Here is a 270897-nt window from a genome sequence, read left to right as displayed (position 1 = left end):
ATATATGATCTGAGAGTCCGGCATTCAAGCTGAAGTGTTCAATAAATAGCATGTTGCAATCGGTCATATATCAGGGAAGATAACACAGTAGTAATATATCAATCTGAGATATTCTTATGATTTCTAGTGACAAGACAAAAAGGAAAGGATAAATGACCATTTTGCTTGCTACATATCTCCAACAGAGCATAAAGCAAATCCAATTTGCAATTGGGTACCATCAATAATCAAATGAACCTTTTAAAACCATCCTGCTCAACTGACAGATCCTCAGAAAAATCAATAGTATTTTTGCCAGATTCCATGTAATTACTGAAGTCTGTCTATTGTGTTGATCATTTTTATATCAAGGCATATAGGTAACTGGGAAAGAGTAGTACCTTGATGACATCATTATTAACAGGCCCGATAGTAACAGTAGTTTTGTTGAAAGATATGAAGTATATTTATAATCTCAGGCTTCTGAGGACATGATATTTCATAACTTAGATTAAGTCTGTCATTTGCACACTGTTATTTGCTTAACTAATATATTTCTCACTTTTCTAGATTCAACCACTTTTGAAACCACAGAGCAAAGCATATCCACAGAGGAGAGTACAACGTTCAGCCCATCTCCATCTGAGTTTACATCAACCGTAGCAGGTATCATCATTTTCAAGTAGTCCCCAAAAGTGGCAAGGAATATCTCTTAATATCAAAACAAATGACATCTCACACAGCTTTCCTTCGGTGTTTACCATTGAAAGATGCAGAATCTCTTATTGCCTTTCAAACAAGTAGATGTCTTTTTTTCATATATTATCTGAGAGTCCAGGATTCAAGCTGCAATGTTCATTAAGTAGCATGTGGCCATCTGTCATATATCAGGGAAGGTAACAGTGTCCCTTGATGACATTATTATAAAGAGGCCTGATGGTAGCAATAGATTTGTTGAAAGATATGAAGTATATTTATAATGTCAGGCTTCTGAGGACATGATATTTCATATATTAGATTAACAGCAGTTATCAATATATGGACTGAAGAGAATTCTACCACATTTTAAATATCAAAGAATGTCAAACAGTGCGAAAATTAATATTAAAAATGCTAAGACATTTTTATGCTGGTGCTTAGATATTCATGTCAGAAATCTTGTGTGCACAGGGATTGAAAAGGAATTGCCCAGATGGATTGAAATATATTTTCACAACGAATGGACTTTCGCTCCTCTACAGTCTTGAATACATGGTCAATTTTGAGGGTGTAGAGTGGAGAAAGATTTTCAATGTCACAGTTTTAAGTAAAGTTTACTGTTAAAAAGTATGTCAGAAATACAATACTATCTCCAACTCATAGTTTCAGTTTTGGTCAGTTTTAATTCTCTTCATATTATCCATTTCTCAAGCATTTTCCGTGCAGCCTGTTTCAAAGGAGACAATTGAAAGATGCAGAATCTGTTATTGCCTTTCAAACAAATAAATGTCTTATTTTCATATATGATCTGAGAGTCCAGCATTCAAGCTGCAATGTTCAATTAATAGCATGTTGCCATCTGTCATATTTCAGGAAAGATAACACAGTAGTAATATATCAATCTGAGATATTCTTATGATTTCTGGTGATAAGACAAAAAGGAAAGGATGTTTGACCATTTTACTTGCTCGATATCTCCAACAGAGTATAAGGCAAATTCAATTTGCAATTGGGTACCATCAAAAATCAAATAAACCTTTTAAAACCATCCTGCTCAACTGACAGATCTTCAGAGAAATCAATAGTATTTTTGCCAGATTCCATGTAATTACTGAAGTCTGTCCATTGTGTTGATCATTTTTATATCAAGGCATGTATGTAACTGGGGAAGAGTAGTACCTTGATGACATCATTATAAACAGGCCCGATAGTAACAGTAGTTTTGTTGAAAGATATGAAGGATATTTATAATGTCAGGCTTCTGAGGACATGATATTTAATAAATTAGATTGGGTCTGTCATCTGCACACTGTCGTTTGCTTAAGTAATATATTTCTCACTTTCCTAGATTCAACCACTTTTGAAACCACAGAGCAAAGTATATCGACAGAGGAGAGTACAACTGACAGCCCAACTCCATCTGAGTTTACATCAACCATAGCAGGTATCATCATTTTCAAGTAGTCCCCAAAAGTGGCAATGGCAAGGAATATCTCCTACTATGAAAACAAATGTCAATTCAAACAACTTTTCTTCAGTGTTTGCCCATACAGCAGGTATAAAAATATTGAGTGAAGAAAATTCTGCCACTTTTTAAATATTAAAGGATGTTAAACAGTGCGAAAATTATTATTAAAAATGCTGAGACATTTTTATGCTGGTGCTTAGATCTTCATGTCAGAAATCCTGTGCGCCCAGGGATTGAAAAGGTATTGCCCAAATGGCTTGAAATATATTTTCACAACTAATGGACTTTCTATCTTCTGCAGTCTTGAATACAGATCAATTTTGAGGGGCGATAGTGGAGAAAAATTTTCAATGCCACAGTTTTATGTAATGTTTATTGTTAATAAATGTATCAGAAATACAATACTATCTCCAAATCATATTTTAAGTTTTGGTTAGTTTTCGTTCTCTTCATATTCTCCATTTCTCCAGCAGTTTACAAACATCCTGTTTCAAAAAAGATAATTAAAAGTTACAGAATCTCTTACAGCCTTTCAAACACGGAGAGGTCTTGTTTTCATTTATGATCTGCGAGTCCAGCATTCAAGCTGCAATGTACATTAAATAGCATGTTACCATCTGTCCCATATCAGGGAAGGTAGCACAGTATCAACATATGAATCTGAGATATTCTAATAATTTGTCGAGACAAGACACAAAGGAAAGAATTTTTGACTATTTTGCTTGCTCTATGTCTTGAACAGAGCATAAGGCAAATTCACTTTGCAATTGGGTACCATCAATACTCAAATATACCTTTTAAAACCATCCAGCACAACTGACGGATCCTTAAAAAACTGAACAATATTTTTTCCAGATTCCATGTAATTATTGAAGTCAGTCGATTGTGTTGAGAATTTTTATATCAATGCACTTAGTTAACTGGGAAAGAGTAGTACTTTGATGACATTATTATGAATAGACCTGATGGTAACAATAGTTTTGTTGAAAGGTATGAGGGATATTTACAATGTCAGGCTTCATGACATGTTATTACATTAATTATATTAGGTCTGTCATTTGCACACTCTCCTTTGCTTAACTAATATATTTCTCACTTTCCCAGGTTCAACCACTTTTGAAACCACAGAGCAAAGCATATCCACAGAGAAAAGTACAATGTTCAGCCCATCTCCATCTCGGTATACATCAGCCGTAGCAGGTATCATCATTTTCAAATATTCCCCAGAAGTGGCTAGGAATATCTCCTGATATCAAAACAAATCATAATTCAAACAGCTGATATCAAAACAAATGACAATTCAAACAGATTTCCTTCGGTGTATACCATTGAAAGATGCAGAATCTCTTATTGCCTTTCAAACAAGTAGATGTCTTTTTTTCATATGTTATCTGAGAGTCCAGCATTCAAGCTGCAACGTTCATTAAATAGCATATGGCCATCTGTCATATATCAGGGAAGGTAACAGAGTACCTTGATGACATTATTATAAAGAGGCATGATGCTAACAATTGTTTTGTTGGAAGGTGTGAAGTACATTTATAATGTCAGGCTTCTGAGAACATGATATTTCATAAATTATATTAGGTTTGTCATTTGCACACTGTTATTTGCTTAACTAATATATTTCTCACTTTTCTAGATTCAACCACTTTTGAAACCACAGAGCAAAGTATATCGACAGAGGAAAGTACAACGTTCAGCCCATCTCCATCTGAGTTTACATCAACCGTAGCAGGTATCATCATTTTCAAGTAGTCCCCAAAAGTGGCAAGAAATATCTCCTAATATCAAAACAAATGTCAATTCAAACAGCTTTCCTTCAGTGTTTTCCAACACAGCAGTTATCAAAATATTGAGTGAAGAAAATTCTGCCACTTCTTTAATATTAAAGGATGTTAAACAGTGCAAAAATTAATATTAAAAATGCTAAGACATTTTTATGCTGGTGCTTAGATCTTCATGTCAGAAATCCTCTGCACACAAGGATTGAAAAGGAATTGCCCAAATGGCTTGAAGTATATTTTCACAACTACTGGACTTTCTGTCTTCTGTAGTCTTGAATACATGATCAATTTTGAGGGGCTATAGTGGAGAAAGATTTTCAATGCCACAGTTTTATGTAATGTTTATTGTTAATAAATGTATCAGAGATACAATGCTATCTTCACATCATATTTTAAGTTTTGGTTAGTTTTAGTTCTCTTCATGTTCGCCATTTCTCCACCAGTTTACAAACATCCTGTTTCAAAAAAGATGATTAAAATTTACAGAATCTGTTATACCATTTCAAACACAGAGAGGTCTTGTTTTCATTCATGATCTGCGAGTCCAGCATTCAACTGCAATGTACATTTAATAGCATGTTGCCATCTGTCCCATATCAGTGAAGGTAACACAGTATCAACATATGAATCTGAGATATTCTAATAATTTGTCGAGACAAGACACAAAGGAAAGGATGTATGACCATTTTGCTTGCTCTATGTCTTCAACAGAGCATAAGGCAAATTCAATTTGCAATTGGGTACCATCAATACTCAAATATACCTTTTACAACCATCCAGCGCAACTGACGGATCCTTAAAGAACTGAACAATATTTTTCCCAGATTCCATGTAATTATTGAAGTCAGTCAATTGCGTCGAGAATTCTTTTATCAAGGCATTTGGATTACTGGGAAAGAGTAGTACCTTGATGACATTATTATGAATAGACCTGATGGTAACATTAGATTTGTTGAAAGATATGAGGGATATCTATAATGTCAGGCTTCTGAGGACATGATATTACATTAATTAGATTAGCTCTGTCATTTCCACACTGTCATTTGCTCAACTAATATATTTCTCACTTTCTTAGATTCAACCACTTTTGAAACCACAGAGGAAAGAACAACGTTCAGCCCATCTCCATCTCAGTATACATCAGCCGTAGCAGGTATCATCATTTTCAAATATTCCCCAGAAGTGGCTAGGAATATCTCCTGATATCAAAACAAATCATAATTCAAACAGCTGATATCAAAACAAATGACAATTCAAACAGATTTCCTTCAGTATTTACCAACACAGCAGTTATCAAAATATTGAGTGAAAAAACTTCTACCACATTTTAAATAGAATGTTAAACAGTGCTAAAATTAATATTAACAATGCTAAGACATTTCTATGCTGGTGCTTAGATATTCATGTCAGAAATCCAGTGTGCACAGAGACCGAAAAGAAATTGCCCAAAGGGCTTGAATTATATTTTCACAACTAATGGACTTTCTGTCTTCTGTAGTCTTGAATACATGTTGAATTTTGAGGTTCCAGAGTGGAGAAACATTTTCAATGACACAGTTTTATGTAATATTTATTGTTGATAAGTATATCAGAAATACAACGCATTCTCCAAATCATATTTCAAGTTTTGGTTAGTTTTAGTTCTCTTCATATTCTCCATTTCTGCAGCAGTTTACAAACAGCCTGTTTCAAAAAAGACAATTAAAAGTTACAGAATCTCTTATAGCCTTTCAAACACAGAGAGGTCTTGTTTTCATTTAAAATCTGCGAGGTCAGCATTCAAGCTGCGATGTACATTAAATAGCATGTTACCATCTGTCCCATATCAGAGAAGGTAACACAGTATCAACATATGAATCTGAGATTATCTAATAATTTGTCGAGCAAGACACAAAGGAAAGGATGTATGACCATTTTGCTTGATCCATATCTCCAACAGAGCTTAAGGGAAATTCAATTTGCAATTGGGTACCATCAATAATCAAATAAACCTTTTAAAACCATCCTGCTCAACTGACGGATCCTTAAAGAAATCAATAATATTTTTGCCAGATTTCCTGTAATTATTGAAGTCTGTCCATTGTATTGATTATTTTTATATCAAGCCATGTAGGTACCTGGGAAAGAGTAGTACCTTGTTGACATCATTATAAACAGGCCTGATGGTAACAATAGTTTTGTTGAAAGATATGAGGGATATTTATACTGTCAGGGTTCTGAGCACATGATGTTGCATTAATTAGATTAGGTCTGTCATTTGCACACTGTCACTTGCTTAACTAATATATTTCTCACTTCCTAGATTCAACCACTTTTGAAACCACAGAGCAAAGCATATCCACAGAGGAAAGTACAACGTTCACCCCATCTCCATCTGAGTTTACATCAACCGTAGCAGGTATCATCATTTTCAAATATTCCCCAAAATTGGCAAGGAATATCTCCTAATATCAAAATAATGACAATTCAAACAGATTTCCTTCGGTGTTTACCTTTGAAAGATGCAGAATCTTCTTATTGCCTTTTAAACAAGTAGATGTCTTTTTTACATATAGTATCTGAGAGTCCAGGATTCAAGCTGCAACGTTCATTAAGTAGCATGTGGCCATCTGTCATATATCAGGGAAGGTAACAGTGTACCTTGATGACATTATTATAAAGAGGCCTGATGGTAGCAATAGATTTGTTGAAAGATATGAAGTATATTTATAATGTCAGGCTTCTGAGGACATGATATTCCATATATTAGATTAACAGCAGTTATCAATATGTGGACTGAAGAGAATTCTACCACATTTTAAGTATCAAAGGATGTCAAACAGTGCGAAAATTAATATTAAAAATGCTAAGACATTTTTATGCTGGTGCTTAGATATTCATGTCAGAAATCTTGTGTGCACAGGGATTGAAAAGGAATTGCCCAGATGGATTGAAATATATTTTCACAACGAATGGACTTTCGCTCCTCTACAGTCTTGAATACATGGTCAATTTTGAGGGTGTAGAGTGGAGAAAGATTTTCAATGTCACAGTTTTATGTAAAGTTTACTGTTAAAAAGTATGTCAGAAATACAATACTATCTCCAACTCATAGTTTCAGTTTTGGTCAGTTTTAATTCTCTTCATATTATCCATTTCTCAAGCATTTTCCGTGCAGCCTGTTTCAAAGGAGACAATTGAAAGATGCAGAATCTGTTATTGCCTTTCAAACAAATAAATGTCTTATTTTCATATATGATCTGAGAGTCCAGCATTCAAGCTGCAATGTTCAATTAATAGCATGTTGCCATCTGTCATATTTCAGGAAAGATAACACAGTAGTAATATATCAATCTGAGATATTCTTATGATTTCTGGTGATAAGACAAAAAGGAAAGGATGTTTGACCATTTTGCTTGCTCGATATCTCCAACAGAGTATGAGGCAAATTCAATTTGCAATTGGGTACCATCAAAGATCAAATAAACCTTTTAAATCCATCCTGCTCAACTGACAGATCTTCAGAGAAATCAATAGTATTTTTGCCAGATTGCATGTAATTACTGAAGTCTGTCCATTGTGTTGATCATTTTTATATCAAGGCATGTATGTAACTGGGGAAGAGTAGTACCTTGATGACATCATTATAAACAGGCCCGATAGTAACAGTAGTTTTGTTGAAAGATATGAAGGATATTTATAATGTCAGGCTTCTGAGGACATGATATTTAATAAATTAGATTGGGTCTGTCATCTGCACACTGTCATTTGCTTAAGTAATATATTTCTCACTTTCCTAGATTCAACCACTTTTGAAACCACAGAGCAAAGTATATCGACAGAGGAGAGTACAACTGTCAGCTCAACTCCATCTGAGTTTACATCAACCATAGCAGGTATCATCATTTTCAAGTAGTCCCCAAAAGTGGCAATGGCAAGGAATATCTCCTACTATCAAAACAAATGTCAATTCAAACAGCTTTTCTTCAGTGTTTGCCCATACAGCAGTTATAAAAATATTGAGTGAAGAAAATTCTGCCACGTTTTAAATATTAAAGGATGTTAAACAGTGCGAAAATTATTATTAAAAATGCTAAGACATTTTTATGCTGGTGCTTAGATCTTCATGTCAGAAATCCTGTGCGCCCAGGGATTGAAAAGGTATTGCCCAAATGGCTTGAAATATATTTTCACAACTAATGGACTTTCTGTCTTCTGTAGTCTTGAATACAGGTCAATTTTGAGGGGCGATAGTGGAGAAAAATTTTCAATGCCACAGTTTTCTGTAATGTTTATTGTTAATAAATGTATCAGAAATACAATGCTATCTCCAAATCATATTTTAAGTTTTGGTTAGTTTTAGTTCTCTTCATATTCTCCATTTCTCCAGCAGTTTACAAACATCCTGTTTCAAAAAAGATAATTAAAACTTACAGAATCTCTTACAGCCTTTCAAACACAGAGAGGTCTTGTTTTCATTTATGATCTGCGAGTCCAGCATTCAAGCTGCAATGTACATTAAATAGCATGTTACCATCTGTCCCATATCAGGGAAGGTAGCACAGTATCAACATATGAATCTGAGATATTCTAATAATTTGTCGAGACAAGACACAAAGGAAAGAATTTTTGACTATTTTGCTTGCTCTATGTCTTGAACAGAGCATAAGGCAAATTCACTTTGCAATTGGGTACCATCAATACTCAAATATACCTTTTAAAACCATCCAGCACAACTGACGGATCCTTAAAAAACTGAACAATATTTTTTCCAGATTCCATGTAATTATTGAAGTCAGTCGATTGTGTTGAGAATTTTTATATCAATGCACTTAGTTAACTGGGAAAGAGTAGTACTTTGATGACATTATTATGAATAGACCTGATGGTAACAATAGTTTTGTTGAAAGGTATGAGGGATATTTACAATGTCAGGCTTCATGACATGTTATTACATTAATTATATTAGGTCTGTCATTTGCACACTCTCCTTTGCTTAACTAATATATTTCTCACTTTCCCAGGTTCAACCACTTTTGAAACCACAGAGCAAAGCATATCCACAGAGAAAAGTACAATGTTCAGCCCATCTCCATCTCGGTATACATCAGCCGTAGCAGGTATCATCATTTTCAAATATTCCCCAGAAGTGGCTAGGAATATCTCCTGATATCAAAACAAATCATAATTCAAACAGCTGATATCAAAACAAATGACAATTCAAACAGATTTCCTTCGGTGTATACCATTGAAAGATGCAGAATCTCTTATTGCCTTTCAAACAAGTAGATGTCTTTTTTTCATATGTTATCTGAGAGTCCAGCATTCAAGCTGCAACGTTCATTAAATAGCATATGGCCATCTGTCATATATCAGGGAAGGTAACAGAGTACCTTGATGACATTATTATAAAGAGGCATGATGCTAACAATTGTTTTGTTGGAAGGTGTGAAGTACATTTATAATGTCAGGCTTCTGAGAACATGATATTTCATAAATTATATTAGGTTTGTCATTTGCACACTGTTATTTGCTTAACTAATATATTTCTCACTTTTCTAGATTCAACCACTTTTGAAACCACAGAGCAAAGTATATCGACAGAGGAGAGTACAACGTTCAGCCCATCTCCATCTGAGTTTACATCAACCGTAGCAGGTATCATCATTTTCAAGTAGTCCCCAAAAGTGGCAAGAAATATCTCCTAATATCAAAACAAATGTCAATTCAAACAGCTTTCCTTCAGTGTTTTCCAACACAGCAGTTATCAAAATATTGAGTGAAGAAAATTCTGCCACTTCTTTAATATTAAAGGATGTTAAACAGTGCAAAAATTAATATTAAAAATGCTAAGACATTTTTATGCTGGTGCTTAGATCTTCATGTCAGAAATCCTCTGCACACAAGGATTGAAAAGGAATTGCCCAAATGGCTTGAAGTATATTTTCACAACTACTGGACTTTCTGTCTTCTGTAGTCTTGAATACATGATCAATTTTGAGGGGCTATAGTGGAGAAAGATTTTCAATGCCACAGTTTTATGTAATGTTTATTGTTAATAAATGTATCAGAGATACAATGCTATCTTCACATCATATTTTAAGTTTTGGTTAGTTTTAGTTCTCTTCATGTTCGCCATTTCTCCACCAGTTTACAAACATCCTGTTTCAAAAAAGATGATTAAAATTTACAGAATCTGTTATACCATTTCAAACACAGAGAGGTCTTGTTTTCATTCATGATCTGCGAGTCCAGCATTCAACTGCAATGTACATTTAATAGCATGTTGCCATCTGTCCCATATCAGTGAAGGTAACACAGTATCAACATATGAATCTGAGATATTCTAATAATTTGTCGAGACAAGACACAAAGGAAAGGATGTATGACCATTTTGCTTGCTCTATGTCTTCAACAGAGCATAAGGCAAATTCAATTTGCAATTGGGTACCATCAATACTCAAATATACCTTTTACAACCATCCAGCGCAACTGACGGATCCTTAAAGAACTGAACAATATTTTTCCCAGATTCCATGTAATTATTGAAGTCAGTCAATTGCGTCGAGAATTCTTTTATCAAGGCATTTGGATTACTGGGAAAGAGTAGTACCTTGATGACATTATTATGAATAGACCTGATGGTAACATTAGATTTGTTGAAAGATATGAGGGATATCTATAATGTCAGGCTTCTGAGGACATGATATTACATTAATTAGATTAGCTCTGTCATTTCCACAGTGTCATTTGCTCAACTAATATATTTCTCACTTTCTTAGATTCAACCACTTTTGAAACCACAGAGGAAAGAACAACGTTCAGCCCATCTCCATCTCAGTATACATCAGCCGTAGCAGGTATCATCATTTTCAAATATTCCCCAGAAGTGGCTAGGAATATCTCCTGATATCAAAACAAATCATAATTCAAACAGCTGATATCAAAACAAATGACAATTCAAACAGATTTCCTTCAGTATTTACCAACACAGCAGTTATCAAAATATTGAGTGAAAAAACTTCTACCACATTTTAAATAGAATGTTAAACAGTGCTAAAATTAATATTAACAATGCTAAGACATTTCTATGCTGGTGCTTAGATATTCATGTCAGAAATCCAGTGTGCACAGAGACCGAAAAGAAATTGCCCAAAGGGCTTGAATTATATTTTCACAACTAATGGACTTTCTGTCTTCTGTAGTCTTGAATACATGTTGAATTTTGAGGTTCCAGAGTGGAGAAACATTTTCAATGACACAGTTTTATGTAATATTTATTGTTGATAAGTATATCAGAAATACAACGCATTCTCCAAATCATATTTCAAGTTTTGGTTAGTTTTAGTTCTCTTCATATTCTCCATTTCTGCAGCAGTTTACAAACAGCCTGTTTCAAAAAAGACAATTAAAAGTTACAGAATCTCTTATAGCCTTTCAAACACAGAGAGGTCTTGTTTTCATTTAAAATCTGCGAGGTCAGCATTCAAGCTGCGATGTACATTAAATAGCATGTTACCATCTGTCCCATATCAGAGAAGGTAACACAGTATCAACATATGAATCTGAGATTATCTAATAATTTGTCGAGCAAGACACAAAGGAAAGGATGTATGACCATTTTGCTTGATCCATATCTCCAACGGAGCTTAAGGGAAATTCAATTTGCAATTGGGTACCATCAATAATCAAATAAACCTTTGAAAACCATCCTACTCAACTGACGGATCCTTAAAGAAATCAATAATATTTTTGCCAGATTTCCTGTAATTATAGAAGTCTGTCCATTGTATTGATTATTTTTATATCAAGCCATGTAGGTACCTGTAGGTACCATGTAGGTACCTTGTTGACATCATTATAAACAGGCCTGATTGTAACAATAGTTTTGTTGAAAGATATGAGGGATATTTATACTGTCAGGGTTCTGAGGACATGATGTTGCATTAATTAGATTAGGTCTGTCATTTGCACACTGTCACTTGCTTAACTAATATATTTCTCACTTCCTAGATTCAACCACTTTTGAAACCACAGAGCAAAGCATATCCACAGAGGAAAGTACAACGTTCACCCCATCTCCATCTGAGTTTACATCAACCGTAGCAGGTATCATCATTTTCAAATATTCCCCAAAATTGGCAAGGAATATCTCCTAATATCAAAATAATGACAATTCAAACAGATTTCTTTCGGTGTTTACCATTGAAAGATGCAGAATCTTCTTATTGCCTTTTAAACAAGTAGATGTCTTTTTTACATATATTATCTGAGAGTCCAGGATTCAAGCTGCAACGTTCATTAAGTAGCATGTGGCCATCTGTCATATATCAGGGAAGGTAACAGTGTACCTTGACGATATTATTATAAAGAGGCCTGATGGTAGCAATAGATTTGTTGAAAGATATGAAGTATATTTATAATGTCAGGCTTCTGAGGACATGATATTCCATATATTAGATTAACAGCAGTTATCAATATGTGGACTGAAGAGAATTCCACCACATTTTAAATATCAAAGGATGTCAAACAGTGCGAAAATTAATATTAAAAATGCTAAGACATTTTTATGCTGGTGCTTAGATATTCATTTCAGAAATCTTGTGTGCACAGGGATTGAAAAGGGATTGCCCAGATGGATTGAAATATATTTTCACAACAAATGGACTTTCGCTCCTCTACAGTCTTGAATACATGGTCAATTTTGAGGGTGTAGAGTGGAGAAAGATTTTCAATGTCACAGTTTTATGTAAAGTTTACTGTTAAAAAGTATGTCAGAAATACAATACTATCTCCAACTCATAGTTTCAGTTTTGATCAGTTTTAATTCTCTTCATATTATCCATTTCTCAAGCATTTTCCGTGCAGCCTGTTTCAAAGGAGACAATTGAAAGATGCAGAATCTGTTATTGCCTTTCAAACAAATAAATGTCTTATTTTCATATATGATCTGAGAGTCCAGCATTCAAGCTGCAATGTTCAATTAATAGCATGTTGCCATCTGTCATATTTCAGGAAAGATAACACAGTAGTAATATATCAATCTGAGATATTCTTATGATTTCTGGTGACAAGACAAAAAGGAAAAGATTTTTGACCATTTTGCTTGCTCGATATCTCCAACAGAGTATAAGGCAAATTCAATTTGCAATTGGGTACCATCAAAAATCAAATAAACCTTTTAAAACCATCCCGCTCAACTGACAGATCTTCAGAGAAATCAATAGTATTTTTGCCAGATTGCATGTAATTACTGAAGTCTGTCCATTGTGTTGATCATTTTTATATCAAGGCATGTATGTAACTGGGGAAGAGTAGTACCTTGATGACATCATTATAAACAGGCCCGATAGTAACAGTAGTTTTGTTGAAAGATATGAAGGATATTTATAATGTCAGGCTTCTGAGGACATGATATTCAATAAATTAGATTGGGTCTGTCATCTGCACACTGTCATTTGCTTAAGTAATATATTTCTCACTTTCCTAGATTCAACCACTTTTGAAACCACAGAGCAAAGTATATCGACAGAGGAGAGTACAACTGTCAGCCCAACTCCATCTGAGTTTACATCAACCATAGCAGGTATCATCATTTTCAAGTAGTCCCCAAAAGTGGCAATGGCAAGGAATATCTCCTACTATGAAAACAAATGTCAATTCAAACAGCTTTTCTTCAGTGTTTGCCCATACAGCAGGTATAAAAATATTGAGTGAAGAAAATTCTGCCACTTTTTAAATATTAAAGGATGTTAAACAGTGCGAAAATTATTATTAAAAATGCTAAGACATTTTTATGCTGGTGCTTAGATCTTCATGTCAGAAATCCTGTGCGCCCAGGGATTGAAAACGTATTGCCCAAATGGCTTGAAATATATTTTCACAACTAATGGACTTTCTGTCTTCTGTAGTCTTGAATACAGATCAATTTTGAGGGGCGATAGTGGAGAAAGATTTTCAATGCCACAGTTTTATGTAATGTTTATTGTTAATAAATGTATCAGAGATACAATGCTATCTTCAAATCATATTTTAAGTTTTGGTTAGTTTTAGTTCTCTTCATATTCGCCATTTCTCCAGCAGTTTACAAACATCCTGTTTCAAAAAAGATAATTAAAATTTACAGAATCTCTTATACCGTTTCAAACACAGAGAGGTCTTGTTTTCATTTATGATCTGCGAGTCCAGCATTCAAGCTGCAATGTACATTAAATAGCATGTTGCCATCTGTCCCATATCAGGGAAGGTAACACAGTATCAACATATGAATCTGAGATATTCTAATAATTTGTCGAGACAAGACACAAAGGAAAGGATGTATGACCATTTTGCTTGCTCTATGTCTTCAACAGAGCATAAGGCAAATTCAATTTGCAATTGGGTACCATCAATACTCAAATATACCTTTTAAAACCATCCAGCGCAACTGACGGATCCTTAAAGAACTGAACAATATTTTTCCCAGATTCCATGTAATTATTGAAGTCAGTCGATTGCGTCGAGAATTCTTTTATCAAGGCATTTGGATTAGTGGGAAAGAGTAGTACCTTGATGACATTATTATGAATAGACCTGATGGTAACATTAGATTTGTTGAAAGATATGAGGGATATCTATAATGTCAGGCTTCTGAGGACATGATATTACATTAATTAGATTAGCTCTGTCATTTCCACACTGTCATTTGCTCAACTAATATATTTCTCGCTTTCTTAGATTCAACCACTTTTGAAACCACAGAGGAAAGAACAACGTTCAGCCCATCTCCATCTCAGTATACATCAGCCGTAGCAGGTATCATCATTTTCAAATATTCCCCAGAAGTGGCTAGGAATATCTCCTGATATCAAAACAAATCATAATTCAAACAGCTGATATCAAAACAAACGACAATTCAAACAGATTTCTTTCAGTATTTACCAACACAGCAGTTATCAAAATATTGAGTGAAAAAACTTCTACCACATTTTAAATAGAATGTTAAACAGTGCTAAAATTAATATTAACAATGCTAAGACATTTCTATGCTGGTGCTTAGATATTCATGTCAGAAATCCAGTGTGCACAGAGACCGAAAAGAAATTGCCCAAAGGGCTTGAATTATATTTTCACAACTAATGGACTTTCTGTCTTCTGTAGTCTTGAATACTTGTTCAATTTTGAGGTTCCAGAGTGGAGAAATATTTTCAATGACACAGTTTTATGTAATATTTATTGTTGATAAGTATATCAGAAATACAACGCATTCTCCAAATCATATTTCAAGTTTTGGTTAGTTTTAGTTCTCTTCATATTCTCCATTTCTGCAGCAGTTTACAAACAGCCTGTTTCAAAAAAGACAATTAAAAGTTACAGAATCTCTTATAGCCTTTCAAACACAGAGAGGTCTTGTTTTCATTTAAGATCTGCGAGGTCAGCATTCAAGCTGCAATGTACATTAAATAGCATGTTACCATCTGTCCCATATCAGAGAAGGTAACACAGTATCAACATATGAATCTGAGATTATCTAATAATTTGTCGAGCAAGACACAAAGGAAAGGATGTATGACCATTTTGCTTGATCCATATCTCCAGCAGAGCTTAAGGGAAATTCAATTTGCAATTGGGTACCATCAATAATCAAATAAACCTTTTAAAACCATACTGCTCAACTGACGGATCCTTAAAGAAATCAATAATATTTTTGCCAGATTTCCTGTAATTATTGAAGTCTGTCCATTGTATTGATTATTTTTATATCAAGCCATGTAGGTACCTGGGAAAGAGTAGTACCTTGTTGACATCATTATAAACAGGCCTGATGGTAACAATAGTTTTGTTGAAAGATATGAGGGATATTTATACTGTCAGGGTTCTGAGGACATGATGTTGCATTAATTAGATTAGGTCTGTCATTTGCACACTGTCACTTGCTTAACTAATATATTTCTCACTTCCGAGATTCAACCACTTTTGAAACCACAGAGCAAAGCATATCCACAGAGGAAAGTACAACAATCACCCCATCTCCATCTGAGTTTACATCAACCGTAGCAGGTATCATCATTTTCAAATATTCCCCAAAATTGGCAAGGAATATCTCCTAATATCAAAATAATGACAATTCAAACAGATTTCCTTCGGTGTTTACCATTGAAAGATGCAGAATCTTCTTATTGCCTTTTAAACAAGTAGATGTCTTTTTTACATATATTATCTGAGAGTCCAGGATTCAAGCTGCAACGTTCATTAAGTAGCATGTGGCCATCTGTCATATATCAGGGAAGGTAACAGTGTACCTTGATGACATTATTATAAAGAGGCCTGATGGTAGCAATAGATTTGTTGAAAGATATGAAGTATATTTATAATGTCAGGCTTCTGAGGACATGATATTCCATATATTAGATTAACAGCAGTTATCAATATATGGACTGAAGAGAATTCTACCACATTTTAAATATCAAAGGATGTCAAACAGTGCGAAAATTAATATTAAAAATGCTAAGACATTTTTATGCTGGTGCTTAGATATTCATGTCAGAAATCTTGTGTGCACAGGGATTGAAAAGGGATTGCCCAGATGGATTGAAATATATTTTCACAACGAATGGACTTTCGCTCCTCTACAGTCTTGAATACATGGTCAATTTTGAGGGTGTAGAGTTGAGAAAGATTTTCAATGTCACAGTTTTATGTAAAGTTTACTGTTAAAAAGTATGTCAGAAATACAATACTATCTCCAACTCTTAGTTTCAGTTTTGGTCAGTTTTAATTCTCTTCATATTATCCATTTCTCAAGCATTTTCCGTGCAGCCTGTTTCAAAGGAGACAATTGAAAGATGCAGAATCTGTTATTGCCTTTCAAACAAATAAATGTCTTATTTTCATATATGATCTGAGAGTCCAGCATTCAAGCTGCAATGTTCAATTAATAGCATGTTGCCATCTGTCATATTTCAGGAAAGATAACACAGTAGTAATATATCAATCTGAGATATTCTTATGATTTCTGGTGACAAGACAAAAAGGAAAGGATGTTTGACCATTTTGCTTGCTCGATATCTCCAACAGAGTATAAGGCAAATTCTATTTGCAATTGGGTACCATCAAAAATCAAATAAACCTTTTAAAACCATCCTGCTCAACTGACAGATCTTCAGAGAAATCAATAGTATTTTTGCCAGATTCCATGTAATTACTGAAGTCTGTCCATTGTGTTGATCATTTTTATATCAAGGCATGTATGTAACTGGGGAAGAGTAGTACCTTGATGACATCATTATAAACAGGCCCGATAGTAACAGTAGTCTTGTTGAAAGATATGAAGGATATTTATAATGTCAGGCTTCTGGGGACATGATATTTAATAAATTAGATTGGTTCTGTCATCTGCACACTGTCAATTGCTTAAGTAATATATTTCTCACTTTCCTAGATTCACCCACTTTTGAAACCACAGAGCAAAGTATATCGACAGAGGAGAGTACAACTGTCAGCCCAACTCCATCTGAGTTTACATCAACCATAGCAGGTATCATCATTTTCAAGTAGTCCCCAAAAGTGGCAATGGCAAGGAATATCTCCTACTATCAAAACAAATGTCAATTCAAACAGCTTTTCTTCAGTGTTTGCCCATACAGCAGTTATAAAAATATTGAGTGAAGAAAATTCTGCCACTTTTTAAATATTAAAGGATGTTAAACAGTGCGAAAATTATTATTAAAAATGCTAAGACATTTTTATGCTGGTGCTTAGATCTTCATGTCAGAAATCCTGTGCGCCCAGGGATTGAAAAGGTATTGCCCAAATGGCTTGAAATATATTTTCACAACTAATGGACTTTCTGTCTTCTGTAGTCTTAAATACAGATCAATTTTGAGGGGCGATAGTGGAGAAAGATTTTCAATGCCACAGTTTTATGTAATGTTTATTGTTAATAAATGTATCAGAGATACAATGCTATCTTCAAATCATATTTTAAGTTTTGGTTAGTTTTAGTTCTCTTCATATTCGCCATTTCTCCAGCAGTTTACAAACATCCTGTTTGAAAAAAGATAATTAAAATTTACAGAATCTCTTATACCGTTTCAAACAGAGAGAAGTCTTGTTTTCATTTATGATCTGCGAGTCCAGCATTCAAGCTGCAATGTACATTAAATAGCACGTTGCCATCTGTCCCATATCAGGGAAGGTAACACAGTATCAACATATGAATCTGAGATATTCTAATAATTTGTCAAGACAAGACACAAAGGAAAGGATGTATGACCATTTTGCTTGCTCTATGTCTTCAACAGAGCATAAGGCAAATTCACTTTGCAATTGGGTACCATCAATACTCAAATATACCTTTTAAAACCATCCAGCAGAACTGACGGATCCTTAAAAAACTGAACAATATTTTTTCCAGATTCCATGTAATTATTGAAGTCAGTTGATTGTGTTGAGAATTTTTATATCAATGCACTTAGTTAACTGGGAAAGAGTAGTACCTTGATGACATTATTATGAATAGACCTGATGGTAACAATAGTTTTGTTGAAAGGTATGAGGGATATTTATAATGTCAGGCTTCATGACATGATATTACATTAATTAGATTAGGTCTGTCATTTGCGCACTGTCCTTTGCTTAACTAATATATTTCTCACTTTCCTAGGTTCAACCACTTTTGAAACCACAGAGCAAAGCATATCCACAGAGAAAAGTACAATGTTCAGCCCATCTCCATCTCGGTATACATCAGCCGTAGCAGGTATCATCATTTTCAAATATTCCCCAAAAGTGCCTAGGAATATCTCCTGCTATCAAAACAAATGATAACTCAAACAGCTGATATCAAAACAAATGACAATTCAAACAGATTTCCTTCGGTGTATACCATTGAAAGATGCAGAATCTCTTATTGCCTTTCAAACAAGTAAATGTCTTTTTTTCATATATTATCTGAGAGACCAGCATTCAAGCTGCAACGTTCATTAAATAGCATGTGGCCATCTGTCATATATCAGGGAAGGTAACAGAGTACCTTGATGACATTATTATAAAGAGGCATGATGCTAACAATTGTTTTGTTGGAAGGTGTGAAGTATATTTATAATCTCAGGCTTCTGAGAACATGATATTTCATAAATTATATTAGGTTTGTCATTTGCACACTGTTGTTTGCTTAAGTAATATATTTCTCACTTTCCTAGATTCAACCACTTTTGAAACCACAGAGCAAAGTATATCGACAGAGGAGAGTACAACGTTCAGCCCATCTCCATCTGAGTTTACATCAACTGTAGCAGGTATCATCATTTTCAAGTAGTATCCAAAAGTGGCAAGGAATATCTCCGAATATCAAAACAAATGTCAATTCAAACAGCTTTCCTTCAGTGTTTACCAACACAGCAGTTATCAAAATATTGAGTGAAGAAAATTCTGCCACTTCTTAAATATTAAAGGATGTTAAACAGTGCGAAAATTATTATTAAAAATGCTAAGACAGTTTTATGCTGGTGCTTAGATCTTCATGTCAGAAATCCTGTGCGCCCAGGGATTGAAAAGGTATTGCCCAAATGGCTTGAAATATATTTTCACAACTAAGGGACTTTCTGTCTTCTGTAGTCTTGAATACAGATCAATTTTGAGGGGCGATAGTGGAGAAAGATTTTCAATGCCACAGTTTTATGTAATGTTTATTGTTAATAAATGTATCAGAGATACAATGCTATCTTCAAATCATATTTTAAGTTTTGGTTAGTTTTAGTTCTCTTCATATTCTGCATTTCTCCACCAGTTTACAAACATCCTGTTTCAAAAAAGATAATTAAAATTTACAGAATCTGTTATACCATTTCAAACACAGAGAGGTCTTGTTTTCATTCATGATCTGCGAGTCCAGCATTCAACTGCAATGTACATTTAATAGCATGTTGCCATCTGTCCCATATCAGTGAAGGTAACACAGTATCAACATATGAATCTGAGATATTCTAATAATTTGTCGAGACAAGACACAAAGGAAAGGATGTATGACCATTTTGCTTGCTCTATGTCTTCAACAGAGCATAAGGCAAATTCACTTTGCAATTGGGTACCATCAATACTCAAATATACCTTTTAAAACCATCCAGCACAACTGACGGATCCTTAAAAAACTGAACAATATTTTTCCCAGATTCCATGTAATTATTGAAGTCAGTCGATTGCGTCGAGAATTCTTTTATCAAGGCATTTGGATTAGTGGGAAAGAGTAGTACCTTGATGACATTATTATGAATAGACCTGATGGTAACATTAGATTTGTTGAAAGATATGAGGGATATCTATAATGTCAGGCTTCTGAGGACATGATATTACATTAATTAGATTAGCTCTGTCATTTCCACACTGTCATTTGCTCAACTAATATATTTCTCACTTTCTTAGATTCAACCACTTTTGAAACCACAGAGGAAAGAACAACGTTCAGCCCATCTCCATCTCAGTATACATCAGCCGTAGCAGGTATCATCATTTTCAAATATTCCCCAGAAGTGGCTAGGAATATCTCCTGATATCAAAACAAATCATAATTCAAACAGCTGATATCAAAACAAATGACAATTCAAACAGCTTTCCTTCAGTGTTTACCAACACAGCGGTTATCAAAATATTGAGTGAAGAAAATTCTGCCACTTCTTAAATATTATTGGATGTTAAACAGTGCGATAATTAATATTAGAAATGCTAAGACATTTTTATGTTGGTTCTTAGATCTTCATGTCAGAAATCCTGTGCACACAAGGATTGAAAAGGAATTGCCCAAATGGCTTGAAGTATATTTTCACAACTACAGGACTTTCTGTCTTCTGTAGTCTTGAATACATGATAAATTTTGAGGGGCTATAGTGGAGAAAGATTTTCAATGCCACAGTTTTATGTAATGTTTATTGTTAATAAATGTATCAGAGATACAATGCTATCTTCAAATCATATTTTAAGTTTTGGTTAGTTTTAATTCTCTTCATATTACCCATTTCTCAAGCATTTTCCGTGCAGCCTGTTTCAAAGGAGACAATTGAAAGATGCAGAATCTGTTATTGCCTTTCAAACAAATAAATGTCTTATTTTCATATATGATCTGGGAGTCCAGCATTCAAGCTGCAATGTACATTAAATAGCATGTGGCCATCTGTCATATATCAGGGAAGGTAACAGAGTACCTTGATGACATTATTACAAAGAAGCATGATGCTAACAATTGTTTTGTTGGAAGGTGTGGTGAAGTACATTTATAATGTCAGGCTTCTGAGGACGTGATATTTCATAAATTATATTAACAACAGTTATCAATATATTGAGTGAAGAGAATTCTAACACATTTTAAATATCAAAGGATGTCAAACAGTGCAAAAATTAATATTAAAAATGCTAAGATATTTTTATGCGGGTGCTTAGATATTCATGTCAGAAATCTTGTGCACATCGGGATTGAAAAGGAATTGCCCAAATGGATTGAAATATATTTTCACAACGAATGGACTTTCGCTCTTCTGCAGTCTTGAATACATGGTCAATTTTGAGGGTCCAGAGTGGAGAAAGATTTTCAATGTCACAGTTTTATGTAAAGTTTACTGTTAAAAAGTATGTCAGAAATACAATACTATCTCCAACTCATAGTTTCAGTTTTGGTCAGTTTTAATTCTCTTCATATTATCCATTTCTCAAGCATTTTCCGTGCAGCCTGTTTCAAAGGAGACAATTGAAAGATGCAGAATCTGTTATTGCCTTTCAAACAAATAAATGTCTTATTTTCATATATGATCTGAGAGTCCAGCATTCAAGCTGCAATGTTCAATTAATAGCATGTTGCCATCTGTCCCATATCAGGGAAGGTGACACAGTATTAACATATGAATCTGAGATATTCTAATAATTTGTCGAGCAAGACACAAAGGAAAGGATGTATGACCATTTTGCTTGATCCATATCTCCAACAGAGCTTAAGGGAAATTCAATTTGCAATTGAGTACCATCAATAATCAAATAAACCTTTTAAAACCATCCTGCTCAACTGACGGATCCTTAAAGAAATCAATAATATTTTTGCCAGATTTCCTGTAATTATTGAAGTCTGTCCATTGTATTGATTATTTTTATATCAAGCCATGTAGGTACCTGTAGGTACCATGTAGGTACCTTGTTGACATCATTATAAACAGGCCTGATGGTAACAATAGTTCTGTTGAAAGATATGAGGGATATTTATACTGTCAGGGTTCTGAGGACATGATGTTGCATTAATTAGATTAGGTCTGTCATTTGCACACTGTCACTTGCTTAACTAATATATTTCTCACTTCCTAGATTCAACCACTTTTGAAACCACAGAGCAAAGCATATCCACAGAGGAAAGTACAACGTTCACCCCATCTCCATCTGAGTTTACATCAACCGTAGCAGGTATCATCATTTTCAAATATTCCCCAAAATTGGCAAGGAATATCTCCTAATATCAAAATAATGACAATTCAAACAGATTTCCTTCGGTGTTTACCATTGAAAGATGCAGAATCTTCTTATTGCCTTTTAAACAAGTAGATGTCTTTTTTTCATATATTATCTGAGAGTCCAGGATTGAAGCTGCAATCTTCATTAAGTAGCATGTGGCCATCTGTCATATATCAGGGAAGGTAACAGTGTACCTTGATGACATTATTATAAAGAGGCCTGATGGTAGCAATAGATTTGTTGAAAGATATGAAGTATATTTATAATGTCAGGCTTCTGAGGACATGATATTCCATATATTAGATTAACAGCAGTTATCAATATATTGACTGAAGAGAATTCTACCACATTTTAAATATCAAACGGGGTCAAACAGTGCGAAAATTAATATTAAAAATGCTGAGACATTTTTATGCTGGTGCTTAGATATTCATGTCAGAAATCTTGTGTGCACAGGGATTGAAAAGGAATTGCCCAGATGGATTGAAATATATTTTCACAACAAATGGACTTTCGCTCCTCTACAGTCTTGAATACATGGTCAATTTTGAGGGTCTAGAGTGGAGAAAGATTTTCAATGTCACAGTTTTATGTAAAGTTTACTGTTAAAAAGTATGTCAGAAATACAATACTATCTCCAACTCATAGTTTCAGTTTTGGTCAGTTTTAATTCTCTTCATATTATCCATTTCTCAAGCATTTTCCGTGCAGCCTGTTTCAAAGGAGACAATTGAAAGATGCAGAATCTGTTATTGCCTTTCAAACAAATAAATGTCTTATTTTCATATATGATCTGAGAGTCCAGCATTCAAGCTGCAATGTTCAATTAATAGCATGTTGCAATCTGTCATATTTCAGGAAAGATAACACAGTAGTAATATATCAATCTGAGATATTCTTATGATTTCTGGTGACAAGACAAAAAGGAAAGGATGTTTGACCATTTTGCTTGCTCGATATCTCCAACAGAGTATGAGACAAATTCAATTTGCAATTGGGTACCATCAAAGATCAAATAAACCTTTTAAAACCATCCTGCTCAACTGACAGATCTTCAGAGAAATCAATAGTATTTTTGCCAGATTCCATGTAATTACTGAAGTCTGTCCATTGTGTTGATCATTTTTATATCAAGGCATGTATGTAACTGGGGAAGAGTAGTACCTTGATGACATCATTATAAACAGGCCCGATAGTAACAGTAGTTTTGTTGAAAGATATGAAGGATATTTATAATGTCAGGCTTCTGAGGACATGATATTTAATAAATTAGATTGGGTCTGTCATCTGCACACTGTCGTTTGCTTAAGTAATATATTTCTCACTTTCCTAGATTCAACCACTTTTGAAACCTCAGAGCAAAGTATATCGACAGAGGAGAGTACAATTGTCAGCTCAACTCCATCTGAGTTTACATCAACCATAGCAGGTATCATCATTTTCAAGTAGTCCCCAAAAGTGGCAATGGCAAGGAATATCTCCTACTATCAAAACAAATGTCAATTCAAACAGCTTTTCTTCAGTGTTTGCCCATACAGCAGTTAGAAAAATATTGAGTGAAGCAAATTCTGCCACATTTTAAATATTAAAGGATGTTAAACAGTGCGAAAATTATTATTAAAAATGCTAAGACATTTTTATGCTGGTGCTTAGATCTTCATGTCAGAAATCCTGTGCGCCCAGGGATTGAAAAGGTATTGCCCAAATGGCTTGAAATATATTTTCACAACTAATGGACTTTCTATCTTCTGCAGTCTTGAATACAGATCAATTTTGAGGGGCGATAGTGGAGAAAAATTTTCAATGCCACAGTTTTATGTAATGTTTATTGTTAATAAATGTATCAGAAATACAATACTATCTCCAAATCATATTTTAAGTTTTGGTTAGTTTTCGTTCTCTTCATATTCTCCATTTCTCCAGCAGTTTACAAACATCCTGTTTCAAAAAAGATAATTAAAACTTACAGAATCTCTTACAGCCTTTCAAACACGGAGAGGTCTTGTTTTCATTTATGATCTGCGAGTCCAGCATTCAAGCTGCAATGTACATTAAATAGCATGTTACCATCTGTCCCATATCAGGGAAGGTAGCACAGTATCAACATATGAATCTGAGATATTCTAATAATTTGTCGAGATGTTTGACTATTTTGCTTGCTCTATGTCTTCAACAGAGCATAAGGCAAATTCACTTTGCAATTGGGTACCATCAATACTCAAATATACCTTTTAAAACCATCCAGCACAACTGACGGATCATTAAAAAACTGAACAATATTTTTTCCAGATTCCATGTAATTATTGAAGTCAGTCGATTGTGTTGAGAATTTTTATATCAATGCACTTAGTTAACTGGGAAAGAGTAGTACCTTGATGACAGTATTATGAATAGACCTGATGGTAACAATAGTTTTATTGAAAGGTATGAGGGATATTTATAATGTCAGGCTTCATGACATGATATTACATTAATTAGATTAAGTCTGTCATTTGCACACTGTCCTTTGCTTAACTCATATATTTCTCACTTTCCTAGGTTCAACCACTTTTGAAACCACAGAGCAAAGCATATCCACAGAGAAAAGTAAAATGTTCAGCCCATCTCCATCTCGGTATACATCAGCCGTAGCAGGTATCATCATTTTCAAATATTCCCCAAAAGTGGCTAGGAATATCTCCTGCTATCAAAACAAATGATAATTCAAACAGCTGATATCAAAACAAATGACAATTCAAACAGATTTCCTTCGGTGTATACCATTGAAAGATGCAGAATCTCTTATTGCCTTTCAAGCAAGTAAATATCTTTTTTTCATAAGTTATCTGAGAGTCCAGCATTCAAGCTGCAACGTTTATTAAATAGCATATGGTCATCTGTCATATATCAGGGAGGGTAACAGAGTACTTTGATGACATTATTATAAAGAGGCATGATGCTAACAATTGTTTTGTTGGTAGGTGTGAAGTATATTTATAATCTCAGGCTTCTGAGAACATGATAGTTCATAAATTATATTAGGTTTGTCATTTGCACACTGTTGTTTGCTTAAGTAATATATTTCTCACTTTCCTAGATTCAACCACTTTTGAAACCACAGAGCAAAGTATATCGACAGAGGAAAGTACAACGTTCAGCCCATCTCCATCTGAGTTTACATCAACCGTAGCAGGTATCATCATTTTCCAGTAATCCCCAAAAGTGGCAAGGAATATCTCCTAATATCAAAACAAATGTCAATTCAAACAGCTTTCCTTCAGTGTTCACCAACACAGCAGTTATCAAAATATTGAGTGAAGAAAATTATGCCACTTCTTAAGTATTAAAGGATGTTAAACAGTGCGATAATTAATATTAAAAATGCTAAGACATTTTTATGTTGGTGCTTAGATCTTCACGTCAGAAATCCTGTGCACACAAGGATTGAAAAGGAATTTCCCAAATGGCGTGAAGTATATTTTCACAACTACTGGACTTTCTGTCTTCTGTAGTCTTGAATACATGATCAATTTTGAGGGGCTATAGTGGAGAAAGATTTTCAATGCCACAGTTTTATGTAATGTTTATTGTTAATAAATGTATCAGAGATACAATGCTATCTTCAAATCATATTTTAAGTTTTGGTTAGTTTTAGTTCTCTTCATATTCGCCATTTCTCCAGCAGTTTACAAACATCCTGTTTCAAAAAAGATAATTAAAATTTACAGAATCTCTTATACCGTTTCAAACACAGAGAGGTCTTGTTTTCATTTATGATCTGCGAGTCCAGCATTCAATCTGCAATGTACATTAAATTGCATGTTGCCATCTGTCCCACATCAGGGAAGGTAACACAGTATCAACATATGAATCTGAGATATTCTAATAATTTGTCGAGACAAGACACAAAGGAAAGGATGTATGACCATTTTGCTTGCTGTCTGTCTTCAACAGAGCATAAGGCAAATTCAATTTGCAATTGGGTACCATCAGTACTCAAATATACCTTTCAAAACCATCCAGCGCAACTGACGGATCCTTAAAGAACTGAACAATATTTTTCCCAGATTCCATGTAATTATTGAAGTCAGTCGATTGCGTCGAGAATTTTTTTATCAAGGCATTTGGATTACTGGGAAAGAGTAGTACCTTGATGACATTATTATCAATAGACCTGATAGTAACATTAGATTTGTTGAAAGATATGAGGGATATCTATAATGTCAGGCTTCTGAGGACATGATATTACATTAATTAGATTAGCTCTGTCATTTCCACACTGTCATTTGCTCAACTAATATATTTCTCACTTTCTTAGATTCAACCACTTTTGAAACCACAGAGGAAAGAACAACGTTCAGCCCATCTCCATCTCAGTATACATCAGCCGTAGCAGGTATCATCATTTTCAAATTTTCCCCAGAAGTGGCTAGGAATATCTCCTGATATCATAAGAAATCATAATTCAAACAGCTGATATCAAAACAAATGACAATTCAAACAGATTTCCTTCAGTATTTACCAACACAGCAGTTATCAAAATATTGAGTGAAAAAACTTCTACCACATTTTAAATAGAATGTTAAACAGTGCTAAAATTAATATTAACAATGCTAAGACATTTCTATGCTGGTGCTTAGATATTCATGTCAGAAATCCAGTGTGCACAGAGACCGAAAAGAAATTGCCCAAAGGGCTTGAATTATATTTTCACGACTAATGGACTTTCTGTCTTCTGTAGTCTTGAATACATGTTGAATTTTGAGGTTCCAGAGTGGAGAAAGATTTTCAATGACACAGTTTTATGTAATATTTATTGTTGATAAGTATATCAGAAATACAACGCATTCTCCAAATCATATTTCAAGTTTTGGTTAGTTTTAGTTCTCTTCATATTCTCCATTTCTGCGGCAGTTTACAAACAGCCTGTTTCAAAAAAGACAATTAAAAGTTACAGAATCTCTTATAGCCTTTCAAACACAGAGAGGTCTTGTTTTCATTTAAGATCTGCGAGGTCAGCATTCAAGCTGCAATGTACATTAAATAGCATGTTACCATCTGTCCCATATCAGAGAAGGTAACACAGTATCAACATATAAATCTGAGATTATCTAATAATTTGTCGAGCAAGACACAAAGGAAAGGATGTATGACCATTTTGCTTGATCCATATCTCCAACAGAGCTTAAGGGAAATTCAATTTGCAATTGGGTACCATCAATAATCAAATAAACCTTTTAAAACCATCCTGCTCAACTGACGGATCCTTAAAGAAATCAATAATATTTTTGCCAGATTTCCTGTAATTATTGAAGTCTGTCCATTGTATTGATTATTTTTATATCAAGCCATGTAGGTACCTGGGAAAGAGTAGTACCTTGTTGACATCATTATAAACAGGCCTGATGGTAACAATAGTTTTGTTGAAAGATATGAGGGATATTTATACTGTCAGGGTTCTGAGCACATGATGTTGCATTAATTAGATTAGGTCTGTCATTTGCACACTGTCACTTGCTTAACTAATATATTTCTCACTTCCTAGATTCAACCACTTTTGAAACCACAGAGCAAAGCATATCCACAGAGGAAAGTACAACGTTCACCCCATCTCCATCTGAGTTTACATCAACCGTAGCAGGTATCATCATTTTCAAATATTCCCCAAAATTGGCAAGGAATATCTCCTAATATCAAAATAATGACAATTCAAACAGATTTCCTTCGGTGTTTACCTTTGAAAGATGCAGAATCTTCTTATTGCCTTTTAAACAAGTAGATGTCTTTTTTACATATAGTATCTGAGAGTCCAGGATTCAAGCTGCAACGTTCATTAAGTAGCATGTGGCCATCTGTCATATATCAGGGAAGGTAACAGTGTACCTTGATGACATTATTATAAAGAGGCCTGATGGTAGCAATAGATTTGTTGAAAGATATGAAGTATATTTATAATGTCAGGCTTCTGAGGACATGATATTCCATATATTAGATTAACAGCAGTTATCAATATGTGGACTGAAGAGAATTCTACCACATTTTAAGTATCAAAGGATGTCAAACAGTGCGAAAATTAATATTAAAAATGCTAAGACATTTTTATGCTGGTGCTTAGATATTCATGTCAGAAATCTTGTGTGCACAGGGATTGAAAACGAATTGCCCAGATGGATTGAAATATATTTTCACAACGAATGGACTTTCGCTCCTCTACAGTCTTGAATACATGGTCAATTTTGAGGGTGTAGAGTGGAGAAAGATTTTCAATGTCACAGTTTTATGTAAAGTTTACTGTTAAAAAGTATGTCAGAAATACAATACTATCTCCAACTCATAGTTTCAGTTTTGGTCAGTTTTAATTCTCTTCATATTATCCATTTCTCAAGCATTTTCCGTGCAGCCTGTTTCAAAGGAGACAATTGAAAGATGCAGAATCTGTTATTGCCTTTCAAACAAATAAATGTCTTATTTTCATATATGATCTGAGAGTCCAGCATTCAAGCTGCAATGTTCAATTAATAGCATGTTGCCATCTGTCATATTTCAGGAAAGATAACACAGTAGTAATATATCAATCTGAGATATTCTTATGATTTCTGGTGATAAGACAAAAAGGAAAGGATGTTTGACCATTTTGCTTGCTCGATATCTCCAACAGAGTATGAGGCAAATTCAATTTGCAATTGGGTACCATCAAAGATCAAATAAACCTTTTAAATCCATCCTGCTCAACTGACAGATCTTCAGAGAAATCAATAGTATTTTTGCCAGATTGCATGTAATTACTGAAGTCTGTCCATTGTGTTGATCATTTTTATATCAAGGCATGTATGTAACTGGGGAAGAGTAGTACCTTGATGACATCATTATAAACAGGCCCGATAGTAACAGTAGTTTTGTTGAAAGATATGAAGGATATTTATAATGTCAGGCTTCTGAGGACATGATATTTAATAAATTAGATTGGGTCTGTCATCTGCACACTGTCATTTGCTTAAGTAATATATTTCTCACTTTCCTAGATTCAACCACTTTTGAAACCACAGAGCAAAGTATATCGACAGAGGAGAGTACAACTGTCAGCCCAACTCCATCTGAGTTTACATCAACCATAGCAGGTATCATCATTTTCAAGTAGTCCCCAAAAGTGGCAATGGCAAGGAATATCTCCTACTATCAAAACAAATGTCAATTCAAACAGCTTTTCTTCAGTGTTTGCCCATACAGCAGTTATAAAAATATTGAGTGAAGAAAATTCTGCCACTTTTTAAATATTAAAGGATGTTAAACAGTGCGAAAATTATTATTAAAAATGCTAAGACATTTTTATGCTGGTGCTTAGATCTTCATGTCAGAAATCCTGTGCGCCCAGGGATTGAAAAGGTATTGCCCAAATGGCTTGAAATATATTTTCACAACTAATGGACTTTCTGTCTTCTGTAGTCTTGAATACAGATCAATTTTGAGGGGCGATAGTGGAGAAAGATTTTCAATGCCACAGTTTTATGTAATGTTTATTGTTAATAAATGTATCAGAGATACAATGCTATCTTCAAATCATATTTTAAGTTTTGGTTAGTTTTAGTTCTCTTCATATTCTCCATTTCTCCAGCAGTTTACAAACATCCTGTTTCAAAAAAGATAATTAAAATTTACAGAATCTCTTATACCGTTTCAAACACAGAGAGGTCTTGTTTTCATTTATGATCTGCGAGTCCAGCATTCAAGCTGCAATGTACATTAAATAGCATGTTGCCATCTGTCCCATATCAGGGAAGGTAACACAGTATCAACATATGAATCTGAGATATTCTAATAATTTGTCGAGACAAGACACAAAGGAAAGGATGTATGACCATTTTGCTTGCTCTATGTCTTCAACAGAGCATAAGGCAAATTCAATTTGCAATTGGGTACCATCAATACTCAAATATACCTTTTAAAACCATCCAGCGCAACTGACGGATCCTTAAAGAACTGAACAATATTTTTCCCAGATTCCATGTAATTATTGAAGTCAGTCGATTGTGTCGAGAATTTTTTTATCAAGGCATTTGGATTAACTGGGAAAGAGTAGTACCTTGATGACATTATTATGAATAGACCTGATGGTAACATTAGATTTGTTGAAAGATATGAGGGATATCTATAATGTCAGGCTTCTGAGGACATGATATTACATTAATTAGATTAGCTCTGTCATTTCCACACTGTCATTTGCTCAACTAATATATTTCTCACTTTCTTAGATTCAACCACTTTTGAAACCACAGAGGAAAGAACAACGTTCAGCCCATCTCCATCTCAGTATACATCAGCCGTAGCAGGTATCATCATTTTCAAATATTCCCCAGAAGTGGCTAGGAATATCTCCTGATATCAAAACAAATCATAATTCAAACAGCTGATATCAAAACAAATGACAATTCAAACAGATTTCTTCAAAACAAATGTATTTACCAACACAGCAGTTATCAAAATATTGAGTGAAAAAACTTCTACCACATTTTAAATAGAATGTTAAACAGTGCTAAAATTAATATTAACAATGCTAAGACATTTCTATGCTGGTGCTTAGATATTCATGTCAGAAATCCAGTGTGCACAGAGACCGAAAAGAAATTGCCCAAAGGGCTTGAATTATATTTTCACGAACTAATGGACTTTCTGTCTTCTGTAGTCTTGAATACATGTTGAATTTTGAGGTTCCAGAGTGGAGAAAGATTTTCAATGACACAGTTTTATGTAATATTTATTGTTGATAAGTATATCAGAAATACAACGCATTCTCCAAATCATATTTCAAGTTTTGGTTAGTTTTAGTTCTCTTCATATTCTCCATTTCTGCGGCAGTTTACAAACAGCCTGTTTCAAAAAAGACAATTAGAAGTTACAGAATCTCTTATAGCCTTTCAAACACAGAGAGGTCTTGTTTTCATTTAAGATCTGCGAGGTCAGCATTCAAGCTGCAATGTACATTAAATAGCATGTTACCATCTGTCCCATATCAGAGAAGGTAACACAGTATCAACATATAAATCTGAGATTATCTAATAATTTGTCGAGCAAGACACAAAGGAAAGGATGTATGACCATTTTGCTTGATCCATATCTCCAACAGAGCTTAAGGGAAATTCAATTTGCAATTGGGTACCATCAATAATCAAATAAACCTTTTAAAACCATCCTGCTCAACTGACGGATCCTTAAAGAAATCAATAATATTTTTGCCAGATTTCCTGTAATTATTGAAGTCTGTCCATTGTATTGATTATTTTTATATCAAGCCATGTAGGTACCTGGGAAAGAGTAGTACCTTGTTGACATCATTATAAACAGGCCTGATGGTAACAATAGTTTTGTTGAAAGATATGAGGGATATTTATACTGTCAGGGTTCTGAGCACATGATGTTGCATTAATTAGATTAGGTCTGTCATTTGCACACTGTCACTTGCTTAACTAATATATTTCTCACTTCCTAGATTCAACCACTTTTGAAACCACAGAGCAAAGCATATCCACAGAGGAAAGTACAACGTTCACCCCATCTCCATCTGAGTTTACATCAACCGTAGCAGGTATCATCATTTTCAAATATTCCCCAAAATTGGCAAGGAATATCTCCTAATATCAAAATAATGACAATTCAAACAGATTTCCTTCGGTGTTTACCTTTGAAGATGCAGAATCTTCTTATTGCCTTTTAAACAAGTAGATGTCTTTTTTACATATAGTATCTGAGAGTCCAGGATTCAAGCTGCAACGTTCATTAAGTAGCATGTGGCCATCTGTCATATATCAGGGAAGGTAACAGTGTACCTTGATGACATTATTATAAAGAGGCCTGATGGTAGCAATAGATTTGTTGAAAGATATGAAGTATATTTATAATGTCAGGCTTCTGAGGACATGATATTCCATATATTAGATTAACAGCAGTTATCAATATGTGGACTGAAGAGAATTCTACCACATTTTAAGTATCAAAGGATGTCAAACAGTGCGAAAATTAATATTAAAAATGCTAAGACATTTTTATGCTGGTGCTTAGATATTCATGTCAGAAATCTTGTGTGCACAGGGATTGAAAACGAATTGCCCAGATGGATTGAAATATATTTTCACAACGAATGGACTTTCGCTCCTCTACAGTCTTGAATACATGGTCAATTTTGAGGGTGTAGAGTGGAGAAAGATTTTCAATGTCACAGTTTTATGTAAAGTTTACTGTTAAAAAGTATGTCAGAAATACAATACTATCTCCAACTCATAGTTTCAGTTTTGGTCAGTTTTAATTCTCTTCATATTATCCATTTCTCAAGCATTTTCCGTGCAGCCTGTTTCAAAGGAGACAATTGAAAGATGCAGAATCTGTTATTGCCTTTCAAACAAATAAATGTCTTATTTTCATATATGATCTGAGAGTCCAGCATTCAAGCTGCAATGTTCAATTAATAGCATGTTGCCATCTGTCATATTTCAGGAAAGATAACACAGTAGTAATATATCAATCTGAGATATTCTTATGATTTCTGGTGATAAGACAAAAAGGAAAGGATGTTTGACCATTTTGCTTGCTCGATATCTCCAACAGAGTATGAGGCAAATTCAATTTGCAATTGGGTACCATCAAAGATCAAATAAACCTTTTAAATCCATCCTGCTCAACTGACAGATCTTCAGAGAAATCAATAGTATTTTTGCCAGATTGCATGTAATTACTGAAGTCTGTCCATTGTGTTGATCATTTTTATATCAAGGCATGTATGTAACTGGGGAAGAGTAGTACCTTGATGACATCATTATAAACAGGCCCGATAGTAACAGTAGTTTTGTTGAAAGATATGAAGGATATTTATAATGTCAGGCTTCTGAGGACATGATATTTAATAAATTAGATTGGGTCTGTCATCTGCACACTGTCATTTGCTTAAGTAATATATTTCTCACTTTCCTAGATTCAACCACTTTTGAAACCACAGAGCAAAGTATATCGACAGAGGAGAGTACAACTGTCAGCTCAACTCCATCTGAGTTTACATCAACCATAGCAGGTATCATCATTTTCAAGTAGTCCCCAAAAGTGGCAATGGCAAGGAATATCTCCTACTATCAAAACAAATGTCAATTCAAACAGCTTTTCTTCAGTGTTTGCCCATACAGCAGTTATAAAAATATTGAGTGAAGAAAATTCTGCCACGTTTTAAATATTAAAGGATGTTAAACAGTGCGAAAATTATTATTAAAAATGCTAAGACATTTTTATGCTGGTGCTTAGATCTTCATGTCAGAAATCCTGTGCGCCCAGGGATTGAAAAGGTATTGCCCAAATGGCTTGAAATATATTTTCACAACTAATGGACTTTCTGTCTTCTGTAGTCTTGAATACAGGTCAATTTTGAGGGGCGATAGTGGAGAAAAATTTTCAATGCCACAGTTTTCTGTAATGTTTATTGTTAATAAATGTATCAGAAATACAATGCTATCTCCAAATCATATTTTAAGTTTTGGTTAGTTTTAGTTCTCTTCATATTCTCCATTTCTCCAGCAGTTTACAAACATCCTGTTTCAAAAAAGATAATTAAAACTTACAGAATCTCTTACAGCCTTTCAAACACAGAGAGGTCTTGTTTTCATTTATGATCTGCGAGTCCCTCATTCAAGCTGCAATGTACATTAAATAGCATGTTACCATCTGTCCCATATCAGGGAAGGTAGCACAGTATCAACATATGAACCTGAGATATTCTAATAATTTGTCGAGATGTTTGACTATTTTGCTTGCTCTATGTCTTCAACAGAGCATAAGGCAAATTCACTTTGCAATTGGGTACCATCAATACTCAAATATAACTTTTAAAACCATCCAGCACAACTGACGGATCATTAAAAAACTGAACAATATTTTTTCCAGATTCCATGTAATTATTGAAGTCAGTCGATTGTGTTGAGAATTTTTATATCAATGCACTTAGTTAACTGGGAAAGAGTAGTACCTTGATGACAGTATTATGAATAGACCTGATGGTAACAATAGTTTTATTGAAAGGTATGAGGGATATTTATAATGTCAGGCTTCATGACATGATATTACATTAATTAGATTAAGTCTGTCATTTGCACACTGTCCTTTGCTTAACTAATATATTTCTCACTTTCCTAGGTTCAACCACTTTTGAAACCACAGAGCAAAGCATATCCACAGAGAAAAGTACAATGTTCAGCCCATCTCCATCTCGGTATACATCAGCCGTAGCAGGTATCATCATTTTCAAATATTCCCCAAAAGTGGCTAGGAATATCTCCTGCTATCAAAACAAATGATAATTCAAACAGCTGATATCAAAACAAATGATAATTCAAACAGATTTCCTTCGGTGTATACCATTGAAAGATGCAGAATCTCTTATTGCCTTTCAAGCAAGTAAATATCTTTTTTTCATAAGTTATCTGAGAGTCCAGCATTCAAGCTGCAACGTTTATTAAATAGCATGTGGTCATCTGTCATATATCAGGGAGGGTAACAGAGTACTTTGATGACATTATTATAAAGAGGCATGATGCTAACAATTGTTTTGTTGGTAGGTGTGAAGTATATTTATAATCTCAGGCTTCTGAGAACATGATATTTCATAAATTATATTAGGTTTGTCATTTGCACACTGTTGTTTGCTTAAGTAATATATTTCTCACTTTCCTAGATTCAACCACTTTTGAAACCACAGAGCAAAGTATATCGACAGAGGAAAGTACAACGTTCAGCCCATCTCCATCTGAGTTTACATCAACCGTAGCAGGTATCATCATTTTCCAGTAATCCCCAAAAGTGGCAAGGAATATCTCCTAATATCAAAACAAATGTCAATTCAAACAGCTTTCCTTCAGTGTTCACCAACACAGCAGTTATCAAAATATTGAGTGAAGAAAATTATGCCACTTCTTAAGTTTAAAGGATGTTAAACAGTGCGATAATTAATATTAAAAATGCTAAGACATTTTTATGTTGGTGCTTAGATCTTCACGTCAGAAATCCTGTGCACACAAGGATTGAAAAGGAATTTCCCAAATGGCTTGAAGTATATTTTCACAACTACTGGACTTTCTGTCTTCTGTAGTCTTGAATACATGATCAATTTTGAGGGGCGATAGTGGAGAAAGATTTTCAATGCCACAGTTTTATGTAATGTTTATTGTTAATAAATGTATCAGAGATACAATGCTATCTTCAAATCATATTTTAAGTTTTGGTTAGTTTTAGTTCTCTTCATATTCGCCATTTCTCCAGCAGTTTACAAACATCCTGTTTCAAAAAAGATAATTAAAATTTACAGAATCTCTTATACCGTTTCAAAGACAGAGAGGTCTTGTTTTCATTTATGATCTGCGAGTCCAGCATTCAAGCTGCAATGTACATTAAATTGCATGTTGCCATCTGTCCCACATCAGGGAAGGTAACACAGTATCAACATATGAATCTGAGATATTCTAATAATTTGTCGAGACAAGACACAAAGGAAAGGATGTATGACCATTTTGCTTGCTCTCTGACTTCAACAGAGCATAAGGCAAATTCAATTTGCAATTGGGTACCATCAGTACTCAAATATACCTTTTAAAACCATCCAGCGCAACTGACGGATCCTTAAAGAACTGAACAATATTTTTCCCAGATTCCATGTAATTATTGAAGTCAGTCGATTGCGTCGAGAATTTTTTTATCAAGGCATTTGGATTACTGGGAAAGAGTAGTACCTTGATGACATTATTATCAATAGACCTGATAGTAACATTAGATTTGTTGAAAGATATGAGGGATATCTATAATGTCAGGCTTCTGAGGACATGATATTACATTAATTAGATTAGCTCTGTCATTTCCACACTGTCATTTGCTCAACTAATATATTTCTCACTTTCTTAGATTCAACCACTTTTGAAACCACAGAGGAAAGAACAACGTTCAGCCCATCTCCATCTCAGTATACATCAGCCGTAGCAGGTATCATCATTTTCAAATTTTCCCCAGAAGTGGCTAGGAATATCTCCTGATATCATAAGAAATCATAATTCAAACAGCTGATATCAAAACAAATGACAATTCAAACAGATTTCCTTCAGTATTTACCAACACAGCAGTTATCAAAATACTGAGTGAAAAAACTTCTACCACATTTTAAATAGAATGTTAAACAGTGCTAAAATTAATATTAACAATGCTAAGACATTTCTATGCTGGTGCTTAGATATTCATGTCAGAAATCCAGTGTGCACAGAGACCGAAAAGAAATTGCCCAAAGGGCTTGAATTATATTTTCACGACTAATGGACTTTCTGTCTTCTGTAGTCTTGAATACATGTTGAATTTTGAGGTTCCAGAGTGGAGAAAGATTTTCAATGACACAGTTTTATGTAATATTTATTGTTGATAAGTATATCAGAAATACAACGCATTCTCCAAATCATATTTCAAGTTTTGGTTAGTTTTAGTTCTCTTCATATTCTCCATTTCTGCGGCAGTTTACAAACAGCCTGTTTCAAAAAAGACAATTAGAAGTTACAGAATCTCTTATAGCCTTTCAAACACAGAGAGGTCTTGTTTTCATTTAAGATCTGCGAGGTCAGCATTCAAGCTGCAATGTACATTAAATAGCATGTTACCATCTGTCCCATATCAGAGAAGGTAACACAGTATCAACATATAAATCTGAGATTATCTAATAATTTGTCGAGCAAGACACAAAGGAAAGGATGTATGACCATTTTGCTTGATCCATATCTCCAACAGAGCTTAAGGGAAATTCAATTTGCAATTGGGTACCATCAATAATCAAATAAACCTTTTAAAACCATCCTGCTCAACTGACGGATCCTTAAAGAAATCAATAATATTTTTGCCAGATTTCCTGTAATTATTGAAGTCTGTCCATTGTATTGATTATTTTTATATCAAGCCATGTAGGTACCTGGGAAAGAGTAGTACCTTGTTGACATCATTATAAACAGGCCTGATGGTAACAATAGTTTTGTTGAAAGATATGAGGGATATTTATACTGTCAGGGTTCTGAGCACATGATGTTGCATTAATTAGATTAGGTCTGTCATTTGCACACTGTCACTTGCTTAACTAATATATTTCTCACTTCCTAGATTCAACCACTTTTGAAACCACAGAGCAAAGCATATCCACAGAGGAAAGTACAACGTTCACCCCATCTCCATCTGAGTTTACATCAACCGTAGCAGGTATCATCATTTTCAAATATTCCCCAAAATTGGCAAGGAATATCTCCTAATATCAAAATAATGACAATTCAAACAGATTTCCTTCGGTGTTTACCTTTGAAAGATGCAGAATCTTCTTATTGCCTTTTAAACAAGTAGATGTCTTTTTTACATATAGTATCTGAGAGTCCAGGATTCAAGCTGCAATGTTCATTAAGTAGCATGTGGCCATCTGTCATATATCAGGGAAGGTAACAGTGTACCTTGATGACATTATTATAAAGAGGCCTGATGGTAGCAATAGATTTGTTGAAAGATATGAAGTATATTTATAATGTCAGGCTTCTGAGGACATGATATTCCATATATTAGATTAACAGCAGTTATCAATATGTGGACTGAAGAGAATTCTACCACATTTTAAGTATCAAAGGATGTCAAACAGTGCGAAAATTAATATTAAAAATGCTAAGACATTTTTATGCTGGTGCTTAGATATTCATGTCAGAAATCTTGTGTGCACAGGGATTGAAAACGAATTGCCCAGATGGATTGAAATATATTTTCACAACGAATGGACTTTCGCTCCTCTACAGTCTTGAATACATGGTCAATTTTGAGGGTGTAGAGTGGAGAAAGATTTTCAATGTCACAGTTTTATGTAAAGTTTACTGTTAAAAAGTATGTCAGAAATACAATACTATCTCCAACTCATAGTTTCAGTTTTGGTCAGTTTTAATTCTCTTCATATTATCCATTTCTCAAGCATTTTCCGTGCAGCCTGTTTCAAAGGAGACAATTGAAAGATGCAGAATCTGTTATTGCCTTTCAAACAAATAAATGTCTTATTTTCATATATGATCTGAGAGTCCAGCATTCAAGCTGCAATGTTCAATTAATAGCATGTTGCCATCTGTCATATTTCAGGAAAGATAACACAGTAGTAATATATCAATCTGAGATATTCTTATGATTTCTGGTGATAAGACAAAAAGGAAAGGATGTTTGACCATTTTGCTTGCTCGATATCTCCAACAGAGTATGAGGCAAATTCAATTTGCAATTGGGTACCATCAAAGATCAAATAAACCTTTTAAATCCATCCTGCTCAACTGACAGATCTTCAGAGAAATCAATAGTATTTTTGCCAGATTGCATGTAATTACTGAAGTCTGTCCATTGTGTTGATCATTTTTATATCAAGGCATGTATGTAACTGGGGAAGAGTAGTACCTTGATGACATCATTATAAACAGGCCCGATAGTAACAGTAGTTTTGTTGAAAGATATGAAGGATATTTATAATGTCAGGCTTCTGAGGACATGATATTTAATAAATTAGATTGGGTCTGTCATCTGCACACTGTCATTTGCTTAAGTAATATATTTCTCACTTTCCTAGATTCAACCACTTTTGAAACCACAGAGCAAAGTATATCGACAGAGGAGAGTACAACTGTCAGCTCAACTCCATCTGAGTTTACATCAACCATAGCAGGTATCATCATTTTCAAGTAGTCCCCAAAAGTGGCAATGGCAAGGAATATCTCCTACTATCAAAACAAATGTCAATTCAAACAGCTTTTCTTCAGTGTTTGCCCATACAGCAGTTATAAAAATATTGAGTGAAGAAAATTCTGCCACGTTTTAAATATTAAAGGATGTTAAACAGTGCGAAAATTATTATTAAAAATGCTAAGACATTTTTATGCTGGTGCTTAGATCTTCATGTCAGAAATCCTGTGCGCCCAGGGATTGAAAAGGTATTGCCCAAATGGCTTGAAATATATTTTCACAACTAATGGACTTTCTGTCTTCTGTAGTCTTGAATACAGGTCAATTTTGAGGGGCGATAGTGGAGAAAAATTTTCAATGCCACAGTTTTCTGTAATGTTTATTGTTAATAAATGTATCAGAAATACAATGCTATCTCCAAATCATATTTTAAGTTTTGGTTAGTTTTAGTTCTCTTCATATTCTCCATTTCTCCAGCAGTTTACAAACATCCTGTTTCAAAAAAGATAATTAAAACTTACAGAATCTCTTACAGCCTTTCAAACACAGAGAGGTCTTGTTTTCATTTATGATCTGCGAGTCCCTCATTCAAGCTGCAATGTACATTAAATAGCATGTTACCATCTGTCCCATATCAGGGAAGGTAGCACAGTATCAACATATGAACCTGAGATATTCTAATAATTTGTCGAGATGTTTGACTATTTTGCTTGCTCTATGTCTTCAACAGAGCATAAGGCAAATTCACTTTGCAATTGGGTACCATCAATACTCAAATATAACTTTTAAAACCATCCAGCACAACTGACGGATCATTAAAAAACTGAACAATATTTTTTCCAGATTCCATGTAATTATTGAAGTCAGTCGATTGTGTTGAGAATTTTTATATCAATGCACTTAGTTAACTGGGAAAGAGTAGTACCTTGATGACAGTATTATGAATAGACCTGATGGTAACAATAGTTTTATTGAAAGGTATGAGGGATATTTATAATGTCAGGCTTCATGACATGATATTACATTAATTAGATTAAGTCTGTCATTTGCACACTGTCCTTTGCTTAACTAATATATTTCTCACTTTCCTAGGTTCAACCACTTTTGAAACCACAGAGCAAAGCATATCCACAGAGAAAAGTACAATGTTCAGCCCATCTCCATCTCGGTATACATCAGCCGTAGCAGGTATCATCATTTTCAAATATTCCCCAAAAGTGGCTAGGAATATCTCCTGCTATCAAAACAAATGATAATTCAAACAGCTGATATCAAAACAAATGATAATTCAAACAGATTTCCTTCGGTGTATACCATTGAAAGATGCAGAATCTCTTATTGCCTTTCAAGCAAGTAAATATCTTTTTTTCATAAGTTATCTGAGAGTCCAGCATTCAAGCTGCAACGTTTATTAAATAGCATGTGGTCATCTGTCATATATCAGGGAGGGTAACAGAGTACTTTGATGACATTATTATAAAGAGGCATGATGCTAACAATTGTTTTGTTGGTAGGTGTGAAGTATATTTATAATCTCAGGCTTCTGAGAACATGATATTTCATAAATTATATTAGGTTTGTCATTTGCACACTGTTGTTTGCTTAAGTAATATATTTCTCACTTTCCTAGATTCAACCACTTTTGAAACCACAGAGCAAAGTATATCGACAGAGGAAAGTACAACGTTCAGCCCATCTCCATCTGAGTTTACATCAACCGTAGCAGGTATCATCATTTTCCAGTAATCCCCAAAAGTGGCAAGGAATATCTCCTAATATCAAAACAAATGTCAATTCAAACAGCTTTCCTTCAGTGTTCACCAACACAGCAGTTATCAAAATATTGAGTGAAGAAAATTATGCCACTTCTTAAGTTTAAAGGATGTTAAACAGTGCGATAATTAATATTAAAAATGCTAAGACATTTTTATGTTGGTGCTTAGATCTTCACGTCAGAAATCCTGTGCACACAAGGATTGAAAAGGAATTTCCCAAATGGCTTGAAGTATATTTTCACAACTACTGGACTTTCTGTCTTCTGTAGTCTTGAATACATGATCAATTTTGAGGGGCGATAGTGGAGAAAGATTTTCAATGCCACAGTTTTATGTAATGTTTATTGTTAATAAATGTATCAGAGATACAATGCTATCTTCAAATCATATTTTAAGTTTTGGTTAGTTTTAGTTCTCTTCATATTCGCCATTTCTCCAGCAGTTTACAAACATCCTGTTTCAAAAAAGATAATTAAAATTTACAGAATCTCTTATACCGTTTCAAAGACAGAGAGGTCTTGTTTTCATTTATGATCTGCGAGTCCAGCATTCAAGCTGCAATGTACATTAAATTGCATGTTGCCATCTGTCCCACATCAGGGAAGGTAACACAGTATCAACATATGAATCTGAGATATTCTAATAATTTGTCGAGACAAGACACAAAGGAAAGGATGTATGACCATTTTGCTTGCTCTCTGACTTCAACAGAGCATAAGGCAAATTCAATTTGCAATTGGGTACCATCAGTACTCAAATATACCTTTTAAAACCATCCAGCGCAACTGACGGATCCTTAAAGAACTGAACAATATTTTTCCCAGATTCCATGTAATTATTGAAGTCAGTCGATTGCGTCGAGAATTTTTTTATCAAGGCATTTGGATTACTGGGAAAGAGTAGTACCTTGATGACATTATTATCAATAGACCTGATAGTAACATTAGATTTGTTGAAAGATATGAGGGATATCTATAATGTCAGGCTTCTGAGGACATGATATTACATTAATTAGATTAGCTCTGTCATTTCCACACTGTCATTTGCTCAACTAATATATTTCTCACTTTCTTAGATTCAACCACTTTTGAAACCACAGAGGAAAGAACAACGTTCAGCCCATCTCCATCTCAGTATACATCAGCCGTAGCAGGTATCATCATTTTCAAATTTTCCCCAGAAGTGGCTAGGAATATCTCCTGATATCATAAGAAATCATAATTCAAACAGCTGATATCAAAACAAATGACAATTCAAACAGATTTCTTTCAGTATTTACCAACACAGCAGTTATCAAAATATTGAGTGAAAAAACTTCTACCACATTTTAAATAGAATGTTAAACAGTGCTAAAATTAATATTAACAATGCTAAGACATTTCTATGCTGGTGCTTAGATATTCATGTCAGAAATCCAGTGTGCACAGAGACCGAAAAGAAATTGCCCAAAGGGCTTGAATTATATTTTCACAACTAATGGACTTCCTGTCTTCTGTAGTCTTGAATACATGTTGAATTTTGAGGTTCCAGAGTGGAGAAAGATTTTCAATGACACAGTTTTATGTAATATGTATTGTTGATAAGTATATCAGAAATACAACGCATTCTCCAAATCATATTTCAAGTTTTGGTTAGTTTTAGTTCTCTTCATATTCTCCATTTCTGCGGCAGTTTACAAACAGCCTGTTTCAAAAAAGACAATTAAAAGTTACAGAATCTCTTATAGCCTTTCAAACACAGAGAGGTCTTGTTTTCATTTAAGATCTGCGAGGTCAGCATTCAAGCTGCAATGTACATTAAATAGCATGTTACCATCTGTCCCATATCAGAGAAGGTAACACAGTATCAACATATGAATCTGAGATTATCTAATAATTTGTCGAGCAAGACACAAAGGAAAGGATGTATGACCATTTTGCTTGATCCATATCTCCAACAGAGCTTAAGGGAAATTCAATTTGCAATTGGGTACCATCAATAATCAAATAAACCTTTTAAAACCATCCTGCTCAACTGACGGATCCTTAAAGAAATCAATAATATTTTTGCCAGATTTCCTGTAATTATTGAAGTCTGTCCATTGTATTGATTATTTTTATATCAAGCCATGTAGGTACCTGGGAAAGAGTAGTACCTTGTTGACATCATTATAAACAGGCCTGATGGTAACAATAGTTTTGTTGAAAGATATGAGGGATATTTATACTGTCAGGGTTCTGAGCACATGATGTTGCATTAATTAGATTAGGTCTGTCATTTGCACACTGTCACTTGCTTAACTAATATATTTCTCACTTCCTAGATTCAACCACTTTTGAAACCACAGAGCAAAGCATATCCACAGAGGAAAGTACAACGTTCACCCCATCTCCATCTGAGTTTACATCAACCGTAGCAGGTATCATCATTTTCAAATATTCCCCAAAATTGGCAAGGAATATCTCCTAATATCAAAATAATGACAATTCAAACAGATTTCCTTCGGTGTTTACCTTTGAAAGATGCAGAATCTTCTTATTGCCTTTTAAACAAGTAGATGTCTTTTTTACATATAGTATCTGAGAGTCCAGGATTCAAGCTGCAACGTTCATTAAGTAGCATGTGGCCATCTGTCATATATCAGGGAAGGTAACAGTGTACCTTGATGACATTATTATAAAGAGGCCTGATGGTAGCAATAGATTTGTTGAAAGATATGAAGTATATTTATAATGTCAGGCTTCTGAGGACATGATATTCCATATATTAGATTAACAGCAGTTATCAATATGTGGACTGAAGAGAATTCTACCACATTTTAAGTATCAAAGGATGTCAAACAGTGCGAAAATTAATATTAAAAATGCTAAGACATTTTTATGCTGGTGCTTAGATATTCATGTCAGAAATCTTGTGTGCACAGGGATTGAAAACGAATTGCCCAGATGGATTGAAATATATTTTCACAACGAATGGACTTTCGCTCCCCTACAGTCTTGAATACATGGTCAATTTTGAGGGTGTAGAGTGGAGAAAGATTTTCAATGTCACAGTTTTATGTAAAGTTTACTGTTAAAAAGTACGTCAGAAATACAATACTATCTCCAACTCATAGTTTCAGTTTTGGTCAGTTTTAATTCTCTTCATATTATCCATTTCTCAAGCATTTTCCGTGCAGCCTGTTTCAAAGGAGACAATTGAAAGATGCAGAATCTGTTATTGCCTTTCAAACAAATAAATGTCTTATTTTCATATATGATCTGAGAGTCCAGCATTCAAGCTGCAATGTTCAATTAATAGCATGTTGCCATCTGTCATATTTCAGGAAAGATAACACAGTAGTAATATATCAATCTGAGATATTCTTATGATTTCTGGTGACAAGACAAAAAGGAAAGGATTTTTGACCATTTTGCTTGCTCGATATCTCCAACAGAGTATAAGGCAAATTCAATTTGCAATTGGGTACCATCAAAAATCAAATAAACCTTTTAAAACCATCCTGCTCAACTGACAGATCTTCAGAGAAATCAATAGTATTTTTGCCAGATTGCATGTAATTACTGAAGTCTGTCCATTGTGTTGATCATTTTTATATCAAGGCATGTATGTAACTGGGGAAGAGTAGTACCTTGATGACATCATTATAAACAGGCCCGATAGTAACAGTAGTTTTGTTGAAAGATATGAAGGATATTTATAATGTCAGGCTTCTGAGGACATGATATTTAATAAATTAGATTGGGTCTGTCATCTGCACATTGTCATTTGCTTAAGTAATATATTTCTCACTTTCCTAGATTCAACCACTTTTGAAACCACAGAGCAAAGTATATCGACAGAGGAGAGTACAACTGTCAGCCCAACTCCATCTGAGTTTACATCAACCATAGCAGGTATCATCATTTTCAAGTAGTCCCCAAAAGTGGCAATGGCAAGGAATATCTCCTACTATGAAAACAAATATCAATTCAAACAGCTTTCCTTCAGTGTTTGCCCATACAGCAGGTATAAAAATATTGAGTGAAGAAAATTCTGCCACTTTTTAAATATTAAAGGATGTTAAACAGTGCGAAAATTATTATTAAAAATGCTAAGACATTTTTATGCTGGTGCTTAGATCTTCATGTCTGAAATCCTGTGCGCCCAGGGATTGAAAAGGTATTGCCCAAATGGCTTGAAATATATTTTCACAACTAATGGACTTTCTGTCTTCTGTAGTCTTGAATACAGATCAATTTTGAGGGGCGATAGTGGAGAAAGATTTTCAATGCCACTGTTTTATGTAATGTTTATTGTTAATAAATGTATCAGAGATACAATGCTATCTTCAAATCATATTTTAAGTTTTGGTTAGTTTTAGTTCTCTTCATATTCTCCATTTCTCCAGCAGTTTACAAACATCCTGTTTCAAAAAAGATAATTAAAATTTACAGAATCTCTTATACCGTTTCAAACACAGAGAGGTCTTGTTTTCATTTATGATCTGCGATTCCAGCATTCAAGCTGCAATGTACATTAAATAGCATGTTGCCATCTGTCCCATATCAGGGAATGTAACACAGTATCAACATATGAATCTGAGATATTCTAATAATTTGTCGAGATGTTTGACTATTTTGCTTGCTCTAGGTCTTCAACAGAGCATAAGGCAAATTCACTTTGCAATTGGGTACCATCAATACTCAAATATACCTTTCAAAACCATCCAGCGCAACTGACGGATCCTTAAAGAACTGAACAATATTTTTCCCAGATTCCATGTAATTATTGAAGTCAGTCGATTGCGTCGAGAATTCTTTTATCAAGGTATTTGGATTACTGGGAAAGAGTAGTACCTTGATGACATTATTATGAATAGACCTGATAGTAACATTAGATTTGTTGAAAGATATGAGGGATATCTATTATGTCAGGCTTCTGAGGACATGATATTACATTAATTAGATTAGCTCTGTCATTTCCACACTGTCATTTGCTCAACTAATATATTTCTCACTTTCTTAGATTCAACCACTTTTGAAACCACAGAGGAAAGAACAACGTTCAGCCCATCTCCATCTCAGTATACATCAGCCGTAGCAGGTATCATCATTTTCAAATATTCCCCAGAAGTGGCTAGGAATATCTCCTGATATCATAAGAAATCATAATTCAAACAGCTGATATCAAAACAAATGACAAATCAAACAGATTTCTTTCAGTATTTACCAACACAGCAGTTATCAAAATATTGAGTGAAAAAACTTCTACCACATTTTAAATAGAATGTTAAACAGTGCTAAAGTTAATATTAACAATGCGAAGACATTTCTATGCTGGTGCTTAGATATTCATGTCAGAAATCCAGTGTGCACAGAGACCGAAAAGAAATTGCCTAAAGGGCTTGAATTATATTTTCACAACTAATGGACTTTCTGTCTTCTGTAGTCTTGAATACATGTTGAATTTTGAGGTTCCAGAGTGGAGAAAGATTTTCAATGACACAGTTTTATGTAATATTTATTGTTGATAAGTATATCAGAAATACAACGCATTCTCCAAATCATATTTCAAGTTTTGGTTAGTTTTAGTTCTCTTCATATTCTCCATTTCTGCGGCAGTTTACAAACAGCCTGTTTCAAAAAAGACAATTAAAAGTTACAGAATCTCTTATAGCCTTTCAAACACAGAGAGGTCTTGTTTTCATTTAAGATCTGCGAGGTCAGCATTCAAGCTGCAATGTACATTAAATAGCATGTTACCATCTGTCCCATATCAGAGAAGGTAACACAGTATCAACATATGAATCTGAGATTATCTAATAATTTGTCGAGCAAGACACAAAAGAAAGGATGTATGACCATTTTGCTTGATCCATATCTCCAACAGAGCTTAAGGGAAATTCAATTTGCAATTGGGTACCATCAATAATCAAATAAACCTTTTAAAACCATCCTGCTCAACTGACGGATCCTTAAAGAAATCAATAATATTTTTGCCAGATTTCCTGTAATTATTAAAGTCTGTCCATTGTATTGATTATTTTTATATCAAGCCATGTAGGTACCTGGGAAAGAGTAGTACCTTGTTGACATCATTATAAACAGGCCTGATGGTAACAATAGTTTTGTTGAAAGATATGAGGGATATTTATACTGTCAGGGTTCTGAGCACATGATGTTGCATTAATTAGATTCGTTCTGTCATTTGCACACTGTCACTTGCTTAAATAATATATTTCTCACTTCCTAGATTCAACCACTTTTGAAACCACAGAGCAAAGCATATCCACAGAGGAAAGTACAACGTTCACCCCATCTCCATCTGAGTTTACATCAACCGTAGCAGGTATCATCATTTTCAAATATTCCCCAAAATTGACAAGGAATATCTCCTAATATCAAAACAAATGACAATTCAAACAGATTTCCTTCAGTGTTTACCATTGAAAGATGCAGAATCTTCTTATTGCCTTTTAAACAAGTAGATGTCTCTTTTTCATATATTATCTGAGAGTCCAGGATTCAAACTGCAACGTTCATTAAGTAGCATGTGGCCATCTGTCATATATCAGGGAAGGTAACAGTGTACCTTGATGACATTATTATAAAGAGGCCTGATGGTAGCAATAGATTTGTTGAAAGATATGAAGTATATTTATAATGTCAGGCTTCTGAGGACAGGATATTCCATATATTAGATTAACAGCAGTTATCAATATATGGACTGAAAAGAATTCTACCACATTTTAAATATCAAAGGATGTCAAACAGTGCGAAAATTGATATTAAAAATGCTAAGACATTTTTATGCTGGTGCTTAGATATTCATGTCAGAAATCTTGTGTGCACAGGGATTGAAAAGGAATTGCCCAGATGGATTGAAATATATTTTCACAACAAATGGACTTTCGCTCCTCTACAGTCTTGAATACATGTTCAATTTTGAGGGTCCAGAGAGGAGAAAGATTTTCAATGTCACAGTTTTATGTAAAGTTTACTGTTAAAAAGTATGTCAGAAATACAATACTATCTCCAACTCATAGTTTCAGTTTTGGTCAGTTTTAATTCTCTTCATATTATCCATTTTTCAAGCATTTTCCGTGCAGCCTGTTTCAAAAGAGACAATTGAAAGATGCAGAATCTGTTATTGCCTTTCAAACAAATAAATGTCTTATTTTCATATATGATCTGAGAGTCCAGCATTCAAGCTGCAATGTTCAATTATTAGCATGTTGCCATCTGTCAAATTTCAGGAAAGATAACACAGTAGTAATATATCAATCTGAGATATTCTTATGATTTCTGGTGACAAGACAAAAAGGATAGGATGTTTGACCATTTTGCTTGCTCGATATCTCCAACAGATTATAAGGCAAATTCAATTTGCAATTGGGTACCATCAAAAATCAAATAAACCTTTTAAGACCATCCTGCTCAACTGACAGATCTTCAGAGAAATCAATAGTATTTTTGCCAGATTGCGTGTAATTACTGAAGTCTGTCCATTGTGTTGATCATTTTTATATCAAGGCATGTATGTAACTGGGGAAGAGTAGTACCTTGATGACATCATTATAAACAGGCCCGATAGTAACAGTAGTTTTGTTGAAAGATATGAAGGATATTTATAATGTCAGGCTTCTGAGGACATGATATTTAATAAATTAGATTGGGTCTGTCATCTGCACACTGTCATTTGCTTAAGTAATATATTTCTCACTTTCCTAGATTCAACCACTTTTGAAACCTCAGAGCAAAGTATATCGACAGAGGAGAGTACAACCGTCAGCCCAACTCCATCTGAGTTTACATCAACCATAGCAGGTATCATCATTTTCAAGTAGTCCCCAAAAGTGGCAATGGCAAGGAATATCTCCTACTATCAAAACAAATGTCAATTCAAACAGCTTTTCTTCAGTGTTTGCCCATACAGCAGCTATAAAAATATTGTGCGAAGAAAATTCTGCCACTTTTTAAATATTAAAGGATGTTAAACAGTGCGAAAATTATTATTAAAAATGCTAAGACATTTTTATGCTGGTGCTTAGATCTTCATGTCTGAAATCCTGTGCGCCCAGGGATTGAAAAGGTATTGCCCAAATGGCTTGAAATATATTTTCACAACTAATGGACTTTCTGTCTTCTGTAGTCTTGAATACAGATCAATTTTGAGGGGCGATAGTGGAGAAAGATTTTCAATGCCACAGTTTTATGTAATGTTTATTGTTAATAAATGTATCAGAGATACAATGCCATCTTCAAATCATATTTTAAGTTTTGATTAGTTTTAGTTCTCTTCATATTCGCCATTTCTCCAGCAGTTTACACACATCCTGTTTCAAAAAAGATAATTAAAAGTTACAAAATCTCTTACAGCCTTTCAAACACAGAGAGGTCTTGTTTTCATTTATGATCTGCAAGTCCAGCATTCAAGCTGCAATGTACATTAAATAGCATGTTACCATCTGTCCCATATCAGGGAAGGTAGCACAGTATCAACATATGAATCTGAGATATTCTAATAATTTGTCGAGATGTTTGACTATTTTGCTTGCTCTATGTCTTCAACAGAGCATAAGGCAAATTCACTTTGCAATTGGGTACCATCAATACTCAAATATACCTTTTAAAACCATCCAGCACAACTGACGGATCATTAAAAAACTGAACAATATTTTTTCCAGATTCCATGTAATTATTGAAGTCAGTTGATTGTGTTGAGAATTTTTATATCAATGCACTTAGTTAACTGGGAAAGAGTAGTACCTTGATGACATTATTATGAATAGACCTGATGGTAACAATAGTTTTGTTGAAAGGTATGAGGGATATTTATAATGTCAGGCTTCATGACACGATATTACATTAATTAGATTAGGTCTGTCATTTGCACACTCTCCTTTGCTTAACTAATATATTTCTCACTTTCCTAGGTTCAACCACTTTTGAAACCACAGAGCAAAGCATATCCACAGAGAAAAGTACAATGTTCAGCCCATCTCCATCTCGGTATACATCAGCCGTAGCAGGTATCATCATTTTCAAATATTCCCCAAAAGTGGCTAAGAATATCTCCTGCTATCAAAACAAATGATAATTCAAACAGCTGATATCAAAACAAATGACAATTCAAACAGATTTCCTTCGGTGTATACCATTGAAAGATGCAGAATCTCTTATTGCTTTTCAAACAAGTAAATGTCTTTTTTTCATATATTATCTGAGAGTCCAGCATTCAAGCTGCAACGTTCATTAAGTAGCATGTGGCCATCTGTCATATATCAGGGAAGGTAACAGTGTACCTTGATGACATTATTATAAAGAGGCATGATGCTAACAATTGTTTTGTTGGAAGGTGTGAAGTATATTTATAATCTCAGGCTTCTGAGAACATGGTATTTCATAAATTATATTAGGTTTGTCATTTGCACACTGTTGTTTGCTTAAGTAATATACATCTCACTTTCCTAGATTCAACCACTTTTGAAACCACAGAGCAAAGTATATCGACTGAGGAGAGTACAACGTTCAGCCCATCTCCATCTGAGTCTACATCAACTGTAGCAGGTATCATCATTTTCAAGTAGTCTCTGAAAGTGGCAAGGAATATCTCCTAATATCAAAACAAATGTCAATTCAAACAGCTTTCCTTCAGTGTTTACCAACACAGCAGTTATCAAAATATTGAGTGAAGAAAATTCTGCCACTTCTTAAATATTAAAGGATGTTAAACAGTGCGAAAATTATTATTAAAAATGCTAAGACATTTTTATGCTGGTGCTTAGATCTTCATGTCAGAAATCCTGTGCGCCCAGGGATTGTAAAGGTATTGCCCAAATGGCTTGAAATATATTTTCACAACTAATGGACTTTCTGTCTTCTGTAGTCTTGAATACAGATCAATTTTGAGGGGCGATAGTGGAGAAAGATTTTCAATGCCACAGTTTTATGTAATGTTTATTGTTAATAAATGTATCAGAGATACAATGCTATCTTCAAATCATATTTTAAGGTTTGGTTAGTTTTAGTTCTCTTCATATTCGTCATTTCTCCAGCAGTTTACAAACATCCTGTTTCAAAAAAGATAATTAAAATTTACAGAATCTCTTATACCGTTTCAAACACAGAGAGGTCTTGTTTTCATTTATGATCTGCGAGTCCAGCATTCAAGCTGCAATGTACATTAAATAGCATGTTGCCATCTGTCCCATATCAGGGAAGGGAACACAGTATCAACATATGAATCTGAGATATTCTAATAATTTGTCGAGACAAGACACAAAGGAAAGGATGTATGACCATTTTGCTTGCTCTATGTCTTCAACAGAGCATAAGGCAAATTCAATTTGAAATTGGGTACCATCAGTACTCAAATATACCTTTTAAAACCATCCAGCGCAACTGACGGATCCTTAAAGAACTGAACAATATTTTTCCCAGATTCCATGTAATTATTGAAGTCAGTCGATTGCGTCGAGAATTTTTTTATCAAGGCATTTGGATTACTGGGAAAGAGTAGTACCTTGATGACATTATTATCAATAGACCTGATAGTAACATTAGATTTGTTGAAAGATATGAGGGATATCTATAATGTCAGGCTTCTGAGGACATGATATTACATTAATTAGATTAGCTCTGTCATTTCCACACTGTCATTTGCTCAACTAATATATTTCTCACTTTCTTAGATTCAACCACTTTTGAAACCACAGAGGAAAGAACAACGTTCAGCCCATCTCCATCTCAGTATACATCAGCCGTAGCAGGTATCATCATTTTCAAATATTCCCCAGAAGTGGCTAGGAATATCTCCTGATATCAAAACAAATCATAATTCAAACAGCTGATATCAAAACAAATGACAATTCAAACAGATTTCCTTCAGTATTTACCAACACAGCAGTTATCAAAATATTGCGTGAAAAATTTCTACCACATTTTAAATAGGATGTTAAACAGTGCTAAAATTAATATTAACAATGCTAAGACATTTCTATGCTGGTGCTTAGATATTCATGTCAGAAATCCAGTGTGCACAGAGACTGAAAAGAAATTGCCTAAAGGGCTTGAATTATATTTTCACAACTAATGGACTTTCTGTCTTCTGTAGTCTTGAATACATGTTCAATTTTGAGGTTCCAGAGTGGAGAAAGATTTTCAATGACACAGTTTTATGTAATATTTATTGTTGATAAGTATATCAGAAATACAACGCATTCTCCAAATCATATTTCAAGTTTTGGTTAGTTTTAGTTCTCTTCATATTCTCCATTTCTGCAGCAGTTTACAAACAGCCTGTTTCAAAAAAGACAATTAAAAGTTACAGAATCTCTTATACCCTTTCAAACACAGAGAGGTCTTGTTTTCATTTATGATCTGCGAGGTCAGCATTCAAGCTGCAATGTACATTAAATAGCATGTTACCATCTGTCCCATATCAGAGAAGGTAACACAGTATCAACATATGAATCTGAGATTATCTAATAATTTGTCGAGCAAGACACAAAGGAAAGGATGTATGACCATTTTGCTTGCTCTATTTCTCCAACAGAGCATAAGGCAAATTCAGTTTGCAATTGGGTACCATCAATAGTCATATAAACCTTTTAAAACCACCCTGTGCAACTGACGGATCCTTAAAGAAATCAATAATATTTTTGCCAGATTCCATGTAATTATTGAAGTATGTCCATTGTGTTGATCAGTTTTTCATCAAGGCATGTAGATAACTTGGAAGGAGTAGTACCAAGAATACCTCATTATAAACAGGTCTGATAGTAACAATATTTTTGTTGAAGGATATGAAGGAATTTAACAATGTCAATCTTCTGAGGACATGATATTTCATTAATTAGATTGTCATTTGCACGTTCTCATTTGCTTAACTAATATATTTCTCACTTTCCTAGATGCAACCACTTTTGAAACCACAGAGAAAAGCATATCCACAGAGGAAAGTACAACGTTCACCCCATCTCCATCTGAGTTTACATCAACCGTAGCAGGTATCATCATTTTCAAATACTCCCCAAAATTGGCGAGGAATATCTCCTGACATTAAAACAAATGTCAATTCAAACAGCTTTACTGCAGTGTTTACCAACACAGCAGTTATCAAAATATTGAGTGAAGAATCTTCTACCACATTTTAAATATCAAAGGATGTTAAACAGTGTGAAAATTAATTTTTAAAATGCTAGTAATTAAGTTCAATGCAAACAATGACAGTATATCAGAAATGCAATGCTCCATTGAAATCATATTGTTTAATTTTTGACTAATTTTTAAAATCATTTTGACAATTTCTAAAGCAGTTTTCCTGCTTCCTGATTCAATAGAAATAATCAATTGGTGTAGAACCTGTTCTTGCCTTTCACATGCATAGATAGCTGTGTTCATCTTTTATCTGACATTCCAGCATTCTAGCTACAAATTTCTTGAAAACAGCCTCGGGTTTCTGAGGCCATGTTATTGAATTTATTAAATTTGAACTTTTTGTGTTATTTGCATAATTGAATTTTTATTATTTTTTTTAGCTTCAACCATTTCTAGCACCACAGAAGGAAGCACGTCCAAAGAGCAAAGTACAACCTTGAGCCCATCTACAACTAAGTTTACATCAACTCTGCCAGGTATCATCCTTTTCAAGACATCCTCAAAAAGAGGCAAACAATACCTCCTGATAAAGAAACAAGTGATTTGTCTGCTTTCCTTTAGTTTCGACAAACACGGCAGTTATCAAAATATTGAGTGATGAAGATCCAACCTAATTTTAAATATGAAAGGACATTAAACTAAAATCAATTTTCAAAATAGAAGCACAATTTTATGCAGGAATATAGCTGCTTATGTCAGAAATCTAATACTTATAGCAATTAAACAGAGATTGTCCATATGGATGGAAATATACATTGACAATTTCTAAACAGTTGGTTGAAGTTCCCTCCTTATACTCTACAATACATTGTCTCTTTTGAGGGGCTAGAGAGGTGAAAGATTTTCAATGCCACAATTTTATCTGAATTCATTGCAAAACAATTGTATCAGAACTGCAATGCCCTCTATCGTATTTTAAAATTTCTGGTTAGTTTTATTTCTGTTCATTTCAATCGTTTCTACAGAACTTTTCCTTCTTCCTGCTTCGATACAGATAATCAATATTTGCAGAACCTGTTCTTGCTTTTCACATACATAGATGTTATGTTTTTATCTTTTGTCTGAGATTCCAGCATTCATGCTGCAATTTTGTTTACAGCACCATGGTGCCATCTATCCTATAACAGGGAAGGTAACACAGCACCAATATCCAATTCTGAGATATTCAAAGATTGGAAAGTTCACTTATTATCAAAGTATGCAACTCTGAATTTTTTCCTCTCCAGATAGCCATGAAATCAAGAAAGAGAATAACTGCAGCATGAACATCAGTCCACAATTCCCTCCTCTCTGCAGAAAAAAAATGATCATCAATGGAACAGGCTCATTGACCCTAAATCCCCCTACCCGCATACTAAAGAATAATCAAGAAAGACCAGGCGAAAGAAACAGAATGGAAAAAAAATATATAAACCAAGAGAAAGTCCACTGTCTAAGTCCACATCCAGAACACAGAAAACCTGGGCAACGTTCTCCCCTCTCCATCGCAGAGTGATCTTACCAGTGATTAAAAGGCAGTCTCCCCTCTCCATAGCTGAGCGATCTCACCAGCCATAAAAAGGCACTCTACCCCATTTGGCAGCAGCACGATCCCACTACGATAAAACTGTAGGCTGCCGCATTTCAATCTCCATCATCGCTTTAAATGGCAATCGATTGATGGTTTATATAATCAGCAAGTTGGAGTTGGGCATTAGCTTGCAGCCTTCTTGCCGGGAGGTATCCACAAGCTACTCTTGAACCACGGAATCCCCTCGAAGACTGCAGAGTGCTGAAAGCCCAAATGATCTCCAAACGGCAAATCACAAGCTTCACCAGTTCCAGAATCGCATTCAGGAGAGAAAAAAACATAACAGACGTAAAAGAAGTGAAATATATGGTTTCATGATCTCTACAGAAGATGTGAAACGAAGGAATGTTGTATGCTGGTGCCACCTTGACTGAATATCAAATGATAAGTGAAGAGAAGAGACAAGAAACAGATGTTATTGGATAACTCTTCCTGCTCACTTTCTCCAATAGAGCCCAAAGCTATTTCAATTTGCAGTTGAACGCTATGAATTATCAAATATTCCATTGAGTAACTTCCAGAGTGCATGAAGGATCATTAAAGAAAATGATAATATTCTCCCCAGAGTCTTTGTAATTATGAAAACCTATACATCGCCTTCATCAATTTTTGTATCAAGGCAGAATTGATAGCTGGCAAATAGCAGGATCTTGATGGCATCATTATAAACAAACCTGGTGGTAACAATAGTTTAATTGAAGGATATGAAGGAAATTAATAATGTCAGGCTTCTGAGGACATATGATTGAATACATTAGATAAGGAGTCAGCATGCTGTCATTGGCTTAACTGATATGTTAGAAGACATTAGAAAGCAGGTCCACAGAGCAAAGTACATCCTTGAGCCCATCTATAAATGTGTTGACTTCACATGTGGCAGGTAACATCCATTGCAACAGGTCCTCCAAAAGTGGCTAGAAATATCTCGTCATGTAAAAATAAATAACATCTCAAATAGTTTTCCTTTAGTTTTGCAGTAATCAAAATATTCAATGATGAAAATCCAACCACATTTTTAATGTCAGAGGAGGAGAAACAGTGTTAAAATCAAAATAGGAATTGAAACGTGATTTTATGCTGGGGATAAGCTCATCATATCGGAAATCAAATGCATACAGAAATTGAAAAGAGATTGCCCAAATGGATTGAAATATATGTTCACAATTTCTTAACAGATTATTGACATTGTTTCTGTTACTGTGTAGAATGTATGCTCCCTTTCGAGTGCCTAGAGAGGAGAAAAACTTTCAGAGCCAGCACTTTACCTAAGGTTCATTGCAAACAATTACATCAGAAATGCAATGCTCTATTCATATCATATTGTTTAATTTTTGGCTAGGTTTTAAAATTTATTTTGACAATTTCTAAAGCAGTTTTCCTGCTTCCTGATTCAATAGAAACAATCACTAGATGCAGAACTGGTTTTTGCCTTTCACATGCACAGATGTCTGTATTTATCTTTTAACTGACATTCCAGCACTCAAACTGCAAATCTCTTTAAAGCAGCGTGCTATTATCTTTCCACTAACAGGGAAGATAACCCAGCAACAATATCCGAGTCTGACACTTTCCAATGATGTATATAATGAAGAGACTAAAAACAGATGGTCTAGCAATTTTGCCCCTTCAACTTCTCCAGCAAGGCCCAAAGTAATTTCAGTTTACAGCTGTATCCCATCAGTGATCAAATTCGTATTCTTTTGGGACTATTCCAGAGCACATGAGGGATTCTCTAAAGAAATTGATAATATTATCCCCAGAAGCGATTTAATTATGAAAATCTGTCCATTCCGCTAATCACTAAGAATCAATAGTTGGGAGAAAGCAGAACTTTAATGACATCATTATAAACAGTCCTGATATGAACAGTAGATTCATTGACAGATATGAAAGAAACAAATAATGTCAAGTTTATGAGGGCATGTTATTGAATACATCGGATTAGGTCTCAGCAAGCTGTCATTGGCTTAACTGATATTTTTCTCACTTTCCTAGGACTGACCACTTCTGAAACCACATTAGAAAGCACATCCACGGAGCCAGGTACAACCTTGAGCCCTTCAACAACTGTGTCGACAGCAGCTGTGAACGGTATCATCCATTGCAACAAGTTCTCCCAAGAAATATCTCCTAATATACAGTGGCATGCAAAAGTTTGGGCAACCTGTGTCAAAATTTCTGTTACTGTGAATAGCTAAGCGAGTAAAAGATGACCTGATTTCCAAAAGGCATAAAGTTAAAGATGACACATTTCTTTAATATTTTGAGCAAGAAAACTTTTTTATTTCCATCTTTTACAGTTTCTTTTCCTCCTTGCATGAATACAAACACAGAATTCATAAGGATCTAAGTAAATAATACAAATTACATTACATTTAAATTACAGCAATATGATCACAGTATCCCATATTCCAAATCAATCATGTAGAAAAAACGATTGAATTATGAAATGAAATAAAATAAAATAATGTATTTTATTTAGAAAGAAATCTACCCCACTACCAAAATGAGCTGATAGTTAAAAAAAGAAGAAAAAAGAAAAATACCTTACCATATGATATTATAATAATAATGGCTCAGATCCATACTTTAATAGCAGTTCAAAGATCATGAAAATTATTCAGAAAGGGTCCCCATAACATTAGAAAATCATGCTTAGAATCAGAAATCAAACAACGAATCTTCTCTAGATCAAGGCACAACATAGCATCAGATAGCCATTGAACATGAGTGGGTCTCCTTCCACTTGAGCAAGATCGCCCTCCTGGCCATAAGAGACATAAAGGCCAGTACCCGCAAATTAAATGGCTTCAATTTTATAGCGCAATCCTCAACAATACTAAACAAGGCAGTCAAAGGATTGAGCTTAAAGCTGACATTGAGAAGTGCAGAAAAAATTTGAAGTACGTCTTTCCAGAGTTTTTCAAGGCTCAGACATGTCCACAACATATGAATTAGTGTGGCTACTCCATTAGTACATCTATCACAGTAAGGGGAAATATCTGCGTAGAAACAGGAGAGCTTGTCTTTAGACATATGAACTCTATGTACCACTTTGAATTGTAATAAAGAATGACGAGCACATAATATTGAAGAATTAATCAATTTTAAAATAATCTTCCAGCTCTATTCAGATATGAAAATCTGTAAATCCTTTTCTCAGTCTCCTTTAATTTTATCTAAAGAGGCCTTTTTCAGTGCCAACAGCAGACCGTAAAATATTGAACCGTTGTCAAAGGGTTTCAGATTAAAAATTGTACCTATTATATTCCTATCTGGACTCGTAGGAAATGTATCTAATTGAGATCTTTAAAAATCTCTAATCTATAAGTATCGAAAAAAGTGGGTATTGGAAAGGTTAAATTGCATTAAAAGTTGCACAAAAGTAGAGAGATTCCCTCCATCAAACAAATCCTGAAATCGTTTAATACCCAATCTATCCCATTCGTTAAATGATAAGTCAATTAAAGATGGTTTAAAAAAATTAGAAAAGATGGAACTTGAGATAGAGAATATTAATAAACCAAAATGTTTTCTAAACTGTAACCCAAATCCTCAAAGTATGTTTGACCACCACATTGTCAGTTAGTTTATTTAAAGATAAAGAATGTGAGGATCCAAGTAAAGAAATAATGGAATATTTCATAACAGAATTGACTTCCAAAGAAGCCCATATAGGGCAATTCTCATGGTCAATGTAATATATCCAGAACGTAATATTTTGTATACTAACTGCCCAATAATATAACCTAAAATTGGGTAAGGCAAATCCTCTGTTCTGTGCGGTTTTTTGAAGGAGAGCTTTATTTATACGAGGTTTTTTATTCTTCCATATATAGGAAGAAAGAATTGAATCTAAAGAGTCAAAAAAATTTAGGAATAAAAACAGGCACAGCTTGAAAAAGGTATATAAATTTAGGTAAGATATTCATTTTAATAGAATTGATTCAGCCAATCAGTGATAAAGAGAGAGACGACCAATTAGAAAGTGTTTTTTAATATAATTTAATAAACATAAAAAATTTTCCTTAAATAAATCTTTATAATTCTTAGTAATTGTTACTCCTAAATATGTAAATTGTTTTCTTAAAATTTTAAAAGGAAGGTTACTATCAGTTGGTATTAAATTGTTTAAAGGAAACAGTTCACTCTTCTGTAAATTTAATTTATATCCTGAGAACTAACTAAAATTGGTCAGTAAACGGAACACGGATTGTAAGGAGGTTGTAATATTAGATATAAAAAGCAATAAATCATCAGCATAGAGCGACACTCTATGAATAGTACCTCTCCTTAAAATAACAGTAATCTCTTTAGACTCTAGAAAATCGATTGCTAAGGGTTCTAATACCAAATCGAAAAGCAGAGGGCTCAAAGGGCAACCTTGTCTAGTTCCATGTTAAAGTTTAAAGGGTTCAGAATTCTGAAAATTAGTAAGAACCCGAGCGGAGGGAGATAAATAAAGTAATTTAATCCAATGAATAAAATTAGGTCCAAAATTAAATTTTTCTAAGGATGTAAATAGATAGTTTCATTCGACTCTATCAAAAGCCTTCTCCGCATCCAAAGATATCACACATTCCGATATTCCTTAGATGGAGAGTACATAACATTTAACAAATGCCGTATATTAAAATGGGAATATCGATTTTTAATAAATCCCATCTGATCATCCAAAACTATAGAAGATATAATATTTTCAAGTCTGGGAGCCAACTCTTTAGATAAAATTTTAGTATTAAAATTGAGTAAAGAGATGGGTCTATACGAAGAACATTCAATAGGATTCTTATTCTTTTTGAGAATGAGCGAAATGGAAGCTTCGTAAAAAGACCGCGGCAATCTTCTGACCTTAAAGGAATCTGTAAGGGTAGAGCATAAGTGCGGTATAAGCAAGGAGGAACAAGCCTTATAAAACTTTCCAGAGAATCCATCAGGTCCTGGGGATTTCCCAGAATGCAATTCTCGCATAGCCTGAGCAATTTCCTCCTGGGAAATGGGTGGATCCAATTGCCTACGATCATTTAACGAAAGATTAGGAATATTTAATTGATTCTAAAAAATTATTCATTGCAACATTATCATTAACAGAGTCAGAACTATACAATTTAGAATAAAATTCCCTAATAGTATCATTAATTTCAAGGTGGTCAGTTGTCATGTCCGCATTAATTTTACGTATTTCTTTAATTTGCTGCTTGGCTATAAATGCCTTCAATTGATTAGCCAATAGCTTACCAGTTTTAGCTCCGTGAATATAAAATTGACTTCTATCTTTTAAAAGTTGGCTTTCAATTGGATACGTTAAAAGAAGATCATATTTAGTTTTAGTTTCAATACGTCTCTTATATGTTTCAGAATTGGGTACCAAAGCATGTCTATGGTCCAGTTGTTTTAACTGATTGGCTAGTTCATTTCTCTCTTTATTAGCTTTTTAAATGATGTTTGCAGTATAAGAAATAATTTGACCCCGGATGCATGCTTTAAAAGTATCCCATATAATAAGACTAGACGTCTCTTCCAACATATTTTCTTCAAAAAAAGAGAGTAATTTGATTCTCCATAAATTTTAAAAAGTCCTCATCAGATAACAGAGTTAAATTAAATCACCAAAATCTACTCAAAGGGATAGGACCAGGAAGATTTAGAGATAGAAGTACAGGAGAGTGGTCAGAAATAGTAATCTCTTTATATTTGATTGATCAAACTAATGGAATCATTTGACTATCAATAAAAAAAATAATCAATCCCGGTATAAGAATGATGAACATGAGAGAAAAAAGAATACTCCCTATCTGTCGGATAAAGAAAACGCCAAACATCAACTATACCACATTTAGTTAGAAAAGATCGGATAAATAAAGCTGATTTATTAAGTGTGGCTGCTTTGATAGATGAGCGATCTAATACTGGATCTAACCAGCAGTTAAAATCTCCTCCCATCACAAGAGAGTAAGTACACAAATCTGGCAAAAATGAAAGTAGGCATTCAAAAAATCCTGGATCGTCTACGTTGGGGGCATATACATTAGCAAAAACAATCAATCTACTGTCTAATCTCCCTGATGCAATACCAAATCGACCATTAGGGTCCGAAAAAACTCTATGCTGAACAAAAGAAACTGTATTATCTACAAAAATCTAAACTCCACGTGATTTCGCATTAAACAAAGGATAGAATTGCATACCCTTCCACTGAGTAAAAAAATGCAAGCTATCACAGCTGCGTATGTGCGTTTCTTGTAAGAAAATAATGGGTGCTTTTAATTTTTTAATATAAGCAAAGATTTTGTTCCTTTTGATGAAGTGATTCAACTCTTTCACACTCAAGCAAAACAAGTTAATATTTCGAACCATTTTAAATACCAATCAACGTTTAATTAAAAGATCTGGTTATTAAAGTTATTAAAACTAGAAAGCAAACCATAAGGTAAGGTATTCAAACAAGCAATCATATATTCAACCCAACATAGCTCCCAGAGAAAAATAAGCCCTACCCCTCCCCTACCCAAAGCGAGAAAGCTGACCAATAGGAGGTCAGTGAGCTAAGATCTAAGTTCCCTCCCCAAAAAATCCTGTTGACAAAAAACTCTGGTCCTACAAGGTCATTATGTCCCTACCAAGACACAACATAAAAAGAAAAATAACTCAGTATTCGAAAACATGAAAGGATCAGTTTAAACAAATTCAAAGAAAGTGGTATTAAAATAAAGCCTCAAGAGGGGATATAGTAAAAAAGTATCAAGAAAAATATAAGAGAAGACAACATATCAACAGCCAAAATATAAGCTTAATGAAATCTTATTTCAAATTCATATTAACAGAAGAAAAAATTAATCAAACAAGAAATATAGCAGTTTTAGACTTCATCCTTCAGAAACTCTTTCGCTTTTTCAACCGACTTTATTCTTTTTCGCAATCCATTTTTCAAAACAATACTCAGAGGGGCGGTTAAACCGAAGGGATGGTTTATATCCTTTGTTGTAAAATTCTGACATAACTTCTTTATACTTCATACAATCAACCATAACTTCAGGCGAATAGTCTTCCACAAATCTAACCTTGTAACTTTGGAAATCGATCATTCCTTGTCAACGGGTATGGCGAATTAAAAGGTCATTAATACGAAATTCATGAAAGCTTAGAATGACCGATCTGGGTCCCGCCACTGCCGACAACGTCTTTGAAGTCGGTGAGCAATTTGCTCGATTGTGCTTCGGCTCAGAAGTGAATAAAGCAGGGAATAGCTGTTTCAGAAAGTTTGCAAAAAACTTTGTAGGGTCAGCGCCTTCAATTGATTCTTCAAGACCCAGAATTTGCAAGTTATTTCTCCTATTTCTATTTTTGAGACTGATGATGCTTTTCATCATTTTATCATTGGATAAAGATAACTCTTTGCAGAGTCCAATTGTATCGTTAACGTCCTCTTCAAGTTTCACCTGCTTTGCAGTATTTTCCTAAGTTCAGTTCTCATGTTCAGATAAAGTTTGTTGAATTGTATCCAATTTGGTATTAAGTAGTTGAAACTCCTTAGAAAATTCTGATTTATACCATTTAAGGAAGTCACTGATTGAATCCAAAGTGACTGGGGATTCATCTTTAGTTTCTCTTTCTTTTGCTGAAACTTTTGTTCTTTTCCCAGCCATTGTAAAGCAGTATTAAAGTATTATGATAAGGTTTCAAAAAAAATGACCGGTATGAGACAATTAAGTAAACAGGGTAGGTGCAATCTAAAATGATGTTACTCTGTCAGCTGCCATCAGGGGTCTGTGACAGTTTCAAAATAACAAAAAAGGAAAAGGGCCCGAAGCAAAAGTTTGGGCACCCTGCATGGTCAATACTTAGTAACACCCCCTTTGGCGAGTATCACAGCTGTTAAACACTTTTTGTAGCCAGCTAAGAGTCTTTCTGTTCTTGTTCTGGGGATTTTCACCCATTCTTCTGCACCCTTTTTTCTCCAAACATACCTTTACTCATTGCGGCCAGGAAGTTCTATTTTAAAATCATCAGTCCACAGGACTTGTTTCCAAAATGCATCGGCTTGTTAAGATGTTCCTTTGCAAGCTTCTTATGCGGAATTTTGTGGTGAGGACACAGGAAAGCTTTTGGAGGATAAACAGCGTTAAAATCAAAATAAAAATTGAAACATTTTATGCTGGGGATAAACTCATCATATTGGAAATCTAATGCATACAGAAACTGAAAAGGGATTGCCCAAATGGATTGAAATATATGTTCACAATTTCATAACAGATCATTGACGTTGTTTCTTTTATTGTCTAGAATGTATGCTCCCTTTCGACGGCCTAGAGAGGAGAAAAATTTTCAGAGCCAGCATTTTACCTAAAGTTCATTGCAAACAATTATATCAGAAATGCAATGCTCTATTCATATCATATTGTTTAATTTTTGGCTAGCTAGTTTTTAAAATTTATTTTGACAATTTCTAAAGCAGTTTTCCTGCTTCCTGATTCAATAGAAACAATCACTAGATGCAGAACCTGTTTTTGCCTTTCATCTGTATAGATGTCTGTATTCATCTTTTATCTGACATTCCAGCACTCAAGCTGTAAATCTCTTTAAAGCAGCGTGCTGTTATCTTTCCGCTAACAGGGAGGATAACCCAGCAACAATATCCAAGTCTGAGGCTTTCCAATGATATATATAATGAAGAGACTAAAAACAAACGGTCTGACAATTTTGCCCCTTCAATTTCTCCAGCAAGGCCCAAAGTAATTTCAGTTTACAGCTGTATCCCATCAATGATCAAATTCATATTCTTTTGGGACTATTCCAGAGCACATGAGGGATTCTCTAAAGAAATTGATAATATTATCCCCAGAAGTGATCTAATTATGAAAGTCTGTCCATTCTGCTAATCACTAAGAATCAATAGTTGGGAGAAAGCAGTACTTTAATGACATCATTATAAACAGTCCTGATATGAACAGTAGATTCATTGACCGATATGAAAGAAACAAATAATGTCAAGTTTATGAGGACATATTATTGAATACATCGGATTAGGTCTCAGCAAGCTGTATTGGCTTAACTGATATTTTTCTCACTTTCCTAGGACTGACCACTTCTGAAACCACATTAGAAAGCACATCCACGGAGCCAAGTACAACATTGAGCCCTTCAACAACTGTGTCGACATCAACTGTGAAAGGTATCATCCATTTCAACAAGTTCTCCCAAGAAATATCTCCTAATATAAAACAACTACCATGTCAAACAGTATTCCTTTCATTTTGACCAACACAGCAGGTATCAAAAGACTGAATGATGAAATTCCAGCCAAATTTTTGATGTCAAAAGTGCTAAAATATATCTCAAGGTATTGAGTGTTGGGAAATATTTTATTCTGTCAGAAATCTAATGCAGACAGATATTCAATACAGATTGCTAATGTGCATAGAAATACAAATTCACAATTTCTAAAAAATTCTTTGAAGTCCAGTCCTTTCTACTCGAGAATACGTGATCTCTTTTGAGGGCGAGAGTAGGTAATGATTTTAAATGCCACATTTATGACTGAAGTTCATTGCTCTGTCTAAAAAGTATTGTTTTAATATTTGGTTAGATTTATTTCTCCTTATTTTGACCCTTTCAAAAGAAGTTTTCCTGCTTCATTCAATTCAATCAATAGATGAAGAAGAGCCTGTTAGAGCCTTTGACATACATGGATGTTATGTTTTCATCTTTTATCTGAGTTTCCAGAATTCTAGCTGCAAACTTCTTGAAAACAGTAGCAGGTTTCTGAGGCCATGTTACTGAATTTATTAGATCAGAACTTTGAGTGCTGTTATTTGCATAATTGTATTTTTATCATTTTTTTAAGTTCCGACCACTTCTAGCACCACAGAAGGAAGCACATCCAAAGAGCAAAGTACAACCTTGAGCCCATCTACAACTAAGTTTACATCAACTGTAGCAGGTATCATCCTTTTCAAGACATCCTCAAAGAATGGCAAGGAATATCTCCCAACATAAAAGCAAATGACATGACAATTTTCCTTTAGTTCTGACATACACAGCAGTTATCAAATATTCAGTGATGATGATTTTAAAGGATCGCATTAAATATGTAAGAAATCTAATTACTTTCTCACCTTCCTTGGTTCAACCACTTCTGAAACCACATTAGAAAGCACATCCACCAAGCAAAGTACAGCCTTGAGCCCTTCTACAACTGAGTTGACATCGACTTTAGTAGGTATCATCCATTGCAACAAGTCCTCCCAAAGAAATATCCCCTAATATAAAAACAATTAACATGTCAAACCGTCTTCCTCCAGTTTTGACCAACACAGCAGCTATCAATATACACACTGATTGAAATCCAGACTAATTATTCATGTCAATGGACATTTAACAGTGCTAGAATTAATCTCAGAAAAATTAATGCAACACCATTTTTTTGCTGTGAGATAGCTAGTTATATCAGGAATTTAATGCATACAGAGAGTCAACTCAGATAGCCGATATGGATTGGAATACTGTACATTTTGACAATTTCTAAATAGTTGAAGACCACTAAATGGTCACTTTTGCAGAACTAGAGAAGAGAAAGATTTTGCCTGAAGTTCATGGCAAACAAAACTATAAGGCATAGGAACAGAATAGGACCCATAAGGTTTTTTTTTAATGACCCTGATTTCAATTAATTTTTGATTGGCTAACTTTAAACCATTCTAAACAATTCAAGTTTTAATCATTCTCATTATAAGGATGTCTGTTGACTTGTGTATGCTTAAGTTTGAAGCAAATAATAGTGCTAATGGCAAGGATTCTGTGCTAGCTTGGAGGGGTTTAGCAAACGTCAGTGAAAGGGTGGAAATATATGAATGTTTTCCTGATGATGGTTAGCAACGTAAGTAAGTTATCATCATAAGTAAGGTAACATCTGATTTATCTGTTTTAGTTTGTGTTGCTCTTTGGTAAGTTAATAAGACAGATATATACCAGGAACATATTCACACTATTTCTGCCCAGTCTATGGTGTTTTGGCAATGACAAAACCAACAGGAGCTATGCAAATAACTCCCAGTGAAATCCTAAACTGGTTTTGGCAGTACTTGGTCCTTTGTTTTCAGCTTTAATGTTTGTTATCACTGACTGATTCTCAGTCTCTGATGTTCTCCTGATGATGCGAAGCTCAGTTGTAGGTGGTGTAATTAAGAATTCAACATGCAAGGTGCAGGACTAGATTACACACTCTTTGGATTTAAATTACTGCACAAAATTGCAGGAAGTGTGCCCATTTATCACATGCAAATCCTTAAATTGTACACACTTGCAAATTTAATCTTGAGCAGAGACAACTGGATACCACGGTAAATTTAGCGACAATTGTAAACATAGATGTTGTATCGTTATTTTGGAATAAATAGCAATGTATTGTCTGTGTTTATTCTTTCAGATGTGAATGAATGTCTTGATAGTAACATTTGTTCTTGGAAAAACAATTCCTACTGTGTCAATACCAAGGGCTCTTACAACTGCACATGCCTGACTGGATATACAGGACACAATTGCACAGGTTTGTAGCAGTGAGTAATAGAAAATTCACATTGAAAAGCTGTCTTTGCTGAGTAAATACTTATTAGTCACTTTCTGCCAGATTTTTAAAAAAATTATAACCAAAAGGGAGAGACAATGATATTGATAGTTGCAGCTGGTTTGGAAAGTTGTGGTCAAAGCCCTCCCCACCATTGACCACATCTACACAGAGCACTCTCACAGGAAAGCAGCACCATCATCAAGGACTGTCAGTATCCAGGCCATGCTCCCTTCTCGCTACTGCCATCAAGAAGAAGGTACAGAAGTCTCACAACCCTCACCACCAGGTTCAAGAACAGTTATTACCCCTCAACTATCAGGTTCTTGAACCAAGGGGGATAACTTCACTTGCCCCATCATTGAAGTGCTCCCACAACCTATGAACTCACTTTGATAGACTCTTCATCTCCTGTTCTCAATATTTATTCCTTAATTATTTTTTTTTCGTTTGTACTTGCACAGACCTTTTTGGCTTTTGCACATTGCTTGCTTGTCCGTCCTGTTGGATGTGGTCTATCATTGGTTATATTGTGTTTCTTGGATTCACTGTTAATGCCTGCAAGAAAATTAATCTCAGGGTTGTGTGTGTTGACACACAGGTTCTTTGATAATAAAGAGTAACAGATACATTTGTAGTAAGGTGGACAGTTGTTAAAAAGCCTCTTCCCTAATGCAATATCTTGGTTCCGGATTGTTTTTTTTAGACATTGATGAGTGTCTTGATAGTAACACCTGTTCCATGAAAAACAATTCTTATTGTGTCAATACCGAGGGCTCTTTCAACTGCACATGTCTGAGTGGATATGAAGGACCCACTTGCACAGGTGAGTAATATAATGAAATATTGAATAGTCCCTGGAGAAGAATTAGGTTTTTTAAAACAGTTGTTCACATTTGTCTTTTAGACTCTGAATAATTTCATAGCATTTGTCATTTTCTACAATTTGTTTCAACTGTAAGCAGAAGTTGGACAACAGTAATTTCATCAGAAAAGTAATTTGTTGTGTGAATAATTTGCAAGTACAATATGAAGTAAATATAATTTTGCTTTACATGTTAAAACTTAAAATTGTCAGCAATGTTGGCAAAGCCTGCATTTACCTACTTACTTAATTTCCCTTGAGGTGATTTGTTTTCCTCTTCAGTTGATCCCTGCTCAATTTCTGCCGTTGCCTCACTTTATTATAATATGAAGAAGATAATAAACTTATTGAACATTTGTAGGATGTATTAATTGTGAGGAATTGTAAGGGTGACTGTCATGGCAATAGAAATACACTTTCTATGTTGAAGCACCCTTTTGTACAGACAGGAATTTATAGGGAGCATATACAAATATATATTGCAAGGCATCCTGCATCCCTATCTCCCACATGCGCCACAAAAATGCAGTAGCCCCTTGCATCATAAGGTGTCCGATTACAAGCTGAGTGGCCCTTTAAATGGTACCAGACCATAAACTGGAGCTGTGCTCCTTATTCCATAATGGACCAACAAGCAACAGTTTAGATCTGGGGGTTCCAAATGGGTTGGGAAATCAATAAACCTGTTGCCAACCTAAACTGATGTTGTTCGTTACACGCCTGAAGCCAGGAAAATATCAAAAACAAATTGCAAATCTCGGCTGTGCATTCTTTCTCAATTTTACCTAAAAGGTTTTTTTTAATGACCCTGATTTGAATTAATTTTTGATTGGCTAGCCTTAAACCATTCTAAACAATTCAAGTTTTAATCATTCTGATTATAAGGATGTCTGTTGATTCGTGTGTGCTTAAGTTTAAAGCAGATAGTAGTGCTAATGGCAAGGATTCTGTGCTAGCTCGGAGGAGTTTAATAAGAAAGATATATATACCAAGAATATATACGCACTATTTCTACCCAGTCTATGCTGTTTTGGCAATGACAAAACCAACAAGAACTATGCAAATAACTCCCAGTGAAATCCTAAACTGGTTTTGGCAGTACTTGGTCCTTTGTTTTCAGCTTTATCGTTTGTAATCACCGACTGATTCTCAGTCTCTGATGTTCTCCTGATGATGTGAAGCTGAGTCGTAGGTGGTATAATTAAGAATTCAACATGCAAGATGCAGGACTAGATTACACACTCTTTGGATTTAATTCACTGCACAATATTGCAGGAAGTATGCCCATTTATCACATGCAAATCTTTAAAATGTACACACTTGCAAATTTAATCTTGAGCTGAAACAACTGGATACCACGGTAAATTTAGCGACAATTGTAAACATAGATGTTGTATCGTTATTTTGGAATAAATAGCAATGTGTTGTTTGTGGTTTATTCTTTCAGATGTGAATGAATGTCTTGATAGTAACATTTGTTCTTGGAAAAACAATTCCTACTGTGTCAATACCAAGGGCTATTACAACTGCACATGCCTGACTGGATATGCAGGACACAATTGCACAGGTTTGTAGCAGTATGTAATAGAAAAACTTGCATTGATTGAAAAGCTGTCTTTGCTAAGTAAGTTTAGCTTGTCAGTCACTTTTTGCCAGAAATTTTCAATAATTTGATAATTAAATGAGAGAGGCAGTGAGATTGATAGTTTTGGCTGGACCGTCTGTTTTGTCCAACCCTTAGTATTGAAGGTGATTGAAGTTATTGCAACAGTCCTTTCTGAGAGCATGAGTGTCCAAAACTAGGGAGCATAGTTTTATGGTGAGAGTGGCAAGAATGAAAAGGGATGTGCTGGGCGACTTTTTCACACAGAATGTGGTGATATATGGATTTAGCTGCCAGATAGTGTCAATAATATCATTTAAGAAACACTTGGATAAGCGCATGGAGCAGAGTAGCCTGGACGAGTATGGGCCAAACACTGGAATTTGGGACTAGTTATATGGGCATCATGGTTGTTGAGCTGAATATCTTGTATCGATGATCTATTGCTCTATGACTCCTTGATTCTATGCCATGCTCCCATATGTTCTGAGATTGCAGGTGTAGGGATGCAGATGTTCCACCGCTGGGGCAGGAAATAGCTGGTAGGGTGAGTGGTTGGGTAGTTTGTGAGGGGTTGTGTTCTCTTGTAAAATCCTACGGTTCTCAATATTATCAGAATGTTGCTTCTCTGCTTTGAGTGTTCATGGGATAAGGATTTGCAGCTGTCCTAGTGAGCTTGAGTTTTCTAGCTATGGGGGAAACTTTCAGCACAAACTGGAACCTTTTCCTCTGCTTGATGATCTCTTACCATGGCAGGATTTGGTTATCTCGTGTTGACCATGTGAACAACATGGCTTGTTAAAAGGAACTTACTGAGATTTGTAAGGGGTTCAATACAGGCATGGTTGGTCCTAGCTATTAGTGTTTAACTGACCATATCAATTGTGTGCATGAGAACAGACCCTGGCAACAGATCTCTACTCTGAGCTCTCAGTACTGGTGATATTGGCTTGTGAGAGTACTTACTTATCATTTTGTGACTGGAGGATTTATCTGATTTTTCCAATGTCTTGAGAAAACTACTGTAAGTAATCCAGGCCTCAAAAGCACTAAAAAGAGACAATATCTCTGCTGCCTGGTAAACCGCGAGCTTTATGCCAAATCTGAAGTCTTAATTTTCAAACTTTCCTTCACTTAATCAAAGGCTAATGAAAGGCAGTAATAATTTCATTATTGATATATGCTATCACCAAGATAAGGCTCGCGCAGATTGGGGAATGATTTCCAGGTTATCAATCTGAACCTTTATAGCTGAGGACGGTGTGATGCAGAAGTGACAGGTTGGTGGAGGATGTTGATAATAAAGCCCATCCGCTTGTACAATTCAGTGAGTGAGTTGACAATGTCTTGCAATTCTGCCTTCGAGCACGCACAAACATAAGCATTGTTCACAAACTGCAGGTCAGCTGCTGAAGTTTGAATTATCTTGATTCTGGGTTGTAGTCATCATGTATTAAACAGTTTCCCATGAGTTATGAAGGCTCACTCCACTCTGCTAGAAGTGAGGTGAAACTTTACAATTTGAAAGATTGTCTTAGACGATTCTAATTTCAGATCCACCCTGATTCACTTCACACCAATTGTTGCCTTTCTCTTGGTTTTCATGGTACCTTTGTCATTCAGGGGAAAATAGCAATACAACTTACAGTACATAGAACAAAAAAAAGCAGATAAAAATTTAACCAAGTGATCTTGAGACTACTAAATGATGCATCCTACGACTTTGTTTCACAAAATTTAATGTTTTTGTCTTTATTTCAAATAAAAATAGATATTGATGAATGTGCACAAGGTCAGAACAATTGCGTTTTGAATTCCAAGTGCAACAATACAGAAGGCTCATATGTTTGCAACTGTAATAGTGGATATGAAGGTCCTAACTGCACTGATATTAATGAATGTACCAGATTTCTGGATAACTGTGACAATAATGCCAAATGCCAGAATACACCAGGTTCATTCAAGTGCTCCTGCGTGTCGGGATTGAAAGGAAATGGAACATTCTGCGAAGGTATGTGACCCTCAGCTATATATTGGTTACCTTATATATATATTTTCGTAAGAAGGCTAATAATATTATAAAGTACATTCTGAATTAAATACTTGCATGATTTCAGAGTAAATTTTTTATTTCCCCAAAATTTCACGGACTTTCTCCATGTTTCAGTGTGGTTTCTGGCCATCTTTGACCAGCCAGGGGTCCAACTCCATGCACCTGTTGTGTGGCCCAATATGACAAGGACTCTGACATCTTACGAACAGTGGCACTCACTGTGTAGGTTTCTTTTAGCTGGTGATCCTCGGCCCCAGGTTTGAGGGCTGTCGACGCAGTCGGCATAACTGGGGCCAATGAATATTTGTGAACATCTTTAGCAATCACAAGTGCTCAGCAATGTTCCAAATATGTACATTGAAGGATAAGAAAATTTAACATTATGTATTTTATCATTATACTTCAAAAGCTGGAAATCACCATCAATGCTAAAAATTAGTTCAAACCATTTAAAATGAAGTAATTTGTGAAACAAATACTTTTTCTTGGGTGCTGCCTGTCACTGTTCATTTGGTGGAGCACCATTGCTCTTGTACCTGGCTTTGGTTCAGAGTCAGTTTTGCCAGCTTTCAGAGAAGGGAAAGCTGTGTTTGAACACACTGTCTTGTGCAACTCTGTCAGAAATCAACTGGAGGAACACAGGGCAGGCAGAAAGGCAGAAGTTTTTCAAGTGCTGATACAGACCAGTGGCATCATTGGAATTCTAGGATAACTGATGTGGCTTGGCATTAACTGTCGGGATTAACGAGACCTACCTTCTTTTATAAATGAAAGTACTAGTAAATTCAGACCTGGCTGTAAGTTCAGAGCTGCATAGCACCTCTCTTAAATTCTAAAATGTGACAAGTATCAGAATCATCTAACCCAGAGTCTCACTAAAATGAATCAGTTATGAAATCAAAATGAATATAAAAACATAAATGTTTTAGTAAATAGGATCGTCTCATGGCATCATCTTTGTTACAGATATTGATGAGTGTACAAACCAAACAGATAACTGTTCTGCAGGAGAGCGCTGTGAAAACAGCTTTAGAAGCTATATTTGCATTTGCTCTGCAGGATACAAGAGAGTAAACAGTACTTGTGAAGGTAGGCATCAAAAAGTCTGTTAATTTCTAGCATGCTTTAAACTTTAGAACTAATAATTCAATTTTCTCCAAAGAACAACACTGGGACATATGCCTTCAAATATTGTGTGCTCAACAAATATTAGCAGATTATATTTTTCTTCCACAGCAAGAATTAATTTTATCTCTATTTTTGATTGTCCATATAAAACATATCAATGCTAGCAAAAAGCAATGTTGTAGACATTATAAAATGGAACATTAATTAGTCAGTTACTTTCACTCTTTTATTGTAACTGAGGCAGAAAAATTAACAATTGGTTAATAGCACACTATTTTGAAACACTTTTTGTTCATTTCCAATTATTAAGGATTTAAAAAATAAATGCTTTGCTCAATTATTTTATTTTATTATAATTTCAGATATTGATGAATGCCAAGACATGGCATCTTGTCCAGAGAACGGCCAAGAATGTGTTAATACTGAAGGATCTTTTACTTGTGAATGCAGAAGTGGATTCCAGAATATAAATGAAACATGCAAAGGTACTTGTGAATTGCCAACTGCTTTCTGCTCAGGCAGTGGACAAAAAAAAAATTTGATGATCACCAGGTTAGGATTCAAGTTTGCTTCGTCAGTGTGAAAGGATCTGTGCCACTGGAAATGATTCCCAGTTTACAACAACCATTGGCTTAAAGACTTGTTAAATTCATTCAGCCATTTATTGTACTTGGGAAATTCATAATGTTTTAAATATCTAAAGTTACATCATTTCACTCTGAGAACATATCAATGTAGATCACAGTCCTGGTGTTTGAGAATGATGAAATTAAATATTGCACGTCAGTGGAGAAAACAGAAGAAACTTTTATGTGTGTTGCAGAAACTTTTCTGTGTACATTCTACATTGTGCTTATCATCAAGTCAGTAATAAAGGGATAATCTAAAAACAAATAGTCCTCAGCTGATTAAGATCATATGACATAGGAGCAGAAATAGGCCATTCCGTACATCAGGTCTGCTCCAAAGTCACTTTATGAGTTCCTACATGATTCACATCAATTGCTCACCTCGTAACACGACCTGCAGAGTAAGGTTTTGCATGTCAAAGAGAACATACAGCAAAGAGACCGGTCCTTTGGCCCACCAAGTCTATTAAGATCATTAAAATGCCCATTTCTATGCCAATACTACTGTAACTCATTTTATTCTATCCACATTCCTTTCTCACTCGATTCTACCCTCCCCCCCTCCCCAACTTGAATGCCTTTGGGATTTTTGAGGAAACTGGAGTACACAGGTTCAAAACCAGTTCACTGAAGCTATGTGGCCCCTGCTCTACTCACTGCACCTTTGTCCTATCTGTGAAGGAGATTTGTAATGGACCGTTGATGCTTCAGGTTGGAAGGTTCCAGATGAAGGATCATCACTCGAGGCATTGGTTGTGTAAGGGGTTTCTTGTTTTATGTCACTGCGTAGGCTAATCAAAATGGCTTCTTTGTTATGTTAACTGCGATGTAAGGAGTTCTCTCTCTCTTTGTGCTTGTTTGGGTTACATTATTGATAAGAGAGGAAACGAACCAATTGGGATAGATGTTATTCTTTCTTGTATGTCTGTAAGCTATTGTGTGGCGCGGGCTTTGGGGCAGAATGCGTGAGGGAGACAGAGAGAGGAGATGCAATGCTGTAAGCTGGCCGACGGGACGGACCCCGAGTGGGAGTCTGAGGCCCAGGGTCTTCGACGAGGAGAGGAGACAAAGACAGACTCATGTGGAGCATCTGGTTGACCACCATGGTCCCAGGCGGCGGGTCGAGGTGGTCGGAGGGGATCAAATGGTGGAAAAAGGACCCCGTTACTTGAGCTCCAACTGTGTGCACGAAGTGGTTGAACTTTGATAAGTTTGGAGCCTTTTATTTTCCTTGTATATTTTATCTCTATTAGTTACATAGTTCCAGTAAGATCTATAAAGTGTAATCATTTAGTCGCATGTGGTGTATTGTCTGTTATTTGGCAGGGTGGGGTACGTCACACAGCATCCACACAAACTTGATTACCCAGTTTGGCGGGGCTGAAGGCTGCTCCCCCTAGACGAAAGCGAGTTGAGCGAGCCTGAGGCTTTCCAGGGGGCTACAATTGATTACTTCCTATTGTCTATACATGCTTCCTGATCTGCTGCAGTCCAGCTTTTTGTATGTTGCTCCAGATTCCAGCATCTGCAGTCTCTTGGGTCTCCAAGGAGATTTGTAGACTGTTATTTGCAGACTGTCAGGATTTGCATTTTGTTGTGCCATTTTCCACCATTATTATACGTACTCATCTCTGATATCTATTGTCTGTTTTCGGCCCTGAACCCTCCCCCCACAGATCTCACCAAGTTGACTACTTAAAATATGCGACTCCTCTAACTATAGCTCCTTGGAAGCTATTCTTAATCTTCCCCGTGCCCACCTGACTTACAATCCAAAAATCAATACACCCCAATACATCCCTCTCCTATTGATTGGCATCATGTTTGCAGGGCAGTGCAGTGCGATGGGCATCATTAGATGTGCAGCTGAAGATGGGAGTAGCACTCTTAACCTTGGCCTGAAGATTCCAGTTCAGTTTTGTGATTACATAGTTGCACATAAAAACATTCTTTAATATAGTTTAATTTGACTTATAAAAATGTTAGACTGCATTGCTGTAACACAGTGCCATAAGTTAAAATTCTACATAATAAGGTCTTGGTGATGCATATAGTTTAATTCAGAAAATTTGTTCTACAGATATTAATGAATGCCTGAATGCAGAAGCAAATAACTGTTCCAAAAGTCAAGGACTTTGTGCAAATTTGGAAGGATCATATCACTGTCAGTGCATTGCTGGATATACTGGAAATGGTTTTACATGCTCTGGTAAGCATAAATTATCTGTTTTTTTATTTGTTTTGCCCTCTACAAAAGTTAATAAAGCAGATGAAGGGATTTGACCCAAAACGCCAACTGTTTATTGCCTTCCACTGATGCAGCCAGACCTGCTGAGTTGTTCCAGCATTTGGGCATTACTCTCAATAAAGCAGATGTATGCCATTAATATATTCAAACTATATTGGCATAGACCTTGCTGGTGTAATGAAGGCAAACCCAACTGCAACTGCACAAGTATATGCAAGTAAATAACAAAATCCTACTAAAAGTTGTAGATATGGCCAGTTCCCTCACAGGTAAAGCCCTCCCTACCATCGACCACATCTACAGAGAGCGCTGTCGCAAGAAAGCAGCATCCAGCATCAAGAAACCCCACCATCCATGCCAAGCTCTCTTCTTGCTGCTGCCATCAGAAAGAAGGTACAGGAGCCTCACAACCCACATCACCAGTTCAGGAACAGTTATTACCCTTCAACCATCGGGCACTTGAACCAAAGGGAATAACTTCACTCAACTTCACTTGCCCCATCATTGAAGTGTTCCCGCAACCTATGAACTCACTTAGAAGGACTCTTCATCTCCTGTTCTCAATATTTATTCCTTATTTATTTTTAATTATTTTATCTTTTGTATTTGCATGGACAGTTCTCTTTTGCACATTGCTTGTTTATCCGTCCTGTTGGATGCGGTCTATCATTGGTTCTGTTCTGTTTCTTGGATTTGCTGTTAATGCCCAGAAGAGAATTAATCTCAGGGTTGTATATAGTGACACATATGTACTTTGATAATAAGTTTACTCTGAAGTTTGAATGTTGAACTCTGAATCTGTAGGCTGCTATTAGTGATGACCTTAACCATCATAAGTGATGTTTGTAACATTATTCAGTCTATTCACTGACCAACTCCCTTTGCAAATGACCTAAAGATCTGAGCTATGTTACAGATGTTATAATTGATTTTTATAATAGAAGCCTTAATGTTAGGATGTGTCATTAAATTTAATTGATGGCAGTTAGTGTAAGACTTGTGCACATTTCCTATGTGTAAATCTTTCAAATGTTATTGCCACCAAATTTCATCCAAGGTCAAGAGTAACAGATACATTTGTAATAAGGAGGACAGTTGTACATATGCATCTTCCCTAATGCAATATCTTGGTCCTGAATTGTTTTTTTTCAGATATTGATGAATGTCTTGATGGTAACATCTGTTCCATGAAAAGCAATTCTTATTGTGTCAATACTGATGGCTCTTTCAACTGCACATGTCTGAGTGGATATGAAGGACCCACTTGCACAGGTGAGTAATATACTGAAATATTGAATAGTCCCTGGAGAAGAATTAGGTTTATTAAAACAGTTGTTCACATTTGTCTTTTAGACTCTGAATAATTTGATAGTATTTGTTATTTTCTATATTTAGCTTCAACTCTGTAAATAGAAATTGGACAACAGTAATTTCATCAGAAAAGTAATTTGTTGAGTGAATAATTTGCAACTACAATATCAAGTAAATACAATTTACATGTAATTTCTTAAAATTGTGGGCACTGTTTTATAAACTATTTCTGCCCGGAATTTGTTGTTTTGGTGATGACAAAACGATCAAGATCTATGCAAATAATTCCCAGTGAGATCATAAACTGGTTTTCGCAGTACTTGGTCTTCTGTTTTCAGCTTTTTCGTTTGTAATCACTGACTGATTCTCAGATTCTCAGTAACTGATGTTCGCCTGACGATGCGAAGCTCAGTTGTAGGTGGTGTAATTAAGAATTCAACCTGCAAGGTGCAGGACTAGAATACACACTCTTTAGATTTAATTCACTGCCCAATATTGCAGGAAGTGTGCCCACTTATCACATGCAAATCTTTAAAATGTACACACTTGCAAATTTAATCTTGAGCTGAGGCAGCTGGATACCACAGTAAATTTAGTGACAATTGTAAACATAGATGTTGTATCGTTATTTTGGAATAAATAGCAATGTATTGTTTGTGGTTTATTCTTTCAGATGTGAATGAATGTCTTGATAGTAACATTTGTTCTTGGAAAAACAATTCCTACTGTGTCAATACCAAGGGCTATTACAACTGCACATGCCTGACTGGATATGCAGGACACAATTGCACAGGTTTGTAGCAGTGTGTAATAGGAAAAACTTGCATTGAAAAGCTGTCTTTGCTGAGTAAATACTTATTAGTCACTTTCTGCCAGATTTTAAAAAAAATTATAACCAAAAGGGAGAGACAGTGATATTGATAGTTGCAGCTGGTTTAGAAAGTTGTGGTCAAAGCCCTCCCCACCATTGACCACATCTACACAGAGCACTCTCACAGGAAAGCAGCACCATCATCAAGGACTGTCAGTATCCAGGCCATGCTCCCTTATCGCTACTGCCATTAAGAAGAATGTACAGAAGCCTCACAACCCTGACCACCAGGTTCAAGAACAGTTATTACCCCTCAACCATCAGGTTCTTGAACCAAGGGGGATAACTTCACTTGCCCCATCATTGAAGTGCTCCCACAACCTATGAACTCACTTTGATAGACTCTTCATCTCCTGTTCTCAATATTTATTCCTTAATTATTTTTTTTTCGTTTGTACTTGCACAGACCTTTTTGGCTTTTGCACATTGCTTGCTTGTCCGTCCTGTTGGATGTGGTCTATCATTGGTTATATTGTGTTTCTTGGATTCACTGTTAATGCCTGCAAGAAAATTAATCTCAGGGTTGTGTGTGTTGACACACAGGTTCTTTGATAATAAAGAGTAACAGATACATTTGTAGTAAGGTGGACAGTTGTTAAAAAGCCTCTTCCCTAATGCAATATCTTGGTTCCGGATTGTTTTTTTTAGACATTGATGAGTGTCTTGATAGTAACACCTGTTCCATGAAAAACAATTCTTATTGTGTCAATACCGAGGGCTCTTTCAACTGCACATGTCTGAGTGGATATGAAGGACCCACTTGCACAGGTGAGTAATATAATGAAATATTGAATAGTCCCTGGAGAAGAATTAGGTTTTTTAAACCAGTTGTTCACATTTGTCTTTTAGACTCTGAATAATTTGATAGCTTTTTCATTTTCTACAATTTGTTTCAACTTTGAGCAGAAGTTGGATAACAGTAATTTTATCAGAAAAGTAATTTGTGTGAATAATTTGCAAATACAATATAAAGTAAATGTAATTTTGCTTTACATGTTAAAACTTAAAATTGTCAGCAATGTTGGCAAAGCCTGCATTTACCTACTTACTTAATTTCCCTTGAGGTGATTTGTTTTCCTCTTCAGTTGATCCCTGCTTAATTTCTGCCGTTGCCTCACTTTATTATATGAAGAAGATAATAAACTTATTGAACATTTGTAGGATGGATTAATTGTGAGGGATTGTAAGGGGGACTGTCATGGCAATAGAAATACACTTTCTATGCTGAAGCACCCTTTCATACAGACAGGAGTTTATAGGGACCATATACAAATATATATTGCAAGGCATCCTGCATCCCTATCTCCCACATGCGCCACAAAAATGCAGTAGCCCCTTGCAACATAAGGTGTCTGATTACAAGCTGAGTGGCCCTTTAAATGGCACCAGACCATAAACTGGAGCTGTGCTCCTTATTCCATAATGGACCGACAAGCAACAGTTTAGATCTGGGGGTTCCAAATGGGTTGGGAAATCAATACACCTGTTGCCAACCTAAACTGATGTTATTTGTTACACGCCTGAAACCAGGAAAATATCAAAAACAAATTGCAAATCTAGGCTGTGCATTCTTTCTCAATTTTACCTAAAAGGTTTTTTTTAATGACCCTGATTTGAATTAATTTTTGATTGGCTAGCTTTAAACCATTCTAAACAATTCAAGTTTTAATCATTCTAATTATAAGGATGTCTGTTGACTCGTATATGCTTAAGTTTGAAGCAGATAATAGTGCTTATGGCAAGGATTCTGTGCTAGCTTGGAGGGGTTTAGCAACTGTCAGTGAAAGGGTGGAAACATATGAATTGTTTTCCTGATGATAGTTAGCAACATAATTAAGTTTTCATCATAAGTAAGGTAATGTCCGATTTATCTGTTTTAGTTTATCCCGATATAAAAACAATTAGCATGTCAAACCGTCTTCCTCCAGTTTTGACCAACACAGCAGCTATCAATATACTCACTGATTAAAATCCAGACTAATTATTCATGTCAATGGACATTTAACAGTGCTAGAATTAATCTCAAAAAAATTAATGCAACACCATTTCTTGCTGTGAAATAGCTAGTTATATCAGGAATCTGATGCGTACAGAGTCAACTCAGATAGCCAGTATGGATTGGAATATATTCTGACAATTTCTAAATAGATTGTTGAAGTCCACTAAATGGTCACTTTTGCAGGACTAGAGAAGAGAAAGATTTTGCATAAAGTTCATGGCAAACAAAACTATAAGGCGTAGGAACAGAATTAAACCATTGACCTATTGAGTCTGCTTCACCATTTAATCATGGCTGATCTTCTTTTCCCCTCCTCAGCCCCCTTTCCTGGTTTCTCCCCTTAACCTTTGATGCCACGGCCAGTAAGAACCTACCAATATCTGCCTTAAATACACCCAACAACCTGGCTTCCACGGCTGCCTGTGGTAACAAATTACCAAATTAAATACCATCCAGCTAAAGAAATTTCTCTGCATCTTTGTTTTAAATGGGCGCCCCCCCCCCCATCCTGAGACTGTACTTGGCCTACACTCCCCAGCATGGGAAATATTCTTTCCACATCCTGTCTGTCTAGGCATTTCAACATTCAAAGGGTTTCAATGAGATTCCCCTTCATCATTCTAAATTCCAGCAAGTACAGGACCAGAGCCATCAAATGTTTTTGGTAGGATAAGCCTTTCATTCCCAGAATCATCCTTCTGAACCTCCTCTGAACTTTCTCCAATGCCAGCACTTCTCCTTTTATATAAGGAGAATAAAACTGTTCACAATACTCAAGGTGAGGCTCAGCAGTGCCTTATAAAGCCTCAGCATCACACCCTTGCTCTTGCATCCTAGACCTTTCAAAATTAATGCTGACATTGCATTTGCCCTCCTCACCACTGACTCTGCCTATAAGTTAACCTTTAGGGTGTTCTGCGCATGGACTCTCAAGTTCCTTCACATCTCAGATTTTTGGATTTTCTCCCCATTTTAAAAACAATTTGCACATTTATTTCTACAACTAAAGTGCATGACCATGTATTTTTCAACATTGTACTTTATTTGCCACTTTCTTGCTCATTCTCCTAATCTGTCCAAGTCTTTCTGCATTCCACCTGCTTCATCAACATTACCTGCCCCTCCACCAATCTTTGCATTATCTGCAAACTTGGTAACAAATCCATCTATTCCATTATCTAAATCATTAATATACAACATAAAAAGAAGTGGTCCCAACACCCACCATTGCAGAACACCACTAGTCACTGGCAACCAACCAGAACAGGATTCTTTTATTCCCACTCGCTTTGTCCTACCAATCAGCAAATTCTCTAACCATGCCAGTAACATTCTTGTAATACCATTGGTTCTTAGCTTGGTAAGCAAACTCATGTGTGGCACCTTGTCAAAGACCTTCTGAAAGTCCAAATATACAACATCCACTGCATCTCTTTTATCTATCCTACTTGTAATCTCTTCAAAGAATTTCAACAGGTTTGTCAGGCAGGATTTTCCCTTAAAGAAACCATGCTGACTTTATCCTATCTTGTCCTGTGTCACCAAGTCGTCCATAACCTCATCCTTAACAATTGACTCCCATCTCTTCCCAACCACTGAGGTCATGCTAACTGGTCTATAATTTCCTTCCTGCTGCTTTTCTCCTTTCTTAAAGAGTGAATACAGAACCTGCCTTGCCTTTCACAGACATAGATATTATGTTTTCATCTTTTATCTGAGATTACAGTATTCAAGTTGCAGATTTGTTTGCAACACGCAGCTGCCAGCTGACAGGAAAGATAACACAGCAAGGATATCCGATTCTGAGACTTTCCGATGATATATGAAGAGAAGAGACAAAAAATGGGCTATATCTGATTATTTTGCCTGCTCATTTTCTCCAACTGAGCCCAAGGCAAATTCAATTTACAGTTGAACACCATCAATGATCAAATACTCATTTGGGACATACAGTACACACAAGGAAGCTTAAGAAATACATTAATAAAATCCTCTGAAATTATTTAACTATGAAATTATGCCCACTGCCCTGATCAATTCCTGTATCACAGAAGAATCAATAGTTGGGACATAGCAGTATCTTGATGGCATTATATAAACAGGGCTTATGGTAACAATAGTTTCCTGGAAGGATATGAAGGAAATTAACAACGTCAGGCTTCTGACATGTTATACAATTTATTTGATTAGAACTATGTTTTCTGCTATTTGTGTAACTGATATTTTTCTCATTTTCCCAGCTTTAACCACTTCTGAAACCACATTAGAAAGCACATCCACAGGGCAAAGTACAACCTTGAGACCTTCTACAACTGTGTCTACATCAACTGTGACACATCATCCATTGCAACATTCCTCCCAAAGTAGCAAGAAAAAATTTCTAATATAAAAGCAATTGACATACCAAACAGTCTGCCATTAGTTTTCACTAAAACAACAGCTATCAAAATATTCAAAACTGAAAATCCAGCCAACTTTTTTTTTACCAATTTACATTTAAAAGTGCTAAAATCAAACTCAAAAAAATTAAACATAATTTAATGCTGTGTGATGGCAAGTCATGTCAGCAATCTAAAGCATGCAATGATTCAAGTCAACTTTGTAAATGTATGTTCAAATATGTATTCACAATTTCAAAACAGTTACTTGAAGTGTATTCAGTTATGTACTGTGTAATATCATGGTAACATTTGAGTGCTTAACCAAAAGAAAAGTATTCCACGCTTTAACTGTGCCTCTGTAATCTCAGATCCCAGCACCTCAGCTCTCATTTCTTTCACTCAACATCTTCTAGATAGTGGAAGCCTGCATAGTCTTTCCAAAGATATATTAATTGGCAACACATCCTAAGCATTAGGTGATGCCTGATCACTGACCCTCCCAATTTTTTCTAATTTAGCCATATCCCAGATCACTTTACTGTTTAGTACCATCACATATCAAACCTTTCTATTAATATAGCACTGTGCAGTTATGAGAAGTTTTCAGAAGTTGATTAACTTCCCTGAAGGGATGTCCATTGCCTTTATCACTTGTTGTGACATGGAAGCTGATATATCAGTAGTTCAATTGCACCTGTTACCACACTGGTGATTACCTGATGATAGTTAATTAAATCAAATAAATAAGGTTATCTTAGACTTCTTAGGACATATTATAAAATTAGTTCAAAAGCTGCCATGTGGTTAACAGATTTTTCTCTGCATACTTCTGGCTATCACATTCACAGAGCAAAGTAAAACTTTGACCTCTTCTCCATCTGAGTCGATATTGACAATGGCAAATATCATTAATTGCAACATTGTAGTCCAAAAACAAGCAAGAAATGAACAAATAATATAAATATATCTTGCTCACCTGGCTTTCTGTAAGCTTCTGCAACTCACAATGTTCAAAATCTACAATAAAATAAAACCAATCAAATTCATTATGGCATTTGAAATTAGGTACCTAAAAGATACCTAAAGCAATTCAGAAAGCAATTTAATGATCAGAATTCTCCTGTGAAGTCACCAATCTAATGCACCCAGAATTCAAAGTGAAGTTGCAAATGCTGATTGAAATATGCAGGATCAACATTAATACAATCTCTCAAAGACTGCTACATTATAGACTGTAGAATGGCAGGGTGTCATATGAGTGCCTAATCAAGAGAAATGGCTCCGCAAGTCATGTGCCAAATGCATGTAGAATTGAAAATCTGTTTGCATATCTGGGTTGAAATATGTTCAGTACCATTTGAAAATAGGGAGCTTCTACAGTCTATATTATAGACTGTAAAATAGCAAGTGCATAACCTAGAGAAATAATTCCACGCCAAAATTTACTTGTTCATCAATATCACATTAGTCAAAACTTGAAATGCTGTTGCTAAACCTATTGTTTAATCATTTGTGACATTTAGTTCTCCTCTGTATGACTGCTGCTAAAGCAATTTATCTTCTTTATGGCTGACTAAAGAGGATTATTAGATCTAGAAATGTTATCTTGCCTTTCATCACATAGAAGTTGTTTTGGCATATTTAATCTTAGATCTTGACCCCTTCTTTCATGACATCTTTGGCTGCAAGCTGGAAAACAAGAGGCAAACATAATGCAACATCATTGTCTCGTCTTTCCAAAGATAAATAATTATCAATACAAGTGACAAGCAATACCTGATGCCTGATCATTTCTTAAAAGTAGCCAAATGCCAGATCATTTTGCAGTTCTATACTGTGAATTATTGACAGCTTCCATTCATGTAGAATAGTGCATTCAGGAGAATTTTAGAAAATAATGTAATTCTGCTCATTTGTCATATCATGGAGGCGTCTTTAGATGCGAAGCAGCAGCGGTCCTATGGCACCTGTTACCACATAGGTTCCAGCTTCTGTGACTTCTGAAACCACAGCAAGCATGTCCCCAGAGCAATGAACAAACTTGAACCCTTCTGTGTCAGCATCAACAGCGACTGGTACCATTAATTGCAACCATGTCCTCCAAAGGGCATTTCTACAAAAAGTAAAAATTTATCTCATCAAACTAACTTCTTGAACTTTTCTCCAGTTCTACAGTATTCAAAATTTACAATAAAATAAAACCATCCAAATTCATATTTTCATTGAATATTAAATAGTGTAAATGTTTGAGTAGAGAAAAGTTACATGCTTGGAAATGGTTAGTGGAGTTAGTTATTTATGTAGAGTTCAAATTTGAAATGCAAATATGCTTGCACAATTTCTAGATGATTACTTGAAGGCCATTCCATTATACTCTGTAGAAAAACATTGTAACTTTTGAATGCCTAACCAAGTAAAATAATCTAATGCCAAGGTGATATCTGACAGTAATTTAACTCAACATATTCAGAACTCAAAATGCCACCCACACAGCTTTCTGTTTAATCAATAGTTTTAGTTCTCCTAATTTTGATTCAAAGTTCAAAATAAATTTCAAAGTTCAGAGTAAATTTCATTGTAACAATCTTACTGCTTTGTTGTAGCACAATGGGGTTATTGGATCTAAAAACATGTTTTGCCTTTTATATTCAGTGATGTTGTTTTACATTTTAGTATCAGTACCAAGTACTTCAGCCTCACTGCTTCGTGAACAATCTGTGCCACAAGCACAAAATGACACAGAAAAATGAACCTCCACCTCCTGTTTAGTCTTTCCAGGATGTGAGATGCAATAGAAGAAGGATGATTATTGCTTCTGCCGATTTACCCCAAAGTGACCAAACCCTAGATAACTTTGTAATTTCATACTATGAATTATTGAACAATTCTTTAGATGTAGAACAGTGCAATCAGGAGAATTTTAAGAAAGATTATTAACACCCCTGAAAGTGTCTATTGGCTTTGCCACGTGTTACGTCATGGAAGCTTCTTTAGTTAGGAAACTGCATGATGGTATGCATCTGCTCCTATAGCCCTTCCATTTCAATGTCTGACATGCTGTGCATTCAGAGATGCTCTTCTGCACACCACTGTTGTAACATGTGGTTATTTGAATTACTGTCACCTTCCTGCTAGCTCGAACCATTCCTGCCATTCTCCTCTGACCTCTTGCATTACAAGGCATTTTCATACGCTGAACTGCTGCTAACTGGATGTTTTTGACTTTTCACACCATACTTTGTAAACTCCAGAGACTGTTGTGCGTGACAATCCCAGGAGTTCGGTAGTTTCTGAGATACTCAAACTACCCAGTCTGGCACCAATAATCATTCCAAAGTCACTTAAATCACATTACGTCCTCATTCTGATGTTTGATCTGAACAACAAGTGAACCTCTTGACCATGTCTGCATGCTTCTATGTATTGAGTTGCTGCTACATGATTGGCAGATTACATATTTGCTTTAACGAGCAGGTGTACAGATGTACCCAATAAAATGTCCACTGAATGTATAGTGCAAATTTTAAACATGCCTCTACCATTACCTTCCTGGAATAAATAGCGATACATTATTTCTGGACCATCCCTTCAGATGTGGATGAATATCCTTTTACTAAAATGTGTTCTTGAAGAAACAATTCCTGTTGTGTCAATACTGAGGGCTCTTTCAACTACAGATGACTACACTTTGAACTGTACTCTGAAAGGGTGTTCATGTTTGCCATTGCTGAATAAATCACAAAGTTCTTTAACCCATGGATTTTAGAGGAATTAGTAATGATCTTTGAACAATAACTAGATTCTGGGGTGGATCTGAAGGACTAGAAAATTACACATGTTACTCCACTCTTTAAGAATTAAGGGAGGCAGAAAAAAAGAAATGTTAGGCCAGTTAGCCTGACTTCAGTGGTTGGAAATATTTTGAAGTCCATTACTGAAGATGAGATTTTAGGGTACTTGGAGGCCGATGATAAAATAAGCCAAAGTCAGTATGGTTTCCGTAATGTTCAATCTTCCTTGACAAATCTATTGGAATTGTTTAAGGAAATGACAAGCAGAATAGACAAAGGAGTGTCAGTGGATGTTGTTCACTTGGATTTTCAGGTCTTTGACAAGGTGCCACACAAGAGGCTGCTTAACAAGATAAGAGCCTATGGTATTACAGGAACGATTGGATGGAAGATTGGTTGATTGGCATGACACAAAGAGTGAGAATAAAGAGAGCCTTTTCTGATTGTCTTCCAGTGACTAAGGGTGTTCTGCAGTGGTCGGTGTGGGAATGCTTCTTTTCATGTATGTCCATGATGTGGATGACAAAATGGATGGCTTTGTGGCCAAATTTGTGGCAATGCAGGTAACATTGAGGAAGCAGGGAGTCTGCAGAAGTACTTAGACAGATTCAGAGAATGGGGAGAAGAAAAAGTGGCAGATGGAATATAGTATCAGGAAGTGTATGGTCATGTACTTTGGTGGATATAATAAAGGCATAGACTATTTTATAAACGGGAAGAAAATTCAAAAATCAGAGGTGGAAATGGACTTGTGAGTCCTTTTGCAGGAATTCCTAAAGGCTAACTTGCAGGTTGAGTTGATGGTAAGGAAGGCGAATGCGGTATTAGCATTCATTTTCAGAGCACAAGAATATAAAAACAAGGGTATGATGCTGAGACTTTATAAGGCATTGCTCAAACTGCACATGCAGTATTGTGAGCAGTTTTGAGCCCCTTATTAAACAAAAGATATACAGGCATTGGGGAGGGTTCAGAGGAGGTTCATCAGAATGATTCTGGGAATGAAAGTGTTGATGTATGAGGAGTGTTTGAGGGCTCTGGGCCTGTACTCACTGGAGTTTAGAAGAATGAAGTGGGATCTCATTGGGGTTTATTGAATATTGAAAGACCTAGGGGTGGAGAGGATGTTTCCTATCATAGGGGAGTCTAGGACCGGGGGAACAGTGTCAGAATAGATGGACATTCATTTAGAACAGAGTTGAGGAGGAACTTCTTTTGCCAGAGGGCAGTTAATCTGTGGAATTCATCGCCGCAGATGGCTGTGGAGGCCAAGTCATTGACTATATTTAATATGGAGGCTGGTAAGTTCTTGATTAGTTAGGATATCAATGGTTACAAGGAAAAGGCAAGAGAATGGGGTTGAGAGGGATAATAATAGACTTTATGGGCCGAATGGCCTAATTCTGATCTTATTGTCTAAAAATTCAAATATAGACTAATTTGAGTTGTTTCAATAGCTATATAAATGATAAATACAATTGGTAAATAGAATCTCTGATCCAGATAATTTAATTATTCAAACATGATCTCTGAATCCCTTAAGAAATAAATATTATCTCAGATTTTAATTAGCTTTTGATTCTATTAAATGTCTGTCTAATCGCAGGCTTACATTCTAATCTTTATTTTGCCTTTTTACATAACAATTTAAATGTAATATATTTTGTGTATCTTATTCCTGCTTTGTAGACTGCATATAACTGTGAACGTGTTTCAATATGATTGAATGAAATGCCTTGCTCTTGTTTGCCCCACAGCTGTGAATTTCTTTAATCAGTTTATCTCTTTCTGTCATACAGCTATCGACACTTGTGTCCTAGCCTGCACAAATGCAGAATGTTTCTTTGAATACTTAAATGAGCCTGCATGCCAGTGTAATCGAGGATTTGAAATCGGTGAATCAAATACAGTCTGCAGAGGTGTGACATTATTCAAATTAATCTTACATTTAAAGATGATAAATTCTTTTACTTGACAAGTTTGAATAACAATGTATTTGTGACATCTGCTTTGTGAATTATTTAACAGCCTCTGATTTTGATTTAAGGCTGCCAATTTGTTCCATATTGTTCAGCTGATCTCAGCTAGTATTCCTTTTTCCATCTGTTTTTGCAGATATCAATGAATGTGACTCATCAAACAAATGTGGACAAGTATGCAAAAACACTCTTGGTAGTTATGAATGTTTTTGCTGGCCTGGTTATCTGTTAAATCAAGGAGACAAAAAAAATTGCAGTGGTGAGTCTCAACTTTGCAATAAATGCATAGAAGAAGCAACTTATAGAATTGTGAAACTTTGGAATTCTCTATTTTAGAAAACTGTGCAGACTGCTTCAATGAATTTTCACAAGATTCACATAGAGAAGTCAAAAGTTAGTGAAAAGCAGCAAGAAAGAGACCTACAGTAAATCCAAGCTTCACAACATATTTCATGTTCTGCAGTCTATCAGTGAGAGTGATAACAAACCTGATTCTGATTCTAAAGTTGACCATAAACAATAAACCAATAAACAGCAAAACCAGGCTGAGGGGCCATATTGTCCCATCATACTCCAACTTCATATGATTGTATGTAATTTATGAAATGCAATTAATGATTTTGAAATCAAATTGAAAAATAAATTTCAAGAATAATGCATTCCCTTCCAGCTTTCTCCACTGTATATTGATCATAGTTTGCTTTAGAGAATAATTGTCAAAATATTCTAGAACCACCTTATTTACATTTCATGACCTGGTGATTTTATCTTCATCTCAAGCTTTATATCTAAGACAAACATCCCAATCTATTATGAAATCTAAATTAACACATATTAGTTGTGTTTGACTATTTAAACAGTTTATAGGAAGTGGTTGGCTGAAGATATGTCTCTACCAAAGGTGTTTCTTCCTTCCACTAGCCTGTGGGTCATCCTTGGGCAAGGTGTAGCACCTGCTTGGTCCCTAGATCAGGGTCATTGAAGCCATGGGAGCAGGTGGTGGATGGTGGTATGAGCAGCTGGTGCACAAGTCCTGGTTATGCTACCATTGACGCCGGGCAGTTTCTGAAGAGTATTGAAAGGAGCTGCCGTCACATGTCTTGTAAAGACAAATGATCAAGGTTAGCCGAGGTGCGACAAGTGAAGGAGTGAGTGAGGGAATTGGCTGACAAAGAGCCGTTGATTTAAAACCAGTTGGAACTGACCAGCAACACAAACGTTCGAGGTCGGCCAAAGTGGGACAAGTGAAATGAATTAGTCAGAATATCAGCCAATGTAATCAAGATTTGCTCTAGGGGAGCAGCCTCGTCGAGGGAAGTGCCTTGTGAGAAAAGTGCGAGTCTTTGCCTCGAGAGTCTTCGACGAGGTGGCTGAAGGAGGAGACTACGCCACAATTGGAGATGGTGAGAAGTGGTGAAGAAATGACAGGTCAATTGATTCAGTGTGATGCTTGCATGATGTGGGAGGTCAGGGACGTTGATGCTGCCTCTGGCTACTACAAATGTGGAAAGTGTGTCCAGGTTCAGCTCCTGAAGGACTGTGTTGAGGCATTGGAGAAGCAACTGGACGACCTCAGGTTCATCCGGGAAACCGAGAATCCTCTGGACAGGACCTACAGTGAGATCATTACACCGAAGATACTGGAAGAGAGAAGGAGGGAGGCAACGATGAGGAAGGGATGGATGCTTGGGGTACAGGGGACCCCAGGGGATGCACCTCTTGAAAACAGTTTCACCCTCTTGGAAGCTGTCGGGACAGAAGACATTGCCAGTCTGAGAGGCGGACAGGTCTGTGAGTCAAAAATTGGCACTGAAACAAAGCAGAGGAGACAGAAGTCAGGCAGAGCCGTGGTAGTAGGGGACTCCATAGTGAGAGGTACAGAAAGGGGTTTCTGAGGCAACAGGTGGGATTTAAGGATGGTGTGTTGCCTCCCTGGTGCCAGGATCCAGGATGTCACAGACCGATTGCAGGACATCCTCAAGGGTGAAGGTGAACAGCCGGAAGTGGTGGTGATTGTCGGCACAAATGACGTCGGGAAGAAGAGGAAAGAAATTCTGCAGCGTAACTTCAGAGAACTCGGAAGAAGGCTGAAAAGCAGGACCTCCAGGGTGGTTATCTCCGGTTTGCTTCCAATTCCTTGTGCTGATGAGGGCAGGAACAGGGAGACAGGGGATCTGAATGTGTGGCTGAGGAGCTGGTGCGGGAGGCAGGGATTTAGATTCTTGGACCACTGGGATCTGTTTTGGGGTAAGGATGAATTGTACAAAAGGCACTGGTTGCATCTTAACAGACGGGGGACCAGCATTCTGGCAGGCAGGTTTGCCACTGCTACGCGGGTGTGTTTAAACCAAGTAGTGGAGGGGAGGGGATGAACCGGAAATATTAGAATGGAGTTAAAGGGAATAAGAGAATAAGAAAAGTAAAGAAAGACAACAGAATTAACGGGGCAGAAAACTCAGGAAGGGATTGGAGAGTATGGCCAAGTGCAATAGGAATCGATGTGAAAGGTGAGGGGAGTAAAAGTATTACTTCAGATGGATTAAAAATATTATATATGAATGCATGGAGTATAAGAAGTAAAGTGGATGAGCTTGAGACTCAGTTGGAAATTGGCAAGTATGATGTTGTGGGAATAACAGAGACATGGCTGCAAGAGAACCAGGGCTGGGAAATGAATATTCAGGGATATACGTCCTATCGAAAGGACAGACAGCTTGGCAGAGGGGGTGGGGTGGCTCTGTTGGTGAGGAATGAAATTCAGTCACTTGCAAGGGGGGTCATAGAATCAAGAGATGTAGAGTCAGTATGGATAGAACTGAGAAACTGTAAGGGCAAAAACACCCTAATGGGATTGATCTACAGGCCCCTAAACAGTAGCCTGGATATAAGATGCAAGTTAAATCAAGAGTTAAAATTGGCATAGGGCAAAGGTATTACTATGGTTGTTATGGGGGATTTCAACATGCAGGTAGACTGGGAAAATCAAGTTGGTACTGGACCCCAAGAAAGGGAGTTTGTGGAGAGCCTCAGAGATGGATTCTTAGAGCAGCTTGTATTAGAGCCTATCAGGGAGAAGGCAATTCTGGATTTAGTGTTGTGTAATGAGCCAGATTTGGTGAGGGAACTCGAGGTAAAGGAGCCATTAGGAGGTAGTGACCATAATATGATAAGTTTTACTCTACAATTTGAGAGGGAGAAGGGAAAATCGGAAGTGTCAGTATTACAGTTGAACAAAAGGGACTATGGACCCATGAGGGAGGAGCTGGCCACAGTTGACTCGAAAGATACCCTAGCAGGGATGACAGTGGAACAACAATGGCAGGTATTTCTGGGAATAATAGACAATAGACAATAGGTGCAGGAGTAGGCCATTCGGCCCTTCTAGCCAGCACAGCCATTCACTGTGACCATGACTGATCATTCGCAATCAGTATCCAGTTCCTGCCTTATCCCCATAACCTTTGATTCCGCTATCTTTAAGAGCCCTATCTATCTCTTTCTTGAAAGCATCCAGAGACTTGGCCTCCACGGCCTTCTGTGGCAGAGCATTCCATACATCCACCACCCTCTGGGTGAAAAAGTTTTCCCTCAACTCCGTTCTAAATGGCCTACCCCTTATTCTTAAACTATGGCCTCTGGTTCTAGACTCACCCATCAGCGGGAACATGCTTCCTGCCTCCAGCGTGTCCAATCCCTTAATAATCTTATATGTTTCAATAAGATCCCCGCTCAGCCTTCTAAATTCCAGAGTATACAAGCCCAGTCGCTCCAGTCTTTCGACATATGACAGTCCCGCCATCCCGGGAATTAAGCTTGTGAACCTACGCTGCACTCCCTCAATAGCAAGAATGTCTTTCCTCAAATTTGGAGACCAAAACTGCACACAGTACTCTGGGTGTGGTCTCACCAGGGCCCTGTACAGCTGCAGAAGGACCTCTTTGCTCTTGTACTCAATTCCCCTTGTTATAAAGGCCAGCATGCCATTAGCTTTCTTCACAGCCTGCTGTACTTGCATGCTTGCTTTCAGTGACTGATGTACAAGAACACCTAGATCTCGTTGTACTTCCTCTTTTCCTAACTTGACTCCATTTAGATAATAATCTGCCTTCCCGTTCTTACCACCAAAGTGGATAACCTCACATTTATCCACATTAAACTGCATCTGCCATGCACTTGCCCACTCACCCAGCCTGTCCAAGTCACCCTACATTCTCATAACATCCTCCTCACATTTCACACTGCCACCCAGCTTTGTGTCATCGGCAAATTTGCTAATGTTACTTTTAGTTCCCTCATCTAAATCATTAATATATATTGTAAGCAGCTGCAGTCTGAGCACTGAACCCTGCGGTACCCCACTGGTCACCGCCTGCCATTCCGAATGGGACCCATTAATCGCTACTCTTTGTTTTCTGTCAGCCAGCCAATTTTCAATCCATGTCAGTACTCTGCCCCCAATACCATGTGCCCTAATTTTGCCCACTAATCTCCTATGTGGGACTTTATCAAAAGCTTTCTGAAAGTCCAGGTACATTACATCCACTGGCTCTGCCTCGTCCATTTTCATAGTTACATCCTCAAAAAATTCCAGAAGATTAGTCAAGCACGATTTCCCCTTCGTAAATCCATGCTGACTCGGACAGATCCTGATTCTGCTATCCAGATGTGTCGTAATTTCATCTTTTATAATGACTCCAGCATCCTTCCCACCACTGCCGTCAGGCTAACCGGTCTGTAATTCCCTGTTTTCTGTCTTCCTCCCTTCTTGAAGAGAGGGACAACATTAGCCACCCTCCAATCCACAGGAACTGATCCTGAATCTATAGAACATTACCAATGCGTCCACGATTTCTAAAGCCACCTCCTTAAGTATCCTGGGATGCAGACCATCAGGTCCCGGGGACTTATCAGCCTTCAGACCCAACAGTCTATCCAACACCATTTCCTGCCTAATGTAAATTTCCTTCCGTTCATCCATTACCCTAGATCCTTTGGCCACTATTACATCTGGGAGATTGTTTGTGTCTTCCCTAGTGAAGACAAATCCAAAGCACCTGTTCAACTCGTCTGCCATTTCCTTGTTCCCCATAATAAATTTACCTGTTTCTGTCTTCAAGGGCCCAATTTTGGTCTTAACTATTTTTTTCCTTTTCACATACCTAAAGAAGCTTTTACTATCCTCCTTTATATTCTTGGCTAGTTTACCTTCGTGCCTCATTTTTTCTCCACATATTGCCTTTTTAGTTACCTTCTGTTGCTCTTTAAAAGTTTCCCAATCCTCCGGCTTCCAACTCGTCTTTGCTATGTTATACTTTTTCTCTTTTATTTTTATACTGTCCATCATTTCCCTTGTCAGCCACGGCCTCCCCTTACTCCCCTTAGGATCTTTCTTCCTCTTTGGAACGAACTGATCCTGCACCTTCTGCATTATTCCCAGAAACACTTGCCATTGCTGTTCCACTGTCATCCCTGCTAGGGTATTGTCCCATTGAACTTTGGCCAGCTCCTACCTCATAGCACCATAGTTCCCTTTGTTCAACTGTAATACTGACACTTCCGAGTTTCCCTTCTCCCTCTCAAATTGTAGATTAAAACTTATCATATTATGGTCACTACCTCCTAATAGCTCCTTTACCTCGAGGTCCCTGATCAAATCCGGTTCATTGCACAACACTAAATCTAGAATTGTGTTTTCTCTGGTAGGCTCCAGTACAAGCTGTTCTAAGAATCCATCTCGGAGGTACTCCACAAACTCCCTTTCTTGGGGTCCAGTACCAACCTGATTCCTCCAGTCTACCTGCATGTTGAAATCCTCCATAACAACTGTAGCATTACCTTTGGAACATGCCAATTTTAACTCTTGATTCAACTTACACCCTACATCCAGACTACTGTTTGGGGGCCTGTAGATAACTCCCATTAGGGTCTTTCTACCCTTAGAATTTCTCAGTTCTATCCATACTGACTCTACATCTCCTGATTCTATGTCCCCCCTCGCAAGGGACTGAATATCATTCTTCACTAACAGAGCCACCCCACCCCTTCTGCCCATCAGTCTGTCCTTTCGATAGGAAGGAATATTTGAATATTCATTTCCCAGGCCCTGTCCACTTGAAGCCATGTCTCTGTTATTCCCACAACATCATACTTACCAATTTCCAACTGTGCCTCAAGCTCTTCTACTTTATTTCTTATACTCCGTGCATTCATATATAATACTTTTAATTCATTACTCCCCTCACCTCCCATATCAATTCCTATTTCACTTGGCCATACTGTACGATCCCCTCTTGAGCTTTCTGCTCTGTTGATTCTGCTGTCTTTCTTAACTTTTCTTATTCTCACTTTCCCTTTATCTCCATCCTTATTTTTCCAGTTCGTCCCCTCCCCCCCACTACTTAGTTTAAACACACCCGTGTTGCAGAGGCAAACCTGCCTGCCAGAATGCTGGTGCCCTGCTTATTAAGGTGCAACCCGTCCCTTTTGTACAATTCATCCTTACCCCGAAACATACCCCAATAGTCCAAGAATGTAAATCCTTGCTTCCTGCACCAGTTCCTCAGCCACACATTCAGATCCATTATCTCCGTGTTCTTGCCCACTCCAGCAGGAGGAACTGGAAGCAAACCAGAGATAACCACCCTGGAAGTCCTGCTTTTCAGCCTTCTTCCGAGTTCTCTGAAGTCACGCTGTAGAATGTCTTTCCTCTTCTTCCCCATGTCATTTGTGCCGACATGCACCACCACTTCCGGGTGTTCACCTTCACTCTTGAGGATTCCCTGCAATCGGTCTGTGACATCCTGGATCCCGGCACCAGAGGGTGCCAGATAATACAGAAGGTGCAGGATCAGTTCATTCCAAAGAGGAAGAAAGATTCTAAGGGGAGTAAGGGGTGGCCATGGGTGATAAGGGAAGCCAAGGAGAGTATAAAAATAAAAGAGAGGAAGTATAACATAGCAAGGAGAAGCAGGAAGCCAGAGGACTGGGAGACTTTTAAGGAGCAACAGAAGATAACTTAAAAGGCAATATGGGGGGAAAAGATGAGGTACGAAGGTAAGCTAGCCAAGAATATAAAGGAGGATAGTAAAACCTTCTTTAGGTATGTGAAGAGGAAAAAATTAGTTAAGACCAAAGTTGGGCCCTTGAAGACAGAAACGGGTGAAATTATTATGGGGAACAAGGAAATGGCTGACGTGCTGTACAGGTACTTTGGATCTGTCTTCACTAGGGAAGACATAAACAATCTCCCAGATGTAATAGTGGCCAGAGGACCTAGGGTAATGGAGGAACTGAAGGAAATTCGCACTAGGCAGAAATTGGTGTTGGGTAAACTGATGGGACTGAAGACTGATAATTCCCCAGGGCCTGCTGGTCTGCATCCCAGGGTACTTAAAGAGGTGGCTGTAGAAATTGTGGATGCATTGGTAATCATTTTCCAATGTTCTATAGATTCAGGATCAGTTCCTGCGGATTGGAGGGGAGCTAATGTTATCCCACTTTTTGAGAAAGGAGGGAGAGAGAAAACGGATAATTATAGCCACAAACACAAGGAAATCTGCAGATGCTGGAACTTCAAGCAACACATATAAAAGTTGCTAGTGAACGTAGCAGGCCAGGTAGCATCTCTAGGAAGAGGTACAGTCGACGTTTCGGGCCGAGATCCTGACGAAGGGTCTCGGCCCGAAACGTCGACTATACCTCTTCCTAGAGATGCTGCCTGGCCTGCTGTGTTCACCAGCAACTTTTATGTGTGTTACAGGTAATTATAGACCAGTTAGTCTGACATCAGTGATGGGAAAGATGCTGGAGTCAATTATAAAAGATGAAATAGTGGCATATTTGGATAGCAGTAGCAGGATAGGTCCGAGTCAGCATGGAGTTACGAAGGGGAAATCATGCTTGACTAATCTTCTGGAATTTTTTGAGGATGTAACTATGAAAGTGGACATGGGAAAGCCAGTGGATGTAGTGTACCTGGACTTTCAGAAAGCCTTTGATAAGGTCCCACATAGGAGGTTAATGGGCAAAATTAGAGCACATGGTATTGGGGGTAGGGTACTGACATGGATAGAAAATTGGTTGGCAGACAGAGAAACAAAGAGTAGGGATTAACAGGTCCTTTTCAGAATGGCAGGCAGTGACTAGTGGGGTACTGCAAGGCTCGGGGCTGGTGCAGCAGCTGTTTACAATATATATTAGTGAATTAGATGAAGGGATGAAAAGTAACATCAGCAAATTTGCAGATGACTCAAAGCTGGGTGACAGTGTGAAATGTGAGGAGGATGTTATGAGAATGCAAGGTGGACAGGTTGGGTGAGTGGGCAGATGCATGGCAGATGCAGTTTAATGTGGATAAATGTGAGTTATCCACTTTGGTGGCAAGAACAGGAAGGCAGATTACTATCTGAATGGTGTCAAGTTAGGAAAAGGGGAAGTACAACGAGATCTTGGTGTCCTTGTTCATCAGTCACTGAAAGTAAGCATACAGGTACAGCAGGCAGTGAAGAAAGCTAATGCCATGTTGGCCTTCATAACAAGGGGAATTGTGTATAGGAGCAAAGAGGTTCTTCTGCAGTTGTACAAGACCCTGGTGAGACCCCACCTGGAGTATTGTGTGCAGTTTTGGTCTCCAAATTTGAGGAAGGGCATTCTTGCTATGGAGGGAGTGCAGCGTAGGTTCACTGGGTTAATTCCAGGGGTGGTGGGAATGTCATATGTTGAAAGATTGGAGCGACTGGGCTTGTATACACTAGAAGGATGAGAGGGGATCTGATTGAAACATATAAGATTATTAAGGCAAACAACAGGAATTCTGCAGATGCTGGAAATTCAAGCAACACACATCAAAGTTGCTGGTGAATGCAGCAGGCCAGGCAGCATCTCTAGGAAGAGGTACAGTCGACCTTTCAGGCCGAGACCCTTTGTCAGGACTAACTGAAGGAAGAGTTAGTAAGAGATTGGACATGCTAGAGGCAGGAAACATTTACCGATGTTGGGGGAGTCTAGAACCAGAGGCCACAGTTTAAGAATAGGAGGTAGAGCATTTAGAATGGAGTTGAGGAAAAACTTTTTCCACACAGAGGGTTGTGGATCTGTGGAATGCTCTGCCTCAGAAGGCAGTGGAAGCCAATTCTCTGGATTCTTTCAAGAAAGGGTTAGATAGTGCTCTTAAAGATAGCAGAGTCAAGGGATATGGGGAGAAGGCAGGAACAGGGTACTGATTGTGGATGATCAGCCATGATCACAGTGAATGGCGGTGCTGGCTCGAAGGGCCGAATGGCCTGCTCCTGCACTTATTGTCTATTGTCTATTGCCCAGAAAAAGGCAATGGCAAACCACTTCTGTAGAAAAATTTGCCAAGAACTATCAGGGCCATGGAAAGACCATGATTGTTCACGCAATGAATGAACCAATCGGAAGTACAATAATTTTTGGACATACTTGAAAAATTAGAACATAGAACATTATGGCACTATACTGGCCCTTCAGCCCACAATATTGGACCAACCTTTTAACATATTCAAAGGTCAATCTAACCCTTCTGTTAGGGTGTATTCTGGAGTTGGGGTATATAGCAAGTATTAATTTCACCATCAACCAGTCTTCCGATTTGAATGTGGATTGCAGATTGAATTGAAAATGCAACTCAGAACAATTACACCTCAGATGCCTGCATATGTATGAATGTGGCTTAGAGTCACTGAAGATCAGCATTCATTTTGGGTGTCTGGAGTGGCGGTGTGAAGAAGGAGGTGTATGAAGACTATACGTAATTCAAAGGAAGCATTGTAAATACATTGTAACTATAGAATTGTCCTGCTAAAGAACCGACATTGAGCATATAAAAATGTCATGTAATATTGGGACGGGAAGCCTGTTCCTCCAAGAGTGTTTCAATATGATGCCTGTTGCTCGTTTTTGTTGAATAAAACATTTCTACATCTACCAGCTTCAGTGTCTCTTTGGTGACTTTGTACATGTCACAACACCTTCTCTCCTACATAGTCCTCCATTTTTCTTTGTTCCAGGTGCAGCAGAAATTTTAAACTGTTATAAAAGCCTTAGAAAATGTCACTTCAAAATTTAGAATGATGAAACAATAAAATTCCTACATGGTGGATCAGGAACAAAAACATATAACTTGATCTAGCAATTTAAATATACAATGCTGTGTGTGAATGTTCAGATTTTTCTCTTACCTTTTTATTTAATATAATCCATACATTGAAAATGCTATCTGACTTTGTTTTAAACATTACGTATTGAATTTGTATGTTATGAATTTAAAAAGGCATATTATTCACAAATATACTATATATATTTGAATACAAGAATCTTAAAAATCAATGGAAGTTGTCAGCTGAGACTATGTATTTTCTTTTGTGTGCAGACATTGATGAATGTGCTAATCCTGAATTAAATGATTGTGAACATATTTGCCAAAATATTCCTGGACGGTATAAATGTGCGTGTAATCCTGGTTTCAAGCTAGATAACGAGAACGAGAAGAATTGCATTGGTGTGTATAAACTTCATTAAAAACCATTGAATATATATTGAAAATATCACCTGGTAAGGTTTTACAAATAATGTGCTGAAGGAGTTATGTACGGAATCATAATGTGGTTTTATTAGTAAACATTTAACAAAGATAAGCTGAGCTTTGGGGAAAAAATTAGTTGACACAGTAATGGAGTCCTCTCCCATCATATACTTCCCCAAATATTTGCTTCCCACCTTCATCTAAAGTTTTGTGTTTGAAAGAAAAGTAAAAAAAAACGTAAGCTAATCAAGCAAAACCTCCAATCCATATCCCTTCACCCATTAACACAGGGATTCCCAATCATTTTAATGCCATGGATATCTACTACTCACTGAGGGGTCCATGGATACCAGGTTAGGAACCCTTGAACTAACAAAACTCCCTGTGTAGTCAGGTGTGGTATTTAAATTGATTAAGCATTGCACAAAATATACAAGTTAATTTTAGCTGAACAGTTTGAAGAATTACAATGATTTCATTTAGCAAGTGGGCAAAACTTCCTTCAGAGGTCAAGTAATGTGCCCATACTGTCAAGCAGCACACTTGAATGGTCAAATGGGCTTCATACTAGCAGGAGTGCTGAAAATATCTGAAGCTTATGTATAAAGGAAGAAGGGAAATCATTTGAAGATAAACAACTTTTACATTCAATATTAACATCTTTCATCACACTGATGTAATTTGAGGTATTTCTTCTAGATATCAACGAATGCTTATCCAATCCATGCAGTAGGAAAGGTCAATGCACAAACACACCGGGCTCCTTTAACTGCACTTGTGTAAGTGGTTTTACTGGTCGATTATGCTCAGAAGGTAAGATTAAGAATATTTGATAAAAATAAGAAAAATAGACTATTGTTCAGTACTTAAGAACCTAAAGTCGGTGATAAGAATTTAAAAGATCAATTTGAAATATTAACAAAAGATAAATTCCACTTATAAAAGTCCTGGGAAATCTTGAAACTGTAAAAGGCAGGGCTTTTATTCTACTATATTTATAAACACTTAAAGTTAATGAAGCCATTCAACCCATGTGGTCTATGCAAGCACTCAAGGACTCAATCCCATCATTCCTATTCAGTTTGTCTCCTGGATACCTGCAAACTATTCTCTCTCACTTCCCTATAAATATGTGTTTGATCTCTTTTCTGTTTACTTGGGACAGGGAATATTTACAACAGCTAATTAAACTATAATATTTCTTAGGAATGTAGAAGGCAACAAGAGCACCAGCAGAAAGCCACACAATTATGGAGAAAATCTGTAATTTCCAACTAGGAGCATTCAAGGATTGAACCTGAGTCTTTGGAACTGTGATACACCATGTACTTACCTGTACAAGGAATCACAGTATAACTTAGTATAAGATGATAGCTTCCCTATCAGTTTTACAGCCAATATTCATCCAGTGAAATATAATTAATAATTGTTTGATGGGTTAATAGTTATTTTATGGGTTAGTTTCATGTAAAGAATGTGGATGACTTCCAAAACTAAAGACTATTTCCACTATTAAATGTAATTGCTAACATTTTGCCAAAAATGTTGTTAATTTGTTCTACTACTTTCTCCTTAAATCACCCCCTTTTTATGCTGATTGCTTCATGTCTCTCATAAGAATATCTAAAGCCAGAAAATGGTAGCCTGTCAGTTTTATATTTTACTTACAATGTAAAAAAATAAATACCCATTCAATCAATGTGAAATATTAAAAGGAATTTCGATGATGTTTTTATATCAGTCTTAATTTCAAGCATAAAATGATGTTCACATTTAAAAAGTTGCTTTCTATTTGCAATCTATGCATGCCCCGTGTTTTTTATTCTATTTTAAATTATATGCAGATCTTTGAATAGTAGTGAATTCACTAAATGGATACTAATTCTGATTGTTATTTTCCAGACATAGATGAATGTTCATCTTATCCATGTGTGAATGGAAAATGTTTAAATATACCGGGAAGTTTCAAATGCCAGTGTGATAGAGGCTTTACGGGACAGACCTGTGAAACTGGTAGGCACCACATTCTTAAATTATGATCTGTACCTGTAATATTTATTAGAGTCCCTGAGAAACCTATAGTACTGAGCACTCTCGCATTATATCCATAATCAGTCTTCAAACCTGTATCTGCTAAGAACAGGTTGACCTTCACTAATCTGGCACCACTGGGACCTGAGGAGTGCCGGATTAGTGAAAATGTCGAATTACAGAAGGATCACATTAAGCATAATCAGTGCTGTATTATCAAAGGAACCCGATTACAGGTACAGGTGTCCCCCACTTTTCGAATGTTCGCTTTACGAAACCTCACTGTTACGAAAGATCTACATTAGTACCCTGTTTTCGCTTTCAGAAGGTGTTTTCACTGTTACGAAGAAAGGCAGTGCACGATAAAAAAATCAGCGCGCGATAAAAGGCAGCGCATGCCCCGAGCAGCCGCTCTGCCTCGGATTCGGAAAGGCGTTGCTTTAACACACTGCATTGAGCAGCCATTGGCAAGATGAGTTCTAAGGTGTCGGAAAAGCCTGAAAGAGTAAGGGTGTTACACTTAGCGTAAAACTAGACATAATTAAGCGTTTGGATCGTGGTGAACGAAGCAAGGACAAAGTGAGTTTGGCTTGTGGAAGTTGACGGAGATGGTGTTGAAGAGGTTTTGGCATCCCATGACCAAGAATTGATAGATGAAGAGCTGATGCAATTGGAAGAGGAAAGGATAACAATCGAAACCGAATGCAGAAAGTGAAGCAACTGCGTGAGATTTTCGCTGCAATGATGAAGTAGGACTTTAATTTTGAAAGGGTACGTAGGTTTAGGGGATACTTGCAGGATGGTTTGAGTGCTTACAAACAACTGTATGATAGAAAAATGCACGAGGCTCAGCAGTCAAGCAAGACTTCTACATCAGCCACAGCAGACGACGAACCTCAACCTTCAACATCAAGGTGGGCAGTCATAGGAGAAGATGAGCTGCCTGCCCTGATCGACGATGAGATGACACCCCTGTGTCCCACCAGCCCAACACCCGGGCCCCGGACAGATACTGTACCGATTCGCGAAGAATGCAGCAGTAGCCGGGAGGCACACCGCACATCTTTAAGAAAAAAGCCGAAATAAACATGCTAATTAATTAGGTGCCGCCTAGCTCGTAATTGTCGGCCCAGATCAGAGGCAATGCAATCGGCAATCGCCTCTGATCTGCGCCGACATTTACGTGCCGGGCAGCACCTAATTAATTAGCATGTTTATTTTGGCATTTTTCTTAACGATGTGCTGTGTGCCTCCCGGCTACCCCTGCGTGCTTCGCGGCAATGTATCGGGTTGGTGGCCTGGAGGGTGGGGACCACTGCACCACCCCAACCTGCGACGACTCAGTCTAACACACCATCATCAGTGTGCTCGGCGCTGTCCCAATTCCAGTAAGTGATACTACACTGTACATACATTATTTCTACTTTATACAGGCTGTGTATTCTTAAGTGTTATTTCGTAGATTTGGCAGCTTCATAGTTTAAAAGTTACTGGAGAGCGCGTTTATGCCAACAGCGCTTGCGTGAGATTTTCTGCCGAGAGCGCTTGTGTGAGATTTTCGCTACAGAGATCAGTGCAGGCAATCGTTGTAGAGAAGTATTTCTACTTTATATAGGCTATGTATTTATCACATCACTCCTGCTTTTATATACGTTACTGTTATTTTAGGTTTTATGTGTTATTTGGCATGATTTGCTAGGTTATTTTTGGGTCTGCGAACGCTCACAAAATTTTCCCATATAAATAAATGGTAATTGCTTCTTTGCTTTACGACATTTCGGCTTATGAACCATTTCATAGGAACGCTCTACCTTCAGATGGTGGGGGAAAGCTGTAATCGGATTAGTGAAGGTCGACTGTACTTAATAATGATGAACTATCATTAAATAAAATTATCTGTATCTGATACAGGTATAAAATTAAATCAATGCAGAGATCTGAGTAATTTAGAATCACACGTTTTGCTATCTGTTGTTTGATGGAGGCTTTTTACGTTTTATGTTCCAACAAAGAGTTCTGAATATTTTAAAAAATTTTCTTCACTTTTCAGATATTGATGAATGTCATAGCCAACCATGTATGAATGGAGCCACCTGTTTGGATCAGATAAATAACTTCACCTGCGCCTGTTCACCTGGATATACTGGGCAATTTTGTCAAAGATGTGAGTTTTGTTAATTTTAAGCAGAATTAACTAAACAATCTGTTTGTTGTCTGCCCCTGAGCAAACGATAATACTCATAAATTTGATTAATAGTTTAATAAAAACTTATTCTTAATTTGGCCTGTAATATCTATTTTGCCTCTATTTTCATCTTATAAGTCAGCGGTCCCCAAGCACCGGGCCGCACACCGGTGCCGGGCCGCAAAACATGTGCTACCGGGCTGCGAGGAAACGATATGATTTGGTGATATGAGTCAGCTGCACCTTTCCTCACTCCCTGTCATGCACTGTTGAGCTTGAACGCACGCGAGGTCATTACCGGAGCGTCATCCATGTCAGCGCGGGAAAGAGATCAACTCCTCGAGCTTGCAAATGACGGCGGGCTGAAAAGTATGTTTGACATAACATCTCTGTCGGCATTCTGGATCAAAGTCAAGGCTAAATATCCTGAGGTAGCCACGAAAGCAGTGAAAACGTTGCTTCCATTTCCAACATATCTCTGCAATGAATGCAACGAAAGCTAAATTGCGGAATAGACTGGACATAAGGAACTCCCTTCGAGTATCGCTGTCTCCCATCACCCCTCGATGGGACCGTCTCATTGCAGGGAAACAAGCCCAGGGCTCCCACTGATTCACCGATATTGGTATGTTGCAATGATTTTATATGTTCATATGGGGAAAATATGTGCTGTGTGTTTAATATCCAAACGTTACTTAAAATATTATGATGCTATGGACTTACTTATATAACCATATAACAATTACAGCATGGAAACAGGCCATCTCAGCTCTTCTAGTCCATGCCGAACGCTACTCTCACCTAGTCCCACCGACCTGCACTCAGCCCATAACCCTCCATTCCTTTCCTGTCCATATACCTATCCAATTTTTCCTTAAATGATAATGTCAAACCTGATTCTGCAACTTCTACTGGAAGTTCGTTCAACACTTACTTCAAGCTCCCCTGTCCTCCCCTGATAATTGACTTATCACTATATTCATGAAAGGAAAATATGCGCTGTGTGTTTAATATTAAATTCATTAGATAAACGCTTTTAGAAACGAGATTGAGTGTATTAGCCACTTAACATCTATATTCCGGTCGTGATTAGCACCCCACCCCCCGAACAGAATGACCAAAAACGATTTTCAGAAAAAAAATCGGCAAGTACACACATGCGCAGGTGACGCAAGCGCACTGGTGCCCGTGCCAGACTTCATGGTCATTGTAGTCTTTGTAGTCTTTCTTGGGTAAACACAACGTATTTGACTGCTACTCTTATCCGTTGGCAATCCTACCCCGCCTCCGCCCCCCCCCCCCGGGTCGGCCGGTCCGCAACAATATTGTCAATATTAAACCGGTCTGCAGTGCAAAAAAGGTTGGGGACCCCTGTTATAAGTTATAAAGTACTGCAATGGGAACACCCAAATTTAAACCTAACTTTTGATAGAATATGTGCAACATTCTTCATTCCACTTGAGATTGCACCACTTACAACTTTTTTCCAATGTGAACTGCTTCCTGGTCTCAACTTGAAATAGAAAACTCAGCTTCTCTACCTCCACAGCTCATTTTATGGAAAAAGTGGTTATTGATATGTAGTTATGAGCAGGGGTCCCCAACCTTTTTTGCACTGTGGACCGGTTTAACATTGACAATATTCTTGCGGACCGGCCGAACTGATGTGGGGGGGGGGCGGGTAGGTTTGCCAACGGACAAGAGTAGCAGTCAAATACGTTGTTTACCTCGAGAAAGACTACAATGACCATGAAGCCTTGCGCAGGCACCAGTGCACATGCGTCACCTGCGCATGCGTGTACCTGCCAATTTTTTTCTGCAAATTGTTTTTGGTCATTCTGTTCGGGGGTGGGGGTGGTGTTAATCACAGCTGGAATATAGGTGATAAGTGGCTAATACACTCAATTTCATTTCTAAAAGCGTTTATCTAATGAATTTAATATTAAACACACAACACATATTTTCCTCGCATGAATATAGTGATAAGTCAATTATCAGGGGAGGACAGGGGAGCTTGAAGTAAGTATTGAATGAACTTCCAGTAGAAGTGGTAGAGGCAGGTTTGACATTATCATTTAAAGAAAAATTGGATAGGTATATGGACAGGAAAGGAATGGAGGGTTATGGGCTGAGTGCAGGTCGGTGGGACTAGGTGATAATAGCGTTTGGCACGAACTAGAAGGGCCGAGATGGCCTGTTTCCGTGCTGTAATTGTTATATGGTTATATAAGTAAGTCAACAGCATCATAATATTTTAAGTAACGTTTGGATATTAAACACACAGCACATATTTTCCCCGTATGAACACATAAAATCATTGCAACACACCAATATCGGTGAATGGGAGCCCTGGGCTTGTTTCCCTACAACAAGATGGTCACATCGAGGGGTGATGGGAGACAGCGATACTCGAAGGGGGTTCCTCATGTCCAGTCTATTCCATAATTTAGTTTTCGTTGCATTCATTGCAGATATATGTTGGAAATGGAAGCAATGTTTTCAGTGCTTTCGTGGCTATCTCAGGATATTTAGACTTGACTTTGATCCAGAATGCCAGTAGAGATGTTATGTCAAACATACTTTTCAGCCTGCCGTCGTTTGCAAGCTCGAGGAGTTGATCTCCTTCCCGCGCTGATATGGATGATGCGCGGGTAATGACCTCGCGTGCATTCAAGCTCAACAGTGCATGACAGGGAGTGAGGAAAGGTGCAGCTGACTCATATCGCCAAATCATATCGTTTCCTCGTGGCCCGGTAGCACATGCTTTGCGGCCCGGTGGTTGGGGACCGCTGGTTAAGAACATTGATTCTCAGGGAAACCTTGACTCCTGTTCCAAACTCCATATCCTAAATTTCCATTCTATTTTCGTAGTTTCGTATAAGGTCTCAGAATGTCACCTTCCTTTGGATGTTCCTCCACTCTAGCTAACAGGACCCCTGCCATCGGTCACAATACAGGCAGTCCGTAGATATGGTTCTGCTCCTGACAAGTGTGTGCAAACATATGTGGGAATAGTGGTCTCCTGATTACCTCAATGACATCATGAATCTTAGTGCTCCCAACTCCACTTGGCCCAATCAAGCCCTGTTTGTTGCTGCTAAGGACGGAGGGAATGGGGAAAGAAGGCAAATGAAAATGCTCCATTTTTTGCCAGCAGAAGATGTCTGTAGACCTACAGCAGCTGGCTGGTCTTCCTTAAGCTCATTTGTAGATTACTATTGTAAGTAATGCTGATCTCCAGACGAAGACTGGAAGAGATCTGACTAAATGAAAATTTTCCTCACATAAAACTAAAATAGAGTGGATAGTTCAAAGTTCAAAGTAAATTTATTATTGAAGTACATATACAACCCTGAGATTCATTTCTCATGGGCATACTCAATAAATCTATAAAAGAATAATAGCAATAATAGAATCAATGAACGACCGCACCAACTTGGGCATTAAACCAGTGTGCAAAGGACAACCAACTGTGCAACTACAAAGACGTAGAAATAATAATAATAAATAAATAAACAATAAATATTGAGAACATGAGATGAAGAGTCTTTGAAAGTGAGTCCATAGGTTGTGGTATCATTTCAGTGATGGGACAAGTGAAGTTGAATGAAGTTATCCTCTTTGGTTCAAGAGCCTGATGTTTGAAGGGTAATAACTCTTCCTGAACCTGATGCTGTGTGAACTGAGGCGCCTGTACCTTCTTCCTGATGGCCTGGGTGGTGGGGGCCCCTGATATTGGATGCTGCTTTCCTATGACAGAGCTCCATGTAGATGTGCTCAGTGGTGGGGAGGGCTTTACCAGTGATGGACTGGGCAGTATCCTCTACTTTTTGTAGGATTTTCTGTTGAAAGGCATTAGTGTTTGCATACCGGGTTGTGATGCAGCAGTCAATATACTCTCCACCACACATCTGTAGAAGTTTTAGATGTGGTGCCCAATCTTGGCAAATTCCTAAGGAACAGGCCTACAATCTAAATTAGTATAATGACAATCTAAAATTAAAACATAAAATACTGAAAGTTCTCAGCAGGTCAGCTAACAAGTGTTAATTAATTACTTAATATAAAACCTTACATAAGCACTAATAGAGCAGATAATAGTGCAAGGTAATGGAAGGTATAGAATAAATGTTAACATGGTTCAAGAGAAATTAAAAGGAAAGTTAAGAGAATACTTCAACCTTTCATGTGCTAAGTAACACTATTTCTGAAAAAAATGTCTTGATTATTGTAGCAAATCATTTTCTATGCTATTGTCTATTTAATACTTTGTTTTTGTTTCAAAACAGTAATTGACAACTGTGCTAGCGAGCCATGCCAAAATACTGGCTTCTGCCAGAACCACATTAACAACTATACATGCATCTGCACTAAGAATTGGAAAGGTCGAGATTGCAGTACAGGTATAGTAGAAGAAATATTTTACTTAATTAACATTGTATTTACAATTACTTAAACAGAAATCCATGCAGGCAACAATATTAGAAATGCTAATTTTAACAAGTACATTGTTATTTATTGTAAAACATGGCATCATTGAACAAGAAAGATTTAACAGCCTGGAAACAGGAGTTTCTGCACAACCTCCAAACACTCAATTACTCTAATCCTGCATTAATCCCATTTTTATTCTTCCACATTCTCATCAACAATCCCTTGACTCAGCCACACACTAGGGGTAGTTTATAGTGACCATTTAATCTACCGACCTGCATGTCATTACGATGTTGGAGAAAGCACATGTGGTCACAGAGAAAGCATGCATGCTCCACACAGCCTGTACCCGAGGTTAGGATTGAACCCATGTCTCTGGCACTGCGAAGCCAGATGATATACAACTGTTTTTGCACATTATTAAGCTATAATTACTCGTCCTAATCAGTATTAAACATAAAATAACACAAATCAAAATTACTGTAGGATTAAGCAATTCAATTTCTAATACATTGGCCTAAAATGTTAAGGATTTCACTTCATCGGTGTAAGTGCTATACTGAAAACTTCACCTTCATACAATAGATTAGGTCATTTATATAACAGGGGTGGCTACCGGTGCCTCAAAGAAAGTTTATTTGGCAGATGACTTAGCCTCAGCCAATCAGCACTTCAAAGCATGATCAAAACTCTACCGAGGACAAAACTGGTCAATGTTTAAAATAATTTCATCATCACCTCAAGCCGCTCTACTTAGAGAAGAAAGTAAATTCTCTCTCCATCATCTAGTAATTTATTTTAGTGAAGGATCTCAGACTTCAGAAAGGCTTAATTTTACTTACATTCAGGATTCAGTGGGTTGATTCTGACATAATGGGAGGAATCTGCAGAGAAGGTTTGTTTTCCTGTTGGAGACAGGCGGATAATTCACCCATGACTTCCTCATCCAGATTGTAAGGTTCAGTCTTAATCTGACATGTTTGAAGTGGAGGCGAGGAGAAATAGGATTGTATCTTCAATATCAATTGCAATCATCATATTAGAGAAAATGTAATCCAAGTTCAATCATCTGAGCTTTGAATGTAAATTTCCGAGTCTGATCACATCATTGAGCTGAAGGCAGAGCCCAGTTAGAAATATTACCATATTTAATTCTCAGACGAGTAGGCTGAAGGTTTCTAATTCAGATGAACAAAATTATGAGAACTTGGTTAGTGTAGGTAGGGAGAAACCTTTCCGCTTGAAGTTTATAAGCAAATGGCAAAGGTAAAAGTTAGAAGTAGGAAATTTCAAGGAAACTTCAAGAAGGTTTTATTTTCACTCAGAGGGTGACTGAAATCAGAAGTGTACTTCCTGATGGCTTAGTGCAGGTTTTAGATGAGTACAGTAAAGGCCATGGGTTGCATGTTGGGAAATGGGATTAGTAGAGATGGACGCTTGACCATTGACATGGACATGGGCTAGTGTGTGCGTTCCATTCGCTATGGCTGTATGCTCTAGGGAGTGAAATCTTCATGTATTTCTCTTTCATGCATCTGCTGGGTACATTTTCTTGTCAAAAACAATAACGTACAGCATGAAGAGCTCTGAATCTCTGATACGATGGAAAGTAGTTAGTTATTATGTTTCTATTCTAAAAGCAGCCTATCATAAATGTGAACATGTCTGACTGTTTTGGCATTGCTCTGAAATCAGTAAATTAACATCCCTTATCTATCCTTTCTGGGAATGGATGTGATTTCTCGAACTTCTGTTGTAGCATGAACATCGATCGCTCTAACTTCGAATAGTTTCACCCCCTTCCCCCTACTCTCTTCTCCCATTCTCAGTCTGGCTCCCCTCTTATTGTTTTTCTCTTCACCTGCCTATCACCTCTCTCTGGTACCCCTTCTCTGGCTCTATCTTCCATGGTCCACTCTCCTTTGCTATCAGATTCCTCCTTCTTCGGCCCTTTATCTTTTCCACCTATCACCTCCCAACTTCTCAATTCATGCTGCTCCCCCCATACACCTATCTTCTTTCTCACCTGGATTCACTTATCACTTTCCAGCTTGTACTCCATCCCCTCTCCCCACCTTCTTACTCTGGCTTCTTCACCCTTCCGTTCCAGTCCTGATGGAAGATCCTGGCCAAAAACATCTATGGTTTATTCCTCTCCATAGATGCTGCCTGACCTGTTGAGCTTATCTACCATTTTGTGTGTGGTACTCTGAATTTTCAGCATCTGTAGAATCTCTTGTGTTTGGGATATGGGACATAAATATTTTGATCATTACTTTTTCTGACCTTCTATTGATTCATATATTAAACATAAATCAAAGTATTTTATCTTAACATTTTAAATTATTCAAAGCATTATTTTCCAATTCAGATGTGGATGAGTGTTCCCTTAAAACTGACAATTGTGACCGGCGTGGTGGAACCTGTACAAATACAATCGGATCTTTCATGTGCTCCTGTAAAGAAGGGTATGAAGGTGATGGAATCACCTGCAGAGGTACAGTTTCATTGGAAAATTAACATAACTATTGGAAAGCAATGTTTTCAGTGTTTAAGTTCTTGATAGCAGGTATTTTCTGTAAAGAGAAATTTCTATATACTGAAGAAATATCTGCATGCAAAGCTTTCCAACATTTTGGTTTTGATTATTCAAATTATAAAGTTTTGAAGTGGTTGTCCCAAAATGTACCCTAAGTTAAACGGGAATAGGAGAACAAGTAAAAAAAATAATGCAGACAGAACAGAGAGTCAGAACCTACCCTAAGTTCCTGGAGTTGTGTGGCAAAAGCATATCTGCAGTGCCACAGTACATTATGCATTCATTTATATATGCTATACCAATGATCCAAATTGTATGCTAGTTTTGTAATAAAGTAACCAAGAAAAGATCATTTAACAATCATTACAAAAGTCATGTTTTCCATGAAGTTCCATTCAAGTACTGTTCAACAGGAGACCACTTCCCTTTATTCAGCAATTCATAATTAATTGTGTCAGCAATTAAAAATATTACCATTAAGTAAAGGTTTATTGTTCGATGCAATTTTATAACAATTATGTAATGGTGAATGCAAAAACATGATGGAATACTCAATGAGTCAATTACGATCTTCGGAGAGGTTACCTAACCTGCTGAGTTTCTCAGTTTTCTATGTTAATTTAAGATTTTCAGCATTTACCATGTATTGTTTCTGAACATATTTGTAGTTGAATTTAAAGGCACAGTTATCTAATTTCTTTCAAACAGAGAAACGACTGTTTAAATATGGACCACAATACGGAGATAGAAGAATCAGTAGAGTGGCACTGGACTTAAATTCTCCAACCATCAACATCCCAACTGGCTTTCCATTCGATGACACCTTTTACTACAGATTATACGTATGCTTGAGATTTTGATTTTAAACAGTTACTTTTGCAATGCAAACTGTACTCTCATTTGGCGGCCTAGTTATATATCAGCTCAGCCAACGTACTCAGTAAATCACAATTAAAAAACAAATGTTATTCCAAAGCATGATTAAATCTTAATTTTCCAACATAATTCTTTCCCTTTGAAGAAATGAGGTCAGTAGAAGAGGCGGCAGATGGCAGAGCAGTCTCTCCTGTTCTCATGGACCTCTATCTTATGCTTGCCCAGTGATCCATTTATTATCGAGGCTGATTTATATAAACCACACAAAGATAGAGCATATATGATTGGCACAAAATATGGCAACTAGACCATGCACTGATCCGAACATTAACCTTAGCCTTGGGTAACAGAGATTTCCCTGTTCTAAATATGATCTAATGGCATTTGAAATCGATACATTGAACCTTTCCTGCGTCCACAGGCAATGTGAAAGCGTTGCCCAATATCTTACTCAACTTCTATGTTTCTCTTTCTGTCTATCCATGCAATTGTCCCCTTGTCAATTTTCAATCTATTTCATGACTTATAGCTTATATAAAATGTTTCCAGCTTTTTCCAGATTAAAAGGATGATAAATAAAATTAATTTTCTCCATTTGCATCTTGGAGATTCAGGCAATTATTTTAAAAAACTGTCCTTTAGTTACATCACTCCCTATCTGTTGTAATAAACACTGCATTTAACTTCCAGCATCTCTTTTAAATCTCCCAAAATTTATCTCATCTGAAATAATGTTTGCTGCCGGATATCTAGAAAAATACAGCAAAGTGAAATGACAGGAAGAAAAACAAAGTAGTGGATTGCAACTGGTTTATTTGCTGTAACATTCCCTTAATTAATTGCAATATTTTGCAAAGTAAGATGATACGCATTGAGTTCACCAGCTCCATCAGTAGAGACTCTAATGTTAGCTTCTGCTGTGTGAATTCCCAGCAAGACAGCAATTGCTAGGGAGGAACAAAATGATGATGGTTAGATTCCAGTTGTGGACAATAAGTAATTAACCAGATGCCTTTCTGGCCCTGTATGGATTGACCTCGAGGTAAATTTGCAGCCATTGCTCAAGTGGAACATGAAGTCAAAACTATGTTTGGCCTTTAGTGATTTTACTAGTTCCATCCATAGAAAAGACGGGATGAATGTCCTTTCTTGTGCTGACAAGAAAAGGACAATAATGGCTGTGTAGTAACAAAATTATTTGAGGGGTTTTAACCACCTAGAGCAATGTAAGCTATTCCTGTCTTTATTCATAGCAATAGTAATTCTGATGGTTCTTTAGGATATCTCAAAATATCATGAGCAATGATTTTTGTTTATTTACATCTGAAGCAAAATGGTGTAACAAATTCCCTTTGTATAGTTTTCAGATAATGGGCTGATTACATTTCAAAGAAACCTTTATGTACAGTATATCTACTCAGCTCCATTCCGGGCATTCTCAAGATTTTACTATAGAATACCATCAATGATTGCTGTTTTCTGGGATGATGCAGACGTGACAAGAGGAATTGGAAATATATACTACCAGGTATGGAAGAACAAACTTCACCTTTCAGTGGAAATTGTTTTTATAACTATTTGAGTATATGTGAATGAGTCTGCTATGCTTTAAAACTTGCTGTAGCTCCCCTTAGAATATATATATATATATATATGTATGGAAGAAATTATTACAAAAAATACTTTTGCCTAGAAGTAACACTGCACTCTAAAGGGTTTGGCAAAATAGACTCTTTCTGCCATTGCATCAAAGTTCTGCTTCAATCAATAGTTTTGATTGTAAAAGGAAAACAGGCATTGTATAGTTTTGTAGTCCTTTGTGTAACACAGTTTTTGACTAATGAGGCTGGGCTGAAGGGCTGCCATTGGCACAGATCAGCAATAATATTGGCATTATTGAGGTACGGTTAGGACGGAAGGGGTTGGATGGGCGCATGATCTGAAGTGGAGGGTGTTTGGAAGCAGACTTGAATATGGCTTGTGGAGAAGGAGGATCTCAACAGACACATGCATATAAAGGGGGAATAGAATCCCAAAATTGGGATAAGCAAGGCATGTCTTGGTGTTGAGGAGAGACTTTAGAAAGTAGGTCTAGTTTCCCTGGAGTGGAGGAGGTTAAGAAGGTACATCAGTGATCCCCAATCTCCGGGCCGCAGACCGATACATTGCCGTGAAGCATGCAGCGGTGCAACGGTGGCCGGAACGCACCCAGCACATCTTTAAGAAAAAAGCCGAAATAAACAAGCTAATTGATTAGGTGCCGCCCGGCACGTAAATGTCGGCCCAGATCAGAAGCGATTGCCACTGTTGCACTGCTGCATGCTTCGCTGCAATATGCCGGTCTGCGGCCTGGAGGCTGGGGTCCACTGATTTAAGAGATGTCTGGGTGAGCACTTGAACCACATAGAGGTAGAAGGCTAAGGGCAAGAGCTGGGAGATTGGGTTAATACAGATGGCATCCCCTGATCGGCATGGACAGGCTGGTTGAATGGTTTGTTCCCATTCTGAAATGGAGTGGATAGTTTGTGGAAAAATATAAGAGTTTTCTTTGTGAAATTCTATGACTGTCATGATATAAACAAATTATTTCTTCTTTTGGTGGATTTGTTTTCCCCATACCATCCTGAAAGCAATTTTTTCCTACTAGAATAGTAGTGCAGCTTGCTAAACTTATTCCTTCAGAAAATGTCACCTGATGATTGGAATGAACTAGCTAAACAAGCCAGACAGTGACGTATGTATGTTGAACTTCTAAAATTCTGTTCCACTGATTTAAATGGAAGCAAATTTCAGAAGCACCGTTCAGCATGCTTATGTTATTTCACTGCGCACTTAATGCTATATGAAGCATTAGGCCGTTGTACATTATTTCTCTCATGCCATATATGAATTGTTGATCACAATAAATTAAACAGAGTTGACAGTTTACATGTTTCATAAAATATTTCATTACATTATGTATAATGTAGAGGTAAACTAACAAAATTTTTAACAACATTTCAGTCATTTGATTTTCAAGAAAGGCAAGATAATCATAGTCAGAATTTCCAGAAAGACCTTGGAGATCAAATCAATGAGTCGTATGGGTCAGAACTTGGTATCAATTTTCAGCCTAAGTGGGCACTCAGGATCACCTGGGAAAATATGCTTCCTTTCACTGGATACAGAAATGTGGACCTTCAAGGGGTATGTACTCACCAATTTCATTTCCATTTCTGGCTATATTTAAAAATTGTTTCAGTGAGCTCAGATATGCCAGAAGGGAGGGAGACCTGCACATCACCACTGAGCATACACAAGAACATAAAGGGCATCCTTTTAAAGCGAGAAAGGGCAAATCAAAGAGGCAATGTTTTTATATAAAGAATGGTGGGTACCTGGAATTCACCGCCCCGTGTGGTGGTAAAGGCAGATATGTTAGGCACTTTTAAGAGATGTTTAGACAGGAACATATGAGGAAAAATGAAAGATATGGACATTGTGTATGCAGAAGTGATTAGTTTAGTTGATCTTTTCCTTACAAATTTAATTGGTTCAGCACAACCTTGTTTGCCGAATGCTGGGTTCCTGTGCTGTACCGTTCCACGTTCTATAAGGAATGGCAGCCGGAGTAGCCATTCAACCCACACCCCCCTCAGCCAATCAAAAAGATCATAGTTCACTTCAGTGCCATTTTTCTCAGTAAAGTCATATTCCTTAATATCCTAAAATTCATTAACTTCTGTTCAACAGCCCAACCTCTACAGCCCGTTTTGGTAGAAAATTTCAAAGTTTCACTGTTCTCTGGATGAAGAAATTCTTCTCATCCCAGTTCTAGATGGCCAAAGCTTATTTTTAAAACTGTTAACATTGGTTCTAGGTCTCCTGAATTCTAATATTTCCATGTGTTTTAAATAATACAAGCAATCAACTTTTTGTCATGAAATACTAATAGTTATTCACTTCCGATAGTTTTGTTTAGGTATCTCAGAGATATTTAAAAACTCTTAAAATCAATAACAATTTTCACACTTGCCAAATCTTCTCACCACCTCCCCCATCCATTTTGACCATGTCAGCTGCCAAAGCTTATCAGGTCATATCAGAGGGGGGCCTCCGCACGATACTGTCTGCAGACCAGCTTTGTTTAGCCAATGTTGCTGGAGCTGAGTGTGCTGAGGATATCTGCTCAGTATCCGATTCCACACAAGTGGAGGTGTGCAGGCACCATGGAGAGTGTTTCTGGGCAGCAGGAATCTACTAGTGTGAACTAGCTCATCATCACTTTAATTATGCATTAATAGAATAATAAAGATGATCCTTTTTTCTTTTTCAGACCAATACATACCAAGCAGTCTTAATAACTGATGGTATTTTCTCCTTCTGCTTAATTAAATTCCAAGATGGTGGAATGAACTGGAAATTTTCAGCAAGACCTTCCCGGCAAAATTATGCTCTCATGGGATATTATAGGTATACAGAACACAGTCTGTAATGTATATTAAAATAGAGAATTCTGAGATATATACAATTAGCACAGGCATGCATTTTCAATATTAATGAGAGTGACATTATCAATAAACTAGAATATTTCTTTACTAATCTGAGGGTATCTTCAGGATTTTCACATGTTTGATTACAGGAACTTTGAAGCTGCTGTAAGCAATTTAAAAAGATACTGAAAACCATATTCAAATATGTATTGAACCATATAATGTCCAAATGAATCTAGAATACCAGAAGGGTATGGGAAATTGGGTTGATTACCCTGTACTTATGAAATAATTACCTAAAGATCCTTCACGATGAAGGGAATCAGGCCCTTCAGCCCATCACATCCATGTTAACCATAGTACCCATCAAGCCAGTTGCCAAGCTTGGCCCATATATCTCTAAACTTCTCCTAACAATGTACCTATCCAAGCATCACTTAAATATTAATATTGCAACTGCCTCAACCACCTTCACTTGCAGCTGATTCCATAAATGCACTACCCTCAGCGTGAAGACGCTGCCCTCAGGTCCCTTTTAAACCTTTCACCTCTCACATTAAGCCTTTGCGCTCTAGCTTTTAGTTCCCCTTCCCTGGAAGAAAGACTGTGTGAATTCACCCTGGCTTCACTGCTCATGCAGGGTGTGGATTCACCCTGGCTTTCTGTACCGTGCTAAGGTCACCTGTCAATCTCATATTCTAAAGAATGAAGCCCGAGCCAGATCAAACTCTCCTCAAGTCCTGCCAACACCTTCATGACTCTTCTCTGCACTTTTTCCTATAGCAGGAGAACAAAACCTGTTTACAATATCCCAAGTCTGGTCTCACCAAAATTCCGTACAACTGCAACGTAACATTCCAACTCCTCTACTCAGTGCTCTGATTGATGAAGGACATTATGCCAAATTCCTTCTTCACCACAGTGTTGACCTATAATACTGCTTTCAGTGAACTAAGTTCATGTACTCTTCAGTCCCTCTATTTCATAACACTCCACAGGACCCTACCATTCATTGTATAAGTCCATCCCTGATTTGACTTGCCAAAATGCAATAGTTCATACTTATCCAAATTGAAACTAATCTTCGGTCTACCTATCTAATTGATCAAGATCCCTCTGTAAATTTTGTGACCTTAACTGTCAACAAAATCATCTATTTTAGTATTGTCCACAGATTAAGTAACCATGCACTGTACAGTAAATGTACATCCACATCATTTATGAAAGTAACAAAGATGGCAGCACACCATTAGTAACAGTAATTTAGTACTGGACCAAGACAACTGTGCGGCTCCAAACAGTGCTATCTGAGGTCATTCTGGCCCTCGGCCATTAGGCTCTATGGTGAGTCAACCTATAGTGATGTACCCCTCCTGTTAGACTGTTTGAGGTAACTTTTTTTAATTCTTTCTTACTTCTCTACCAGCATTTGTATATCTGTGCACTTGTAATGCTTCTGTGACGCTGTAATTTCCTTTGGGATCAATAAAGTATCTATCTATCTAATAGTCACAAGTCTCTAGACTGAAAAGCAGCCATCTACCATCACCCTCTACTTCCTATCATTGAGCTAATTATGAATCCAATTTGCCATGTCTTCCAGTATCACATACAATCTCACATTCCAGATTATTTTACCATTGTCAAAGCCCTTGCTAAAGTCCATATACACAACGTCCACTGCCGTACCCCGTTCTCTCATCTGGATTATCCCCTCAAAAACTATCCCTTCAAATTGGTCCATCACAATTTCCCATGCACAACTCAATGCTGCCTATCCCTAATTAGACCATGTTGATAAATGTTGATTCTTCCTGTCCCTCAGAAGCTCCTCCAGTAAATACTCACCACTGAGGTCGGAATCACTGGCCTGCAGTTCCCTGGTTTAAATTTTCTGTCTTTCTTAAATAATTGTACTAAATTGAGCCACTGGTGAAGTTCTGGAACTTCATCTGTAGTTAAAGACGAAGCAAATATCTATGTAAGGATTTCAGCAATATCTCCCCGAACTTCCCACAAAGTTCAAGGGTGCACCCGGTCAGGTTATTTATCCATCTTAATGCATTTTAAAGCTGCCAGTAATGCCTCCCTGGTAATTTGAATGCAGTCCAGGACAACATCACTTACTTTCCTCATTTCTATAGCATCCATTATTTATCTGATGAATAGTAATGAGAAATAGTCATTCAAAATCTCACCCATCTTCTGTAGCTCCACTCATTGATGGTCCTGCTGAACTTTAAGAGGATCTATTCTTACCCTAGCCACACTTTCACTCTTTATCTAACTATAGAATCTCTTGGAATTTTTCTTAACCTTGCTTATCAGGTTCATCTCATACCCTTGTTTTGCTGACTTCCCTCTGAAATGTATTCCTACACGTATGATCATCGAGGGATTTCACTGGTTCTTAATTGCCTCCTTCCTTTTCCTGACCAGAGCTTCCATATCTTCCATCAGCTCTGGTTTCCTGAACTTGTCAGCCTTGCCCTCCACTTTAACAGCAACATGCTGTTCCTGGACTCTTCAGATCACACTTTTTAAAAATCTCATACTCATCCCCTCATCCCCTTACCAAAAAAAAAGCCTCACTCAATCAACCTCTGCAAGATCCAGTGTCATTCCTCTAAGACTGGTCCTGCTTCAGTTTAGGACCTTAACCTGTGGACCCACACTATCTTTCAGCATAAATATTTTCAAACTAAAATGGTTTATGGTCATTGGACCCGAAGTGCTCCCTGGCTAACAATTCAGTCGTCTGGTCTACCTCATTCCCTAAGACGAGCTCAACTGTTACACCCTCTCCCTTAGGCCACTCTGTTTATAGATTAAGGGAACTTCTTGGATGCATTTAATAAGTACCATCCCATCCAAGCCCTTTGCACTAAAGGAAGCCCAATCAATATTAGGGAAGTTAAAATCTTCCATTAATTTGCCCCCAACATTTTTACAACTATCTGCTGTCTCTCTACACATCTGCTCCTCTAATTCCCATTGATTATCAAGGCACCTTTTATACTTTATCCTGTGAGGTTAAATGGGTAATACTTAGAAATAACAACTGACCCCTTCTTGTCTCTATGTTTTACACATTTGGCCTCACTGGATGATCCTCCAGGAGTATCCTCTCAAAGCACTGTTGTTATGTCCACTCTGTTAAAGAGGTAACTCCCCTCTTCCTGTGCCCATACCTCTGTCACACTGGTAGTATCTGTATCCTGGAACATTATGCTGCCAGTCGTGTCCTTCTCTCAGCTATGTTTTGGTTGCAACAATAATATCCTAGAAATAATCCACACCATGTGTTCTGCCACCTTACCTGTTAAGCCTCTTGCATTGAAATCAATGCAATTTAAAACAGCATTCTTTCCTCTCGCCTCGTGTTCCCCACTATCCTGAATATTAAATATTCCCTTGCTGCTTACAGAATGATCTCCCAACTTCCTGCCAGCCTCTCCATTGCTCATGATCTATCCCTCTGCCAATCTAGTTAAAGCCTGAATTCAGATCAGAGGATTTGCCAGGCGTTTCCCCTTTGATTTTAATAGAAGAGAATGGTTGTCAGAGACCAAGAGAGGAGAATTTAAATTGCTTATTTATGAAGTGTTTAATTATATTATAACATTCATTAACATTTAATGAATGGCATGTGAATTTAGATTTTTCAAATTGGTTACATGTTTTAAACTTTTCGTGGAATATTCCAAAATATTTGTAGGAGATCAGATTATCTGGGGATATAGCGTAACCTATCATTTGATTATTTTGTGATCTTGAGGATGGGGTAGTCTTGACAATTTCAGAGGATGTCAAATTTACAATTGCAATGATAATGAAGGGCATTTCACAGAAGAAATCCCCCAGCAACTTCTGCAAGTTGATGCTGTTTTCATCAAAGTTTATAGTGACTCCAAAATCCTGGCCATTGTTGTATTTGTATCATTTGAGGTGACAGAGAACAATTGAAATAAAAATCTAACTTGTGACTACTATTTCTTGGCATTTAGGCCCTTTACCATAATGAATTATTTATCCGGAATATTCATTCAATTGAGCTTTCGTCAATCCTTTTCTGCTTGGCTCACGTTCATTGTATAATAAATTGATACTATTTTGCTTGCTTCTATTTATAGTGAATCTACATCCTTCTTCTTTAATGACCCTCAGACCAGATTTTTTGTACCACCTGAAAAAATCTACCGTCCTGATAAATATCCTGGACATAAAACAGGTGAGACATGTTAATGGTAAAAGTAAATGCAACTGGGTCCATGGATACATCACTCTTCTAAAGCAGGGGTCCCCAACCTTTTTTGCACTGCGGACCGGCCGAACCCGGGGTCGGAGGGGGTAGGGTTGCCAACGGACAAGGTTAGCAGTCAAATACGTTGTTTACCTCGAGAAAGACTACAATGACCATGAAGCCTTGCGCGGGCACCTGTGCGCATGCGTCACCTGCACATGTGTGTACGTGCCGATCGGGGGGGGGCGGTATTAATCACGACTAAAATATAGGTGATAAGTGGCTAATACACTCAATTTCGTTTCTAAAAGGTTTTATCTAACGAATTTAATATTAAACACACAGCACATATTTTCCTCACATGAATATAGTGATAAGTCAATTATCAGGGGAGGGCAGGGGAGCTTGAAGTAAGTGTTAAACGAACTTCCAGTAGAAGTGGTAGAGGCAGGTTCGATATTATCATTTAAAGACAAATTGGATAGGTATATGGACAGGAAAGGAATGGAGGGTTATGGGCTGAGTGCAGGTCGGTGGGACTAGGTGAGAGTAGCGTTTGGCACAGACTGGAAGGATCGAGATTGCCTGTTTCTGTGCTGTGATTGTTATATGGTTATATAACTCACTTATAAGTCAATAGCATCAAAACATTTTAAGTAACGTTTGGATATTAAACACACAGCACATATTTTCCCAGTATGAATATATAAAATCATTGCAACACACCAGTATCGCTGAATCAGTGGGAGCCCTGGGCTGAACACTTGTTTCCCTGCAACAAGATGGAGCCATCGAGGGGTGATGGGAGACAGCGATACTCGAAGGGGGTTCCTTATGTCCACTCTATTCCGCAATTTAGTTTTCGTTGCATTCATTGCAGAGATATGTTGGAAATGGAAGCAACGTTTTCAGTGCTTTCGTGGCTATCTCAGGATATTTACCCTTGACTTTGATCCAGAATGCCAGTAGAGATGTTATGTCAAACATACTTTTCAGCCCGCCGTCATTTGCAAGCTCGAGAAGTTGATCTCCTTCCCGCGCTGACATGGATGACGCGCGGGTAATGACCTCGCGTGCGTTCAAGCTCAAAAGAGGGCGTGACAGGGAATGAGGAAAGGTGCAGCTGACTCATATCATTTCCTCGTGGCCCGGTAGCGCATGCTTTGCGGCCTGGTACCAGTCTACGGCCCGGTGGTTGGGGACCACTGTTTTAAAGGGTCTGTCATCCGTCGAGGCTGTTCTCTTGAATAATGTCATATAGATTTGTAAAATATGCTAATGAAATTATGTTCAGCAATTTGTTTTAGCTGCTAATGCTTGCAATGATAATTTGATCGTAACTGAATATGTTCTTTCAACAATACAATCTTGGGGTTTCTTCTCTTATATCTATGATGAACACTGGCATTATTACTCCCTAATCAATGATTAGAGTGTTACTCAGTAATAATACACTCTTGTGTCATTGTAACAGATAAAGCATTGAAATTCTTCCCTACACTTAATTATTTCATAGATATTAGCTTTTGTGAGTTACAATTTTGCTTGAAAATTGTAACTTTCACCTCAGAAATGAGAGAATGTTTTTGATCAGATATATGAATATGCTAAGAGATGACAGACAACTTAGGCAATAATATGGCTGTGACAAAAGCTGATTTTAACTACCCTAATACTGAATATTGAGATGTGAGGTGAAGATATGTAGCTACCAAAGAAGGCGTAAGGCTCTCTTTCCCTTTGCTAGCCTGCAGGTCACCCTTGGTCAAGGTATAGCACCTGCTTAGCTTCCCGATCAGGGTCATGTGAAGCTAGGGGAGCAGGTTGTATGAGCAGCTGGTGAATATTACAAGTCCTGGTTATGCGACCACTGATGTCAGGCGGACAATCCCAGAAGAGTAGTGACAATGGCTGAGGTCACCCATCTTGTAAAGACACTGCCCAGAAAAAGGTAATAGCAAACTAGTTCTGGACAGAAATTTGCCAAGGACAATCATGGCCATAGATAGAGACCATGGTAGCCCACATTATTCAACATGGCATATGATGATGATGATGATGCAAAATTCACTGGGACTAAGGGAGTGGGGCAGAACTTGTTAAGTGTGCCCAGGAAAGTTCTGTCCTGCATTCTGTAGATGACCCTGCTAGAGAGGGGATAATAGCACGTGAACTCTTGGGAAATGAGGCTGGGCAAGTAAGTGGGAGAGCAGTTAGGGAACAACCATAATTCTATTACCTTTAAAATAGTGATGGAAAATGATAGATAAAAGAATTCTGTGTAAAAGAATTATCAAAGATTCAGGTCTCGAACCTTCATCAGAACTGAGAGTGGAGAGGAAAGATAGAGGGGAGGGGAGTGGTGAGCTAATGGGTGATAGATGGACTGTGGAATGGTGAAGGATGATGGTCAGATTGAGCAAGGTAGAGAAGGGAAGGGTGAAACTGGGAGACAGAGGATGGTGGGCGATAGATGGATTGGAATGATGAAGGATGATGGTCAGATTGAGCAAGGTAGAGAAGGGAAGGGGGAATTGGGAGACAGAGGTTGGTGGGTGATAGATGGATTGGAATGATGAAGGATAATGTTCAGATTGAGCAAGGCAGAGAAGGGAGGGTGGAACTGGGAGATAGAGGTTGGTGGGTGATAGATGGACTGCGGAGTGGTGAAGGATTGTGGTCAGATGGAGCAAGGTGGGGAAGGGAAGGATGGAGTTAAGAGACAGAGGTCAATGGATGATAGATGGGAACAAACAAAACAAGTGAAGGTGGAATCGGGAAGGAGGAGAGGATGAGCATAGAGACAGTGGTGAGGGAGAATATCAAGGAATATGTGTTGAATATATTACAGTTGCAGGGGGAAAGAGTCAGGGAGAGTGGGTCGGGGGGTGAGCAGATTAGGTAGTCACAGAGCAAGGCAGAAAAGAGTGGAGTCGGGAAGAAATGGCTGGTGGTAGATCCTGCTGCTGGTGGAAGTGATGAAGGGTGATATGCTGGATGTACAAGCTATTATAGTGAAGGGTGAGGACTGGGAGACTCCTATCACTGTTCTGTTCGGTGGGGTGCAGAAGGGATGAGAGCAGGAGTACAAGATATGAAGGAATTATGAGAAAAAGCTGTTTCAACCACAGTAGACATAGTAGACGCAGAGAGTCTAGGACCAGAGGGAACAGCCTCAGAATAGAAGGACATCTATTTAGAACAGAGATGAGGAAGAATTTATTTAGCCAAAGGGTGATGCATCTATGAAATTCATTGCCACAAATGGCTTTAGAAGCCAAGTCATTTTGTATATTTAAAGTGGAGGTCGATAGGTTCTGAATTATTAAGGGCATCAAAGACTACGAGAAAAAGACTGGAGAATGGGGTTGAGAGGGATAATAAATCAGGCTTGATGGACTGGTGGAGCAGACTCTATAGGCCAAATGGCCTAACTCTGCTCCTGTGTCTGATGGTCTTATAGAAGGGACGAACTATATCCTATGAAAAAGATGACATTACACATATTTTGGAATGGAAGGCCTCAGTCTGTGAGCAGATGTGACAAACACGGAGAATCTGGGAGAAAGTGATGGCATCTTTATAAGAGGCAGGATGGGAAAAAGTGTAGAGATCCTCTCACAGTGCTCAATTCCTATGAGCTGCTCATAACCAAAACAGTGAGGATTGATAGATAGAGATAGATAGACAAATAGATACTTTATTGATCCCAAAGTGTCACTGTAGCATTATAAGTGCACAGATATAAAATATACAAATATTAGAAGGGAAGTAAGTAAAAATAAAAAAATAAGTTACCACAAACAGTCTAACAGGAGGGCGGGCATCACTTCCCTGCCTATAGGTTGATTAACTATAGAGCCTAATGGCTGAGGGTAAGAATAACCTCATACAGTGCTCTTTGGAGCAGCACAGTTGTCTTAGTCTATGACTAAAAGTGCTGCTCTGTTCAGCCAAGATGGCATGCAGAGGGTGAGAAACATTGTCCAGAATTGCCAGGATTTTCCGTAGGGTCCTTTGTTCTACCACATCCTCCAGTGTGTCTAGTTTGTCTCCTATAACAGAGCCAGCCTTTCTAATCAGCTTATTGAGTGTGTTGGCTTCACATGTTTTGATGCCATTGCCCCAGCATACCACTGCATAGAAGATTCAGGAGACTGGTAGAACATCTGAAAGAGAGGGGTGAATACTCCAAAGGACCTCAGTCTCCTCAGGAAATAGAGGTGATTCTGGCCCTTCTTGTACACAGCCTCTATGTTGGTGCACTACTCGTCTGTCATCCAGGTGCACCCCCAGGTACTTGTAGAAATGCAGCCATGAAATTCAGAGATGATGTGTGCTCTCCTGCATATATGAATGGGTTATCTATAAATTGAGAGCTTGTAAATTGGGGGCAGCCTGTAATTAGTGAAGCTTTTGGAGTTAGTAGATTTATAATATTTGTCAATCAATAGTTTATCGCCTGAGATTGAAACAAAGCAATCCAGGAAGGGAAAGAAAAGTCAAACATGGCCCAAGTCAATTTTAGTGATAGAGTGGAAGGTACCCACTCCAAAAAATTTCTCTTTTTCTCTCTGTCATTGGGCAGAAAACAGAAAATCTTGAAAACACATCCTTTTAGTTTCAAGGACAGCTTCTACTCTGCTGTTATATGGCTATAATTTAATTTTGAATAGTCTTCCTCTTTTAATCTGTGCAATCTTCCTCTTCATAGGTAAAAATGGACAGTGGGCTTACCGTTTGGAAAGAAATAACATACATACAAGAAACCCAAGACAAAAATGTGTTGATTGGTATTTAAGTGAACCTTTCCCATATTGGAGCTTCTACACTTCGCCTTGTCCCTGCTCAATTTGGCAGGCTATTTTTGATAATTCCTTTACATGGGGACAAATCATAAAGTATTATGGATTTGAAGTTAAAGGAACTCAAGGTAATGATTAATTTCCTTATTTCGTGTTCATGTGATCAAAAATAATGCAAGAAACTCTGAATAGAAGAAACATGCAGAAATGGTGTTTATTGCACATGCAATGTGTATTGCCTGTGCTACTTCCAGATGTTTCAATATTTATTATAATATATCGCTTATGCCTTCAGGCTCAGAACCTTGAGTGGAAAGACTATGTTCCACATGCTTTCAAGTTACAGCTTTCAGCCTAAGCATTTATATTTCTGTACAACTGTTCAAAAACTAGTATGACTAGGGTTCAATAGACATCAGGCCAACACAAACACACCAGATGCAGAACAATATAATTTCCTAGTGGGCAATGTGGGTGGTTTACCCAGAACTGGAAATGATGCAGGTGAGCTTGTCACACATGCTACAGCTGGAGCTAACGATGTTGCTGTAAGTTGGTAAATAAAATAGTTCTAGTGTTTTTACCCGTGCTGTTTGTCTTTGCAAAGAACAAACATAACAAGGGCAATCCATCAAATACACTCCTCTACTCTACTCTTCCACACCTGTGCACATTGTCCCACTTCAAATTAGGTTTGAACCTATTTCCACCACTTTCAAGTCACATATTCAAAATTCTTCTCCTGCATACCACTACTTTGCCTTTTGCCATTTAGTCTAAGTTTGTGTCCTCTGATCAGAGACTTTTTTAATCTTCTCTGCTGTAAGAAGTATAATGGAAAGGATGTTAGTTGAGGGATTTAGATTATGAGAACACGCAGTCCTCTTTTATTGTCATTTAGAAATGCATACATGTATTAAGAAATGATACAATGTTCCTCCAGAGTGATATCACAGAAAAACAGGACAAACCAAAAACTAACTCTGACAGAACCACATAATTATAACAAATAGTTACAGCAGCGCAAAGCAATACCATAATTTGATAAAGAACAGACCATAGGCGTGGTAAACCATGTATATATGTTGTAACTCGGTTACCTGTCTGGACACACCCCTCCGCTGACTGCCCCTGTGGCTCCTCCCACAGAGTCCTGTATAAAGGTGTTTGCCTTACCCCTCCCCCTCAGTCCGGGGGCAGACACTCACTGTGGAGGTCGTATTGTACAGCGAATAAAAGCCTTTCAGTATTTTACCAAACCTCAGTCTTCTGGAGTAATTGAAGGTGCTTCAATAGGCACGTTAAAAAAAAGTCTCAAGTCCTGATCGACTTCCGAGTCCCGGATAGCAGGCGGCAAAAGGGAGAAACTCTCTCTGCCATAAACCTCCAGGCACTGACAACTTGCCGAAGCATTGGAAGCACCCAACCACAGCCGACACTGGGTCCGTCCATCCAAAAACTTCGATCCTCCGACCAGATTTAAAATGAAAAACAGCTTTTAACTGCATGTCAATTAGCATTACACATTCCCAAATATGCAATCTGATTTTGTTTCAATTGCATGTAATCCCAGCAGAAATTAATGACCCTATCTCTCATTCACTTATTTTTATGGAATTAGTGGTTGAAATTACAGCCCATTATGCCACTGCTGTTCAGGGCAGAAATGAAGGTCTACCATTTCTGTCCCTGAAAACTGTGCAAGTCTCAGGTAGAGTGTCAGGAATACCACCACACACAGATCTAGAAGGAGTCTTCGTTGCTGTTTCTATAGTAGTTTTGTTTGACCAGTCAGAGTTGTTAGCCCCGAACTGAACTCTCAAACCTGGACCTCTTTTAGTCTGGCTTCTTCCCTTTGACCTGTCTGGCATGAGTGACCCTACCATGAGCCAAAGAGCTATTTCTCCTGGATGGTAAGGAGGTTTAGATAAAAATTTTGAACTCTCAACCAAAAAGACTAGATGCTGGGCAAAACACACAAACTGCTGGAGGAACTCAACAAGCCAGGCAGCATCTATGGAAAAAAGGACAGTCAACGTTTCGAGCCACAACCCTTTGGCAGAACTGGAGAAAAGAAAGCTGAGGAGTAGATTTGAAAGGTGGGGAGAGGGGAAAGAGAAACACCAGACAATAGGTAAAACTTGGAGCAGGAGGGATGAAGCAAAGAGCTGGGAAGTTGAATGGTGAAAGAGACAGATGGCCATGGAGGAAAGAAAAAAAGGTGGGAGTTGGGATGAGGAGCACCAAAGGAAGGCGCTGGGCAGGCAAGGAGAAAACATGAGAGGGAAAGGGGATGGGAAACGGTGAAGGGGGTCAAGCTGATTTTTTTTAAAACTGAAATGAGTGGATTTTTGTTGATTAAGTTTTTTTATGGATGAGAAACAAATAAATGGAATAATTTACAAGCTGAATGGGCCTTTCTAAATCTGTTGAGCAAAACATACCTGAAACAGTCAAATATCTTCCTGTGTTAATGAGAGAAATAACTTACATCATGTGTCAGCAGGAATGTCTAAGTATTCGTTCTATGAAATTGGAAAAATAGAAATGTAGGAGTTTATTGCAATCATTTCTTTAAAAATCTCATGGTAATATAAAATGCAAAGAAACAGGTAAATATAGGTATTGGGTAAAGTTTCAAAAGTTGGTTGAAAGAAGTTTTAAGCATTTTCATAAGAGTGAAAATTGTGATATGGAAGGATGCAGACAGGATCCTTGTCTGGCAATAGGCAATAGAAGGTTCTGACAACTATGGTGAAATGGCCCTAAGGGACCAATGACCCAACAGATCATCGTGGAGTATATGATGTGGAAATGCAGGATGGTATTCAAGAAATCTATAAAGACTATTGATAGAGATCCAAATTCATTTATATATCACATTTCTACTGAAACATACAGTGAAATTAGTGTTTACAACGAACGACACCTAAGGATATACTGGAGTACCTATGGTTAACAGGATATCTTGAAAGATCAGAATCTCACAGCAGCAGCTGAAATCAAATGACTGATTTATTAAAACCTTTATCCCATCTGGCCTAAAATTTTCAACAATGAGATTGACTTTTAAAAATACTACTGAAAAACACTAGCAAACCAATCAGGTTAGGGTCAATTTCAATTAGATAATTAGTCAATCGAATTCATGAAATTAATAAAATGACCCTAACCTTGAATTCATGGAATTAATAAAATGATGAAAATTTTGAAAAGAAACTTTGAAGGATCATTGTCTATTGTAAATAAGTTAAAGGATGATTTGATGAACTATCTAAAATGAGAGTCAGTTACTTGCAGCACTTATTTTGGAGGTGAATTAATGTAGGTTGTAATGCAAGACAAGTGAGCAGTTTGAGCAAATTAAATGTGGTAAAATAACTTCTTTTTCCAGATACATTTTGGACATACCAAAGCCGATTCCCTAACAGGCTGGGCTCAGGAGTGAGATGTTATTATTCATTTAATGGTGGTCTGATCTATGGTGAAAAAGAACGATTTCTTCCAGCACCTTGGACTGGCTTCAACTTTTGGGCTTGGATCTGGAGGGGATACTCATATTATCTTCAGCAACTAAATTATTATTACAATGTTTTTTTACCAAGAGTGCAAAGAAGCTATAGTGGTAAGAAAAAATAGAAGTTACTTAAATAATATTTTAAAATATTATTAAAAAGACCAAGGAAGCCCATCAGCTGCTAATAATGTGCAATTATTTCCTTAGAAATCATGTTATGAATCAGACTGTTGCGTAAAATACAATTCTTTAATTGTTTAACTTTGAATAAATAAAAGATTAATTATGTTTATATCATTAAAATAAATGATAAATCTATATCAAGTTCTGCACATATAATTTTAATCTACTATTTTACACTATTTAAATAGTAATTAATATGATTTTGATGAAGATTCATTTAAACTTGTTCCATATTCACATAGCCATGTATTTTCAAGAAGGAATGTCTCGGATCTGAAAAAAATGTAGGAAAATATTTTAAGCTACCGGAATTAATTCCGACTCTAGCACTGCTGATCCAGCTGGAGCAGCACACAAACTCAGATGCCAATTTGAGGAGCGCACTGGAAGTGATTTTTTTTTTAATTAATAAAAGTTGTAGCATACTCCCCAATATACTCTGTCATCTGTGTTTGGAACCTGTCTGAGTAGAATAAAGCCAGAATAGACAACTTAGAATTCCTATTCAAAGTTTATTGAAACTAGACAACTCTCCTGCTAATATAAGGCAAAATACTTCTAATAGTAACATAGGTTGTCACAAGAAATTACAGAAATCATGCAATATGCATTTGTACAAGAAATGTTATACACTGTAATAAAGTAGCATACACAGCTGATGCTTTTATTTCCCTGCAATTTTATAGAGCCTTTACACCTTAATTGATCTTCACTTCAGTTCCCATGAAATTGCTACATCTCTGATCTGGATGCATGTCATCCTGGTTTCATCTGTTGTTTCTATATAAACCAAGCAGCCACATGTATAATACATAAGAATCACATCCAAGATGAGTGACTGCGCCTTCTGTGTCTGGTTTATTCCTTATAAGGTCATGTGCTCTAAGCCGATATAGTCCCTTGTCACCAGTCTTCACTGAAAATTTGTTGAAATGGGGAAGAAGTCTGAATTGAACTTAGGGAGAAGCTGTCTTGGCTCAACAGAAAGTTCTTAGTCAGTCAGATTGTAGATAATGCAGTTGATTGCATGGCTAAAGAAATGGTGCAGGAGGAAGAGCTTCAGATACCTGGACCTTTTGGGCTCACCTTCTGGGAAGATAGGAGCTGTACAAGAAGGGCGAGTTACTCTACATCTAATATCCTTGCCGTCATATTGATTTCACTTATCAATAGACAATAGACAATACGTGCATGAGTAGGTCATTCAGCCCTTCAAGCCAGCACCATTTACTGTGATCATGGCCGATCATCCACAATCAGTACCCTTTTCCTGTCTTCTACCCATATCCCTTCACTCCGCTATCTTTATGAGCTCTATCTAACTCTTTTTTGAAAGAATCCAGAGAATTGGCCTCCACTGCCTTCTGAGGCAGAGCATTCCACAGAACCACAGCCCTCTGTGTGAAAAAGTTTTTCTTTAACTCCGTTCTAAATTGTCTACCCCTTATTCTTAAACTGTGGCCTCTGGTTCTGGACTCCCCCAACATCGGGAACATGTTTCCTGCCTCTAGATTGTCCAATCCCCTAATAATCTTATATGTTTCAATCAGATCCCCTCTCATCCTTCTAAATTCCAGTATATACAACCTCAGTTGCTCCAATCTTTCAACATATGACAGTCCCTCCATCCCGGGAATTAACCTCGTGAACCTACACTGCACTCCCTCCATAGCAAGAATGCCCTTCCTCAAATTTGGAGACCAAATCTACACACAATACTCCAGGTGTGGTCTCACCAGGGCCCTGTACTACTGCAGAAGGACCTCTTTGCTCCTATACTCAATTCCCCTTGTTATGAAGGCCAGCATGCCATTAGCTTTCTTCACTGCCTGCTGTACCTGCATGCTTGCTTTCAGTGACTGATGAACAAGGACATCTAGATCTCGTGTACTTCCCCTTTTTCTAACTTGACACCATTCAGATAGTAATCCGCCTTGCTGTTCTTGCCACAAAAGTGGATAACCTTACATTTATCCACATTAAACTGCATCTGCCATGCATCTGCCCACTCACCCAACCTGTCCAAGTCACCCTGCATTCTCATAACATCCTCCTCACATTTCACACTGCCACCCACCTTTGTGTCATCTGCAAATTTGCTAATGTTACTTTTAATCCCTTCATCTAAATCATTAATGTATATTGTAAATAGCTGCGGTCCCAGCACCGAGCCTTGCAGTACCCCTCTAGTCACTGCCTGCCATTCTGAAAAGGACCCATTAATCCCTACTCTTTGTTTCCTGTCTGCCAACCAATTTTCTATCCATGTCAGTGCCCTACCTCCAATACCATTTGCTCTAATTTTGCACACTAACCTCCTTTGTGGGATCTTATCAAAGGCTTTCTGAAAGTCCAGGTACACTGCATCCACTGGCTTTCCATGTCCATTTTCATAGTCACATCCTCAAAAGATTCCAGAAGATTAGTCAAGCATGATTTCCCCTTCATAAATCCATACTGACTCTGACCTATCCTGCCACTGCTATTCAAATATGACGCTATTACATCTTTTATAATTGATTCCAACATCTTCCCCACCACTGATGTCAGACTAACTGGTCTATAATTGTCTGTTTTCTCTCTCCCTCCTTTCTTAAAAAGTGGGATAACATTAGCTACCCTCCGATCTGTAGAAACTGATCCTGAATCTATAGAACATTGGAAAATGATTACCAATGTGTCCACGATTTCTAGTGCCACCTTCTTAAGTACCCTGGGATGCAGACCATCAGATTTATCAACCTTCAGTCCCATCAGTTTACCCAACACCATTTTGTGCCTGATGCGAATTTCCTTCAGTTCCTCTGTTACCCTAGGTCCTCTAGCCACTATTACATCTGGGAGATTGTTTGTGTCTTCCCGAGAGAAGACAGATCCAAAATACTTGTTCAGCTCGTCTGCCATTTCCTTGTTCCCCATAATAATTTCACTCGTTTCTGTCTTCAAGGGCCCAACTTTGGTCTTAACTAATTTTTTTCCTCTTCACATACCGAAAGAAGCTTCAACTATCCTCCTTTATAACTATCCTCCTTCCCCCATAACAACCATAGAATTACCTTTGCAACATGCCAATTTTAACTCTTGATTTAACTTGCACCCTATATCCAGGCTACTGTTTGGGGGCCTGTAGATAACTCCCATCAAGGTCTTTTTGCCCTTACAATTTCTCAGTTCTATCCATACTGACTCTACATCTCCTGATTCTTGCAAGGAGGGTGCCAATGACACTTGGGCAGATTTAAACTATTGGGTCCTTGTTGGCTCAAGTAAGTCTAAAAGAAAGCACAGGCTGGGATAGATTAATGAACATGTGGGACTGAAGGTCTGAGGAGTATTTAATTTAATGCAAGGAGGTTGATAAGCTTAGAGCCTGAATTAGTACATGAAATTATGCTTTGCAGAAATTGGATTGAGAGAGACAGGTCTGTCAGTATAACTTTCCCGGATTTAGAAGTTTCAGATTGTGTTAGGGACGGATGTTAAAGAAATGTGGTAGTTGCATTGCTGAGCACGGAGAACGGCAACTAGTCTTGAGAAAGTCATCTTGACAGGCTCATCTGGTGAGGCCATATGGTCAAAACACAGGAAGAGAAAAAGTGAGATCAATATGATGGGACTCCCAATGGCCAGCAGTATCTAGAAAAATGCAAATGCAAGCAGATTATGGAAAGATGCAATCGTTCTCTCTTAGCGCAAGTGCCTTAGATGGGCAGAATTCGTTAAGTGCATCCAGGAGGATTTCTTGAAATAATGTGCTGATAGTCCAATTAGGTAAGAGACCATAAGACCTTGCACTGAGAAAGGAACCTGGTCAGGTGATCAATTTTGATTTTGATGAGGGAGTATTTTGGGAGTAGTGATCATAATTTCATACAGCGCTTACAGAAAGTATTTACCCCTCCTTGGAAGTTTTCATGTTTTATTGTTTTACAAAATTGAATCACAATTGATTTTCTACAAAACTACCTGCCTCTCTATCTATCTTCGTATCGTCTGCAAACTTTACAACAAAGCCATCAATTCCATTATCAAAATCAAAAATTGATATATAATGTAAAAAGAGTTGGTCTCAACACAGACCCCTGTGGAACACCACTAGAAACCGGCAACAAAACAGAAAAAACTCCCTTTTTTCCCACTCTTTGCCTCCTGCCAATCAGCCACTGTTTTATCCATGCTAGAATCTTTCCTGTTATACTATTGGCTCGTAGCTTGTTCAGCAGCCTCTTGTGCAGCACCTTGTCAAATGCCTTCTGAAAATACAAGTTCACAATATCAACTGATTCTCCTTTGTCTCTCCTGCTTGTTATTTCTTCAAAAATTTCCAACATATTTTTCAGGCAAGATTTTTCCCTTGAAGATACCATGCTGACTACAGCCTACTTTATCATGTGCCTTCAAGTATCCCGAAACAGCATCCTTAACAATCGACTCCAACATCTTCCCAACCACTGAGGTCAGACTAACTGGCTTAGTTGGTCTCCTTTCTTCTTCCTCTCTCCCTTGAAGAGTAGACTGACATTTGCAATTTTTCAGTCTTCTGGAACCATTCAGAATCTAGTGTTTCTTGAAAGATCATAACTAATGCCTATGCAATCTCTTCAGCCACTTATTTCAGAACCCTGGGGTGTACACCATTTGGTCCGGGTGATTTATCTACTTTCAGACCTTTCCTTTTCCTAAGAAACTTCTCTCTAGTTATGGTAACATCACACACTTCATGATCCCTGACATCTGGAACTTCCGCCATACTGCTGGTGTCTTCCACAGTGAAAACTGATACAAAATACTCATTCAGTTCATCTGCTGTTTCACTGTCCCCCATTACTACCTCTCCAGCATTGCTTTCTAGCAGTCTGATATCACTCTCACCTCTCTTTAACATTTTATGTATATGAAGAAACTTTCAGTATCTTCTTTAATATTATTGGCTAGCTTGCATCTTTATCTGCTTAAGGACTTGTTTTAGTTGCCTTCCATTGGTACTTTGAAAAGCTTCCTGATCCACTAACTTCCCATAATATTTGCTGTATTATATGCCCTCTCTTTGGCTTTTATGTTGGCTTTGACTTTCCTTGTTAGCCTTGGTTGTGTCATTTTGCCTTTAGAATACTTCTTCCTCTTTGGGATGTATCTATCCTGTGCATTTTGAATTGCTTCCAGAAATTCCAGCCATTACTGCTCTGCCATCATTCCTGCCAGTGTTCTTTTCCAATCAATTCTAGCCAACACCTCTCTCATGCCTCTGTAATTCTCTTTACTCCACTGTAATACTGATATGTCTGACTTTAGCTTCTCCTTCTCAAATATCAGGTTGAATTCAATCATATTATGATCACTTGCCCCAAGGATTCTTTTACCTTAAGCTCTGTAGTCATTTCCGGTTCATTACACAACACCCAATCCAGAGTATCTGATCCCCTTGTGGGCCCAACCACGAGCTGCTCCTAAAAGCTATCTCATAGGCATTGTACAAATTCCCTTCTTGGAACCCCGCACCAATCCTATTTTCCCAATCTATCCATGAAACAAATCCCGTGTGACTATTGTAACATTTCCTTTTGGCATGCATTTTTTAATCTCCCATTGTAACTTGTATATCACGTCTGTACTACTTTTTGAGGGTGTGTATATAACTCCCATTAGTGTCTTTTTACCCTTGCAGTTCCTTAGATCTATCCACAACGATTCAATACATTCCTACCCTATGTGACCTCTTTCTAATGATTTAATTTCATTTTTTACCAGTGGAGCCACGCCACCCCCTCTGCCTTCCTGCCTATCCTTTCAATACAATGTGTATCCTTAAACATTAAGCCCCAAGCTATAATTTTCTTTCAGCCATCAATCAGTGATGGCTACATCATACTTGCCAATCTGTAACTGTGCTACAAGCTCATCGACCTTATTCGGTATACTGCACGGCATTCAAATATAACACCTTCAGTCCATTACTCACCTTTCTCGATATTGTCCACCTTTTACATTGCAACTCATCCTGTTGACCGCAATTTTGCCCTATCATCAGCCTCTCCTTGCTAGAAATCTCAATACACCTTGCCTCTGCTTCTAAACCAACTACCTCATCCTCAGCACTATCATTCCAATTCCCATTCTCCTACCAAATTAGTTTAAACTCACCTGAACAACTCAAGCCAACCTGCCCGGAGAGATATTGGATCCCCTTGTGTTCAGGTGTAAACCATCCCTTTTGTACAGGTCGTATTTTCCCCTAAAGAGATCCCAATGATCCACAAATCTGAACCCCTGCCCCTGCATCAGTTCCTCAGCCATGTTGTCACCCACCAAATCATCCTATTCTTATCCTCAGCACACACAAAATGCTGGTGGAACGCAGCAGGCCAGGCAGCATCTATAGGAAGAAGTACGTCAACTGTACTTCTTCCTATAGATGCTGCCTTGCCTGCTGCGTTCCACCAGCATTTTGTGTGTGTTGCTTGAGTTTTCAGCATCTGCAGATTTTCTCGTGTTTCCTATTCTTACCCTCACTGTGTACGTGGCACAAGCAGCAATCCAGAGATTACTACCCCGGAAGTCATGTTTCTAAGCTTTCTACCTTGTTCCCTAAAATCTCCCTTCAGGACCTCCTCACCTTGTCTCCCTATGTCATTGGTGCCAATATCTATCAAGACTTCTGGTACAATAATACTCCAAGGGATTGTGTAACTAGATACTGAATATCCCACTATAAAATTTGGTAACAGTTTCAGTCAAATTGTCATACAGCACAGTCCCTTCAGCCAAAATGGTCTATACTGACCAAGTTTCCCACATTTGGTCCATATCCCTCTAAACCTTCCTATCCATTTACTTATCTAAGTGCCTTTTAAATGTTGTTAATGTGCCTGCCTCAACCACTTCCACTGTTGGCTCATTCCATATAGTCACTACGTACTGGGTAAAAGATTTCTCCTCAGATTCATTTTAAATTTCTCCCCTCAAGTTCTTGACTCCCCAATCATGGGATAAAGACTGTGTGCATTGACCATACCTACACCTGTCATGATTCTGTACACCTCCATAAGGTCACTCCTCATTCTACTGTGCTCCAATGAAAAATATCCCATATACTCAATCTTTTCCACAACCTCATCCCTCTAGACCCATCAGCATCCTCTCAAATCTCCTCGCACACTTTCCAGCTGAATGCATCTTTTTTGTAGAAGGGTAACCAAAACTGAACATAATTTTTCAAATGCAGCCTTGCTAATGTCATGGATAAATTATTTTTGAGAGCAAGGAGCTGTTCCATTTATGTGCAAATAACTAGAACTTTTCTTTAGTATCCCGTTCCTTTGAATAAGTAATTTATTTTAATAATATTTACTAAAGCAGGAAATGTATTTCGCCAGCGTTACTCCAAGCAGTGCAGAGCATGTTTTCATATGATCACTTTTAATCACTAATAATTTTTCACTGTCAAATTATTCAGAGAATGAAGTTGATCCATACAACAACTGCTGCAGAGACTCTGGCGATTCTTATTTCTGTTCGCTTTACTATTCGAGGAGACCACTAGATTTTTGCTTTGGATACATTCCCCCGAGGATAGGTAATGTATTTCATATAAAGTGTATAGGTATATTATGTACCATTTACTTTTGATAAAAAGTAGTAAGCTGTTTTTTCATCTTACTAACTTTGCCAACTTTGTTATCAATAGTTTAACTATTTACTGCCACAAGAAAATTGGGTACACGGAACCAGGTCTGTCATCCCTACACACCTTGATGTAGAGAGTTCACTATGCTGGCTCACTGCATCCTGAAATTCAGAGTTGACATCTGTGTTGACAAGGCCATGGACAGTGTACTGATTTTTAAAAATCAATGATTTTATTTCATTTAAAATAATTAAGTTTATTAAGACATATAAACAAAGAGATGAACATTAGATGAGTTAAACTGACTCACGCTTTCATTCCTAAACTTCAAACATTGAGTCACTATTGAAATCAACGGGGATTTTGGAATTAATGCCAAGGTTGACATGATGTTGGATCTGTGACCTAGGCCCTGCTTCTGAGAAAGAAAAAATTACTTCTCTGAACCTGTAAGTACTGGAGTCTCAGCATAAATTGATGTGCAGACTATAGGTGGTTTACTCTGATCATTTGTTTTCCCTCAAAATTATTTTTATAAGGGCCAGCGCAAGTCTAACATGATTTCAAATAAAGATACACACTTGTATGTCACAACAGCACCCTTAAGTGAATTCTGATCTTGGCTACCACTATAAAATCTTGTTTTTCTGATATCTCTGCATCCAAAATTCTCATGGAACTGTTAAAAAATTTCTAGTAATTCTAAATTTTCTCAGCCATTGACTTTTAGTCAGTAAAGTGCTGGAGAACTGATGAATATCCAGAACAGTGAATAAATTCCACTGTCCATTTGACAATGAGAGTTATTAGATTAGATTAGATTATGATTTAAAATTAAATTATGATTTAATTTTAAGTGTTAGATGAATCCAGGCTAAAAGTCTATCCAGAGTCTAGATATTATTTATTTGCTTTATGAAAATAATCTCAAACAGTGAACTTTATTTCAGAAAAATATGTGTGAACAGACGTTATTGGTTTTTTTACATTTATATATAAGGGCTGTGCAGTTGTAAATTGATTAGCAGCAACATCCTCTTTGATGTTTTGGTACTTCATATGATGGCAAATACTACCATTCATTTGATTTAGTTCTGTGGTACTTTACATTAACAATGTTTAGCTTTGAAGTATAGAATTGCAGTGTGAATTGTTCACATTCCTTAAAAGAATAAGGCGTCATATTTCAGCAACACATAAATTCAGCAATTTATTTAAAGATTTATTCCAGAAATATAGTGTGTGATGTACAGTAATTATTTTTGAGTAATGCTCATGCAACTGGCACATTTATATAACAGGTAACCTGCCCCCACTCCCCCACTGAACAAAAAAGAAAAATATCTGCATAGATTCCGGATGGCTGAGAGATATCATTATGAGTGATATCATTGTGAGTTAAACAACCATATATACAGATGAAGAAGGTCATCGTCATTTTTCAATTATCCGCTTCAGGGTGTTGATAATTACATCCTATGATATAGTTATCAAGGTCCTCAACTTCACTTTCTTCAATGATAGAGAATATTTAAATACAATTTTTAAACTGCAACTATTATTTCCAACTTATATAAATAAAGATCAGTGTAGTAAAAATATGTTTTAAAAATCCGCAGATGGTAGGAAAAAACTGTGCTGTTTTGTCCACATAAACCCAAAGTAAAATGGAATCAAGTGACTTGAAAACCTGCTTAAAGTTGATCAAGATCAATCTATTGTATTTTAATTCAAGTTACTTGCTCTTCACTGAGTGCCGCAGGCATGGATCTCCAAAGCCAACATGAATAAAATCAGTGTGAAGTGAGCAAAAGATAAGACTCCCTCCACTTCAATTGTTTATCACTGCCATTCCAAACCAAAAGTAAGAGTTGCACTTCCTCAAGTGGCTTCCTTCTTAGTTAAAAGTACTTGTTTTGTTTAAATCTACCAGGTTTCTTTTTTGGAGATCCTCACGTGGTGTCCCTGGATGGAGTAAAATACACATTTAATGGTCTGGGCGAATTCATCTTATTAAATTCAAAAGATGAAAATGATACAGTAGTATTCAGATTACAGGGTCGAACCATCAGAGCAGGAGAAAACAGAACATCAGAAGCAACAAACTTCATAGCATTGGCAGCAGAAGGACCCAGTGGAACAAAGGTAATCAATATTATTTATAAGGGATCCATAATCATTTGCATTTTAATGATGAAGTGTCTAATCTCTTAAATGCTACACCCATTCATTCTTCAACAGGTGGAAGATCATACGTTAAAGCCCCAGTCCAGGATTTCAACGCAGCAGGCCAGGCAACATCTCTAGGAAGAGGTACAGTCGACGTTTCGGGCCGAGACATCAACTGTACCTCTTCCTAGAGATGCTGCCTGGCCTGCTGCATTCACCAACAACTTTGATGTGTGTTGCTTGAATTTCCAGCATCTGCAGATTTCCTCGTGTCCAGGATTTCAACTCCTGTTCTGGACTAATATCTAGAAGTGCAATTGTGGAATAATACTGTTAGATTAGACAGGCAATATCTATCAGTAAGCTTAGATACTCACCTACCGCCCCACTAGCCTCCGGATCCAACACATTATCCTCCGCAACTTCCTCCACCTTCAACAGGACCCCACCACTAAGCACATCTTTCCCTCTCCGCCCCTCTCTGCCTTCCGCAGGGATCGGTCCCTCCGCGATTCCCTGGTCCACACGTCCCTCCCCACGGATCTCCCACCTGGCACTTATCCCTGTAAGCGCAAGTGCTACACCTGTCCCTACACCTCCTCCCTTGCCACCGTTCAGGGCCCCAAACAGTACTTCCAAGTGAGGCAACACTTCACTTGTGAGTCTATTGGGGTCATCTATTGCATCCGGTGCTCCCGGTGCGGCCTCATCTACATCGGTGAAACCCGATGCAGATTGGGGGACCGCTTCGTTGAGCACCTCCGCTCCGTCCGCCAAAACAGACAGGATCTCCCAGTAGCCACCCACTTCAACTCTGCTTCCCACGCCCATTCAGCTATGTCCATACATGGCCTCCTCTGCTGCCATGATGAGGCTAAACTCAGGTTGGAGGAGCAACACCTCATAAAACGTCTAGGTAGTCTCCAGCCTCTTGGTATGAACATAGAATTCTCCAACTTCCGGTAATTCCCTCCCCCTCCCTTCCCCTATCCCTATGTCTCTCTGCCCCCTCCCCCAGCTGCCTACCTCCTCCCTCTTGGTTCTGCCTCCTTCTACTTACCCATTGTGTTTTCCCCTATTTTTCCTTCACCTTTCCTGCCTATCACCTCCCTGCCTCCCTTCCCCCACCACTTTATCTTTCCCCTTACTGGTTCTTCACCTGGAACCTACCAGCCTTCTCCTTCCCACCCTCCCCCCACCGTCTTTATAGGGCCTCTGCCCCTTCCCTCCACAGTCCTGACGAAGGGTTCTGGCCCGAAACGTTGACCGATCTTTTCCACGGGTGCTGCACGACCTGCTGAGTTCCTCCAGCGTGTTGTGAGTGAAGCTTAGATAACTGCCGTTCAAGTGAATAAAGATATCCTAACAAATTCATGTGGTACTGTGACAACTAACAGCACTAAAGGCAGATTAATTTGTCATTTATTTAGTTGCTGTTTGTGGGAAATTACAATGAAAAATCCTACTGCTAGTTTTGCATGCATGAGTGATTATATTTCCAAAAATAATAATTTTTGTGAAGTGCTTCAGATAATATAAGTAAATAAAAGATACATTAAATATCTTATTATCTGTCTTTACTAATTTTGAATGTTATTCTTCATTTCAAATGCAGTAGAAATTTTTAACCTGGGAAAAGTCATTGAAACCATTATACATTAATTGGATTTTCTTCCTCCACAGTTGATACCTGATCTGCTCAGAGTTTTCAGTAGATAACTTTTATTTCATCTCTCCAGTGTCTTCAATATATTCTATTTTAAAAAATAACAATGATCCCTAAATTCTGTAAAATATTTGACATTATGCTGTTGAATAGTGAATATGCTGCAATACTTAAGTGACTTTCTACTATCTCTAACTTGCTTGTTGTATAGGAACATACTAAAACATTGAAATGCATCAGGCTTGTAATAGGTAGCTCAGGCTTATTTCAGGTCAGTGGGCATGTGTCAACCGCAGTAGAGGAAGTTTTTTTTCTATATTTCTTTAAAGCCCAGCAAGTATAACAGAAAGGGGCCCTAAATAGCAGAATTTTTAAAGGAATTGATAGACTGAACACAATTGTGTTTGCAAATATTTTGAACCTGTCATTGGTTTAAATAGAGGCACTGAAATTATTCTCTTTTTACAGGTTCAGTGGAATCTTATTAATGACGATGAAATAATTCTCCTGATTGATGGAAATATTGTAAATGTTACAGGTTAGAGTGAATAATATTTGCCTTCATTAATTCCCATTATATGATAAAGTCAATGTAAGCTGTTGTGATGAGATGAAAACTGTGAAGCAATATCTAGCAGAACATATATGGCAGAGATCTAGTTTGGCACTAGATATGCAGCTGGTCTAAGCAGCAGCTTGGAAAGATCTTGGCCAAAGCTTTCATGTTTGGACCTCATTTAAAGTTTTAATGATCTTCTAGTACCAAATAAATTATATCAAATAGAGGTTCATTCGTGTAATTGAGAGAAGTGCTGTTGCCATATTCCCATTTACTGTTTCACCCACCCAGTGCTACATGCCAACCCTTGCTTCTGGGAAGTTGATGCCTTGAGGTTATCAGATCCTACACAGAAGGAGACAAAGATATATCCCAATCCTTTGCCATATACCATGACCCTACCTCTCATGCAATTAGCCCTGATGCTAGAGGCAGACTTAAGCTGCTTCCGTCAGATGTTCACCAATCAATAGACTGACAGTAGATCAGAGTGTCTGGCTGTGACATTGACCTGAGGACCTCTGCTCCTCTGCCATGCATTTTATCAGAATTGGAATCATTTCCTACAAAGCAAACCTAACATCATGAACGGCAGTGATGCTTCACTGCCGGACAAGCTCAATGCATTTTATGCTTGCTTTGAAAGGGAGAATAAAACTGCACCTGTGCAAATTCCTGCAGTGCCCAGTGACCCTGTGACCTCTATCTCAGAGGCTGCCACCAGACTGTCTTTCCAGAGAATAAACCTTCGCAAGGCAACAGGCCCTGATGGAGTACCCGGCAGAGCTCAGAAAACCTGTGCCTAACAACTGGGCGGGGGTTTATAAAGACATTTTCAATCTCTCACTGCTACAGTCGAAATTCCCACCTGCTTCAAAGAGGCAACAATTATAACAGTGCCCAAGAAGAGCAAGGGGAGCTGCCTTAATGACTTTCATCCAGTAGCACTTACATCTACAGTGAAGAAGTGCTTTGAGACGTTGGTTATAGCTATTATTAACTCCTGTCTCAGCAAGCACCTGGACCCACTGCAATCTGCCTATCGTACAATTGACATGATCTCACTGGTTCTTCAAGTGGCCTTAGATCACCTCAACAATGCAAATACCTGTGTCAGGGTGCTGTTTACTGACTATAGCTCAGCGTTTAACACGGTTATTCCTACAGTTCTGATCAAAATGCTCCAGAACCTGGGCTTCTGTACCTCTCTGTAATACTGAATCCTCAGCTTCCTAACCGGAAGACCACAATCTGTGGATCAAAAACAGCATCTCCACCTTGCTGGCAATCAACACTGGTACTCCTCAGGGAATTGTGCTTAGCCCAGTGCTCTACACTCTCTACACCCATGATAGTGTGGCTACACACAGCTCAAATGCCATCTATAAATTTGCCGATGATACAACCATCGTTGACAGAACTTAAGATGGTGATGAGAAAGCATGCAGGAGTGCGATATAGCAATTATTGGCATGGTGCCATAACAATAACCTTGCACTCAATATCAGTAAGACCAAAGACCTGATTGTTTACTTAGGAAAGGGTAAGATGAGGGAACAAACACCAGTCCTCATAGAGGGATCAGAAGTGGAAAGAGTGAACAATTTTAAGTTCCTGGATGTCAATATCTCTGTGGATCTAACCTGGACCCAAAATATTGATGCAGCTACAGAGAAGGCACGACAGCAGCTGTACTGTATGTCATCAGGAGTTTGAGAAGATTCAGTATGTCTCCAAAAACATAGAAACATAGAAAATCTACAGCACAGTACAGGCCCTTCGGCCCACAATGCTGTGTCGAACATGTACTGACTTTAGAAATTACCTAGGGTTACCCATAGCCCTCTATTTTTCTAAGCTCCATGTACCTATCTAGGAGTCTCTTAAAAGACACTTGAAAGTTTCTAAGAGGGGTTACTGCACAGGACAGAAGCTGCAGAGAGTTGTAAACTTAGTCATCTCCATCATGAACTCTAGCCTTTGTCGTATCCAGGACATCTTCAAGGAGTGGTACCTCAAAAAGGAGGTGCCCATATTAGGGACCCCCATCACCCAAGTCATGCCTTGTTCTCTTTGCTACCATTAGGAAGGAGGTACAGAAGTGTAAAGGCACACACTCAGTGGTTCAGGAACAGCTTCTTCCCATCTACCATCCAATTTCAGAATGGACATTTAACCCATGAACACTTTTTTCTCTCTCTTACTATGTATTGTATTGTGCTGCTGCCACAAAGTCAACAAATTTCACAGTATATGCCAGTGATATTAAACCTGATTCTGATTCTTTTTAAATTCCACGCCACTTTCTGGTCTTCAGTTCCCTGTTTATTTATCCTTGCCAGCTTTTGGTCTTGCTATAGGCGATAATCAGTCAGCAGGAGACAGTAGTCAGAGATATTCATGTCAGAGGATCTGACCGTGCCTGTTGGTTGACACACACACTGGAAATGTCCTTGCCTTACTGACTTATCTGATCTCCAGCAACTGTGCTATGGTGGGGTTAAAACCTGTGTGGTTCCTGAAGACCTGCGCTGAGTTTAATCTTAATGTATTGTACATAGTTTTAAAATTATTTATTAATACTCTTTTATATGTTTTAATTCTAAGTGGGATTTGAAAGAAACATATTTTTCTGAAGAAGCCCTTTTGTCGTATGAATTCAATTAACATCTCTTGAGTAGGTCAATATAGCTTAAGATAAAATATCTGTTTTTTCTCACAGAAAATTCCACCTACATAAATCAAGTGACTGTACAGATCACAGACAACAATGAGACACAGGCCAGTTTTGAGGGTGGAACATCGATTACAGTTTCAGGAAAAATGGGAGCTTTGTCCTTCACTACTGCATTAGATAACTCTTTTAAAAACAAAACAGAAGGGCTCTTGGGTGAGTGATACCACCATTTTCAGGAATGTACCTATTGTACAACGACCATGAAGTCACAAAATTGTTTTAATTCACCTCGCAATCATTTCTGATCTTGTTAAAGGGCAAGTCCCTTGTCTGTCAGTAATAGAAGAGCAATGACCTCTTTCCAGCCTCTGAAGCTAACATTGTTTTACAGTCTGCTTTTTTAAATTTCAAAAATAAACATTATTCTTAATAAAAATACACAGGAAGAAACTGTGCAAAAACCGTTTACCTTCATGGTCGTTATTATGACACATGCATGTAAATCCATAAGGCCAGGTTATCCTGGCTCACTAGGATTCTCCACCAATTGTATCATTCTGCTTGTCATCACCTCATCGTAGATAAGCTCTTGTGTTCTCCTTGCTCCTCATTTATTATCTGTGTAACTTTAAACTTGTTTCATTTCTAACTTTACCCAGTAATGAAAGATTATTGGTCTGAAAATCTTCCTCAATATTTCTCACCACAGATGCTGGCTATACCGCTGAGTATTTCTTTCTTTTTAGTTTTCAGTCAGAATTCCAACACTTTGCTTGTAGCTGGAAGTATCTATGTCCCAGACAGTATTATACCTACTATGGCCTCCTTCCTTTTTCTTTCCCCTTTCCGCATCTTCATATGAACTGCATATAACTCATTGGGTTGTCTATCCTCCTGAATTCCCTGCAGACAACAATATCCTCCTTCTGAGGATCGTGCATCATCACTGACCTATCCTTTGCAGATCCTTCTATCCCTGGCCAATGCCAAAATCCAGTCTACTATCAAATATTAAGGAGTCTATTAGATAAAAGTAGTGTCCAGGAAGCTCTACCCTTATCTAACGCACCACAATGTCTATTTTCCAGCTCCATAACCTTGTTTCATAATATACAAATGCTTAATGCAGGATTAATTGCTGGGAATCTCTGTCTTGCACCAATTCCCATATTAGCTTAGTGCATGCTAATTCAAATCCGTTTTACATTTTAATTAGCCAAGATTTCTCTTACTTTAAATCTACCTTACTTTTAAACTAACTGCTTTATTAAAAGTTAATATCTAAATGTAAATTATTTTAGTCTGCTGTATGATATAAGTAAAATTTGTATTAAATGTAAGTATTTCCAATCTGAAGTTAACATGAAGCACCAGAAGTGTTGAAGGCACAAAACAACACTTCTGCACCAAATTACCATGTTGAACAATTTGCTGTCAGATCAAATTTTATTTGCATGTTTTATGAAGTGTCTTAAAGGAAGAAATCAAGTGAAGGAGAGTTTCTGCTGAGCTCATCTCCATTATTTATCCCTCAGTGAATATCACGAAATAAAATGATCTGACTTTGTGTGTGAAAACTGACATACTTCTTGCATTAGAAAAGTAATTACTGGTAAATAATTAACTGGTTATAAAATCCTTTGGAATTACTTCATAAAATATGCTACATAAATATATTTTGTTTCTGAGCTTGGATGATTTTTTTGCTGAGATGCATCGTTATAAATGTACATTAAAAATAAATCTCAAGGATCTTTTCCTGTACGTTTATATCTTCTTAATTTGCATGGCGATGTGGAATAGCAAAATGAGACACTTATACCTGAACAAAAACTGCAATAACATCCTTTCCCATTTTTGCATCTAGGAGTCTGGAATGATGATAAAACCGATGACTTCAAAGCTGCTGATGGACAATATCTTGAGTTTGATGGAACTGATTTGCCCAATGACACTCAGATTTTCTTTGACTTTGGCCTCACGTGTAAGCCATAGTTTTCATGTATTTTATATATTGTTGGTAGTTAATTAAATTGTTTGCCTAGTATTTAATTATGTAGTAATTATAACATAATTCTAATTACATTTATTTGTGTATATGTTTTCTAGGGAAAACAACAGAGAATAACAGTGTATTTACATACAACACAACTGAAGGAGAGAGTTGGTATACTTACAACAACAACAGTTTTGTACCTAAGTTTTATGATGAGCTTTTGCAAACCACAGACAAAGAGAAAATTGACAAAGCTAATGAAACTTGTAAAGGAAATGATGACTGCATTTTTGATATCTTGAGTACAGATGATTTTGCCTTTGGAGCTTCAACATTACAAAGTGTGACATCATTTGCAGCACAGAATAGTACAATGAGTATGTATTATTTGCATGTTTGCTATGCTATTGTTATCACTGGCACGGGGCTATTCACAAAGTCATTACTGGGGATGGATTTTAGTCGAGAGTTTTCTGTTGAGATCAGATCAGAGTGTGGGTAACCTATCTTTAATTACAAAATTTAGCTGATTGTGGTGAGATTATTTTGTATCCACGTTACATATACCGAAACCATGCTATTTGATATTTTCATTAGCTATGTTTTTGCAAGGATAAAATCTGTGTGACACATCGAGACTACAATCTCCTCTTGCCCAGAGATGTTGCACTTTGATACATAAATAATGAAAAATGTTATCAACTTGTTATTATGATGGCAACTTTTAATCCAATCAATTTATGTGATAGGAAGCAACAGAATAGGATATGATCTATTCAGTAAAATATGATATTGTAATTTTATTTTTGCTGATGTTATTCTGAACTTTAAAAACACTAAATGTTCTAGGACTGAAAAATCTATTATTTGTAGTAACATTAGTTTTATTTTATTAAGATGAGCTCACTTAAAACATTTGACAGCTCCCTGAATAGATAAATTGTGTAGCAGTCCTGCAAGCAGAAAACCTACTATGGATTGGGAAGTCCTGAAATGCAGTACTATGCAATCAACATCACTGGTGTGATGCTGAAGCCTACACTTGCACATAAAGCCCTTCAAGTGCTTCGAATGTGAGGGAATGTGTTTGCTGTGGGCTCATGGCTTTTCCAATCTAAATTAAATTGCTATTGCTGTCTCTTCCTCACCAGCCTTTGGGAAATTTGCCCGTAATGCATGAGGTGGGTTAATCCCCAGGGCCTAAGACTTTGAGCGAGGCTAGAGAAGAAACTATGGAGGCCCCTGTGGAGATATTTGCTTCATTGTTAGCCACTGGTGAATTTCTAGAACACTGGAAATGACTAATATTGTTCTGTTGTTTAAGAAGGATAGCAAGGAAATACCAAAGAATGAGATAACTGATGTCAGTGGTGGGAAAATTACTAGAATGGATGCTGAGGGACAGGATCTACCCATATTTGGATAGACAATATATGATTAGGAAGAGTTCAACTTGGCTCTGTGCATGCAAAGTCAGATTTGACAAATCTGTGAGAGACCTTTTGAAGGGGTAATCAAAAAGGTAGATGAGAGTAGGGCAGTGGATATTGCCAATTTGAACATCAGCAAGGATTTTGATAAGGTCCCAAATGGTAGGCTGGTCTGGAAGAGCAGATCCCATGGAATCCAGCAGAACTAATTAGGTGAATTCAAAATCGACTTTAAGATAGAGAGCAGAGGGAGGTTTTTTCTCAGAATGGAGGCCAGTGACTAACGATATGCTGCAGGGGTCAGTTTTGGGACCCTTGTTATTTGTTACTTTTATAAATGATTTGGTTGTGAATGTACAAGGCCAGGACAGTAAATCTGTGGATGACTCAAAATGGATTGTTATTATAGTGAAGAAGGCTATCCTAGACTGCAGGGAGCATCAGTTAGGGAAGTGGTCAAGAAGTATAAGGCACTGACTATAGGAGTTGTGATATTATGTTGCAGTTGTGTTCGTCATTGGTAGGGCCATATGTGAAGTACTATGCGCAGTTTTCATTGTTCCATTATAGAAAAGTTGTGGTTAAACTAGAACGAGTGCAGTGAAGATTTACAATGATGCTGCAGGACTAGAAGGCCTGAGTTAAAGGAAGTTAGCCAGGCTAGGTTTTTATGGAATGTAAGGGAATGAAAGGTGACCATATGTTTAAATTGTGAGAGACATAGATAAGGTGGATGGTAACAGTCTTTGCCCCAGGGACACAAGAGTTTAAAACTAGAGGCCATAGTTTTAGGCTGGGAATGGAAAGATTTACAAGGGACCAGAAGGACAACTTTATCATGCAGAGTGTGGTGAATATATAGGATGAGCTACCAGAGAAAGTGGTTGAGGAAGGTACAACAGAGTCATTTAGGAAGCACTTGGATAGGTACATGGAGAAAAGGGGCTTGTTGCGATATGAGCCCAATGCAAGACATTGGCACAAGCTTGGGGCATAGTAGTTGGCTGGTCTTGTTGGGCCAAAGGGCCTGTATCCTTGCTGTATTGCCCTATGACCAGGCAAGCCTGGCATGAATGCTCCCACTATCTTCAATATTACTGAACATATTGATTATTTTTGAGGAGTGATGATGGATGACTACCACCAACTTCACAGTATCCCATCAGTCACAGGAGATGCACAAATCCTGTGCTACGTGAATGCTAATTTGCTGCAAAATGCAGTGCCATGGTGGTTAAAACAACAAGCTCTTTCTCTGTGTCATCTCACCTGAGCTCTGAGGCTTGTGATACTTATGGCTCTTGCATATTGTACGTTAGGAAATTGTTCCCTCACAGCTGCCTATAAATCTGCTCTGAATCCTTTACATGTCACCGGACAATTGTGGATTTAAGACAAGGAAGTATTCCTCTCTTAATGTGGAATTTCTTCTGACTGAAACAAAATACATAATAATTTTGTGTAAAGTTGTTTGCACATTGAAGGTAATATAAGGCGGAAAGGCTTGAATAACATTTATGTCATTTTGACAGATAATTTCCCACCGAACATCACCGGAGAGTCATCTATTCAAACTCGGCTTGGTGAACCAGTATTTGTTCTTTTTACTGCTGTTGATGCCAATGATGACAACGTAATCTTTTCGGTGTTGACTAATTCATCAGATATCACAATGACAGGTAATGTTTGGCTGCTCTTAGTTCCAACTATGTCTGTTTACAGCTCCAGTCTCTTATTAGATTGAGGTATGATGTTTTGATGATAGGTTTCTGAATATCCACAGTTAGCACCAAAAGAGACACTTGAGGAAGATTTGTGCCGAACGGAAGGGACTAATACAAGTGTTTCGATCATATTTACATATGATTACAGAAATTATTCAAATTAACTTTTAAAAAACCTCATCAAAGTGATGAAATTTTGATGGAATGATAAAATTTTCCCTGATGGAATCCTCAGCATTTTCCCATGAGTGTATTCTCTCCAGAATACAGATTCCTCCTTCTGTGTGTCGGTATTTCAGTGGAATAAAGGAATTTACAATGGCATGAGAGGGGAACTGGCCGAAGTTGACTGGAAAGGGACATTTGCAGGAAAGGCAGCATTGCAACAATAGCTGGAGTTTCTGAGAAAAATGAGGGAAGTGAAAGACAGATATATTCCAAATAAGAAGAAATTTTCAAAGGGAAGAAGGACACTACCATGGCTGACAAGTGAAGTCAGAGCCAAAGTAAAAGCAAAAGAGAGGGCATACAAGGAAGACAGAACTAGTGGGAAGATAGAGGATTAGGGAGCTTTTAAAAACTTGCAGAAGGAAACTAAGAAAGTTATTCAGAAGGAAAAGATGAATTATGAGAGGAAGCTGGTGACTTATATCAAAAAGATACTAAAAGCTTTTTTAAGTATATCCAGGGTAAAAGAGAGTCGAGGGTAGATATAGAACCAATACAAAATGATGCTGGAGATATTGTAATGAGAGATAAAGAGATGGCAGAGGAACTGAATGCATATTTTGCATCAGGCTTCACCATGGAAGACATCTGCAGTATACCGGACATTCAAGAGTGTCAGGGAAGTGAAGTTTGTGCAGTGAAAATTACGACTGAGAAGGTGCTCAGGAAGCTTAATGATAAATCTCCTGGGCCTGATGGAAAGCACCCTTGGGTTCTGAAGGAAGTTGTTGGAATCGATTGTTTGGGATGAGATTATGGAGTACCTGGAGGCAAGTGACAAGGTAGGCCAAAGCCATCATGGTTTCCTGAAAGGAAAATCCTGCCTGACAAACCTACTGCAATTCTTTGAGGAAATTACAAGCAGGGTAGACAAAGGAGATGCAGTAGACGTGGTGTACTTGGATCTTAAGAAGGCTTTTGACAAGGTGCCGCACTTGAGCAAGGTAAGAACCATGGAATTACAGGGAAGTTACGAGCATGGGTGGAGCATTGGCTGTTCGGCAGAAAACAGAGAGTGGGAATAAAGGGATCCTATTCTGGCTGGCTGCTGGTTACCAGTGGAGTTCCACGGGGGTAGGTGTTGGGACCGCTACTTTTTATGATGCATGTCAATGAGTTGGACTACGGTATTCATGGATTTGTGGCTAAATTGGCCGATGATACAAAGATAGGTGGAGGAGCGGGTAGTGTTGAGGAAACAGAGAGCCTGCAGAGAGATTTAGATAGCTTAGAGGAATGGGCAAAGAAGTGACAAATGAAATGCAATGCTGGAAAGTGTATGGTCATGCACTTTGGTGGAAGAAAAAAACAGGCAGGCTATTATTCAGATGGAGAGAGAATTCAAAATGCAGAGATGCAAAGGGACTTGCAAGTTCTTGTGCAAGATACCCTAAAGGTTAATCTCCAGGTTGAGTCGGTTGTGAAGAAGGCGAATGCAATGTTGCCAATCATTTCTAGAGGTATAGAATACAAGAGAAGGGATGTGATATTGAGGCTCTATAAGGCACTCATGAGACCACCCTTGGACTATTGTGTGCAGTTTTGGGCTCCTTATTTGAGAAAGGATATACTGACATTGGAGAGGGTTCTGAGAAGATTCACGAAAATGATTCTAGGAATGAAAGGGTTACTATATAAGGAACATCTGGCAGCTCTTGGGCTGTATTCCCTGGAGTTCAGGAGAATGAGGGCAGAATCTCATAGAAACATTCCAAATGCTAAAAGGCCTGAACAGATTAGATTATGGCAAAGTTATTTCCCATGGTAGGGGATTCTAGGACAAGAGAGCACGACTTCAGGATTGAAGGACGTCCTTTTAGAACTGAGATGCGGAGAAATTAAATTAATCAGAGGGTGGTAAATCTGTGGAATTTGTTGCCATGAGTGGCTGTGGAGGCCAAGTCATTGGGTATATTTAAGGCAGAGATAGATAGGTTCTTGATTAGTCAGGGCATCAAAGGGTATGGGGTGAAAGCAGAGGAGTGGGATGACTGGAAGAGTTGGATCAGCCCATGATTGAATGGCAGAGCAGACTCGATGGGCCAAATGGCCTACTTCAGCTCCTATTTCTTATGATCTTATGGTCTATAACTGTTGGTATTCTTTGAGGAAATAACAGGCAGGATAGACAAAGAGTCAATAAATGTTGCTTGCTTGGATTTTCAAATGGCATTTGACAATGTGCCAGGCATGAAGCTGTTTTACAAGGTATGAGCCCATGGCAGTACAAGAAAGATAATAGCATAGATAGCAGATTGGCTGACTGGCAGGAGGCAAAGGATGGTTGACTGCCAGTGACTAGTGGTATTCCGCAGGGGTCAGTGTTGGGACCATTTCTTTTCACATTACATGTCAGTGATTTGGATAATGGAATTATGGCTTTGTGGCAAGTTTGCAGATGATACAAAAATAGGTGGAGGGACAAGTAGTGTTGAGGAAGCAGAGTGTCTGCGGGAGGACTTGAACAGATTGGGAGAATGAGCAAGGAAGTGGCAGATGGAAGAGATTGTAGGGGTCACAGTGTGAGGATAAAGGGGAAGCCTTTTAGGACCGAGATGAGGAAAAACTTCTTCACACAGAGAGTGGTGAATCTGTGGGATTTTCCGCCACAGGAAACAGTTGAGGCCAGTTCATTGGCTATATTTAAGAGGGAGTTAGATATGGCCCTTGTGCCAAAGGGATCGGGGGTAGGTATGGAGAGAAGGCAGGTACAGGGTTCTGAGTTGGATGATCAGCCATGATCATACTGAATGGCAGTGCAGGCTCGAAGGGCCGAATGCCTACTCCTGCACCTATTTTCTATGTTTCTATGTAGGGAAATGTATGGTCATGCACTTTGGTTGAAGGACTAAAGAAGTAGACTATATTTTAAAAGGGGAGAAAAATCAAATATCAGAGTGTAAAGAGACTTGGATGTCGTTGTGCAGGATTCCCTAAAAGCTAACTTGTAGTTTGAGTCGGTGGTAAGGAAAGCAAATGTAATGTTAGTATTTAATTTGAGAGGACTAGAATAAAAGAGCAAGGATGTAATGCTGAGGATTTAAACGGCATTGGTCGGATTGCACATGGAGCATTGTGAGCAATTTTGAGCCCTTTATCTGAGAAATGATGTACTGGCATTGAAGAAGGTTCAAAGGAGGTGCTCAAGAATGATTCTGGGAATGAATTTGTTAATGTATGAGGAGAGTTTGATAACTCTGAGCCTGTACTCACTTGAGTTTGGAAGATTTGGAGGGATGGATCTCATTCAAACCTATTGAAAGGCCTAGACAGAGTAGGTGTGGAGAGCTCTTTCCAATGGTGGGTGAGTCCAGGACCAGAGGGCACAACCTCGGAATAAAAGGACGTCCAATTAGAACAAAGATGAGGAGAAATTTCATGAGCAAGAGGATGGTGAATCTGTGGAACTCATTGCCACAGATGGCTGTGAAGGCCAAGTCAATGGGTATATCTTAAGTAGAGGCTGATAAATTCTTGAGTAGTCAGCGTTTCAAAGGTTACAGGGAAGGCAGAAGAATAGAGTTGAGAGGGATAATAAATCAGCCATGATGGAATGGCAAAACAGACTCACTTGGATGAATGGCCTAATTCTCCTCCTTATATCACATGGTTTTTATTCCCTCCATAGACGCTGCCTGACCTGCTGAGTTCCTCTAAAAATTTGTGTGTTTCATCCTAATATGAATGTTTGGAACTACAGTACATTTCTGTATAATTATTAATTCTTTAAGAAATGCTATTTGATTCTCACTGTCAGACTTGTAATGTAAATACATTGTTTCTAGATTTGTAGAGATGATCTTGGGCACAGAGAGGAGTGTTTGAGGTCAGTTTAGGGTTTAGGGACAGGGCTTTGGGTGAGTTAGAGTTTAGGCTTCCGCTCCTCACTCTGTGGTTAAAAGCCAGCGATCCCTGTGGATGGAGGTCATCCCAGCAAGCGCTATGGACAAAGACCAATGTGGACGAGGCCTAGTGTCTCCCCAGACTGACGATTCCTCCCAGGTTGGTGGGTCCCAGAATTGGAGGCCCATGCAGGCAAGAAGTATAAGTGCCAGTGACCCCCTAGGCAAGTGAGTTGATAATTCTGGACTTAGGAGGTCATGACTTTGTGGTCCTGTCATCAGGAAGTCCCGGGATCAATACTGAAGTTTGAAGACCAAAGTCAGCAAGTCAACAAGTCAAGGCCTGAGGGCAGAAATCCTGGGTCTGCAAGTTGCAAGTCCACTAGAGAAGTTGGAGGTCCAATGTCTGCAAGTCCACTGGATGCTGGAGGCCTGGACAGCCTCTCACAGGGTTGAAGGCCTGTCTGTAGGTGATGGGGAGGAGGAAAGGGGCTTGCTTTGCTGTCGTTGTTTTGTTGCTCTTGTTGTATTGTTGTTGTTGCTTGTGTTGCTCTGCTGAATAGCGTGGGCATGCAATGGTGGTATGAGAATTTGGGACGACACTTGTGGGCTGTCTGCAGTACATCCTTAGTTTGGTTGTTAACACAAATTATGCATTTCACTGTGTGTTTCAATGTGCATGTGATAAATAAATGAATCTGAATCTGCATCTGCTATGAGGTCCTCAGTTTCCACACCGTAAATAGGTTTCTTTCTGTATCATATGTGAACACTGATTACATGATTCCAAATCTGCTCCAACATTTGCAATGTCATAGCTTTTTGCTTGTCTTACTGTCCTGTTGCTGCCTGGAAGCAGCATTGCCTCAATATTTATGGTACAGTACACCGTTTGGGGGACATAGATCCAAGAAACAACATCAAAATGACATAGATAGAGAAAAGTTAAATTTCACACATGTTTAAGGTAAAGAGAGACTGGCTGATGATTATATTGATTTGAAATTGCACTGTGCAGTTTTTTTTGTATTACATCTCTAGAAGTACATTATTTTTCCAAAACAAATGCAATAATGACCATTTGGAGGTTGTTTTGCATCTTACCTATCTTTGATTTGCGGCTCTGTTGTGATCCATCCTCATTGGCATTACCAGTCTGGGCCATCCTTCCTTCCTCACCTTCTCACCTCTCCTGCCTCGGCTTGTTTGAATTTGTTGTTTTCCTAATGCTTCCCCCTCTTTTGAGCTGGCAATCTCGGATCCACACTCTAGTTGCCATCCCATTCCAAAAACCCCTGCATCCACTCACCACCCCACTAATCCACAAGATTTTGATATCCTTACCGCAGGGACAACACTGGCACAATTGGTCCTCCACTACTGATCCCTTTATTCCAGATCTACTGGAAGTACTGATATACAAGTGCATTCAATCATGGCTAATGTATAATTCTGTCTCAAGCTCAATTTCCTGCCTTCGCCCTGTAACTTTTGGCAATCTTACTAATGAAGAAACTGTCAATTTCGGCTTTAAATATACCCAACGATTTTGCTTAACAGTTTTCTGTAGCAATGAATTCCACAAATTTACCACCCTGTGCTTAAAGAAATTCCTCCTCATCTCCATTCTAAAGGGATGTCCTTCTAGTCTGAGGCTACACCCTCTGGTCCTTGACCCTCCCACTACTAGAAACATTCTCTACTCATCCACTCTATCTAGGCCTTTGAATATCTGGTAGTTTTCAATGTGATCCTTCCCATCATCCTTCTAAACTCCAATGAGGACAGGCCCAGTGTTATCAAGTGCTCCCCATACATTAACTCTTTCATCCTGTAGTCATTCTATTAAGCCTCCTTTGGATCCTCTCCAATGCCAGAATATCCTTTCTTAGAGATAATGCCCAAAAATTGCTCACAATATTCCAAATATGGTATGAGTACACAGCCTCATAAAGTCTCAGCATTACATCCTTGCTTTTATGTTCTAGTCCTTTCATAATGAATGCTAACATTGCATTTGCCATCCTTTCTAACCCAAGTCAACCTGCAAGTTAATCTTAAGGGAATCATGCACTAGGATTGCCAAGTCTCTTTGCACCTCTGGATTTCTGAATTCTCTCCCAATTTAGAAAATAGAGTACACCTTTATTCCTTCAAAAAAAGTGCATGACCAGGCACATTGCGACATTGTATTCCATCTGCCACTTTGATGCCTATTCTCCCAATCTGTACAAGTCCTTCTGCAGCCTCCTAGCTTCCTCATTGTTATCTGCCCCTCAACATATTAACTTGAATAAATTTTTTCCAGGTACCTAACGATCTCCCTACTTTTTTATATTATGATTGGTCCAGAATTGAACCATTCCATTGGCGCAAAGGTGAAACATAGGCCTTGTTTATAAAGAGAAAATGCTGGAAGAAATGGAAAGAAATAGAGAAAGCCTTTCAAGTCTCTGAGCTTTCATCAGAATTAGCTTAAATAAGAAATCGAGCATGTTCTAAGTTACAGAATAAGGCAGTTTTGGAGAAAAGTGGAGGTATTTTTGATGACGGGAGCCAAAGTGAGCCTTTGATACAAACAGTGATACTACTTCCTGAGGGAACTTTATAAAGGCTTGATAATCGCAGCTAATCTGTCTGGTAGTTTATATTGTATGGATCATATTTATTTTATTTATTTTTTTAATATAATTTTTATTAAATTTTCAAAATGAATACATAGAAAATAAAATCTACCTTCCCCCTCCCCTTAACCCTCCCCCCCCCCGTATATACTCCTACCTAAAAAGAAAAGAAAGAAAAAAAAAGGAACCGCCTGGGTATTGGAAGGTTTCCACATGCTCCACGGGATTCAAAATAAATTTAATATACTTATTCGTTAGTTTCCCCAAGGGACCAAGATCTTTATCGGAGCAATTAAATATGCCATCCTATCTTTTGTAAATAAGGGCGCCAGATATTCAAAAATGTTCCATATTTATCTCTTAAATTATAAGTAATTTTTTCGAATGGAATAGAGCTAGCCATTTCATTGTTCCAACGATTCATACTTCACTACGAATCAGATTTCCAAGTAACAACTATAGTCTTCTTAGCTACTGCCAATGCAATTTTTATAAATTCTTTCTGACACTTATTCCATTTAAGTTTTGGCTCCAATCTCTCTTTAATTTCTGATGTTCTGTTTCTGTTAGATGCGTTTCCTGTAAAAAGGCTGAATCTATCTTCATTTTCTTAATATGTGTTAAGATTCTTTTTCTTTTCACTGGTCCATTAAGCCCATTAACATTAAAACTCAAAAAAATTCAATAAATTAGTCATTATTTTTAACAAAGTTACTCCAATCTAAAACATTACTTAGCTTCTCAACTCTCATAGTTCCTTGGGGAATCTCTTTGGACTTCACCATGTTGCTATGCTTTCCCCTCCCAATCATCCAGGCAAAAAGAAAAAAAAGATAGATGAGATATAAAAAAAAGAAAAAACAAAATACCCCCCCCCCACTAATGTTGTGAATGAAAGGATACACAACACTACCCCCCTCCATTTTGCAGGTCGTGACTAGAGCCACGCTTGCACACATGATTAGCGTAGCAATTGATCAGTGCTTCTTCCAGCTCCCCTGTAACAAAAAAAATTATATATATATATAAAAAAAAATTAATGTTACTATTCCCAACTAGTATTCCTCAAATTTTAACCTTACTTCCCCTCCCTCATATAATTAGTAATATATTTATATATTCATCCGCCTTCAAAAATCCAACAAGTCCATTCTTTGACCCAGTCTTCTTCTTCAATCCATCTCGCTCCCCTGGTTTTGTTCTTGTACCTGGTGAATATTCAGAGAGTCTTGCACAAACTGCTCCGCTTTCCGGTACTCATCAAAAAATCTTTTTTCTCCACCAGTCAAAAAAATCTTCAAGGTTGCAGGGTAACGCAATATAAAATGATAACCATGATCCCATAGGATTTTTTTCACTGGATTAACTTTCTTCCTTCTCTTCAAAAGTTCATAACTTATGTCAGGGTAGAAAAAAATTTTGTTCCCTTGAATCATCAATGACCTTTTTCTATTCTTGGCAGCTTGGGCAGCTGCCTGTAGAATCCTTTCCTTGTCTTGAAATCTTAAGAATTTTATTAAAATTGCTCGTGGATATTGGTCATCTTGTGGTTTTGGTCTTAGAGCTCTATGTGCCCGCTCAATTTCAATTAATCGGTCCTCCTCTTTCATTTGCAAAACTTCCGGGATCCATCTTTGAAAACATTTTATTGGATTTCCTCCCTCCATACCTTCTTTAAGACCAACAATTTTAATATTATTACGTCTACTAAAATTTTCCAACATGTCCACTTTCTCCAAGAGTCGATTTCTTTCCGTGTTCCAGACAAGCAGATCATTTTCTGTTTTTTCCACTCTATCATTAATATGCTCCATTTTTCTTTCCATCTCCTGAAGCTTCTTATCCATTTTATCCTGTCTTTTCATAGCTTTATTATAGCACATCTTCATGTCTCTAAGCTCTGCTCTTACTTTTCTTACTTCAGCCATTAATTGCAATAAAGCCTCTCTTATGTCTCCATCATCTCCTTTAGTTCCAATCTCTTCCAGTTCTTCCTCCTCTTCTTCATCTGTATTCTCTGCGGTATCCGATTCTGACTCTGAGTCACTTTCAGTTGCAGTGGCTGTCGGTTCTTGTAGTTTGAGTTGTATCGATTTGCGCATGCGTTCTTCTTTGCACATGCGCATTTCCGGCACCTTCTTCCGAGAGACCGCTACCGCCGCCATTGCTCCCTGTTCTACGGCGGAGATAGAACGCATCTCCTCCAAAAGAGATCTAACCTGAGTCCGAGGCTCCATCGCTGCAGTAGGCCCTTTTTTCTTCCCATCTCGCGGCGGCTTCGCAACAACAGACTTCTTCTGTTGTGGTTTAGGAGGCATATCGCAAAGTTATAAATAGTTTTCAGCAAGTACTTATTAACTTTGTTTTGTTTAAACGGTACTTTGCTGATTTTTTACGGGAGAGCTGGATTTACACGTCTCAATCCCACGTCATCACGTGACGCCCCCTCCGATCATATTTATTTTTGAGTTAAATGGCAGCTTATAATTTTACTTAACATATTGGAATACGAATGTGCAGCATTTTAGAAACCACATGGATTCTTCTTTTATACCTACAGAAAGTGGGAACTTTTCTTGGCATCCAACAAGCTCCTCTCCAGTGTTTGCCATAATACAAGCAAATGACTCGAAGGCTACGTCTGAGCTCGGATTGACACTGACAATATGCAACTGTAGCATCAATTCAACATGTGATTACACCAGATCCATTATAAGCATGCAAAACAACAATACCATGTTTGTGGTAAGTTAAGTCAAAGTTATAATTCATAAGGAGGTGAGGTAATGTTATAGCTATATAGGACCTTAGACCCCACTTGGAGTGCTGTGTTCAGTTCTTGTCACAGGAAGGATGTAGATATTATAGAGAGAGTGCAGAGGAGATTTACAAGGATGTTACCTGGATTGGAGAGCTTGCCTTATGAGAATAGGTTGAGTGAACTTGTTTTTTTCTTCTTGGAGCAACGGAGGATGAGAGGTGACCTGATAGAGAGGCATTGATCATGTGGATAGCCAGAGGCTTTGTTCCAGGACTGAAATAGCTAACACGAGGTGGCACAGTTTTAAAGTGCTTGGAAGTAGGTACAAGGGAGATGTCAGAGGTAAGTTTTTTACACAGTGAGTAATGGGTGCATAGAATGCACTGCCAGTAACAGTGGTAGAGATGGATACAATAGGGTTTTTTAAGAGACTCTTCGATAACTACATGGAGCTTAGAAAAATAGAGAGCTATGCGATAGTGAAATTCTAGGCTGTTTCTAGAGTAGGTTATGTGGTCGACACAACATTGTGGACCGAAGGGCCTGTAGCATACTGTAGATTTCTATGTTCTATAACATAGCTATCAGTAAGAATGCATTCTCTCTTTAGAAGCTCTAAAGTAAAAGATGATCAACTGTGGTCACTTTTCATGTGAATGTGGAAAGGATGTTTCCGATACAGGGGAGTCTAGGACCTGACAGTTCAGACTCAGAATAGTAGGACGTTCCTTTAGAAGAGAGATGAGGAGGAACTTCATTAGCTAGAGGGTGGTGAATCTGTGAAATTCATTGCCAGTAACGGCTGTGGAGACCAAGTCATTGGGTATATTTAAAGTGGAGGTTGACAGGTGCTTGATTAGCAAGGGTATGAAAGGTTATGGGGAGAAGGCAGGAGAATGGGGTTGAGAGGGATGATAAATCAGCCATGATGGAATGGTGGAGCAGACTCAATAGGCCAAGTGGCCTAATTCTGCTCTTATGTCTTATGGTCTATTGATCAGACAATTCTGTCTTGGAGTGAGAAATTCATTATGTTTGCTTGTGGGCCAGACAGGGGAAAGTGACACAATAATTGGACAATAAAAGCAACTGAGATTATTTATCAATCATCAACATCTCTGTTCATCATTTAGGTTGCGGCATGTAATTGTACTCCTGCATATACTGGTGATTACTGCACTGAGGATTTCGATGCTTGTGAAGACAATCCATGTTTTGTCAATGATACCTGCAAAGACCAACCTGCACCACTGGAGGGTCATACTTGTGGCCCATGTCCAGACAATTTACAAGGAGATGGAGAAAAATGTTATGGTAATTAAAATGCCTCTTATTGTCTGTTTATAATAAGCATGCAACAGGAACTAACAAAATAGGTACATTTGAGAATCAGAATCAGGTTTAATATTACCAACATATGTCGTGAAATTTGTTGACTTTGCGGCAGCAGTACAATGCAACTGGGGTAAAAAAAAGCATAATTTATAGTTAGTGTATATATATATTAAATTGTTAAATTAAATAAGTAGCACAGAAAATGGAAATGGAAAGAAAGGTAGAGAGGTAGTGTTTAACGTCCATTCAGAAATCGGATGGCAGATGGGAAGAAGCTGTTCCTGAATCGTTGAGTGTGTGCCTTGGTGCTCTGTGCCTCCTTTGTGATGGTAGCAGTGAGAACAAGGCACAACCTGGGTGATAGGCTTCCTTAATGATGGACACCACCTTTTTGAGGCATCGATCCTTCAGATAATAATCCTTCTACAGGAACCACATAAACAGCAAGACAATATTGAAATAATAATAAATACTCTTAAGTTAGAAAATCATAATCAGGTTACATAAAAGTCAATGAGTATTACAGCAAGAATCATGATTGAAAAATTCAATTGGATTTCTTAAGAATGTAGCTTCCAGTATAGAGAAGAGTAAAATGGTTGATGTGATCCATGTACATTTTCAAAAGGTATCCACTGAGTTGCTCCAGATAACACTCATGACATCACATTAATGTATGAGTTCAGAGGGATAAATAGTTGATATTAACAAAAGTAGAGAATGGAGATAAATTGATCTTCAAGTTGTTGGCTATGAATACAGCATGTCAAAAAAAAAACCCTAGCTGGTGCTTATCTTTTTAATCTTCCATACAAAATCCAGCCAAATCTGTCTACTTTTAAACAAAGGAAAACTCTGAAGCCTGGAGCACAAGCTATGGTGTGTTTTTCTCCGAAATTTCACTGTGATTGCTGGGTTACTGAGTGTAATTGAAACAGTGGTCAATAGGTTTGATATTACTGAATGTTGGAGCCAGTTCAATGGCTTTTGTGGTCTACTCCTATGAAGTTATTAAACCCCATCACAAATCTTTATAATGACACAATTTACTAATGTGGATTTAACAAATGCAGATGTATATTGATACTGATCAGTGAATCATCACTGTGGAGTCAGGGTGAAAATCCAGTTAGAGGATGAAGTCAGTGTTGTTTGCGGAGATCAGGAAAGCGAAAGACTTTGGGCAAGGTATGAGAGACTGGGAATATAAAGTTGATTTTATGGAATGGAGGGGAGACTTGGTGAGTTAGACAGGCCAGGGAGAAATGGAGTCATACACTTATTGCCCACTTTATTCGTTACATCTACACACAAGCTCATTAATGCAAATGTCTAATCAGCCAATCACTTAGCAGCAACTCAATGCATAAAAGCATGCACACGTGGTCAGGAAGTTCAGGTCAAACATCGGAATGGGGAAGAAATGTGATCTAAGTGACTTTGACCATAGAATGGTTGTTTGTGTCAGACGGGGTGGTTTGAGTATATAAGAAACTGCTGATCTCCTAGAATTTTCATGCACAGCTGTCTCTAAAGTTGATGGGGAATGATGCAAAAAGCAAAAACATCTAGTGAACAGCAGTTCTGTGGGTGAAAATGCCTTGTTGATGAGAGAGGACAGATGAGAATGGTTCAAGCTGACAGAAAGGTAACAGTGAGTTAAATAACCATGCATTACAACAGTGGTGTGCAGAGGAGCAGCTCTGAACACACAGTACATTAAACATTGAAGTGAATGGGTTACAGATCGCAGACATACACTCAGTGACCACTTTATTAGGTACCTATGAATGTATGTTTATGGTTGGGGAGAGTCTGGCCAGGTGTTCGAGAGAGAGAGAGCTTAGCTGGAAGTTTGTGAGAGAAGAATTGGCTGATAACAGAGTGAATAGGAAGAACAGGGAGAGATAGCAAGATTGGCAGAAGGGTAAGAGAGAAGTTGGTAGTGAGATGAGGGTGAAATAATAAGGCAGGATTGTAATTATGTTCAGTGTGAAGTAGTAGCAAGAGCAAGAGCTCTTAAAGGTGCCATCTTAGATGGAAAGCATGTAGTTTTTAAAAAATACCATCCCGAGATGCTTCCTGCTATTGGACTCCATTGGATTTAACCGAGGATGAAGCAGCTCTGGTGTTGTGAAGGTTTCTTTTGAAATGAATTACATCCAGGTGTGCATTATATAGACTGCTTTTGCAACTGCATGCTCTCAGGATTCTCTGTGCATTGACACGTTGCAGGCACAGATGCCTCCAGAAGGAATTGCTCATCGTTATAGAGCAACTATTCATACACTGATCCAGGTCTTGTTGCTTGCATTTGTAGATTTGGATGAGTGCCAGGAAAATACAGACACTTGTGAGCAGATCTGCACAAATACGTTTGGAAGTTATAACTGCAGCTGTGAAGAAGGTTATGCAGTAAATACAACGAACAGTTCCATGTGTGATGGTAAGTTACCAGAGCTTATTGTCTGAAGAAAAATTATCCTTTATGGATGAAAGGAACAAGGAAAAACATACTTCATTGTTCAAACCCCTTGAGGTGCTCATTTTTGGAATTGGTCATATTGCCATTGTTGCAGCAAATAATTTTGATCGCTGTTTTAATACATTTGCTTTGTGATTTAATTGAATCATGAAGGTAATGCAATTTGTTTTTAATAATCCTAAAAATTGTAATGCAATAAACACACTCTATGAGGGTTTTCAATGAATAATCAAAAGCAGTGAGTTTCTCGGCCTGAAACGTCGACTGTACCTCTTCGTAGAGGTGCTGCCTGGCCTGCTGCGTTCACCAGCAACTTTGATGTGTGTTCCTTGAATTTCCAGCATCTGCAGAATTCCTCGTGTTTGCGTTTTTAAATTCACTACTGCGAAGCCTCTTCCAGTGATGTCTACACTGAAGAAGTTTAAATCTTTTCTTTGACGGGAGTTCAGTGAAACCATCTTTCACTGCTCCCCATCTGTAATTTCTTCGGCTCTTCAACTTTTCAACCACATTTTGCACCTGTCCAGCTCTTGGCTCCATCCCTCCCCCTCCTGTCTTCTCCTATCATTTTGGATCTCCCCCTCCCCCTCCCACTTTTAAATCTCTTACTAGCTCTTCCTTCAGTTAGTCCTGACGAAGGGTCTCGGCCTGAAACGTCGACTGTACCTCTTCCTAGAGATGCTGCCTGGCCTGCTGCATTCACCAGCAACTTTGATGTGTGTAGTTTGCATCTTAGGATCTCTTTGCCCGTCGTAAATGCTGTAAAATCTATCTGAGTTTGTACTTTATAACAAAATCTCAAAACAATTTTGTTTGAAACCAGGACTTTATTGCAGTTAATGATCATAGGAACTCTTTCACCAGAGTCTTCAGCTACATTAGAAAAATCAAACTTCCATGTCTACAACATCCCTCTCTTCCACAGTATGCCTATTTATAAATCAGGGCATACAGTACACTATGTTCAAATCCAGCATGTAAAATTATCACAGACTATTATGCATTTTATTACTTCTAATAGGCAATATTGGGAAGGGACGGGGGTATGTAGGCAAACTGAAAATTTCACTAATTTAACTCTTCTTTCAGACATCGATGAATGTAGTCGTCCATCTACATGTCCCAAGAATGCAGACTGCATTAATACAATGGGAAACTTTACATGTGTGTGCCAATCTGGATACAATGGAAAACCATACGAGTTCTGTGTTGGTATGGTATTTTTCTTTATATTGCCATTTAATATGTAAATAATGAAGACTAATTGTAAAAATGTGAATATTAAGGTAAATGCATATGAAATCTTCTACAACTGCAGTTCTTCATAACACTCAGAGCTAGTTATATCCTCATTTCACCTGCAGCATGCAATGCATTCCTGTTTAAATAGAACAATGTATTCTAATGGTTGAGACCCTGAATTCTATTGGTTTCATGGAGACAGTGTTATAGTATTGTTACTTCCTGTCCAAAGTTAAAGTAAACTATGAGCTGATCGCTGTTTTTAAAGAAACAATTAAAAGTGGCTTCCTTTAACTGGCTACGTTCATTACATCAGATAATTTATTTCAATCCTTGTAAGTCATAATTTTGGAATTGGTTTCTTTTTAGATATGGAGTTAGTCCTCTCCACGAATTCATTTCTTATGTGGCACCAAGTCAACGGTTCATCTGCTCCATACTTTATTAAGAAACCAAAAATCTTTCTGCATCTTCTCAACTATACACTTTAATCCCAGATTATAAAGCATTCCTAGATTGTTCATTTTAATTCCTGTTTAGTCCAGTAGTCATTCTAATGTACAGAGTTCCTAAAAAGTTATCTGTATTGTGATTTTTTATAGTCAGTAGATATCACAAACCTTTTATTTCTCATGTTATGAATAGGAAAGATTTTAAGGCCAAAAACATCTAAGAAATTTCTAATTCAACCTGACCAGCTGAAATGTATCCCATGTTGTTAAAAGAAGAGGTAGTGAAAATTCGGTATCTTTTTACAAATTTTCAGCCCTTTCTACTTACAGGAGTGGTGCCAGAAAACTAAAGGGCAATTGATGTAGCATTGCTTTATAAATGGAAGGGTTTATGCTAATTCATTGAGGCCTGGTTAGTTTAATGATGGTGGTGAACAAATTTTTGTAATTAATTCTGAAGAAAATAGAAGCCTTCAATGAGAAAGGCACAGATTAATCACTTTGCCTGACTCTCAGTTATTTTGACTATACTTCCCACATTGTCACATGTTAAAATGTTATTCCTTTCTCTCAGTTTATCTGTCTCTGCTACATCTTTTCTTAGGCTTTCCATTCCAGAACATCTGAGATGTCCTCTTATTTTTTCCCAAAAAAAAGGGGTTTTACCTCTGCTGCCCTTACCTGCATTTCCACTGTCGTACCTGGGATAGGATTCTCCTTGACCTTACTAGCCCCGAAGAAATCCCTCGGTTCCTCCATGTAGCCAAGAATACTGCCATTAACCCTGTATTCTGCCTTCAAAATCAACCTTCTAAAATGAATGACTTCACAGTTCTCTGGCTTGAACTCCGTCTGCCACTTCACTGCCCAGCTGTGCATCCTGTCAATGTCCTAGTGTAACCTATGACTATCTTCCACACTTCCCACAGCCCCACCAACCTTTGTGTCATCTGTAAACCTACTAGCCCATCCTTCCACTTCCTCATCCAGATCATTTAATAAAATCATAAAGAGCTGGGATCTCAAAATAGATCCCCATGGAACACTACTGGTCACCGGCCTCCAGGCTATACCCCAACCTCACCTGGTCTTGCCTATACCTGTCAGTTTATACTCTGACCACTCCCCCCCCCACACCCATCTTCTTACTCTAGCTTCTGCCTCCTTCCTTTGCAGTCTCATAAGGGTCTTGGCCCGAAACATTGATTATTTATGCCCCTCCATAGATGCTGCCTGACCAGCTGAATGCCTCCAGCAGCTTGTGTGCTGCAAGTAGATTAGAAGTATTTTCTTCCCTCGGAATGGTGAAAATTTACATCCTAGGAGTCTGAAGTCCCTTGATCAATCACTAATCATAGTCAAAGCTGACTTTAACAAGTAGTTGACATTCAATGGATATCAGGATAAAGAAGAAAGTGGAGTTGAGGTATGAGAATATCCAAGGCCAAGTTGGATACCAGAGCTGGTTCAAACGACCATGTTGCTACCTTGTGTTTCTATTCTGAAGTTCATTTCTTTAGATTTTCTTTCAAGGATGCCTTTCTTTCCGTTGCTTAAGATTTACTACACTTAAGAAATAATCTTTCACTTTAATTTCATTATATTTTCATCCCATCCTCCTTTTCTTATTTCTAATTCTGTTCCCCTGCAAGACTTGTCTTAAGTTATACATTCAAAGTTGGACTTGTTCGTTTAGAATGTTTAAAACATGTACTTAATTGACTGTAGATTTTTTTTCTACTCACTGCTTTCACTCACTAATAGAGCAGTCTACACTGTAAAATACACAGAAAACTTATTAATAATTGTATCAAAGTGGTGAGATTCATTCCTTTGTTGAGGGTTGCAAAATCCAGGCAAACGTATTTATAATTAAGCAGACTACAATCATGATGTTAAATTACTTATTCTTTCAGATGTGGATGAATGCATTGAAAGTACTGACTGTTCAGGGAATAATTTCATCTGCACTAATACCGAGGGCTCTTTCAACTGTACGTGCAGAACGGGATATGGAGGACCCAACTGCACAGGTGAGTACACAAGTGGAAAGAATAGTTTTGCAACATTGTTATTCACTTTTTCTTTTTGTTAAAAGTGATGGAATCACAACTTGCTTACATTAAATTTGAAAAAGATGAAACAGCAAATAATTCTGATGTAATAGGAATCAATGTTTACTTCAGTGGGGTGTAAAATGTGAAAAATAAACTATAACTGACAGTTGCAAAGTTACGTACTGTCAACATGATACAGTAAATCATGTATCTTCATGTCTGGCCGTTGTATGCAGTCACCTCTCTCCTTCAGGTGTTCCTTTGGCTTGATCTACATTTCTTACATGGTCTGCTCTGCATGTAGTAAGGAAAATTTTTGTTTCCATAGTGAATAAAGTTAGCAGAGAACATGTGAAATGTCATGGCAAAGGTGGGTGTTGCAATCTTTAATGGCAGATGATAAATTTTGTAACATATATTTTCATTGTTGGGATAATGTGGGGGGGGGGGAGCAGTGTTAATTATTAGCCATGTAGATTCCAGCTCCAGTGTTCCTGGATGAGGATTTCTAAATGTCTCGTGATGGAAAGTTGGAAGATTTTCGGGGTAGAGGAGGCCTAGATTTTTTTCTTGAGCCCAAAAGAACATTTCATAAAAATTGAAGCCAGCCAATTAACAGTAGTTAGGTCACTTTACACAAAAATACAGCAGTTCAAGATACTGGTTCATCACCACGTCATTGAAAGCTGTTGGTGAATGCCAAGACATACTTGCTTTGTCATCAATACCTTCAATGACCAAAATCAAACTTAATTTTTAACTGTCTGCTCTCCTGATCTCTTTTGGTTGGATAAGGTTACAATTGGCCTCCATGTGGCAGGGAATTCCCAATTTAATCAGTGCTCAATGCTTTCCTTGATATATGTTTACTTAGCTCTTATACAAGCCCAATGGTTCTGAATTCCTAAATACCTTCAGATTCCACTCTTCTATTTTCCTCTTCACATCTCCATCATTTCCAAATCTCTCAGGTTTCTTCTTTTTCCTGTTTACAAACATTTGCTGTCCAATCTTTGTTTCTCCCTATATTTTCTTTTTGGTTTTGCCTTCAAAATTTTCCCATACTTGTCATATTCCCTTCTTGTCATCACAAGTTCCTCATAGTCATCTCCCTGCGCTCTTCTTCATTATCAAATCTTTCATTGTCTCTTTGAAATGTGTTTCCACTCTCTACATGTTTTTCAGATACTTCATCAACATGTCTGAGTCATTTCTTAAATTGACTCTTGTCTTAGACGATCCTAGTTTCAGATCCACCCTGATTCATTTCACACCAATTGTTGCCTTTCTCTTGGTTTTCATGGTACCTTTGTCATTCAGGGGAAAATAGCAATACAACTTACAGTACATAGAACAAAAAAAAAGCAGATAAAAATTTACCAAGTGATCTTGAGACTACTAAATAATGCATCCTACGACTTTGTTTCACAAAATTTAATGTTTTTGTCTTTATTTCATATAAATATAGATATTGATGAATGTGCACAAGGTCAGAACAATTGCGTTTTGAATTCCAAGTGCAACAATACAGAAGGCTCATATGTTTGCAACTGTAATAGTGGATATGAAGGTCCTAACTGCACTGATATTAATGAATGTACCAGATTTCTGGATAACTGTGACAATAATGCCAAATGCCAGAATACACCAGGTTCATTCAAGTGCTCCTGCATGTCGGGATTGAAAGGAAATGGAACATTCTGCGAAGGTATGTGACCCTCAGCTATATATTGGTTACCTTATATATATATTTTCGTAAGAAGGCTAATAATATTATAAAGTACATTCTGAATTAAATACTTGCATGATTTCAGAGTAAATTTTTTATTTCCCCAAAATTTCACGGACTTTCTCCATGTTTCAGTGTGGTTTCTGGCCATCTTTGACCAGCCAGGGGTCCAACTCCATGCACCTGTTGTGTGGCCCAATATGACAAGGACTCTGACATCTTACGAACAGTGGCACTCACTGTGTAGGTTTCTTTTAGCTGGTGATCCTCGGCCCCAGGTTTGAGGGCTGTCGACGCAGTCGGCATAACTGGGGCCAATGAATATTTGTGAACATCTTTAGCAATCACAAGTGCTCAGCAATGTTCCAAATATGTACATTGAAGGATAAGAAAATTTAACATTATGTATTTTATCATTATACTTCAAAAGCTGGAAATCACCATCAATGCTAAAAATTAGTTCAAACCATTTAAAATGAAGTAATTTGTGAAACAAATACTTTTTCTTGGGTGCTGCCTGTCACTGTTCATTTGGTGGAGCACCATTGCTCTTGTACCTGGCTTTGGTTCAGAGTCAGTTTTGCCAGCTTTCAGAGAAGGGAAAGCTGTGTTTGAACACACTGTCTTGTTCAACTCTGTCAGAAATCAACTGGAGGAACACAGGGCAGGCAGAAAGGCAGAAGTTTTTCAAGTGCTGATACAGACCAGTGGCATCATTGGAATTCTAGGATAACTGATGTGGCTTGGCATTAACTGTCGGGATTAACGAGACCTACCTTCTTTTATAAATGAAAGCACTAGTAAATTCAGACCTGGCTGTAAGTTCAGAGCTGCATAGCACCTCTCTTAAATTCTAAAATGTGACAAGTATCAGAATCATCTAACCCAGAGTCTCACTAAAATGAATCAGTTATGAAATCAAAATGAATATAAAAACATAAATGTTTTAGTAAATAGGATCGTCTCATGGCATCATCTTTGTTACAGATATTGATGAGTGTACAAACCAAACAGATAACTGTTCTGCAGGAGAGCGCTGTGAAAACAGCTTTAGAAGCTATATTTGCATTTGCTCTGCAGGATACAAGAGAGTAAACAGTACTTGTGAAGGTAGGCATCAAAAAGTCTGTTAATTTCTAGCATGCTTTAAACTTTAGAACTAATAATTCAATTTTCTCCAAAGAACAACACTGGGACATATGCCTTCAAATATTGTGTGCTCAACAAATATTAGCAGATTATATTTTTCTTCCACAGCAAGAATTAATTTTATCTCTATTTTTGATTGTCCATATAAAACATATCAATGCTAGCAAAAAGCAATGTTGTAGACATTATAAAATGGAACATTAATTAGTCAGTTACTTTCACTCTTTTATTGTAACTGAGGCAGAAAAATTAACAATTGGTTAATAGCACACTATTTTGAAACACTTTTTGTTCATTTCCAATTATTAAGGATTTAAAAAATAAATGCTTTGCTCAATTATTTTATTTTATTATAATTTCAGATATTGATGAATGCCAAGACATGGCATCTTGTCCAGAGAACGGCCAAGAATGTGTTAATACTGAAGGATCTTTTACTTGTGAATGCAGAAGTGGATTCCAGAATATAAATGAAACATGCAAAGGTACTTGTGAATTGCCAACTGCTTTCTGCTCAGGCAGTGGACAAAAAAAAAATTTGATGATCACCAGGTTAGGATTCAAGTTTGCTTCGTCAGTGTGAAAGGATCTGTGCCACTGGAAATGATTCCCAGTTTACAACAACCATTAGCTTAAAGACTTGTTAAATTCATTCAGCCATTTATTGTATTTGGGAAATTCATAATGTTTTAAATATCTAAATTTACATCATTTCACTCTGAGAACATACCAATGTAGATCACAGTCCTGGTGTTTGAGAATGATGAAATTAAATATTGCACATCAATGGAGAAAACAGAACAAACTTTTCTGTGCACATTCTACATTGTGCTTATCATCAAGTCAGTAATAAAGGGATAATCTAAAAACAAATAGTCCTTAGCTGATTAAGATCATATGACATAGGAGCAGAAATAGGCCATTCCGTACATCAAGTCTGCTCCAAAGTCACTTTATGAGTTCCTACATGATTCACATCAATTGCTCACCTTGTAACACGACCTGCAGAGTAAGGTTTTGCGTGTCAAAGAGAACATACAGCAAAGAGGCCGGTCCTTTGGCCCACCAAGTCCATTAAGATCATTAAAATGCCCATTTCTATGCCAATACTACTGTAACTCATTTTATTCTATCCACATTCCTTTCTCACTCGATTCTACCCTCCCCTTCCCAACTTGAATGCCTTTGGGATTTTTGAGGAAACTGGAGTACACAGGTTCAAAACCAGTTCACTGAAGCTGTGTGGCCCCTGCTCTACTCACTGCACCTTTGTCCTATCTATGAAGGAGATTTGTAATGGACAGTTGATGTTTCAGGTTAGAAGGTTTCAGATGAAGGATCACCTCACGAGGCATTGATTGTGTAAGGGGTTTCTTATTTTATGTTCCTGCGTAGGCTAATCAAAATGGCTTCTTTGTTATGTTAACTGCGATGTAAGGAGTTCTCTCTCTCTTTCTGCTTGTTTGGGTTATATTATTGATAAGAGAAGAAACAAACCAATTGGGTGCTTCCCCCAGACAAAAGCGAGTTGAGCGAGCCTGAGGCTTTCCAGGGGGCTACAATTGATTACTTCCTATTGTCTATACATGCTTCCTGATCTGCTGCAGTCCAGCTTTTTGTATGTTGCTCCAGATTCCAGCATCTGCAGTCTCTTGGGTCTCCAAGGAAATTTGTAGACTGTTATCTGCAGACTGTCAGGATTTTATTGTGCCATTTTCCACTATTATTATAAAAACTCATCTCCAATATCTATTGTCTGTTTTCAGCCCTGAATCATCCCCCCCACAGATCTCACCAAGTTGACTACTTAAGATATGGAACTCCTCTAAATATAGCTCCTTGGAAGCTGTTCCTAATCTTCCCTGTGCCCACCTGACTTACAATCCAAAAATCAATACACCCCAATACATCCCTCTCCTATTGATCAGCATCGTGTTTGCAGGGCAGTGCAGTGCGATGGGCATCATTAGATGTGCAGCTGAAGATGGGAGTAGCACTCTTAACCTTGGCCTGAAGATTCCAGTCCAATTTTGTGATTACATAGTTGCACATAAAAACATTCTTTAATACAGTTTACTTTGATTTATAAAAATGTTAGACTGCATTGCTGTAACACAGTGCCGTAAGTTAAAATTCTACATAATAAGGTCTTGGTGATGCATATAGTTTAATTCAGTAAATTTGTTCTACAGATATTAATGAATGCCTGAATGCAGAAGCAAATAACTGTTCCAAAAGTCAAGGACTTTGTGCAAATTTGGAAGGATCATATCACTGTCAGTGCATAGCTGGATATACTGGAAATGGTTTTACATGCTCTGGTAAGCATAAATTAACTGTTTTTTTACTTGTTTTGCCCTCTACAAAAGTTGGTGATGACTTTAACCTTCAATTGCAACATTATTCAGTCTATTCACTGAGCAACTCCCTTTGCAAATGGCCTAAAGATCTGAGCTTTGTTACAGATGTTATAATTGATTTTTTATAATAGAAGCCTTAATGTTAGGATAAGTGTCATTAAAATTAACTGATGGCAGTTAGTGTAAGACTTGTGCACATTTCCCATGTGTAAATCTTTCAAATGTTATTGCCACCAAATTTCATCCAAGGTCAAGAGTAACAGATATATTTTTAATAAGGAGGACAGTTGTACATATGCATCTTCCCTAATGCAATATCTTGGTTCTGAATTGTTTTTTTTCAGATATTGATGAATGTCTTGATGGTAACATCTGTTCCATGAAAAGCAATTCCTATTGTGTCAATACTGACGGCTCTTTCAACTGCACATGTCTGAGTGGATATGAAGGACCCACTTGCACAGGTGAGTAATATACTGAAATATTGAATAGTCCCTGGAGAAGAATTAGGTTTATTAAAACAGTTGTTCACATTTGTCTTTAGACTCTGAATAATTTGTTAGCATTTGTTATTTTCTATATTTAGCTTCAACTCTGTAAACAGAAATTGGACAACAGTAATTTCATCAGAAAAGTAATTTGTTGAGTGAATAATTTGCAAATACAATATCAAGTAAATACAATTTACATGTAATACCTTAAAATTATGGGTACTGTTTTATAAACTATTTCTGCCCAGTCTTTGTTGTTTTGGTGATGACAAAATGAACAAGATCTATGCAAATAACTCCCAGTGAGATCCTAAACTGGTTTTGGCAGTACTTGGTCCTTTGTTTTCAGCTTTTTCGTTTGTAATCACCGACTGATTCTCAGTCTCTGATGTTCTCCTGATGATGTGAAGCTCAGTTGTAGGTGGTATAATTAAGAATTCAACATGCAAGGTGTAGGACTAGAATACACCACTCTTTGGATTTAGTTCACTGCACAATATTGCACGAAGTGTGCCCATTTATCACATGCAAATCTTTAAAATGTACACACTTGCAAATTTAATCTTGAGCTGAGACAACTGGATAGCATGATAAATTTAGTAACAATTGTAAACATAGATGTTCTATCGTTATTTTGGAATAAATTGCACTGTGTTGTTTGTGGTTTATTCTTTCAGATGTGAATGAATGTCTTGATAGTAACATTTGTTCTTGGAAAAACAATTCCTACTGTGTCAATACCAAGGGCTCTTACAACTGCACATGCTTGACTGGATATTCAGGACACAATTGCACAGGTTTGTAGCAGTGAGTAATAGAAAACTCGCATTGAAAAGCTGTCTTTGCTAAGTAAGTTTAGCTTGTCAGTCACTTTTTGCCAGAAATTTTTAATAATTTGATAATCAAATGAGAGAGGCAGTGAGATTGATAGTTTTGGCTGGACCATCTGTTTTGTCTAACCCTTAGTATTGAAGATGATTGAAGTGATTGCAACAGTCCTTTCTGAGAGCATGAGAGTCCAAAGCTAGGTGAGAGTGGCAGGAATGAAAAGGGATGTGAAGGGCAACTTTTTCACATAGAATGTGGTAATATATGGATTTAGCTGCCAGATAGCGTCAATAATATCATTTAAGAGACACTTGGATAAGCGCATGGAACAGAGTATCCTGGAGGAGTATGGGCCAAACACTGGAACGTGGGACTAGCTATATGGGCATCATGGTTGTTGAGCTGAATGGCTTGTATCCATGATCTATTGCTCTATGACTCCTTGATTCTATGCCATGCCCCCATATGTTCTGAGATTGCAGGTGTCAGGATGCAGATGTTCCAACGCTGGGGCAGAAAATAGCTGGTAGGGTGGGTGGTTGGGTAGTTTGTGAGGGGTTGCGTTCTTTTGTAAAATCCTACGGTTCTCAATATTATCAGAATGTTGCTTCTCTGCTTTGAGTGTTCATGGGATAAGGATTTGCAGCTGTCCTAGTGAGCTTGAGTTTTCTAGCTATGGGGGAAACTTTCAGCACAACCTGGAACCTTTTCCTCTGCTTGATCATCTCTTACCATGGCAGGATTTGGTTATCTCCTGTCGATCATGTGAACAACATGGCTTGTTAAAAGGAACTTACTGAGATTTGTAAGGGGTTCAATACAGGTATGGTTGGTCCTAGCTATTAGTGTTTAGCTGACCATATCAATTGTGTGCATGAGAACAGACCCTGGCAACAGATCTCTACTCTGAGCTCTCAGTACTGGTGATATTGGCTTGTGAGAGTATTTGCTTATCATTTTGTGACTGAAGGATTGATCTGATTTTTCCAATGTCTTGAGAAAACTACTGTAAGTAATCCAGGCCTCAAAAGCACTAAAAAGAGACAATATCTCTGCTGCCTGGTAAAACGCGAGCTTTATGCCAAATCTGAAGTCTTAATTTTCAAACTTTCCTTCAGTTAATCAAAGGCTGATGAAAGGCAGTAATAATTTCATTATTGATATATGATATCACCAAGATAAGGCTCACACAGATTGGGGAATGATTTCCAGGTTATCGATCTGAACCTTTATAGCTGAGGACGGTGTGATGCAGAAGTGACAGGTTGGTGAAGGATGTTGATAATAAAGCCCATCCTCTTGTATGATCCAGTGAGTGAGTTGACAATGTCTTGCAATTCTGCCTTTGAGCATGCACAAACATAAACATTGTTCACAAACTGCAGGTCAGCTGCTGAAGTTTGAATTATCTTGATTCTGGGATGTAGTCATCATGTATTAAACAGCTTCCCATGAGTTATGAAGGCTCGCTCCACTCTGCTAGAAGTGAGGTGAAACTTTATAATTTGAGAGATTAAGGAAAGTGCTAGGACAATGACTCTGCCAGGTTTGATGTTGGTCTTTTCTGAGAATAGTTCTGTTGTAGATTCATTGGTTTTTCTTCATAGGCTGCATGCCTTTGTGGAGCAATTGTAAAATCAAGACAGATTTCTGTGGCCTGCAGAAATTGTGTAGAATGTTCCAAGGTTTTAGTGAGCTAGAAGATAGTCTATATTATGCTGGCACTAGTTCCTGTATTTTCTTGGAAGTTGTCATGGTAAAGGTCAACTTCACTGTGCATCTCAATGGACAAAATTTACACTATGATTTAGGGAAAAATTATTTATCGTATGGAGGAGGTAATACTACTTGGCTTCATTTGAAGCTTCCAGGGTTGAGGTTTCAGCACTGATAACCATAATGACCACGTGAGAATGAACTGAAGGGAAATAAAGTGTTTGCCAATTCTGTTGGAGGAGCCAACTAGACAAGTTCATATTGTGTAAGTTCATTCCTCTTAGACTGAATTCCTCCTTCAGTTTGCCCAATAGAAGAAAGTGTACCCAGCACCTTGTTCTTTAAACTAGCTATTTCCTGATTGACGTGCCTCACTCATTGTCAAAATGTCTGGATTGCCAGACTCTTATAGAATCTCCTAGGGTGCTCATTTACCTTCTCTGCCAAGGTTAATTCATGTCTCCTCTCGCTTTCCTTCTTTCTTTCCTGAGTGGACCTGGGGATTTTAATTTCCAGAATATTAACTGCAACTGCCTTAAAGTCAGAGGGGGTGTAATTTTTCAGGACTGTCCAGGAGAGTGCTTTGCCAGAGTAGGTAGCTAGACCAGTGGGGAAGGACCATTATGGGAACTTATCTTCAGGGCTGGGTAAGTTATACAAGAAGGAATACAAGACAAGTTTTAAATTGGGAAAAAGTTAATTTCATTAAAATAAGACAGGATATGGTAAAGCTAGACTATAAGAATCTAAGTTTCCATTTCCACAGTGGGAAGCACTCGAAGAAGAAATAGTCATCTTTCTGTAGGACTGAAAGACAATGGTGACAAGTAAATGCAACACTAGATTTTGAGGCATATTGAGGACTTGATAAAGTGGAAAATATGAAGCATATGGCAAGCTTAGAGAAATAAAGAAGGGGTAAAGCCATCAAGGTTATAAAATGTGTAGGGAGGCACTTAGAAAGGAAATTAGTAAGGCAAAGAGGAGTCAAGAAAATCTCAGAGGATTAAGATAATTCCAAAGATTATTTAGCTTGTATTAAGGGGGGTAAATAGCCTGGAAAAGAGTAGATCCCATTAGGAACAACTGTGAAAATCTGTGTGTGGAACTTGCCATGGTACTGGTAAAGTCTTAAATGTGTACTTTTCAGTGGTATACAAAAGAAACATATTTTGTAGGTGTGGAAGGGAAAATAGAATTCTAGTGCAAATTGCCATAAATGAAAAAGAATTACTTGATGCCATGGCAAACTTAAAAGTGGATAAATCTCAAGAGCAAGATGGAAAAAGATTACTGTGGCTTCTGCAGAGATTCTTTAATATTTGGTAGTCAGTACAGGAGGATGGCAAAATGGTCCCCATTTTCAAAAGAGGCAGCAGGAAAAATTCTGGTAATTGTAGACTTGTGAGCCTAATATCAACAGTGGGGATGTTTTAGGGAAAAGGAATTCTGAGGACTAGATTAACGATTATTTAGTTGCTTTTGGCTTTGTCAGGGCAAATCTTGAATGACCAATCTGATAGAATTTTTGAAGAAGTAGCTGAGTGTATTGATGAGGGCAGGGCAGTAGATGTGATTTACATGTAAGTCCTTTGACACCCATGGGCTCCAGGGCAAGTCAGTATATTGGATTCAAATATGTCTGGCTATAGTAGACAAAGGATGAAGATGTATTGATTAAAATATATAAGATCCTGAGGGATGTTGACAGGGTTGATATAGGGAGGATGTTTTCATCTATGGAAGAATCAAAAAGCCACCCATTTAAAAAATACAAATGAGGTGATTTTTCTTCTCAGAATTCTGTGAGTGTTTGAAACTCTCTTCTTCAAAGGGAATTGGAAGCAGAGATTCTTTTTAACTATTTTAAAGGAAAAGTTAGACAGATTCTTGTTAAACAGAGGTATGTAACAATACATTCAGACCACTCATGGTCTTATTAAATGGTAGAGCAGTCTTGGGAGGCCAAATGACCTTTTGCTTCACCTGCCACCTTCTGTTGGAAATATTTCACTGCTCCAGAAGGCCATGGGTTAACTAGATGGTTTACCGTCAGCTTCTCAAGGATAATTAGGGATGGGCAATGAATCCTTGCCTTCCCAGTGATAGACTGATCCACAAAATGAATGAATAAATGGGATAACTACTATTCATTTCCAGGGGTCATGGAATGGTGTTGGGAGGTGGCACCAGAACATGAGAAAGTACTCCTAAATTAGAGCAAGGCTCTTAGTTGGATGAAAACGGAAAGCTTGTATCTTCCATTCTACTTCCTTGCTACATCCACCTACTTCAAAACTTCCTCCAAATGTATTTCCTTCACTGAGATATTAACTGCCTTTGCATCACCTTACATGTTGAAATTTGTTTGGACACTGTTGTTTTAGTCATTATATAATTGATTGCATTCACAGAGCTTCCCTCCAGCACCAGTGCAACAGCAAGTCCTTCAAGTGCAACACTGAATCAGACATCCAGTCCTGCAAATGGAAGTATACCAACAACATCTACGGTTACCTCAATTCCAATAAGTGATTCTACAATTGCCTCAGAGCCAACAAACATAACTGCAATTACTTCAGAGCTGACAGGCACCAGTACAACTACTTCAGAACTAACAGGCACCACTACAACTACTTCAGAACTAACAGGCACCAATACAACTACTTCAGAACCAACAGGCACCAGTACAACTACTTCAGAACTAACAGGCACCAATACAACTACTTCAGAACTAACAGGCACCAATACAACTACTTCAGAACCAACAGGCACCAGTACAACTACTTCAGAACTAACAGGCACCAATACAACTACTTCAGAACCAACAGGCACCACTACAACTACTTCAGAACTAACAGGCACCACTACAACTACTTCAGAACCAACAGGCACCAGTACAACTACTTCAGAACTAACAGGCACCAATACAACTACTTCAGAACCAACAGGCACCAGTACAGCTACTTCAGAACCAACAGGCACCAGTACAACTACTTCAGAACCAACAGGCACCAATACAACTACTTCAGAACCAGCAGGCACCACTACAACTACTTCAGAACTAACAGGCACCACTACAACTACTTCAGAACTAACAGGCACCAATACAACTACTTCAGAACCAGCAGGCACCACTACAACTACTTCAGAACCAACAGGCACCAGTACAACTACTTCAGAACCAGCAGGCACCACTACAACTACTTCAGAACTAACAGGCACCACTACAACTACTTCAGAACCAGCAGGCACCATTACAACTACTTCAGAACCAACAGGCACCAGTACAACTACTTCAGAACCAACAGGCACCACTACAACTACTTCAGAACCAACAGGCACCAGTACAACTACTTCAGAACCAACAGGCACCAGTACAACTACTTCAGAACTAACAGGCACCAATACAACTACTTCAGAACCAACAGGCACCAGTACAACTACTTCAGAACTAACAGGCACCAATACAACTACTTCAGAACTAACAGGCACCAATACAACTACTTCAGAACCAACAGGCACCAGTACAACTACTTCAGAACTAACAGGCACCAATACAACTACTTCAGAACCAACAGGCACCACTACAACTACTTCAGAACTAACAGGCACCAATACAACTACTTCAGAACCAACAGGCACCAGTACAACTACTTCAGAACTAACAGGCACCAATACAACTACTTCAGAACCAACAGGCACCAGTACAGCTACTTCAGAACCAACAGGCACCAGTACAACTACTTCAGAACCAACAGGCACCAATACAACTACTTCAGAACCAGCAGGCACCACTACAACTACTTCAGAACTAACAGGCACCACTACAACTACTTCAGAACTAACAGGCACCAATACAACTACTTCAGAACCAGCAGGCACCACTACAACTACTTCAGAACCAACAGGCACCAGTACAACTACTTCAGAACCAGCAGGCACCACTACAACTACTTCAGAACTAACAGGCACCACTACAACTACTTCAGAACCAGCAGGCACCATTACAACTACTTCAGAACCAACAGGCACCAGTACAACTACTTCAGAACCAACAGGCACCACTACAACTACTTCAGAACCAACAGGCACCAGTACAACTACTTCAGAACCAACAGGCACCAGTACAACTACTTCAGAACCAGCAGCCAATTCTGCAATTGCCTCCGAACCAACAAACATAACTGCAACTACCTCAGAGCTGACAGGCACCACTGCAACTACTTCAGAAAAGACAGGCACCACGACAACAGCTTCAAAACTGACAATCACTACTACAGCTACTTCAAAACCAACAGATACCACTACAGTTACTTTAAAACCAACAGACACCACTACAACTACTTCAGAACCAACAGGCACCACTGCATTTGCCTCAGAACCAACAAGTGTTGGTACAACCACCTCAAAACTGACAAGCTCCAGTACAACTACTTCAAAATCGACAAGCACCACTAAAACAACTTCAAAACCAACAACCACTACTACAACCACTACAACTACAATGTCAACAACAGCTCAACCAATACAATCAGATGGACGTAAGTACATTAATTATCTCAAATGATATGAAATTAAGTTTGATGTAAAAATGTGATACTACTATGGAATAGATCAAATAGTTTTGAAGCAAGAACTGGGTTGAATAGCAAGGAGCAATGAAATAATATTTTAAAACTGATTTGTTGTAATCTATAATGCATGATGTTAAATGATGATGGAAGCAAATGCACTAATAACTTTCAAAGGATTACATAGATGAAGAAGTAAACTGTACTTTTCTCATTTTGAGCAGAGAGATGAGAGTAATTGGATATGTCTTTCCCAGAAGCAACAACCATATTGGAACGAATAGCCTTTTTGAGAGAATTGTTTCTATGAAGTCATAGTTCCATACAGCTCCACAGTAGGCCCTTCAGCCCAACTGATTCATGCCAACCTAGATTCCCATATAAGCGAGTTTCATTTGCCATATTCAGCCCATAATCCCTCTTCCTTTCCCATCCATAAACTTCCTATCCAAGCACCTTTTAAATGTTGTTAATGTACTAGTCGCGGCAACTTCCCCCTGCTGCTCATTCCATGTACTGACCATTCTAGGTGGAAAAAGTTGCTCCTCAAATTCCAAGTAAATCTCTCCCCTTTCACCTGAAACGTATGCCCTCCAGTTCTTCATTCCCCAACCCTGGAGGATAAAAACTGTATATTCACCCTACCTTTGCCTCTTGTGGCTTATACACCTCTATAAGGTCACCCCTCATTCTCCAATGCCCCGTTGAGTATGTCCTGGCCTGCTTATTCTCTCTCCATACCTCAATCCCTCAAGCACTGGAATATACACATAAATCACTTCTACAGTCCTTACAGATTAATGACATCTTTCCTATATCATGGTGACCAGAACTGAACACAGTATCCTAAGGGTGATCTCATTAATATGTTAACAACACTTTAAAATCTTAACTTGAATACTTGATGCCCTGACTGATGAAGGCTAACATGCTAAAAGTGTTATTCATTGTCCCATGAACCTGTGATGCCACTTTCAGGGAACCGTGTGCTTGTTCCTCCTTTATTTTACAACACTCCCCGGGGTTCTACCATTCACTATGAAAGTCCAAACCTCATCTATCCTCCCAAATTGCTACAAATTAATCAAATTTAAGCTCTATTTGTTTCTCCTCTCAGCCCACTTACCCTGCTGATCTAGATTGCTTTATAAATCCTGATGACCATCTTTACTTTCAATTACACAGCCTATTAGAAACATAGAAACACAGAAAACCTACAGCACAATACAGGCCCTTTGGTCCACAATGCTGTGCCGAACATGTACTTACTTTAGAGATTACATATGGTTACCCATAGCTCTCTATTTTTCTAAGCTCCTTGTACCATTTTAATATCATCTGCAAACTTACTAACCATCCTCATCCAAATCATCAACATAGATGACAAACAGCCATGGGCAGAGCAATGACCCATTGGAACACCACTAATCATGGGTCTCCTGTTTTAAGACCATCACCTTCAGCTTCCTGCAATCAAGCAAATTATACACACAATAAAGTAGCTCTACCTGGATATCATGCAATATAACTTTCCATAGCATCCTTCTGCTGCAGGCATTCACCCTCAATCACAATTGATTTCTTCTGCAGCTTCCCACAGTGTGTTTGCATTTACCTTTTCAGACTCTGAAAGTTTATCTACTTTCATATGTTTAAAGGCATCCAGTATCACCTCCACTGTAATATGGACTATCCTCAAGACATCTCCATTAAATATCTTAAGTTCTGAGATCTTTGAGCTTCATGAGATCTCACTACTTATTTTTTAAAAACAAGAGAAAATCTGCAGATGCTGGAAATCTGAGCAACACGCACAAAATGTTGGAGGAACTCAGCAGGCCAGGCAGCATCTGTGGAAAAGAGTAAACAGTAGATGTTTCTGGCCAAGACCCTTCAGCAGAAATTGACTTCAATTTCTGTTTTTTCACTAGTTACCTTAATTTATCTTTTTAATATACATACGTATACTTACTGTAATTTAGTGTTTTTTTTATATTTATCATGTAATTCATTGTACTGCTGCCGCAAAGTTAACAGGTTTCACGACATATGCCAATGATATTAAACCTGATTCTGATGTTCTTCTCTATGGTAATAACAGAGGAGAAATACTCCTAAATGATTTCATACATCTCCTGTGGTTCCACCCAAAGATGCCCACTTTGGTCTCTGAGGGGCCCTATTCTCTCTCGGGTTACTTTTTACTCTTTAGCACACAAAAATTCTCTTTCAATGATTCTCTGCTGAAGTTATCTTATGCCTCATTTTCGCCTTCCTGATTTCCTTCTTGAGTACACTGCCATATCCTCGATGCTCCTCCAATGATTATCTTGATCCCGGTTGCATGTATCAAATCCACATGTCACACTTCATCTTTTTCTTTTAAATCACTTACAGAAATGAGTGCACCAAACAACCAGGTGTATCAAACCCTCACTGATAGTTAGGAAGGGAGAGTTAACATCTGCCAGGTCGAAATTCAAAAAATAAGTTTGTGAAAATTTGTTTCTCTTCTTTAGTAATCAAAAAATTTTTTTTGTTGAATATTTGGATTTCTTTTCTTTAGATGTGATTCTTTTTCCATACGGAGATCAAGCTGGTGATAAAAGACTGAAGGATAGTTCGTCTGCTGAAAGAGCTACAAAAATAAATAATTTCGTCAGTCCCACTTTTGAGCCTAAGATGTTCTTCACTTTTGGGAAAACTCGGTTGCCTTCAATTTATGTAAGTAATTTCAGTCTATTCATAGACTGATCACAAGAAACAATTGGTAATAAGGTGATTACTCTGCGGTACAATGCCGCAGTCTGGCAGAGTTATTACCAATGAGCAATTGCACACAATTAGGTAGACACATAAACAAATTCACCAGTAACTCCCTAACCAAAGTGATGAACTTTTCTTATGTATCTCAGTCTTCCTGTTCTGAGTATTTGGAACATGACTGTAGAATTCCTGGGTGTGTCCAGGAAGATGTAGCTCCAGCAAGCCCAGGATAAGAGAAAAGTGGCAGGAACAGCTGTCCAAAACTCTGAAGTTCTGAATTCCAGTATAGCAGAAGGGAACTCATCTTTAACACAAGGATTCTGTACCTGGCATTCTGTACTACAAGCCTGTCACCAGATAGATTGCCTTTTCTGTAGCTGGGCTTGTGCCAAAACAACATTTTGAACATGAGGATACAAGAAAATAGGAGTGGCCTTCCTGACCATTGAATATGATCATGACTGATCTATTAGTGGCATTTCCCCACTTCCTTCAACTTTTCAATCTAGCAAGTGACCAATTGCACCAAATCTGAGTCTAGTGGACTGTGAGAGATGCAGCATGGTAGTGTCGTGGTTAGCACAGCACTTTATAGTACCAGTGACCCGGGTTCAATTCCCACTGCTGTCTGTAAGGAGTTTGTATGTTCTCCCCGTGACCACATGGGTATCCTCCAGGTGGTCCGTTTTCCTCTCACAGACCAAAGACACACCAATTGGTAGATTAATTAGTCATTCCAAATTGTCCCGTGATTAAGCTCAGGTTAAATCCGGGGTTGCTGGGCAGCGCAGCTCGAAGGGCCTATTCCATGTGATATCTCAATCAATCCAATCAATTAATCAATAAATAGATAGATAGATAGAACACTTGTCCTCTGGTCCTTACATGCCTGATAGTGCTGTTTACTTCATTTTTATGCATTCTTTCAGATAACAAATCACTGTTATTATCTTCTATCAAATTATTAACATGAGTTGTACCGTTCCAAATTAGATTTGTTCAATTTTGAAATGTATCATTGTCAACTTGTTCTTTTCCAATATACTTAAATTACCTGGTTAACTCACCGATTATCTTTTTTGTTGACAGTTTACAGAGAATGGGCTGATAGTTTTTCCATTACCAAACTCTGCAAAGTACAATTATCCAAACCCGTTTCAAAATGGATTTCAAAGCAATTCCCAACCACCGATGATTGCTGTGTTTTGGATCAATGCATACCTCTCACATGGAGAAGTTTTCTATCAGGTGGATTTGCTGTTAAATGTTGCTAAAAATTTCCATTGAAATAAACAAGGTATTGAAGAATAGTTGTGGGGGATGGAATATATACTGGGATATAAAATGGGTCTGGGTCTGATAACTAGCATGCCAGTGAAACAAGGTCCATGCAACAAAGTTAGCATTAGAGAGAGCGTGGATCATTTGTGAATAACAAAGTAATTTTGCATTTGTGTTAAAAGGAAATTTTGGAATATATTTGAATTTTCTTAAGTTTTTTTTAACAGGTAACAATTGTAAATACATTTCCAAAAGTGTTTTGCCTGCAAAACACATCCCAGATGTATTTTTAAAAAGTAAGATTTTTACATTGATTACATTTGCTCACAAAACAAAAATCAGAATCAGGTTTATTATCACTGGCATGTGATGTGAAATTTGTTAACTTGGCAGCAGCAGTTCAATGCATACATAATCTAGCAGAGAAAAAAATAATAAATAAAATAAAAATAATAATAATAAATTAACAAGTAAATCAATTACATATATTGAATAGATTTTAAAAATGATGCAAAAACAGAAGTACTGTAACTTCTCAATCAGAATTGTGGGAATGATGGTATTAAATGCTGAGCTATAGTTGATGAACAGCATCCTGACATAGGTGTTTGTGTTGTCCAGGTGGTTTAAAGCCATGTGGAGAGCCATTGAGATTATGTCTGCCGTTGACCTATTGTGGCGATAGGCAAATTACAATGGATCCAGGTCCTTGCTGAGGCAGGAGTTCAGTCTAGTCATGACTAACCTCTCAAAGCATTTCATCACTGTAGATGTGAGTGCTACCAGGCGAAGTCATTAAGACAGCCCACATTATTCTTCTTAGGCACTGGTATAACTGTCACCTTTTTAAAGCAAGTGGGAAGTTCCACCCATAGCAGTGAGAGGTTGAAAATGTCCTTGAGTACTCCCACTAGTTGGTTGGCACAGGTTTTCAGAGCCTTACCAGGTACTCCATCGGGACCTTCCGCCTTGTGAGGGTTCACTCTCTTTAAAGACAGCCTAACATTGGCCACTGAGATGGAGATTACAGGGTCATCAGGTGCACCAGGGATCTTCACAGCTGTAGTTGTATTCTCCCTTTCAAAGCTTGCATAGAAGGTGTTGAGTTCAGCTGGTAGTGAAGCATCGCTGCCATTCAGGCCATTGGGTTTCACTTTGTAGGAAGTAATGTCTTGCAGACCCTGCCAGAGTTGCTGTGCATCCGATGTCACCTCCAATCTTGTTTGAAATTGTCTCTTTGCCCCTGAAATAGCCCTCTGCAAATCATACCAGGTTTAATGGTACAGGCCTGGGTCACTAGACTTGAGTGCCACAGGTCTAGCCTTCAGCAGACGATGTACTTCCTGGTTCATGTTTATTGTTATTGTATGTTTATTGAGTTTAATTATTTATTCCAGCTTTTAAATTCTAACACTTCAACAGCCATCAGGAAAGGGAGAAAATAAGCTGATAACAGACTGGACCATTTCCCCTCCACCACCACCCTCCTCTGTCTGATGGAACTGGTCTTCACACTCGATAATTTCTCTTTCGGCTCCTCCCACATTCTGCAAACCCAAGGTGTAATCATGGGCACCCACATGCTGCAGTATGCCTGCCTTTCTGTTCACTGCATGGAACTGTCCGTGCTCCAAGCCTTCAGTGGTAACACTCCACAACGCTTTCGCCATGACATTGGCGACTGCGCTTGTGCTTTCTGCGTTCTTGCCGAGCTCGTCAAATTTCATCAACTTTCCCTCCAACATCCACCCTGCCCTTGAATTCACTCAGTCCATTTCCAACGCCTCCCTCCCCTTTCTCCATCTCTTCGCCTCCATCTCTGGAGACCGACTGTCTGATGATATCTTTTTTAAACCTACCTCTTCCTGCCATTCACTTGTAAAAATCCCATTCCCACTTCTCAGCTCCTTTGCCTCCACCACATCTGTTCTCAGGATGAAGATTTCCATTCTAAGCATTTCAGATATCCTGCTTCTTCAGTGTCCCTTCCTCTACCATCGCCCTCACCCACACCTCCTCCATGTCCTGGGCATCTGCCCTCACCCCATCTTCCCATTGCAATAACAGAGGTAGAGTTCCCCTTGACCTTACCTACCACCCTTCGAGTCTCTACATCATTTCCCGCAATTTCCACCATCTTCAATAGGGTGCTACCCCAAAACACATCTTTATCTCCCCCACTCTCCTCTTTCCACAGGGATTGGTCTCTCCATGATTTTCTTATCCACTCAACCTTCCCCACTACTCTCCCTCCTGGTGCCTATCCCTGCAAGCAACACAAGTGCATAGCTGCTCTTTCACCTCCTCCCTCAGCACTCACTATTCAGGGTCCCAAATAGTCCTTCCAAGTGAGGCAACACTTCACCTGCAAGTCTGTCAGGGTCGCCTACTGAATCCAGTGTCCCCAGTGCAACCTCCTCTACATTGGTGAGACCTAACGTAGATTGGAGGACCACTTTGTTGAGTATTTTTACTCCATCTGCAACAGGGTAGGTTTTCTTGTGGCCAAGCATTTTAGGTCCACTCCCCATTACCATTCTGATTTGTTGGTCCATGACCTCATCTATTGCCATCATGAAGCCATTCTCAGTTTGGAGGAGCAACGTGCATTTGATGGCTCGGAGCCAGTATTCACTGGAATTCAGAAGAATGAGGGGTGACCTCATGGGAACCTTTTGAATGCTGAAGGGCTTTGATAGAATAGATGTGGAGAGGATGCTTTTTTTTATGGTGGGAGCGTCTAAGACCAGAGGACACAGCCTCAGCATAGTGGGTATCCTTTTAGGATGGAGATGAGGAAGAAATTCTTTAGCCAGAGAGTGGTGAATCTGTAGGATTCTTTGTCGCAGGCAGCTGTGTTTTGTACAAACGTATGTTCAAGGCGGAGGTTGATATATTCTTGATTGGACAGGGCATGAAGGGATCAGGGGAGAAAGCAGAAGATTGGGGCTGAGAGACAAATTGGATCAGCCATAATGAAATGGTGGAGCAGACTCGATGGGCCGCTTTCCTCTCCTATCCGATTCTTTCTTCTTCAGCCCTCTAGGTTTTCCACCTAACACCTCCCAGCATCTCACTCCATCCCTCCTCCCCCACCCACCTACCTTCCCCCTCACCTGGCTGCCTCAATCACCTTAATCTGGCTTCTTCCCCCTCCCTTTCCAGTCCTAATGAAGGGCCTCGGCACGAAATGTCAAATGTTTATCCTTCTGCATAGATGCTGCCTGACCTGCTGAGTTCCTCCAGCATTTAGTATGCATTACCTTGATTGCAATTTAAGGCATAATTCCCTATAAACAAGTGAATGCAGAGTATTTTGTCCTTGAGTAGAAAATGTGTTTTCAGGATATGACCCCTAATGAAAGGTTTAAGGTTATCACAAAACCAGATAAGGCAAACTCAAACTTAAATGGAAGAGGACCTTCCAAACACAGACTCCCATAGTTGGAAAGGAATGCATGGGTATGATGGGGCAGTCTTAATGCAGTTGCTGAGATCTTAAAGAAAGCAGGGGTGAGATTAAGAAGATCATTTTGTCGAGCGACTAACAAGACAGTGGCAGGTAAAATCCAAAGTTTTTTTTTATACATGAAAAGAATGGAAATAATAAAGGAAATAGCACCTCCTAAAAATGCACTGTATGTGAAGTTGGAAGAGAAACAGAAGGAATTGGCATATGCATTGGGATTGAAGAAGGATTTGAAATATCGGTTCTAATTTCTTTGTGGTTGCACTGGGTATTATATTTCTGATATAGGAATGCGGCTGGAGGGTGTAGACCTCTTAAATGCACCTCCATTAAAAGAGGGTAAAGGATAAAGCAAATAAACAGCCAAGTCATTAGTGATGGGATCATTACTGTCCCATCAACATTTTGAGAAGTACCAGTTAGTCAAGCATTGCTTGCATTGTTTTTGAGAAATTGATAGAGGAGGTGGTACGGATCAGTGGATATTTAATGGATTTTTAGCAAAATTCTTGATAAAGTCTAGTAAAGTAAAAGCTCATGGCATACAAAGGAAATCATATAAACATTGGCTGTGTGCGAGAAGGGAAAAGACAATAATCAACATAAGTTTTGTCATCTGCTCTGTGTACAATGGGATTCCATAGGCTCAGAGGTAACTCAGTTGTTGTTTGTGATATATTGAAATAACTTCAACTAATTATAGGATCTACAACTGAGAATTCTGCTGAATGAAAGGGTATGAGTAAGGAAGAAAGGCATAACCTGCAGGAAGATATCATGGACTGGAGTGGACCAAAAGTTGAAAATAGACTTTGATCTGGGGAATGTTGGGCAATGCAGACAAGTTCAGGGAATATATGAGAAGCAGCAATGTATTAAGAAGTGTAGAGGAATTGAAGGATTCAAAATATTTTTTAAAAATGAAATCATTTGGATGCTACTTGCCTTCAATGGCAGAAGCATAAAACATGAGAGCAGAATGGGTCTGTTTGAACTGTATATCCACAGCCACAGTTCTTGCTAATACAATACAGGAAGATTAAATAGAACTAGAGAGGATGCAGGGGAGAGTTAGGAGGATATTGCCAGAGTTATAGCAACGATGAGACACCGACAAGGACAAGGATGTTTTCTAAGGGAACAAGAAAGCCTGAGACATGATTTTATTCAGATATATAGAAGGTCTAGACAAAACAAGCTTGAAGGACCTATTTTACACAGCACAGCATTCAGTCAATTGGGAAGAAAGTAAGTTCATTGGTATAAGTGTGAGAAAAGAATTGAGGAAAATGGGCCTATGGCCAAAGAATAACAGGGGTCTGGAATTCACTACATAAAAGAATGATAAAGGGAAAAACCCTCATTAAATTTGAAAGATACCTTGAGCAATTGAAGAGCAGGAAACTAAAGGCTACAAATGGAGACTTTGGAAGATTAAGTAACCTTTTAAAGCACATATTTCAACTGCATGGACTTGATGGGCAAAATGCCCACCTTCTGTTCTGTGAATGTCCATGATTTTCAAAAGGTGACTTAAATTTAACTACTTTATACAGAGCATACTGAATGAGGTTATCAATGAGCTAATAATGTGGAAAGCAATTAAAGGAAGTGGAGTAAGCATTTAAAGAATAAGATCTTTTGGATTTGTCAGCGGTTTCATTCAGTCATCTGGATTCTGATGTTCCTATAACAACCAATTAACACCGGGTAATGTATATTTCTTAATCACTGATATGGATTTTGTTACATTTATTTTATAGGAATATGAAACATTTGGTTTGAATCCTTCTAACTTGGTACAGACAGTAGAGAAAATGATAGAAAAGAACTTTACAATTACCTATAAGGCAAAATGGACCTTGAAGATTACCTGGGTTAATGTAACTGCAGATCCTTCTTCTCCAGTAGACGAGGTATTATTCTTGCATATTTTTTCTCAAAATTAGTGTAAATGCTCGATTATTTTTATATTAATTCATCAATAAATGTCATGCAGAGTTGCTAAATTACCTGGATACTCATTTGGTAACAACCACTAGTAAGATGGTGGCGCGCACAGATGTAGCGGCCTTGCCGGGTCCAATCAAAGGTGTATTTCTTCATTTTATTCATCTTTTTTATGATCACAAGTCTCCGCTAGATAGTAAGAACATCAGGTACTACAGGAATATCCCATCAGTGAGTTGCTTGATAGTATTGGAGTTGGACGTATTGCGTACCGTTGCTGTGTTGTCACCTGGACTTGTGTACTATTGGATGGTGCATAGACCAGAACAGTTGTGAGTGATTGTATAGGATGTTTTCACTGTGATCACAAGACCCTGTTGGATATTGGTAACGAAGAATGCTGCAAGTGCTGGTTCATTTGTGAAACCGATGGCAAGGAGAGCTGTGTTGCCTCATTTAGGGCAAGGACTATGCCTAGACCATGGGGTCAGTTGTTGCAGTTGCCCAGAAGAGGAGATGCCAAGGGGGGGTGCCTCTATGGGGTAATAGAATCTGTTCTGGGTTGGGCCTTGGCCTGAGAGGAACACTCTTTCTTTTGGGGCTATATTTGTGTATGGTTGAATGACAATTAAACTTGAACTTAAACCACTGCCTGGGCCAACAATGCAGAAACACAAATTCAAAGATCACCACAGCAACTATGGAATTTAAATTCTGTTAATAATCTGCAACAGAAAATAAAACAAATTTTAGCAGTGTTGGTCATACTACTGCTAAGTTGTTGTGAAAAATTTTACTTCACAAACATACTCAGTGGTCACTTCATTAGGTACAGGAGGGGAACCCTCTGTAGTATCCTACTGTTGTGGCCCATCCACTTCAAGGTTCAATGCGCTGTGCATGCAGGGATGCTCTCCTGCGCACCACTGTTGTAATGTATGGTTATATGATGTTGCCCTCCCATCAGCTTGAAACTGTCTGACCATTCTCCTCTGACCTCTCTCATTAAGAAGGTGTTTTCCCCAACAGAACAGCCACTCACTGGATGGTTTGTTGTTTACACCATTCTCTGCGATCACTAGTGTGTGTGGAAAATTCCAGGAGATCAGCAGTTTCTGAGATACTCAAAACACCCCATCTGGCACCAACAATTATTCCATTGTTAAAGTCACTTAGATCAAATTCCTTCACCATGCTGATATTTGGTCTGAACAACAACTGAACCGTGTCTGCATACTTCTACATTGCTGCCACATGATTGGCTGATATTTGCATTAATGAATAGATGTATCTAATAATATGGCCACTGAGTGTATTTCAAGGGAAGAAAGTGCATTAACCTTATCTGCTGTCAGTGATATGTGGCTCCAGAACTCTGTGGCTGTCCTCTGAAGTGGCCTGACCAATCACCTAGTTCAACCACAATGATTTTATTGAAGCAGAGTGTGAAGAATAAACAGCAGGTATTGTCTGCCATTAACCTGGGCAGTGACATCACAACCCAGTTGATCTTGTGAAGTCCACCTCACATTTCTGGGAACTGGTGCACATTTGAAAGAGCTGTCTCACAAATGTACTCAGGCTCACGGGATCCTGCTTGGTCAACAGCTATGGAGTAGCCTGATTCCTGACAAGTAGACTCAGGACATTGGGCATTCAGGGTACAGCAACAGAAGGGTGCACTAGCATAATCCGTAAGCCCATGGCCTGGCATATCCTTCATTCCATCACTCCATCATTACATTGAAATCAATTCAATGAGGAGTGCAGAAAGATGTACCAGGAATAGTGTGAGGTTAAGTGAGAAAAGGGGTGCCAAACTTTTGAAAATGCAACACAGGGCAGCAAAATCAACCTGAAATAGATAAAGCTAAGCATTCCCACAACCAACAGGGCAGGTAATCGTTGTCCAATTGTATTGCATCTCTGCCTTTTAAACATAGTAAATGTATTCGCCTCTGCCATGTCCTCTGGCAACTTGTTCCAGATCGCCCTCTGTGTGGAAAATCTTACCCCTCAGATCACAGATAAAGATTTCTCCACTCTTACCTGAAACCTGACCCTCAAGTTCCAGATTTCCCTGACTAGAGAAAAAGACCCCAATAACCAATATGATTAATTAAACTTGAGCAAATGAACCTTCCAGACTCTGAAAGATTTAAGCCTGATAGGAGAAAAGGAGCAAATACAGGTTTGTTGTCATTCATTATATCCTACAAAGATGACTTCATTTAAATATAAATAATTGCACTTGGACTCCTCTGGTAGAACCAATATGATTAGTTAAACTTGAAGTCCTTCTTCATCATAGCTGGAACCCTGTACCCGATATCTTAGAACAATTATTGATAGGCAATAAAAACTGGCTATGCCAGTTAACCTTTGTCCTGAAGCATTAATAATCTTTGTTCTTAATTACAGTCAAATACCTTTCAAGCAGTGATAACCACAGATGGAACTTATTCATTTGTTTTAATGCTGTATAAATTTGGAGCAATGAACTGGGATGTTTCAAAGCTTCCATCCAAAAACGTTGTTATTGGGTACAACAGGTGAGCTTTATTAAATCCGTGCACTTCTGAAACTATTTAGAAATAGAAGATAATTTGCCTATATTAATATAATTAACCTGGTAACCAACTTACAGATGGAGATTTTTGTGACCAAGGTCTTTTCCTTAATCTAATTTTCTTCACATAAACATGGTGTCAGAATTGTGAGCTACAAAAATGAGCTGATCTTTTATTCTGCACCCTTTCAAAGCATTTGAAATATCAATCTGTAGATGTGGTACAATAGTGTAACTTGTGCATCTCACTTCCTACCCCAGCCCATCGGCAGCCACTTCATCACTGCAAGGCAAAAGAACAGAAATATATCAAAAAGACAAGTACATTGTGAAAAATCACACTCTGAGTAATTTCATTTCCAAAGGCAATAAAATTCTTCAGAGGACTACGGACACTAGAAAACAATTTCTCAGAATCCCACACTCTTTTGACTACAATTCAACTTGCAGCATGGCCACCTGACATCAGTGAGAGGCTAACTTTAGCAACACTATCAAAGATTTGCTTCAAGAAGCTGAAGAAGTTGCTTTCCTATAGGTTGCACAGGAAAATGAAATAGAAAAATCAATATTCTGAAAGGGCCAATGGGTAGTTTAAACAAATTAGACTCAGAATTGCTATGACATAAGCCAGAATTCTGGATTCATTGTATTTCCTCCATTGCCCAGACTCCTGCTTTTACCCTACAGCCTCCCCATCCACCACACCCCTTCACCCTTCACCTCCTCAAGCCATAAGAATGAGTTATTGTCTTTACGAAAATGTCTATTCCTGAGGATTACTACTGCGATGCTGCAAATTTTCAGGACATTCGAATGGTCCAAGCAACCAACACAGGGCCTCCCCAAGGTACAGAAAACCTGACTCCTGGAAACCAGGAATTCTCTCTCAAAATGTTAAAGAATTTTTCAAACCAGTAATAATGCTTTGTGGTATTCATTAACAACTGAATACAGTATATGCAGCATTAGTTTAATTATAAGAGTGAGGGTGAATGTGGAAGACATCCAATGAAATAAAAGAATTATAGGAAGTGTTTCTGAAAAATCGGTTTACAGACTTTTCTCGGGAATGGTACATAGTGACTGCCTGGTTTTACAGTCAGAATGCACAAATGCAGGACTTTGGATGTGACATCTGATGACACATTAAAAACCTCAAATTTGAAATATTAACTGTTTTACTTTCCAGAGAGGCTGAATGCTTCTGGTTTTGTTTCATGCTGATCTGTTCATCTTATTGCCTAAGGCTCACTTAGTCATATTGGAGCTCTGATATCTAATGTGAGATAATCCACTAGAATAGGTAATGCATGAAATGATTGGCAATTTACTTGCCAAAGTGGTGACAAAATATTCAGCTACCAGGTGGTGTTCACATAAAAAACAGGCAAAGCTGATCTTTTTCCATGAATGCAACCTTACAAACCCTGGCATTCACATGAGGAATTCTTCATACGTGAACTTTGAGGAGTCGTTCAGCAAATCATAGGCATTTTATTGAAACAAAATGGAGGGAGTTAGAATAGATGCAAGTGCCTGATTCTTTGAGTAACCCAGTAAACTGGTAAATATAAAACTGACTGAATTCCATGTCTTCCTGTAAAAGTGCCAGTTACTTGATTAATATAATCTCCAGATAAGTCACTACATAGGTCCCCTGCAGATGCTTGAAAATGAATTCACAGGAACAAAATAAAGATTGAAGATTAGTTTTTATTTGTCACGTGTATATTGAAACATACAGTCAAATGCATTGTTTGTGTCAAATCAAATCAGTGAGAGTTGTGCTGGGCAGCCTACAAGTGTCAGGACAATTCCACCACCAACTTAGCATACCCACAATTCACTATTCCTAACCCATATGTCTTTGGATTGTGGGAAGAAACCAGAGCACGTGGAGGAAACCCACATGGTCACGGGGAGAATGTACAAACTCCTCAGAGAAAATGGACAGAGTCGAACTCCAATCTTACAGCTAACACTGAAGCTTGCGCTATCGTGCCACCCCAACCTAAGCTGTGAAGCACATCACTGTGAATATAGGATGGGCAAACAGGGAGCCTAGTCTCACCTAGACCTCTCCACAGAGTTGATGGAATATATTTCACCCCAGATTTTCTTAAAAATCAGCTAGTTAATATGGAATCATTTGCTATTACTTAACAATTGAAGGAAAACAGTTGATATTTTAGATAATGCATTTTTTTTTAATTTTTTGTCATAGTGGCAGTGGATTCTTTAAAAATGATGAACAAATGAACCTTCCAGACTCTGAAAGATTTAAACCTGATAAGAGAAAAGGAGCAAATGCAGGTTTGTTTTCATTCATTGTATCCTACAAAGATGACCTTATTTAAATGTAAATAATTGCACTCGGACTCGTCTGGTTGAACCAGGCTTATTAATGAGTTTCTAAATGAAATTGTGCAAATATTTGAAAAAGGAAAAATTGCACATCCAGAGGCAGGAGTTGGGCATGTGCGTATAATTTTGCTTTTATATATTCGTGAAAAGTGGATGTAGCTGACAAGGTCAATGGCTTACCACCCATTTGTAATTGTTCTTTGGAAGATTGTGGTGAAACCCCACCTTACACAACTGCATTCCATAATGCAAAGTACTGGTACTTAGGAAGCTTCAAGTTTTTTTTATCCAGTAACTATGAACAGCAATATATTTCTAAGCAACTAAGAGGGTAACTTGGAACCGGTGATCCAGAACAATACAAAAAGTCCAGGTAGGACTTACAGAAGGCTATCTTAAGAGTGAAAAATAATTCAGATTGAAGTTAGAGATGGAATCGGACACAATTTCAGCTGTGATAGGGTTTGCAGGCCATAACTCTCTACAAGGCAAGGCCTAACATCACGAATGCTGAGATGCTTCACTCCCAGATGAGCCCAACGCCTTTTATGCACACTTTGAAAGGGAGATAAAACTACACCTGTGTAGATCCATGCTGCATCTGGTGACCCTGTGATCTCTGCCTTAGATGCCAATGCCAGAACGTCTTTCAAAAAGGTGAACCCTCACAAGATCTCAGGCCCTGATGGTGTACCTGGCAGGGCATTGAAAATTTATGCCAACTAACTGGTGAGAGTGTTCAAGAACATCTTCAATCTCTCATTGCTGCAGTAGTAGGTTCCCACCTACTTCAAATGGGCAACAGTCATACCAGTGCCCAAGAAGAACATGGTGAGCTGCCTTAATGACTCTTGCCCAGTTGCACTCAAATGTCACCTTGCTTTCAACAGCAACATAGTGTGCCCAGAACTTACTAACCCTAACCAGTAGGTCTTTGGAATGTGGGAGAAAATGAAGCACCCAGAGGATACTCAGGGAGAATCTACAACCTCCTTACCGGCATCGGAGGAAATTGAACCCTGATTGCAAATCGCCAGTGCTATCTTTTGAGATGCCATCATCGTAGAAGTCAGTCTTCAGTCAATTCAAATCACTTCATGCAGAATCATTTTCTGAGGGAAGATGGAAAGTCGCAATCAGCAGGAGATTTCCATGCCCATACCTGATGTCACAATATTGAGCCCTGATAAAATGAACATTGCAGAAGATCCTGGATAAGCATTAGGATTACTTAAAGACTAGACGCCAATCTACTAAAGCTGCAACGTGGGACTACTTGCTGGAGTTAAGTGGTCTACAGTAAACAATGAAAAATAGCATACAATCAAAGCAGCTAAGCGATGTAACAACAGATATATCAGATTAAAACACTGCCATATTGCCGTGATTAGTTATGAATACCAGTGGCTTATTAATAGGAGGCGGATTCTCAATGGCAGTCCCCATTTTCATCAATGCAAGTTGAAAAGTGAAGGTTAAAACAATCACAATTTTGTTCAGATAAAAGCAAACAGATGATCCACCTTGATTTTATCCTGTGATCCCCCATTACAGAAATGTCTTCAGCATATTGAGTTCCTTCATTTGACATTTGGAAATCATGAACAGCGCCGAATATAGCAAAGGCTATGGAAATGAAACAAATAAGATTCCAAATGTGATACTGAAGTCCTGTGCTCTAGAGAGAGCCGCACCACAGGCTAATAATACTGGCATCTACCGCCCAGATGTGTCTGCTCACACAAGAAGCAAATTCATTAAGGACATTTACCATCCAGTCTGTCTACACATAATGATCAACAGCATGATGGAAGATGTGACTGCATTACTAATTAACAACACCAACCCACCAATAACCTATTCAACAATATCCCTTAATTTTTTCTTTTCCAGGATTATTTGAACATAGAGCATAGAGCAGTAGCAGCCCTTCATCCCATGATATTGTGCCGACCCTTTAACCTATTTTGACTCTCAATCTCATCACCATTTTGGACCAAACATGGACTAAAGAGCTTAATTCCAAGGGCAAGGTGAAATTGGCTGCCCTTGATATTAAAATAACATTTAATCAAGTGTGCTATTAAGGAGCTCTTGTAAAATTGAAGACAATGAACAGTAAGATAAAAATATTGTTGTGGTTGAAACTGTACATCACACAGGTTTTGTAATTATTGTAGATGAATTCTTCATGTTCCTAGAGATCACTCAAGTTCCTCAGGGCAACATGCTAGGTAGTTCATTGGTAACCTGCTTTCTGTCTTAAGGTCAGAAGGACAGGTGGCTATTGATGATTGCACATTGTTCAATACCTTTTTGGATCTCTCAGGGAAGGAAGCCGTGCCAGTATACAACAGAACGAAGAAAACCGTAAAGCACAGACAGTGGGCTCCTAATTTTTCCTTGCTACATTCTCCTCCACTCCCTTCGTAAGCAGCTCAAATGGAGCCCAGAGAAGTTCATTGCATAAAGCTGGTACTTGGCCTGTCCCAGAAGGCTGTGCAGACCCTCCACTTTTTCTAGATTTATGGCAGGAATGCACCTCTGTCCTCCAGATGGTTCACAAATCTACTTCTTTCACTTCTACATTTTCTTTTTCTTTCAAATGTGGTTCTGCTACTTTTGGAGTATATGATCTAAATTTTGGTGGCGTGTTTCAGGCCGATCGAGCAATTTGGTGCTTTGTTGTCTCTGAGGCTGTTCTGTGAGGTTTCAAGCCAAGTGTGCAGCATCGAGGCCAGGAAGCCTGGAGGCAGGCGTTGGCCCATGAACAACTTCATTCCTCGCTGATTTTACTGATGATAAAATGCCAAGGAAGATTGAAATCGTTGAGGCGAGTCAGTGTTCAGCACTGTCTGCCAGCCTCTCACTCCCTGCAGCCAGAGGAAGTTTTCCGTGCGACACTGTCATTCTCTCCTTCTTGCTTGCTGCTCCCTGAGGAAGGTCCCTGCATTCAAATGATCTCTGTCTCTCCCTCGATGGTGTCGGAGGGTGGTGCTGGTGTTCTGAGTCTTGGGCAAAGTTTAATTGATGTGGTTTGTGGATTGGACTCTGTGGTTCAAGTTATGACTCATTTCTGGTCGTTCCTTTTTTTTGTTGCTCATTTGGAAAATTTTGAATTGGGACAGCCTGCAGATAACGAACACTGAGCTAAGCAGAATATGCCTGGACTCTTTCAATTTTGTGCTTTATATTCTGTGTTTTTTGCACTTTATATGTTGCCGCTCGTGAGGTTTTTTCTGTACGTGGGGGAGTAGTTGATGTTTTTCTTGGACAAGTTCCATGGTTTTCTTTATTTCATGGCTGTCTGTGGGGAAGACGAATCTCAGGGTTGTAGACTGCATGCATACTCTGATAATAAATGTAGTTTGAATCTTTGATTTTTATTTCTAGAAGTTTTTAATTGTAATTTGTTGTTAAGTTTGAGACAATTTAATTTTAAAATGTGATCATACGTTGCCAATCAGTATGTCTTAACATTACATTCAAAATTTGCAAACGTTTCAACACTAATATTCTCTGGTTGTCTTTTAGATTTGCAAGGCTTATGGGTATATCAACTGAATCAGAATAACTCACAGATCAATTACAGAGCAAAATGTTTGCAGTGGTATTATTTGGAGCCAAGTCCATCTCAATGGAATCAAAGTTTATCTGCTTGTCCATGTACCTTTCCCCAAGGGCAGCGTGATAGGCAATTCCAGTTCTTTAAATCAGGTAGGGATTTCTTTTGCTACTGTGGAACTGTCAAATATAATAATTTAATTATTTGTTTCAGAATAGACCTGAGCAAATTGGTTAAAATGCAGTGTTAAGTCGGTTATATGGTTCCTGATGAACATTTATAATGGATAAAATCACTCCGTTTTTAAAGTACATTCTTAGACTTTATATGCTAAGAAACCATAAAGAAATTGAAAGGCTTTAATGTCAACCATAACTGAACACAACATTACATGTACATGTAGATACAATTAAAGTTACTTTCCCTAAACACATATGAATTTAAATCTTATCTTCACAGAACATAATAAGCTTGAAAAATTGTAGAAAAAGATATGACGATATTGTCAAAACTTGAGGGACTAAGTTATAAGAAGAGGTTGGACAGGCTAGGACTTCATTCCTTGAAGCACAGGAGACTGAGTTGTGATCTTATAAAGGTGTATAAAAACATGAAAATATAGGATAAATGTACTTAGCCTTTTTTCCTTAAGGTTGAGAAACAAGAGCCAGAGTCCATAGACTTACATTGAGAAGGAAAAGTTTTAATAGGAACTTGAGGAGCAACTTCTTTTCACAAAGGGTGATATGTATTTGAAATAATCTGCTAGAGAAAGTGGTTGATGCACATTTAATAACAGCTTTATAAAGATAATTGGACAGGTAAATGGATTTAGAAGATTTAGAAGGTTATGGGCTAAACACTAGTAAATGGGACTAGATGGGATGGGAATCTTGGTTGGGCATAGACCAGTTGGGCTGAAAGGACTTTTCCCTGCTGTATGACTCTATGACAAAGCAAGACTATTGACAGGAATGTTGGTGGTCACTTTTTGTATCTGACATTGAAAGGTGGTACTTTTGATTTATCAGGAAATTCACAGTTACGTTGTATTTATATGATTAATAACAAATTCTTGTTGCATTTCCACAGATACTTCAAACAAGATTCTTCGTAGAACCAATGGAAATATATTTAATGCTAGCCAAAGATGTATTTACACAAAGAACGGGGCTTTTATTGAAGGTTGGCAAGAACGCTACTGGATACCAATTACACCGTTATCCTCATCAAGCATGCACCAAGGTAAGCTTCTACTTCAAGTTGTCACTGAATACTTAAAAATTTTATATGCCTGTTAAATCACATTCATGCATAAATGTTCTTTCACAGACTCCGACCTGAATCCATATAAATGGTGTTGTGAAAAGGTTGATGATCCAAAGTTCTGTGACTTTTATAAAGAGAAAAGACCAAGCATTACCTGTGAGGAATACAGGCCTCCAGGTCAAGGTAATTGACTTTATTTAAAAAGGAAAATTAACTATCTCCTCTGAAATTTCTGTACTGAAATTTGATTGTAATGCAGTAATCTTTTCCAATATACTGTTTTTTGTGAATTTCCATAATCAGGCTCAGTTTATGTTGAAAATTAATTTGCATATGGGGAACATGTTGTTTTACAATGGTTGCAAAAATTAGTTGTATCATTCATAATCGGTGCAGATCAAAGGCCAGCATAGTCTTGCACTACAAAAGCACAGAACAATGAGTTCAGAATTTTGAAAGACATGTTAAATCCTAACAATTTCTTAACAAAAGAAATGCTTTGTATAAAAACAGTTTTAATTAATTATGCCTATCAGAATTACAGGCTGCACCTACATTTGAATCACAATTGGTTATAGAATTGGCAACAGTCCCATTCCTGTGAAATGTTTACTACAGGTCAGACTCCATTAATGCATTGGCTATGCATCCCTACAAGCAGGATCTAACACAGTTACCTCTTTCCTCCCCACTCTGTCCCCATACACAAATATGCTTCTGCCTAAGCATCAGAATTTCAATCATTCTCACCTGTACAGCTCAGTTAACTGTGATTAGATTAGATTAGATTATGAGGACAATCAGTCCTCATTTATTGTCATTTAGAAATGCATGTATTAAGAAGTGATACAATGTTCCTCCAGAGTGATATCACAAAAAAAACAGGACAAACCAAAGACTAATACTGACAAGACCACATAATTATAACATATAGTTACAGCAGTGCAAAGCAATACCATAATTTGATAAAGAGCTGACCATGGGCACGGTAAAAAAAAAGTCTCTAAATTCCAATCAACTGCCGATTGTCCCGATAGCAGGTGGCAAAAGGGAGAAACTCTCCCTGCCATAAACCTCCAGGCGCCGACAACTGCCGATGCATTGGAAGCACCCAACCACAGCCAACTCTGAGTCCATCCAAAAACTTCGAGCCTCTGACCAGCCCTCCGACACCGAGCACCATCTCTGCCGAGCGCTTCGACCCGGCCCTGGCTGCCGAGCAACAAGTAAAGCCGAGGACTCGGGGCCTTCTCCTCCGGAGATTCTGGATCACACAGTAGCAGCGGCAGTGAAACAGGCATTTCAGAAGTTTCTCCAGATGTTCCTCCATACTCTCATGTCTGTCTCCATCAAATCAGGATTGTGCACTGCACCCTTCTTGACAGATTACAGATATCATTCACCGGAGTGGCCGCTGCGCGCTGCATCATGCCGCCATCTTCACCTCTTCCAAATACAGTTTCTGCCAGACAACTCTGCTCCACCCAAACCATAGCAGGGACTCTGCTAAACCAATGGCCAGCTCTTTCCCCTCTGGTCTGTTTATTTCCCCTAATTCAATCTCACATAGCATCATTAATATATTTAATCCTGATTTTCACTGTTTAATATTACAGGAGATTGACCAATTGGTATTAAAAGAAACAAGATGTTTCTGAACAAGTTTGCCTCGGATTTGCCAGGACCTGCGATGTTTCTGAACACATCCACAATATCCTGGAAAGGGAGGGTGAACAGCTAGAGGTCGCGGTACATATTGGCACCGACGACAAAGGTAGAAAAATGGAGGAGGTCCTGAAAACAGAATACAGGGAGTTAAGAAGAAAGTTGAGAAGCAGGACCTCAAGGGTAGTAATCTTGGGATTGCTGCTCATGCCACGCAACCGTGAGGATAGGAATAGAATAAGGTGACAGATAAAATGCATGACTGAAGTATTAGAGCGGGGGCAAGGATTCAGGTTTCTGGATAATTGGGACCTCTTCTGGGCAGGTGTGATCTGTACAAAAGGGATAGATTGCACTTGAATCCAAGGTGGACCAATATTCTTCTGGGCAGGTTTACTAGAGCTGTTGGGAGTTGTTTAAACTAATATGGCAGGGGGATGGGATCCAGGATGATAGAGCTGAGGATGAGCCAGCAGGTTTACAAATAGATGATGGGTGTAACTTGAATGTAAGGAGGGACAGAGCCATTGATTGGATACAAACGTAAATGGAGTAAAGAGTTAAATTGTACCACAGAGGAAAAATTCAAAAGGGCAAAGAATGCAGGACTGAAGGTGTTGAATTTAAATGCACGTAGCATTCAGAATAAGGTGGACGAACTCGTGGCGCAATTAGAGATTGGTTGGGTGGACATCACTGAGTCATGGCTGAAAGAAGGGCATAGTTGGAAGCTTAACATCAAAGGATATACTTCGCATTGAAAAGACAGGCAGGAAGGCCTAGGCTCTGTTGGTAAGAGATGGAAGTACATCTTCAGAAAAAGGTGACATAGGGTCAGAGAATGATGAATCTATGTGGGTGGAGTTAATAAACTGCAAGGGTGGAAAAAAAACATAATGGGAATCATATATAGGCCTTCAAATAGTAGTCAAAATGTGGAGTTGAGATTGCAAAGACAGATGGAAAAGGCATGTAATAAGGGTAATGTCACAATTGTAATGGGGGACTTCAATATGCAAGGGGATTGGGAAAATCAGGTTGGTGTCGGATCACAAGAGAGGGAATTTGTTGAATACCTATGAGATGGCTTTTTAGAGCAGTTTGTGCTTGAGCTTACTAGAGGAAAATCTATCTTAGATTGGGTGTTGTATAATAACCCTAATCTTATTGGGGGGCTTAATTTTTAAAGGAACCCTTCGAAGCAATGATCATAATATGATTGAATTCATACTGCAATTTCAGAGGGAGAAGCATAAGTCAAGTGTATCAGTATCACAATGGAATAAAGGGAGTTCCAGAGGCATGAGAGAGGAGCTTGCCCAGGTGGATTGGAGGAGGATACTGGCAGGGATGACGGCAGAGCAGAGATGGCTGAAGTTCTGGGAATAGTTAACAAGGCGCAGGATACATATGTCCCACAGAGCAAGAAGTTCTCAAATGACAGGGGTAGGCAACCGTGGCTGACAAGGGAAGTTAAGGACTACATAAAAGCCAAGGAAAGGGCATATAAGGTAGCAAAAGTGAGTGAAAAGTTGGATGATTGGGAAGCTTTAAAAATCCAACAAAAGGCCACTGAAAACCTGTGAGAAGGGAAGAGATGAAATATGAGGGCAAACTAGCCAATAATATAAAGCAGGATACTAAAAGTTTTTTTCAGTAACGTAAAGAGTAAAAGGGAGGTGAGAGTTGATATTGGACCACTGCAAAATGATGCTGGTGAGGTAGTAAAGGGGACAAAGAAATGGCAGATAATCTCAATGAGTACTTTTCATCAATCTTCACTGTGGAAGACACTAGCAGTGTGGCAAAGGTCTGTGTGTGTCTGAGACCAGGAGTGAGTGCCATTGCTATTACAAAGGGAAAAGTGCTAGGCAAACTCATGTCACCTGGACCAGATGGACTACATCCCAGAGTCCTGAGAGAGTTTGCTGAAGAGATAATGGATGCATTGGTCATGATCTTCCAAGAATCACTTGATTCTGGCATAGTACTAGAGGACTGGAAAATTTCAAATGTCTCTCCATTCTTTAAGCAGGGAGAAAGGCAAAAGAAAGGAAATTATAGGCTAGTTAGCCTTACCTCAGTAGTTGGGTAAGTGTTGGAGTCTATTATTTAGCATGAAGTTTCAGGGTACTTGGAGACTAATGGTAAAATAAGTCAAAGTCAGTAAAGGAGAATCTTGCCTAACAAATCTGTAAGAGTTCTCCCAGGAAGTAACAAGCTGGGTGGACAGAGGAGAGGCAGTGGATGTCATTTACTTGGATTTCCAGAAGGCATTTCATAAGGTGGCATACACGAGGCTGCTTAACAAGATAAAAACCCCATGGCATTACATGAAAGGTACTCCATGGATAAAGGAATGGCTGACAGGCAGGAGGCAGCGAGTGGGAATAAAAGGGGCCTTTTCTGTTTGGCTGCCAGTGACTAGTGGTGTTCCTCAGGGGGTCAGTATTGGGACTGCTACTTTTCACATTGTTTGTTAATGATTTGGATAATGGAATTGATGGTTTGTGAGAAAGTTTGTGGATGATACAAAGATAGGGGGAGGGGTAGGTAGTGCTGAGGAAGCGATGTGATTGCAGCCGGACTTAGACAAATTAGAAGAATAGGCAAAAAAGTGGCAGATGGATTACAGTTTTGGGAAATGTATGATAATACATGTTTGTAAACGGAACAATAGTGTAGACTATTATTTAAATGGGGAGAAAATTCAGACATCAGAGGTGCAGAGGGACTTAGGAGTTCTCGTGCAAGACTTCCAGATTGTTAACTTACAGATTCAGTCTGTGGTAAAGATGGCAAATGCATTGTTGGCATTTATTTCAAGGCGAATAGAATATAAAAGCAAGGAGATAATGCTGAGGCTTTATAAGACACTAGTCAGGTCACACTTGGAGTGTTGTCAACAGTTTTGTGCCCCATATCTCAGAAAGGATGTGTTACCAGTGGAGAAAGTCCAGAGGACGTTCATGAGAATGATTCCAGGAATGAAGGGGTTAACTTATGAGGAGCGTTTGGCAGTTTTGGGCCTGCACTCACTGGAATTTGGAAGAATGCAGTGGGATCTTATTGAAAACTACCAAATGTTGAAAGGGCTAGATAGGGCGGATGTGGAGAGGGTATTTCCTTTGGTGGATGTATCCAGGACTAGAGTGAATCTGTGGAATGCTCTGCCACAAACTGTGGTGAAGGCCAAGTCCATGGATGTATTTAAAGCGGAAGTTGATAGTTTCGTGATGACAGGGTGTCAAAGGATATAGCGAGAAGGCAGGTGTATGGGGTTGAGTGGGATCTGGGATCAGCCGTGATAGAATGGCGGAGCAGACTCGAGCTGAATGGCCTAATTCTGCTCCTCTGTCTTGTGGTCTTATGTCATTATGTCAGGACAAGATCTCTCAGTCCTGAAGAAGGGTTTCAGCCTGAAACATTGACTTTTTATTAATTTGCATAGATGCTGCCTGATCTGCAGAGTTCCTCCAGCATTCGTGTTGTAGGTGTTGGTTCTTTCAGAAAATTTATGCTCTACCCTCAAGGCAGAACTAAAACAATTCTGTTTAACAGATATAAAATTTAGAACTGGAATATTCAATTTGACGGCTTAAATTACAAAATGCATTTTTTAGGCTATTAGCTGAAAAATGTAGATAATAGAAGTTTTATTTTAAGTTATTATTAAATCTTCACACATTAATTTTGTTTGTTTGTAACTTTGGTAGGGTTAGGGAATGGAGATCCCCACTTCTTCACTTTAGATGGACATCCCTTCACTTTCAATGGTCTTGGAGATTTTGTGCTACTTAATATTAATGAATCCAATGGTACAACCATGTTTCAACTTCATGCACGCACAGTCCAAACTGGTGAAGCTAACGCCACAAACTTTGCAGCCTTTGCAGCTCGGCATAGATCAACCAAAACAATTACAGTGAGTACATCTTTTGTATAAGAATAGCTCCAGATCTAATTAATGATAATACACCCTCAGCTTCTTGGGTAAGGCATTATGCACCTAAACTTTCTGTCAAATTTAGTATCTCCTGTTCTATTCATGATGATTTTTCGGCAGGTCCAGATGACTTTGAAAGGCAATGATACAATTGATGTGCAACTAAATGACATGAATGTGCAATTCACTCCTACGGAAGGTGAGATAAATTTATTCTTTTTTTATTTTTTCAAAAACGTGTAGTTTAACCACACACAAAAAAATCTCTGTTGAAAGGTTCTATCTTTTGCAAAGTAAACAATAAAATATAATTAAACTTGAGCAAGGTTTACTCTCCCACCAACCTCCATCTCTTACAATGTAACCTCCTGATGTGCTGCTACAGTCCAGACGTAAGAACAATGGTGTTTCGTTTTCCCGATTTTTTGGCATAAACCAAAGTATTAATGGAGTCATCATCCAGTATCCATTCCCATTATTTGGGCTGGACATATAAACTCAGATGATGGAAGATGAAACACTAGTTTGGCACCCATGGGACCTGATCAGTACGGGACCACAGATATATGAATATTTACATAGTTCACTTCACCTATCTATTTCTCTGCCATATAGAGTTGAATAATGCTTAAAACAGAAAATAAAATTACCATTAATGCTATTAGAGTACTTGGAAGGTTAATACGGTTTCCTTAAGGGGAGATTGTGCCTGACAAAGCTGTTAGATTTCATTGAGGAGGTAACGAGCAGGTTAGACAAATTAGAATCAGTGGACATTATTTACTTGCATTTACAGAATATCCTTAGAAAAGTGCTGCAAACAAGAACCCAAGGTGTTAGAAGCAAGGTGGGTAGCATTAATAAAAGATTGGCTGACTGGCAGAAGGCAGAGAGGGGAGAAATGAGAATTTGGTGCCACAGAGAGCTATAGAAGCCAAGTCATTGGTTCCATTTAAGGAAGAGATGAGAAAGTGCTGACTGGTAAGGGAGTTAAAGCTTATGGGGTGAAGGTGGGAGAATGGGGTTGAAAGAAAAATAAATAAGCCACAACGCACACTATGGCTTAATTCTGCTACTACATCTTATAGTCTTATAACTTGTGCAATTGTCTTTTGGAGTTGAGTTATCATTTCTGGAGAAGTCTTCTGTGAGTCAGGTTCAACATTGCCCCCCCCCCACCGCTTCCACTTGGCCTTCTCACTTTCCACCTCCCCCACAAGTCCATATTCATCCCACTCCCACTCTGTTGCCCCTTATCCCACTTTCCCATTCCCCTCTATGCATATCTCCTCTGGGCCAGCAGAACACGAAAGCTCCCATGTGCCAGGTAAGTAGGAAGTCCTTCACTGACTCAATCGACTTTGACGGGTTCAACAGTGGAGATCTGCGTTTTCCATTCCTTGACCAGAATGTGGCATATAACTTGGTGTATCACTAACAATTCCAGACAGAAATAAAGGTGATACTTTTGCTTTCATTCTTCTGGTAATTTTTGCAAGTTGCATCATTTAGCTTGAAACTCCAATGTATGAGATTAAGTAGTTGCAAACTCAATACAAAATACCACAGCATTGTTTACAAACTGCTATTGTTAATAATAATGGAGGACCAATTTAAAATGTCATTCAATTTTATTCCTGATTCAGACTGGGCAGTAAACTTTACCAAATACCAGACAAAATAATGTGTCTAGTATTGCTGGTTGTCATTTCTAGCCTGAGTATTTTACATTCAGGTCTGCTATTTATCCTTACAGATAATAAGGAAGTGTATTATGAAGATAATTTTTATCTGGAGAAGGAAGGAAAGTCATCGATGCTTGCTTTATTTGAGAATGGCATTTCATTAAAACTAACAGCAAGATTTGAAATGTTAAGTATCGTACCCAGTTTACCAAAAAAATATATGAACAAAACACAAGGTCTTCTTGGTAAGTCAATTTTGACTGATGACATATTTGGGTAACATGACATATTTAACTTTGGCCAACTTGGCACTGTTATTGATGCATTGCTTCATTGTAGATCTTGCTTCCTAGAAAGTTTGTGTGCTGAAAGCTACTCTAAGAAATTTAGGAATATTAAAAATGCAAATTAAAGATGTGATTGTGCTAAAGAGACAAGAGACAAGATTCGCCAGCATTTTACACAGTTACACAGATTGGAGGAGTTCAATTACGAGGGGAGGAAAGATATGCTGGCCTTGTTTCTCAGGAGCAAGGAAGGTCAAATAGTGACATAATATGTAAGATTATGAGAGGCATAGGTGAGGTAGATGATCAAAATCTTTTGCTTGCTATCAAAAACAGGAAGGCATAAGGTTAAGATGAAATGAAGGAGTTTTGGAGTCATAGAGAAGTTCAGCACACATACAGGCTGTTTGGCCCATCTAGTCCATGCTGAAACCATTTAAGCTACCTACTCCCATCGACCTGTACTGGGACCATAGCCCTCTGTACTGCTACTATCCATGCACCTATCCAATCTTCTAATAAACCTTGAAATTGAGCTTGCATGCACCACTTGTGCTGGCAGCTCATTCCATACTCTTATGACCCTCTGAGAAAAGAAGTATCCCCTCATGTTCCCCTTAAACTTCTCACCTTTCATCCTTAACCCTTGACCTATGGTTATAGTCCCTCCCAACCTCAGTAGTAAAAGCCTGCTCACATTTACCCTATCTATACTTGTCATAATTTTGTACACTTCTATCAAATCTCCTCTCAATCTACTACTTTCTAAAGAATACAGTCCTAACCTATTCAATCGTTCCTTGTAACTCAGATCCTTCCTCCAGACACAGCAATGTCCGTGTAAATTTTCTCTGCACTCTTTCAACCTTGCTTATACCTTTCCTCTAGGGTGACCAAAACTGCACACAATACTCCAAGTCAGGCCTCACCATCGTCTTATACAACTTCAAAAAAAAAATCCCATCTCCTGAACTCAATATATTGGTGTAGCCCCCCTGGCCACCCTCAGGGTCGCTCGGCTCGCTGTCGTCTAGGAAAACAGCCCTCGGCCCTGCCAAACTGGGTAATTAGTTTGTGTGGATGCTGTGTGTTGTACCCCACCCCGCCCAAATAACAGACAATACACCAGATACGATTAAATGATTCACAGTTTATAGATATTACTGGAACTATATAATTAATAGAGAATAAAATATAAAAGGAAAATAAAAGGCGCCACACTTATCAAAGTTCAATCTCTTCGTGCACAAAACAGTTGGAGCTCAGGACCCTTCTTCTTCACCCTGCAACCCCTCGGACCACCTCGACCGGCCGCCTGGGACCAACAATGTTGGCCAACCAGACGCTCCACACGAGTGGGTCTCTGTCTCCTCGCCGAACGCCTTCCTCGGGGTCCGACCCCATTAGCAGACTCACAGCACCTGGTTCATCCTCTCTCCCGCCTTCTCCCCCAAAACCCCACACATACAGTATCTTCAAATACACCAAAAACATAACAACTATCCCAATTGGTTCATAACATCTTCTTATCAGTAACATGATTCAACAAACTGCCAGCGGGAAGGATTTTCTCAGCGTTTAACATAACAAAGAAGCCATTTTAATTAGCCAATACAGTAACATAAGAGACGAAACCCCCTTACATTGGTTTATGACGACCATAAATTTCATGTCATATGCTAGTGATATTAAATCTGATTTTGATCCAGTTAACCACATTATCATCCAGATCATTATATAGATGACAAACAACAATGGATCCAGCACCAATCCTTGCAGCACACCACTAGGCCTCCAATCAGAGAGGAAACCATCTACTATCACTCTCTGGCTTCTCCCACAAAACCAATGTCTAATCCAATTTACTACCTCATCTTGAAAGCCGAGCAACTGTACCTTCTTGACTATCCTCCCATGTGGGACCTTGTCAAATGCCTTGCTAAAGGGATTCTTTGAACATAGTGGTTGATATCTGGACCACCGTCGGGCTGAGACGTCTCTGCCCAAAACGCCGACTGTTTACTCTTTTCCATAGATGCTGCCTGGCCTGCTGAGTTCCTCCAGAATTTTGTGTGTGTTGCTTGGATTTCCAGCATCTACAGATTTTCTCATGTTTCCAATTCCAGTTCATATCATATGGAACCCGATCCTTTGGCCAGCAAGTTTATGACAACCAGCACACATCCATTTACTGTAATCCCAATTTAGTCTTTAGATTCTACTACTCATCTAAATTGTCAGGGAAATTTAAAATGGCCAATTAACCTAGCAGCCTGCAGGTCTATGTGATGTGGGAGAACACCCTGGGACACTCATGGGAGAACTTCACACAGACAGCAAAGTGCTGCCAGCATGAGGCAGCAATTCTATTAGCTGTGGTACTCTGCCATCCTTAGGAAGTCAACGCTAAGCCTGGTATTCTTCAGGTTAGCGCATATAGTTGGGATCACAGAGACATGGCTCCAGGGTGACCAGGGATGGGAGCTCAACGTTCAGGGATATTCAATATTCAGGAGGGATAGACATGAAGGAAGGGGAGGTGGGGTGGCGTTGCTGGTTAAAGAAGAGATTAACGCAATACAAAGGAAGGACATAAGCCGGGAAGATGTGGAATCGATATGGGTAGAGCTGCGTAACACTAAGGGGCAGAAGACGCTGGTGGGAGTTGTGTACAGGTCACCTAACAGTAGTAGTGAGGTCAGAGATGGTATTAAACAGGAAATTAGAAATGTGTGCAATAAAGGAACAACAGTTATAATGGGTGACTTCAATCTACATGTAGATTGGGTGAACCAAATTGGTAAAGGTGCTGAGGAAGAGGATTTCTTGGATGTATGCGGGATGGTTTTTTGAACCAACATGTCGAGGAACCAACTAGAGAGCAGGCTATTCTGGACTGGGTTTTGAGCAGTGAGGAAGGGTTAATTAGCGATCTTGTCGTGAGAGGCCCCTTGGGTAAGAGTGACCATAATATTGTGGAATTCTTCATTAAGATGGAGAGTGACATAGTTAATTCAGAAACAAAGGTTCTGAACTTAAAGAGGGGTAACTTTGAAGGTATGAGACGTGAATTAGCTAAGATAGACTGGCAAATGACACTTAAAGGATTGACGGTGGATATGCAATGGCAAGCATTTAAAGGTTGCATGGATGAACTACAACAATTGTTCATCCCAGTTTGGCAAAAGAATAAATCAAGGAAGGTAGTGCACCCGTGGCTGCCAAGAGAAATTAGGGATAGTATCAATTCCAAAGAAGAAGCATACAAATTAGCCAGAGAAAGTGGCTCACCTGAGGACTGGGAGAAACTCAGAGTTCAGCAGAGGAGGACAAAGGGCTTAATTAGGAAGGGGAAAAAAGATTATGAGAGAAAACTGGCAGGGAACATAAAAACGGACTGTAAAAGCTTTTATAGATATGTAAAAAGGAAAAGACTGGTAAAGACAAATGTAGGTCCCCTGCAGACAGAAACAGGTGAATTGATTATGGGGAGCAAGGACATGGCAGACCAATTGAATAATTACTTTGGTTCTGTCTTCACTAAGGAGGACATAAATAATCTTCCAGAAATAGTAGGGGACAGAGGGTCCAGTTAGATGGAGGAACTGAGCGAAATACATGTTAGTAGGGAAGTGGTGTTAGGTAAATTGAAGGGACTGAAGGCAGATAAATCCCCAGGGCCAGACGGTCTGCATCCTAGAGTGCTTACGGAAGTAGCCCAAGAAATAGTGGATGCATTAGTGATAATTTTTCAAAACTCGTTAGATTCTGGACTAGTTCCTGAGGATTGGAGGGTGGCTAATGTAACTCCACTTTTTAAAAAAGGAGGGAGAGAGAAACCGGGGAATTATAGACTGGTTAGCCTAACGTCGGTGGTGGGGAAACTGCTGGAGTCAGTAATCAAGGATGTGATAACAGCACATTTGGAAAGCGGTGAAATGATCGGACAAAGTCAGCATGGATTTGTGAAAGGAAAATCATGTCTGACGAATCTCATAGAATTTTTTGAGGATGTAACTAGTAGAGTGGATAGGGGAGAACCAGTGGATGTGGTATATTTGGATTTTCAAAAGGCTTTTGACAAGGTCCCACACAGGAGATTAGTGTGCAAACTTAAAGCACACGGTATTGGGGGTAAGGTATTGGTGTGGGTGGAGAATTGGTTAGCAGACAGGAAGCAAAGAGTGGGAATAAACGGGACCTTTTCAGAATGGCAGGCGGTGACTAGTGGGGTACCGCAAGGCTCAGTGCTGGGACCCCAGTTGTTTACAATATATATTAATGACTTGGATGAGGGAATTAAATGCAGCATCTCCAAGTTTGCGGATGACACGAAGCTGGGTGGCAGTGTTAGCCGTGAGGAGGATGCTAAGAGGATGCAGGGTGACTTGGATAGGTTGGGTGAGTGGGCAAATTCATGGCAGATGCAATTTAATGTGGATAAATGTGAAGTTATCCACTTTGGTGGCAAAAATAGGAAAACAGATTATTATCTGAATGGTGGCCGATTAGGAAATGGAGAGGTGCAATGAGACCTGGGTGTCATTATACACCAGTCATTGAAAGTGAGCATGCAGGTACAGCAGGCGGTGAAAAAGGCGAATGGTATGCTGGCATTTATAGCTAGAGGATTTGAGTACAGGAGCAGGGAGGTACTACTGCAGTTGTACAAGGCCTTGGTGAGACCACACCTGGAGAATTGTGTGCAGATTTGGTCCCCTAATCTGAGGAAAGACATCTTTGCCATAGAGGGAGTACAAAGAAGGTTCACCAGATTGACTCCTGGGATGGCAGGACTTTCATATGAAGAAAGACTGGATGAACTGGGCTTGTACTCGTTGGAATTTAGAAGATTGAGGGGGGATCTGATTGAAACGTATAAAATCCTAAAGGGATTGGACAGGTTAGATGCAGGAAGATTGTTCCCGATGTTGGGGAAGTCCAGAACGAGGGGCCACAGTTTGAGGATAGAGGGGAAGCCTTTTAGGACTGAGATTAGGAAAAACTTCTTCACACAGAGAGTGGTGAATCTGTGGAATTCTCTGCCACAGGAAACAGTTGAGGCCAGTTCATTGGCTATATTTAAGAGGGAGTTAGATATGGCCCTTGTGGCTACGGGGGTCAGGGGGTATGGAGGGAAGGCTGGGGCGGGGTTCTGAGTTGGAGGATCAGCCATGATCATAATAAATGGCGGTGCAGGCTCGAAGGGCCGAATGGCCTACTCCTGCACCTATTTTCTATGTTTCTATATATTTCACATAAATAAATTATCTGTCATGTGACTTCCTATCAATTTAACACTATACACTTCCATCTGAAAATTATCTTTATGTTACTATTTGTTAACTCAATCTAAAAATGATTATGGTGGTAATGCTGTAAGACATACATAAAGATTTTTTAAAATACTGTTTGTAACATAATATGTCTAGCCATATTCCTTTTTATTCTATAACAGTTTCAAACTTAGATCTAAAACTTGGCTGATTTCTAAGTTTATCTGCTTTTTTTTCACATCACCATATATGTAAATCCAGTTATTTAAATGTATTACTGATTTTGTAATTCAAAAAGTAGATGTCCAGATAATTGTTGAAAAAGCTGAAGCAGCCTTTCAAATTTGCCATGTTTTATTCCGTAAAAAATTGTTAAAATGCAAACCTGTTACAATTTTTTTTGTCATTGTTGATTGCTTCTAGGATTGTGGAATGATAATCAAAATGATGATTTCACAATGCCCAATGGGTCCATTGTTCCAGCCAACAGCTCAGAATCTACACTTTTCAGATATGGATTAACATGTGAGTTGTAAAATAAACTACCATGAGCTAATCATTTGCATTGGAAAATTTAAACTTTCTCTATACCAAAAGAACGCAAGCTGTTTTGTGCATGTTGAGTATCCATCGTCCTGTTTATTTACCTCTCCATATCTTTACCACTAGGGGAAGTGCCCAGTGACCAATCTATTTTCACAATTCAAAGTGTTATAGCAAGAGCTGCAAACAATATGTTTACACCTGTATTCCTGGATGAGTTCCAGCAAGAGAACATGATATTGTACAACGAGCGTGCCGCTGCATGCAACAACAACACTCAATGCATTTATGATGTGCTCAGTACAGGGAATATAGAAATTGGGTTGTCTACAGCAAACACAATCACACAATTGAATGAAGATATGAAAATACTAAGTAAGCAATTAAAATGATTATTAAAAGCTATCATCTAGTGTAAGTTTGTATTTTTCTACGTAAGGCAGAAAGGAAACTGGCCAGTCATGTAACACCTGATAATTGTTTATAAATGTAGTGATTTGAGTAGATCAATTTTGTGTCTTGAAAATATGTAATTTGTCTGAGAAAGTTTGAGTTATGGCGTACACATGCCTGATATCATTATTATTTAATCATGATAAATGAAGTGTACATTGCTGTTATTATTTAATCATTTATTCCTTATTTTCACCCGATTATAGATTCATTTCCACCTACAATTGAAGGAAATAGTGTGATTTCTACAAAACTGTCTGCACAAATGATTAGTTACTACACAGTAACACAACAAAATGGAAATGTTGTATTTACTCCTTACATATCCAAGGATCTAAATATAACAGGTAATGTTTTATCATTTACGATGTTCATTGCAAAACACATTTATCAAAACAAACTTTATTATTTAGCTTTAATTTTGCTTTGGACAAATGAATCAAATGCAACTTCCTTGTCATATTTTTAAGTCAATAAAGGAATAAATAATCTTAATAACCCCCCAGTAAACATATGTTTACAGAAAAAGTCTTCTCATAAGTCTGCATCAAGTAAAGTAGCATGCAGCATTGTTTATACCCAGGTTCATTTCCCGCCGTAAGGAGTTTATATGGTCTCCCCATGGGTTTCAGTTTCTCCCATGTCCAAAGGCGTACGGTTAATAGATTAATTGTTCTGTGATTAGGCTAGGATTACATCAGGGCCTTGCTGGGCAATGCAGCTCAAAGGGGTTATTCCACGCTGTATCACAATAAATAAATAAATCATGCTGTGCAAGAGGAACTATTTCTCAGCAAGAATAGTGAACATTATTGGGAGAAAACACCTGAGAAATTTAATTCGGTTCTTGCCAAAATCTAATATTCTGAAAGTAAGACCTTACCAGTGGTAGGTAATAAAAAGAAGAAATTTATCCTGATTAAAATGTATTACGCTTTAAGTAATAACTGGCTACCAGATTAGACACACCCACTGTTTTTAAAAAAAACTTTGCAAAAACTATAATACTTTACATTCTACAAAATGGAGTTGCCGAATATTATATTGATGGTTTCATTTATAACATGTATGCATGATATCCTGAGATCCTGGGCCCTTCCATTTCAGTGAGGACACATGATCCTCAAAAAATTTCTTTCAATTTTATTTGCTAAAATTAAAAGAACAAAACATTAAATTAAACGGTATCAAATGTAACAACATTGTTCCAGCTCTTGTGGTACTTCTTTTAACCTTTTTGTTTAATTCAACAGGAAATGGAACTTTGATTTGGCTTCCGACAAACAGAAATGGATTAACAGTAGATGTTGAAGCAGTTGACTCTAATAACCTAACCTCGGTCTTAAGACCACAGCTAGTGCTATGTGACTGTGGTGAGAATGGAGAATGCAATTACAATAGCACCACACGAATCACTGGTTCTTCTGTCTACGTGAGTGTGCACATTACAAGAATAGATTCTTGCATAACAATTTCTGTGTTGTCCTTATTGAACAGTAGAAAGTGAATTTCACTGAAACTCTGGAGGAAAATATATCCTGAATGTGAGATTTGGAGCAGGCACCTCTCAATGTCAATATATAGGAGAATTAGCTCTAACAATTCCATGCATCTTAAATATACCAGATCACCTTCAATTCCTTAAAGTTATAGAGATATTATAACTTACTGATTATCTGCACAAAGAACCATCATATTAAATTTTTCTCACAAGTTATATTATCTTTAGCAAAAATGTTGTATCTGGTGTTCCAATCTAGTTTGAGTTCCCCTATATTTGAACTCTGTAAATGAATATTTTGCTTTTAAAATTTAACTACTCTGATTTAATTATTTGCACACACGTTGGAATTATGTCACTTGAGATTTGAAACCACCTATTGTCAACCGAAATATTTAAGCTTTAAGAATACAATTAAACAAAGTGGAGGATTCTGAGGGTGGTACTAGTCAAAATTAGACTTGCCTGGTTTAAAACATTTGCTTAATTACACATTATTCTACTGTTCTATAGACAGATGGTACACAAGAAATGGCCATGGGCAGCTTCTAGGCATTAACGTAACCACAGTTCTGGCCTTTGGTGGCAAAGCTGGGAGGTTCCACCAGTCCACTCAGCTTGCTCCCATGCTACTTACCTTAACATTAAAAAATAACAAGGAATACTGGAAACACTCAGCAGATCAGGCAGTATCAGGGGACATTTAAACAGAGAATCTTGTAGATCTAGGACTTTTTGTCAGAACCAGTAAAGAGAAAAATAAATTAGGTTTTCTTTAGCAGAGAGGTTGAGGTTGAAAGGCAGCATGGTAAAATAGTGGTTAGCACAACGCTTTACGGTCCCAGCAGCCCAGGTTCAATTCCCGCCACTGCCTGGTCCAAAGATGTACCGATTGGCAGGTTAATCGGCCATTGTAAATTGTCCCTTGATTAGGCTAGGATGAATCAGAATCGGGTTTATTATCACCGGCATGTGTCGTGAAATTGGTTAACTTAGCAGCTGCAGTTCGATGCAATATATGATCTAGCAAAGAGAAAAAAATAAATAAATAAAATAATACATAATAAATAAAGTAAATCAATTACGTGTGTGAATAGATTTTTTCTTTTTAAATCTTTTTATTAATTTTCCAAAATTATGAACAGAATAACAATGATGATAGAGATTGGAATAATCTTATTGTTGATAAGCATGTGCAAAAAAGATTTCAAATAATACATGTATAATAGACTTCCAAACTCTTGATGTAATTAATCATAGAGAAAAAAGAAATAAAAGGAAAAAAATACAAAGAAAAACCCCCAAAAAACAAATAAATAAATACTAAACCCAAAAAAAAGCAAACGGAACAAAACAAGGCTAGACCATTATCTTAAATTGAACACGTTCAGTAATGTCAACTCCGCTCCTCTATTCATAACTTTTAAGTTATTAAGAAGGATTCAGAAAGGTCAAATTACATCATATGAAAATGTGGAATAAGAATAGATTTTTTAAGATGTGCAAAAACAGATATTCTGTATACTTAAAAAAAATTAGGTAGTGTCCAAACCTTCAATGTCCATTTAGGAATCAGGTGGCAGAGGGGAAGAAGCTGTTCCTGAATCACTGAGTGTGTGCCTTCATGCTTCTGTACCAGAAAAGGGCATGCCCTGGGTGCTGGAGGTCCTTAATAATGGACGCTGCCTTTCTGAGACACCACTCCCTAACGATGTCCTGGGTACTTTGTAGACTAGTACCCAAGATGGAGCTGACTAGATTTACAACCTTCTGCAGCTTCTTTCAGTCCTGTGCAGTAGCCTCTCCATACCAGACAGTGATGCAGTGATCTCTTCAAACTCCTAATGAAGTATAGCTGCTGTCTTGCCTTCTTTATGACTACATTGATATGTTAGATCCTCAGAGATCTTGACACCCAGGAACTTGAAGCTGCTCACTCTATCCACTTCTGATCTCTCTATGAGGATTGATATGTGCTCCTTCGTCTTACCGTTCCGGAAGTCCACAATCAGCTCTTTCATCTTAATGATGTTGAGTGCCAGGTTGTTGCTGCGGCACCATTCCACTAGTTGGCATATCTCACTCCTGTACGCCCTCTCGTCACCACCTGAGATTTACCAACAATCTCAGGAAATTTGTAGATAGTATTTAAGCTATACCTAGCCACGCATCGGGGTATTGCTTGGCGGCATGACTCGAAGAAGCCTTTCTGGCCCTTCTACGCTGTACGTCAAGAAGAAATAAGAAAAATAGTTTGGCCAAAAGGTAACATACATCAAAGTTGCTAGTGAACGCAGCAGGCCAGGCAGCATCTATAGGAAGAAGCGCAGTCGACGTTTCAGGCCGAGACCCTTCGTCAGGACGAAGGGTCTCGGCCTGAAACGTCGACTGCGCTTCTTCCTATAGATGCTGCCTGGCCTGCTGCGTTCACCAGCAACTTTGATGTATGTTGCTTGAATTTCCAGCATCTGCAGAATTCCTGTTGTTTGGCCAAAAGGTATAACTTTTAATAGAGGCAGTTACAGCAACAGCTGGAAGTAAATTAAAAATGATTCCCAAGCTTATTATTTGAGCTCACTGAGATTCTTTGGAGTTACTCTGATAAAGTAGTACCAAGGAGAAACACTGACATATTTCCATGTTTCAAAAACCAGTCACAGCAAGATTACCTAATGTAATACCAGAGTGATACAGATGGGTTAGAGTTCCTGTTAGCATAGCCACCACAATCAGCCCAAGGTTGCACAATTCTTGTGTGTCCTCTTAAATGTACCTGACATACATAAATACTAAGGAAAACAGTCACATGAATCCCATCACTTCTGGCATCCTGGCTTTGAATTTTACTGTCTTATGGACCACCTGGTCCATCTGAACACGGTTCCATTTCATTGCCAGTACCAAAATGAAACTCAGCGTGAATTACACATTACTAATTCTGCATGTTGTACCTTCTCAGAATCCTCCGCTTTGTGTAACCTGTAAAAATTTATTGGGAATAATATATAAAACACTTGAAATTTTTCTTTTATAGTTAACTGCATGCATATGTAAAGATGGATTCACTGGTTTGAGCTGCCAATCTCCAGTTGATACTTGTCAGGCCCTCACATGCTTCACTGGAGTAAACTGCTCCTCGTCTGGGTGTGGATCATGTCCTGCTGGATTGAGTGGCGATGGAATACAGTGTTTGGGTAACATATTTTTAATTTTACTGCTTTAAAAAAAATGAACAAATGTTGTAATGCCATTCTGGAAGCATAAATTGTACAGATCTTATTCAAGCTAAATTATGAATATATATATATCCCAACAGACATAGACGAGTGCAAAGACGAAAACCCATGTTCTCCAAATGCAACATGTATTAATACTGTGAGAAGTTATAATTGTACTTGCAATGATGGATTTTCAGGTAGGTGTGATCTAAATGATATATAATAAACTTGTTTCTCTAGTAGTATCTTTCCTTAAACATAAATCAATTAAACACATAGTTCTAGTATAATTTTATAAATTTCTCCCTTTATTACATCTCTATTAAAAGATTTTCTATGTTTGCCATTTGCCTATATGTCCATTCATTCTTAATTAAACTCATATTGTGATCCAAGTGTTTCCAATTGATTAGTTAATTATTTAACCCCTTTTCAGCCCCCCACCAAAGGGCTCAATGATATATAAATTTGCTAATCATCTTTTTGTTTTGCAAGCTTTCAAAAATTGCTGCCACACACCCAAAAAGCCTCTATTAACACCACATTTTTGTGTTCTGTTTTCTTATGTTGATTTGAAATGCAGTATTCCAGCAGAACTCAGAAATCGCAGATCAAGTTGAACGAAATGTATTTACAAATTTAGCAATAGCACATGAAGATACAGAGACATTCAAAATACCAGCAGGGCAAAAAGATGTACCAAAAGTAGAAAATTGCCATTCATACGTGTGCTGCCCTTGCTGAGGTGTTGTAACATCAAATATTTCAGTCAGCCCAGCTCCATTCAAAAATGATATGACAGTCAGGATGTCGTGCCCTACTCCCTTGGATTTATTGCAGACTCAATTGCATGACATAGTGAAAAAAAAAGGAAAAATAACAAAATACATTGCAATTATCGTGTTCTATTCACACAAGTTAATATTCACAGATACGTAAGAACTTAGTTATGTTTCCTGCAGGTAAATATTATAAGATTCTGACAAGTAAATAGTATAGGAAAATAGTTTGTATAAACCACTAGCATTTCAAAAACTTAAAAATTACATTCTATTTCAGCAAAATCTTATTGATACCTTAGATAAACTTCTAAATAATATAACTTGAACTTACAAGCAATGCTTCTACTGGGGAAACAACAGGGTGGCTTTAGATGAAACTTCTTTAGCTTCTAACATAAACCTCGGCCTTCTGCCAGCTAATGTGTTTTTATACTTACTAGTTCCTGACTGCACTGGAAGTGACCCAATATAGATCTGAAACTGCTCATTAAAATGAAAGCTGAATATGCTTAATCACATATATAAACATAAATTAATTTCCTGAAGAGCAGAACAATCTGGTATTCTGAGAAACCGTATGATTGGCAATTTTCTACTTTTCACATTGAATCTTTGGGTTTTCAGCAAGTCAATGATTTCAGGGTCAAACCCTATAAAATTTGCAGATGCATAGCTGCAAAGATGTACAAAAAAACTGGTGGACTACTCAACTGAAATATTTTATGCTTGCATTGACTTAGTAAGTAACAAAAGACTACTTAATTCTCCTTGAGATTGTTGACTTGATAGGATGCATGAAGGATGGCATCATGACTATTGTAAGATGAAACTACTTTCTGAAAAATCGAAGACCATAAAGTGATAAACGTTTATGATTGCTCCACACTTTACAATAATGAAATCAATGTTTTAAACACTTCTAGGCAATGGGACATATTGCAGTGACATTACTGAATGTTCAACATGTTCACCTAATGCTGTCTGCAAAGACACAGGAGGAAAATTCAAATGCATTTGTAATGAACGATTTACAGGTAAGATAGTGATTAATTATTTTTAGAAATGTTTCTTCATTTTAGTTTCTGTGCTTATTTTAATCCATGTCTAAATGTTAGCTGATCCAAAACATACAACCGTGTTTCAAAATTTAGCAAGAATTTTGCAGTGATTTATTAGCTGTTCCAAGTGATTTCTTAACACAAACACTAGCACTTACTAGGATTGCAGAAGATCTGAACTTATTGGTCACTCATTGACTGCACTCTGATCTGAATTATGGAGTCTGACCCTAGTATCTGGACCATAAGATATAGGGTATCTACAATACCCTTTCAAGAGTTTTGTCACACAAGTAAAACCCAGCTAATTAACAAAGGTTTATGTTGATAATTTTGAAAAAGAATTCTGAATTTTCCTGAAGGGAAATGTATGTTGGTCAATCTTCCCATTATCCTGAACTTCTTGGGATCTGGGGAGATCAGTCTCATTGTCAACATGTTCCTGGAGTTGAGTGCTAGACCTGGAATAACAGCAGGGCTTTAAAATGACCGAAAAACAACAAAACTCGATACCATTTTGTCACTTATCAAGGCAATTGTAGCTTTTACATATTTCTGGATTAAAAGAATGAATTATAACATACCTTGGTTTTAAATGTTTAAAATATGTAAAATTATCTGCCAACCTTCGTAATAAATAATAATTTAAAGAATACATGCAACTAACTTCACTCTAATCTTTTTTCCCTGCTGTCCTACAATTTTCATTGTAAGCAGGATCCCAAAACAGCATTATCTTAAGCAGAGAAAAGAGAAATAAATCCCTGCTTGGGACTGAGATTATCCCTCACACTGATTAACCTGACATGTTAGTTAAAAGCATTTTCATTCCCGTTGTTGATTTAACATGAATTACCAGAGCAAAGTGGAGGATACTGTAATTACTTCCAGGGATAATAAAGCTAACTTAACATGCTTGGTGTAGGTATTAATAATATCTTGCAGATATTTTGAGAAGGGATTCTGAATTTTTTTAAAAACACCCATTAATTTTAGTGCAAGCCTTATTATAGAAACATAGAAACATAGAAAATGGGTGCAGGAGTAGGCCATTCGGCCCTTTGAGCCTGCACCGCCACTTATTATGATCATGGCTGATCATCCAACTCAGAACCCCTTCCCTCCATACCCCCTGACCCCCGTAGCCACAAGGGCCATATCTAACTCCCCCTTAAATATAGCCAATGAACTGGCCTCAACAGTTTCCTGTGGCAGAGAATTCCACAGATTCACCACTCTCTGTGTGAAGAAGTTTTTCCTAATCTCGGTCCTAAAAGGCTTCCCCTCTATCCTCAAACTGTGACCCCTCGTTCTGGACTTCCCCAACATCGGGAACAATCTTCCTGCATCTAGCCTGTCCAATCCCTTTAGGATCTTATACGTTTCAATCAGATCCCCCCTCAATCTTCTAAATCCCAACGAGTACAAGCCCAGTTCATCCAGTCTTTCTTCATATGAAAGTCCTGCCATCCCAGGAATCAATCTGGTGAACCTTCTTTGTACTCCCTCTATGGCAAAGATGTCTTTCCTCAGATTAGGGGACCAAAACTGCACACAATACTCCAGGTGTGGTCTCACCAAGGCCTTGTACAACTGCAGTAGTACCTCCCTGCTCCTGTACTCGAATCCTCTCGCTATAAATGCCAGCATACCATTCGCCTTTTTCACCACCTGCTGTACCTGCATGCCCACTTTCAATGACTGGTGTATAATGACACCCAGGTCTCGTTGCACCTCCCCTTTTCCTAATCAGCGACCATTCAGATAATAATCTGTTTTCCTATTTTTGCCACCAAAGTGGATAACTTCACATTTATCCACATTAAATTGCATCTGCCATGAATTTGCCCACTCACCCAACCTATCCAAGTCACCCTGCATCCTCTTAGCATCCTCCTCACAGCTAACACTGCCACCCAGCTTCGTGTCATCCGCAAACTTGGAGATGCTGCATTTAATTCCCTCATCCAAGTCATTAATATATATTGTAAACAACTGGGGTCCCAGCACTGAGCCTTGCGGTACCCCACTAGTCACCGCCCGCCATTCTGAAAAGGTCCCGTTTATTCCCACTCTTTGCTTCCTGTCTGCTAACCAATTCTCCACCCACACCAATACCTTACCCCCAATACCGTGTGCTTTAAGTTTGCACACTAATCTCCTGTGTGGGACCTTGTCAAAAGCCTTTTGAAAATCCAAATATACCACATCCACTGGTTCTCCCCTATCCACTCTACTAGTTACATCCTCAAAAAATTCTATGAGATTCGTCAGACATGATTTTCCTTTCACAAATCCATGCTGACTTTGTCCGATCATTTCACCGCTTTCCAAATGTGCTGTTATCACATCCTTGATAACTGACTCCAGCAGTTTCCCCACCACCGACGTTAGGCTAACCGGTCTATAATTCCCCGGTTTCTCTCTCCCTCCTTTTTTAAAAAGTGGGGTTACATTAGCCACACTTCAATCCTCAGGAACTAGTCCAGAATCTAACGAGTTTTGAAAAATTATCACTAATAGAAACATAGAAACATAGAAAATAGGTGCAGGAGTAGGCCATTCGGCCCTTCGAGCCTGCACCGCCATTTATTATGATCATGGCTGATCATCCAACTCAGAACCCAGCCTTCCCTCCATACCCCCTGACCCCTGTAGCCACAAGGGCCATATCTAACTTCCTTTTAAACATAGCTAATGAACTGGCCTCAACAGTTTGCTGTGGCAGAGAATTCCACAGATTCACCACTCTCTGTGTGAAGAAGTTTTTCCTAACCTCGGTCCTAAAAGGCTTCCCCTCTATCCTCAAACTGTGACCCCTCGTTCTAGACCTCCCCAACATCGGGATCAATCTTCCCGCATCTAGCCTGTCCAATCCCTTTAGGATCTTATACGTTTCAATCAGATCCCCCCTCAATCTTCTAAATTCCAACGAGTACAAGCCCAGTTCATCCAGTCTTTCTTCATATGAAAGACCTGCCATCCCAGGAATCAATCTGGTGAACCTTCTTTGTACTCCCTCTATGGCAAAGATGTCTTTCCTCAGATTAGGGGACCAAAACTGCACACAATACTCCAGGTGTGGTCTCACCAAGGCCTTGTACAACTGCAGTAGTACCTCCCTGCTCCTGTACTCGAATCCTCTCGCTATAAATGCCAGCATACCGTTCGCCTTTTTCACCGCCTGCTGTACCTGCATGCCCACTTTCAATGACTGGTGTATAATGACACCCAGGTCTCGTTGCACCTCCCCTTTTCCTAATCGGCCACCATTCAGATAATAATCTGTTTTCCTATTTTTGCCACCAAAGCATCCACTATTTCTTGGGCTACTTCCTTAAGCACTCTAGGATGCAGACCATCTGGCCCTGGGGATTTATCTGCCTTCAATCCCTTCAATTTACCTAACACCACTTCCCTACTAACATGTATTTCACTCAGTTCCTCCATCTCACTGGACCCTATCTTCCTCATTTGTACGCTGTTTCTTACTGATATATTTTCTATTCAACAGAAAGCCACTATAACATTAAAAAGTGATGGTTTTTGCTTGTGAAAATATCTTAAAGCTCTCTAATCTTTTAAAAGTTTGCAATAGCTGCAAAAGTTTAGAACATAAAATTTTCCTTTAAAATGTTCTTTTTCTCCAGGAAATGGAACAACCTGCACGCCATTGCCCGGACCATGTGACTCTTTCCAGTGCCCTCCCACATTCTGCAGGAATTTTGGAACCTGCTCTCTCAATCCTTCTCTAAACTGCACACCTGTCTGCCGGTGCCCAAGTCCGTATACAGGAGAGCGGTGTACACTTGTATCTTTGGTATTCACTGCAGAACAGTCACCAGGTGTGTTACTATTTGTTTGTGTAAATTTATTTAATGCAAATAGGACTATTTCAATGTTGTACAAGGCAGATATTTAGATAGATATACTTTATTGATCCCAAGGGAAATTGGGCTTCGTTACAGCTGCACCAACCAAGAATAGAGCATAAATATAGCAATACAAAAACCACAAACAATCAATGTTCAATTTGACACATTGAAATCATAGATGACAATAAAGTTTAAAAGATAAAACAAAAATACATTGAACTTAAAAGGAAGCTTCCAGATCCTCAAGATCTCTATGACTTCACATTACATTGTAGAAAACTCAGACGCAAGAATATTCCATCAAAAGCAAATTATGCTGGAATATGTATGCTTCTGGATGAACTTACTGAGCAGTACCAAAGAATGTATTTTATATGTTTGTGTTGGTTTGAACACATTTCTATATTTATTGTGTTTGTTTGGACTTGCATGGTGTCTCACAAAATTCAGTGTTAAATCTATAAAAAGTTAATCTGAGTTAGTGTGTAGAAAATGAAAATCTATCATGTAAACTTGATATATAATTAGCAAAGCGGTTCCTCTGCCCATTGCAGATTGATCTGAGTCAGAGTTGTTGCAATTCCATAACCAAAATTTGATCACAGTTACAGTTAGAACGTAAGAGCCAGAAAATAATTTCAGTCTATATCAGAATACAGATCAATATAAATGAGAGAAAATCTGCAGAAGCTGGAAATCAAAGCAATACACACAAAATACTGGAGGAACTCAGCAGGCCAGGCAGCATCAATGGAAAAAGTCCTGGTCAATGGTCTCGGCCCAAAACATCGACTGTTCACTCTTCCTTAGATGCTGCCTGGCTTGCTGAGTTCCTCCAGCATTTTGTGTGTATTGTACTAATAAATATGATTTATTTTACAATATATATTTTGAAGCTATGAACTTCTAATTTGATGAAAATATAACATTTTATGTTCAAGGGAATAGTGGGAATCAATAATTTTGTTACAAAGAGTCCCAGCCTTAGCTGCTATTAGAACTCTGTTGAAGAGGGACATTTAATTAAACAGTTTTATGATAGAGCTGCTCAAAGGATGGAATTGACCCATGTATTCTGTCATAAGAACAATGAAGGAACTTCCCCCTTCCTAGGGATAGTTTACACATTCAATAAATGATAAATGGAAAAGGTCAGCCAGACATCAAGACATAATTTCATATTTTTGGAATTAGGTATACAGTATAACAGCACTATTAAATGTTAGTTGTGAGAAAATATGTTTTGATGTTTTTACTTCCAGATCTTCCCAAGAGAGTAGTCAATATCACATCGACTTTAACAAATGTTAACGAAATTTCAGAAATTAACCCAAATTTGGCTGAGAGCATCAGACAAAAGGTATGATCATTTTATTTTCTCTTTTTTCATTGACATTTATTTGTTGACAGTGGCATTTGAATATCTGCATGAGTGTAAATGATCTAAGAATGATAATTTCTTGTAGGTGTTTACAAATATTGACTATGGTATTTGTCAATGTGAAGCAGAAATATAGTACAGATTTTGTCACAAGAATCTAATGTTAGATTATTCCAAATCAAGAATGAGAAATAGTCTCACACTACTTGGGTATCACACAAAGCAAAGTTTGAAAAACTTGTAGCCCAACCCATTAGACACTTAGAAACATTAAAGTTTTATTTTCAAAGTGAATCAGATCAGAACTATTGAGGGAGATTGCAGTTATCACTTCTATATAACCCTAAACATATTAATGATTGCTTCATCATTTTTTAAAACTGAATAAGATGTTAAGAGTGAGTTAGTATTCTAGATAGATATCAAAACTAAAAGAAAAGTGTCTCAAAATCAGATTGAGAATAATATCCATAAAACAGAAGATAAAAAAGTGTTAAAGATGTAATCATACAAGTCCTTTTCTGTAGTTTTTTCGGCACCTTCCCTCTTAAACATTAGAAAATGCTATACATGTAGTTGTAGCATAATGTCTGTGTTGTCCACCGGAATGGTACTGGAGGATTGGAGGGAGGCGAATGTTGTCCCCTTGTTCAAAAAAGGTAGTAGGGATAGTCTCGGTAATTATAGACCAGTGAGCCTTATGTCTGTGGTGGGAAAGCTGTTGGAAAAGATTCTTAGAGATAGGATCTATGGGAATTTAGAGAATCATGGTCTGATCAGGGACAGTCAGCATGGCTTTGTGAAGGGCAGATCGTGTCTAACAAGCCTGATAGAGTTCTTTGAGGAGGTGACCAGGCATATAGATGAGGGTAGTGCAGTGGATGTGATCTACATGGATTTTAGTAGGACATTTGACAAGGTTCCACATGGTAGGCTTATTCAGAAAGTCAGAAGGCATGGGATCCAGGGAAGTTTGGCCAGGTGGATTCAGAATTGGCTTGCCTGCAGAAGGCAGAGGATCGTGGTGGAGGGAGTACATTCGGATTGGAGGGTTGTGACTAGTGGTATCCCACAAGGTTTGGTTCTGGGACCTCTACTTTTCATGATTTTTATTAATGACCTGGATGTCAGGGTAGAAGGGTAGGCTGGCAAGTTTGCAGATGACACAAAGGTTGGTGGTGTTGTGGATAGTGTAGAGGATTGTCAAAGATTGCAGAGAGACATTGATAGGATGCAGAGGTGGGCTGAGAAGTGGCAGATGAAGTTCAACCTGGAGAAGTGTGAGGTGGTACACTTTGGAAGGACAAACTCCAAGGCAGAGTACAAAGTAAATGGCAGGATACTTGGTAGTGTGGAGGAGCAGAGGGATCTGGGGGTACATGTCCACAGATTCCTGAAAGTTGCCTCACAGGTGGATAGGGTAGTTAAGAAAGCTTATGGGGTGTTAGCTTTCTTAAGTCAAGGGATAGAGTTTAAGAGTCGCGATGTAATGATGCAGCTCTATGAAACTCTGGTTAGGCCACACTTGGAGTACTGTGTCCAGTTCTGGTCACCTCACTATAGGAAGGATGTAGAAGCATTGGAAAGGATACAGAGGAGATTTACCAGGATGCTGCCTAGTTTAGAGAGTATGCATTATGATCAGAGAATAAGGGAGCTAGGGCTTTACTCTTTGGAGAGAAGGAGGATGAAAGGAGACATGATAGAGGTGTACAAGATAATAAGAGGAATAGATAGAGTGGATATCCAGCGCCTCTTCCCCAGGGCACCACTGCTCAATACAAGAGGACATGGCTTTAAGGTAAGGGGTGGGAAGTTCAAGGGGGATATTAGAAGAAGGGTTTTTACTCAGAGAGGAATGCACTGCCTGAGTCAGTGGTGGAGGCAGATACACTAGTGAAATTTAAGAGACTACTGGACAGGTATATGGAGGAATTTAAGGTGGGGGGTTATATGGGAGGCAGGGTTTGAGGGTCAGCACAACATTGTACGCCAAAGGGCCTGTACTGTGCTGTACTATTCTATGTTTATGCTGAGCAGAATAACACAGGAACAAGCCCTAAGGCCGCCAAATCATGTGCCAAATTTATTAAGCTAATGATATCTGATTAAACTAAGTCTTCTGCCAGAACATGGTCCATATCCCTCTGGATACTCACATGCATACAGTATCTGCCTCTGCCATCATCCCGGCAGCCCATTCCAGGCACCAACCAGAAATAAATGCAATATTCCAGATGCGGATTAACCAGAGTTCTATAAAGCTGCAACATAGTTTTCTGACTCATGCTTCCCATGCTTCAGCTAATAAATGCTAGCGTGCCATAAGCCGCCTTTCCCTCCCTGTGCAGCCATGTACAGAGATCCCAAGTTCTCTCTGTACCTTGTAACACATACAGCAAACCTCTGGTGTTTATGATTCCCTTGGTACATCAGTGTTTTTGAGGCTCCTACCGTTAACTGTGTTCTTTTCCTTTATAGTGCAACCCCTCATTTGTCTGGGTTCAACTACAGTTGCTATCTTTCCACACTTTTGCAACCTATTTTTGGCTCACTATATCCTACACTATCCACAATGTCAGCAATCTGTGTATCACCTAAAAACTGGATAACCAAACCATCCACTTTTTCATTCAAAATATATCATTTTCTAATCTATGATATTCAAGTGGCAAGATATCATAGATCCAATACATCTTAATCTTCTGGATCAGGGATCTTGTCAAATGCCTTACTAAAATCCTTCTACACAAAATCTACTGCTCTACTTACATCAATCACCTTTGTCACCTCCTCGAAATGCCTAATCAAGTTAATAAAGAATGATCTGCCCTGCACAAAGCCATGCTGACTGTCCATAATTAGGCCATGCTATTCTAAATATTTGTAAAACACATCCCTAAAAATCCTCTCCAATAGCCTCTGATGTGAGACCCACTGGTCTATGATATCCAGTCTATCCAAGATGGTGTGTGGCAGAGTGTCGCAACGCATTGCAGGCTGCTCTGTACACTTCTGTTATAATTATTCTACCTTTTTAAATCTAAATTCTGTCTCTAAGACTTAAATTCAATGAATCAATCTGTATGAACAGTGTGCATAACAGCAATAAACTAGTTCCAGTTCTAATTTCAATTGTCCCCATTTTCATCCTTGGGGGGACAAAAAAGGAACAAAATCAGTAACTCACCAGTACTCCAGGACCTCACCTGTCGCTAGAGAAGACACACAGATCTTGGTCAAGTTCCCAGCAATATCATTGTCTTTCTCAATAAGTTGATGTGTATCCCATCAGCACCTGAGGACTCATCTACCCTAACAATCTTGTAGACACCAAGACCATGACCAGCTCTTTCCTTATCTCTACATACCCTGACATATTAGTATGCCCTAACATTGTTCCCCTCACTTCATTACCTTGTATCTGTAATTTATGAATTGTCCAAGCCAAGGTTTTCATTGTACCTGTACCTTACTGTACATGCGGACATGAAAATAAACTTGATTCAAGCCTCAAAATCGCAGGACCACTCTTCAAGCCGAGGGTCAAGATGTACCATTTCTATTCCCTTGTAATAAAATATTGGACCAAGAAGCAGATTATGTCCATATAGTTCCAAAACAAATGTACAAAGGTATTGCGGTAAGCAAAGAAAAATATTTTACGTAGTGCAAGCTTTTGTGCACAATGTCGTTAAAATTTTGCTGGAAGTGGTAGGCAGTTCTCTACATGCATAATTCTTCAGTAAATTACTTCAAAGTGCTCTATTCAGATACCAATATTTGTCAAGAATCTTTTCAGTGTGTTTGACTAGCATCAGTTAGTGTAAAGCGCACAAATATTAGCATGCTGCAAAGCTGCACCATGAATACAAAACTGAAGGAATCTTAACTGAGTTCTTTATAGAAGGGTGAAGATCTCAACCTGCACAAGTTAAAGAACCCATCCCTTTCTGAGCCACAGCTTGACTTGTTTCCTGACAGAGATTTGTTACATTTTGCATGAAAATTGTTAATTATTCATCTTTACTGCTGGAGACCATAACCTCCAGCATCCTTACTCCTGTTGTCCAGCATTTCAATATCCCAAAAGAACTCGTAAGGAAGTCTTGAAGGTTAGGGTAATTTTTTTTCACTGCATCAGGGATCCTGGTTCAATTTCTGCCACCATCTATAATGAGTTAATATGTTCTTCCCATGACTATGTGGGTTTCCTCCAGATGCTCCAGTTCCCTCTCACGTTTCAAAGACCTACAGTTGGGGTTAGTAAGTGGTGAGCATGCTGTGTTGGTGTGGTGAGACCAGCAGGTTGCCGCCAGGACATCCTCAGACTGTATCTCACTCTATGTTTCAATGTATGTGTGATAAATAAAGCTAATCTTTAAAATCTTTAACTCAGAGGTTCATATCCATACCCACCAGTAAAGTGCAGTACTTCCCCGAAGCACCATTTGAGGTAGCAATTCCCAGTGGAATCTACCACTTCAACAGCTCGAACCACAGAGGAGGCTGTAGCTCAGAACTCACTCTGCTTCTGAAAACATTGATGATAACTCATGACACTTACAGAGCACTAAGTGTTTGTGACATCTGTGCTCAGCCCATTGTGTTAGACTGCCCATTGCCCATTGTGGCAGACTGCCCATTGCCCATTGTGGCAATCTGCATAACTGCTCCAGATACTCTGCCAAGTGTCTCTGCAGGACACCGTTTGTTTACACAGTCAAATACATTTCTACTTCAGCATGTTTAATAATATGTCTATCCATGAAAATAAATAAAAATAAAAAATCTTTTAAATGTTTTAGGTACTTGAAAAGGCAAAGGAAGTGCAGCAATTTAATAATATTTCAGAACCTCGTTACTGGTAGGTACAGATCTCTATTTTTGTGTTTATTTTGAAAGGATTAAAGTTAAATTTATTTATTATTACTCTACATTTATGGGTTAGAGTTCAACTTCATCATTCACATAATGAATGATTGGCCAGTATTACACTCAAGTTTATTTTAATGTTTTCTGTTCCCGTGGATTTGTTACTGTGTAGTGTTCTTTTCATTGGAGACAACCACTTCTGTCAATATGCTGTGGGCTCCACTAAAGATGGGTTTTCTGCATGAAAGTTCAATGTGTTCAGATCTGTCCAATCAAATCATTATGCTGATAATATTGTGGCTGTAATAGCTATCAATGGGCAATAAATTATTGGGCTATTGCTTCCAATTAAGTTTATTTGGAAAATTCACCTAAGTACTTCTAATTGTTAAAAATTATGAAGAGTCTAGATCAAGGTGACAACTACTACCATTGAAAAAGAAAACTATTGGGAATATATGAAAAAGCATGGACGAATAGAGGCAAATTAATTCTCATCCCATTTGCCAGCACTGCAGCCTTCTATGACTTGGCAATTCAAGCATTCAACCAGAATGTTTTAAGTGTGTCTATCCCGCCACCTACTCAGACTGGGGTTCCAAACTCCAACCACCTCTAGGTGAAATATTCTTCCCTATATCCTGTCTCCACCACTTTCCAATTCACACTGAACCTATGCCCTTTAGTTTAATACAGAAAGGTTTCCTACATTCCTTGCATTCTCCATCCCCCTTTCCCATTCCAGAATCATCTCCTCTCAATACTCAGCACTCCACCCACTTTGCACCAATTCCAACGCTGTCAGGCAACCCACAGATTAAGGTAGTGCCATTGTGGTTTGGTGCACTAAGCTCAACCTCGCAAAATCCAGGCTGTAACACTCAAACACCTCCTCAGGCCATGATCCCAGGAACAAACACCATCATCTCATGGACCATTACAAGATCTCATTGCATTAAGTGATCTATCCTCCAGAATTCCTCCAATTTGATAGTTCCTCAAGCTTGCACTGCCTGCTTCTATCACATTCCCAAGATCCGTAAGCAGGACTGCCCTGGGGGACTCATTGTTTTTGCCTGTCATTATCCCATCAAGTGTACCTCTTTATAGCCTGATTTTGACTTATCTTACCATCCCTATTCTGTCCATTCCTTGGCCATCTATATATATCTGGCATACTTCTTAGCAGTGAGGAGGATGCTAAGAGGATGCAGGGTGACTTGGATAGGTTGGGTGAGTGGGCAAACTCATGGCAGATGCAATTTAATGTGGATAAATGTGAAGTTATCCACTTTGGTGGCAAAAATAGGAAAACAGATTATTATCTGAATGGTGGCCGATTAGGAAAAGGGGAGGTGCAACGGGACCTGGGTGTCATTATACACCAGTCATTGAAAGTGGGCATGCAGGTACAGCAGGCGGTGAAAAAGGCGAACGGTATGCTGGCATTTATAGCGAGAGGATTCGAGTACAGGAGCAGGGAGGTACTACTGCAGTTGTACAAGGCCTTGGTGAGACCACACCTGGAGTATTGTGTGCAGTTTTGGTCCCCTAATCTGAGGAAAGACATCTTTGCCATAGAGGGAGTACAAAGAAGGTTCACCAGATTGATTCCTGGGATGGCAGGTCTTTCATATGAAGAAAGACTGGATGAACTGGGCTTGTACTCGTTGGAATTTAGAAGATTGAGGGGGGATCTGATTGAAACGTATAAGATCCTAAAGGGATTGGACAGGCTAGATGCGGGAAGATTGTTCCCGATGTTGGGGAGGTCCAGAACGAGGGGTCACAGTTTGAGGATAGAGGGGAAGCCTTTTAGGACCGAGGTTAGGAAAAACTTCTTCACACAGAGGGTGGTGAATCTGTGGAATTCTCTGCCACAGCAAACTGTTGAGGCCAGTTCATCGGCTATGTTTAAGAGGGAGTTAGATATGGCCCTTGTGGCTACAGGGGTCAGGGGGTATGGAGGGAAGGCTGGGTTCTGAGTTGGATGATCAGCCATGATCATAATAAATGGCGGTGCAGGCTCGAAGGGCCGAATGGCCTACTCCTGCACCTATTTTCTATGTTTCTATACCCTCCCCCATCAAGTTGAAGCCATGGACACCTGCATGTGTCCCAGCTATGCCTGCCTTTTTCTTGGCTATATGAAATAGTCCATGTTCCCCAACTCTTTCTGCACTACACTGCATTGGTGCTGCTTCCTGCACCCATGCTGAGCTGATCAATTTCATTAACCTGGTCTCCAATTTCTACCTTGCCCTCAAATTTACTTGGTCCTTCTCTGACACCTCTCTCCTATTACTCCATTTCTTTGTCTCCATCGTTGGGGACGGACTGTCTACTGATATCTTTTATAAACCTACTGACCCTCACATCTTGACTATATCTCTTCCCACCTTGTCACTTGCAAATATATTATTCCTTTTTCTCAGTTCCTCCATCTTCATTGCATCTATATTCCGAATGAGGCTTTCTATTCCAGAGCATCTGAGATGTTAAAGAATAGGATTTTACCTTCCTCTACCATATCTCCCACAATCCCTATCATCCATCCTTATCCCATCTTCCTGTTGCCATAACAGGGATAGAGTTCCCCTTGTCCTTACCTACCACCCCACTAGCCTCCACATTCTGCACCTCACTTCTGGCTTACTAGCTCATCTGCTGAGTTCTTCCAGCAGTTTATTATTGGCTTCTTTTTCCAGTATCTGCCCTTTGTTGTATCACTACCAATTTTCATGCATTCTGCAAACTTCCTATTATATCTCATGCACTCATAATCAAATCGTTAAGGTATATAACAAACACTGAGGTACACCAGATGAGACAAGCTTTCAGTCAGAAGAAAACAAATCTCTACCATCACCCCATGCCAAATCAGTTCAGGATCCAATTTATCAGCTTTTCTTGGATCCTCTGTGCTCTTGTATTTTGGAGCAGCTTTCCATGTGAAACTTCGTCCAAGGCTCCACTGAAATCCATATTGACTTTATGTATACGTTTTGTTATCAGACTGTAAAGTTCAGCTCTGACGGGATCTTCCTGCTAAGAAAGACATACTGACTATTTTTGATTACCCTTCCTTGTCCAAAAGTAGTTTAATTTTGTTCCTAAGAACCTTTTCCAGTAATTTCCCTTCTACTGATACTAGGCTCCCAGCGCTGTAATTACCCAACTAATCCTGGCTCTCCCTCTCCTTCCTGAGTAAAGACGCCATACCTGCCATCCTTCAGTTATCTGACACCTCTCCCATGGTCAGCAAAGATTTAATAATCCCCTTCAAACCCCCTGCAATCTCCTCCCAGGACTGAGATCCCCATCTGATTAGCCCTTATGTGATTGATCTACTGTTAGGCCTGCTAAGACATCTAATATCTCCTTTTCAATGAAAGTTCCTCTATAAGCAAGTCACGAAGCATCTCCATAGTCAAGCAAGTGCTGAAAGACACAAAGTTCTTCATCGGTGATGACCCAATTCCAATGGTATCTGAACAGCCTGTCAAAAGCCTGGGTAGATAGTATAACACCAGCGTCACGGACAAAGAGCAGGTGCAGTAACTAAAACAACACATCGCCAACGGCATGGATAACATTGACAAAACCATGCTGCCTGGAAAACCGAAGCTCTGGTGCTTACAGTTTGGACTCCTACCCCTGATGATGTGGCCACTCGCTGTCTATGAGGTCCCACTAACAACCGTGAAGAAACTTGAGTGAACCATCACGTCATTTGAAACGAAGTGGCTCTGTGTCCCAAGCTGTATCAGTAACATCAGTCTCCATGGTAAAAAGCAGTCCTTGAACTACCTTTCACTGGCCTTACAGAGGAATTCAAGTGTTCTAAGGTGCACCTACAGATAACACTCAAAGACTCTTGTGACAAGACCATCAGTAATGCTGCACAGTCCTTATCAACTGGCTGCAAACAGATTTAGCTTTCTCATCAGAGCTACATATGATGTGCTTCCCTCACAAAAAAAAAACCTCAGCCACTGGTTCGGTGAAGACCCAACTTGTTCCCTGTGCCCAATTCCGGCAACCCTCAGGCGTATCTTGGCAAGCTGCAAAACCAACCTCACACAAGGCAGATACATGTGGTGTCACACCCAGGTCTTGAAGAGTCTGACAGCAGCAATCGAGACCAAGAGGATAGCAACCAACTTCTTGTCTCCTGGAACGACTAATGCTCTGACACCAGCAGCATTCATCTGGTAGGGAGAGAAAAGATCAACTAATCTCCCTCCTAAGCCAGAAACAGGACAGATGAACATGGCCTGTGACTGGAAAATGCTGGTGGATGTCAATAAACAACTCATCTTCCCACTGGAAATTGCTACCACAAACCTTAGGCCAGACTTTGTTCCCTGGTCCAATTCATCATCGTCTACATCGTGGAATTCACAGTCCTGTGGGAGGATTCAGTGGCTGAAGCATATGAGCGCAAAAGGCTACATTATGCTGATCTAGCAGCTGACGCTCGGGGATGAGGCTGGAAAATCAAAGTTTGTCCTGTGAAAGTGGGTTGTAGGTGATTTATAGCCACATCCACCATCAAATTGCTGAAGGAGCTAGGGATCGGCAAGCATCAGAGGCAGTGCAAAGAAGCAGTCACCAGTTTTGGATCAAGTGAAAAGACCTCTCCTGGGCTCCAGGATAGCATCAAGAGTGTGGGAAGACACAATGGGTGGGGGTGACTCTAGGAAGCCAGAAGTCATCGTCGAGCCCTCCAGAGATTTAGTGGACTAAAACATCGAGGAAGGAGGATGCCCACTTGAAAACCCCTGCGAGACAGCCCTGTGCCATTCCCAACATCAAGGCAGTCTCGAGCAAGTGCTCAGGACCTGTTGGAATGAGGGATATGAATATCCCATCCTGCGTTTTTTGATTTTTTTTAATGTATATAAAGGGAACTCAATCTAAAATAAATTAGCCAGTTATTGGGTAGGATCACGCTAAAGGAAAGGGTCCTTCCTTGTCGAGCTACTGATGAGTTGCAATGTGTTTCTTCACCTCTTGCTCACTATGATGCACAAGTACAGAACTGTGTAGAGTTCCTCTACTGATACATCAGACCTCTCACTACAACCAGTTTTATTTTGTTCATTCTAGTGTCAATAAGTAAATACAATTGATGAATTAATGTATAAACAAGATGACTAACTTGTGCATCTGCTGTACACAAACAGGAAACGGGAAGGAAATGTTGTTGCTTCAACTGACTGTTTCTTCAATTACAATGGAAACAGGACTGTAATTGATTTTCTAAATGAAGACTTGCATCCTACAATTTTGACTGCCTTCAACAATGCAGAACGTGCTGCAACTCCTGTTACTGACTTTGCACCTTTAAACAGTAGTGACATTCAGGATGTATTTAAACGTAAGTAGAAGATTTTAGCACTTATTTGGTGAAATAGCCCAATAATCCAGAGGTAAGAGTTCAAATCTCACTACAGCAGCCGTGGAATTTAAATTAAGTTCATAATTTGAGAAAAGAACAACCACCTACCATGAATCAGTGCTCCTCCATTCTGAACAATACTTGGCCAAAGCACAAAATGTGTTCTAGGTGGGTGTCTTTGGTAGCTTAGTTCTGAGCATCAAAGCAGTCTGACGTCAGGCATTAAATATTATAGTGATTGAATTCGTAAGTGGCACAAAGGAGTATGATAATGAATGCCAGCGGTCAAATATCCCACCCCTAGGTTAGCACTGATGAGCATTGTCCTAGGCCCATCCATTTTCAGTTGCTTCATCAATGACCTTCCTTCCATCATAAGATCAAAAGTGGACATATTTGCTGTTGATTGTACAATATTCAATCCCATTTGAAGCTCCTCTGCAAAAGAAGCACTCCAAGTCTTCCTGCAGAAGGTCTGGATAACATTCAGACAGGGGCAGATAGGTGAAAAGTAACGTTTGTCCCACAAAAGTACAAGGCAATGGCATTCTTCAACAGAAGACAATAAACACATATCCCATTGTACCCCTTACTTTGTGTCACTACTGACCAGAAATGAAACTGGAACAGCCACATAAACATGGTGAGAGATTTGTTACTCCTTGTCAAGTGACTCAACTCTGACTGCCCAAGATCATCTTGAGGGTGTAAGTTAGGAATATGATGAGATTCACTACACCTTTTTGGCTGATTGCAACTCCAGGAAACATTCTACCATCCAAATCAAAGCAGCCCTTTAACTGGTACCTTTTCCCCAAACCTAAAGATTTATTCTCTCCACCACTGTCATACTTTGACTACAGTGTGTGCTATCTACAAAACTCACGAAAGCAATTTTGTAATCATAATTGAGCTATATTTCTGGAACAGTCTACCTGGTACTTGGGTATTTGGTGTAGCTTCAACAGAAATTCTGCAATGGTTTAAGAAGGTAGCTTACCATCGCCTTCGCAAGGAGAGTTAGGGATGGGCAACTAATGTTAGCCATTTCAACAATGCCCAATTCCTGAAAATAGATTTTAGAAGATTTTTCTGTTTTATTAATATAAGACTTTGTTGTCCGCCTATCCCCAAAGGAACATTAAATTGCCAATCGTCAAAAGCAAAAAAAATCCGTTATTGCTTACCCTGTTAATAAAATAAAATATAGATTCATACTTTAGAATTGTTTTAACTAAGCTAAATATGTGCATGAAGTTATTCTTAAGAAAAATGTGCAAGGACAGGAAAAGAACAACTCAGAATAGTAATATAGATGGTAATTTGAAAAATCAAGACTTACCTATTATACTCTGATTTTATCTGTAAAGCAGGGAGATAACCAACCTTTGCACAATTACTCTTCAAAGTACTGAGTAGAAATGTTGCTCTTCCTAAACATTCTTGGTAATGGAATCCATTATTAACAACAGCATTAAAGCATAGAACAACCTATTTTTCATTACAGTAACTCGCAACCAGCTACTGAGTTACTTCAGCTGCAATAATACTATATTTTCTGGTTACTTGCTTCAATGGGATGAGCAACATGGAGCCATTTGCCAATCTCCCTGTGACATGGACTACTGTCTCAATCAGGCAGAGTGTCAACATCAGCCAACTGGACCTATGTGCAAGTATGAAGACATATTTTAAAACATTGAGTAGTTTCTTACCAAAGTACAAGGAAATTGATTTATTTGTGTGCAAATTGTCACTGCTGTAGGCAAATGTCATTGATAACTTGTATATATCTTACCACCTACCTGTCCTCACCTGGCTTCACCTATCACCTTTCAGATTATACTCTTTTTCCTCACCCCACCTTCTTATTCTGACTTCTTCCCCCTTCCTTTCCAGACCTGAAGAAAGGTCTTGGCCTGAAATGTCCTCTCCATAGATGCAGCCTATATTTTGTGTATGTTGCTTTAGATTTCCATTATCTGTAGAGGTTCTTGTGTTTATATATCTTTTGAAAATCTCTTCTCGATGGTGAAATGAAAAATCCACTGTATAATGCTGCCTCGGATTTTAATTTTCATATTTATATGGGTCATTCTAATGTTTGTTCTGTGAAAGCAGCCCCATCGTAAAACAGTGACTATTGGAAATAATGGACAGGTCAAGTAGTACCTATAATTAGAGGAGATACTGATACGAGCTCAGGTTTGTAATTCTAACAAAACTCTCTATCTGCTAAATTTTAGATATGTTTCCCTCAGTAAAATTCCTTATAGTGCCCCATGTATCATAATGAAATTGTATTAAACCCAAGGAGACCTCTCAGATTGTAAATGGCTAACAAAAATATTTAAGCTTTAAGCATCTAAGTAAACTGATCTAACAGTACCCCAAAAAAAAACAAGAGCTGTGAAGCAGCATTAACCTCTCAGATTCACGCTCATACTTTGAGTCTCTGGATGACTAACCTGTAGAGTGTTTTTGAGCATTTTATTTTTATTTATGATTTCAAGGATCTGCTGTGTTTTTCTTTGCTTTTCCAGAACCCTCGGTTCAATTTACATGGAACTGAGAGGAAAGAAAACATTTAGGAACTCCTAAATGTTTTCAGAAATAACCAAAAAGACTGAGCAGCTGCTGAATTTCCCAACATTATGCAACATAGCACCAATACACCAGGTCTTTGACCACTCACCACCCCTTAACCATCATTATGAGGCTTGGCAAATCCCTTGAAGAATTATTAATTACATCTCAGTTGTAGAAGTGGTCACTGATTTCTCACTCAGTGAAAACAGCCAAGCCTCAGCCTCCCTAATCCAACCTTTCTGCAACAATTACAGTGAATTCCAGTTAATTGAGAAATATCAGGATGAGTACATTTTGGCCCAATTAAGTGGCTGTCCCAATTAGCCAAAATTTCATGAAATAGTTAAAAAGATATTTTTAAAAAGGCAAACTAACATTTGACTGAGTAAGAAATCATGTACTTAAATGAAATACAGAACAAATTAGAACATCATAATACGACTACAGTACCATAAAACTGTGCATTGGTTCAGAATAGTTATTGACAGAGAAATTCATTCGTATTCTTTTGATTGATTGTAAATGAACAAAATCAGTGTGCATCTAAGTTTAGATAATGGACCGCTCTCATACAATACTTCCAATGATTGCATCTCCAAATCTTCATTTTCATTGTAATATTCAAGATGATTGTTGATACCCTCAAATTCTTCTTAATTCCTGACTTGTAGAAATAGTGAAATCGTTTCATTTTCACTCCTGGCCATTTCTCACATCTCGAAGCCTGAATGTTTGAAACTGCAGTGAGCAAAACAGTTCAGTATTGTCTCACTGTTTATTTCTCACCGACTTTCAGCAACAAAAGTCATGGCTTTTTGAACACAAACACACGGAATTGATACTATTTAAAACTGGTCGCTCTAAGCATGGTGCAATGTCTAACAACCATGCAAGTGCACACGACTGATGTGTGTTAGAACCTGTTCGGCAACAGTCTCCTGTACCAATTATATGGAAAATAATTTTCTCAATTAGTTTTTGTTCTTTAAGGGTTGTCCCAAATAAGAGGTTGCCCCGATTAACTGGAATCCACTTTACCATGTTAGGGCTCCGGTGAATTTTTTACTCTTATTATTTCTCAGCTGCTATCTCCCTGTCCATGGTTAAAAATTGTTGAATGTGTAAATCATAATTTATCATGTACAGCTGTGATGATGTGTTTTTGTATCTAGTTTCTTTATTAGGTTTAACTTGAATTATTTCCAGACGGAATTTTAAGATACATCAAAATGCCAGCGTGAAGATCGATGGGTAACAGTTTTGCCTCTGAGCAAGAAAGTTAATTTTCAAATCAAAGTTGAAAAAAACTAAGTACAAAAAACACAGTTATTGCTCAGAATTGCACCAGTGAAAGAGCCGTCTTTGACTGAAGCATTGAACTGAGGTTCCATCTGCTTTCTCAGTAATAATGACAATCCCAGGCACCATTTCAAGGAAAGATTGGGGAGATAAACTTGGTTCCTTGGCCAATATTGAATCCTCAAAAAAAGAGCAAAACAAGTTGATTTACTACTTTGCTGTTGTAAGAATATGCTTTGTACAAATTTCGGAATCTACTTCTGTTGGCTGAAAAATGCTTTAGAGCAACCTGAAAACAGAAAGGCTGTGATAGACTTGCTAACACATTCAAAAAGGCTGGAGCAGCTCAGCAAATCAGACAGCAGCTATGGAGGGGAATAAACATTTGATGTTTTGGGCCTGCCTCAGAACTGAGGTCTTCATCATAGACTTGCTAAACTTTCGAATTGCTAGCTTGACAATGCCTAATGCAATTATGTTTTCTTTTTCAGATGTGTTCCACGCACAATATATGACAGTTTCGGTGAACGCTGTGAACACCTAGCAATAAATCTCAGGGCCTTTTTTGGCATTTTATTTGGAGCTTTAGCATTCTTGCTCTTATTGATGTTAGCCATATTTTTATGTGTGTGGAAGTGCAATTCATCAGGAAGATCAAGATTCTCAAATGACTCAGACAGGTATATTATTTATATTGCTCAAAAAGGATTGTTGAACATCTATACCTTTTTTCATTATGGCATTAATTTCCATAATGCTTATCACCAAGCCAGAGTGGTCTGTAAAATAAAACTGCTCTGGCAGTCTATCAGATTTGTAAATACTGCAGCTGATAATGAGAGAAAAAAGTAACCATTACATAGGCTGTGATTTTCTTAATGAGCAAAAATATATTTCTTATTGTCAACCGTACCGTAATGTCATTCTAGACCAAATCTATATCATTGTAGTTGACTCATGACTGTTTCTTTCAAGGTCTCCTTCCTTCAAAAATCAGAATTGAGCATTTTCTGATGATTGTACAATGTCCAATTCCATTCACAGCTCATTGGCAAATAAATCAGACCATACCTACCTGCAGCAGGACCTAAACAACCTTAAATCACAGACTGATAATTGTCAGTTCCCACCCTGTCACCTGTAAAAATGTCATTCCCTTTTCTCAGTTCCTCCAACCCCACTTCATCTGATAAGTGCCACATACAGTTCCAACAAGAGAACAAGTGACCAGCAACTCTTTTTTAATTAAGGCATTAAGATTATCACGTCCCCTAGCAGGATTATTCTGGGGATTATCATTGACTGGAAATTAATGAGGCCTGCTACATATTTTTTGTTGCTATACTGAATGCTGCAGAACGCTGATTTGCTGTTGCACAATTGGCCCTCCAGTCTGGACACTCATCGTTACATCTCCCCTCATGGTTTAAAGAAGTCCTATAATGTGTCTGTGCACTGTTGCACCAGAAACCTGACATGAACCCTTGCCCTGAGTTGGTGTCCCTGCAGCTTGGTGTAGAGAGCCTGCCTGTGAGGAGTGGTGCCAGGCAGGCTGAGGTGAATGGCTCAGTGCTCAGTACAATGATATGTGGCTCAGGGATCCATAATGGCTGGCAATGAGCACGCTAGCCATTGCTGCAGATCGGCAGCACCTGCTCTGTCTGCTTGTTTCCCCCAAATATATAATGGACAAAAGAGAGGCAAGAGTGGATATCAGACCATTAGATGGCTCTGGGCCTGTACTCACTGGAGTTTAGAAGAATGGGGGGGGGAGGAGAGAGATCTCATTCAATCCTATCGAATATTGAAAGGCCTAGAGAAAGTGTGCATGGAGAGGATGTTTCCTGTAGTGGGGTAAATCTAGAACCAGGGGGCAGAACCTCAGAATACTAAGGTGTTCCTCTAGAATAGAGATGAAGGGGAATTTCTTTAGCCAAGGGGTGGTGAATCTGGAATTAATTGCCACAGACAGCTATACAGGCCAAGTCTGTGAGTATGTTTAAAGCAGAGGTTGATAAAGGCCCTCAAAGGTTTTGGGGAGAAAGCAAGAGAATGGGATTAAGAGAGGATAATAAATCAGCCCTGATTTAATGGGCTAGCCTGGTTCTGCTCCTGTGTCTTATGATCTTATGGTTATGTGATAGAAGTTGCAGTCTCCTCCTCTGTTTAGCTGCCCATTCTTCCCCGCTGTACAAGCTTCATCCTGCTGTCGCCATTCATTGTGTTGCCAGCATCCACACACACAGCTGCTGGAACGGCAGGTGTTGGCCACCAGGGTCCCAGCACAGCAGCTCTGTGGATGACACAACTCTTTCTACATATACCACTATAATGAACCCTTTTTGAAAGAGGAACACTCATAGAATGGGCACTGAAAACACATCCAGAACATAAGTAAAACGATGTTCTGGTGTTTGAAAGTAAGTCAGAACTGGGGCATCATGCAGTAAGGAAATCGCATCCCTGCTCTTCAGATTTGAAGGGCACAGGTCAGGAATGATATGGAATACTCTTTACTTGCCTGGCTGAGTTAGCCTCCAGCAACACTCACAAAAATCAGTTGTACAAAAGAGCCTATTCGACTGGTAGACCATCTAACACCACTAATGCACAGGTGCCGCATTGTGTATCACAACAAAATGCAGTGCACATACTTACTTCAACACACCTCTACTGCCACCACCACCTCCCCCCCCCCACATAGACAACTCCAACAAGTGCATGGGAACACCACACCATACACATTGCTGGATCTCCATACTCAGCAATGCTGTGGATACCTTGTGGAGTACTGTAGCTTTTCATCAGAGCAGTTCACCACCAGTACATCAAGAAATTAGCAATGAGCAGTCAACACCGTATTCAAAAAACTAAGTTATGACAGGTTTGCACCTGAATTCCACATCACCTTTTAATTCAATCCATTCTTTCGAGCGTCCATCCTCCTCAATGGTTCCAGTGGGTGTGACCGGCTATGCCAAGAATTCCACATTTAATCTATCCCCGAGATCTTGACAAATCTTCACCCAACTACATTTCTATGTCCTCAAACTATTTAATCCCAAAGTGGATCAAAACCTTTTGTAGAGATGCAGCTTTTCCACTTGAGCAAATGGTGCAAAAAAAACACGCCATAGCTCTGATCCAATCAGAACCATCCAGTTTATTAATAAATCAATTTTATCTTGCAGCATTAGCTATGAGAACCGTCAGATATTCTCTTGGCAAGGTAATCCATGTAAGTATTTTAATCACAATCTTATAATGTTCAATCTCCAGCCAGTGATCAAAGTTTGGTGACCTCATGTTTAATTTGCCACTGGATAGATGGTCATCCATTTGAATACTTTTACATTTTAGTACCCAGAACATTACAGCACAGCACGGGCCGTTCAGCTCACAATGTTGTGCTGATCTTTTAACCTACTCTAAGATCAATCTTACCCTTCCCTCCCGTTTAGCCATCAATTTTTCTATCATCCATGCACCCATCTTAGAGTCTCAAATGTTCCTAATGTATCTGCTTCTAACAGCACCCCTCGGAGCACATTCCACTCTTGGTGTAAAAAAAAACTTGCCTCTGACATCCCCACTATAATTTTCCTCCAATCACCTTAAAATTACATCCCCTTTGTATAAGCCATTTCTGCCTGGGGGAAAAGTCTGTGGCTCTCCACTTAGTCTATGCCTCTTATCATTTTATACACCTTTGTCTAGTCACCTCTCATCCTACTTCAGTCCAAAGAGAAAAACACTAGCTTGCTCAACTACCCTCATAAGCCATGCTGTCCAATCTACACTATCCACAATATCATCAGCCTTCATGTCATCTGCAACCCACCCTTCCACTTCCTCATCCAAGTCATTTATAAGAATCACAAATAGCAGGGGCCCCTGAACAGATCTTTGCAGAACACCGATTTCCAGACAGATTTTATTGCGATGTAGCCTTGCCTGCAGGAAATGGAGTTCATTTCAACCACTTGTCAAGACAAAGATAGTTGCAGAATATTGTGTTTAAATTTAACATATCTGATTATAACTGGGTAGTAGATTCAAATCAGATATTAATGAAGAGAAAAAGTCTACCAGCCAGATTTGACCTCAGCAGAAAATCAGAAATATTCATCTTAAAAACAGTTAACATATTTCCAGCATCAAGCATTTCTATAAACCAGAGTGAAATATGTGGAGATGCCTTGCTCTTTTGCAAGGTGATAAAAATCCACCAACCAAACTAATAAAATAAAAACTTAGCAGACATCAGCAACCAAACTGCTCTGCAGAGTTACAGCAACTTCTCTGCTTTTGAGGTGTGCAAACCAGCAGTAATGCAACCATTTACAGCAACGACGGCATGTCAGTCAGATACGCACAAGGCAAATTAATTATTTCTCTAAACCTTGTTTAGTTTATGTCCATACCTTTAAAAACTAGGTATTCTATTGGAGAAGTGTATTCATGTTATTTCACCATTGTACCTGTGGAACTCTAATGAAGTGTATTTATTTATTATTTCAGTTTCTTCTAAATTAAACAACACTAACATCTTGCCTTCTTTGGATGAAAAGAATCTGTCTTCGATAACCTGGAAGCCACATCTTGATAATGTCAATCCAGCTACAGAGGTACAAATTAATAAATAATAGTTACCAGTAGGGTATTCAGTATAATAGAAATTTTCCTAATTGAGTTTTGTGCAATGTTATTCCAGTAAAAGCATTAATCTCACAAACTATGGTTATTAATGTAAACTTCTAATTTTAAAATTACCAACACTATGGTTCAAGCTTTTATACTCCTTTTCAAGTTGAAATGAAATGTAAGAAAGTAACAGGTTTTATGATTTGTTCCTGTTATCTCAATCTTACTTCGCAACTTACTTGGTTCTTTTTCCAACTCTTAATTATTTTTCACTCAACAAGACATGCCCAGAACATCTTAAACAAGTAGATTCAGTTACTCACAGAAGGATAGCATAAAGGGTGTTTTTCCAAAGTGAAATTTAAGAACAGGTCATTTGTGTAATTCCAAAATTTTAATTGGGTACTTGTTAGCATGGGTCACCCTTGCACTCCTTGCGTGACTTTTGCTTCAGTAGCGCATGAAATTGTGCTGTTTCCTGTAAGGTATTCATTTGTGAGTATTAATGTTCAAAGTTAATTTATTATCACAAAGTACATATATGTCACATACATATATACCCTGAGTTTCATTTTCTTGTGAGCATTCACTGTACAACACAATACACACAAAAACAGAAATCCAACCAACCAATGTTGTGCAAAAAAATGAACTCTGAAAATGTAAAAAAATACAAATAATAATAAATAAGTAAATAATATTAAGGGTGAGCTTGAGCTAATTTGTCCCAGGAAGGGCCATCTTCCCAATGCAACCCATGGTAGATAAGTCCCTTACCCATTTATACTACTGACCCTCTCTAATCCCATCATCTTCTCTCCTCCACCTTTGCCTTCCCTCTATCCACCTCTCTGCATCACCACCACCTAATGCCACTTGGAGGCCATTTGATCTACCAAGGCACCCAGCAGATACTTCAGTCTCCAACTTTACGTCTGATACTCACCTGTTCCTTTGCGTACCCTTCATGATCCTTAACTGGTCATCATGTTCATTTCCAAGATCCACACCTGGACATTGTGAGACAGGAGTCAGTAACAAACCAGAGGTTAGATGTTGGTGCATCTGACCTTCCACACCACCACTGGACTCAGCACTGAGTACAAATATCTGACAGCAAATCAATTCATAGTTCATCCTTCATCTTAACGCAAGGGATAGCTGTTCCTAACTATTTTTGGAAGTGTTTTTCAGCAGCATGTCTTCAGAGCTGGATCATGCAATCCAGTTGAATAGGCCTCAATTCCATGATTCCTCTCAGCTTCATGGGTTGGTTGAAGCAACCAAATCTCAAGCCTCCAGCTCAATTGGTTTTGCAAGGCCACAAAACAGTGAGGCCTCAGGGATACATGTGAGGGAAGTGAAGTGTCAAACCAGATCTAGAGGTTCTAATTTCATACCATGCTCTTTTAATTTGTGGTATCTTGTTAACCAGAGTATTCTTTTTTAATTTACATTCATAATATCCAAGGTAATTTCAGCTTCCTGATTACAGTTCCTCACATTATTTCATTTCCAATGAGGGGGATTATCAACTTAACAATGTCCCACAAGATATCGAAAATTAGGCATCATATTGTGGTCTAATTAAATCTAAAAATGTCAGATAATTTCTGTATCTCTGATTATATTACACCATTTACATTCCCCATATTGGCTGATTGTTACGGATTCATTTAACATTTTTAAAAATATGACAAAACTACACACAAAGTTGCCATCTCAAAACGGTTTGGAATGATTCATCATCCCATTCTCAGCAAAAAGGTGAAATTTCTTGTAATGAAGGAAAGATATTTTTTCATATTTTTCCCTGACCAATGATTGCACTTAATGTAGATCCTTATTTCAAACCTGGAAATCAGTTCTTAAATTTTCCATCGTGTTTAGGCATCCGAATGACAATATAAACCATTGCTAATGAATATATTCTTTTCTTTCCCCCCAAAGATAAAAATTGAAAGACCATCACTCAAACGGACTGGTAGTGATTCAGAAATACCATAACTCCATCAGTCTGCCATTGAGAACTTCACTGATATTCTCCACTATATATCAAGTGACTCACAGACATGATATTTTGCTGCAATAAAAATCTCTTGCGGGTATTCATCAAATTAAACTTACTTGAATATTTTTAATTACCTACACTTTAAATCAACATTATTTTCTTGTATTATTTTAAAATGTAAACATTGTTAAAATTAATACTTATTATTCTCTGTCATAATGATGAAATTGAATCTCAAAGGTTTATCGGTATTAATGGATTTGTTTTGTTCCTACTCTCTGATCATATAAGCACTTTGTTCTATAGAGTCAATTATCATTCATGACAGTTTTAAAGTTACAAATGCATGATTTCGTTAAACTAACTGGATACTATCAATGTAGGTGTGCCCTTCACAATATTGTACAAGGATGCAATACTTAAGTGTTGGAACATTAAAACATTACATAAACATACACATTTTAGAGCACTTTAATAAACTCGACTATTTTATATTGATACTGGAAATAATTGTGCATGTTTTGTAACAGTTTTAGATTCTTATTTTTGGGATAAAGTATGTTTTGAATATGAATTGTATAGTTTATCCTGTGAGGGGCGATAGTTTGTACTACATATTGATATGCATTTAAATATGTTAATTAATCTAAGGAAAACAGTTATAAACTTTTATTCTAAATATTATAATTTTGAATATATTAATAAAACAAGCAACTAGTTAATTAAGTGCATGTTTTTAATTGACGTAAATAATATTAACAAGGCCACATTAATTTCCTATCTGTCCTCTTGCTCTAACTCTCCTATTGAGCTCCTTTGAACGGTTTCTTTTCTTTCTTTACCCTCTATGCTGAACAAATTTATTCTTGCGTGACTGCATTGCTCTGTTACACTATCTGAATTCCCTCCTCCATATAAACTCACCAACTCACATTCAATGTGCCAATTCCACTTTGTCATCCTATATGACTTCAATAGTTCCATCATCACAAATATGTTCAGATTCTGATCTATTTATCACATGTACATTGAAACATCTGCGAAACGTGTCATTTGTATTAAAAACCAACACACCCGAGAGTGTGCTGGGGACAGCCCGCAAGTGTCGTCACATATTTTGGTGACAACATAGCAAACCCACCATGCTTGGCAGAACAACACAGAACACAACAAAATGGAACATACCGAGCAACAACAGCAAAACAGGCCCCTTTCTTGGCTTCCTCCCAGCCACCCAAGCACATACAGAGTCCTTAAACCACAGGACAGGCCGTCTTCTGCCTGCAGCTTGCAGCGGACTTGTAAATTTGCAAAGACTGGGCTCCAACTTCCACAGCTGACTCAGAGACCCGCACACTTGGGCTACGGCCATAAGGCCTTGAATTCTGGACTCCCCATCTACCTTTGGGTTTTGATCTGGACTTCCAATCGACCTTCAGGCTTTGATCTTTGATAACAATCCAGAACTTGCAAATGATGACAAATGAGGGCCTGGACTCCGGGACCCAAAAGCCAGAAAAGAACAAAATCCATGACATTAAACCTGATTCCGATTCACAGATTGGGGGTGCCATCCAAGATTATTTCCTTAGATATTAAAGAGGGTGTGCTGGAGCTTTTGGAAAGCATCAAGTCCGGATGAGATGTACCCCAAGCTACTGTGGGAGGTGAGGGAGGAGATTGCTGAGCCTCTGGTGATGATCTTTGCATCAATGGGGACGGGAGAGGTTCCGGAGGATTGGAGGGTCGCTGATGTTGTTCCATTATTCAAGAAAGGGAGTAGCGATAGCCCAGGAAATTATAGACCAGTGAGTCTTACTTCAGTGGTTGTTAAGTTGATGGAAAAGATCCTGAGAGGCAGGATTTATGAACATTTGGAGAGGCATAATATGACTAGGAATAGTCAGCATGGCTTTGACAAAGGCAGGTTGTGCCTTGCAAGACTGATTGAATTTTTTGAGGATGTGACTGAACACATTGATGGAGGTAGAGCAGTAGACATAGTGTATATGGATTTCAGCAAGGCATTTGATAAGGTACCCCATGCAAGGCTATTGAGAAAGTAAGGAGGCATGGGATCCAAGGGGACATTGTTTTGTGGATCCAGAAGTGGCTTGCCCACAGAAGGAAAAGAGTGGTTGTAGACAGGTCATATTCTGCATGGAGGTTGGTGACCAGTGGTGTGCCTCAGGGATCTGTTCTGTGACCCCTTCTCTTCATGATTTTTATAAATGACCTGGATGAGAAAGTGGAGGGATGGGCTAGTAAATTTGCTGGTGACACAAAGGTTGAGGGTGCTGTGGATAGTGTGGAGGGCTGTCAAAGGTTACAGTGGGACATTGATAGGATGCAGAAATGGGCTGAGAAGTGGCAGGTGGAGTTTAACCCAGATAAGTGTGAGGTGGTTCATTTTGGTAGGTCAAATATGATGGCAGAATATAGTATTAATGGTAAGACTCTTGGCAGTGTGGAGGATCAGAGGGGTCTTGGGGACCGAATCCCTAGGACACTCAAACCTGCTGCGCAGGTTGACTCTGTGGTTAAGACATACGGTGCATTGGCCTTCATCAATCATGGAATTGAATTTAGGAGCTGAGAGGTAATGTTGCAGCTATATAGGACCCTGGTCAGACCCCACTTGGAGTACTGTGCTCAGTTCTGGTCACCTCACTATAGAAAAGATGTGGAAATTATAGAAAGGGTGCAGAGGAGATTTATAAGGATGTTGCCTGGATTGGTGAGCATGCCTTATGAGAATAGATTGAGTGAACTCTGCCTTTTCTCCTTGCAGTGAAGGTGGATGAGAGGTGATAGAGGTGTATAAGACGCTAAGAGGCATTGATGGTGTGGATAGTCAGAGGCTTTTTCCCCAGGGCTGAAATGGCTAGCACGAGAGGGCACAGTTTTAAGGTGCTTGGAAGTAGGTACAGAGGGGATGTCAGGGGTAAGTTTTTTTTATGCAGAGAGTGGTGAGTTGGTGGAATGGGCTGCCAGTGACAGTGGTGGAGGTGGGTACGATAGGGTCTTTTAAGAGACTCCTGGATAGGTACATGGAGTTTAGAAAAATAGAGGGCTATGGGTAACCTTAGGTAATTACTAAGGTAAGGACATGTTTGGCACAGCTTTGTGGGCCAACAGGCCTGTATTGTGCTGTAGGTTTTCCATGCTTCTGTCACTTGTCATTCACATCCTCACTGCCCTTCCTGATGCCACTAAAGAGCTTCCTCTTAGTACACATCTTCAAAACATCAAAATCTGAAATTATCTGCTACTGTAGCTCTGCACCCTAACCTTCAGCGCCATATTCCACACTAAAACTATTACTCTCTTAGAAATTGTTGATTTTAATTTGGAATGCTAACTTTTTCTGGGGAAACTGAATTGCTTCAAAAACCAAAGTCACTTCATATCTTCTATCATCATCATCACCATTACATGCCATGTCATATGACGTGGGCGATCATGGTCTTCCATCTGTCTTTATAATGAGAAGTTCTAAAGCTCTTCAAAACCTTTGCCTGTCTATCCCTTGACATAACTCATGAAATGTCATGAGCTGTTGACCGTGACTTTTCACAGACTGTAACAAATCTCAAAGTTCATGGTCTGTTGATCATGACATCCCCCACTGTCATTGCAACTCCTGGAAATTAAAAGCAGATACAGAGATGAACGCTAACTACTGAAGCTGGTTTTATTGGAAGCATTGACATACACCGGAAAGTACCAGCAAATTACTTACCCCATTTCTGCAGATAATTTCTTAAGTAAGACCTTGTTTCCTATCTGCTTTTCATTCCTAATTTACTCGTCTAAAATTTTCTGTGGTTTACACAGAATTGACTTACGTACGACAGCATTGGTTTCTTTGCTACTTCAGAAACCTAGATGTCAGGAGCTACTGCTGTCCCTGACAGACCAACCACCCAACAGTGAAGAACCTGGAGTAGCAAAGGATTCCAGACCTATTTCTTGAGGTTCTGCATTTGGTGGTATGTGTTAAAGAATTTAAGAAGTGTGCTCTCTGCCACTCTCTGAAGAGACCGTAGCATTTGTCCCCTCACCAACTATGCACATAATTGTAAGGTATCACTAGTGCAGGGGTTCCCAACCTTAGTTATGCCATGGTCCAATACCATTAAGCAAGGGGTCCGTGAGTCGCAGGTTGGGAACCCCGGCACTAGTACCGCAGCAGGTACTTACTTTACTGGATGAGTACCGCTAACTAAATCAACACTGCACAGAAGCACATTATAAGTTTCAGGGGTTTCAGAAACTTTACGAACTTTTTGGATGCAATTCTGAGTTGGAGACTATTAAAGAAAAAAAACTGTGAGAGAGCCAGCTATATTGGAGGTCTCAGCAGAAGGAAAAGAGAACAGTAGAAATTAACTGTTTCCACTCGGGCCAGAAGGAGCTTCTGACACTCTACAATGGGCAGAGATAGTCGTGGTGGTTAATTGCTGAGCTTCAAGCCCCAGGTTAATGCTGAAAACACTCAGCAGGTCAGGCAGCTTCCTGGAAAGAAATCAATATTTAAGATCCAAGAATCTTTGTATGCTGTTCTGATGGAGGTTGTTTCAAATTCAAAGTACAGGTATGTCACCATCTACAACCCTAAGATTCATTTTCTTGAGAGCATACTCAGTGAATCCAAACACCATAATAGAACCAATGAAAGACAGCACCTACAGGACTGACAACCAATGTGCAAAAGACAACAATATGTGCAAACACCAAAAGAGAAAATAAAAGGAATAATAAATAAGCAATGAATATAGAGAACATGAAATGAAAAGTGCTGGAAAATTAATCCATTGGTTGCGGGGAATGTTCAGTGATGAGGCAAATGAAGATCAATGACATTATTCCCAGTAGTTTAAGAGCCTGATGGTTGAGGAGTAATAACTGTTCTTGAGCCTGGTACTGCGAGACCTGACTACCTTCTCTCTCATGGTAGCAACAAGAAGAGAACATGGCTTGGATTGTGGAGGTCCTTGATAGTGAATGCTGCTTTCTTGTGACAGCACTCAGTGTACATGTGCTCAATGGTGGGGAGTGCTTTACCCATGATGGACTGGGCCATATCCACTACTTTATGCAGGATTTTCCATTCAAGAGCATTGGTTGTATACCATATACAACCTTGAGATTCGTCTTCTTAGAGGCAGCCACAGAACAAAGGAAAACCATAGAACCCATTTAAAGAAAAAACTCACAAAATAAGGCAATCAAACATGCAACAAAAAGAACAACTCATGCAAAGAAATAACATACAGAACATTAAACATCGGACTGCAGAGGCCCCAAAAGTGAGTCCACAGCCATGAGCTGCTAAGGCGATTGAACCTACCAGCATGGGACCCAAGACTCCTGCACTTTCTGCAGGCAGCTGAGAGAGGTAAGCTGGTGGCACTGAACACTCATTTGTTTTCCACTCTCATCCTCATTGATTTTAAACTTATTCAACATTTTTTCCGTGACAGAGTAATGGAGCCGCCCACGAGTTTGTTTTCTGCCATTAGGAATTGATGCAGCAAATATCCACAACAATAGCCATAGCTGCACTCTGCGCCAAATCTCCCAGGAGATCACAGAAGCACCAGAACATTCAGTCAGCCCAAAAATACATTCATAACAGGGAAGGTACAGGCTGCATTCAATTGCAGTTCAGAAGAAGTAGTATATTTAGATGAAGAAGAGTATTCAGTAGTTTGCAAGCTGTCTGCAAGATGGTTGAAATGTCAACTGTTGAGCCAGAAAGGAAACTGGAGTGGATACAAGTCATTTCTCAGACAGGAGTTGATGAGTTTCATCACCAAACTTTCAAAATACTTCATCAGAGTGGATGTAATTGCTACTGGATGATAGTTATTGAACCAAGTTACCGCAATCTTCTTAGATACCAATATGACTGAGGCCTGCTTGAATTGGGTGGATACCACGGAATGCCAAAGCAAGAGATTAATGATATCAGGGAAGACTCCAGCCAGTTGTTCAGCACCGTTCTTTTGTACTCGGCCAGGTACCCCAGCTGAGCTGGATGCTTTCCGTAGGTTCACCCCCCTGAAGGATGCTCTCATGTCAGCCTCAGAGACTGAAATCACAGGGTCTGTAGGGGCTGTGGCAGATTGTGAAGGTTCCTCCATGGTTTGTCAGTCAAAGTGAGCACAGAGGGCATTGAGCTCATCTGGAAGTGGATCCCTGGTGAGATGACAGCATCCAAGCCCTGCCGCAGCTGTGGACCCACTTTTGGGAACTCTACGGTTTGATGTTTAATGTTCTGTGTGTAATTTGTCCACTTCTTATTGTTTGAGCTCAGCACCTTTTAAACCCACTTTGAAAGGGAGACTATAACTGCAATGGTGAGGATCTGTGCTGCACCCTGTGGCCCTGTGATCTCTGTCTGTCTCAGAGGATTCATCACGCTGTCTTTCAGGGGTGTGAACCCTCGCAAGGCAGCAGGCCCCGATGGAGTACCTGGTAAAGCTCTGAAAACTTGTGCCTACCAACTGGCAGGCACAATTTAATAACATTTTCAATCTCTCACTGCTACTGTCGGAAGATCTCACCTGCTTCAAAAGGGCAACAGTTATACCAGTGCCCAAGAAGAGTAGTATGAGCTGCCTTAATGACTATCATCCAGTAGCACTCTCATCCAGAGTGATAAAATGCTTTGAGAGGTTGGTTATGGCTAGAAAGCAACTCCTGCCTCAGCAAGGACCTGGATCCACTGCAACTTGCCTATTGCCACAATAGGCCTATGGCAGATGCAATCTCAATAGTTCTTCACGCGGCCTTAGATCACCTGAACAATACAAACACCTATGTCAGGATGCTGTTCATTGGCTATAGCTCAGTGTTTAACACCATCATTCCTACAGTCTTGATAAAAAAAAGCTACAGAATCTGGGCCTCTGTACCTCCCTTTGCAATTGGATCCTCTACTTCATAACCAGTAGACCATAATCTGTGCGGATTGGTGATAATATCTCCTCCTCGCTGATGACCAACACTAATGTACCTCAGGGTGTGTGCTTAGCCCACTGCTCTACTCTCTCTATACCCCTGACTGTGGCTAGGCACAGCTCAAATAGCATCTATAAATTTGTTAATGCACATCCATTGTCGGCAGAATCTCAGATGGAGACAAGCGGGTGTACAGGAGTGAGATATACCAGCTAGTTGAGTGGTATCATAGCAACAATGTTATACTCAACATCAGTAACATAGAAACATAGAAAATAGGTGCAGGAGTAGGCCATTCGGCCCTTCGAGCCTGCACCGCCATTTATGATGATCATGGCTGATCATCCAACTCAGAACCCCGCCCCAGCCTTCCCTCCATACCCCCTGACCCCCGTAGCCACAAGGGCCATATCTAACTCCCTCTTAAATATAGCCAATGAACTGGCCTCAACTGTTTCCTGTGGCAGAGAATTCCACAGATTCACCACTCTCTGTGTGAAGAAGTTTTTCCTAATCTCGGTCCTAAAAGGCTTCCCCTCTATCCTCAAACTGTGACCCCTCGTTCTGGACTTCCCCAACATCGGGAACAATCTTCCTGCATCTAGCCTGTCCAATCTCTTTAGGATCTTATACGTTTCAATCAGATCCCCCCTCAATCTTCTAAATTCCAACAAGTACAAGCCCAATTCATCCAGTCTTTCTTCATATGAAAGTCCTGCCATCCCAGAAATCAATCTGGTGAACCTTCTTTGTACTCCCTCTATGGCAAAGATGGCTTTCCTCAGATTAGGGGACCAAAACTGCACACAATACTCCAGGTGTGGTCTCACCAAGGCCTTGTACAACTGCAGTAGTACCTCCCTGCTCCTGTACTCGAATCCTCTCGCTATAAATGCCAGCATACCATTTGCCTTTTTCACCACCTGCTGTACCTGCATGCCCACTTTCAATGACTGGTGTATAATGACACCCAGGTCTCGTTGCACCTCCCCTTTTCCTAATCGGCCACCATTCAGATAATAATCTGTTTTCCTATTTTTGCCACTAAAGTGGATAACTTCACATTTATCCACATTAAATTGCATCTGCCATGAATTTGCCCACTCACCCAACCTATCCAAGTCACCCTGCATCCTCTTAGCATCTTCCTCACTGCTAAAACTGCCACCCAGCTTCGTGTCATCCGCAAACTTGGAGATGCTGCATTTAATTCCCTCATCCAAGTCATTAATATATATTGTAAACAACTGGGGTCCCAGCACTGAGCCTTGCGGTACCCCACTAGTCACCGCCTGCCATTCTGAAAAGGTCCCGTTTATTCCCACTCTTTGCTTCCTGTCTGCTAACCAATTCTCTATCCACATCAATACCTTACCCCCAATACCGTGTGCTTTAAGTTTGCACACTAATCTCCTGTGTGGGACCTTGTCAAAAGCACCAAACAGCTGATTGTGGTCATCAGAAAGGGTAAGATGAGGGAACACGAACCAATCGTAAAGGGATTAGAAGTGGAGAGAGTGAGCAATTTCAATTCTTGGATGTCAATATCTCTGAGGATCTAATCTGGTCCCAACATATCGATGTAGCTACTAAGGCGGCAAGACAGTGACTATATTTCATTTGGAGTTTGAGATTTGGTTTGTCACACAAAACACTTGAAAACTTTTACAGATGTACTGTGGAGAGCATGCTGACAGGCTGCATGACTGTCTGGTATGGAGGGTGGGGGGCTACTGCACAGAATCAAAAGAAAGTTGTAAAATTAGTCAGCTCCATCATGGGTACAAGCCTCCGTAGTATTCAAGACATCTTCCAAGGAGCAGTGACTCAGAAAGTTGGTGTCCATTATTAAGGACTCCCATCACCCAGGACATGCCCTCTTCTCATTGTTACCATTGGGAAGGAGGTACAGAAGCCTGAAGGCACACTCTCAGTGACTCAGGAACAGCTTCTTCCCTCTGCCATCCTATTTCTAAATGGACATTGAACCCTTGAACAATACCTCACTTTTGATTATTTCTGTTTTTGCACTATTTTTAATTTCAAAGATTCAAAGGTTCATTTAATGTCAGAGAAATATATACAATATACATCCCGAAATGTTTTTTCTTCACAACCATCTATGAAAACAGAGGAGTGCCCCAAAGAATGAACGACAATTAAATGTTAGAACCTCAAAGTCCCCTCCCTCCCGCGTGTAAGTGGCAGTGAACAACAATCCCCTCTCCCCAGTGACAAAAATAAAGCGCACCCACTACCAGCACTCAAGCGTGAGCAAAGCCACAGACTTGCAGTTACCCCAAAGACTACATTGTTCACCTGATAATTCGACATACTGCGGGCTCTCTCTCTAAGGGAGAAAGAGATGACTCCATTCCATTTTCCAGCGAGCGGGGAGACATAATAAACTCGGTGGTTTATGATGTTAAAAGTCTGTTATGTCGCTTTTTTCGAGCTCTGTGCCTGGAGATCGCAAGGATCCCGGGTCCCCAGGCATACAGTAGATATTCCGACTCTCCCAATGACACACGGTTCTCCTGTGGTGACACTGACCCTTGATTCGCCCGTCTCCAGTTACTTGTGATCCTAGGCTTCTGAAACTGTGCCGAAATCTTAGACCAAGACTTTAACTATTTAATATACATATATACACCATACTGTAATTCATTTATTTTTTTCTATATTTTTCACGTATTGCATTGTACTGCTGCCGTTAAGTTAACAAGTTTCACGACATATGCTGGTGATATTAAATTTGATTGTACCTAGACCTTTGGTATCGTACTTGGTCCCTAGACCTGAATGCCTCTGATTTGGCCCTCAGCAGTTTGCGGATCTCCTGGTTCATCCAGGGCTTCTGGTTGGGGAAAACTCAATGATTTTGTGAAGATGCACTCATTTACAACTTCTTTAATAAATCTCTGACAACCGTGGTGTAATCATTCCGATCCACTGATGAGTCCTTGAACATAGCCCACTCCACTGACTCAAAGCAATCACATAGCTGCTCCCCTGCCTCCTGCAACCATATCTTTATTGTCTTCATCTCTGGAGCCTTGCTCTTTAGTCTGTGCCTGTGTGCAGGTAGGAGAAGGACAGCCACGTGATCAGATTTCCCGAAATGTGGTCTGAGAATGGAACATTGGGCATAAGTCTGGTGCTTCAGGTTATACATTGAAGGTAATTGGGCAGAGATTTCTTCGAACAGACCTAGTTGAAGTTCCCGACTCTGATTCGGGGTGACTGTTTCTTGTTTGGTGATAGCAGCATGGTGTATCTCAAGTGCCTGATTACAGTAGTTGGATGGTGGGATGTGAACTGCAGTCAGGATTATGGTGGAGAATTCTCTTGGTACGTAGAGGCCGGCACTTGATCATTAAGTGTTCCAGGTCAGGGGAACACTAGTATGACAAAGCCACCACATTCAGAGCACCACATAAAGTTTATCATGAAACATATGCCGTCACCTTGCCTTTTCCGAAACAGCAGTTCGGTCCATCCTGTGTATCAAGAAGCCTTAGGGTTTGATCGTCAGATCTGATGTGCTGGGAATAAGCCACGTCTTAGTAATACACAGCACACAACAATTTCTCATTTCCCTCCAAATCAGCAATTTTGTCCTCAGGTCCTCAGTTTCGTTCTCCAGTGACTGCACAATTGCTAATAAGATGCTGGGTAGAGGGGGCCTCACCCCTCTGCGTTTCAGACTGGCTTGGAGTGCCTCCCTCCTGTTTCACTTCCAGCCACGTCAATGAATGCTCATCCACTTAAAGGTGCCATACCTGCTTGCTTGAGAGTTATGTTGAATAAGTTTCAATAGGTGCATTTAATGTCAGAGAAATGTATGCAATATACATCCTGAAATTCTTTTTCTTTGCAAACATCTACGAAAACAGAGGAGTGCCCTGAAGCAGTGGTCCCCAACCACCGGTACCGGGCCACCAAGCATGTGCTACCGGGCCGTGAGGAAACAATATGATTTAGCAATATGAAACAATATGAGTCAGCTGCACCTTTCCTCACTCCTTGTTACGCCCACTGTTGAACTTGAACTCTGCACCCCCACACCCCTGTCCGTCGGCCGGTCCGCAAGAATATTGTCTATATTAAACCGGTCCGCGGTGCAAAATAGGTTGGGGACGCCTGCCCTAAAGAATGAGTTAAAATATCAGAACCCCAAAGCACCCCAACTCCTCCCTTCCATGCCCAAACTTCAGCAAGGCAACGACACCATCCACCAAGCACTCAAGCATGCAGCAAGCAACAATAAAGACAAAAACTTGCAGTACCCCTAAAACTACTCGTTCACCCTGTAACTTGACATACAACAGGCTCTCTCTCTTGCTCCCTAAGATGGGAAAAAGAGGCATCCCTGTTTCACAGTGAGTTGGGAGACATAACAAACAACTCGCTGATTTACAATGTTAAAAGTCCACTGTGTCACTTTTTCTGAGCTCTTCACCCAGAGAATTGACACCAGAAAGGCACAGCTCTCTGGACTCACAACCCCCAGCAGTTAACCTGCTGCTCTCGATGATCCGTGTTCTCCCACAATGCTTCCAGGGGCACCAGCCTAGAGTCAGCGTATCTCCGGACCCACGAAATTCCGGAACCATGAAGGTGCACTCGTCTTCCAGGCTACGTCCTCGGGATATCAAAAAGCAGCCGGTCGTGAGGCCCTGAGAGCGGGTCCCATTCCCACAAAGAACTGAAGTCAGAATGTAACTCCAGGTCAGGGAACCTTGTAAAGGAAAACAAGAGATATCCAAGATAGAAATAGAGTTGTTTCTGAAGATGCAAACAAAGGAGTTGCCATTTAGTGTTGTCATTCATAAGATCATGAGATCTGCAGTTCATTAGGTTGGTTCCAAAGTACATTGCTTAGAAGGTAATTACATTTTGCAGATTTCAGTGACAGCAACCATCCCATCCATGAACATATCCAAACTTTGAAATCAAACCCATATCCACCATTCCACTGGCTGCTCTTTCCACACTCTCACCAGCTTCCGAGTGAAGTTAACCCCCGTGTTCACCTTAAACATTTCAACTTTCACCTTTAACAATTGACCACTAGTTCTAGTTTCATCCAACCTCAGTGGAAAAAGCTGGTTCCCATTTACCCTATCTATCCTCTCATTTCTTACACTTAAATCCTTACAGTCCACATACTACAGAGTTGTTGATCAAAGTGGTGTCAAATATATAGGCATCCGTTAGTCTCGTGAGACCATGGATTTGCGCCTTGGAAGGTTGTATGGAAGTCCGACAGTTGCCCACACTGCAAGTCTCCCCTCTCCACGCTAACGATGTTGTCCAAGGGAAGGACACTAGGGCCAATACAGCTTAGCACCGATGTCATCACAGAGCAATGTGTGGTTTAGTGCCTTGCTCAAAGACACAACATGCTGCCTCAGCTGAGGTTCGAACTAGCGACCTTCAGATCACTAGACCGACGCCTTAACCACGGCCACACGCCAACAAATGGAATGCATCAAAACAAATGGAAAGTTGAGAATATGACTAGAGGAAGATTTCTTGCGGAGAGAAAGAGGTGTTGCTGTTACAAGAACATGAATTAGGTGGAGGAGACAATCCTACCATCCTAGCCTTCTTCATTCATTGAGATCATGGTTGACCTTCCAAAGCGCCACCTATTGCTCCAGAAATATACTTCATGTGAACAAATGATTGAGCTTTCTCAAGCCCCTGCAGCTGAGGATTCCAAACTCTCTTCAGAGTAGAATTTTGCTTCATGTGAAAATCCACAGCTTCCTGAGAGTGGCAATGCAATGAGAAGGAAGACAAACTTCAGGCTTGCCCACAGAGTTGAATATAAAAATTGAGAAGTCACTTTGCAGTTACATAAAACTTTAGTTCAGTCACCATTAAGTTATTGGTTATAGTTCTGATTGCCACACTATAGAAAGGATGTGGAGGCTTGGAGAGATTGGAGAGATGGAAAGTAAGATTAAGGAAAATCCTAAGAGGTTCTATAGTTATATTAAGAATAAGAGAGTGGCTCGGGGAGTGCCTCTCCTCTCAGAGATCAGCAGGGCCTCCTATGCCTCGAGTCATAGGAGATAGGTAGGATTACTAACAAACGTTTCTCCTCTGTGTTTAATTATGGTTTGCTAAAGAGATAAGGGAAACAAGTGTAGATGTTTTGGAGGACATTCACATCACAAAAGAGGAGGTCCTCTAACCCTTACAGCCCATTACGGTGGACAAATCTGGCCCATTACTAGGGTTGCCAGCTGTCCCATATTAGCCGGGACATCCCGTATATTGGGCTAAATAGGTTTGTCCCATATGGCAGGGGTCTCCAACCTTCTTTGCACTGCGGACCAGTTTAATATTGACAATATTCTTGCAGACCGGCCGACGGTGGGGGGTGGGGTGGGGGTAAGGAGTTAATCACGACCAGAATATAGGTGATAAGTCAACTATAAGTCACTTATCAGTGGCTAATACACCCAATTTCTAAAAGGGTTTATCTAACGAATTTAATATTAAACACACAGCGCATATTTTCCTCGCATGAATATAGTCATGTCAATTATAAGTCATAAGGAGGTTCCTTATGTCCAGTCTATTCCGCAATTTAGTTTTTGTTGCATTCATTGCAGGAAACTCCGCTTTGCAGAGATATGTTGGACATGGAAGCAACATTTTCAGTGCTTTGGTGGCTATCTCAGGATATTCAGCCTTGACTTTGATCCAGAATGCCGGCAGAGATGTTATGTCAAACATACTTTTTCAGCCCGCCGTCATTTGCAAGCTCAAGGAGTTGGTCTCCTTCCTGTGCTGACATGGATGATTCACTGGGGACATTCACAAATGGGTCACGGACCCATTCCTTTGCACATCTTGGGTCATTTGCGGTTGGGAAGTAACGCTTGAATTCTGTCGACAGCGAAGATAGGTGTTCGCGCACCAGCTGTGAGCCTCAGTCTCTCAAATTCCCAGCTAATGTTGGGAACATGTCAAATATGCCCCTGTCCACTCGCCGTCCCCACAGTTCCAGATTGGCTGTGAAAGCAGACACTTTATCTGCCAACTTGAAGACAGTTGTCATTCTCCCCCAAAGTGACAAATTGAGTTCATGGAGCAGGTTGAAGATGTCGCACAGATAAACGAGTTTTGCTATCCACTCCTCATCACTAAAGTGTGCTGCAAGTGGTGACTTTTTTCTTGAAAGAAATCTCTGTAGCTGTTCTCCTAACTCAAAAGCCCTGACCAGGGCTCTCCCCCTTGATAGCCACCTGACTTCAGTGTGTAAGAGAAGGCGTTTGTGCTTTGCATCCATTTCCTTGCAAAGCTGCTCAAACAGACGTGAATTAAGGGCTTTTGCTTTAACGTGATCGATAACTTCAACAACATCACTCAATACGCTGTTAAGATCAGGTGACATTTTTCGACTAGCCAGCATTTCCCTGTGTGTGACACAGTGTGTAGACTGGCATTCTGGAGCAACCTCTTTGACTCGGGTAGTGAAACCAGACTCATTAAACCGTTCCAACAGCTGTGTTTCAATGTCTTCCGCTATGTTATCCATTCTCCTTGAAACTGTGGTAGCTGAAAGAGAAACCTGTGCCATCTTGTTAGCTGCAGCTTCTCCCAACAGTTCACGGCACATGTCCTTGGCAGCAGGCAGAATCAATTCTTCACCAACAGTGAAAGCTTCTTAGCCTTAGCAATACGGCTAGCCACTAAGTACGACGCTCTCAGAGCAGCAGCATTTGTGGAGCTGGTGGCTCTCAGCACTTGCTTCTGTTCCGCTTGCTCATGTGTTTTCCGCTCAGAAAACTCAACGAGTTTGTCCTTAAGTGCAGGGTGCTTGGACTCCAGGTTCCAAAGCAGTTTTGAAGGTTTCATTGCCTCCTTAGACTGCTTTTCTCCACATTCACACATGGGGGCTTATAGTGTGCATGTCACCGGTCGCAATAAAGCCATTTTTTATGTACAACTCGTCGTATTTTCTGTTAAAGGAAGCTTTTTTTTTCTTGCAGTCTCGGCCTCAGCTGTCTCTGCATTATCATCATCATTAGGCCTTTATGTCCCCTACCACCTCTTCCAAAGAGACTTTCAAGCGACGTTTGTTTTTTTACTCATCGAGTAGTTGCAGGTTAATGACGGACTGATGCCTTGTGTGCGTTCAAGTTCAACAGCAGGTGTGACAGGGAATGAGGAAAGGTGCAGCTGACTCACCGTTTCCTCGCAGCCCGGTAGAACATGCTTTGCGGCCGGTACTGGTCCACGCCTCAGTAGTTGGGGAACACTGCCATATGGGACCGCCCTTGTCCCAAATTTTCCTCGTTAAAGTAGAACATTCCTCTGAAACCATTCGTAAGCCGAAATGGCATAAAGCGAAGAAGCAATTACCATTAATTTATATGGGAAAAATTTTTGAGCGTTCCCAGACCCAGAAAATAACCTACCAGATCGTACCAAATAACACATAAAACCTTAAATAGCACTAACATATAGTAAAAGCTGGTAGTAGTGGCATCCATTAGTCTCACGAGACCATGGATCTGCGCCTGGAAAGTCTTGCTTCAGTCTGTGTTAGAGCAGCGTCTGTTGTGGCTGTAGAGGCCCACACGGGAGAGACAGTCTCGGCTGCAGCGACTGCACTTGAAGGCGCTGTCCTCCAGTGTTGCCTTGGTGCCGTTTTTCCAACGAGTGTGCTTTTCTTCAGCAGCAAGCCTCAGCTTCTCTTCTCCTCTTTTGAGACCTCTGCGTAGTTCCAGCCTCCAGTGAGAGCGATCGCTTGCGATGTCCTCCCACCTCTCCACGTTCATTTTCAGTGACTTCATGTCTGTCTTGCAAATGTCTTTGAAACGAAGATGGGGCCGCCCTTGTGCTCTCTTGCCGGAGGCCAGTTCCTAGTACAGCAGGTCTTTCGGGATCCTCCCGTCTGTGATGCAGTGAACATGGTCCAGCCAGCGGAGATGGCATTGCTGAAGCAGGATGAAGAGGCTGGGTATCTGGGCGTGGGCCAGGACCTCATTGTTGGCGACTCGGTCAGTCCACGTGATGTCCAGGATGTGTCTCAGGCTGCGAAGGTGGAAGGCGTTGAGACGCTGCTCTTGTCTGTAGTAGAGGCTCCAGGTCTCGCTGCCGTAAAGAAGTGTGCTGAGGACACAGGCCCTGTAGACTGCAACTTTGGTGTGTGTCATCAGTTTTCTGTTCTCCCAGACTCTCTTTGTAAGCCTGGCGAATGTTGAGGCTGCTCGTCTGATCCATCTGTTGATCTCGGGGTCTAAGGAGAGGCTGTCCATGATGGTGGAGCCAAGGTATGTGAACTCATGGACTACCTCCAGCTCGTAGTTGTTGATGGTATTGGCAGGGGGGTGCTCAACGCCTTGGCCCAACACGTTGGTTTTCTTCAGGCTGATGGTCAAGCTGAAGTCCTGGCAGGCTCTTGAGTAGCTGTCCATGAGGCGTTGCAGTTGCTGTTCAGAGTGTGTTGCCAGTGCCGCGTCGTCTGCAAACAACATGTCCCTGATGAGTACTTCATGAACCTTGGTTTTTGCCCTCAACCGGGACAGACTGAACAGCCTCCCGTCCGATCTGGTGTGGAGGTAGACACCATCAGTTGATGTTCCAAAGGCGTGCTTCAGCATGACTGCGAAGAAGATGCCAAACAGGGTGGGGGCAAGCACACAGCCCTGCTTCACACCGCTGCGGATGTTGAAGGCCTCCGAAGAAGAGCTGTCAAACTGAACAACGCCCTTCACATCCGTGTGGAATGACTGAACTATCCTGAGGAGCCTTGGGGGACACCCGATCCTGGCGAGGATTTTGAACAGGCCGTCTCTGCTCAAAAGGTCGAAGGCCTTCGTGAGGTCAATGAAAGCGACGTAGAGTGGTTATCTTTGCTCTCTGCATTTCTCTTGTAGCTGTCGAAGGGAGAAGATCATGTCGATTGTGGAGCGTTCCAACCTGAAACCGCACTGAGACTCAGGATATACCCTTTCGGCTATTTTCTGCAGTCTGTTCAGGACCACGTGGGCGAAGACCTTCCCAACGATGCTCAGCAAGGAGATTCCCCTGTAGCTGTTACAGTCGCTTCTGTCCCCTTTGTTCTTATATAGGGTGACAATGTTGCAGTCTCTCATGCGGCACTGCTCCCTCTGTCCAGCACTGGCACAGTAGTTCGCGCAGGTGGTTTAGCAGGACGCCCTTTGCGCATTTGATGGCCTCTGGTGGAATGCCATCCAATCCTGGTGCCTTCCCAGTGGGCAGGCTGTCGATGGCTTTACTCAGCTCTTCAGCAGTCGGCAATGCATCAAGTTCCTCCATGACAGGCAGGCATTCCACGGCATCTAGCGTGCTGTCCGAGATGCTGTTTTCTCTGGAGAAGAGTTCAGAGTAATGCTCCACCCATCTCTCCATCTGCTTGGCCCGATGGCTTTCTTGATCTGATATGATAAATACACAGCCTATATAAAGTAGAAATAATGTATGTACAGTGTAGTTTCACTTAACAGAATCGGGAAGATTATGCCAAAACCGATTTGAGAAAAAGTCAGCACGTACACGCATGTGCACACAGATGCCCACACAAGACTTCATGGTCGTGATAGTCTTTCTCGGGGTAAACACAAGTGTCCCGTATTCGACTGCTACTTTTGTTCCATATTTGGGAGTGAGAAAGTTGGCAACCCTACCCATTACAGTGGACAAATCCAGGCCATTACGGTGGGCAAATCCCCAGGGCCTGACTGATGTGAATATTCAGATTTTGTCCGAGGCGAGGGAAAATATTTTGGAGGTTCTTGTAGAGATATTTGCTGCATCATTCACCACTGATGAAGTTACTGAGTACTGGAAGGTAGCTAATGTTTAAAAAGTGTAACATGATCAAGCAAGAAACAATAGGCTGGTCAGCCTGACATCAGTAGTGGGGAACTTAATGGAGAGAATTCCGAGGGACAGAACCCTCCAGCATTTAGATGGAGGGAGCCTCATTTGAAGGAGATGGTACAGTTTTAAGTGTGGAAAATCATTCTGGATGAAATTTTAGAGTTTTCTGAAAAGTAACCAAAAAGAAAGATAAGGATAGGACTGTAGAGTCATCTATCTGGACTTTAGCAAGGCCTACAACAACTTCCTGCATGGTAGGCTGGTCTGGACGATTAGGTCCATTGGAACCTGGGGAATGCTATTGAGGTAAGTTCAAAATTGGTTCAGAGATGGGAGTTAAAAATTGCTTTTCCAATAGAGGCAGGTGACTAGTGTTGTGCCACAGGGCTCGACCCTTGTAATACATTATTTATATCAATGATTTGAATGCTGATATACAAGGCTTGATAAGTAAATTTGCAGATGACACAAAAGGAGGAGGCGTTGTAGACAGTGAGGAAGGTTATTGTAAATTACAAGGGATTCTTGATCAGTTAGGGAAGTGAGCTAAGGAGCAACAATGGATTTCAGTACAGATACATGTGAGGTGATACCTTTTGAAAACTCAACCCAGTGTAGGACTTATACCATGAATAGTAGGGAATTAGGGGGTGTAATGGAACAGGGGGAACCTAGTAGTACAAGAAAACAGTTCATTGAAAACAGTGACACAGACACTCAGTGTGTTGAGAAAGGCATTTTGTATGATGGCATTCAGTAGCCAGGGCATTGAGTACAAGAGTTGGGAAATTACGTTGCAGTTGTACAAGTGATTTGTCAGGCTGCATTTAAGTACCATGTACAATTTTGCACATACTGTAATAGGATAGATATGGCTAAACTGGAAAGAGTGCAGAAAAGACTTCTGAAGATATTGCCCGGACTAGAGCACCTGAGTTATAGGGAGAGGTTGGCCAGCCTGGGTCTTTCTTCCTTGGAGCACAGGAGAATGAGGGGCAACCTTACAGAATTGTTTGAAACTTTGAGAGGCATAGATACTAATTACTTGCTGTAGCTGTAATTGTTATGACATCATTTGTAATAGTAGAGGATTAACTGCTCAGCCTTCACTATATCTCACCATTAAGATGTTTCTATGGATACCTTCTCTGATTCTATCATTACAGCACACAAAATGACAATCAGCCTGCCACACGCAAAGCAGAGATAATTTATTAGATGATATTAAGCAAAAGAACCATAACACAATACCCACACAAATCCCAAAGGCAGCAAATTCACTCTGATGTAAACATTTCCTTATCTACGCATTTGAAAGCTAACTCCTTTAAGCCATGGAATGCAGGTTTAGATGATTACCGTGTTTAACATCCCCCACTAGCAATGCACAGATCAGTACCGCTGGCACCTGCTCTCACCTGCAATTATTATTGATTTCAAGATCCTATCAGAATGTAAAGATACAGTAACTTCCGCCTTAAGTTGCCACTTTAAACCTCTCCGCAAGTTCACTGTACTCACGTGGTACCAAGTGTGAAGAGCACATGGACTTAACCAAGATAAAGATCAGTTTCTTGCCTTTACTATTTTCTGTCTTCTTTCAAACACTGAGTCAATTTTCTACGATTCACCAAGACCTAAGTTCCAAACTACCTTTGCTCTGTATATTTAAAGAACAAAGAGAGGTGAATTTATTGAAACACATGAGATTTTGTAGGCACTTGTTGGTAAACACTGAAAGGGTATTATCTTGGGGGATGAAACAACATTTAAGACTGAGGATTATTCTCCCAGAGTGTTATTCAAAATTGTGAGCTAATAATATTGAGCCATTAAGTCTATTTAAGGCTGAGACCTCAATCAAGATCCTTTTAATCTCCTCACACAAAGCAAAATTAATCCAATCTTTCCAGTTTTTCCTTGCAATTAAAAGGCTATACTCCAGGCAAAATCCTGGTGAACCTCTTTAGTACCTCTGCAAAGCAATCACGGTGTTCCTAAAATGTGGTGGCCTGAACTTTGATGCAAGAGGTATCTTGGGGTGAAAGTGTACAGCTGCATGAAAGAGACAATATGGTAGATAGGGTGGTAAGTGTTGTGTATAGGTCAAAGTTCAAAGTACATTATCAAAGTACGTAAGCATTAGACAACCCTGTAATTTGTCTCTTAACAGGCAGCTATGAACCAAAGAAACCCAAAAACAAACCCCATATACATGAAAAAAGATTGTCAAATGCCCAATGTGCAGAGAATAAAACAACACATGCCCATAAGAATAAAATAACCCAAAAAAAGACCGTGGAACACCCAATGTGCAATAAAAAAAATGTACATTGGTTGAAGCATAAAGATGTTGCAGCAATATAAAACTTTGGTTAGGCTAACTTTGGTTATGTGCCATTATTATCACTACATGGCAAGAAGGATTTGGGGGCTTCAAAGAGTATACAGTATGTTGTCAGGCTGGAAATGTAAAATATCAAACAGTATAGCTTTTAGGTGAGGTGGTGGGGGGTGTTTATAGAAAAACGGGGCAAGTTTTTTTAAGAAAACATACAGAGCAATGGATTCCTGGAACATACTGCCAGGGAAAGGAGGGACATGGATCATATGCAGGAAGAAAGGATTGGTTTATGCTGATCAAGCAAAGAACTTGTGGGCCAAAGAAACTGCTCCTAGCTGTACTGTTCTAGGCTGAATCAATGTTTATAAAGATGCACCATAAACTCCCTGCTCTCATATTCTATAACTGAGCTAATGACAAAGACATCCAATGTATGTTCCTCACCACCTTATATACCTGTGCGGCTAATTCTGACAGCCTTAGGCTTGAATCCCAAGGTCAATCTGCTCTGCGATGCTCCCCACAGCATGGATTGCGTATGTCTGACACTTATTGGTCCCACAAAATTGCACCACCTTGCATTTACCAAGATTAAATTCCATCTGCCATTACTCCGTCTATTATACTAACTCATCAATAACCTCCTCACCATCTACAACACTAATTGTGCTGTAATTTGTAGACTTACCAATCACACTTTCTGAATTTATATCCAAATTATTAACAAAAGGTAAAGCAATGACAGACTATTGATCACAAGCTTCCAATCACAAAATTAATGTTCCATGACCTACTATTAAGAGGTCATTATGTATACGTAATTATGTATCCAATTACGTAGGCCAATTACAAAAAGAGGAGAAGACAGCGACGCGACGCAGTGCGCGTGGCCGTTCCAAATGAATATCGTATGTGTTAACTAGGGAGCCGTGCACAATCCAGATTTGATGGAGACAGCTGTGAGAAGCACGGAGGAACATCTGGAGTAACTTCTGAAATGCCTGCTTTGCTGTCGCTGCTACTGTGCAATCGAGAATCTCCGGAGACGAAGGCCCCAAATCCTCGGCTTTGCCTATTGCCTGTTGCCAGGGCCGGGGTCGAAGTACTCGGCAGAGATGGTGCTCGGTGTCGGAGTGCTGCTCGGAGGCTCGGAGTTTTCGGACGGACTCGGAGTCGGACTGTGGTCGGATGCTTCCAGGATGCTGCATCGGCAAGTTGGCGGCGCTGGAGGTTTACCGTCTGTGTGAGATGATGGGATTTGAGATACTTTGAGACTTCTACCGTGCCATGGTCTGTTCTTATCAAATTACTGTATTGCTTTGCACTGTTGTAACTATATGTTATAATTATGTGGGTTTTGTTAGTTTTTAAGTCGGTTTGTCATGTGTTTCCATGATATCATTCTGGAAAAATATTGTATCATTTCTTAACGCATGCATTACTAAATGACAATAAAAGAGGACTGCGTGTCCTCATAATCTAATCTATCCAATTTACTGACTCACAGAATCAGTATCAGGTTTATTATCAATAACCTGTCAGGAAACTTGCTGTTTTGTGTCAACAGGGCAATGCAAGACATAAAAATTACTTTAAGTTACATAAACAAACAAATAGGGAGGAAATTCAACACTCCTTGTGCAGGATTCCCTAAAGGTTAACTTGCAGGTTGAGTCAGTGGTGAGGAAGGCGAATGCAATGTTAGCATTCATTTCAGGAGGACTAGAATGTAAAAGCAATGATGTAATTTTGGATCTTTATAAAGCCCTGGTGAGGCCTCACTTGAGTTTTGTCGGCAGTTTGGGGCCCCTATTTAAGAAAGGATGTGCTGACACTGGACAGGGGTCAGAGGAGGTCCGCAAAAATTATTTTGGGAATGAAAAGAATATCATTAGCAGTGATAGGAGGCTCTGGGCCTGTACTCACTGGCATTTGGAAGAATTAAAAAAGTAGCGGGGGGGCTCACTGAATTCTATCCAATGTTGAAAGGCTCAGATAGAGTGGACAGTTCCTTTGGTGGGGGAGTCTCGGACCAGAAGGCACAGACTAAAAATAGACGGATGTTCATTTAAGACCTTAAAACCAGATGACCGTAGGACATAGGAGCAGAATTAGGCCATTCTGCCTATCGAGTCCGTTCTGCCATTTCACCATGGCTGATCCCAGATCCCACTCAACCCCATACACCTGCCTTCTCGCAATATCCTTTGATCCCCTGACCAATCAGGAAACAATCAACTTCCACCTTAAATATAAGCACAGATTTGGCCTCCACTGCAGTCTGTGGCAGAACATTCCACAGATTCACCACTCTGTCTAAAAATATTCCTCCTTACCTCTGCTCTAAAGGGCCACCCCTCAATTTTGAGGCTGAGCCCTCTAGTGCTGGATACTCCCAACCGTAGGAAACATCCTCTCCACATCTACCATATTTACCCCTTTCAACATTCGATAGGCTTCCATGAGAGTCCCCCACATTCTTCTAAATTCCAGTGAGTACAGGCCCAAAACTGCTAAACAATCCTCATATGTTAACTCCTTCACTCCCGGAATCATCCTCACGACCTTCCTCTGGAGTCTCTCCAGTGACATTATCTAGCATTATCTTCTTGTGTTAATATTCTAACCCTTTTGAAATAAGTGGCAACATTAAATTTGCCTTCTTTACCACAGACTCAACCTGTAAATTAACCTTCTAGGATTCTTGCACAGGGAGACCTAAGTCCCTCTGCACCTCTGATGTTTGAATTTCCTCCCCATTTAGATAATAGTCCACACTTTTGTTCCTTTTACCAAAATGCATCATACATTTCCTAACATTGTATTCCATCTGCTACTTGTTTGCCCATTTTTCCGATTTGTCCAAGTCCTGCTGCAATCGCATTGCTTCCTCAGCACTACCTACCCCTCCACCTATCTTCGTATCATCTGCAAACTTTGCCACAAAGCCATTAATTCATTATCTAAATCATTGACAAACAATGTGAAAAGTTAGACTCCTGAGGAATACCACTAGTCACCGGCAGCCAACCAAAAAAGGCCCCTTTATTCCCACTTGCTTCCTCCAGCCTGTCAGTCATTCGTCTATCCATGTCTGTATCTTTCCTGTAAGACTATAGGATTTTATTTTGTTAAGCAGCCTCACGTGTGGCACCTTATGAAATGCCTTCTGAAAATCTAAGTAAATTACATCTACTCCTTCTCCTTTGTCTACCCTGCTTGGTACTTCCTGAAGAACTTTAACAGATTTGTCAGGCAAGATTTCCCTGACTTTGAATTACATTATCATTAGTCTCCCAAATACCTCGAAACCTCATCCTTAGTAATGGACTCCAACCCTTTCCCAACCACTGGGGTTAGACTAACTGGCCTAGAATTTCCTTTCTTTTGCCTTCCTCCCTTCTTAAAGAGTGGAGTGACACTTGCAATCTTCTAGTCCTCCAGGACTCCTCTAGAGTGTGGTGAATCTATGGAAGGTCAAGTCACTGAGTGTTTTTTAAGGAGAACAGGTTGTTGATTAGTCAGACCATAAGATATAGGAGCAGAATTAAGTCATTTGACCCATTGTGTTTGCTCTGGCATTTAATCATGGCTGATTTATTATCTTTATCAACACCATTATCCTGTCTTCTCGCCCTTTGACACCCTGACTAACCAAGAACATATCTGCTTCCGCTTTAAAATATATCCAATTACTTGACTTCCACAGCCTTCTGAACAGACTCAAGATCCTCTGGCTAAAACAATTCCAGTCCTTCACATCTCTGTTCTAAATGGACATCCCCTATTCTGAGGCTGCACCCGTTGGTCCTAGACTCCTCCACAGCTACTCTATCTGTGTTATGGGGAAACGGCAGGAGAACGGGGTTGAGAGGGAAATGGAAAAGCCATGATGAAATGGCAGAACAGTTGATGGGTTGAATGGCCTAATTCTGCTCTTATATCTTATGGTCTTATTGCCTAAATGAAGCAAAAGACAAATAACGAGGTAGTGTTCATGGATTCATGGACTGTTCCTAAACCTGACAGTGGAAGGAAAGAAGTTGTTCCTGAATCTCTGTGTGAGAATCTTCAAGGTCCTGTATCTCCTCCCTGATGGTAGTAATGAATAGAGGGCACTTTCCAGATGGTGAATGTCCTTAGTCATGCATATGGACCTGGCATTCCATAGTGTCCAAACATGTTGCCATCATAACTGCGTTTTAGGAAGGTGAATCAAGACTTCACCACCCAGAGATCCTCACAACCCAGGCCTTGCTTTTTTCCTCACTACTGCCATCAGGTAGAAGGTACAAGAGCCTCAGGACTCTCACCACCACGTTCAAGAATGCTTCCTACTCCTCCACCATAAGGCTCTTGAACAAAAGGGGATAACTGCACTCACTTTCCCATCCATTGAGATGTTCCCACAACCAATGATCTCACTTTGGGGACTCCTCATATTGTTATTTCATGTTTTCATTATTTATTGGTATTTATTTATATTTGCAATTGGACGGTCTTCTGCACTCTATTGATCTTTCATTGATCCTGTTATCCTTACTATTCCATAGATTTGCTGAGTATGCCCGCAGGAAAATGAATCTCAGGGTCATATGTGGTGACGTATATGTACTCTGATAATAAAATTTACTTTGAACTTATGTAAACATCATAGAAACTTATAACATAAGGAGAAGCAATAGATAGGGACTTGAGAAACTCAGTTACAGAGAAAGGTTGAATAGGTTAGGACTTTATTCCCTGGAGCGTAGAAGAATAAGGGGAGATTTGATAGAGGTATATAAAATTATGATGGGTATAGATAGAGTGAATGCAGGCAGGCTTTTTCCACTGAGGCAAGGGGAGAAAAAAAACCAGAGGACATGGGTTCAGGGTGAGGGGGGAAAAGTTTAAAGGGAACATTAGGGGGGGCTTCTTCACACAGAGTGGTGGGAGTATGGAATGAGCTGCCAGACGAGGTGGTAAATGCGGGTTCTTTTTTAACATTTAAGAATAAATTGGACAGATACATGGATGGGAGGTACATGGAGGGATATGGTCCGTGTGCAGGTCAGTGGGACTAGGCAGAAAATGGTTCGGCACAGCCAAGAAGGGCCAAAAGGCCTGTTTCTGTGCTGTAGTTTTTCTATGGTTTCTATAGGGTGGATTGGTATTGAACAGACAAATATTTTAACAAATCCTCTTTTTTTTTTAAACAAGCAATGGGGCTGGTAAAATATTTTCTGCATTCTAGGTTATAAAGTGCCTAGTATTTATCTGTCAACAATTATACAAAAAAAAGTGTCAGATAAACTTCCTTCATGTTCAAAGCTAGCAATTACCACAATTCTATAGGATGCAAATTGAACAGTCTTTAGACTATTTCCTGTAAACTGATTGAACAATAAAGTTACTAATCCAATTTATCTGCAAACCAGTTATTATCCCATGACAAATTACACCATAAGCTAATGATCATGGAATACAAACAGAAAATTGAGCATGAACTAAAATGAAAGCAAAATTAGAGAAGTTAAAATTCAATTTGAAAAAGTGAGTAGAGGAAGTCTAAAGCAAAACATTGCTAAGGAACTTTAGGAACAAATGGCTTATTGTATATTATTAAACAGCTTGTAATACCAATTGCTAGTGCTCATGTAAATTTGGCCTTTAAAGAGATGTGCTGCAGAGTAGTTACAACGAGGTGCAGTTCTCCAGTTAATGCCTGACAAATTCCAGAAAATGCTGGTGGAACGCAGCAGGCCAGACAGCATCCATAGCAAAAAGCACAGTCAACATTTCGGGCTGAGACCCTTCATCAGGACTAACTGAAAGGGATAGTAAGAGATTTGAAAGTGGGAGGGGGAGTGGGAGAGGGAGATCTAAAATGATAGGGAAGACAAGAGGGGGAAGTTGCCAATCAACTTTCCAGCTCCTGTCTTCTCCTATCATTTTAGATCTCCCCCTCCCACTTTCAAATCTCTTACTATCTCTTCTTTCAGTTAGCCCTGACGAAGGGTTTCGGCCCAAAACGTCGACTGTGCTTCTTCCTATGGATGCTGTCTGGCCTGCTGCATTCCACCAGCATTTTGGGTGTTTTGCTTGAACTTCCAGCATCCGCAGATTTCCTCGTGTTTGCCTGACAAATTCCCACCATTTTCAATGTCGCATTGATCTGCAAAGAAATCCATGGCTGGAGTGAAGGCAAGATGGGACAATGTGAGAATGGTTTTCAGAGACCCAGCGTATTTTTGTTCAGCTGGGAAGCATTCTCATGCTCGGACAGTCTTTCAGGGGACAAATAAAGATGTTCAGAAGCAATTACCTCAATGACCAGATTGGTCCATAAAGCACTATTAATGTCATATACAATGCAAAGCTTATGCAGCATTGCTATCAATCACTGCAGGAAGTCAAGGGTATTCCCACAGTTGCTCCATTGATTCCTTTCAGTTTCCATTGTCATTTCCAAGAGCTGATGGGGTTGAGGGGAAAATCATTTTGTATTTACAGTCTCTGTCTTCATGATGACAGAGCCTTGATATATTGGGAGATAGTGCATCTACGATCTGATCAGGTGAGTCTACATCAAATAAACTTCAGTAGATAGAGAATTCCTGAGCATCAGTTAATAATTCTGAAATATAAGCCACACCTCCTTATGTCACAGATGTAATTATGTCTTCAATTCTATGTGACCTTTTCATCATGGGCTGGTAATGAGTTAGCTGGTACTGTGAGTGCCAATCAACAGTAACATAGCTCTACAATACACAGGAATAAGAATGAAAGGCCATTTCCAATTAATAAGCATGACTAGGGTAAATATGTTTCAGGTAAACAAAACATAAAAGTTTGAATGTCCCTTTAAGGGAAAGTGGGTCTGTTACTGGTATGAAGACTGACACACCCATGCAAATATACTGTGCACCAGGAAGAAATAATTGAACTCACACCAGTATAAGTTTATATTAAAGTTGTACTGACAAAATATTTTAAACTATAACAAGCACAATAAAGAAAAGTGCCCATTATACTTGTATTAATTAGCTTATAGTGTGCCCATTATTGTTGGAGCTCATTGTTGCATAATCAGTCCAGTTTGCTTCAGTTTGTTTAGTCAGGGTACAGAACAATTCTGCCTGAAAACATAGTCTAACCTAGACATAAATAAATATCTGCACAAACTCCAAGGACAAGAAGTCAAACTGTCTCCAATATCATGTGTTAACTAGCTAACAAAAAAGTTATCTGCACCTTCTCTGTGAGACCATTGTCTGCATGAGGATTTTCTGAAAGCAATGTCTGTCCTTCCCAATGAAGTCATGTTCTTCTGCTAGGTTTGTTGTCTGTTTCCATTTTCCTTCTTTCTCCTTCTTCCTCTAAAACTCCTGCACTCTCTCCAGAAAATGGCTACCCTCAAACCCTCTGGAATGTCCCAGGGCATCTTATTGGACAAAATGTTAACAAGACAAATCCTATTGGCTCTTACAACAAGCTTAACCATAAGCAGCTGAATTATTATTTTAAACAGCAAATTAAAATGAAATAATCATTGCGAGGAAATGGTCTGGATTTGTACATCTATTTGTGTCCTTTAATCAACATACAGGTATATTTGTATTTTCCCATTCTTTTTCCTCACAACTATAGGCGGTGCATATTGACTCCATGACTCAGTAATAATTCCAGCTTCCTTTAGTTTTAATACTGCTGGCTAACATCTTCAACCTCCACTGGTGCTAACTGGCAAGATCTCTCTCTGTCAGTCTGATAGTGTGGTGAGTACCCTTGGAGCAACCAACATCAAACTCATCAGTCAAAAAGACATCTTTGCATTCCAACACCTTATCAGTTAGTCTCTTTTTTCATTCCTCTGGTATTGGTGAGTCGTCAAAGTTGAATGACTTTGATGTCATCTTTCCTAGTACAGGGGACTTTTTCTATACCAGAAAACTAGAAGTGACTCCCACAGGAAAGAAGTGTGCAAATTTCATACACATTTGAGGGTGACATCTCTTCCAGAGGTGTCCCTAGCAATCACTGTTATCCTCTAATAATAGACAGTGAAAGATTTCTGTAGTTCTGGTCTCACCAGCCACTCCTGTGGGGAAGTGTGACTTTTCTTCCTGATCATCAGGAGCATCCACATGAATGGCTGAAGTCCTGGGTACTCCTGAAAATGCGGGTGTTCCCATCACTCTAGTACTCCAGCTACTCCAACAGGATGTGAAGTGATTGATTTTATACTCATCACCCTGCATAGGAGAAACTTGCACATTCTCAAAAGTGGCTTTCAATACAGGGTGAACAGACAAGGTTCTCAGAAAGTTCTCTCCCATTCTCTCCTTACATGCTCCCATGAGCCTTCTCACGATGGAAGTGTTCGTTCCCACAGGATTGGAAGCCTTTCCTGTTACAACTGGATCTGGGTAGCCTAACACTATTGTATCAATAGTCTCAGCTTCTCCA

General features: G+C 38.7%; 1 protein-coding gene and 1 long non-coding RNA gene across 3 annotated transcripts; one reads left to right on the top strand and one right to left on the bottom strand.

Moving 5' to 3' along the window:
* Positions 1 to 50324: 50324 nt before the first annotated feature.
* Positions 50325 to 242965, top strand: LOC134345238 (uncharacterized). Of its 2 annotated transcripts, XM_063045581.1 has the most exons (78): positions 50325 to 50401; positions 51526 to 51603; positions 52747 to 52842; positions 53374 to 53469; positions 56559 to 56606; positions 63640 to 63735; positions 64408 to 64503; positions 65989 to 66108; positions 66833 to 66952; positions 68439 to 68558; positions 70366 to 70605; positions 71614 to 71736; positions 72138 to 72260; positions 74485 to 74613; positions 75805 to 75924; positions 76637 to 76756; positions 77483 to 77602; positions 86805 to 86924; positions 87121 to 87243; positions 97375 to 97503; positions 98227 to 98340; positions 99430 to 99540; positions 101609 to 101722; positions 106033 to 106146; positions 108549 to 108674; positions 109425 to 109558; positions 110953 to 111120; positions 112596 to 112778; positions 113908 to 114044; positions 118198 to 118295; positions 123022 to 123240; positions 126507 to 126737; positions 134266 to 134385; positions 136370 to 136581; positions 138740 to 138809; positions 141553 to 141720; positions 143375 to 143491; positions 143617 to 143880; positions 146466 to 146612; positions 155912 to 156096; positions 157246 to 157426; positions 159768 to 159893; positions 161022 to 161144; positions 163543 to 163659; positions 165152 to 165391; positions 166400 to 166522; positions 166924 to 167046; positions 168754 to 168882; positions 169266 to 169385; positions 170090 to 170209; positions 174371 to 176500; positions 179097 to 179254; positions 180386 to 180544; positions 185810 to 185962; positions 188418 to 188548; positions 190793 to 190881; positions 194467 to 194649; positions 195590 to 195742; positions 195830 to 195949; positions 201148 to 201356; positions 201498 to 201576; positions 203134 to 203307; positions 209049 to 209150; positions 209295 to 209543; positions 209828 to 209968; positions 210875 to 211053; positions 214157 to 214316; positions 214439 to 214537; positions 216046 to 216156; positions 219831 to 220025; positions 221318 to 221415; positions 226245 to 226303; positions 231501 to 231694; positions 233223 to 233391; positions 236095 to 236283; positions 238795 to 238841; positions 240125 to 240231; positions 242198 to 242965. In XM_063045581.1, the coding sequence occupies exons 9-78, from the start codon at positions 66868 to 66870 to the stop codon at positions 242252 to 242254; spliced, it is 11880 nt and encodes a 3959-aa protein (XP_062901651.1). In that variant the 5' UTR covers positions 50325 to 50401; positions 51526 to 51603; positions 52747 to 52842; positions 53374 to 53469; positions 56559 to 56606; positions 63640 to 63735; positions 64408 to 64503; positions 65989 to 66108; positions 66833 to 66867; the 3' UTR covers positions 242255 to 242965. The 2 variants fall into 2 exon arrangements, with proteins under 2 accessions (XP_062901651.1, XP_062901652.1); XM_063045582.1 differs by lacking the exon at positions 64408 to 64503.
* On the bottom strand, positions 240592 to 269811 carry LOC134345239 (uncharacterized). Its single transcript, XR_010017642.1, has 3 exons — positions 269683 to 269811; positions 241194 to 241257; positions 240592 to 240725 (listed from the first exon to the last, which is right to left on the bottom strand). It is a non-coding gene; the product is annotated as an uncharacterized LOC134345239 (long non-coding RNA).
* Between the last annotated feature and the right edge of the window lie 1086 nt (positions 269812 to 270897).

This window comes from Mobula hypostoma, chromosome 4 (assembly GCF_963921235.1).
Source record: "Mobula hypostoma chromosome 4, sMobHyp1.1, whole genome shotgun sequence".
NCBI classification, from domain to species: domain Eukaryota; kingdom Metazoa; phylum Chordata; class Chondrichthyes; order Myliobatiformes; family Myliobatidae; genus Mobula; species Mobula hypostoma.
The sequence above is the reverse complement of the archived record's forward strand: the minus strand, read 5'-3'. Positions and strand labels throughout refer to the sequence as shown.

Coding starts and splice junctions, on each gene's coding strand:
- LOC134345238 (XM_063045582.1), top strand. CDS start 66,868: ATGAAAAACAATTCTTATTGTGTCAATACCGAGGGCTCTTTCAACTGC. Junction 157,427..159,767: donor AGATGGAGAAAAATGTTATG/GTAATTAAAATG, acceptor TTGCATTTGTAG/ATTTGGATGAGTGCCAGGAA. Junction 168,883..169,265: donor AAATGGTTTTACATGCTCTG/GTAAGCATAAAT, acceptor GTTTTTTTTCAG/ATATTGATGAATGTCTTGAT.